Source organism: Myotis yumanensis, unplaced genomic scaffold (assembly GCF_028538775.1).
Source record: "Myotis yumanensis isolate MYYU_CA2020_CCGP unplaced genomic scaffold, mMyoYum1.0.hap1 SCAF_11, whole genome shotgun sequence".
NCBI lineage: Eukaryota > Metazoa > Chordata > Mammalia > Chiroptera > Vespertilionidae > Myotis > Myotis yumanensis.
The window spans coordinates 11686418-11964946 of record NW_027223762.1 but is presented as its reverse complement, the minus strand read 5'-3'; the positions used below and the strand labels follow the sequence as shown (position 1 = coordinate 11964946).

The 278529-nt window shown below is 45.5% G+C and overlaps 18 protein-coding genes, 1 long non-coding RNA gene and 3 other non-coding genes across 35 annotated transcripts in view; 11 read left to right on the top strand and 11 right to left on the bottom strand.

Moving 5' to 3' along the window:
- Positions 1–17998, top strand: part of LOC139019782 (uncharacterized) — a 31223-nt gene extending 13225 nt beyond the window's left edge. The window contains exons 2-3 of the long non-coding RNA XR_011473148.1: positions 4532–4602; positions 17559–17998. This is a non-coding gene — a long non-coding RNA (uncharacterized lncRNA). The remainder of the gene's footprint in view (positions 1–4531; positions 4603–17558) is intronic.
- SLC4A1AP (solute carrier family 4 member 1 adaptor protein) overlaps positions 1–22841 on the bottom strand; it is a 25415-nt gene extending 2574 nt beyond the window's left edge. The window contains exons 1-12 of the mRNA XM_070428905.1: positions 22024–22841; positions 21609–21804; positions 19933–20055; positions 19071–19131; positions 18602–18741; positions 11257–11417; positions 10348–10417; positions 9834–10020; positions 6694–6805; positions 4098–4338; positions 2020–2106; positions 1318–1385 (exon numbers count right to left, since the gene is read on the bottom strand). Of these exons, the coding sequence (XP_070285006.1) occupies positions 1318–1385; positions 2020–2106; positions 4098–4338; positions 6694–6805; positions 9834–10020; positions 10348–10417; positions 11257–11417; positions 18602–18741; positions 19071–19131; positions 19933–20055; positions 21609–21804; positions 22024–22680 (2103 nt within the window). The 5' untranslated portion in view covers positions 22681–22841. The remainder of the gene's footprint in view (positions 1–1317; positions 1386–2019; positions 2107–4097; positions 4339–6693; positions 6806–9833; positions 10021–10347; positions 10418–11256; positions 11418–18601; positions 18742–19070; positions 19132–19932; positions 20056–21608; positions 21805–22023) is intronic.
- Positions 22842–22925: 84 nt separating this feature from the next.
- Positions 22926–32080, top strand: SUPT7L (SPT7 like, STAGA complex subunit gamma). Of its 4 annotated transcripts, none has more exons than XM_070428907.1 (6): positions 22926–23203; positions 23936–24071; positions 24625–25235; positions 28293–28617; positions 29538–29775; positions 31401–32080. In XM_070428907.1, the coding sequence occupies exons 3-6, from the start codon at positions 24823–24825 to the stop codon at positions 31661–31663; spliced, it is 1239 nt and encodes a 412-aa protein (XP_070285008.1). In that variant the 5' UTR covers positions 22926–23203; positions 23936–24071; positions 24625–24822; the 3' UTR covers positions 31664–32080. The 4 variants fall into 4 exon arrangements, with proteins under 4 accessions (XP_070285008.1, XP_070285007.1, XP_070285010.1 ...); XM_070428906.1 differs by having other exon boundaries at positions 22926–23577; XM_070428909.1 differs by lacking the exon at positions 23936–24071.
- GPN1 (GPN-loop GTPase 1) lies at positions 29369–52959 on the bottom strand. Of its 2 annotated transcripts, XM_070428912.1 has the most exons (15): positions 52839–52959; positions 51107–51200; positions 48950–48989; positions 48091–48157; positions 47163–47200; positions 44490–44568; positions 44225–44319; positions 43028–43073; positions 42052–42198; positions 41267–41349; positions 39698–39737; positions 38814–38904; positions 36253–36360; positions 34442–34553; positions 29369–31635 (listed from the first exon to the last, which is right to left on the bottom strand). In XM_070428912.1, exons 1-14 carry the CDS (start codon positions 52947–52949, stop codon positions 34471–34473), a joined length of 1122 nt encoding a protein of 373 aa, XP_070285013.1. In that variant the 5' UTR covers positions 52950–52959; the 3' UTR covers positions 29369–31635; positions 34442–34470. The 2 variants fall into 2 exon arrangements, with proteins under 2 accessions (XP_070285013.1, XP_070285012.1); XM_070428911.1 differs by having other exon boundaries at positions 29369–34553.
- Positions 30745–30845, bottom strand: LOC139020229 (small nucleolar RNA SNORA8). Its single transcript, XR_011473242.1, has one exon. It is a non-coding gene; the product is annotated as a small nucleolar RNA SNORA8 (small nucleolar RNA).
- A 5096-nt stretch (positions 52960–58055) lies between the features above and the next one.
- On the bottom strand, positions 58056–78240 carry ZNF512 (zinc finger protein 512). 3 transcript variants are annotated; one of them, XM_070428902.1, is made up of 14 exons: positions 78142–78240; positions 77591–77649; positions 72579–72766; positions 71436–71531; positions 71055–71138; positions 70278–70402; positions 69645–69731; positions 69123–69221; positions 68361–68528; positions 64384–64572; positions 62896–62997; positions 61947–62009; positions 60747–60845; positions 58056–59715 (listed from the first exon to the last, which is right to left on the bottom strand). In XM_070428902.1, exons 1-14 carry the CDS (start codon positions 78169–78171, stop codon positions 59404–59406), a joined length of 1701 nt encoding a protein of 566 aa, XP_070285003.1. In that variant the 5' UTR covers positions 78172–78240; the 3' UTR covers positions 58056–59403. The 3 variants fall into 3 exon arrangements, with proteins under 3 accessions (XP_070285003.1, XP_070285005.1, XP_070285004.1); XM_070428904.1 differs by lacking the exon at positions 78142–78240 and adding an exon at positions 77757–77782; XM_070428903.1 differs by lacking the exon at positions 71055–71138.
- Positions 78241–78349: 109 nt separating this feature from the next.
- On the bottom strand, positions 78350–89806 carry SPATA31H1 (SPATA31 subfamily H member 1). Its single transcript, XM_070428578.1, has 5 exons — positions 88018–89806; positions 84080–86445; positions 82813–84001; positions 78991–82104; positions 78350–78396 (listed from the first exon to the last, which is right to left on the bottom strand). The coding sequence occupies exons 1-5, from the start codon at positions 89804–89806 to the stop codon at positions 78350–78352; spliced, it is 8505 nt and encodes a 2834-aa protein (XP_070284679.1).
- A 25509-nt stretch (positions 89807–115315) lies between these two features.
- On the top strand, positions 115316–118431 carry FNDC4 (fibronectin type III domain containing 4). 2 transcript variants are annotated; one of them, XM_070428400.1, is made up of 7 exons: positions 115316–115687; positions 115870–116014; positions 116101–116216; positions 116470–116668; positions 117135–117224; positions 117556–117680; positions 117847–118431. In XM_070428400.1, exons 2-7 carry the CDS (start codon positions 115894–115896, stop codon positions 117880–117882), a joined length of 687 nt encoding a protein of 228 aa, XP_070284501.1. In that variant the 5' UTR covers positions 115316–115687; positions 115870–115893; the 3' UTR covers positions 117883–118431. The 2 variants fall into 2 exon arrangements, with proteins under 2 accessions (XP_070284501.1, XP_070284500.1); XM_070428399.1 differs by having other exon boundaries at positions 115317–115687; positions 116464–116668.
- A 1798-nt stretch (positions 118432–120229) lies between these two features.
- On the top strand, positions 120230–154488 carry IFT172 (intraflagellar transport 172). 2 transcript variants are annotated; one of them, XM_070428896.1, is made up of 48 exons: positions 120243–120366; positions 123517–123660; positions 123877–123989; positions 124387–124426; positions 124734–124799; positions 125015–125094; positions 125314–125401; positions 126187–126401; positions 127271–127394; positions 127770–127865; positions 129029–129190; positions 129758–129811; positions 130057–130160; positions 130327–130412; positions 132636–132748; positions 134000–134167; positions 137094–137230; positions 137395–137502; positions 138905–138989; positions 139289–139381; positions 140068–140145; positions 140401–140649; positions 140807–140885; positions 141098–141218; positions 141396–141540; positions 141994–142083; positions 142673–142770; positions 142943–143078; positions 143154–143270; positions 143529–143671; positions 144715–144808; positions 144964–145028; positions 145217–145397; positions 145637–145746; positions 145861–145990; positions 149747–149845; positions 150052–150161; positions 150295–150358; positions 150473–150559; positions 150821–150937; positions 151701–151811; positions 151995–152114; positions 152639–152734; positions 152948–153007; positions 153093–153191; positions 153493–153646; positions 154039–154130; positions 154338–154488. In XM_070428896.1, the coding sequence occupies exons 1-48, from the start codon at positions 120328–120330 to the stop codon at positions 154425–154427; spliced, it is 5250 nt and encodes a 1749-aa protein (XP_070284997.1). In that variant the 5' UTR covers positions 120243–120327; the 3' UTR covers positions 154428–154488. The 2 variants fall into 2 exon arrangements, with proteins under 2 accessions (XP_070284998.1, XP_070284997.1); XM_070428897.1 differs by lacking the exons at positions 152639–152734; positions 152948–153007; positions 153093–153191; ... (1 more) ...; positions 154039–154130; positions 154338–154488 and adding an exon at positions 152423–152620 and having other exon boundaries at positions 120230–120366.
- A 60-nt stretch (positions 154489–154548) lies between these two features.
- KRTCAP3 (keratinocyte associated protein 3) lies at positions 154549–156166 on the bottom strand. The gene is made up of 7 exons (XM_070428901.1): positions 156071–156166; positions 155745–155929; positions 155604–155663; positions 155227–155433; positions 154971–155105; positions 154752–154864; positions 154549–154629 (listed from the first exon to the last, which is right to left on the bottom strand). Exons 1-6 carry the CDS (start codon positions 156096–156098, stop codon positions 154757–154759), a joined length of 723 nt encoding a protein of 240 aa, XP_070285002.1. The 5' UTR covers positions 156099–156166; the 3' UTR covers positions 154549–154629; positions 154752–154756.
- Positions 156167–156243: 77 nt separating this feature from the next.
- NRBP1 (nuclear receptor binding protein 1) lies at positions 156244–169521 on the bottom strand. 2 transcript variants are annotated; one of them, XM_070428898.1, is made up of 19 exons: positions 169417–169521; positions 166252–166481; positions 165946–166068; positions 165653–165754; positions 164948–165037; positions 164782–164822; positions 164325–164419; positions 163797–163820; positions 162744–162827; positions 162519–162577; positions 162255–162353; positions 158471–158603; positions 157964–158069; positions 157772–157822; positions 157543–157678; positions 157323–157376; positions 157172–157235; positions 156861–156916; positions 156244–156779 (listed from the first exon to the last, which is right to left on the bottom strand). In XM_070428898.1, the coding sequence occupies exons 2-19, from the start codon at positions 166459–166461 to the stop codon at positions 156675–156677; spliced, it is 1632 nt and encodes a 543-aa protein (XP_070284999.1). In that variant the 5' UTR covers positions 166462–166481; positions 169417–169521; the 3' UTR covers positions 156244–156674. The 2 variants fall into 2 exon arrangements, with proteins under 2 accessions (XP_070284999.1, XP_070285000.1); XM_070428899.1 differs by lacking the exon at positions 163797–163820.
- A 10516-nt stretch (positions 169522–180037) lies between these two features.
- Positions 180038–180140, bottom strand: LOC139020188 (U6 spliceosomal RNA). The gene has a single exon (XR_011473209.1). It is a non-coding gene; the product is annotated as a U6 spliceosomal RNA (small nuclear RNA).
- Positions 180141–182382: 2242 nt separating this feature from the next.
- Positions 182383–199905, top strand: PPM1G (protein phosphatase, Mg2+/Mn2+ dependent 1G). The gene is made up of 10 exons (XM_070428895.1): positions 182383–182666; positions 194025–194094; positions 194588–194673; positions 195128–195260; positions 195942–196354; positions 196914–197051; positions 197383–197617; positions 197975–198104; positions 198887–198989; positions 199288–199905. Exons 1-10 carry the CDS (start codon positions 182547–182549, stop codon positions 199492–199494), a joined length of 1635 nt encoding a protein of 544 aa, XP_070284996.1. The 5' UTR covers positions 182383–182546; the 3' UTR covers positions 199495–199905.
- Positions 194801–194906, top strand: LOC139020192 (U6 spliceosomal RNA). Its single transcript, XR_011473213.1, has one exon. It is a non-coding gene; the product is annotated as a U6 spliceosomal RNA (small nuclear RNA).
- Positions 199906–200537: 632 nt separating the features above from the next.
- ZNF513 (zinc finger protein 513) lies at positions 200538–203686 on the top strand. The gene is made up of 4 exons (XM_070428893.1): positions 200538–200664; positions 200909–201064; positions 201896–202483; positions 202569–203686. The coding sequence occupies exons 1-4, from the start codon at positions 200610–200612 to the stop codon at positions 203390–203392; spliced, it is 1623 nt and encodes a 540-aa protein (XP_070284994.1). The 5' UTR covers positions 200538–200609; the 3' UTR covers positions 203393–203686.
- Positions 203687–203694: 8 nt separating this feature from the next.
- Positions 203695–209317, bottom strand: SNX17 (sorting nexin 17). The gene is made up of 15 exons (XM_070428894.1): positions 209123–209317; positions 208602–208676; positions 207530–207647; positions 206951–207015; positions 206607–206717; positions 206412–206502; positions 206177–206264; positions 205865–205934; positions 205520–205612; positions 205224–205427; positions 204956–205081; positions 204721–204798; positions 204513–204587; positions 204381–204422; positions 203695–204288 (listed from the first exon to the last, which is right to left on the bottom strand). Exons 1-15 carry the CDS (start codon positions 209183–209185, stop codon positions 204175–204177), a joined length of 1413 nt encoding a protein of 470 aa, XP_070284995.1. The 5' UTR covers positions 209186–209317; the 3' UTR covers positions 203695–204174.
- Positions 209318–209514: 197 nt separating this feature from the next.
- On the top strand, positions 209515–213884 carry EIF2B4 (eukaryotic translation initiation factor 2B subunit delta). 3 transcript variants are annotated; one of them, XM_070428890.1, is made up of 13 exons: positions 209515–209596; positions 209950–209993; positions 210261–210396; positions 210589–210792; positions 211071–211153; positions 211344–211435; positions 211664–211778; positions 211929–212005; positions 212174–212276; positions 212537–212664; positions 212784–212961; positions 213341–213521; positions 213639–213884. In XM_070428890.1, the coding sequence occupies exons 1-13, from the start codon at positions 209566–209568 to the stop codon at positions 213836–213838; spliced, it is 1572 nt and encodes a 523-aa protein (XP_070284991.1). In that variant the 5' UTR covers positions 209515–209565; the 3' UTR covers positions 213839–213884. The 3 variants fall into 3 exon arrangements, with proteins under 3 accessions (XP_070284991.1, XP_070284990.1, XP_070284992.1); XM_070428889.1 differs by lacking the exon at positions 209515–209596 and having other exon boundaries at positions 209818–209993; XM_070428891.1 differs by lacking the exon at positions 209515–209596 and having other exon boundaries at positions 209953–209993; positions 210242–210396.
- A 4089-nt stretch (positions 213885–217973) lies between these two features.
- On the top strand, positions 217974–238561 carry GTF3C2 (general transcription factor IIIC subunit 2). The gene is made up of 19 exons (XM_070428888.1): positions 217974–218195; positions 225646–225916; positions 226079–226400; positions 227009–227294; positions 229293–229387; positions 230393–230470; positions 230618–230716; positions 231513–231740; positions 231927–232038; positions 232255–232363; positions 233412–233437; positions 233623–233752; positions 235973–236117; positions 236223–236384; positions 236583–236670; positions 236895–237023; positions 237309–237461; positions 237608–237715; positions 237998–238561. The coding sequence occupies exons 2-19, from the start codon at positions 225670–225672 to the stop codon at positions 238214–238216; spliced, it is 2736 nt and encodes a 911-aa protein (XP_070284989.1). The 5' UTR covers positions 217974–218195; positions 225646–225669; the 3' UTR covers positions 238217–238561.
- Positions 238562–241986: 3425 nt separating this feature from the next.
- On the top strand, positions 241987–252467 carry MPV17 (mitochondrial inner membrane protein MPV17). Its single transcript, XM_070428886.1, has 8 exons — positions 241987–242024; positions 242495–242569; positions 249077–249192; positions 249378–249470; positions 249562–249657; positions 249897–249929; positions 250244–250296; positions 251511–252467. The coding sequence occupies exons 2-8, from the start codon at positions 242500–242502 to the stop codon at positions 251578–251580; spliced, it is 531 nt and encodes a 176-aa protein (XP_070284987.1). The 5' UTR covers positions 241987–242024; positions 242495–242499; the 3' UTR covers positions 251581–252467.
- Positions 252468–252548: 81 nt separating this feature from the next.
- Positions 252549–254141, top strand: UCN (urocortin). Its single transcript, XM_070428887.1, has 2 exons — positions 252549–253333; positions 253595–254141. The coding sequence occupies exon 2, from the start codon at positions 253608–253610 to the stop codon at positions 253989–253991; it is 384 nt and encodes a 127-aa protein (XP_070284988.1). The 5' UTR covers positions 252549–253333; positions 253595–253607; the 3' UTR covers positions 253992–254141.
- A 321-nt stretch (positions 254142–254462) lies between these two features.
- On the bottom strand, positions 254463–270151 carry TRIM54 (tripartite motif containing 54). The gene is made up of 9 exons (XM_070428885.1): positions 269638–270151; positions 258870–259042; positions 258163–258334; positions 256576–256671; positions 255657–255890; positions 255377–255399; positions 255147–255271; positions 254939–255022; positions 254463–254596 (listed from the first exon to the last, which is right to left on the bottom strand). The coding sequence occupies exons 1-9, from the start codon at positions 269803–269805 to the stop codon at positions 254586–254588; spliced, it is 1086 nt and encodes a 361-aa protein (XP_070284986.1). The 5' UTR covers positions 269806–270151; the 3' UTR covers positions 254463–254585.
- A 1210-nt stretch (positions 270152–271361) lies between these two features.
- DNAJC5G (DnaJ heat shock protein family (Hsp40) member C5 gamma) lies at positions 271362–275595 on the bottom strand. 3 transcript variants are annotated; one of them, XM_070428396.1, is made up of 6 exons: positions 275538–275595; positions 274425–274634; positions 273893–274154; positions 273326–273494; positions 272794–272864; positions 271362–272349 (listed from the first exon to the last, which is right to left on the bottom strand). In XM_070428396.1, the coding sequence occupies exons 2-5, from the start codon at positions 274535–274537 to the stop codon at positions 272812–272814; spliced, it is 597 nt and encodes a 198-aa protein (XP_070284497.1). In that variant the 5' UTR covers positions 274538–274634; positions 275538–275595; the 3' UTR covers positions 271362–272349; positions 272794–272811. The 3 variants fall into 3 exon arrangements, with proteins under 3 accessions (XP_070284497.1, XP_070284499.1, XP_070284498.1); XM_070428398.1 differs by having other exon boundaries at positions 273893–274106; XM_070428397.1 differs by lacking the exon at positions 275538–275595 and adding an exon at positions 275311–275440.
- Positions 275596–278529: the final 2934 nt, after the last annotated feature.

Genomic DNA, 278529 nt, shown 5'->3' with positions numbered 1-278529 from the left:
TCTTAGCTGGCATCTGGGAACTTGGATATCAGGAAGGTTCCTACTATCCTAACTGATAAGAGCGGCTCACTGTGCCTAAACGGTTAGTAAAAACAATGTGACTGATGCTGAACACTTGCTTTCCTTCTGGGAGAATGGAATTTGGGTACATGCCAGTCATAGGGTGAGCCTATGTGATCTCAGTCCTTAATAAAAACCCTGGATACTGAGTCTCTAATGAGGTTTCCTGGTTAGCAACATTTCACAAATTGTCACAACTCGTTGTCAGGGGAATTAAACACAGCCTGTGTGACTCCACTGGAAAAGGACCTTAGGAATTTTGTGCCCCAGACTTCACCCCATGTGCCTTTCCCTTTGCTGACTGTGCTTGGTATATACTTTTGCTGCAGTAAATCACAGCTGTGAGTACAACCACATGCTGAGTCCTGTGAGGCTTCTTGTGAATTACCTAGCCTGAGGGTGGTCTTAAGGACCTCCTCACTCAACCCAGCAATCTCATTTCTGGGAACTTACTATATCCATACAAAATTATGTATATACAAGATTATTTATAGCACTGTTGTAATAAAAGACTGGAAACAACACAAGTGCCTGTCTACAGGGGGCTGGTTAAATAGAGTAGATTCATACAGTAGGAAGCTCTTGGTGTACTCGTAAACAGTGATTTCCATGATAGCTTAAAAAACAAACAAGATGTAGCCCTGGCCGGTGTTTCTCAATGGTTAGAGTGTCAGCCTGCACACCAAAGGGTTGCAGGCTCGATTCCCAGTCAAGGGCACAAACTTGGATTGCAGGTTCGATCCCCGGTTGGGGTGCATGCAAGAGGCAACCAAGTGATGTGTCTCTTTCACATCAATGTTTCTCTCTCCTCTGTCTCTCTCTCCATCCCTCCCTCCTTTCCACTCTCTCTGAAAAGCAATGGAAACAATACCCTCGGGTGAGGATTAACAACAACAACAAAAGAAGATGCAGAATGCAGTACATTACATCCTACCTTCTGTGAAATAAAAGGAGGAAAGTAAGAATATATTACTCAAGTGACTTTGTATGGCATACGAGGATATGAAGATTCACAAATTAATAAAAGAAATATGTGAGCAGTTCTAAGGAGCAGGGTAGATGGAGATAAGAATAGAGAACTCAAAAAGTAAATGCTCAAAAATAAAAATAGAGCCCAGGCTTCCAGAAGAGGGGATATAAGGCAGTTGGAAACTCTGCTAAGACAGTCCCTTAAGATTCACTCGTTTTGATGTGGTCCATGACAAGGGGATTCATTTTTACTTCCAGAGAAGTGAAGATTATGACTAAAGCACTTACTTTGCCTGGACCAGGAGCTTTCTTTTTTTTCAATTCATCTCTGTTTTTCCCATATTCATTCTTTGATACTAATTTAAGGAAAAGAAAAAAAAAAGAGGCAATAGCTATTTCAAAATAAATAGAAAAAACATTCTTTCCAAGAGAGCATTATATTTATTGAAGAAAACATGTACCAATCAAATTCTCAAAAATTCCTTCTACTATTGTAAAGACTATATATTAAGATAATTTCCCCTTCACTAATAACCCTAGTTTTCAAATCCTAAAGCTCTTCTACAAACTTGAATATAATCACTCCATTTGAATAGGTGAAGGAAAATGGAGCTGACTTTACTTACCACAGTTTAACCATTACAGTTAAAAGCAGTAGAAAACCAGAAAAAAGTCCTTTGACTAGGCCAAACTGTCAACCGATTTCTTTTAATAGTTTTAGAATCATTCCCATGATAGGCACACATTCAATTTGGGGAAAAGTAAAATTGTGGAGGGCTTTGCATGGCCAGAGGAAAAGAAAGACAAATGGGATGGTATCAAACATAAACCTCTCATATATTCCAATTCTCTCCAGGGCCCGGCAGCAGCATCCACCCAGTGTCTTAAAGGCCATTCTCTGTGCTGCCTCAGGTCAGCTGTCACCCCTCCTCTGGGACATCTGTTAGCTGCCTGTGTGAAGAGCAGCAAAGGAGTCAGCTGTCTACTTGCCTGAGGGTTCCTCACGTGATGCAGCTGTTTCACTAATGTCTTGATCATCATTATTCTGTTCCACTTGGCTGAGTTGAGACCTGTTTTCTATAAAAGGCAAAACCAAAGCATATTGTTATTATTTAATTCCTGGTGGGGAACCAGGAAAACAAAAACAGAAGTAAGGAAAGCTAAATACACAATCATCCAGTTTTACTATCATTAGCTTCAACTAGAATTAAGTTTTCAATAAATGTGCCTCCAGATGTCTAACATAGAATCACCAATTTTCCACTTTAAAAACTGGCCACTTCTAAGATAAAACTTTTAGCAATACTTACCAAAGCCTTAAAAATGTACATATTCCTTGAAATGTACATATCCTAGAAATTCTACTTCCAGGAACATATTCAAAGAAAATAAGAGAGATGAGCACTAAGATTTTATTATATACAAGTATGTTTAAAATAGCAAAATTAACAGATACCTTCCCTGTCTAACAACAGGGAGTTGATTAAATAAGTTACGGCACATGCATGTAATGGACCACTATGTCCCTTATTGAACCACATTTTTAAAGTATATTTTAAAACACAGGTTATAAAATAGCATGTACAATATGATCCCAATGTTGTTAAACAAACAAATAAAAAGGCCTAAAGTAATTCTAACAGCTACAGATTTACTAATTAATGTATCTTATAAACCAAATTTAAAGTTTGTTATTTTTACACACACATATTTGCTTTGGTCCTTTAAACAAACAAACAAACAAAAATACAAAAGTACAATACTAACTTTTCCCCTTTCTGCTGTATGGATCAAAGACCAGAGTTATAAAAAGTAAATATAAGAACCATTTTTGAAAAGGCTAAGCATTTTGCCAATAACTAAATACAGTGGGGTCTTGACTTACGAGTGTCCCGACTAACGAGTTTTTCAAGATACGAGCCGTCTCTCGGCCGATTTTTTGCTTTGAGTTGCGAGCTAAAATTCGGGTTACGAGCCAGCTTCAGATACCCCACCGCTAGTTGGCGCAGCGAACGTCACAGTGAACGCCACATCAGCCCAGCATCACGTGTCTCACTCGTTCACTTTTTGATTTGACATACGAGTAATTTGAGTTACGAGCTCCCTCACGGAACGAATTAAACTCGTAAGTCAAGGCCCACTGTAAAGGAGAATGCAAAAAAAAAAAAGACCTCTCTCAGAGAAGAAAACGGTAATTTTTTAAACAACTGAAGGTGATTCAAGAGAAGGTCTCCATACCAGGCCTGGTGTTTTATGCAGACAAGACATGCACACACTCTCACACACATTTAATGCTGGTTCTTGGGGTTTTTTTCCCCCTTGTTCCCTATTTTCTGTGCAGACTCAATCTTGCTAAGCAGTTTGGCCAAACTGTAGGAAAACAACCCCTGCAGTGGACCAGGGACAAGAGGATACTAAAAAGATAAACAATCATCTTTCAGGATGGGATCATGGGTGATTTCTATTTTCTTCTTTGGCCTTTCATGTATGATTCAGTTTCTAAGTGAGCATAAATGCCTTTTATAACTGAAGAAAATACTTTTAAAAACCAATCAATTCCCTTTTTCTTCAAACTTTGCTGTGGTGAGTAAATGCTATATGCCAGGTTCTCTGCTAGGCACCACGGACAAAAAAATGAATGTCATGTTGCTTCCTGAGAAGTATGTCCAGTGGGTATAAATAATTATGCTTAGCATCTGCTTTAGGATGGGTGACAAATGAGTAAGGGGAGGCTTGTCTTGAGACCACCTGACCAGGACTCACCATCTACCATATTCCACTGCTCTCCAATCATATAGTGGCAACAGCTCAGGACTGACCACAGTAGCCAGAGTTTCAGATTCTATAGCTTTCAATTTTCCATAATTGAACAGACTGAACATACCTGCCCTTATTTTGCAATGAGGATAAAAAATGACTGGCAGTTAAAGAAAGCATGTTTACAGAATCAGTTGTATCACATATCACAAAGTATTGCAAAGTCAAAACGTGCACAGGCAAGAACTAGCTCTGCTTTTTCAAAGCTACCCACAATTAACTCAAATGCATTATATAAAGAAATACCTTACCAAGCTGTTTTGTATCTTTAGAACACGTGAGATCAATGGGAGGACTCATCTCCTGCCCTGCTTCTTCTGGCCCTCTCTTCTGCTGTAACCTACTGCTTCCAGCCTCCACTTTGTTCTTTTCCTGATCCTCCTTTTCTTTCTCTTCTTCCTCTTCCTCTTCCTCCTCCTCCTCTTCCACTTCAGGCTCATCCTTCATTTTCATTAGAGCTGGAGGGAGTTCAGGACGCTTGGGGGGTAACTTCTGTAAGGGAAACAAAACCCTGAACAAGTTGTTCTACATAATGAGAAAGAAACAAATCTCTCCAGAGAGTTAAGCTAAATGTGTAGAATGTCTAATCTCAATATGCTGATAAACCCTGCAGAAGTTTGCTGGAAGTGAGACTTTCACCTGAAATTTTATCCATCTATGAACCCTTAAAGAGTATTTTTGTTAGTTTCTAGGTCAAAGAATATTAAGTATGAAACACTGGAAACAGCATGTAAAGAACTAAAGCATTTATTCCAGGTGAGTATCAGCTACAGGAATTCTGTCCTGTTACCCACTTATGATGTTAAAGGATCTTAATTCATTACAAAACCTTCTAGGGAGTAAATCAGACACACATTTCTAAGAAATGAATCAGTGATTCCAAAACAATCTTTTCATCTTAGATCTAACACAATTTCAAGGAAATAAGACATGTAAGTAAAATAGGTCCCGAGGAAGGCATTTCTTGAAGAATAAGGCCAACTATTCTTATATATGTTTTGTTTTGTTTTGTTGAGAGCGGGGGCTAGAGAAACACTTATGTGAGAGAGAAACATCAATCGATTGCCTCCTGTATGTGCCCCGTCCAGGGATCAAAACCACAAACTAGGTTTGTGTCCCGACCAGGAATTGAACCCCTACAACCTTTTGGTGTATGGGACAACACTCCAACCAACTGAGCCACCAGGTCAGGGCAAGAACTTTCAATAAAATTATTGGGAAAAGTAGATCACAGCTTAAGGAATAGAGAGAAGGTACCAAAGTATATGTTGGGTATATTATGTTTTAAACAAAGGATTTATTTCAGTAATCATCTAAGGAGAGCTTTTTAGTCAAGGTTTTTCTTCTAACTAAAGCCTAAGTATCCTCCTCCCAACCCCCTCCCTCCCCACCCCATCCCACCCCTGACACACACAAGACAGAAAAGCTTCCATCTAAGATTGGGAAACGACATACTCACTCAGAACATATGTGTAGGACTTCAGACCTCTGCCACCAGAGGGCAGTTTTCCCTAACTGTTGGCTGAATTAGGTACCCCCAAGATTCATATGTTGAAGTCCCAATCCCCAGTACCTCAGAATGTATCAATATTTGGAGATGAGATCTTTAAAGAGGTGACTAAGTAAAAATAAGGATGGAGCCCTAATCCAATATAAGAAGGGAGTTGCACATGCACAGAGGGATGACCATGTAGAGGCAGCAAGAAGGCAGCCTTCTATAAGCCAAGGAAAGAGGCCTCAGAGGAAACCAACCAACCCTGCGGGCACCTTGATCTTAGACTCCTAGCCCCCAGAATTGTGATAAAATAAATTGCTGTTGTTTAAGCCACCCAGGCTGTGGTATTTTGTTATGGCAGCCCTAACACACTAAAACACAAGGTGTAGCTCTTTGGGTTGATGAAAACCTTTTAAAAGCTGAAACTACAAATAGGGATGGATGTACCTAAAACAAAAATATACATGAGTGAACTATTAGAGAATAGTAGAAAGATCACAAACTCAACAGACAGAAGACCTGAATCTGACTGCCAGTCCAATTACTTACTAATGATGTAATCTTATATGTAACCTCTCTGACCCGGTTTCCTCCCGGTGAGAGGTAATAATTCCCACACATCACAAGGTTTTGGAAGGATTAAATAAAGAAAAAACCACATGACAGAGCCAGGTGCATAGACTATGCTACTAACAAGTGTTAGCTGAGCCTGGAGAGAAGCATTTAATGCAGAAGACCCTTTCTTAAATGTAATAGTCATCACATATTAGTCCACTGGTATTCTAATTTATAAATCAGTTACATGCAAACTGATTGGCATAAAAGAATTCATTCTTTTTGTTTGTTTTTCTCTTTTTAAATTTCTTTTTTATTCTTTTTTTCTTTTTTTTTCTTTCTTTTTTTTTTTTAAATATATATTTTATTAATTTTTTTACAGAGAGGAAGGGACAGGGATAGAGAGTTAGAAACATTGATGAGAGAGAAACATTGATCAGCTGCCTCCTGCACACTCCCTACTGGGAATGTGCCCGCAACCAAGGCACATGCCCTTGGCCGGAATCGAACCTGGGACCCTTCAGTCCGCAGGCCAACGCTCTATCCACTGAGCCAAACCGGTTAGGGCTCTTTTGTTTTTTTTTCATTAATTCTTGATAACCCTAAACTGAAGAGAAAAATCCAAGAGCCAAGACCTGGGAAAGATGTGATCATACCAAGTTCACAGCCCTTTTCCACATTACCATGAAAAAAAAAATGACTCATTCTATGAAATGAGTCATTTGAGCTTTGAAAAGAGAAAAATTAGCTCAGATAACTCAAAAGCTAGAAGTTTAACACCTTGACCCACAACTTACCCCTACTGTCCCAGTTTTTAATTTGAATTTGCTTCCTCCTTTCATGGCACCAAAGAGAGGCAATGTAAGCTTTTTAGCTTTGTTTTCAGCATCTATAGTGTGACTTTCAGTCCTAGAAAGAAAGAATAATTATACACATCTATTCCAGTGAGGCCAAGAATTTATCTAAAAACACAATGACACTGACAAAGAAACATTTAGCAAATCAAAAATTTCCGCATATGAAAGAGGACTTCAGGCCAGCAGAGTCTGAATGGACAATGACACTACAGATAGTCAAATACAGAGCTATTAAGGACAAGAAGAGGCTCTGGCTCCTACCTTAGTCTAGTAATTTACACCATGCTACATGATTTCATATTCATAAAATGATGCTTACAGTACAAAGGTCACTGGCAATGTGTAAGATGATCCCACCCCCACTAAGTGGCAGGAGATGGATCCATGGTGTAAAGCTCTATTTTCACCAACATCTAAACAGGACTCAAAAGTACCTTACTTACCTGGAGTCCACACTTATAACCACACAACTCTGAGCACAGTTGATTTAAAAAAAAAAGTGTGTGTGTGTGTGTGTGTGGTGGGAGGCAGGATATCCTATATAGTGAGTAATGACAAAAACATAATAAGAGACCCTACAATGATGAGTTTGTCAATGTTCTCATTGGCTTGACGACGTCATAAAAGCTAAGCCCACTAGGGTAAAGTTGAGGAAGGGCAAAATGAAGATATTGTAGAAAGTAGAAGAAGAAAAAAATAGTCTCTCCACCCCGCCCGCACCCGCCCCCCACAAAGAAGAGCAGCCTGGCCAGCATGGCTCAGTGGTTAAGCGTGGACCTATGAACAGGTTCACAGTTTGATTCCTGGTTGGGGCACATGCCAGGGCAGTGGGCTCGATCCCCAATGTGGGGCATGCAGGAAGCAGCCAATCAATGATTCTCTCTCATCATTGATGTTTCTCTCTCTCTCTCTCCCTCCCTCTCCTTCCCTCTCTAAAATCAGCAAGAATATATATATTTTTAAAAAGGGGTGCCTCTCAATATGTAGATATTCATCTATGCAATACACCCAGCATCAAGTGCACGTTTTGTACTCAGTGGTGAGGACCTGAATAAACACTGACAACCTAAAGCAGCACTGTTCAATATAGAATTTTCTGCATTGATGGGAATGTTCTATTTATATGCCGTCCAATACAGTAGCCACTAGTCACATGTGCCTCTTGAGCACATGAAATTGCCTAGGGTGACTGAGAAACTGACATTTGAATCTTATGTAATTTAAATATCATATGTGATTACTGGGTGCTGACCGGACAACACTGACCTAAAAGGGAAAAAACTTTCTGTAGTTAACTTCCTTTCTAAGTGAATGAACCCATCTAGGCAATACCACTTTTTGAGATGCCCACCTGGTTTCTGTTTACTACGAGTTGCTTATTTCTAAAACAACCTACTCAACATTTTCAATATTTGTTGAGACCACATAGAATAAATCTTTTAAAAATATTGTCAAGTTGTAAGACTAGGATGGAGACTTGACTTGGGGTGATATACAGATTATGTGTTGTAAAAGTGTGCACCTGAAAACAGTGTCACCCCAATCAGTTCTATAAAAGGAAAAGAAAAAAAAAGATTGGCTCTCGCACTCTCGCGCTCTCGCACTCTCTCTCTCTCTCTCTCTCTCTCACACACACACACACACACACACTAGCCAACTTTGGGAAAAATTAATCTCAAAATCTTATTTACAAATTACTCAAAAATCTTCTGGATGTCTGCAAATGGATTTGGGTTAATCTCTTCTAATAATCTCCCCAAAATCAGTTCACAATAGAATCAACTTCAGGGGATTATGCTTTCTCCCCTTTTAAAGGAAGAAATTACCCATTTTTAAAAAGTATTTTTATTAAACTGGTTCTTAGGAATATCTGTGTGAGCACAGTATGCAATAAACAAATCATATGTAATAGAATTGTAAACTTGAAACTTATGTAATGTTATTAACCAATATCACCCCAATAAGTTTAATTTAGAAAAAAAGAATTTAAATAGTCTGTATTCACCTGTGGTTTTAAAATCATAGATGGTATTACATTATAGTATTTGTATTTCTCTTATGAGTGAGGTTGAGCATCTTTTTATGTAATTAAGAGCTATTTGTATTTCTTTTTCAGTGGCTGTCAGTTGACAACCTTTGCCCATTTTTCTCTTGGGTGGATGGTTGTCTCTTTATCATTCATTAGTCTTTACACATTAGGGAAATGGGCCTTTTGCACATGTTGCTCTTTAAAAAGTTTACTCTGCACTAAAAGATGAAGTATAAAATTCAGAGCCTTCCAATGAAACAGGTATTAATAGTTTCCTCTAAAAATCTGTAGGAGTCTATAGTTCACAAATTAAATGCGTTTTTAGTTACTCTATGAAATGACTGCCTTCCGTGCTTTAAAGTGTTTCTTATATTCTATGTCTATTCAAAAATAATTATCTAAAAAGATAAAAATATAATTCAAAATGTTATCTATGCAAACATGCTTATTTAAAACTAGAGGCCTGGTGCATGAAATTCATGCACTGGGGAGGGGGAGGAGGATCCCTCAGCCCAGCCTGCGCACTCTCGCAGTCCAGGACTCCTTGGTGGATGTCCACCTGCCGGCTTAGGCCTGATCCCCGGCAGGCAGACATCCCTTTCACAGTCTAGGGCTCTCGCAGTCTGGGACCGCTCACTCTTTACTGCGGGAGAGGCTCCTGCCATGGCCGCTGCACTTGCCAGCTGTGAGCCCAGCTTCTAGCTAAGCAGCGCTCCCCCTGTGGGAGCGTACTGACCACCAGGGGGCAGCTCCTGTGTTGAGCATCTGCCCTCTGGTGGTCAGTGCACATCATAGCGACTGGTCATTCTGGTAGTTCCACCGTAATGGTTGCTTAGGCTTTTATTATATAGATTCCAAGTATATATCACTGTGAGCACTTTGTAAATTATATGAATGTCTAATCACTATGTTGTACACCTGAAACTAATATAATATTGCATATCAACTGTAATTGAAAAATAATTTTAGAAATTTTAAACACAAATAAATGAATAATGATTACAAAGAAAAAAAATTTTTTAATAAAACTTCAAGTATAACTAAGACTTACTTTTTTAGTTCTGGAATCTCTGCTGGCTTTACAATTTTTATCAACCCTTTAAGTCTCTGTTGTTCTTTCCTCAGTTCAAAAGTTCTCAGATGAAGTTTCTTCCGGGACACACCATCTAATGCACTCCCTGATTTCATTTCCGACATGAATGCATCTAAAGAGTCCTGAGATGCTGACTCAGATAGAGCTGTCAAGAAAGGGATAATGCATGTTAGAAAGATAGTCGCAAATTTTTAAAATGCAGCCAAAGTCACTACCATAGAGTTGGACAAATGACATTATTGATATTAGGAATAAGGAAACAGGTTATAGCTGGGAGGCTGTGGGACATCACCTTGCCTCATTCCCTTCATCTATTAAATAGAGAATTTACATTAAATAATGTATAATGTCCTTCCTAGCTCCTTAGAAAGGCTCCATATTCTGTACATCTTATTAACCAATGTAGCCCAGTGCCTAGTATAGTGCACTACATATGGTCAATACTCAATAAGCATTTGAGTCATTGCCTTACCTTTGCTTGAGGCTTTCAGTCTCTCAGAAATGTCAGAGAGTTCCCTTTCAGCATCATTCAGCTTTGCAACCTGTGACGCCCAAAGTAACAGGGTTAGAAAATGTTTTTCTTCTTTCAAAATATGGTAGCTTCCTCCTCTTATTTTCACTATTGTTATGTTTTAAGAAGATTAATTCGAAGTCTGGTTAAATCTGTTCCTTACAGAGTTAACATTTTTCATTTGTTTATTTAATTCTAATTGGATTAGTTCCTGAATTAAAGAACTCAGAATTAAACAGAATAAATGTATAGAACACAGACTTTATTTTAATCAAAAGAAAAAGCTCAAGCTATTTGTTTTCAATAATAAATCAAAAGGATAGATGCTGGTCATGTTTTAAACTCTGAATACCACTTAATATTGTGAAAACACCTGCTACCTTATGATAATTTCATGAAGGATACACTGCTTAAAACTATTAAACATCAACAACAACAAATAAAAGACTATTATCAAACAATACTCCTCAAAATTCCTTTCATGATTTTTGACTGCCAGAAACCTAAAGTCAGGTTCACCTCAGAATGTCCCAATTTGGAACTTTTTCCTTTTTTTGTTTTGTTTTGTGTGTGTGTTTGGGGGGGGGGGGGGGCCCTGGGAAGAGGCGGAGTGTAACATCATATCCAAAGAATGTTCATTAACAGACCAATATTCACCTAGAGGTGAATAGAGACTCTAGCAGCAAGCCAAACTTTTTCCCAACTTGCATAAGACCAGTTGTTTGTTGCCATCAAATTTGCAGATCACAAACATTATACTTCAGTACCAGATTTCAATGCTACTGCTTTTGTAATTATAAAAAAAATTTAAATACATTATTTTCTTTAAAATATTAAACTACCACAGCTACTTCTATAAGTAAAACTTGCCAAGGATTCAAAGGTCTCTGGCTTTTCATCAATCTTCCCAGCCTTCTTCATTCGGTTCAGCCGTTTCTTCTCAACCAGGCCAGTCCGATCAAGAAATGTGTCATCATCACTGTCATAAAAGTCTTCATCTTCCCAGTTCTTTGCTTTCCTTTTCCGAGATACTAGAGGTAGATAAAATATATGGTAATAAAATAAGTTTTGAAAAAGAAAGAAGGCAAGTAGGTAAGCAGCTTAAAATATCACCACCTGCCCTAACTGGTTTGGTTCAGTGGATAGAGTGTCGGCCTGTGGACCGAAGGGTCCCAGGTTCGATTCCGGTCAAGGGGACATGCCCAGGTTGCGGGCTCGACCCCCAGTAGGGGGCATGAAGGAGGCAGCCAATCAATGATTCTCTCTCATCATTGATGTTTCTCTCTCTCTCTCTCTCTCTCTCTCTCTCTCCCCCCCCTCCCTTCCTCTATGAAATCAATAAAAATATATATATTTTTAAAGTACTTAATAAAAAAATATCACCATCAATTATTATAAGACAGGATTCAACAAGAATGCAAACTATATATGAAAACAAAGGACTACACCTGGGAGACACTATGCTAAGTGAAATGAAACCAGACACAAGGCACATATTACGTGATTCCATTTATAGCAGGTACCTATAATAGTCAAATTCATAGAGATAGGAAGTAGAACAGTGATTACCAGAGGCCAAGAGGGAAGTTAGTGTTTAATGGATACAAAGATTTGATATGGGATGATGACAAAGTTCTGGAGATGGACAGTAGTGATGGTTGTACAGCAATGTGAATATATTTAATGCCACTGAACTTTACACTTAAAAATGCTTAAAATGGTCAATTTTATGTTATGTATATCTTACCACAATAAAAAATTAAAACAAAGGGCTAATTTATTTAATAAGCAAAAGGATCTTAAAAATCAGTGAGTAAAAAAGGGAAGTGATAAATGAGGAAAAGGCCAATAATCCAAAAGAATATTTGAGAAAGAATAAAAGCAGTTCATGTTAAAAGAAATACAAATGATCAACAAACATTTAAAAAGGAAAAAAATAATATGATAGAGGAGACCAAGATGGCGGCGTAGGTAAACACCGGAGACCGCTGCCGCAAACAACCATTTCAAAAATACAACTAAAAGACTGAACCGACATCACCCAGAACCACAGGAAGGCTGGCTGAAGAGAGACTCTACAACTAGAAGGAAAGAGAACAGCAAATCGAGGCTCAGAGGCGGCGCAGTGTGGAAAATACAAAGGTACCGAGGTGCGCGCGCAAAGCGGGCTGGTGGCTGAGGGCGCGGTTGTCGTTTTCTGTCGGGAGTGAGTCTCAGACTCTGGGCTCCAGATCCGGGCAAGTCTCTAGGGACCCAGACTCAAACGGGAGAAGCGGGATTATCCGGCATCAGTTGGAACCTGAGGGCAGCTTTCTCTCCGAAGTTTGCAGCGGCTGCCGGGGTTCTGAGAAGCAGAGCCTCTGGGAACGGGACTGAGCGTGGCCATAACTGCTCCCTCCGCCCGCCCTGTTGATCCCGCCCCGCCCAAACCCTGCGCACAGCCTTTTGCCGATCGCCTCAGGCAAAGGCTGGATTAGCGCCTCCCCAGAAGGCAGACGTTTTCCATACAGCTGATTCCTATAGCCAGTCGGCCTGGTGGTCAAACCCCTCTAGTGTTAACTACAACAATTAAGGCTTGGCTAGAACAAGACTGCGCACAGAGACCACAAGGGGGTGCACCAAGAAAGCATAAAAGATGCGGAGACAAAAAAACATGACAGAAATGGAGGATATGGAGCTAAGAATCGCAATTTTGAGGGCTTGCCATAAATTTGTGCAGAACCTCACGAAAACTAATGAGACCCTTGATGCTACGATAAAGAAATTAGAAAGTAAGCATACACGGACTGAAATAAAGAATATTATACCCAATAGCAGACCAGAGGAGCACAAGAATCAAACCAAAGATTCGACAAAAAACACCCAATTGGAAAAGCAAAATGAAAAAAGAATCCAAAAGTGTGAAGATAGTGTAAGGAGCCTCTGGGACAGCTTTAAGCGGTCTAATATCAGAATTATTGGAGTGCCAGAAGATGAGAGACAGCAAGATATTGAAAACCTATTTCAAGAAATAATGGCAGAAAACTTCCCCCATCTGGAGAAAGAAATGGACTTACAGGTCCAAGAAGCGCAGAGAACCCCAAACAAAAGGAATCCAAAGAGGACCACACCAAGACACATCATCATTAAAATGCCAAGAGCAAAAGACAAAGAGAAAATCTTAAAAGCAGCAAGAGAAAGAGGCTCAATTACCTACAAGGGAATACCCATACGACTGTCAGCTGATTTCTCAACAGAAACTTTGCAGGCCAGAAGGGAATGGCAAGAAATATTCAAAGTGCTGAATACCAAGAACCTACAACCAAGATTACTTTATCCAGCAAAGCTATCATTCAGAATTGAAGGTCAGATAAAGAGCTTCACAGATAAGGAAAAGCTAAAGGAGTTCATCACCACCAAACCAGTATTATATGAAATGCTGAAAGGTATCCTTTAAGAAGAGGAAGAAGAAGAAAAAGGTAAAGATACAAATTATGAACAACAAACATGCATCTATCAACAAATGAATCTAAGAATCAAGTGAATAAATAACCTGATGTACAGAATGAACTGGTGATTATAATAGAATCAGGGACATAGAAAGGGAATAGACTGACTATTCTTGGGGGGAAAAGGGGTGTGGGAGATGCGGGAAGTGACTGGACAAAAATCGTGCACCTATGGATGAACACAGTGGGTGGGGAGTGAGGGTGGAGGGTGGGGTGGGAGCTGGAAGGAGGGGAGTTATGGGGGGAAAAAAGAGGAACAATTGTAATAATCTGAACAATAAAGATTTAATTAAAAAAATAATAATAAAAAAATAAAAATAAATAAAAAAAAACATTTAAAAAGATGTTAAACTTTTAAAAATTAATTTAATACAAATTAAATCAATGAAATATCACTTCTCAGCTATTAGACTAGAAAAAAACATTAAAAAGTAAATAACAATCTAATGAACAAAATAAACTGATGAACAAAATAGATACAGAGACATAGAAGCATGGAACAGACTGACTAATTTCAGAGGGAAGATAGGGGTGGGGTTGGGGGTGGGGAGATTAACCAAGGAATTTATATGCATACTAGAGGCCTGATGCACAAAATTCGTGCAAGAGTAGGCCTTCCTTCCCCTGGCTGCCAGCACTGGCTTCCCTCTGGCACCTGGGACCCGGGCTTCCCTTAGGCTGCTGGCAGGCACCCGAGACCCGGGCTTCCCTCGCAGCCCCAGCTTCGTCCAGAAGGTCATCTGGAAGGACGTCAGGTCTAACTAGCATATTATGCTTCTATTATTATAAACTAGAGGCCCAGTGCACGAATTTGTGCATGGGTGGGGTCTGCCGGCCCACCCCGATGTGGGTCCATTGGGCCGGGCCAGTGGGGGAGAGGGGCCATGGGCAGTTGGCCAGCTGGCCCCGCCCCAGATTGGGGGGTTGGGGGTCGACTGGGGGACGGGCAGGCCAGGGGGCGGAGGGGACCAATCGGGGCTCAGATCAGGCTGCTGGGCTGCCGCAGTGCGCGTCATAGCCACCAGTGGTTCAGGTCGTTCTGGTCGTTCCACCGTTGTGGTCTCTGGGCTTTTATATATAGAGACTAGAGGCCCGGTGCACAAAAATTTGTGCACTGGGGGCGGGGGGGGGGGGGGGGAGGTTCCCCAGCCCGGCCTGTGCCCTCTCACAGTCTGGGACCCCTCGGGAGATAACGACCTGCTGGCTTAGGCCTGCTCCTGGGGGGCAGAGGGCAGGCCCAATCCCTAGGTGCAGCCCCTGGTCAGGCTCAGAGCTGGGCTGATTGGGGAGTTGGGGCGCCGCCCCATCATGCACAGAGCAGGGCGGATCGGGAGGTTGCAATGCCACCCTCAGTCACTTTCAGGGTAGACTGATTGGGGGGTTGGGGCACCGCCCCCTGTTACACTCAAGGCAGGGTCGATGGGGAGGTTGCAGCGCCACCCCCTGTCATGCACAGAGCAGGGTCAATCAGGGGGTTGGGGCACTGCCCCCTGTCACTCACAGAGCAGGGCCGATCAGGGGGTTGGGGTGCTGCCCCCTGTCACTAACAGAGCAGGGTCCATCAGGGGGGTTGGGGCGCTGCCCCCTGTCACTCACAGAGTAGGGCCGATAGGGGAACTGGGGCACCGCCCCCTGTCACACACAGAGCAGGCCCATCAGGGGGTTGAGGAGCTCCCCGCTGTCACTCACAGAGTAGGGCCGATAGGGGAGTTGGGGCACCGCCCCCTGTCACACACAGAGCAGGGCCGATCAGGGGGTTGGGGCGCTGCACCCTGTCACACTCAGGGCAGGGCCAATGGGGAGGTTATGGCTCTACCCTGTCACACACAGAGCAAGGCCCGTGGAGGGGGGTTGTGGCGCCACCCTCTATTACCCACAAAGCAGGGCCGATCAGGGAGTTGGGGCACCGCCACTGTCACACTCAGGGCAGGGCCGATGAAGAGGTATGGCTCTACCCTGTCACACACAGAGCAGAGCCGATCAGGGGGTTGGTGCGCTGCACCCTGTCACACACAGAGCAGGGCCTATCAGGGGGTTGGGGAGTTCCCCCCCCATCAGGCACAGAGCAGGGCTGATCAGGGGGTTTGGGCGCTGCCCCCTGTCACGCTGATCCCGGTGTGGGAGCCTCGCTGCTCTGCTGATCCCAGTGCCGGGAGGCATATTACCCTTTTACTATATAGAATAGAGGCCTGGTGCACGGGTGGGGGCCGGCTGGTTTGCCCTGAAGGGTGTCCTGTATCAGGGTGGGGGTCCCCACTGGGGTGCCTGGCCAGTCTGGGTAAGGGGCTGAGGGCTGTTTTCCGGGCGGTGAGTGACTAAAGCTCCCAACCGCTCCTTGTTTTCTTCTTCTTTTTTTTTTTTTTTATTCTGGGCCAGCTTTAGCTCTGAGGCCTCGCTGCTGAAAACATGGATACAATGTTGCGGTCCCGGGGCTGACTGAAAGCCGGTTTTGTTTAGCTTATTTACAACATAGTAACAGTTGCTTAGAGTTGCAGTTGAGAGGCCGGCAAGTGAGGCGGGGAACGTTGGAATCTGCAGTCCCTGGAGGAAGCAAGTCTCCCTGTTCACTTCAGTGCATGGCTGCCGGCCGCCATCTTGGCTGACAGTTAATTTGCATAAGGATACGCTGATTAGCCAATGGGAAGGGTAGCGGTCGTACGCCAATTACCATGTTTCTCTTTTATTAGTGTAGATATGCATAGCCAGGGACACAGACAATAGTGTGGTGAAGGCCTCGGAGAGGAGGGTAGAGGGTGAAAGGGGATCAATGGGGGAAAAAAACGAAGGGGACATCTGTAATACTTTCAACAATAAAGATATATTTTTAAGAAAAGAACCCCTCCCGCCCAAAATTTTAAGGTGTTGTAAAATTGTTTTATGGGGTGAAAAATGTTCATCATTACAGTAAATTAAAAAGGATTACAGAAAAAGTATAATTCTATTACACAGAAAAAGTTTGAAGAAACAGTTTTGTATGTAATACAGCAGGCCCGTGTATAAAGTCATTTTGTTTTAATGTTGATGGAAAAAAAAAAAGGTTAATAACAAAACAAACAACAAAAAAGGTTAATAAGCAATTTGGCAAGAGTATGAGGAGATGGACTCTCAAACAGTATGCTGGGAATGTATACTGATATAAACTTTTTCATGTTCAATCTTAACAACATCTGTCAACATTAAAAATATATTGATCCAGCTCTAGCTGGTTTGGCTCAGTAGATAGAGCGTTGGCCTTCAGACTGAAGGGTCCCAGGTTTGATTCCAGTCAAGGGCACATGCTCATGTTGCAGGCTTAATCCCCAGTAGAGGGCATGCAGGAGGCAGCCAATCAATAATTCTCTCTCATCACTGATGTTTCTCTCTCTCTCTCCCTCTCCCTCTCTAAAATCAATAAATATATTGATCCAACAATTCCACTTCTAGGAATTTATACTATGAAATCAAGCATCATTATTTCTAACTGAAAATCTGGAAAGCCCATCAACAGGGGACTATGGTAACTATTAGTTTTTTGTCTACTCTATACCATCTTACTCCCCTTGTTATGTTAAAATTTAGAAGTACCCCCCTTTCCTATAGAAAGCTCTTTCACCAAACTATTAACTAAGAGTAAAGCTAGAATAATTATATTTTCAGAATGAAGGGTTTAATAGTTTACTTGCCACATATCTTTTCTTTTTTCAGGAATCCACTAGGAGATGTCCACCAAAACAAGAGAGCAAACCAAGAAAAATGAAAAGATGTGAAATCCATTGAAGACTATCATCATCCATGCCCTCAACTGTTGTACCTTTTTAACCTGCCGAAACCACAGAAGGATGTGTCCCACTAAAACAAAGAAGCCAAGAAATCTGAGCATATGAGAATCAAGAAACAGAAATTCCAACCCCAGAGAGAGAAGAAGGGAGAGATAGAGACAGAGAGAAACATCGATCAGTTGCCTCTCCTCTGCATCCCAACTGGGGATCAAACCCGCAAGCTTTTTGGTGCCCAGGATGATGCTCCAACCAAGGGAGCCACTTGGCCAGGTGCCAGTTTTTAAAATGAGATAAGCAATGTAATGATGTGGATAACTTCCATAATACATTCTTATGTTAAAAAAATAAATCACAAAAGAGGATAAATAATTTAACTGCATTTGTGTACAGGTGTTTGTTTTTTGTTAAAGGATCCAGTTCAAAACACACATCTGTATGCAGAGAACATGTCTGAAAGAACATAAACAATGCCTATCTTAGGGTTTGAGATAGGGAATTTTTTCTGCTCACTTCATTGAAGTCTGTACAATTTACATTTTCCCTCTAAAAGGGTTTTATTATCTTTTTTTTAAATATATTTTATTGATTTTTTACAGAGAGGAAGGGAGAAGGGATAGAGAGCTAGAAACATCGATGAGAGAGAAACATCAATCAGCTGCCTCCTGTGCACTCCCCACTGGGGATGTGCCCGCAACCAAGGTACATGCCCTTGACTGGAATCGAACCTGGGACCCTTGAGTCCACAGGCTGACACTCCATCCACTGAGCCAAACCGGCCAGGGCGGTTTTATTATCTTTTATGTTAAAATTCCCTTCCCTCTTTCTTTTCTTTTCTTTCTTTCTTTTTTTTTTTTTTTTTTAACCATTTGCACACCATAAGCATCTATAGGGGCAAGCAGTGGACTTTTTAAAATTAAATTCAAAATATCGTGGCAGTTAACTGGTTAAGAAAAAAGTGTTCCTACTCACCTGCCTCCTGCCGCAGCAATCCCAAAGTATCAAGGATTCGACAAGCTTCCAGTGAGCACTGGATCATTGCTTCTTTTTTCTTCCCTAAGTGAATGGCCTCAGCCACCAGCTGTTTTCCAGTTGAATCATCCACAGGTAATCTGCATTGGTTTAGAGGAAATTATAGCACAGCACTAAGCTCTAATCTTCACACAAAATAATTAATATTTTATGGTAATAGTCATGTTTTTTAAGGTGGCTTTTCAAACTCTCAGTTCATTTTGTTCTATCTTGCCAAGGTTAGATTTCGAATCTTTTCTTTCCACCCCACCCCTCAATAATATAAGTGTTACTAAACTATCAAGACCCCAAATCAGGAATAGCCTAAAATTAAAACTAAAGTTACTCTTTGAATTGTTATCTATAATCATAAATTAAACCTGAAATTGTCCACTTTCCAGAAACGGACATTAATGAGAAGAGAACATACCTCACCCTGCAGAGCCAGGTGCTATGTCCCTGCTCATCAAATTCATATTCTAATTCTTCTCCTTTGGGAGAAAGAAAGACAAGACAATTTTAACAGGATCTGAAAATTACTAGTTGATACAAAGGGAAAAGAGAACAAAAGTTAAATAAGAATATCAAGTTCCCCTACTACACTGAAAACTAAATTTCAAAAGCATTTCAGTCCTCATTCCTAGGGACTATTGTCTGATAATAAAGTTAGGATGAGCTTGAGGCACAAAAAAAGCAAACTCAAATCAAAACAATCAGCTCTCTACACATAGCTGTGTCCACTACATAGTAGCTTTCACTTTTTTGTATAAGTTGGAGACTTAAGTTGTTAAATTGTCACAATTGCCTGGTTTTTAGAAGTATAAATAGTAAGCACAGAATGCAACCAATTCATATATATATATATTCATGCACTCACACACACACATATACATCTAGGCAATTACTATCATGCAAATCTCTAATGCAACAATCCTCTGTGGAATTATTTTTTAAATCCTATAAAATCAAAATCCATGCCAAGAATTACAAAAGATCAGGTGAATTACAAAGAAAAAAATTACAAGTTGGCTCAATCTCCTGCCATCAAAATGTAGGATCTCTTAAGAAGAATGAGGCAAGTCAGAAAAAAAGAACTTCCATTTTTCCAAACTGAGAAAGACTAACAAGAATTTTACTATTTTCAAAATAAGTGTGACACAACTGACCACAAGGGCAAGCACCGAACAAAGAAGACAGCAGATAAAATATGGCATTTCTAAGTACTTGAAGATCTAGAAAACGACACTGCTGTGGACACATTCTACTAGGAGGGTCAGAATCTGTTTACATACCTTCTCGGTCAAAAAAACCTTGGAGAGCCTTTTTTGGATCCTTTATATAAAAGGCCTCCCTTTCCTGCTGAAACTCTAAAACAATGGGATTCTCTTCAGCCTCATCCTCTACAGCATCTTCTCCTACAGAACATGGGAGAGAAAGAAAAGACAATCAAATATAAAAAGAGACCATCTGAATGACACCCACTTTCCTTTCTTCATAAAGATACAGTTATCAGTGATGAAAAGAAGAGGGGGGGTGGGGCAAACAACCAAAAAAACCACCAGTGTTGACATCTTCAGATTTTCTAAATTGTGTGACAAGTTACAAGTTGTTTTTGTGGCCCTTCCCCTCCCCCACCCCATCACTATGTTTTAAAAGCAAAATTACCTACCACATTTTCTATGGAAAAAAAAATCTAAGCTCCAGGTCTCATACTTTGCCTCCAATATAAATTCCTAATACTTCTCATATCTGTCAAATAGTCTGGTCTATTCATTATTCCCTTAAAATCATCAAACCCTGCCCTGAACACCACTCTCAATGCTCAGCTTCCTAAGGGATACTTTTTCTTTCCTTCAAGTCACTGCTCAAAACTCTTCTGCTTATAAACTTTCCCAAAGATCTAAGTCAGTGCTGCCCAACAGAAATATAATAAAAGCCATATGTGTAAATCTGACATTTGTAGTAGCTATATTAAAAAAAGGGACATAGCCCGGCTGGCATGGCTCAGTGGCTGAGCATAGACCTAGGAACCAGGAGGTCTCGGGTTCGATTCCCGGTCAGGGCACATCCGTGCAGGAGGCAGCCAATCGATGATTCTGTCTCATCACTGATGTTTCTCTCTTTCCCTCTCCCTTCCTCTCTGAAATCAATAAAAGTATATTTTTAAAAAAGAGAGAAACAGGTGAAATTACTATCATGTTATCAATGTAAAAATATTATCAATGAGATAGTTTACATTCTTTTTTCATACTAAGTCTTTGATATCCAGTGCGTTTTTTGCATTTACAGCACATGATGATTTGGACTAGCCACACTGAGTGTCCAGTAACCACATGTGGCTAGTGGCTACCATGGACAGTGCAGGGCTAAGTCCCCAGTGATTGCTCTCTTCTCTGAACCCTTACTTCAGCATGGTTTCTAGATTTGGCATTTGCCACAGTAATTTCATATTTATCCTGTCTTCCCGACAGCATATTAAGGCCTTTTCTATCTTTTCATATTCCTAGCTCCTGAGTACCCATTCCTAGCTCCTCTGGCAAAGGGTCCAGCTCTCTTGATGAGATATTTCACACTTCTGGATATTTACACAACACACACAAAATATTCAAGGTCATATCCTATATTGAATAATATTCCATTTATGTGTTTAAATGTAGTTCCAGCCCTTTCATTGATAAAGTCGATAATGAAAAAAATATTTTTAAATGGTAAAAACACCAAACTAATTGTATGCTAAGGAAGAGTTTCCAACAAGGGAGTGAACTTGTAAAACAAAAGAAAAGAAACCCATAGTGTCCATAATTCAATTGTTTTATTGCAGAAAAGTAAATGCATCTCTCTGGGTTTTGGTAACCTCGTGTGAAAATTGTATTTGTCCCATCTATCATGGAAACTTGCTTGATAAAAAAGGTCTGAGGGTAGTAATGACTTTTAAATATTAACCCCGGTAGCAAGTTTGATGTCTTACCCATTCCCCAGGTGCAGCCCATTTCGTCATCTTGACCAGCAGTATTTCTCTTCTTTTCAATGGCATCCATCTCCTCGTCTTCATCTGAGTCTTCCCCTAGCATCTTCTTCTCCAACATCATTTGCTGCTTCTTGCGCAATTCCTTCAACTGCGTGACTGTCAACTCGGACTCGGCCTCTCGGTCCTCCTCTGGTCCCTGGTGAACCAAGCGAAGGGATGCGTTTAGAGTCCAGGGTCGCTGACACCCCTTCCAGGGAGAGGGCCGTGCGCTCTGCGGTCTGGAGGCGAGGGGCCAGCTCCCTCCACCTTTGCCATCGCCGAGTAGGGGAATCGCCTTCCTGGGCGAAGGCTTCAGGAGCTCGGGGACCCAGCCCGCTGCGCTCCGGGGGTTTCCATCCTGGGTTTCCCTACTTACCTGCAGGAGGAAGAGCCGGGTGCTGCAGCCGAAGCGAAGGACGTGCCCGACGTGGACCCGGCAGTAGGTGCGGGGCGGGATGCGGGCTTTGTTAAGGAAGGTGCCGTGGGTGCTCCCCAGGTCGTAGAGGTAGAAGCCGGGCCCCTGGCCGTCCGAGGGCCCGTCGGGGCCGCCCCCGTGCTGCAGCACGGCGTGGAAGCGAGACACCGACGGGTGCTCCAGGCACACGTCGCAGCTCGGCAGCCGCCCGAAAAGGCAGCGACTGGTCCCTTTCAAGCTGCGGGTGCCGAGGATCGTGCCGCCCTTCAGGGTCTCGAGGCTGTAGGGGCCCGAGACGGGGCCCCCCCACGGCGGCTCTCGGTAAGGGGGGGCCCGGGCCGGGCCGTCGGGGGCAGGAGCCGCTGTGGGGGCCCGCGGCTTCTCCTCCGGAGGACTCCCCGTCTCCGCGCGATCCGGCCCAGCCGGGGGCACGTCGGGCTCCCCGGAATCCGCGTCCGGCAGTGCCGCGGGCCCCTCCTTCACCTCCTCAGAGTTTGAAGGATTGGCGGCTGGGAACTTGCCCCGCACCGCCGGGGGCAGCGGCAGGGCTGGCTTTTTGAAGTCGCCATTGAGTTCCTGTGAAGCCGTTGCCTCGGCCAGAGGGAGGCTGTCAGCCATCCTTCATCGGGTGCAGCCTCGAAAGCTGGTCCTGGGAAACCTCACCCTCGGTCCCTACGTTCCTCCCCGCGCCCCTCTCTGCCCCGCTCCCGGCGCTGCTCCGGGCCGCGGAGGTGCGGTTGGGCGAAGAGGTGCAGACGACAGGAAGGTCATAAATAGGAGGAAAGCAACAGAGGCGGGCGGGCGGCTGTCGGACGGGGACGCGTTTAGAGGTTGCACATAGGGTTCTAAAGACTTCCTAGGTCCCGGTTAGGAGCAGCGCTTCCGGCAGCCGCGGACCACTAACCCGTAAGCCAGCCTTCGGGGCCTGAAGTAATCCTGGCCGCAGCCCCGGGAGTCGCTCCGCAGCCCGGCCGCGCTCCCACGACGCGGCGGTGAATGGTGGCGCCTTCGGGCCTCCGTCCGGGACCAGCCCTCCCTGTCTCCCAGCTGCCCCGCCATCAGGCGACTCCAGGACCCTGCGCTCTGCCTGCGCCGGCCGACGAGCTCCCGCGGCATCGGGGCATTTCTGGGGCTTCTTCCGGTGAAGTTAGGGGGAAAGGGCGACTTTTTAATCACTTCTTTCATTCATTAGTTCGTTCATCCTTTTATTCTTTGCAAAACCAGTTACTGAGGCTGCAGAGTGAAGTGGTTCCGGGTGCAGACTCCGAAGCCTGGCTTGGTTTCCCCCTTGGCCGTTTGTGACAGTGGGCAGGACAGGGGGCCTCAGCGTCCACATATGAAACATGGAATGATAACAGTATCTCCTTCAGGGGGCGGTTGGGAAAATGGAATTAAACAATGGAGGCAAAGTCTGGCACATATAAGCACTCCGTAAATTGCAGATAATACTGTGAGCCAGACGCTGTACTAAGATCACGGTTTTGAGAGGTAGATGGGAGGATAACATCAGTTGAGGTAAGTACCGGTTTAAATCCAGGGATAAATGCTGTGATCGAACATGCAAAGGGCTGAGAGAATATAATGGAGGGAGATGTACGGGGGAGGTTAAGGAGGGTGGTGAGGGAAGCTGTGCTTGAGAATGAGTACAAGTCCACCAGGGATGTCACGGGACTTCTGGCAGAGAAATTCCTTAAAGGGTCAGATGTGGGGATTCGTGGCGTCCTCAGGAAACTGAGAAGTATGCTATGGTTAGAACTGAGAGGGTCCTTTCCCCCAGGAAGCTCCGCGGCACCCTGTCTGCGCCTCCAGAACAGCACTTAGCACATATTTTCATACTGAAATGTTCTTTTTATGCTTCTCTCCCTCGCCTCAGGTCAGGGATTCTGCATTGGCCTTTGTCTCCTCCCATAACGCCTGGCATTTAGTACATGTTTGTTGAACTTGAAGAGACATATGAGCAATGAATCTGGAACGCTGGGTTGCAGACAGATTTTGAATTCTGTTGAATGGTAGGCCAAAGAATTCTGACTGGCTTGTTCCAATAGGCAGTGAGAAGCCATTAACCTGAGTTTTTAAAGAATAAGTTTAGCAGCACTGGAGAACAAATTAGACACAAGGAGACACAGAGGAAGGGAGTACCAGTTAGGAGTCAACAGAAATGTCTCAGATTCTTCCCATATGTATGTCAGAAATTGAACACGTTAAGGTTACTGTTAGTACATTTCCCACTAGGACCAGTTAAAAGTTCCCGTACCTGACGCACAGAATGAGAACCGCCTCTCCCTGTTTTTCACTCTACTCCATTTTCTCCTGCTGATCCAGGACATACGTGTCAAGATACTCTGAGAAATATTTCAGGTCTCATTTAAGTAGATTGCAGATTGTTCAGGATTGGGAATGATGGTGATTCTAATGGTAAATTAGTGGAGTGAGATGGAAAATAGAGTACCAGTTGCTGTAATCCAAATTCCACCTTGTGGTTCATTCAGTCCAGTAGGTATTATCATCATGTGTGATTTGATGACTGTCATGTAACAGTTGTATTTCTCTTCATTTCTGCAGGGAGAACATCTTTGGTCCTACAGTGTTGCTGACACTGACATTTTTCTAAGTGGTCTTGCACAGCCTACTTTTTATGTAAATAACGACTAGACTTCATATTTTCCACTTCAGAAACCTACAAGCTATAGCTGCCAGAGAGTTGAAAAACACTACTTTTAGGATATCATCTACATTTAACTTGAAAGCTCTTATTTAAAAATGTTGAGATACTGGGGAGAGATACCAATCTCATCAAGCCAGACCAACAGAAGTTCCTTTGATTTGCTTCCTCGGGAGTTCCGCCTAGTGGAAGTCCATGACCCACCCCTGCACCAACCCTCAGCCAACAAGCCCAAGCCCCCTACGATGCTGGATATCCCCTCAGAGCCGTGCAGCCTCACCATCCATACCATTCAGCTAATCCAGCACAACCGACGTCTGCGCAACCTCATTGCTACAGCTCAGGCCCAGAATCAGCAACAGACCGAAGGTGTAAAGACTGAAGAGAGCGAACCTCTTCCCTCTTGCCCTGGGTCACCTCCTCTTCCTGATGACCTCCTGCCTTTAGATTGTAAGAATCCCAATGCACCATTCCAGATTCGGCACAGTGACCCGGAAAGTGACTTTTATCGGTAAGTTAAGGGTTTACTACATCTTACTTTTCTCAAAAAATCTTTCCAACAACTGTGTTAAACATGCAATAACTTTTCCATGAGGAAACTAAGAGTTACTGACTTGGCCAAAGTTGCTCAGGTAATTAATGGGAAGTCCAAGACTTGAATCCTGATCTCCAAAGTCTGTATTTTTTTTTTCTGATGCAACAAACATTTATTGAGTGCAAACTATGTACCATGCACTTTACTAGGAGCAAGGTACTACACTGTGTAAAACAGGCCAGTGTGGATTTAGCTCAGTGTCCTCAAATTGAGATGCATAGAGTTATTCTGGCATTATTATTCTGGGATTTTTAAATTATTTATTTTGATAACATAGTTTAAGGAATAATAATATAAAAACATTCTTGATCCTTGCTACTCCATATCTGGTTGAAGACCAGCAGCATCTGCTTCTCCTGGGAGCTTGTTAGAAATGCCATGTCAGGCCCCACCTAAACTCACTGAATTAGAATCTTCATTTTAGCAAATCTCCAGGAATTTCATGCATGTATTTAAGTTTGAGAAGTCCTGCTCCAGATGCTCTGAATGACTGACTTATAACCTAGTACTACTACTAGATGTCAGTGTGTATGTTTGCATTTGGTGCCAAATTACTACCTTTTTCTTTTCATTTTGAAATTTGCCAGACCTTCAGAAATGTTTAAATAACAGTATAATGAACCCCCAAGTACCCTTAACCTGGATTCACCAATTGTTAACATTATGCCATATTTACTTTCTCCCATATGTGTGTGTACACACAAATACATATACACAAACACACTTTTTTATGCCAAATATTTTAAAGTTGCAAACATCACAGTATTTCATGTCTGAATTCTTCAACTTATCCTAAGAGTAAGGAAATTTTCCTATATAATCCCAATGTTATTATTATACCAAAGTAAATGGATGCTAATTAAATGATATCATATAATAAGTCCATATTCAGATTCCACCAGTTATCCCCAAAATATCTTTTGTAGATAATTTTCCACAATCCAGGACCTAATAAAAGATTCATGTATTGCATTTTATTTTTTTAAGAGTTCAGGTAATTTGTTTTGTAGAATGTGCTACTTACTGGATTTGCTAATAATTTCCTCAAGATTAGATTCAGGTTAAATTTGTTTGGCAAAAGTCTACATAATATTGTATATCACTTATTGCATCTGCCTATTGATGATAATAGTACTATTTTCATTGTCACAAACTAATGAGAAAAGAAGAGGAATAGACATAATACGTAAAATTTGCAGTGGGCCAAATGATGTCACTGTGAAGTCTTGGGAATAGTGAATGTGGGAGGAATAACTATGTAATAACATGTATGGCACTTATTCTTATAGAGATGTCCAACTTAAAAACACTTGCTCTGTAGCCAGCAGTGCCATTTTGAGGGCAATTTAGTTAACAAAATAATACCATCCATCATACTAAATTGGTGATGTTATTTAGAATTTTGCAGTTTGTGTCAATTTTCTAACTTTAATTATGAAGAAGAGCTATAAACATCCAAAGTTCATACCTAGTTTGTTTTATACATATTTAAGAAGCTAACAAAAGTAATTTGCATCAGTTATGGGAATGCCAAAAGAATTATTTTCCTTTGAAAATATATAGGTCCATATATTACTCAAGAGAAGCTATCTGTTTATTAGGCACTTCTGAAGCCTAAAGCGTTTGGCATAGATACTGGCCTGGGAAATGATGATGGAAACAGTAAATGAAAAGTTATTTGGCAGTTGGTTTTCTTATAATCCAACTATTGTGTGAATTGCAGTAGTTGCTACTGAGCAGATAACAGTAAAGTGGGTGGATAGTTCCTCCAGCACTCTTTGTACAGCAAATGGTGACACGTGCCACGTACGGAGCAGGGAAGAATCATTTTCTGTATCCTATTTTTTATATTTTAACTACTTACTTACTTCCTTTGTCAAGGGGAGGCAGAGGATAGATAGGAAATCTCAGGAGACAGGTACATTATTACAGGATTGTTAGAAGTTATTTTTAGGAGATCAGACAGCTTTTTGAAGTTTTTTTTTCTTGGAGAGATTAAGATTTCTGCAATAGTGATTAAGTGCAATTTGTTGTATTATGAAGAACATGGGATCTGGAGTCAGAAGCTCCACATGACACTTATTAATTATACCCAAACAACTTTTGGCAAGTGAGCCCCTCTGAACCTGTTTCCTCACCTGCCAAATAGGAATAATAATATGGATGCTACCCATTTCACAGCATAGGAGAGGATAAACATGCCGTGGAAGCTGTATATGTTTTGAGTTGCTTTTATAAAATTGAGTTGCTTTCCCAGTTTTACAAATGGACTGTTGCAGTTATATAAGAATCTCCTAACTGGGACTGTAAATTTCTGAACGGCCATATGTTGCCCAGCATGTGAGAAAACAATGTTCTAGTGAAATAACCTGAGCACCATTGAGCAGTGTCTGAGCTCTACTGTTAAAGTCAATCAGGTCCTAACAGTAATCAAAATTGAGCAATTGGTATAAGAAGGAAACTTCCTTTTTACTAGACACCCTTTTACACTGTTTCTTACAGGCATGTATCGCCTATTCAAGCTTTATGTAATTGGAGGAGCTCAGAGATAAGACTGTGGGTTGCTTAGACACGCCCCATCAAGCAGTAAAGAAAACTGGGGCCCTGACCGGTTTGGCTCAGTGGATAGAGCCTCGGCCTGCGGACTGAAGGGTCCCAGGTTCGATTCCAGTCAAGGGCATGTACCTTGGTTGTGGGCACATCCCCAGTAGGGGGTGTGCAGGAGGCAGCTGATCGATGTTTCTCTCTCATCAATGTTTCTCTCTATCCCTCTCCCTTCCTCTCTGTAAAAAAATCAATAAAAATATTATTTTTTTTTAAAAAGAAAAAGATAACTGGGCTGTGTAACTGCATAGAATTTTCCTGGAAAGCTGGGCCAGTGGTTTGATTGGAATTGTAAAACTGCTAGGGAGACAGGCAGGTCACCCTGTTGCAGGAGCACTCATAACACTACCACCATGTGTCTGCTTTCAGTGGGAAAGGGGAACCTGTGACTGAACTCAGCTGGCACTCCTGCCGGCAGCTCCTCTACCAGGCAGTAGCCACCATCCTGGCCCATGCAGGCTTCGAGTGTGCAAATGAAAGTGTCCTGGAGACCCTAACTGATGTGGCACATGAGTATTGCCTTAAGTTCACCAAGTTGCTGCGCTTTGCTGTGGATCGGGAGGCCCGACTGGGGCAGACGCCTTTTCCTGACGTTATGGAGCAGGTATTCCATGAAGTGGGCATTGGCAGTGTGCTCTCCCTCCAGAAGTTCTGGCAGCACCGCATCAAGGACTATCACAGTTACATGCTACAGGTGAGGCGACGCCCTGGAGGACGCAGCCTAGGGTGCTCTGCAGGATCCCACAATTGCTGTAGAATGCAGAGCACAAGATCTTGGAACAGAGGACATAACCTACTTTCCTCATGGCCCTAGATGAGACTCACTGGCCTCATCAATGACCTGGCCAAACAAAACAGTGAAGTGATACTGCCCACAGGTGGGAAAGCAGGGAGAGACACCATTTTGGGTTAGAACCAGAAATATCTCCTCTCTTAACCACTGTGGCCTTATGCAAGCAATTTGCTCACTGTTTCGGTTTCCCCAAACCTAAAATATTGTAAGGAATTTTTAATGCTGTGTAAGCTGTATACATTTACATATACAACAAAAAGTCTTTGCTAAGTGGTCCAGAGTTCCTATACCATTCATTACCCACCTGGGGTACATATGTTAACTGTTACTTTTTTTTTTTAATATATTTTATTGATTTTTTACAGAGAGGAAGGGAGAGGAATAGAGAGAAACATCGATGAGAGAGAAACATCGATCAGCTGCGTCCTGCACACCTCCCAATGGGGATGTGCCCGCAACCAAGGCACATGCCCCCGACCGGAATCGAACCCGGGACCTTTCAGTCCGCAGACCGACGCTCTATCCACTGAGCCAAACCAGTCATGGCTGTTACTTTTATAGCCAAAAAATGTGATCTTTTGTCCCATTTCTAATTTATCTTTATTTTTCACCTTTATGTAACTTTCAATTAATGACACACACACGCACTCTCTGCAAACAAATTTTCTTTACATGTCAGTCATTTACAAATGCAAACTCAACATCTTAAGCAGATTCCTCCCATTGGCAGTGGGTGCTTTATTCATATTCTGTTGGCTTTTTCATACTATCCAACTTGTTTCCAACATTTCTTTGGAAAATTGTCTCTTGCTTGCCAACAGATTAGTAAGCAACTTTCTGAAGAGTATGAAAGGATTGTCAATCCTGAGAAGGCCTCAGAGGACACTAAACCTGTAAAGATCAAGGAGGAACCTGTGAGTGACATCACCTTCCCGGTCAGTGAGGAACTGGAGGCTGACCTTGCTTCTGGAGACCAGTCACTGCCCATGGGAGTCCTCGGGGCTCAGAGTGAGCGCTTCCCGTCTAACCTGGAGGTTGAGGCTTCACCGCAGGCTTCAAGTAAGAGAAATCAACTTACACTTGATTCTGGGATATCTACCAATCTCAGTACTTTTTACCTTATGGAATTATACTCTGAAGAACAAAAGCGGAAGAGGGCAGAATGAAAAGTCTAAAGACAAGTACAGCTTCATTGATCTAGAGATACCAACATTCTTCTCTTTGTAATTAGAGAACAAGCATTTTTTAAAGAATTCCTAGTTAGGATATGGATGTAATATATGTTGTCCTACTGATTACAAGTTAATTCAGCTGACCCAGCTAGGTAGGCAGATGTCCCCTCCCTCCTTTAATATCTGTGTTGGTCCTTCCTGGTGCTTGTACTCAATTAAGACAACTTCCAGATAAATGAGGAGTGTTAATTGCTCAAGGATATTTGAATAGTCAGGCTTCCTTGCTAGAGTAACGCAACAAATTGGAACCAAAAGCGCTTGCACGGGGCTACACAGGCAGCTGGCCCCTTCTTCCAGGTAGACTCCGCGATGACCTTACAAACCAGGATGACTTGATCCTTAAGTCAGCGAGACTGCAATTAGTCTAGACACTTGGTTCTTTACAAATATAATTTGTCATTTCATCAGTGCTCAAACAGCAAATCCTCCAGTGTGGCATAAACAGAATTAGGCCACATTTCTTACAACTGTGTGGCAGAGCCTTTCACCATGGAGAATGCCCACGGAACAGTATTGCTAGGACACGCAGAGGGCCTTGTTGCAGACTTAGGGGCCATGTCTCTTTTCAGCAGTCCATGAACTGCTAGCATTGTGAAGTGATCATTAACTTTTCATAATGAGATAGGACCAGGGACCCAAACAAAAGGCAGGAAAACAAGGCAGTCCCGTTAAAGGAAGGACGGACAAGCAAACATAACTGAGTAAGAGCCTGTGGTTGTGCCTGCCTTTGGGCCATGAGACAGGGAATCTTGCCACATGCATGCAGTGGTTTTTTTTTGTTTTTTGTTTTTTTTAATAATGTCTCAATAAAAATACCAGGTTTAATATGCACAAAGCCAAGAAAACCAATGATGCCAGATACTGAATTTATATTGCACTGTCCTTTGCATGCATGCAGTTTTACTTCCCTGGTTCAGAAAAATGGGGGTGGGTGAGGGAGGGTGAGGGAAGAAATGGAAAGGAAGATATTCAGAGTTGGTCTAACTTTTTGAAGCAGAGAATTATAACCATATTCTCCAGCCAATAGTCAGAATGTAAGCTGAGCTCAAAGGCCATCAGTCTGCCCTGGGTAGGATATTTATTCTACTTTGTTCCAGCCTTGGCTTACCAGTATAGTAGGTCCTCTGGTTACATCAGAGATCCGTTCCTACGGCTCAGTGAAACGCAATTTATGCCTTAAGTCGGAACCCACCTACATAAGCACCTACATCACTCACATGGAGCACATACACAGCAATGAAGTGAAACAGTAAAAAAAATTTAAAAGAAAGATAACAATTCCTGACCTTTACTGTGGTAAATAAATAATAAAAAAAACATAAAACATATGTCGAAATGACAGAACTTTTTTTTTTTTATAAATGGGAGATGGTGACGTAACCATGAAATGATGTACATCTTGTCCGACGTAACCCGAGGACGGCCTGTAGTTATATGTTCTTCCATTTTTAGGTACAGAGGTAAATGCTTCCCCTCTTTGGAATCTGGCCCACGTGAAAATGGAGCCTCAAGAGAGCGAAGAAGGCAATGTCTCTGGGCACGGTGTGCTGGGCAGCGATGTCTTCGAGGAGCCCATGTCAGGCATGAGTGAAGCTGGAATCCCCCAGAGCCCGGATGACTCAGACAGCAGCTACGGCTCCCACTCCACAGATAGCCTCATGGGATCCTCCCCCGTTTTCAACCAGCGCTGCAAGAAGAGGATTAGGAAAATATAAAAGGAAAAGAGATTTTCTGTCCAAACCTATAAACCCAACAGAAAACCTGATATATTCAGATTTGTTTCCATAGTGATTTGACTCTTAAACACAGTGGATTTTCCTGATTTCAGTGAAATTGGACTTAACCAAACAAGTTTGCATATTACTTTTGCAGTTTTTGTAATTTTCCACACCAACCAAGCCACATTTTACAGGTATGTCATGATGCTGGGATGGTAATCAGATCAGAGCACTGTCTTTGACGGCTGTCCTTGTGACTAGACCCGTTGCTTAGCTTCTCTAAGGCCATTTCTCTTGCACAACTGAGAATTGTACCACTTTGACCCATGTTGCAGGGCTGCTGTGAAGACTAAAATGCTATTAAGCCTCAAGGTTGTGCTTGAATAAGACAAGTAAATGTATGCTGGTATCAGATGTCAGGTTTTTTTTTTAATTTAATTTACTTCATGTTTGGTTGTCATTGGGAATCCAGTACTAACACCTAGCAAGAAATCACTAACCTCTGCACAACTAACCCATCCGGAGTCTTTCTAAAACTTTTGTTGCCCATGAAGTCTCATAAAACCAGGTCTGTGGTAGCACAGCCTTTTTGCTTATTCAGACAGCCCTCTCCTATCCCATCCAGATTTTCTTCTTGCTTCTTTAGATTTGTTCCATCTATCCTCATCCTTGTCTTTATTTCCACTAAAATTTTTAAAATATTTTCTCTATGTACATTTATTTAATTGCCTCTTTCATTTTCTCCTTTGTGAATAAAACAAACAGGAACTGTCCAAAGACCGGTTTGTGCTTATTTTATCTGTTGCATCTGCTTGGCCATCAGAGGCCAGCAGTCCCATTGCTTTGTCAGAATTCTACATCTGCAAATGGTGCTTCTGCTACATGGGTAGCCTCTAAAAAGAGGCTTTCTACTCTACATCGTATCCTGAACTTTACTATTGTCACTCATCCATTCCAGTACTGCCCTACTTAGCATCTGATAGTCTCAATCAGTATTTATTATGTAAATGATGCAGCATTGGAATAATTAGGGGTAATTAGAAAACATGTGCTTTATGCCTTGGTAATAGGTGCCTGCGTGTTAAATTCTGCTGAAGTTTATGGATGCAGATTACTAATCTTGTGCAATTTAGAGCACTCCTTTAATCAAGACCAAAATCAAGACATTATGCCTGCCCTTATGGAGCATATAGTGTAGGCCCGTGGTCGGCAAACTGCGGCTCGCGAGCCACATGCAGCTCTTTGGCCCCTTGAGTGTGGCTCTTCCTAAGCCTTAGGAGTACCCTAATTAAGTTAATAACAATGTACCTACCTATATAGTTTAAGTTTAAAAAATTTGGCTCTCAAAAGAAATTTCAATCATACTGTTGATATTTGGCTCTGTTGACTAATGAGTTTGCCGACCACTGGTGTAGGCCATACAAGTATTCTTTAAGGAAAAAGTATTCAAAGGCACTAAGGGGAAAACCAGGTATGTTCAGAGTTTTGCTGTGCAAATGGTTTCCTCTTATAGATTCAAAATTTAGACCAGTGGTTCCCACTAGGTACAGAATATTGAAATTAATACTTCATGGTAAAATAAAATGCTTTTATTTTTAGAATGATTAAATTGGAGAAGAGGCACCAGATGGTAAAAGTTGGGGTCCTCTGATAAAGCAAATCATATAACTGATACCTGAGATTCATCTGGCCTAGAACTGTCCCAGGTTGTTTGGGTTGTTAGCGCAGTGGTTCAAACAGATTGCTGGGCCCCACCCCCCGTTTCTGATTCAGGTATTCAGTGTTCCATTTCTAACAATTTCCCTGGTGATGCTTATGCTTCTGGCCCAGAGACCACACTTCCAAAACCATTGGAGGACAGATTAGGCAGGGAAAAATTCCTTAGGAAAAATGCACTACATTTTGAGATACTGTGAAGAATGGAGGCAGGGTAAACCATGATTGTTATATATGGAATGTACACTTGACCCAAGTCCACGGCCTTCGGAAAATCACCAAGCATATTTTGCATTAAGTTCAAAGTAAAATGCAAACAGGGCGTGGCTCTATACCTGGTTACTAGGTGTGTGTAACCAGGGAAACTTTAGTAAACATCACCTTACTGAGTCAGGTTTGGACATGTGTCTTTAAACCTCTCTGATCAACAGAAGTGAAATTATTTATAATTATAAAATTTTCTTATTTTAAATTCTGACAGGCAGGCTTATACCAAAGTTAAAATTAAAAACTCTATCCAAGTCACCATCAAAAACAGGATTCTTATTAATTACATGTTTTGTCCACTTTCTTCAACAAACCTATAATGAGCTACCAAGCATTTCACATCAACATTGACTGGTTGCCAAGGAGACTCTACTGCCACTCTGTACAAACTCATGTTTCTTATCTCCCATTCTGCTAAAAGGAGGGAAACTCATGGGTCAAGGGCAAGATGCTTGGGAAATAGAGGCTATAAATACAGCCTAATAATAGAGATCTGAAGTGAACAATATGTTCTCTATTCCATCCGTTAGCAGCAAAAGTACTTGAGTTCAAATGATAAAACGTGAAGGTTTACAGGCAGAACACCAGCATCCAAGAACAGTCAGAAAATCCTTCCTTGTAAAATCCTAGGGAAAGGCCACAGGCAATCAACATCTACCTGCCAGGTCCACATTTCTTCTATCCTTGGCTTCACTGGAGTCAGGAAATCTCCCTAATGAGAGAAACTCTGCTATTCTGTACAAAACTGTTCTTTATAGTAACCCCAATCAGAGGTAAGGATAGTTTCTTCACCGAGTTCCAAACTTTTGGACATCTAGAAACTATTTGTTTCTCTTCCAGTACTGTGCCATTGATTCTTGCATAAAATTCCGGAACGCTGGCTCTTCATGGCTTTCCTCCGTAACTGCAAGGAAAGAAAGGTCAATTCTTTACAAACTCTCCCATTAGACAGGTAGATGAGACCTGCTGCTACCTGTCCATCAGACACAGCTCTGTTTCTAAGAAACTAAGTGTTCACTCCTCGCAGTCAGGAAAAATCTCCCAGAGCATGCTTACCATGTGGCCCCAAATGTACAGTTTCTTTTATCTGTAAGTGGGGGGGAGGGGGGAGGGAACCCCTCATAAAGTAACTAAAATGAGGTTCCACTTCTATTTTTATCCAAAGGAAATGAAAACATGTCCACACCAAGATCTGTTAATGAATGTTAATAGCAGCTTTAGTTATCAGAGTTAAAATCTGGAAATAACCCAAATGTCAACCAGGTGGTGAATGCACAAGTTGTGATAGATCCATATAATGGAGTATTACTCACATGTAAAAAACACTACTAATACATGCAACAAATCACAAAAGCATTACACTGACTGAAAAAAGTTGAACGCAAGTGAAATACTGTCATTCCAATTATATGACAATCTGGAAAAGGCAAAATTATAGGAACAGAAATTAGATCAGTGATTGCCGGGAACTAGGTATGCAGGAAGGGACTGAATAAAAACGGCATGAGAGAACTTCGGGGGTAATGGGTGTTCTGTATCTTGATTATGACGGTGGTTACAAGACTAGATGTGTTAAAACTCCTCTCTCATGCCTGAGCTTTTCCCATCCTTTTCTTCTTCCCCAAAGGCACCTTCCCTTTGCCTTTCTCTCTCCTAAGCTCCAAGGGCCCTCTTGGAGGGCCTCACTTCTACTACCTCTGTAACTTTCTAAATAAACGTTCTCTTATAATTTGGGGCGGGAATGCACAACTCACCAAACTAGAAACTTTTAAAAGGTGGATTTTACTCTATAAATTATACTTCAATAAATCTGATTACATGAGGCACTTTACATGTTAGCATCCAGTACACTGGAATAAAGAGAAGTTTGCTCTTGGTCATAGCGAGGATCTAAAAGGGTTGTTTCAAGAAATAGATTCTGTTCACATTCCATAAAACTATGCCAAGTTAACCCTTTTGGGTTTCCAGAGCCATTTTAACCTCAAAGTGTTACTTGTAGTCTCTTCTGACTAGTTCAGGTCTGCTGAGGCCTCCTTATGTATTCTTAAAGCAATTACAATAAACAAAATCCTAGATTCCTTAGACTGAGTCAGGACCTAACTTGAGAAGACAGATAATAAAAGGCCTGTAATCAGCTCAATATTAACCATTCAGCAGGAAGGCCAGGAACTCCCAATGCAGGAGACTCTTTCCTGGTGCTATACCTTAACCATCTCCTCTCCCCCCAATTTTTTTTCTTTTTTGTTAATACTCACCCAAGGATATTTTTTCCATTGATTTTTTTTCTTTTTAGACAGAGTGAAAGGGAGGGGGAGAGAGTGAGAGAGAAACATCGATGTGAGAGACACACATAGATTGGTTGCCTCCCATACACACCCAGACTGAGGCTGGGGATCAAGCCTACAACCGAGGTACATGCCCCTGACCAGAATCTAACTTGCAACCCTTCAATCTGCAGGACAATTCTCTAACCACTGAGCAATTGGCTATGGCTCCTCTCCCCTATTACTGGATGCATATTCAAGACCTTCTCTTAACAAGAAGGTCCTGACCAAACTATGTGAGGATAAGCAACTAGTCTGTTTTCATGAGCCACCTCTCACCTCTGTGGTCAATATCATCAGTGTCGCTGTCTGCTTCTTCATCCTCTTCATCCAAGGTTCCCCGAGTCAGGATCAAGTCAGAAGGGTCCCGCCCAGAAGGTAAGCTGTCTACAGAGAAAACACCAGCAGCATGTCATGAACACATGCCTCCTCCAAAAGGTGATTCTGAATCGGTAAATAACTACCATTTTTAATTTGGATGGATGAAAGTGGTCATGATAAAATGCAGGATCCTACTTCTCCCAAATGTATTGTTAATACCACATAACATTTCAAGTCTAATTCACAAAGTGCTTTCACTATTCTAATAAGTCAAGAGGTCTTTTTATTTTTTAGGTTTTGTTTTTCTTTAATATATATATTTTTTAATATATTTTATTGATTTTTTACAGAGAGGAAGGGAGAGGGATAGAGAGTTAGAAACATCGATGAGAGAGAAACATTGACCAGCTGCCTCCTGCACATCTCCTACTGGGAGTGTGCCCGAAACCAACGTACATGCCCTTGACCGGAATCGAACCCGGGACCTTTCAGTCCGCAGGCCGACGCTCTATCCACTGAGCCAAACCGGTTTCGGCATTTAATATATTTTTTTATTGATTTCAGAGAGGAAGGGAGAGGGAGAGATAGAAACATCGATGATGAGAGAGAATCATTGATTGGCTGCCTCCTGCACACTCCCTTTTGGGGATTGAGCCTGCAACCCGGGCATGTGCCCCTGACCGAAATCAAACTCAAGACCCTTCAGTCCACAGCCTGGCGCTCTAACCACTGAGCAAAACCAGCTAGGGCTGAAGATCTTGTTTTTAAACTAAGGAAAATAATTCTCAAGTAGCTTGTCTTAGTAGGAATGTCATTTTTTTTAAAATATATTTTATTGATTTTTTACAGAGAGGAAGGGAGAGGGATAGAGAGTTAGAAACATCGATGAGAGAGAAATATCAATCAACTGCCTCCTGCACACTCCCCACTGGGGACGTGCCTGCAACCAAGGTACATGCCCTTGACTGGAATCGAACCTGGGACCCTTGAGTCAGCAGGCCGACACTCTATCCACTGAGCCAAACCAGTCAGGGCGGAATGTCATTCTTTATAAAAATATATATTTTTAATTGATTTCAGAGAAGAAGGGAGAGGGAGAGAGAGAGAAACATCAATGATGAGAGAGAATCATTAATTGGCTGCCTCCCACATGCCCCACACTGGGGATCGAGCCCACAACCCAAGCATATGTCCTGACGGGGAATCCAATCGTGACCCCCAGGCTCATAGGTCGATGCTCAACCCCTAAGCCATGCCAGCCAGGCTCATTCATTTTTAATAGCTGACAGGTTAGAATAGACTATGCATTTCCTTATGAAGGCTCAAGACGTTCGAGCAGATCCAGAGTGCTGGTGAGTCAAGGGTCAGTGTGGAGCACCGAGGAAGCTTCCTGGTGGAAATTAAGTGCAGAAAGGGTCAGAAGAGAGCACAGTGTAAAATGACCCAGAGCAGAGGAACCAGGGTATTATTCAGAAATAAGATGGGTGGGGGGAGATTATGGAAAACTGAATATAATAATAGAGGCAAATTCCCTACTTAGGGAAACTCCATAGGGCTGAGCTCCAATAATCAGGAAGAAGTATAATCAGGTCATTCCTCGGCAGGGGATTCTGCCTACAGGGGTCGGTTTCTGTAAGAACCTGAAACCGTGCCAAGTAACCTAAAGCCATGGGAGGACATGACCACTCTCTCTTCAGGTGCCTAAGAGGTCAAGCAGGATGAGCTGGGGAGTAGGGTGTCAAAAAGCAGCAACACCAAGGGGCACAAAGCTCAAGTGGCCCGGCCCTGAGAAAGAATGACGGCATGGTGTGCCAACTGTCACTGCTTCATTCTGTGCCCAACTCAGAATTACACAACTGTACTTGTGATTTCCTCAAGTGACTGACTGAAACTCCTCCAACTTTTAGCAGGTTATCTAGGGACAGCAGACCCTTTGCAACAGATTTAACAGTTGCCACTTCGTGTATTCATGAGTGATTCCAAAGACCACAGCACATAGAAATTGATGTTGCTGAGGTGTGCAACCAGGACAGCATAGGCAAGTTCATGTAACTGGTCAACCCAGTCCATTTCTAGCATCTCCTTCAAGCAGCTTTGCATGTTCTCTACTAGGAGTATAGCAATAGCTTTCCTGAATAGAACTTCACTCCTTTAAAGGCCAGCCTATCAGTAAGTGTGGATGGGTGGGAGTGTATACATTTAACTATGAGTACCAACCTAGAAATCCCTAGAGAATCAATGACAAAACTAACTCAAAAGTAGCAGAATAAAAAAACTAATGTACAAAAATTAAAAGTTTTGTACACACAAACATCATCAGAAGATATAATCGTTCAAAAAAACTATTTCCAACACTAAAAAGAAAAAAATCCTTGAAATAAATTTAATAAGAAATATGCAAACCCTACATAAGGAAAACATCCCCCTCTTATCTTTCCGCTCTTAAATATAAGTGTCTTCCTGCCGAGTAGAAATAACATATCCACTTTCAGTCCCTAACACCAGAGACCCTCCAATACCTGTAGCAGCTCCTGTGTCCAAGGCAACAGAGCCCATATCTTTCTGAAGGCGTTCTAGTTGTTCTTTCTGCTGCTGGTTCTGTGCACTGGCCTGTACATGTAGAAAAAGACTATCATTAGATCCAAAAAAGAGCCCCAAGTCAGATGTATCTTCTGATTGGAGATGACCAATTATACAAATGCCAGAGACTTCCTAAACATTGAGGCAGATAAGGGATGGCTGATATGGATAGAAACACTGAGCAGTATGGGCCCAAATTAGCAGTTCAGGCTGGAGGGCTCTGGAGACTGAATCAGAAGTTCCAGGAACTGGACACAAAATACACCAAAAGACCCCTCAAGCAGATACAGCAATAAGGCTCGGTGATATGGAGCCCAGTGCGACCAATGGGGACAGGACACCTGATCCGTTGAAATGAGAGTTGTGAACCACCTCTCTTTTCCTAAACAAAACTCTACAACTAGCCTTTAAATGGACCTTGGAGTAGGGGCGGGGGTAGAGTGCAATAAGGGCTTAGCACATACAACAAGAAAATCTGATTTAAAAATTTTTTTTAAATATATTGATTTTAGAGGGAGGGGAATGGGAGGGGGCGAGGACACATCAATTTGTTGGCATATCAGAATGACGCTCTAACCATTGAGTTTCCTTGCCAGGGCAGAAAAATCTGGCTTTTAAAACTTCAAATAAAGAAAAGAAAAATAATTTAAGGGGCCTTTCTACATCCAGACAGCACACATAGACATTTATAAATTTAAATTAACAAGTATCTAAAAGACACACTGATGGCCGAAACAAAAGTATTAATGGCAGGGGGAGAAGTGTATGGTTTGAGGTTGTTTTTTTAGTGGCCCTAAAACACACAATCAGCCTCCTCTCTTACCAGTGATTTCTTCAGACGTTCATATTCAGGACGATACTCCCTGAAAGAGAAACAATTTCTAAATTGCTGTGTTTAAACTATGTCCTGCCTGCCCGCACATCCCTCTGTTTTCCTAGAGATCTGAAAATAAAAAAAGGTCTTATGTCAGGCATAACAAGTGTAACTCACTGAAATGCTATCCCTATGGAATTAAAAGCCAAGGTACCGCCCTAGCCGGCTTGGCTCAGTGGACAGAGCGTCAGTCTGTGGACTGAAGAGTCCCAAGTACGATTCCGGCCAAGGGCACATGCCTGGGTTGCGGCCTTGATCCCCAGTAGGGGGTGTGCAGGAGGCAGGCGATCAATGATTCTCTCTCATTGATGTTTCTACCTCTTCTCCTTCCTTCCTCTCTGAAATCAATATATATATATATATATATTTTTTTTTTTTTTTTAAAGCCAAGGTACCTGTCCTCACCCAGGAAACTAGAAAAAAGAAAAATCTCTGACTGCTGAGCTGGAAAGATTAACTCTAGAGACATTGACTAATGAGCTTATTAGCATTCATATGGATAAACATTTGAGATGAGTAAAAGAAGCGAGGACTGTTGGGTTCAGGAAGCCCAATATATATTAACTTTTAATTATGTGGTTTTAACAGGGCAACTATGAAAGGACACAAAACAGTCTTTTCCTAAGGCTTTGGTCACACATGATCACACACACACACACACACACACAAAACCCTTATCTAATGAATCAAACTCAAAAAAATGTGTCTGAAAACTACAATGTGTTTGTTAGGATCTTGCTAATTATGGGGCCACAGGAGCATGTGGGGATGCAGCCAACTAACAGCTACAGACCTAAGGAAAGTATCTACATGCTCTGACTCCACTTTCCTTTAGGTAAATGGAATTCCAATATTAATTATGACAAGTGATAACAATCATTTATTATGAAATGTGCTTACTATGTGGCAGCAATTGCACTGGGTGCTCCAGATGTTTTCTCAAATAATTCTCACAACGACCTTAGCAATCCATGCTATTATCCCTGAACTACAACTGAGGAAACTTGCAGAAGTTACTCATTAAGTGGAGGAAACAGAAAGCCAACTCTTAACTGTCTGACTCCAAAGCATTAAAGCTAATGGGGTCATCCAATGTGGAAAACGGCCAAATCAAGTCTGCTGCCTATTTTTATAATAATGTTTTACTGGAACACAGCCACGTTCGTTCATTTATAAACTGTCAATGGATGCTTTTTTGCTACAACGACAGAGTTGAACAGTTGCAAGAGAGATCACAAAGTCCACGAAGTCTAAAATGATTATTACGTGGCTTTTCACAAAAAGTCTGGTGACTCCTGCCTGCTCTTACTCATTAAATACAGTGAAGATTTTATACTCCTATTTTTTAAAAACAGTTAATGGGGATTAGTTACCCCTAAGTGTGGTCAGTACACATACGCATGGCAAATGTAATATATATACTATGAAAACCAAAAAGCTTTGCCTGGCAAAATTGCTATCATATCAGAATTGTGGGTCATTAAGAATGTCATCAATAGAATTCTCCTTTGTTCTCACCGTTCATATTCTTCCGCAGCACTGGTGACTTGCACGAAGAGTTCATCTAAGCCTGTACCCAGAACAGCAGACACACCTACCACCTGACAAAAGCAACATTAATGCCACTGAGCAAAGAGATGTATATTTTTTAATGGTGTAGATTATTTTGTTCAAATTTCATAAAAATCTTCACAAAGAAGTTCAGATACTTAAAGAAGTCTCTGGCAAAGAATAAAAGCTAAACCAGAAAGCAGCATGTCTACTAAAAAGTCATGGAAATAAGTCTAAGGAAAATAGAGAATTGAACAAGAAAGATAATTAGGGACAAACAAGTAGCAGGGCTTTTTATCTATTCTCTATCAAATCAAACCACTGTCTGTTCTCTATGAAAATTAGTATCTCAGTGCCTTTACTTGGGCAATTAACATACGCTCTGCCACCCACACCCACTTTTGCTTATACAAATCTTACCCTTCCTTCAAAGCATACCTCTAAAGCTATATCCTCCAACATTTCTCATGTCAAGGGATCTTCCCTCTCACTACCATCAGGGCCAAATTCCAATCTTTCTTAATTCTGTTTTAATTCTGTGTGTAGCCTTCTCTCTAACTAGACCATAAACTCTCTGAGGGTAGGGTCTCTATCTATTCATCTATAAACCTCCAGTATTTAATAAGTTAATGCTTTAAAATTTACTTTTCAAAAAGTAAGGAACTTCCTTCCTAAGATGGTTCAAAGCCAGCCCTATTGGGTTAAGAGGTTATCTGGGGAAACTGTCGGTATGAGCAGAAGAGAAAGTTTACCCTGAGTGAGCTGTAAAATTCATCTAACACCAAGCTCATTGAATGAGTCAGGTTACTGACATATGTAGTCTCTTGATTCAAGGCATCTTGGAAAGCCTCAAAATCTTGCATCCATTCCACTGCAAAGCTGTGATCAATGATGTCAGTCTGCAACAGAGAGAAGCCAACTATGAGAAACCAGAGATGAGTTTAGAGACCAAATAATGCCCCTCCCCCCCTTTTTTTAATTAAGTAGTGATAATAACAAGCAATTATTCAGGGGTGAGGGGAGGTAGAAGAGGGTATGGGGGACAAATAGTGACGGAAGGAGACTTGACTTGGGGTGATGAACACACAATAGTGTACAGATGATGTATTACAGAATTGTACATCTGAAACATATATAGTGTTATTAACCAATGTCACCCAATAAATGCAATAAAAATAAAGAAAGAAAGCAATCATTCATATATTTTCTTTCTCTGCTTTCCCCAGTTCCTCTTCCACTACAACAAGCCATAAAGAACCAAGACTGCTGTATGGAGTTAATTAAATGAAGTTACATGTTCTCTTCACGATCCACTGCCAAGTCACCATGACCACGGTGGATGCCAGCCCAGTCCAGGCTCTACAGTCAACTAGTCTGCTGTCCTAGCTATCAACCAACAGGGAAGGTTTGTCTTTTTGTTTTAGTTGCCACTTCCAATAGACTAGCAGTCCCATCTCCGCCCACTGTCTCGATTCTGAGGAATAATCCACACCCTACAAGTGAGGGGCTGCTCTATCTAGGCTGAAATAACGTGGGATGAAAGTCAGTGATAAATACTCAATCTGACTGAATCTTCTCCCTAGAAGTGCCCACGACTGTTTCAGTTAAGCTTGAATCTACTCTCCTGCCTCTAAATAACATTTCCCGCCTATTCCAAATCTTCCAATAACACAAAGTTCTGATGAAAAACAAATACAGTACTGAATCACAACAGAAGGATCCACTTACTTTATTCATGACCACAATGAAAGGAAGCTTGGTTTTGTACAAGATGCTAAAAAATCAAACATCAAAACATTATTAGTAAAAACACTTCAGCTCTTGTTTACCATGTCAGTCAGTTGGAATTGAGTAAAGGGGACTGAGTTCAGACTCTAAGTATAAGGTATCCATTCTTACAAGGCACATGTCCTCCTCTCCCAAGAGAAAAACCACCCCCACCATCACAACAAACACACACACATAACTCTCTTTCTTTAAGAATGCTTTGCTACTGATTCTGTTTTCTCTGTGTGTGTGTGTGTCTGGTTGCTTGTTTTTACCAAATAATTGTCTTTTAAACAACTAATATAAAAATGAGCAAATGGCCCTACCTGTTTTGGCTCAGTGGATAGAACATCAGCCTATGGACTGAAGGGTCCCAGGTTCAATTCCAGACAAGGGCACATGCCTGGGTTGTGTGCTTGATCCCCAGAAGGGGACGTGCAGGAGGCAGCCAATCAATGTTTCTCTCTCATCATTGATGTTTCTATCTCTCTTTCCCTCTCCCTTCCTCTCTGAAATCAATAAAGATATATATATATTTTTAAATGAGCAAATGCTGTCAGTCATCAGATTTCTATTTGGACTAGGATTTCTTGCAACAAATAAGAGACATCCCTAATCATACTTGAAGGGGCAAATGTTGGTGATGGCTTTTCTGCACCCCCAAAAATCAAATTCTCTCAGCTTCAATAACGGCATGCCTTGCTCCTAGATCTAATGTACTCACATAACCTAGTGAGGCATGTCCTTCCTCTCCTAATCATACCACAGTTGGGGCAAACCTGTGTATTTTAGAATTATGGATAAACCTTTTTACTCATAATCTCTCCCCATGTTATAATTTCCCATGTTATCATTATACAGAAAAGGAGCTCTGTTTTATTTAGACTTGGATTTCATTGAACTGGGAGCAACTACCAGAAGATTCATATTCATACACTACCTCTTTCTGTAGCAAGCAAGGAGGAAGATGAGAAGTTGCTGACAGAGAATGCCAAAAGCACATGTGCCTCTTTTCTCTTCTGACCCCTCCCCAACTCACAACCACTAAACTGAGTGGCAAACCTGAATGAGCACAAATCTAGGGATAAGCACTCAGGACTCAAAGAAGAGGAGGCCTCATACCTTGATGTGATATCATGCCCAGCAATAATCAATTACCTGCAGGCATAGAGCATGTTGGACATGAAGGTCACTGGGTTGGTACTTCTTGATGTGTCCATTACATAAATGACAATCGTTGGAAATGAGGATGCCTAAAGCCACAAAATAATCAAAGCCTTAGCCAGAGGGCTCATGATCTGTCCCCAGGTTTTTCCTATCTTAGCAAGAGAGAACCATTTTACAGAGCTTTAATTACTCTCTTCTGCATAAGGTCCCAGGCAATAAAAAGAGTCTAGCTCTCAGTAATACCTACAATACTCACCAGGGCCTCTGTGATGATTGTCCCAGAAGCTGACCAGGTGAACACTTCAATCTGCCCAGGTGTGTCAATCAAGACATATCTGTGTCAAGAAAGACCATTAAAGAAGTATTACACTTGTACAATGCTGAAAATATTCCATTACACAAAACACCAAACTACTGGTTATCCAACACTGGAATACCCTCTTCCCATTGCCAAGTCTACCTTCCTCCCGTTGTCTCTGAAATGCATACCACATTCCCCCAGGCTTTGTTCAATGTCCAATATTCATGCTAATGGATAAGAGCAGCAGTGCAGCCCAAACCGGTTTGGCTCAGTGGATAGAGCGTCGGCCTGCAGAGTGGGGGGTCCCGGGTTCAATTCTGGTCAAGGGCATGTACCTTGGTTGCGGGCACATCCCCAGTGGGGGGCGTGCGGGAGGCAGCTGATCAATGTTTCTCTCTCATCAATGTTTCTAACTCTCTATCCCTCTCCCTTCCTCTCTGTAAAAAATCAATAGAATATATTTTTTTTTTAAAAAAAAGAGCAGCAGTACATAAATTACTGCAAATGATCACAGGGGACTGTGTGATAGTTATAGATACACATTGCATTAAAAATGAGGTAAGAAAAACCAGAATATAAGTCTCTTGAGAAACTATCCAGTTGCTTAGGGGAGGGGGTGGGACAGGCGAGTGATAGCTAAAGAATACAGGGTTTCTTGTTGAGGTGATGAAAATGATCTAAAATTGCTGATAGTTGCACAATTCTGTGACTATACTAAAAGTCAGTGAATTGTACACTTTAAATGGGAGAATTGCATGGAATGTGACTTATATCTCAATAAAGCTGTTTTAAAAATGAGCAAAAAATTTAAATAGACACTTCTACAAATATATACCAATGACCAATAAATAGATGAAATGATGCTCAATATCATTAATCCTGGAGGGAATACAAATCAAAACCATATTGCAATACCACCTCACACCCACACACCCACTAAGACAGTTATAATAAAAAACAAAGATATAACAAATATTGACAAGGACTTGGAGAAACTGGGACCCTCATACACTGCTGGTGGGAATGTAAAATGGTGCAGCCAATAGGAGCTGGGGAAAAAGAAAGATTGCTAATGTGTACGACATTTCTTTTGGGATAAAAACATTCTGAAATTAGATAGTAGGAATCAATACACAATTTTATGAGTATACTAAACACCACTAAATTGTATAAATTAAAGGAGTGTACTTTATGGTATATGAGTTTATATCTCAAGGAAGATTTTTTTATATATATTTGATTTCAGAGAGGAAGAAAGAGGGAGAGAGAGAGAGAAACATCAATGATGAGCGAGAATCATTGATCAGCTGTCTCCTGCATGCCCCCTACAGGGGATTGAGCATGCAACCTGGGCATGTGCCCTTGACGGGAATTGAACCCAGGATCCTTCAGTCCACAGGCCAACACTCTATTCACTGAGCCAAACCAGCTGGGGCTCAAGAAAAATATTTTTTAAAACTACCTCTTTTATGATCCTATTTTTGCAAAACACCTATCCCTCCATTTTTCTACTTATGTATATATGCATAGAAACATATGAAATGATAGTCACTGATAGTAATAATAATGATAGTTATTTCTAGTGGGTCTAGTGCAGTGATGGCGAACCTTTTGAGCTCGGCATGTCAGCATTTTGAAAAACCCTAACTTAACTCTGGTGCCGTGTCACATATAGAAATTTTTTGATATTTGCAACCATAGTAAAACAAAGATTTATATTTTTGATATTTATTTTATATATTTAAATGCCATTTAACAAAAAAAAAATCAACCAAAAAAATGAGTTCACATGTCACCTCTGACAGGCGTGTCATAGGTTCGCCATTGCTGGTCTAGTGGGTGATAACTGCACCTTTTAAATTATGTATGGTTTGAATTGGTTTTTTTTTAAATATATTTTTACTGATTTCAGAGGGAAAGGAAGAGGGAAGGAGAGAGAGCCAGAAACATCAATGATGAGAGAGAATCATGGATCAGCTGCCTCCTGCATGCTCCCTACTGAGGATCAAGCCCACAACCTGGGCATGTGCCCTGATGGGGAATCGAACCATGATCTCCTGGTGCATGACCTCTGAACCATACCAACCCAGTTGAATTCTTTGTAAGGGTCATATATCTTTTTTTATCAAAATAATGAATTATCTTTCTTTTTTTTAAAAAGCAAACCTATTAAAAAACTATTAACAGTTAATCTATTAACAGTGGGTAATAACATGAACAAATACGTTATTTTATATTTTGATGCTTTTAAAATTAAAAAACAATTATTCTCTCTGATTTATGTAAATTATATTCGTTTAAATAAGAGTTAGAAAGATGTTTCAGAGATTTTAATACCAACAAATATGGTTTCCCAAGAGAAAACAGAGACAAAGTTTCAAAATATCTCCTAAGAAGCCATGGGCATATACCAAAGAGGCTGGGGATAGAATACTATTAAATTTAGCTCTACACTATACAGCATCTTAATGATTTTCTTGACTATCTTTTTTTCACTTCTAATAGATTCATCTTAATCAAAATTCTTTCAAAACTTAATGCTAACCCAAAATCTTTCAAAAAAGCCTAGAAACATGTTAACATGTTAACTACAGAGTAATAAACAGGCGCTAAACTGAAATCACTTACTTAGACATGTTCTGGGCCTTTTCAATAAATTTCATCACCTAAAAGAAAAAGATGCCAATTACAACAGGAGCCGATTTCAGCATAAAATCACAGGGCCCTCTCCACGTGGCCTGCTTTATAGGTACCATCAACTACTGAATCTCTGTATTCTCAATCTCAGGACACCAACTAATAAACTCACTGAACCACAGAAACAAAACCACATCAGCAGCATTGCAGCACCCTGGAGCACAAGGCAAGGGTCTGAGAAGCTGATAACTATTTGTCACAAGTTTAAAAAGCCCCATTATTTTTCTGCTCCATGCCTGCTAGCTCATCTCTCCCCCAATCCCTTTATTCCATCCTCAGGATAACACTATATGCCAATAACAGATCAAGAAACAAACACGGTCTCCTGTATTTGTTTTACTGGCTGTCCCAAATATTAAATATGAAGTGTTCATAAAACTGATCATCCTCTCATACTAGTAGCCTATTTCTCTGTCTACCAAAATGCCTATTTATTTTCTACTGGAGACCCGGTGCACGAATTCATGCACGAGTGAGGTCCGGTCAGCCTGCCCCAGTCGGGGTGATCAGGCTGGGCCAGCCAGGGGAAGGGGACCACCAGGTGAAGGAGATGCGGGAGGTTGGATGGCCAGCCCTGCCCCCAATTGGGGTGGGGGGGAAATTAGAGGCGGGGGCAGCCAGGGGGAGGAGCCGAAGGTGGTTGGCAGGCCAGCCCCACCCCCTGTCGAACTCCCGGTCAAACTCCCAGTCGAGGGGACAATTTGCATATTAGCCTTTTATTATATAGGAGGATATTTATATCCCAGGTTAATTGCTCTTCTTTCCCAACATGTTAACTACATGTTATCAAACTAAGGTATTTAAGAGCCATTGGTTTTTACACAGTCATGCCTATATGAGTGAAAACAGACAGACATACCTGATCAAATCTAGTAGCAAAGAGATTGAGTGAGGTCACTATGCCACCGTTGGGTCCAAGTCCATATCTAAACACTACGTTGAGGATTTAAATTATTTATAGATGAAATCAGATGATAAAGCTCATACCCAGGACATCACTCACACAAACATTATAATATTAGTGGTCCATTAATGAATATTGGCAAGCTAATCCTTGACTTAGTATGTACCACACAGCTGTAACTTCATAGAAAACATTCATCAAGATCTTCTTCATTTATTTGTTGTTTTAAGGAGGGCCAGGCAAAATGAACAAACTAAAGGGACCAAAACATAATAGACAGATGCATCAGGCAGTGACAGCCTGCTAGCATTAGCTATTAAGATCATCTATACAACACTCCTTGCTCTGATCCTCACTAATCAAGCAACTTGCTGATTATAATTAGTTTTCCTACCTAGACTTACCTAGAGGCAAAGTACACATTTCACACAGCAATGTACCAAGAGGTGATCCTACTCATTTCTGGGTTTCCCAGTTTGAAGAGGTGATGACCAATGGATGTAGCTTCCAAGGCAATGCTACTTTCTGGGTCCTAGGCAAACTACCAGCTAGCCTCTCATTATCTACGCCCTCTAATTACAACAGCCTGCCGTCTGGGAATTTGGTAAAAAAAATAAATCGCAAGTCCAAAGAATATTTCTAATCACCTACAATACTTTTTCCCAGCTTCATCTTTCATTTTCCTAATAAAATGACTTTAAAGTAATCAAAATGATTTTGCTAGTATATTTCACAAGGAAACCCAAAAACATTCCTTCAAAGCTGCAAAATACAGAGAGAGAGTCAACACCAAAGAAGACGTAAAAAAGGATACTGTTTCATGACTTCTTTATACTTCACAGTGTCACGAATATCTGGGGAAAGAGGGTGAAGAATTAATTAGAATTTAACACATAAAAAACAATATAGCTTGAGGCTCTCCACCAATAATATCCTAAGCCAAGAGGTCTCTCAAGTCATCTCTGATCCCCTGAGGAAAAAAAATAAGTTTCCCTCTAAGCATGAGTTACTTTTCAAATTTGTTTTGTAATTTTTAAGCCAAGATCATTGAACTGTGATGAAAAAGAAGCAAAATTGTGAGGAAAAGAATAGAAGGGCAGAAGGTGTCCTGTACTTTCTCTATCAGCAAGAAATGAAAAGTAGCTTTTAGTATTCTCTTGTCAGCATTCTCTTCTACCAGCTTCACAATGGTTCCTGTCCTTACAAAGGATAGCTGTCAAGTCCCCCATGAAGAATGTTAGATTACAACTTCTCAAGCTACGGTTGAGATGTTCTGAGATAGGGAGAAAAGTTTTGTGCACTTAAACACCTTGTCAGTAACCATATGAATAGAAAAAGGGCGCTAAATCAAGAAAAAAATGTTTATTTCTTATTAACTGCTACTGATAACAAAGGTAATGCAGACATGATTTTTAAAAAGGAATTAATTTATCCAGTAATATCTAACTAAACCTATCTACCAGTCTATAAACCTACCCCATCAACTATTAGAATTCCATCCTTTAAGTGAGATGATGGGAGATTTTTTTCCCCAAATCCTTTGCCATATATATATGTGTGTGTGTGTGTGTGTGTGTGTGTGTGTGTGTGTGTATATACATATATATCCAGCAAACCTTCAGTGCAGAGGACAATGCTCACCTAACTGAGCCACACTGGCCAGAGCACAATCTCTGCTTCTTAATATAAGGCCTTCCTTTGTTTGGGTTATAAGCATCTTAACAGGATTAAGAAGAGATAAAAAGATTACCACAGTGAAAGTCTAGATCAGGAAGCCTAGATCCTATCAAGAAACATGACACTGGATCACCTCCATTTTCATCTTTTTATAGTCACAGATTCCTATTAGGATAACTGGGTACCTCCCCCCAAAACAATGCACATATGCATACCTATGCACATTTTTCCATGTAACTTTGGGAGTGGAAGCAAATCATTAAGTGAACTACCACACAAGAACCATTATACTCTAACTAAACTTTGAGAAAAATCTATACATATAAAACCCTAATATGCAAATAGACCGAAGGGCGGGACAACCAAACAACCGGTCACTATGACATGCACTGACCACCAGGGGGTGCGCACGGAACATAAAGGGCCACGGCGCGATGGGGGAGGTGAGCGGGGGCGCCAGACCAAGGCAGGGCGCCAGTCACTGTCGTCCGGTGAGCCTCTGGTGGTTACTGAAAATTCTTTGCTCCTATGCACTGCGGTCCCGCCATGCTCGCACCTGCTGGTGTCGGCCCTGCTTGCACCAGCTGCCAGCACCGGCCCCGATCACTCGGCACTGTCAGCAGGTGCGAGCCGCTGCCAGCCCCAATCACCCCTGAGGGCTTCTCCACCTCCCTCTACTCCTGAGGGGCAATCAGGGCAGCAGCCACAGCTCACACTCACTGACAATGCCGGCCCTGCTCACACCTGCTCCTGGCGCCGGCCTCAATTGCTCCGCGTCGTCAGCAGGTGTGAGTGGGGCTGGCACTGTCAGCACATGGGACCGGGGCTGCCGGCAGACAGAGGGACCAGAGGCCAAGGCAGGAGGAGCTGGGTGGGGGCATGGAGGATGGGCCAAGTCCTGCCTCTGTTCCCACCACAGCCTTGTGGTCCACAGTTCCTTTCAAGGTGCACGAATTCATGCACTGAGCCCCTAGTAAACTAAAGAAAGAGGTGCATATATCAGAGCCTGCTGAAGGGTTTAGGGCCTAGAAGTGAGAAGCCACTTCATTTTCCCAAACAACAATAGCCTGATACCTCAGGGTCAGAAAGGAGAAATAACACTGAGTAGAAAGGAAACAAAGGGAAAGGAGTAAACAAAGAGAAAATGTGAATAAGGCAGAAGCCTGTTCAAGAATTCTAGCAAATCCATGGGAAATGAAAGTAGGTAGTTTAGAAAAAAATGAAAGCATTGAAAACTGGCAGGCTGGAGAGTTTCCATTCCAAGAAACTTTCTACAAAATGGTAGTTTACTCACCAATATTGGCAGGAAAGGGAACTTCATGCACAGCTGGGTCGAGATTGATCACATAGGGCGGAGAGCCTTGGCTATGCAGATGTCCTGTGAGCCTCTGCAGAGATGTGAGGTGCGGGATGGAGACAGACAAAGAGGGCATGATAAGAGGACAAAGGACATTTCCCCCTATCTGAAATACTCACCTCCAACATTCAACTCTCAGTTGAAATGCAACCTTTCTTTATTACCCATTTAACAGAGCCTCCTCTTCCCTCCATCACTTATTTACTTGCTTTGTGTGGGGTTTTTATCCTATCACCTCCAATAAACCAGTAGTACCATGAATGCAGAACCTTGTCAGCCTCATTTTCACTGTATCCCCATTGCCTGTGTTTGCCTCAAAATGATGACAGTAACCAGGCAGCAAATGCTCCGAAGAATGAAAGTTTTGCAGTTTCTTTTACTTGTGCATTTGGAATTAAGGAGGAAGATGACATAAAGTTGGAGAAAGAAAGGCGGAAAGTGGATGGTTAATAAGATTACATGCTCTCTTGAAAAAGAGGCATTTCAAAGGTGAGTTGCCGAAACCGGTTTGGCTCAGTGGATAGAGCATCGGCCTGCGGACTGAAAGGTCCCAGGTTTGATTCCGGTCAAGGGCATGTACCTGGGTTGCATGCACATCCCCAGTGGGGGATGTGTAGGAGGCAGCTGATCGATGTTTCTAGCTCTCCATCTCTCTCCCTTCCTCTCTGTAAAAAATCAATAAAATATATTAAAAAAAAAAAAAGTTTAAAAAAAAAAAAAGGTGAGTTAACCCAGATGCCCACACACACAAAAAAATGAACAGGACTTGCTTAGAGCACATGTAAACATTTTACCAAAGAAGTTATATGCTGGGGTGTGACTACCCACCAAGACCTGCCCAGTTAAGAATTTATGATCCATATTATCTCACTCATATGTGGAATCTAATGAACAAAATAAACAAAATAGAAACAGGCTCATGGATAGAGAACAGACTGACAACTGTCAGAGGAGAAGTAGGGTTGCAGTGCTGGGTGAAAAAGGTGAAGAGGTTAAACAAAGAACAAAACTCACAGGCACAGACAACAGCACGGCGACTGCCAGAGGGCAAGAAGGGCACGGGTTGGTAGAAGAGGGCAAAGGGGGGGATAAATGGAGAAGGAAGGAGACCTGACGGGGTGGAGAACACGATACAATATACAGATGTACTACAGACTGGACACCTGAAACCGATGTAATTTTATTAACCAATTGCACCCCAACAAATTCAATTAAAAACTAATTTATGATCCAAACTCCCTGTGAGGTTAGAAATAGAAACAGGCTCATAGAGAACAAACTGACTACTGTCAGAGGAGAGGTGGGGTTGCAGTTATTATACTTATTACAGCACTCCTTTTCTGTTCACACATGAACTATGACAGGTGCACAAGAAATACCTAATTCTTTAGCCATCTATACCCAAAGCCTGTGTGGTAGCACTCTGCACTCTATGAATCGCCAGTTACTTGTAAGCCTCTGCCTCCAAGTCAGCAATTCTGCCGGCAGGACAACCGCAGCACCACGTGTAAGCGGCACCAGGTATGCACTCCGGGCGCCTTGCGGTCTCGCCGAGGACCCCCGGAAGCCACGCGCCGGCCCTCCCGCTCCTCGGGAAGCCCTCCCCTCCCTTCCCCGGCCTCCCACCGCCTCTCGCGCACACCTGCTTCGCCCGCGCCATGTACCTCACCTGTACGAAGGTGGTTTTCCCAGACCCCGCCATCCCCAACACCAACAGACACACTGGGGGCCGAGGACCCCCGGACGCCTGAGGATCGACTGCAGCCGCGGGCGCCGCCATCTTCCTCCTGGCTCCGCCCACTCGACCATCGAGACGTCACGTGTCTAGAGAGACTTCCGCCGCGGCGGCCGGGAGAGAGAATGGGACTGGCTCCGACCGCTCAGAAGAGCATCCTCCGGTCCCGACCAGGCTCGGGAGGGGCCAACCGGGGGCCTTGCCGGGGGAGTGGGGGCGCTGGGAGGACTGGAGCGAGCGAACCGGAAGAAGAGCTCGCCGTCGCAGGGCCTGGGTTCGCAGGAGAACCGGACGAGATGAGATCCCCAGAGCAGGGCTCCCACGATGCAAAAAAGAGAGTGCGTTTCACTTCCGGCCCCCAAAGGACTAGAGCCCGGAGAACCGACTGCTAGGGCTGAGCCGGGCGAGGGGGTTAAGACGCTCGGGGAGGCGGGGTGTGAGGGACCGGCCTGGACTGGAGCGGGATGCGAACCTAGGGGTTGCCGGGCGGTGCAGAGGCCCGTTGAACAGAGACACTTGGCTCACGGGGACGCCGTCCCGCATGTCGACGCCCCTGACACTAGTCCTAGTCCCTCTCGGTGGACTTACACCAACGCCCTGACACTAGTCCTAGTCCCTCTCGGTGGACTTACACCAACGCCCAGGGGGTGGACGCTAGGATTCCCGGAGCAGGTAGGTACTGAGGGGCGTTTCCCTGCACGGAAGCGTCCTCGGAAACCGAAAAGGTGGTGCAGGAGCTGAGACATGTATTCCTGCTCCTGACCTCCGAGTCTGTTCTGGGCCCTTTGTAGCCAGCTGTTCACCAAGTCGTAGATAAATGTGGGTTTCACACCGACCCCGGCTCTGCCACTTGCTAGCAGTGTAAATCGTGGCTAAGTTACTTAGAGGCTCCAAACCTTTCTTCTCTTTAAAATTGAGATATCTCATAGGGGTGGTAGTGAATGCATATTGTAAATTGTAAACTACAGTCCTTCACCTTCACTCCTACCTGTATGCGCCGTGCCTCGACATAAGTGCTCAAAAATATTTTCTTTTGTGAATTAAAGTATAATTGTGTGTTTTTTGTTTCCTAAATTTTCATTAAGAATTGATGGGGGAATGTTTCACTTGTTCTTCCTTCATGTTTACTGAGGACTCCAACAGTACTAATACCCCTACGTGGTATCTTAGTTTAATAATTTTTTGAAGCCAGGGAACCCCCCCCCCCCCAAAAAAAGGCCGCGATGGGGCTTTTAAAAAGGACAATGGTTAGCTGGTTTGGCTCAGTGGATAGTGGGCCTGCGGACTGAAGAATCCCAGGTTTGATTTCGGTCATGGGCACAGGTTGGCAACTGGAGCCCCATTCTCATCATTAATGTTTCTCTCTCTCCCTCTCCCTTCCTCTCTGAAATCAATTTTTTAAAAAATTTCTTTATTGGTTAAAGTATTACAAATGTGTCTTCATCCCCTCATTAACTCCCAACCTCCTCCCCGTCCCCGTCCCGTCCCCCCCCCCCCCCCCCCCACACACACACACACTCATGCTCTCATCCCCCTGTTGTCTGTGTCCATTGGTTTGGCTTATATGCATGCATACAAGTCCTTTGGTTGATCTCTTCCCCTTACCCCCAACCTGAAATCAATTTTTTTTAAATGGACAATGGAAATGATACAGCTGAACAAGCAAATAAAAGAAGATCAAATCCAGCAAAACTGCTAATGCAGGAAAACAGGCAGCTAATCAATGAAAAGTTACATGTCCAGGCTGAAAATAAACTCTTGCTGGAATAACTGACCAACAAAACTGAGTATAGAAGGCAACTTCAGAAGCTGTGAAACAACTATGTACAAAAAAAAAGTGGGGAGCCGAAACCGGTTTGGCTCGGTGGATAGAGCGTCGGCCTGCAGACTGAAAGGTCCCAGGTTCGATTCCGGTCAAGGGCATGTACCTGGGTTTCGGGCACATCCCCAGTAGGAGGTGTGCAGGAGGCTGCTGATAGATGTTTCTAACTATCTATCTCTCTCCCTTCCTCTCTGTAAAAAATCAACAAAATATATATTTTTTTTAAAAAGTGGGGAGATTGGACGAAGGAGACAAGAGTTAGACTTCAAATATGCAGAGCAAACTTGAGAGCTTAAAACAGCTCTTGGAGAAGGAAAAGATTCAATCCACTTTGAAGCAGCAGTTGCTGGTAATGAGGGATATCACTATTAAAGGAGAAACAGGAAAAGAAACTCACATTACAGGAGGAGAAAAAGCTCACGATGAGACAGGTGTAACAGCACAGGAAATCCAGGCCCAGTTCCTTTAGGAAAAAAAGCATTACTGGAGAAACAACTGAGTGAACCAGACAGAAGGCTGTTGGGAAAGAGAAAAACAAAGTTTAAAAGGAAGGCCCAGGCCTTGGAGGTGGTAGCAGAGAGGCATACTTCTGAGTTCTACTGTGGCATCCGCAGAGAACCAGCAGTCACAGAAGGAATAAGTGCAGCAATCTCAGCAATGCCAGGAGTTGCAGGTGCTCAAACCCTGCTAAAAAGTCAGAAGCAACAGCTGCAGCAGGAACAGTGGTGTACGGAGAGCTTAATTTAAGGGAGGCAACTACTGCCACAGGGTGCTCCAAAAATCACAAGAACCCTTTCCCTGGGACCCCAAATCAAGGTTAATCCACAGTAATTCCTAAATATCACTGGCTAAGGACTAGAGAAGTATTCCTTAGGTGCTGCACAAATCTGGTTAGGAAGGCTTTTGGGTCTCATTGCTGTGGTAGAATATCCATCAAGACATGTTAGTGTGGAGGATTAGATGTTCTTTTCCAGCCATACTACTAGATACTTGTGTGAACCAGCTTTCCTTAGATTTTTAATTAGCTCTTGTTAATAAGGATGTTCCTCAAACCTCCAGATAACCTAAAACCATTTGCCAGACACTCATACATAAAACCAGGTTGAGAAAACCACCTTGAGGAAGTGAAAGGAAATAGTTGCGTGATTTATTTCATCTAGCTGAGTCAGATTTCTTTATAGAAAAATCACCTTCAGCCCTAACCGGTTTGGCTCATTGGATAGAGCGTCGGCCTGCAGACTGAAGGGTCCCAGGTTTGATTCCGGGTCAAGGGCATGTACCTTGGTTGCGGGCACATCCCCAGTAGGAGATGTGCAGGAGGCAGCTGATCGATGTTTCTCTTTCATCAATGTTTCTGACTCTATTCCTCTCCCTTCCTCTCTGTAAAAAATAAAATATATTTTAAAAAAGAAAAATCACCTTTCAGGATAGCATCTCAGATTGACTTTTCAGAGCTTTCTCCTCTGTAAACAACCAATCTAAGTTTATCCTCATTCCTTCTGGCCAACTCGGAACACAAAGGCAGTGTTTTTAAGGGTGTTTTTTTTAAGTTTGTGCCAATGGCCAGGTAGTTCCTATAGTTTTCACGAGGGAAAAAGTACTCTAATAAGAGCAAGATCAACACTTTGCAGAGTGACCTATTGTCTGATGCAGCCCTTAACAATTTTAGCTTTTGAGTGACTTGAGAAAATAAGGGAACATATCTCAGCTTTTACTTTTGAAAATGTTTATTGTGAAGAAATACCTCAAGAATTAATGAGGCGGCAGAATGCTTCTGCTTGTTTTTAGGAAAATGTTATTTTCCTAAAGTTTTAAATTTTTGGATACTTTTATTAAAGTCTCGTGCCATCTATTTCTCTAGCAACATCCTAAATCCTAAGATGATAAGTAAAATTACTTAGTGTTAAATATAGTACTATATATATTTTCTTACTATATATGCACTTAATACATTAAATGCTGTTTGTAATTATTATGTGCCATATATTTAGGCCTATTTAATAGAACTGGGAATAGTATTTTAAATTACTGTAGACATTTAGGGTAGGTGTTTTTTTGTTTGGGTTTTTTTGCACTTATATGATGGTTAGATCAGTGATTTTTTGGAATGCTGAATCCTAATAAAACCTCATATTTTAACATTGCTCCCCTATGAGAAAATATAATCAACTTTGTTCTCCAGAAATTATCAGTAATAAAAAAACTTAAAAATAATTTTGAATTGTCTTATTTATATGTAAAATGGATTCCTTTAAATTGGTTAAACAAAGGTCTCTCCCTCAATGTACCTTTAACTTCTAGCTTTAATAATGTTTCTGTTAAATATGTAGTTTCTTTATTAAACAAGTTTTGTTGTTAAAAAATAAAAGCCTACTTGGACTATAATTTACCCATTGATTTTATTGTTCCAATGTATTTTTTACTTCATCACTTTTCTCTCATTACTTTTGCTATCTTATACTTAGTAGTATGTATGCAAATAATAAAATTGCAACTTTAATGCAGAAGACTTTAGATAACATGCAGGTACCTTAAACTGAATACTTCAATTCATGAGTGGAAAGTACAGAAAGATGGCACTTGAAAAGCATGGTATCCAAGATAAATTTGGAACCTTAGTCTCTCTGGATGCAAAAACTCTAGGAAAATATACACCCAGGCTAATGAGATATTAGACTCTTTACTCTTCTGCTCTTAATTCCCCTCCTGCCATTGCTGGCCCAATTATCTAACTCAGGAATGGACAACTTCCATCTCATCTCAGTTTAGTTTTAATTCCTATCATCCCAGGTAGTGAATCTGGTGTTCTGCTCTCACGTCAATCTCTCCCCCTTTCTCTAAAATCAAGTAAGAACAAAGAATGCCTGTAAGGGCCTGGCATGAGATTGGGCAAGTTTCCTATACTTAATTCACTTTAATCTCAAATTATTCATTTTAGGCAGCAGGATCGGCAGAGAAGGTCAGGGTAGGAACGGCAGAGATGGGAGCGAAGCCCTATTCTTGCAGGAATCTTCCTGCAACAGGTCTCTAGTTTATTTATTAAAAAAAAAATGTTCGGTCATTTCGACGTATGTACATATGTGCTTTGTTGTTTATTATTTATTTACCACAAGTAAAGGTCAGGAATTGTTATCTTTCTTTTAAATTTTTTTTTTACTGTTTCACTTCATTACTGCTGTGTCTGTGCTCCATGTGAGTGACATAGGTGCTTATGTAGGTGGGTTCCGACTTACAGCGAAAATCGTGTTATGTCGCGCAGTAGGAACGGATCTCCGATGTAACCCGAGGACCTACTGTAGCAGGTCAGAGTCAATGAACAACTGGAAACATCAATCTAACAGTCATTTATTTCTTTTGTCATTGCCAAACATTTCCCAAGTCTTACCACAAATTAATATAACTTCTTCATTTCTTCTCCCTGACAATCCTCATCTACTGAAAGGGCTCTAAGAGCACAACTGCAAATGACAATGTACAGTGGATATACCATGTCCTTCACTTATTTCAAAACATCTAACAGCCCATTAGACATCAGCTAGGCATGAGGTACAGAAAAAGAATTTTTTTTCCAACTCCAGATAAATATCGGTATCTGGTGTCAAAGTCTCAGGATTAAAGACGACAGAACACACATAAAAGAGGATAGATAGCAATATTCTCAGAAAATTCAGACAGAGGTGGACTAAAGGGAGGGATGAGGACTTAGTGGGGTGTAGACTAGCAAGTGAGGTCAAGTCCAGGAGAGAAGGAACGAGTGTCTTGGCTACTGATCTTAGTGGCATTACCAGGAACACTAGGATTCTTATCAAAAAACCAGGGGCAATCAACCTGGTTATTTCTCAATCCTTAGAACCGAGAGGGCAAAACAAACTTCAGGAGGGCACCAATTATGACAACAGATGAGGAGGCCTCAAGCACCAGGAAAGTTGAGGCAGTAATTATTGCTTCTTCTAGTTTCTTCTTTCTAGCCACTTGAATGTTCGGTACATACTAGTCCTAAGGCTGCTTTTTTATGCCTGTGGGTCTAGTCAGTCACTGCTACTTGGGGCAGACAAAACACTTCCCAGTAGAATTAGTGTAGGGAAGTTCTAGCTTTTTCATCCTAAACCCAGTTCTTTCTTTCAATACTAAAACCATATTGAGAACAACCTCCATAAAGTTTGTTTCCCAAAAAGGGTAATCTTATTCTAGCTTCTAGGCATGTTATAGCACAAATACAAAATGATTAATCAGTATGGTTTTAAAAATTTAATGTGGAATTGTTTTATAAACTTGACGATGGAGATTACTAAATCAATAGAACTTCCAAGAACATTCTACACCCCAGGAAGAAAAGAACAACCAGTTTTCTTAGTCTTGTACAGGACAAGAGGGGCCTATGGTTGGCCTTAAGAGGGAGCTCTTTGGGCAAGATAAGAGAAAAATAATAGACTCCAATGAGGAATAGCAGGAAAACCTACCAAAAAAGGGTTGGGAAAGGGAGGTTGTTAAAGTGAGTAAGTAGGGAAAACAGTGAAATTTATACAGGAGCAAAGAGTTGAGAAAGTTGTAGCTTTTCACAAACAACTGAAAGAGGACATTTCTCTTCACTCAGCCCCTTAACTCAGTCCTCCACACAGGTCCCTGTGACAAGAGCATCCATCCATCCACTCTCCGAGGAGCGCTCTCACTGCCTGCCTATTTCCTTCCTCGTTTATGATTAGCCTTTGGGGGCTTTACTTTCTGGAACTGTGCTGGCACTGGTTCCTGCTCTGGTTCTTTACAGGAGGTCGACACTAGCAGTTCCTCGTTATTCCTCCTCTGATCTTTCCCTGCTCTAAGACTCAGCTCTGCTGGCTCAGGAAGCTCCATGCCAGCCTGCTGCCGCCTTCTCAGAGACCTCCTGCTCCTGTGCTGCTGTCTCCGCTTTTCTTCTTCTTGCTGCCGCTGCTTTATCTTCATCAGCTTTTCAAAGCTTTTGGTTGTTGCTGGGTTTACAACAAACCAATCCTACAAGGCAAAATAGAAACACTATCCAGTCAAAACATAGTGGAAAGCATAAAGAGGTATGGGAAGAATTTAAAAAGGCATGGTTAGGGCAAAACACAGAGTTTTTTAGTTTGAAAATTTACAAACCTTCAGAAACGTTATTAATTTAATGAACACCTAGATTTATCATTGTTCACCTCTCTCTCTTTTCCTTCCTTCCTTCTTTTTGCTGAACCATTTTGCAAGTTAGTTGCAAACAACATGTTACTTCATTCCTAAATACTTCACCATGTATCTGCCTAAGAACAAGGGTGTTCTTCTGCATAACTACAATGATCACATTTTGAAATATTAACATGGACACATTGCTATTATTTAATATAGTTAATATTCAAAATTCCTCAATTGTCTCAGTGTCCTTTATATTTGTTTCTATGCAGTATTTATTTTATTATTTTCTCTTAATATGTTTTTATTGATTTCAGAGAGGAAGGAAGAAAGAGATAGAAATATCAACGATGAGAGAGAATCATCAATCAGCCAGCTGGGCTCCATGAGGTATTTTAAGTAGCATTAAAAACAGGTCGTTCAAAGACGTTAGAGTATTAGAAGCCCAGCCGATGTGGCTCAGTGGTTGAGTGGTGACCTATGAACCAGGAGGTCATGGCTCGCTTGTGGGTCAGGGCACAGGTCCCGTGTGGGGCATGCAGGAGGAAGCCGATCAATGGTCCTTTCCCATCACTGGTGTTTCTATCTTTCTCTCCCTCTCCCTTCCTCTCTGAAATCAATTTAAAAAAAAAAAATTTTTTTTAAGAATATTAGAAAATGGAAGTAGAGAGACTGCTGTTAAATAAGAAGGTGTAAATTCAGCCTGGTTCCCAAATGCCTGATTTAACTGGATTGAACTCCAATGTCTCTGGTAACCGCTTCACTTTCCCTGACTGTCCTCGCCCACAAAAACAGACACAAAATCCATCTCTCCTATGGTGTATGGATGGGAAAAGGAAATATGATTAGAAGAGAAAAACACTGTGAGAAAGCAGGACCCTCACCTCAGCATGGACAGAGTTGATGTGATACTTGACACCACTCTCTGACACAAATTCTTTCTGACATAGAAGACACTTGTATTTTCCAGCCACAAAGTTTCCCTGTTTTAAAGAAAAGAGTATTATTGACAAACTCAGGAACACATACCTGGGCCACATGTAGGGACTATTATTGATGAAAAGAAGGGATTCTACTTCAGCAAAGGTAAGAAGGAAGAAAATCCAAAACAGCAATATATTTAGGAAAAACAGCTCGGGCAGACTACCACCACTATGTATCTATCCTAATGCAATTCTCTACCAAAACCTCCCACCCCCTCAACACAACCCAAAATCCTCCTACTTTTATTATGTGACATGTCACATCTTTCTATCTTCTCTTATTTGTGACTTCACTTCCAAGGTTCTCTTGGTTCCTCCCCCAAAATTATCAAACTTCTGAACTTCACTATAGGCACCAAAGTGTAATTCTCCCCAATATACTCCATTGCTGCAAAGAGTGCCTTAGAAATCCAGGATTAGGAGAGTATCATCCATAACACAGAGTTTAAGGACTCAGAAACTAAGGTCAAGACGACCAGCTCTTCAGCATTCCTGGACAGACTGGTTTGGATGCCTACAACCCTCTTATTGCCTTGAACTGAGACTCCTCTCCCCTCCTGAAGCTTTGTGTTTCCATGATGTTCAATTTGTTTGAAGAGATACTTCTAAAAGGGATTGGAAAGTGGCACCAATCCCCATGGCTGGTGGGTTGTAGGGCACCTGGGTCACAGTGGAAAAGACTCAGTGAGGTGATCTTAACCCGACACCTAGGGATCCCACCTCCCACCTCCCACCTCCCGAGGCCAGTATAGTTTAGATGCATTTAAGGATCTTCACTAGTCCAGTTAAGTGCATGTAAACTGACTCTAGAAAGTTTAAGGCCCAATAAGACAGGTCAGGTCCAGTGTGGTAGGGATTCAGAACTAATACATTTTTCTCCAAATTCTTCAATTGATATAACTTATGGCTATGTTGACCTTTTCTGCACTTTGAACATAACCTGGCATCCTACCCAATAATAGACCAAGATTCTTTGGGACATAAAAAACTAAATCAGCCTCTGAAGACAACAGAAAACAGGACGATTAGCTGTTCATCTAAACTGAATTCTCTTCTAGTTCAGAAGTCATGTTAAGATAAATAGTTCAGAAAGTTACAAACCAAAGTACAAGAGCCCAGGTGAGCTTTAAGGCCAGATACACTACTGTAGACAGCCTCACAACCCTGAAAAAAAAGAAGAAAAAACAACATGAGGACTATACAAAAGAGCATCATTCTCTCAGCAATCTGGTTGTTCACTATGACCAACCTTACGTTTATACCACAACCAAACAAGAAAAGAATTCACATGCAAGCCACAAAAGCAAGAAGGAAAACCAACAAACGGTAAAAATAAATAAATAAAAAGATAAAGAGGTAAACAAGTTGTTTACAAAAGCTTAACATATTCCCATCCCTGGTACTTTTTCTGATACTTAAACATAGAAAATTACACAGATTTTGTAAAAAAAATCTGCTTTCTTTAGTACAAATATCTTCCATTTCTTATATATCTACTCCTCTATAAAGTACTGTATATATAGGTAAGTTAGATTAAAGATGGCTGGAAATTCTCTGCCACTCTTCCCATCAAACAGTGGAGTCTGTTTATCCTCTCCTTGAATCTGGGTTAGCACTGTGATTCCTTTGACCAATAGAATGCCATGGAGAGATGCTGAACAAATTCTGCAACTAGGTCTTAAGAGATCTTCAGCTTCCACTTTCATATTCTTAGAATATGTACTCTGCTGGTAATCTAACTACCTGCTAGAGAGAGAGGCCATGTGGAGAGCCAAGCTCCAGATCAATTAGCTGCATAGAAGCCATTTTGGACATTCAGGTCCCATCTGAGTTTCCAGCTGAATGCAACCTATGAGTGATCTTAGCTGATGCCATGTACAGCAGGAAAACTATCCCGGGCATGACAAAATTATTACAGAATTGTGAACAAATAAAATAATTGATGTTAAGACTCTCAGGTTCAGGGGCTTTGTCACAAAGGAATAAATAACTGAAACAACAGCAGATGCCTGATAAACATTTACTGAATAAATGAATGAGAAAGAACCACCTGGTTAGGACACTCAATACGATGGTACTTCTTGATATCTGACTTCCATTTATGTAGTACTTCCTGGCTGAAGGTAGGTAGCCCAGGGCGAGTATATTTTAACTACAAAATAAGAAAGATTTTATGAAGAATCCAACTTCCAAAACACCCCAAAAGTTTCAACCCAACTCTTCAAGTAATTCTGGAGTTCCACAAGTATTTTTTCATATAAAAAAAAAATTGTAATATGTAAGACCCTTTAAAGTTCCTGAAACTACCCTACCCAGTTTGGCTCAGGGGATAGAGTATCAGCCCGCAGACCAAAGGGTCCCAGGTTTGATTCTGGTCAAGAGTACATATCTCAGTTGCAGGCTCAATCCCCAGTAGGGGGGTGTGCAGAAGGCAGCCAATCAATGATTCTCTCTCATCATTGAGGTTTCTATCTCTCTCTCCCTCTCCCTTCTTCTCTGAAATAATAAAAATATATATTTTTAAAAATGATAGGGGAATGTTAAAAAGAGCTTTTGATGGCCAAATCTGGGGCAATTTGAGCAGCAAAATAAATAATAATAGCATTGAATCATAGGCCATTGAATAAAATAAATACCCATGAGTCCACACTCATATAAAACAAATTAGAAGAAAAGAACAGAGCTGTCTCTTAATAATTGTAGAAGAAATGATGGAAACAAAAAAAAAAATCATTAAGCAAACACCACAGTAATAACTGCTGCAAGCATGAATCATTGATGGATGCTACAGTAAGTGGGTAGAAGTATGATAAAACACAGGTTAGTTATGTAGTCTCAATCTCTCCACAAAATATTCACTAATTAGAAAGGGGAAAATTGTAATTTTGCTATGAAAAAAACTGGACAACACACCCTAATCAAGCGTTTAGCATTTACCTCAGTTAAATATAAACTACTACATATGAACTAACAAAGTGGAAACACATTAGGCAAGGACCAAGCAAAAATTAATTTGGGAATTTAGGTACCCACGGGAATGGTCCAAAATTAAGAGGCTCCTTAAAGGAGCTTCTGAAATATACTGTTTCTCTAAGACCTACATGATCAGAAACACTGGAGCTGGATCAAATGTACTTAATTCCAAGGATAAAGAAGCAAAATATGCCCTAGCCAGTTCTGGCTCAGTGGATAGAGCATCAGCCTGCAGACCAAAGGGTTCCGGGTTCAATTCCGGGCAAGGGCACATACCTTGGTTGCAGGCTCCTCCTCGGCCTCGGCCCTGGCCAGGGCTCGTGCAGGAGGCAACCAATCAATGTGTTTCTCTCACATCAATATTTCTCTCTGTCTTTCCCTCTCACTTCCACTCTCTCTAAAAATCAATGAAAAAATGTCCCTGGCAGAGGATTAAAAAATAAAATTAAAAAAAGAAGCAAAGCATTGTTTATTGTACACTCACTCAAGTGCATTTACTCTTCTGTATGTAACAAGCATAGTATCAGACATACTCCTTCAAAAGTAATACAAGTTTCTACCTTACCTTCCGGTCATCAGGTATCAGATCCTGAAGAACCTTCCTCTTAGGCCATTCCTTGGCCAGTTCCACAGAGGCCAGCTCCTGCAGGTGGTACACAGCTATCTTGGCAGAACGCCTCTGAACTCTGCCCCCACTCTTTGGCTCCAGGCTCATCTCTTTTAAGCACTCTGGCTGTCCTGACCCTGGAAAGACCTGCAAAAATAAAACATAGCAAAACACAAGCCTGAGAAGTGTCTTCCATAAGAGGTGATTAAAGGCCGTCCTTTCTGCTCTCAATAGTAAAAGAGCTATTATTAGCTTGTAATCACTATCATAAAGCTCCACCATCTTAATGTACATTTTACCTCACATTATATACAAAAATTAACTCAAAATGGATAAGAGCCCTGTGTAAACCATAAAACAACAAAACTTCTAGGAGAAACCAAGGGATAAATTTTTGGTGATCCTAAGTATAATTTTGTTAAATGTATTTTTCAGTTACAATTAACATACAATATCATATTAGGGGTCTGATGGTTTATTGATGTGTCAACTTGGCTAGGCTGCAGTCATCAGTTATTCAAACACTAATCTAGGTGCTGATGTGGAAGTATTTTATAGATCTAATTAAAGTCCATAATCAGTTGACTTTAAGTAAGAGAGATGTGACAGAAGAAGGGGCAAGAGAGATTCAAAGAATGCGATAAACTCAATACTATTGTTGAAAATGAAGGGTCCATGAGCCAGGGAATGTAGGTGACCTTTAGAGCTGAGAACAACTCCTGGCCTACAGCAAGCAAGGAAATGGGGTCCTACAACAGCATGGGATAGAATTCTTAAACAACCTTAAGGAGCCTAGAAACAGATTTTCCCCTCAAGCCTCAGAAAGGAATGGCCCTAATGAAACTGATTCCAGCCTGGCGAGGCTCTACACGGGGGAGCCAGCTGAACCGACTGTACCTGGACTCCTGGCCTAATGAACTGTGAGGTAATATAGATGTATTGTTTAAGCCATTAGTTTGTGGTGATACTTTTTACAGCAGCAATAGAAAATTATACATTGGGTTGGGCAAAAATATCTTAGATACAAAAACAAAAGCATTATCCATAAAAGAAAAAAAAGATAAATTGTACTTGATCAAAATTAAGAAATCTGCTCTTTGAAGAACACTATAAAATATGAAAAGATGCTACAGAATGGGTGAAAATATTTGCAAAACACATCTGATAAAGGACTTGTGTCCAGAATATGTAAAAAACTCTGAATATTATCAAAACTTAATAGTAAGACAACAAAAACTCCAATAATAAAATGAACAAAGGATTTTAACAGACACTTCACAAACGAAGACACTTCACTAAAGATTGACATTGCCAATAAGTACATGAAAAGATGATCAACATCATTAAATTAGGGAAATGCAAAAGTAAACCACAGTAAAATACCACTACATACCTCAGAATGGATTTTTTAAATGAAACTGACAATTGCAAGTGCTGAGGAGGATGCAAAGCAACTGGAATTCTCATCCTTTGCTGGTGAGAAGACAAAATGGCATAGCCACTTTGGAAAACAATTTGGAAGTTTCTTATAAAGTTAAACATACATTTATCATATGACCTAGTAATCCCATTCCTAAGTATTTACCCAAGAAAAGTTAAAACTTATTTTCATACAGTAACTTTTAAAAAAATCTTTATTGTTGAAATTATTACATATGTCCTCTTTTTCCTCCTATTCACCCCTTCTAGTCCTACCCCACCCCACCCCCCAGGCCTTCACCACCCTATTGTCTGTATCCATGGATTATGCATACATGCATACAAGTTCTTCAAACCCACCCTCCCCCGCCTCCCCTCTGTTCCATGCTTCTATGTCTCTGGATCTATTTTGTTCATCAGTTTATTTTGTTCATTTGATTCCACATGAGTAAGATCATGTAATATTATCTTTCTCTGACTGACTTATTTCACTTAGCATAATACTCTCCAGGTCCCTCCATGCTGTCTCAAAGGGTAAGAGATCCTTCTTTTTTTTTTTTTTTTTTTTTTTTTTTTTTTTTCAACTTAGAATATTCATATATTTTTAATTTTTTTTTTCTTCTTTTTTTCAACTTTTTTTTTTTTTTTATTTTTATTTTCCTCTTAAAGTATTACAAAGGGTATTACATAAGTATCCTTCCCCCCCCCCCCCCGCCCTTGACAAACCACTACCCTCCCTTACCCCCCAGTGTCTTATGTCCATTAGTTATGCTTATATGCATGCATACAAGTCCTTCGGTTGATCTCTTACTCCCCTCCCTCCTGCCCCCCAACTCTCTCTGGCCTTCCCACTGCAGTTTGACAATCAGTTTGAGGCAGCTCTGCCTCTGTATCTATTATTGTTCAAAAGTTTGTAATGGTCTTTATTATCCATGAATGAGTGAGATCATGTGGTATTTTTCCTTCATTGACTGGCTTGTTTCACTTAGCATAATGCTCTCCAGTTCCATCCATGATGTTGCAAATGGTAGGAGTTCCTTCTTTTTAACAGCAGCATAGTATTCCATCGTGTAGATGTACCACAGTTTTCTAATCCATTCATCTACTGATGGGCACTTAGGCTGTTTCCAGATGGAGATCCTTCTTTTTTACTGCTGCATAGTATTCCATGGTGTAAATGTACAATAGCTTTTTTATCCACTCATCTACTGATGGGCATTTAGGCTGTTTCCAGATCTTAGCTATTGTAAATTTCACTGCTATGAATATAGGGGTGTGTATAGTCTTTCTGATTGGTGTTTCAGAACTCTTAGGATATATTCCTAGAAGTGGGATCACTAGGTCAAATGGCAGTTCCATATTTAATTTTTTGAGGAAACTCCATACTGTTTTCCATAATGGCTGCACCAGTTTGCATTCCCACCAACAGTGTCATACAATAACTTTTTTTGTTTTTGTTTTTATTGATTTTAGAGGGAGGAGAAAAGGGAGAGAGAGAAACATCTATAGGCTACCTCCTACACTCCCCGCACTGGGTACCAAGCCTACAACCCAAGTATGTGCCCTGACGGGGAATTGAATCGGCAATCTTGGTGAATGGGACAACACTCAAACCACTGAGCCACACCAGCCACAGCTCATACAATAACTTTTAAGTAAATGTTTATAGCATCTTTATTCATAATTACCCACAAATGAAAATAACCAAACATTTTTCTACTGGTAAATGGATAAACAAATTGTGAGACATCCATATAATGGAATCCTAGATACAAATTAAAAGGAATAAACTAATGATACATGCCAACATATAAATGAATCTCAAATGCATTATGCTAAGTGAAATTAGCCAGACTCAAAAGTTTGCATACTGCATGATTCCATTTACATGATATTCTAAAACAGGCCAAACTATAAAGACAGAAAATAGATCAGTGGTTGCCAGGGGTTGGGAATGGTGAGAAGAACTGATTACAAAGAGACATAAGGGAATTTGGGGGAGATTATCAAACTGTTCTATATCTTGATTATGGTGGTGGTTACATGACTATTATGAAGTTGACAAAACTTTTATAACTGTACACCAAAAGGGTGAATATTAATTGCCATATGTAAATTATATCTTGAAACGTAACTCTTAAAACAAACATGAGGTGAGGGGAATGTAGAAATGTAATCAGAAAAAAAAGTCAAGACAAATAAATTGGAATACAGAAAACAGCCAGACAGATTCCCACAAATTTCTAGCTAAGGGATTCAGAATGCCTTAAGCTTTAAAAAATAATAATGTGTTTACTTCTGCCTAGACAGTACAATGAACTTTGATTTCTCTAAGCTAAGAATATTCAAAAGGCAGAAATAAGAGAACAAAGGAAGAACAAGGAAAAGAGAACAAAAGCATTCATAATTAAATGAGGATACAAAGGAGGAACCAAGAATATATGGAAAGATGTAGGGCTAAACAGCTACCACAGAATATATCCCCAAACAGGGTCTGGAAAGTAATTGGTACTCACAGGCCCATGCTCTGACCTCAGGTGATACGCAAGTCCAGCCTTCGATCTATACGGCTTCCCACAGTGGTGACACTTCAAGATCATCTCCTCCAGCTCCGCAGCCTCTTTGCCACATTTTCTGACATGGTACAGATATCCCATGATGCTGGTGAAGCTACTAGAGCAACTCTGAACACAGGAGAGAAACCGAAACTATAATCTTATATCTTTTGACATGATCTCTAAATTTCTCCACAGCCACAGGCAGTCAACCACCACTCCACACAAATAGACCCTCTGATGTCACTAGACCCTCTCCAGCATTTCCCATTGGCACACCCCCGTCTTGTCCCTGGCCCGACGGCTGCTCTGTCTACCACCAAGCATCACATTCAATGTTCAGTCCACATTTAACAAACTAGAACTGTACACCTCTTGTGTGTCAGAGCTTCCTCCTTAGTCTATGATCCAATATCCAATGCCCAGCAATATCAAAGTTTCTCACAGTGAGGTTACTAGGATCTCTTCGTCACACCAAAGAAAGGGTGGCAAAGAAACCCCTTAAAACAAAGTATAAAGGGAAAAAAATAATTTTTTGGAGATGAGAAAGAAAATAAAGACCTATTAATGAGTTCAGGAGACCTGGAAAAGCGGGAGCCACTCTTTTGCTGGAAGATGATACCGAACCAGGTCTACAAGGGAGGAGGAGAAATGGAAGAGAATAACAGGTAGACATGGATCTAAGACTCCAGGCAGAAGGAGGTGCTGTCCTCGGGTTCTTACCTCACGCATGCACCTAAGCTTTCCCAGTCTCTTTAGAACTGTTCGGAGCCGTTCCCTCTCACTTGGCTCATCTATTTCATCTCCGGCCTTCAAAATGGGCTAGAAAGCAAGAGAAGCAAACAAGCGGATAATTCATGAAAAGACAGATATAGAAAAAAATTATATCGTAGAAGAATCAAGGACTAGACTAGCACCTAAGCTGATGCCCATGAAGCCTATGTCATCTGACTCCTGGCTTTCTCTATCTCCTAGACCTAGACAGACAAGGAAGTGAATGTAATGGAAGTTAGAGTTCTAAGCCTCTACCTCCCAGGGTATGAACCTTTGGGACTAACCTAAACACACAAATACCAATATATCCACCACAAAGGTTTCATTGTACATAGGTCTTCTATTGAAAGGGTCTTCTTACTCACACCCCTGTAAAGTCCCAGAGCCTTAGCCATCTCCACTGAGTTATCTATACTCATCTAAGACACCCAAACACCACGTAGGCTCATGTAGGACAGAAGACACTCTTACCAAACTATTATGATTTGCCATGACGTGATACTTCATCCCTGCCAGTGAACGAAGTTGTTTCCCACAATGATGGCAAGTAAACATTTCCTACAGAGAAAAAATACTGCTCAGTGCCAGACTATTCAACAGAGAAAAAGAATGCCACAAAGTCCTATTCAAATGCTGTCCTCTGTATCTTCTTTATTTCCCAAACTCAACAGTCAATAAATCTCAAAATCCCACAAGCTCCATGTCACATCCTCAAGGAAAAAGAATTAAAGGCAATTCATTTCTTAAAAAACAGAAACTACCATTTACTGAGTGCCAATACTTGCCAAATAACGGAGCAGGAATTTAGCATGTATTATTTCTTTCTTATCCTCTAATAAACTACCCAAAGTAGTAATTATTTTATTTCTATTTTATAAATGAGGAAACCAAGTCTCACACATAAAAAGCTAAATGATACAACTAGTCAGTGGCTGATTAAAGATTGAAACCCAAGTCTGTCACAGTCCAAAGCCTATGTTTTCCCTATGACCCAATGTTGCCTCTTCTCCGTGGTAATCAGCATACCCAACACAGTGCCAGATGTCTAAACTTTGGGTAAAAGATCATAATATAACAGTCATGAAATGCCACAAAATATCTAACCTGTTTGCAGTTTTCCATGTGTTTCTTTAAGCCCTCTATGGTCTTCCTCCCCACTGCCTGGCAGGTAGGACAAGAGACACTGCCTTTATCCACAATTTCTAAGTACCATTGCTCCTCTAAACTGCCTACAAAGAAGATAAAAGAACATGATATAATCTGTGGTACTCTCCAGAAACAAAAAGCACAATTCCAGCACTTAGGAAAAGTATCACAAAATGGTTTTTCCCCTTCCTGGGGAAGAGTCTCCTATTGTTTATAACTTCTAGAAATAATTTTTTTCAGACAAGTGAGGAGTTTCTGAAACCTCTACTCAATTCCCCATGATTAAAAAACATCAAAGAAACATCCAAATCCCAATGCTAGGCAACATTTATTTTCCAGCTTTATTGAGATATAACTGACAACAGGCAACATTTTTCATAGCAGCATTTAATAATGGGATACTGAGATATGTAACAGCCAGTTTGCTGAGTGCTTCCTATGTCTGAGACTTTGTTAAATGTTTTTATCCCATTTAATTCTCACAGTTCTGACTGCCTTTATTATCCCTATTTAGAGTCAAGGAAATTGAAGGTTGCAGAAATTAAATTGAGGCAGATGAGAAAATTAATGAAGAGCCAAAACTTGAACAAGGGTCTGTCTGACCTTCAAACCCATGCTATTATTTCCTGTGCCTTCTTAAAGAAATGCTTTTCTACATCATTCCTTTACCAACAATAACAACAAAAATCAGAATGAGAGAACTAGATCCCACAAAGCTTCCAACAGAAAGCATACCTGCTGCATAAGCTGGTGGTTCCTTCCGAATACGACGAGCCTGGGATTTGGGATTAGGCTGAGTTTTAGGCCGTTGCTTCCTCCCTGACGCAAGACAGAAACTTGAAGCCCAACATATCACCTTTGCTAACCCTTCTCTAGTACCAAAATCTCTTCCCTCCTCTCCTCAAAACCCTATGCCCCAGTCCCTTAACCAACTGATTCCTTAAATCATGACAGAAGGAAAATGAGGGTAAAATAAGGCAGGATGGAAGCCATGCCTTGCCTAAAAATTCAAAGGGTTCAAAAATGTTTCAAGGGCCAAACCCTAAAGTCTCTCTCCCTCAAAGAGTAAAGCCCAGGTACCCAAGGGAAAAAGAACTAGCCAAGTTACTCCATTACCATACAGCTTATGCTTCTTCTGAGGAAATTCTCGATAATCTTCATCTTCTTCCTGCCTGGGTTTCCTTTTTCCTTTGGTTGATACTCCACCTGACCCTGAAATATCATACACACGAGACCTAAGTAGGGTCTAGAAGTAAACATCTGGGCCTGCCTTCAAAACATCACTCACAAGACCCTCCGGCAGTGGTTCTCAACCTTCCTAATGCCGCGACCCTTTAATACAGTTCCTCATGTTGTGGTGACCCCTAACCATAAAATTATTTTCGTTGCTACTTCATAACTGTAATTTTGCTACTGTTATGAATCGTAATGTAAATATCTGATATGCAGGATGTATTTTCATTGTTTGCGACCCACAGGTTGAGAACCGCTCCAGAGGAAAAGCGTTAGCAAGCACAGACCTCAGAAGTGCCTGTGACATTGTTAAAGAAGTTGGTATAGCTCTTCATTAACCTCCCTTTCCTTTTGTATTGCTCTCTATCACAAGGGATGAAGAGCTCTCTGTGGATAATAAGAGCCTCCAGGCAGGGCACTTTGTTTCATCTTGATCTGAGGGTAACACTGAGGCAGAAGTTTTCAAAATAATGGGCTACGAAGGACCCTTGAGATTATGAATATCAAGAAAAACCAGCCCCTAAACCCTCAGCAGAGGATCAAACTAGAACAAGGGGAAAGAGGTTCAAATCACGAAGAGGAAAGATTGATATATCCTAAAGGAGTAAGATCAGCAAAATTTATTCTATAAAACAGAGAGACCATTCCCAAAGTTAACAGTATGTGATAGCCTTAAAAAAATTAATCACTAACAAGAAACACGTATGTGGTACTTAATACTCGAAGGGCCACGTATAGCAGCTACCTCAAAATATAACTTTAGAGAATGCTCTGTCTTGGGAATAAGATACAGAGAATGAGTATGGCTCAGTGGTTGGACGTCAACCCACGGACTAAGAGGTCACCGGTTCGATTCCTGGTCAGGGCACATGCCCAGATTATGGGCTTGATCCCGAGTAAGGGGCAGGCAGGAGGCAGCCAATTGATGTTGTTGTTTCTCTCTCATCAATGTTTCTCTCTCCCCCTCTCCCTTCCTCTCTCTCTAAAATCAATAAAAACATTTTTAAAAAGTTATGAAAATAATACCTTCAACATGGGGAGTAGCAGCTGGCTTGATCCTTCTCATCTTCATACAGTAGGTAGATTTTCGGAAGGTTGCTGGAAAATCACTTACTGGTTCACATGACGAGGCAGATGATGAGCCGCTGAAGGAATCATCGTGAGGAATAGTGTACTGGAAACTGTTATCCTTTATGGAGCACTTGGTCCTGCTACTAATATGACACAAAGATATATACCGTAAAGGAGGGTGTGGAATAAAGTTCCTATTAATTATTTTATATCATTAAGAAGATAACCAACTTGGTTACCTTTGTAAAAACAAAGAAGTCTGATAATAAAAACAATTTAGATTATAATCTTCAAACAATTACAACAGTTGATCTAACACAACACATACAACTAGTATTATACTTCATTATAACCAGAAAGAGTAAGCTGTTCACATAAATGAATACTCTGCAGCCTAAGAAGGCATTCCTTCCTAGATTCATCCAAGAAAAGAAAGCAGTCTAAAGTAATAGGGTATTCTGTGGCCAGAAGATCCCCTGGATCTGTAACCAGGTATGTTCAGGTCTCCTTATTTCTCAGAGGGTCAGTAACTAGGTAATATATCTGAGAATAAAGGAACAGAACAGTTTGTAGGCCCTAGCTTGATCCATGTGCCTTCTCCCTTAGCCTTCTCCCTAAACCCTGTCAGAGCTACCCTATCTTACTTAGGCAACATGATACTTAGCTCCTATAGCTAAAGGAAGGGTGCCATCTTGTCTTAGTTAAGCTGGCTAAGAAATCTGATATACAGTTGGACCCAAATTCCCAAATCCAAGACAAGTCAGTATGTCATTAACAAACTTAATGATTAACTACAAAATATCTTCTAGGTGGCTCAGGATATGGGAAAACAACAGTTGTCAAGGTGTGAGGCCACTTTATTTTTTTTTTTAATGTTTTTATTTATTTATTTTCCATCTTTATTGTTGAAAGTATTACATATGTCCCCTTCCCCTTCCCCCCACCCGCTCCAGCCCACCACCACCCCCTGCCCCAGGCCTTCATCGCCCCAGTGTCTGCATCCATGGATTAGGTACATATGCATACAAGGTCTTTGGCTTATTACTAAGTGTGAGACCACTTTAGATTTATGGTTTAGAAAGGTCATTCTGGATGCTGTATGGAAGATGATACATGGAGAAAAAATGAATAAAGGAAGTTGTATGGATGAGATGATGAAGGCATGAACTATAAGGTTTTGTAGTAAAGGTAAGCTGACATATTCAAGATAACACTTTAGAGGTATACCTGGTAAGAATTAAAGATAGAAGTTTAAGGAGCAGGGAGTTGGAAGAAATACAGGTGACCATTCTTAAGAAACTATTGATAGTAAGTAAAATTGATAGAAGTAATAAACCATTTCACACAGAGACATGAACATAACTAAAAAGCATACTATTTTTTAAAAATATACTTTATTGATTTTTTTTTACAGAGAGGAAGGGAGAGGGATAGAGAGTTAGAAACATCGATGAGAGAGAAACATCAATTAGCTGCCTCCTGCACACGGCCCACTGGGAATGTGCCTGCAACCAAGGTACATGCCCTTGACAGGAATCGAACCTGGGACCCCTGAGTCCGAAGGCCAACGCTCTATCCACTGAGCCAAACCGGTCAGGGCTAAAAAGCATACTATTGAATGAAAAGAGAAACAGAACAAGATCTATAGTACAATGTCAATTCAGTAAATATAAAAAAAATACACATGTAAATATTACTAGCTATTTTGCAAGAATTTATAAATACAGGAGTAGGCAAAAGTAGGTTTACAGCCCTGGCTGGTGTGGCTCAGTTGATTGGGCTTCATCCTGGTCAGGCACATGCCTGAGTTTTGGGCTTGATCCCTTGTAGGGGCTGTGCAGGAGGCAGCCGATGGATGATTCACTCTCACATTAATGTTTCTCTCTCTCTCTCTCACATTGATGTTTCTCTCTCTCCCTCTCTCCCTCTCCTTTTCTCTCTCTTTCTAAATATCAATTTAAAAATCTAAAAAAAAACACAGTAGGTTTACAATTGTTTGAATGGAAAAATATAATAATTACTAAATAATTATCTACAATAATAAAAGCATAATATGCTAATTAGACCGGACTTCCTTCCAGACAAAGCCAGGGCTGCAGGGGAAGCCTGGGTCCCGGGTGCCTGCAAGGGGCCAGAGGGAAGCTGGTGCCGGCAGCCAGGGGAAGGAAGGCCTACTCTTGCACAAATTTCATGCATTGGGCCTCTAGTATAAAAATAAACTCTGTATTTTGCATACTCACAATTGTAAACCTACTTTTGACCACGCCTCTATTTAAGGGTAAATATCAAACTTGTTAACATGGTTGTCTATTGGGAGGAAGGGGATGGACATGGGAATAAGAAAAAATAACAGGGACTGATAATGTCAAATGTTACAAAAAGGGCAAAATGATTTTCAGCTCTCTACACATGAGCTCCAATTTAATACAAAGAAGTCCTGGTTCTGGCATAGTGGCATAAGCCCACCATTCCTGCTGATTATAACTAAGAACTCTGGACTCTGAAAAGTAAGTAAAATCACGTGGGTTGGGGAGAAGAGTCAAAAAATGAGCGTAGCCAAAACCGGTTTGGCTCAGTGGATAGAGCGTCGGCCTGTGGACTGAAGGGTCCCAGGTTCGATTCCGGTCAAGGGCATGTACCTGGGTTGCGGGCACATCCCTCGTGGAAGATGTGCAGGAGGCAGCTGGTCGATGTTTCTCTCCCATCAATGTTTCTAACTATCTATCTCTCTCCCTTCCTCTCTGTAAAAAATCAATAAAATATATTTAAAAAAAAAAAAAATGAGCGTGTATTTCCCAGTTTTTCCCCCTCACCTGTGGCTTTGCAACAAGGGTGGACCCCACTTGCAGAGCATCATGGCCAGTCTAAATTCCAATAGAATCTACACCTTTCTGTCCAGAGAAACCAGGAAGAGGGATACCTATAGAGTGTGTGTGTGGTGGGGGGAGTCGTAGAGAAGAGATAGGCAAAAAAAGGATCCCATAATTTTGGGTATGAATCCACACAAATCACATCTTAGCCTGAGCTATGTATGTCTGGAGCATACCCAAACCAGCTTTTGTAAAGGCTTAGAAAAGAGAAATAAGATTTGAACAAATGTACAAGTCTCAGACCAACCCCTGAGCTACTAGTGTGAGATGGACCCAAACCAATGTATCAAAAGCTTTGAGAGCAAAAACAAGTTTTGAAACGCCCCAAAAAAAGTCTCAGACTAACCCATGAGCTATTTATGTACAAAACAGACCTAAACTATCATAGCAAAGACTCAAAGAATGGAACTGATATTGAACCAATGCCCTCAAAAGGCAAAACAACTTATGGTCTGAACCTAAACAGGTTACCTACTAAAATAAAAACATTAACATTTCCCAGAAGATTCTGAAACAACCCAGAGTCTATAAATATAGCATTCACAATCTTGAGAATTCCAAAATTATGCAATATACAATCAGGAAAATGTGAGCAAATTCTCAAAGAAACAGATGATAAAGAGATGACAACCCCAAGATAATCTAGATGTTGGAACTATCATAAACTTTAAAACAACTATTATAACTATGCTCCATGAAATAAAACACATTTGAAATGAAGGAAAAGGTACTAGATTTATCAGGGTGATTACTTTGTAAGTTATATGTCTAAGCACTATGTTGTACACTTGAAACTGATATAATGTTGTATGTCAATTGTAACTGAAAAATGTTTAAAAAAACACAATGAAACAATATTATATACCCACTAAATTAGCTAAAATTAAAGACTTACTCTCATACACTGCTGGCAGGAATGTAAAACAATACCACCGTTTTGGAAAACAAGTAATGTCTTGTAAAGTTAAACACACTCCTGACATATGACCCAACCATCTTAAATGCTAAATACCATCCTAGTCAACAAATACCATCTCAGATATTTATCAAGCGAAACGAAAACATTTTTCCACACAGAGACTTGCACAAGAATGTTCATAGCAGCTTTACTGTAATACCCCCAAACTGAAAATAACCCAAATATTCATCAAGGTAGATGGCTAAATAAATTATGGTCTGTCCATAATGGAATTCTATTCAGTATTAGAAACTAACTTTCATTCAAAATCATTATTCTGAGTGAAAGAAATCATCCAAAAAGACAACATAATGTATACTTTATATAAAATCCTAGAACATGCAAACCACTGTAGAGTGACAGAAAACAGGTCAGTCAGTGGTGTCTGGAACATAGATATTTAGTAAATGTTATCTGAATGAATTAATCCCTTCCAATGAATACCTAGTTAACTATTTTTTGCATTAAAATGTAAAAGCTTAGCACATTCAATATACAAAATACACCAGTCTGGAAGCCAAATAGTTTGAAAATACAAGAATGTCTTTAGCCCTAACGGGTTTGGCTCAGTGGCTAGAGCGTCAGCCTGCGGACTGAGGGGTCCCGGGTTCGATTCTGGTCGAGGGCGTGTGCCTTGGTTGCGGGCACATCCCCAGTGGGGTGTGTGCAGGAGGCAGCTGATCAATGTTTCTCTCTCATCGATGTTTCTAACTCTCTATCCCTCTCCCTTCCTCTCTGTAAAGTATCAATAAAATATATTTTTTTAAAAAAGAATGTCTTATAGTCATTTTTATTATTCCTTCCTATGTTCATCAACATATCCATGAGTACATAAATGGAGAGCTACACTGAGTCCCACCTTCCATTTTTATTATAATTCGTACTTTTGCAAGCTAAGTTTTTCTCTGAGTTTAGACCTGCCCTGTCCAATCAGGTAGACATTAGCTACAGGTGGCTATTCAAATTTAAAATAATTCAAATTTAAAGCAACTTAAAATAGTTTCTCATACTAGCCACACCTCAAGAGCTCAAAAGCCATAGGTGGCCAGTAGCTACAGTGCCGGGCAGTGCGGATACAGAAAATGTTCATCATCACAGATAGTTCTAATTACAAATGCACCTCAGAAAACCTCACTTACGTCTTAGTTCCCACGATCCTCGTGCTCCTCTGCTGCTTAAAGGATGTGGGTCCCGAAGTCTATCAAACGCAAGCACATGAGTGAATGCCGGGGATCTCTGAACCTTGACCACGAAAAGACAGTTCCCCCGAGCCCAGAAGACACGAAGCTCTCCCGGGGCAGCTACCTCAAACCGAAGGAGGCAGGGCTTTTTTTAGGAAAAGTGTGCCGTCCTATCTTCCTAGGGCAGGTGACAACACCAGAGCCTTCATCTTCCCCATTCTGAAAACCCTGTCTGGATAGAGGCTCTAAAGGGAGGAGAAAAGAGAGGACAATGGATATGGGAGGCATTGGATTCTGTAAAAAGAACAGAAACGAATGGCAATGTGGCGACGCGCTGACTCCAAGGTGGGGAGGCACCGGCAGCGGAGGAGTGGGGAGAAAGAGGGGCACAGGTAGCTCTGACCTAGCGGGGTGGGGCCTGCGAGGGGCTCGGGACAAAAGCGAGGCCCGCGTGCCGCGGGCTCCACAGCGCTCCCGCGGAAGCGTAACGGCCAAACCGGGAAACTCACGGCGGGTCCTGCACCGAGCCTGGAAGACATCACTCCCTCTCCGCGCCTAACAAATTCACCCCGGGGCTCCAGCCAGACCAACGCCACTCCTGCTCGCCTCGCCTCTCCCGGATGTGGAGCCTGCGCAGTCGGCGCCGCGCGACTCCAGCCCGCACGCCCACTTCCGCCGGGCGGCTTCCGAGGGGGCTTCTGCCGCCGTCGCAGCGAGTCACGTGACGAGCCGCTCGCCAATGCCTCGGAGACCCCGCCCCAGGACTGCGTGGTGGAACCCAGGGGAGCAGTGGAGCCGTACCCTGGCCTCAGGACCCCCTCCCTCTCCGTCATCTCCACCCTCCATTCCCAGCACGACGAGTGGTCTTTCTAGATGCACAGGAGGTTAATGATTGCCCCTTTATTTATCGGAAATTGCAGACCCATTCCCGCCGTCCCAGCCCCCAGGTAGAGAGGCATAGGCTCGTTCATTGCTGAGGATGCAAGAATTGGTGTCAGTTGGCTGAGCAGGAAGAAGCCCGGAAAGGCGAGCTTGGTGAAGACTTGAGGGAATAAATGAATAATGGGGGCGGACATCTCATCTGCTTCCTTCAGGGCTCCGAACTTGCCCTCCTTGGGGGGGCTTTTTTGTGTGTGATCCCTAGAAGATATTTGAGTCTCTCATGAAATCTTTAGAAAAAGTATGTCTGGGCCTCTCCCAACGTGAGCTGTGTCTGAGTCTCTCCTTGGGGCGACTGTGAGTTCTCTCCGAGGGCCTCCCCTGGGTTTTCTCGGATGGACTGTGTCTGCCCCTCTCGGCATGACTATGTCCTCTCCTCTCAAAGGGGCTGTGGTTTCTCCTCGCAGAGAGTCTGCGGCATCTCCGCTCGGAGGGACTGCGGCATTTCCGCTCAAAGGAGCTCGGATGGCTCATCTGAAAAGAACTTTGATGGCTCCTCCCAGAGGGACTGCGATGTCTCCTCCGAGGTGGACTGAGATGTCTCCTCCCAGAAGGACTGTGATGGCTCCTCCGAGGTGGACTAAGATGTCTCCTCCCAGAGGGACTGTGATGGCTCCTCCGAGGTGGACTAAGATGTCTCCTCCCAGAAGGACTGCGATGTCTCCTCCCAGAAGGACTGTGATGGCTCCTCCGAGACAGACTGCGATGGCTCCTCCCAGAGGGACTGGGATGTCTCCTCCCAGAGGGATTGCGATGTCTCCTCGGAGAGGGACTGCGATGGCTCCTGTCAGAGAAATTACATGGGGCTCTTTTCCCATCGAAGCTGTGGTGGTTTGGCTTCCTAGGCATGAGTATCTCTTTAAAGTGACTGTAGGAGGTTCTCTTCTTAGGGGTTCCATGTAGGAGTCTCCCTTGGGCCTGAACTCGGATTCCTCTTTTGGAGTCCTGGGACTCTGGGCTAGAGATTTCTTTTCTGTACCAGTTTTCCTTAGGCCTGCTGCCACTCTCATTCTGAACAGTACCCAAAGGGTGTGTGATTGTGGTGATACTTCTTTGGGAAACTCCGCACCTGGGCAGTGGGGAAGGTGTGGATTGGAAAGAGCTATCTGTTTTTGGTGGTTGTGCTGAGCAGAACTGTTCTAATTCTTCCCAGGGCATGCTCTCCTGTTCAGTGGTTGGGTCTGTTGGCTTTAGCTTGACAACTGGCATCCTGTCTCTTTCGCTATCTCCTTGTGAACTATCGTCAGAGGCTTTTTGTTCTGGTTGGCAGTTTTCGCTCGACCACAAATGGTCCGCCCTTGTCCTGTCCTCAGGCTTTGGCCCAACAAATGCCATAATTCTTCGTGCGGCATGGAATGCCTTTCTTAGTCCCTGAAAAAGCAGTTTAATGAATTTGGGTTGGGAGAATTTCTTGGGGTGCCTTTTTAAAGAGGCAGTAGCTGCCTGAGATGCTCCATTCCTTTTCCCTTTCATCTGGGTTGGTAATTTCCTAGAGAGACTCTGCATTATGGTTCTACTGTTTGTGTAGGACTTTTTGTTTTGTGTTCTAAGTCTCTTGTTGATTCTTTCCATTGGATTTTTTGAATCATGGGTATTTTTGCTTCTCACTTTAGTCCACTCTTCATCCTGATTGCTTTCAGAGTCACTCTCTGATAACGAGTGAACTTCAGTGAATTCATAGTGCCCAGGCTCTCTAATATCTGTCTGTCCTTCTAAGTCAGGGCTAATGTGGACTTGTACAGAAGCAGGAGACTGGGAAGACTGAGACAGGAAATCTATGGTAGAAGCAGGACTCTTGGAAGCTTGATTACAGATTTTAGCTGCTGATCTAGGGCTCCTAGGTGTCAAGGGTCTGTCTCTTCTATAATACTTTGGAACTTGGGATCTTTTTCCAATTCGTAACCTAAAGCCAAGACGCAATCTAATCTCTCCATGGCCTTCAGGAGTGCTTACGAGGTGGAGCTGTGGATAGATAAGAAGATAAGGTCCAAAAGTAGTCTGTAATTTATGACAATTAAATCCTGAACATCGGCCACACTGTAGGCAGATAGGGTATTTTAGGACCAAACCTGAAGTGAGAGGTGGAGGTACATTGTGAGGTATTTGACTCCTTAACAGTTTTGCTGCTATTTTTAGCTGCAGGTTTTTTAGCAATTGGAACTGTTCTGAGAGGTCAGCCTGGGCCTGGGAAAGAAAACTTGGCTCCAGTGGGTGTTGGGACTCAAAAATCCTTGTCTGTGAATCTCTCTGTGAGTTCTCACTCTCTTCCACTGGAACAGGATCTTTCACAGTGAAAAATATATTGAAGGAAGATTCTGACTCTACTTGGTCAGGAAGCTGACCCTCTGTATACGAAACAGGACTGTGCTGAATGACTTCCTGGGGTATATCATTGAGCTTTGAGTTTGTTTTCTTTATTCTCACTCTAGTGCCAGAGTATTGCTGTATTATGGAGGACATAGAACCACGTGTCCATACCCTTAAGGCCATTCTTTTCTCATGACCATGGCATGAAGTATGTCTCTGAATATAGTTTTTGACCATTGAAGCCTGAAAAATAGTGCCTCGACCTGTCTCTAGCAGACTCTGGGAAAATTCCATCAATTCAGCAGGAACCCCAAATAAATTCTGAATAGACTGACAGGTATCAGCAGTAGACCTTTCTGTTAAAGATGTTTGAGGACAAAGCTTCCTTCCCATAGTGGTTCCCAAGACATTCCCCAACATTAGCATATTGGAGAGGTACTTTCTAGGTAGTCTCTGCTTCCAGGAGTGACTCTCCCAGACATTCTGTTGTCTTCCCAGGACAGACCAGGTGAGTCCTCTTCGAGCCCCTGATCCTGCCTGGAAGGTCTTAGATGGTGATCTCCAGCTTTGTGGTGGATGTTGGGAGAGGCCCTGGAGTGACTTCTCTAACTCTGCTACCTGCCTCAGTTGAATCCTTTCCTGAAATACGTTATACACCCATGGCATCTCAGAATGGGAGGTTTCTACAGTGTTAGTTGTCTTCTCAGAGAGTTGGTTATGAAAGAAAAAGGGGAAAGTTGAAGCAGGATCTATAAAGGACTCTTTAGGCTGCAAAATATCTGTCCAAAGGTTTTTTATATCCAACGCTCTTGATACTTCTGTCATCTCAGAATCCCAAAGACCTAATTCAGATGTTGTTTTGGCAGAACTTGAGATGACTGAGTTTGAAGAGTTGTGTAGAAGCCTAGAGAAATAATTCCTTATTTGTAACTCTTCTCCTGATGTTAACCCCTCAGATTCCCCCTTCTGATATACCTGTCTTAAATTCAAATCCTCAGATTCTATAACTTGAGGAGGCCTTATTTTTATCCCTATAGATTTCACAGCCTGATGCCCTCGTTCATGAGTCAACACTGTAGGATCCTCAAATGGAGATGTTGGCTGTGAGGTTAATTCTGCAGATTTCACTTCAGTATTTGACTGTGGATTTAACTCCACAGATTTCACTTTTTGAAAACATGATTCTAAGGCAAACACCTCACATTTTAAGTCCTGCATCTCAGAGCCTGAAATCAAGTTCACAGAATTTGCACCACAAAGCAATGGCTCTTTGTTCATCTTCACAGACTTTGTATCTTCAAACAGTGGCTCTGATTCATGTAACACAGATTTTGTACCATTTAACTGAGGATTCAAAACAGTGTGTCCAGCTTGTTGCTGTGACCCAAGGTGGTTCTGCAAAACTTGGCCTTCTGGAAACTTTATCCCTGGAGTTAATTTAGAAGATTTTACACCTTGCAAATGTGATCCAGGATTAAATAAAATAGACTTTGTGCCTTGAGATTCTGGCCCAGGGTTCAATTCAGAAGGCTTCATACCTTGTATCTGTGGCCCTGGATTAAACTTTATAGAGTTCATGCATTGAAGTTCTGACCCTGATTTCAATTTAGAAGAATTCACACCTTGCAGCTTTGGGCCAGAGTTGAACTCTGTTGTCATTATATCTGAAGTCAATTCAAAAGATTTTACACCTTGCAAGGGTGGCCCATAGTTACATCTAGTAGAATTTACACATTGTAATTTTGTCCCTGTATTCAACTCACAAGAATTTTCACACTGCATCTGTAGCCTAGGGTTGCATTCCAAAGGTGCTATGTCTAGGAACTTTGACCCAGTAATCAATTTAGATTTCAAACCTTGCCAATGTGGTCCAGGGTTGAACACCATAGATGTCTCACTTTGAATCTCTGGATTCAATTCAGAAGACTTCATACCTTGATGTTTTGAAACTGAAGTTAATTCAGAAGAGTTCACACCCTGCAAATATGGCTCAGGGTTGGACACCATAAATTTGACACTTTGAAGCTCTGGCCATGGATTTAACTTAGAAGATTTCTCATCTTGCCACTGCTTTCCAGCATTGAACTCAGGAGATATCACACTGTGAACCTGTGATTCCAAGGCCAACTCAGAGGGTTTTGCAACCTGAAATTTTGGGCCATCATTGACCTCTGTAGAGTTCATTATTTGAAGGTTTATCGACTCAGAGGATTCTGTACCTTGCAACTTTGCTCCAGAGTTGAATTCCATAGATTTCATACCTTGAAGGTGTGTGCCTCGTGTCAACATAGACAATATCCTATTGTGTGGGGCTGAGTTGAACCCCAAAGATTTAACATCTTGTACTTTTGTACCTGGAGTCGATTTAGAAGATTTCATATCTTGCCACATTGGTCTAGTGATGAACTCCACATATTTTTCACTTTGAAGCTTTGTCTCTGGTGTTAACTCAGATGTCACAACTTGTGACTGTGGAACAAGTTTTAACTCAACAGATTTCAAATCTTGAAGCCTCCACTCTAGTGTCAAATCAGATTTCTCACCTTGTCCCTGTGGTCCAGGGTTGAACTTCACAGGTTTCACCCCTTGAAGCTTCTTCCTCTGGGTTAAATCAGAAGAGTTTCCACCCTGTAACTTTGGACCATGGTTGAACCTTAAGGTGTTCACATCTAGAAGCTTTGTCCCTTGAATTGACTCAGATTTTTTACTTTGTATCTGTGATTCAGAGTTTAAAAAAGATTTCATTTCTTGAGGCTTTGTCCCTGGGATAACTTCAGAAGATTTTGTACCTTGAAAATGTGGTCTAGAATTGGACCCCAAAGATTTCATATCTTGAAGCTTTATACCCATGACCAAGTCAGAACATTTTATATGTTGTAACTGCGGATCTGAGTCCAACTCTACAAATTTTGTACCTGGAAACTTACCTCCCAGGGCCAAGTCAGATTTCTCACCTTGTAACTTTGGACTAGGTTTCAATTCTACAGATTTCATATCTTGAAGCTTTTTTTTTTTTACCACTTCAGAAGATTTCATACTCCCCAAGTATAGTCCAGACCTTAAATTCATACATTTTACATCTTTAAGTTTTATATCCATGAGCAACCTAGAAGAGTCTATATCCTGCAACTGTTGGCCTGTGAATTCTCCTGATAGGGCTTTTTCAAGCTTTGTCCCCAGTATTTGCTTAGATTTCACAACTTGCATCTGGGGGCCAGGGATTAATTTTTTATGTTTTACATCCTGAAGATTTGTCTTTGAGATCCCTTGAGAAGATTTCATACCTTGTAACAATGACCCAGGTTTGAAATCTGTAGATTTGACACCTTGAATCTTTGTCCCTATAGTTGATTTAGAAAAAGTTGTACCTTGCAACTGTGAGCTAGAATTTAACTCTGTAGATTTCATATCTTGGGACTTTATCTTAGGTGGAAACTTAGAAAATTTTAGACTTTGCCACTGTGACCCAGTGTTGAAATCCCCAGATTTCACACATTGAAGCTTTGTTTGAAGAGCCAACTTAGATGACTTTACACTTTTCAAGTGTAGTGGAGAGGTGGACTCTATAGTTTTATCACTTTGTGACCCTTGGTTTAATACCCTAGATTTCACCTCCAGAAGCTGTGGTTCAAGACACTTTACACCTTGAAGCTGTGTTCCTGGGGATGACCATAATGGTTTCACTTCCTGAAGCTGTAAACAAGGTTTCAAATCAGAACCCTGAGGCTGATGTTCCTGGCATGATGCCAAAGATTGTATACCTTGAAGCTCTGGTTTTGAAGTCAATGTAGATGATGACTTCCTATCCCTTGACTGTATCAAAGTTTTCCACTCTACTGGTTTGACACATTGAGATTGTAACTCAAGATTTACCAGAGATTTTATACCTTTAAACTCTAGTGCAGGTATCCACTCAACAGATTTTGTACTTCTAAGCTGTGGTTCTTGGTTTAGCTCTACACTTTTCATACCTTGATGCTGTGGCTCTGATGATGATGCCAAAAATTTCCCTTTTTGCAGTTGTGATCCTGGGGACAACTCAAGGGTTTTCACATTCTGCAAATGTGGCTCACAGTTGCACTCCATATACATTGCACCTTGAGTTTTTGGCCCTAGAGTCAATTCAGATGATTTCGCATCTCTTGACCGTATAAAAGATTTCAACTCTACAGATTTGACTTTTTGAGGTTGAGACCCAAGATTTAACCCTATAGATTTCACATTTTGGAACTCAGGTCCTGGTATCCATTGAATACATCTCATACATCCAGGCTGTGACTCCTGTTTTAAATCAACAGTTTTCACCCCTTGAAGCTGTAGTTCTGAAGTTAACACCAAAGGTTTCACTTGGTGCAACTGTGGTTCAAATTTAAACTCTTTAGATTTTACATCTTGAATATTTGATTCTGGGGTCAATTCAAATGATTTCATTTCTTTTGACTGTAACTCAAAGTTGAGGTCTACTAATTTTCCATCTTTAAAGTTTAGCTCTGGATTTAACTCCAAAGACACCCCATCTTCTGACTTACACCCTCTCTTAAATTGCTCTGAATTCACACATTGCTTCTCTGGTGATACTACAGATATCTCACCATTCTGTTCTGTCTCAGTACTTACATTCACATTTGATACCCCTTGAAACTGTTGCCTTGGTGCTGAATCCACAGATTTTACTCTTTGAAACTTTTGTATTCTGGTTATATCCACCTGCCTCTTTAGACTTCGGGTCAACTTCACAGATTTTATACTTTGCAGTGGATCTGGAGTCTCCTCTAATGATTTTAAATTTTGAAGTTTTAAACATGGGGTAATTTCCAAAAATTTCATGTATTGCATTTGTGGCTCTGACGTCAATTCCTCAGGTTTTATACCCTGCCATTTAAGCCCTTGGAGCAATGGCCCTGGTACAAAAGGCACAGAATTCTCACCTTGCAACTGAACAGATTTTATACCTTGAAGCTTGGAATCTGGGGTGGTTTTTACAGATTTGATATCTACCTGAGGGCTTAAGGTTGTTTCCACAGATTTCTCACCTTCCAGCTGTGGACTTGGGCATCTCAGGCATTCTCCTGGAGTTAAGGCCACAGATTTCACATCTTCCAGCTCTGACTCTGAAATCAACAACTCAGACTTTAAACCTTGAAGTCCTGAACCTGGAGTCAGCTCCACTTGTTGCACACCTCCCACCTGTGGCCCAGGGGTTAGCACCATAGATTTGACATCTCCTGATTGTGGATTTGGTGTTAACTGCATAGATTTCGTATCTTCCAGCTGTGGCTCTTGGATTAGTGCCTCAGATTTTAAACCTTGAAACTTTGAGTTTGGGGTCCACTCCACAGTTGTTACATCTTGCCACTGTGCTACTTGGATAAATTCAGAAGATTCCATACTTTGTAACTGTGGTCCTCTGGTCAACTCAGAGAAGTTTAGACTTGGCAACTGATGCCCAGGAGTTAACTCCATAGATTTTGAATCTGCTATCTGTGGCTCTGAGATAAATTTATGAGAAATGTCATTGTCAGAGCTTGGGGTATTTCCTAAAGATGATTGTATCAACCCCACAGATTCTTTGTTGTGGAGACAAATGTCAGAGGTCAACTTTGTTTCTGGTTCTTGATATCCTGGCTCTGAAATCATCCCTAAAGATTCTGAAGCTTGCCATGGGGTCAATACTTCAGGTTCTGTGGCTTGGTGATTTGATTTGGGGGTCAGCTTTACAGATTTTACTCCTGGAATGTGTATCCCTGGTGTCTGCCCTTCATATATCATACCTTCTACCTGTGTCTCAGGAATCAACCTCCTACATTTTACCACTTGAGGTTCCACATCTTGAAGCAATAGCACTCGGTCTGTCTCATCAGATCTTAGGTCTTGTAAGCATGGCTTTGGGGTCAACTTCACAGATTTCATATCCTCCTGTTGTAGTCCTGGGGTCAACTCCACAGTTTTTATACCTGGAAATCCTGGTGGTAGGATCAAATGAACACATTCCATACCTTGCAACTGTGAACTGGAGGTCAAATCTGTAGATTTCCTACTTTGCCACTGTGGTACTGGGGCTAACTCATCAGATTTTTCACTTTGCTGTTGTGGTCTGAGAGTCAATTGGATAGATTTCTCTCCTTGAAGCTGAGACCCTGGGTATGACTGTACAGATTTTCCACTTTGCAACTGTGGTATAGGGTTCAACTTATCAGCTTTTACACTCTGCTGTTGAACTTCTATGGCCAATTCTATAGAGTTCACAGTTGGAATCAGCTGTTCATATTTTACTATTTGTGGGATTGAACCTGTGGTCATATCTACAAATTTTATATTTTGCAACCCTGGTCCCATGGTCTGCTTCTCAGATTTTACATTTGGCAACTCTGAGGATAGCGTCATAGAATCTATAACTTGAAGTTTTGGCACTGACTTTGCCCCCATATTTTTCACACCTTGAAGCTGTGGTGTAATAGTCATTACTGTGGATTCTGTAACTTTATGTGCTGGTTTTTGACTCATTCCCATAGATTTTGTATCTTGACCCAGTGACTTTGGGATTGTCCCTAAAGATTCCATTATTTGGTGATGTGACTGTGTCAACTCTAAAGATTTCTTCCTTTGTAGCAATATGTCAGAGGTCAATTCTATAGTTTCTATAACTTGATGGCTTTGCCTTTGGCTCATCTCTGGATATTCCAGGATTTGATACCTTGGGGTCAACCTCAAAGATTCTAAGTCTTGAGTTGACACTGGAGTTAATGTAATAGATTCTGTGCCTTGATGATATGGTTGTGGAGTCATCGCCATGGAGTCTAGCACTTGAATACATGGCCCAGGAGTCAACTCCAGAGATTCCTTGACTTGAGATATTGGCCTTGGGGTCAAATCCTGGGATTCTACAACTTGTGACTGTGGTTCTATGATTATTTCAATGGATGACCCCAACCTTGGGGTTGTCTTCAGAGAATGTATGGATTGAAGTGATGGCATCCCTACCGATTCCATGACTTTAGGTGGTAGGTTGGAAGGTACACTCACATACTCTCTAATTCCATGTGGATCAATAGTAGTAGGAGAACTAGAAAACATCAAATCATCTGGTTGAGTTGCCCTTAGGGTCAAATTTGAAATATGAGTCTGTGAATCTTGGGTACCATCTGGCTGTGCTGGTGGAATTATTCCCATGCAATCCATAGCTTGTAATAGTGCCACAGGAGTTATTTTTATGACATCTATGAATGGATGCAATGGCCTGGGTATCATGTTCAATGATTTTTTGTTTTGACATATTGGTTCTGGAATAATTTTCACTGGTTTTATGGTTTGAGTTTGTGGCTTTGAAGTTATGCCTACTGATTCAATAACTTTATGCTGTGGCCCTGGGGTCATTTCCACCTTTTCCATTACTGTATGCTGTGGCCTTCTACCCATCTTTCTTGGTTGTATGACTTGATGGCCCAACAATGTGTTAATTTTCACTGACTCCTTAACTTGATATTGTAGCCTTGGGGTCATTTCCACTGATTCTCTTATATATGGGAGTGATTTTTTAATTTTCCCCATGGAATCCATGGCTTCAAGCAGTGCTTCAGGAGTTACTTTCACATTATCTGTGGCTTGATTCAGTAATCTTGAGGTCATCTTCTTTGATTCTGTAACTTGATGCCGAGGCTTTGGGGTTACCTCTACAGGTTCAATTATATGATATGCTGGTTTTGATCTTACACTTGCTGTTTCTATTGGTTGCACAACTTCATTTGGCTGTGGAAACAGACCTACAGATTCTGTCAATTCTGAATGTGATTCTGGATTCATCCCCATTGAATCCATGACTTGAAGTAATGCCAATGGTGTTACCTTTATGCTATTTGTGACTTGATATGGTAGCTTTGGAGGCAACTCGACATTAGTCACTTGGGTCTCATGCTGCTGTATGCTTTTTTCTCCAAGACCTCTTACCCTCTGCTCTAAATTAAGCTCTAGCACATGTTTTGGGTCCTTCTCTAGTACAGTGGTTTCCTTTTGAATTATGTCAACTCCTAAACCTTTGGGAGGTGGAATGCCCATTGATGTAACTAACAGTTCAGATCCAAGGACTTGGGGGCCACCACCAGGTTGTGACTGCTTACCTGGGATAAGTGATTGTGAAATTTTTGTTTCTGTTCTATTTAATACAGATTCCACTCCAGTATTCACATGGCGCTGAAATGATGGAAGGTCTGGGGATTTATTGTTGATATTTTGCTCAGTGCTTTGATTAATGGGCATAGATAACTGGATTTGGGGTTTCTCTGGTTCAGGGATGCTTCCATGTACTTCAATTAAATAATTCAACATTGCCCATGATTCCCTCACAGGCAAAGGCACTGTTTGTTTCTGCAAAGTACAAACCTTCCAAGCCATATGTCCCTCTAACTCTCTCCTAGTCAAAGGAGAGAGCTGGGTTGAAGCCCACCCTGAGACTCGAGGTCTCTCTTTGAAAACAGAATTTGGCCAATGATCTGATGTCAAATGATTCTTCCTCCTTCCCTCATACTTTGTTTTCACTTGCTTGCAGAAATCTGAGGATTCAAAAATAGACTTGATTAAAGAGCTTTGAGGTCTTAAAGGTGAAAGAGCTGCCAAATTTGGAAAGATTTTTGATTTCCCAAGCTCTGAGAGCTGAAAAGGAGGCAGGGATGTGCTTTGATTCTTGAACACAGGTGGTTGCTTTTTAGATAAAATAGGTAAACTGTGGCTCCGGGATTGCCAGGTTATTCCTTCAGAAAAGACAGAAGAGTGAGACGAACTGGAGTTGTTGCATGATGATCCAGAGGAGATGCAGGGCATAGTAGAATATGTTGTCATCTTACAGTCACAAAAAGGTAGAATAGGCTCCTGAGTCACACAAACACAGGAGGTGGAGGAAGAAATATCCTGCAGTTCAGGAAAATATGGTCCCATAAGAGCTGATCTAAGGAATAAAGAGAAAAGTTTCATTTTGCTTCAAAACAGGAAAAGGAAAAGTAGAAAGGGGGAAAAATAATGGCCATTTCAAATGCAAAATATTTTGGACTGAGGGAGAACAACAACAACAACAAAAGGTTAATTACTTATGGAAAGAATTCCTCCTCCAGGACAAAGGGAGACATTTGTCCCATTCCAGTCAGAAATGATCAACAGACCAGTGGTTCTTTAAATTCTTTTAAACCCAGAACTTTCCCCTATTTCCAAAATATCCAACTAACTCACTCTCTTTTTCTTCTCCCTCTCTCCTTGTTCATCTTCCTTCCTCTCTCTTTCACTCCCTTCCTACCTCCCTCTTAAAAGCTCTACTACCTTCAATCCCCACTCAGAAACTACATTCCCTGACCTTGTTTTTTCCAGATGCTGGGAGATCTGTTGAAGACAGTGTATACATTCCTGGGTCCATCGCTCAGGGAAGCCTGAAAAGCTGGATGAAAAAGAGTATGTCAGTGTAATGGAAGTGACATAGGAAACCAAAAAGAAGAGAGACTTAACTTAGAAAGGAGACAAGGTGGGAAGAAAAACAGAGTCCCAGGTATCTTACTCTAATTTTTTACAGTTTATGAGTAGAATAGGCTGAAGAGAGGAAAAATAGACACAGTGAAGATGGATTTTACTCACTTGGTCAGATTAGTTTTAATGCAAACCATGCTGAGATTTTCTTCCCACTGTTGAGCTGGGAGTAGAGGTGAAGAATCTATTAATGTAATGACCATTGACATCACCTAGTCCAAACCCCTTATTTTGCAAATAAGGAAGCAAAGATGGAATCATGCCCAAGATCATAAAGCTAATTAGTGGTAAAGCTCAGGTTTAACCTAAGTCTCAAGTTTGTTTTTTAAACTATACTATGCTGCCTTCACTGTGTAGTATAGATGGAAACCATTGGAAAGCAGGGGTAATCATAATAATAGGACTTAGAGTGGAGGAAACAGAGATGATAATACATGTCTTTTCCTCCAAAAGAGTCTAGCCAATGTCTATGGGAGAAAAAAAAGGTACAGAAACTTTCCACACCAAACTCTTGATAATTACCCCTTCTCCTCCAACCTCACCACGTTTCTTTACTGATACTTTGAGCATTGCACAAAATGAGATGTGGAAAGGAAGCATGGAAAGAACTAAGGAGCCATTTGCATCTCTTTGGAAGTAGAGATGCTAGAAAGAATAAGCACATTACTTTCATTAACATTTCAACCTCCCGCCCTCCACCAGCTATTAAAGGCTAGAGTCAAACAGTTGCCCTGTCATTAGCCTTGAGCTTAAGAATAAAGCATAGGAAAAAAAAAAAAAGAAGAAGAAAGCATAGGGTCTTTCTGACCTGTGAATGGCTGGATCTTTTCCAATCTATGCTGCTTTGAAGTCTAGGGAAGCACAAAAAGAAAGAAAAAAATCAGGTAATATTCTAGGTTAGAGAATTAGACAGTGCATTTTATCTTATAGACACAAATATTGACATAATTGGCATCCATAATCACAGCAACAATTACCACTTCATTCACTTATTCATGAATCATTTATTGAGGACTTACTAAGTTCTTGGTATTGTATGGGGTGCCAGGACTACAAAGATAAATATGATCCCTGTATTGTAGGAATTTACACTAATAAGGAAAACAGATTAGATCTCTAAAGAGATAAATTATAATACTGTGTGGTAAATGCTGAAACAGAAATGTAAGTGCTGTGGAATACAAAGGACAGTCATTAACTACTTGGGAGAGAAAGGAAGAATTACTCAAGAAGTTGCCATTTATATTAGCATTTGGAGAAAAAACAGAAGATTTTTAGGTAAAGAAAGAGCATTTCAGGCAAGTGGGAACATCACCGAGATTAAGTCATGATTGTTAAGTGCACTTTTACTAAGTAGTGAGAGATGAAACTGAAAAGGTAGGAAGAAGCCAGATTATGCCAAGTATAGCATTTTTATTTGGTCAGAATTTCCCAACCAGTAGTTAGTACTAACTCCTGGGTTTTTGCAAGGGTGTTCTCCATCATTTTAAAAGCAAAGATGACATTTGTTACCATTTCAAATCCTAAAACAATTTTTTATTCCTTCCCTTTAAACTAGAACATCAGTCTCTGAGAGTATATTAAAAGAGCTTCCACAACAATTACGGAGGAATTCATGAATGTCCACATTATTCAATCACTCAGTTTATTACTCAGTTGAATACCCCTAGCACGGTGGTAGTTTTAACTTTTAAACAGTTTGGTTTTTAAAAAATATATTTTATTGATTTTTTTACAGAGAGGAAGGGAGAGAGATAGAGAGTTAGAAACATCCATGAGAGAGAAACATCCATCAGCTGCCTCCTGCACACCCCCTACTGGGGATGTGCCCACAACCAAGTACATGCCCTTGACTGGAATCGAACCTGGGACTCTTCAGTCCACAGGCCGACACTCTAGCCACTGAGCCGAACTGGTCAGGGCACTTTTAAACAGTTTTAAATTGATTTTACACTTAGTCATATATTATTTATGTCCATAATATGCCATTGATTAAAAACATCAAACAATAGGAAAACTGATGTTAAAATAAGGCTAATATATTTACAAATTATCTTTCTATATATTTATCTCAAAATGACCGCTACATATCACAGACCTAAATAATCCCCCACTACAAAAGCACTTGGAAATGCTGAATAAAATAAACAAATATCCCTTGAGCTTATAAAGCTTAACCTCTGGGTAGGTGGGGGGAAAACTCACAACCTTCTCAAAGAATTTTATCCTATAGTCTATCCTCATACTGGTTTGGAATACTAATTTATGCTCACTTTGTAGTCAGTAACCCTCAAAAGGAAAATAAAAGTCCTGGCAAAAGGCAAAAATAAATATAAAATCTTTTTGGAAATTGGAATAGAAGAGGAAGGAGAAGGAAAACAGTTTGAATAATTATACCTTAATAAATGAGAAATATTTGATGACATGGTTACATTCTTTTTTTTTTTTTAACCCTCACCCGAGGATATTTTTCCATTGATTCTTAGCGAGTGTGGAAGGAAGAGGGAGAAACAGAGAGAAACATTGATATGAGAGAGACACATCAATTGGTTGCCTCCTGCAGGCACCCCAACCAGGGCCAGAGAATCTGCAACCAAGGTACATGCCCTTGTCTGAAATCGAACTCGGGACCCTTCAGTCGGAGGGCTGATGCTCTATCCCCTGAGCCAGGCCAGCTAGGGCAAAGTGGTTAAATTCTTAGTAAAAATGTAAAATACCAAAAGTAGGCAATATATATATATATATATATCATTTGAGTAGACCAATAAGTATTAAAGCAATCAAAATTATAATCAAAGACATTCTCCATCAGACCTAATAAAAGAACTCAAGGTTTCTAAATATCAGAACTTATGAATAGCTATAGCATTTCTCTACTGCAGCAAACAAACTAGGAAAATATATAATTTTAAATAATAAAAGATATGTCCTTCATAATAGGAATAAAAATGATAGAGTATTAAGGTAATAAGTTAACCAAGACTACAGAAGACCTCTATGTAGAAAATTATGGAACTTTAATAAAAGACATAAAAAATGATCTGAATAAATGGAGAAATATTCTAGACTCTTGGTTGAGATAATTTGAATTTATAAATATATCAGTATTCCCCAAATTAAATTATACTTTAATGCATTCCCAATATAAATTTCAGTTGGAATGTTTCAAGAACTTGTTAAACTCCCTAAAATTATGTGGCAAAAATAAAAAGGCCCACTAATAGCTAAGTCAACCTTCAAAAGAAGGGCAAAGAAAGCATCTGCTGTAGCAAACGCTAAAACACACTACAAATCTAAAGCAGTAAATACAGGAACAAACAAACCAATGGAACAGAATAGAGAACTCAAAGATGGACTCATGAATATGGTAAAGGGAGTTACACAAATCAATGGGTGAAAGATTATTTAGCAAATAGTGATGAGAACACTGGCTAGCTATAAAGGGAAAAATAAAATTGGATCATTTCTTAATCCTAAATATACAGTGGACTCCAAGTTGTATTAAAACTTAAAATGTGTGCCCTACCCTCAGTGGTCGGCAAACTCATTAGTAACAGTACAACAATTGCAATTTCTTTTGAGAGCCAAATTTTTTAAACTTAAACTATATAGGTAGGCACATTGTTATTAACTTAATTAGGGTACTCCTAAGGCTTAGGAAGAGCCACACGCAAGGGGCCAAAGAGCCGCATGTGGCTCGCAAGCCGCAGTTTGCTGACCACTGCCCTAGCTAGTTTGGCTTAGTGGATAGAGCGTCAGCCTGCGGACCAAAGAGTCCCAGGTTTGATTCCAGTCAAGGGCACTACCTTGGTTGCAGGCTCCTCCCTGGCCTGTGCCCTGGTCGGGGCTTGTGCAGGAGGCAACCAATCGATGTGTCTCTCTCACATCAACATTTCTCTCTGTCTTTCCCTCTCTCTTCCACTCTCCCTAAAAATCAATGGAAAAATATCCTCAGTTGAGGATTAACAACAACAACAAAATTTTAGATGTGGCCTTGGCTGGTTCCACCAGTGGTTAGAGCGTTGGCCCATGCATCAAAGGACTGCAGGTTTGATTCCTAGGCAAGGGCACATTCCTGGGTTGTAAGTCAGACACATATGGAAGGCAACCAATTGATGTGTCTTTCACACTGATCTCTCTCTCTATCCCTCTCTCCATCCCACCTCCCTTCCACTCTCTCTAAAAGTCAATGGAAAAAATATTCTTGGATGAGGATTAACAAAAAATTAAAATGTGGAAGGTAAGACTGGAATATCAAAAAAATAAATAAAGTAGGAGAAAATCTTTGTGACCTAGGGCACAGAAGAACTTTTTTTTAACCTTTTTTTCTTTTTTTTAATTTAAATTATTTATTGTTTAAAGTATTACATGAGTCTCCTTTTACCTCCATTGACCTCTCCCTAGCTGCTCCCACCCCCCAGCACATGCCCTCACCCCCCTATTGTCTGTGTCCATTGGTTATGCTCATATGCATGCATACAAGTCCTTTGGTTGATCTCTTACCCCCACACCACCCCCCTGCCTTCCCTCATAGGTTGGACAGTCTGCTTGATGCTTCTATGTCTCTGGTTATATTTTTGTTCATCAGTTTATGTTGTTCCACAGAAGAACTTTTTTTTAAAAATAATTTTATGGTTGGGTCACAACATGAGGAACTGTATTTAAATATATTTTATTGATTTTTTACAGAGAGGAAAGGAGAAGGATAGAGAGTTAGAAACATCGATCAGCTGCCTCCTGCACACCCCCCACTGGGGATATGCCCGCAACCAAGGTACATGCCCTTGACCGGAATCGAACCCGGGACTCTTCAGTCCACAGGCCGACACTCTATCCACTGAGCCAAACAGGTCAGGGCCACAGAAGAACTTTTTAAAGAAAACTTCAAAAATACAAACCATAGCCCTAACCGGTTTGCTCAGTGGATAGAGCGTCAGCCTGCGAACTAAAGAGTCCCAGGTTCGATTCCGGTCAAGAGCATCTACCTTGGTTGAGGTCTCATCTCCAGTAGGGGGTGTGCAGGAGGCACCTGATCGATGTTTCTCGTTGATGGTTCTAACTCTCTGTCCCTCTCCCTTCCTCTCTGTAAAAAATCAATAAAACATATTTTTTAAAAAATACAAACCATAAGGCAAATAAATAAATAAATAAATATCCAGTAGAAGACCCTGCCACATTCAACTGGAACCTCATGACACTGAGAAATTCAGAGAACTAAAGGAAAGTCCTTGGGAAGTTGTAACCATAGGTTGACTTTTGTGTAATTTGCAGCTTAAATTCACATCATCTACATGGTCCCAAAAAACTCTCAAACCATGAATTTAAAGTGGTCCTGGATTGATGCTGCCATAGTCAAAAGCAATTGAAATACTCTCCAAGGAAAATCTTTATCCTAAGCCTCAAAAACAAAAATCCATGAATATTATATTTTATTGAATGGATTATTTCTGCAGAAACAAACCTACAGAGATGCCAAGTATTGGAATCATCAGATCTAGATAGAGTAGGAAACAACAATGTGTATTACATTTAAAGAAATAAAAGACAAGCTTAAATATATTTATAAGGAACAGAAAACCATAAAAAGTGATCTGATAAATTTGAAAGAAAATCCAATGTTATTTCTAAAAATTAAGAATGCAGTGCTGAAATTAAAACCTCAAAGGATGGATTTATCAGCATTAATAAAATACTTCTGAACAGAGAACTGGATAAGTAGGCATATTATAATTCTTGGAATAACCACTGGAAAAATAGGAACGAAATACATAACTTTTAAGCTAGTAGAAGAAGGAAAATTGAGATAAAATTTTAATCCAGGATTTCTGTTTATAATAATTGTTTGAATCCTCCAAATGAAAACATCTAGAAAAGCTGGACACACAAAAATTTAAATATCTATTTGAAGTCATTGGAGAGCTTTCAAGGCATCAAGGACCATAGAAGCCCAAGATCCCAGAGAAAAAAAGGAATTGTAGAGAAGTAAGCCCAGATTGCCCCCTCAAAGCATTTGCCAATTGTCACGCCAAGGCTAAACAGCTAAACAAAGTGCTCAGGGGTTTTATGGAGATAGATGAATAAAAAATGACTTTAGGGGTAATAATAAATATAATATTTATTATATGTTATATAATAAATATATATTTTTTTAAATATATTTTATTGATTTTTTACAGAGAGGAAGGGAGAGAGAGAGTCAGAAACATCGATGAGCGAGAAACATCGATCGGCTGCCTCCTGCACATCTCCTACTGGGGATGTGCCCGCAACCCAGGTACATGCCCCCGACCGGAATCGAACCTGGGACCATTCAGTCCGCAGGCCGACGCTCTATCCACTGAGCCAAACCGGTTTCGGCAATATATAATAAATATTTCAGACTTTCAGTTGAGACTCCCAAAGGGTTATACCTAGGAATAGGAATATACCTGAAATAAACTAGGCTCAAAAACTGAAGCTCATATGGTTTAAATAATTTTTTTTTAATTGAAGTTTATCCTCTGATAAATTTAATCCCTAATTGGATTAAGATGAGTTTCTCTACTCTAAATGACTTCTGGAAGCAAAAATAACTCTAATGCCATAGCTGGTTTGGCTCAGTGGATAGAGTGTCAGCCTGTTAACTGAAGGGTCCCGGGTTCTATTCCGGTCAAGGGCACATGCCCGGGTTGCAGGCTTGATCCCCAGTAGGGGGCGTGCAGGAGGCAGCTGATCTGTGATTCTCTCTCATCATTGATGTTTCTGTCTCTCTCTCCCTTCTCCCTTCCTCTCTGAAATCAATAAAAATATATTTTAAAAAAATAACTCTAGCCGAAACCTGTTTGGCTCAGTGGATAGAGCGTCAGCCTGCGGACTGAAAGGTCCCAGGTTCGATTCCGGGCAAGGGCATGTACCTTGGTTGCGGGCATATCCCCAGTAGGAGATGTGCAGGAGGTAGCTGATGGATGTTTCTCTTTCATTGATGTTTCTAACTCTCTATCTCTCTCCCTTCCTCTCTGTGAAAAATCAATAAAATATATTTAAAAAATAAAAAATTAAAAAATAACTCTAATGTCTGGAGAAAAGTAACTTTACATATAACATACCTTATATTCAATAAAAAATTGCCATGAATACTAAAATATAAGACTAAATGGTTGAAAACAAAGAGATAAACATGGGCAATAGAAACAAACTCACAGTCAATCAGTACAGATATTGTTAAAAGACATGTACTGTAGCCCTAGCTGGTTTGGCTCTGTGGATAGAGTGTCAGTCCACAAACTGAAAGGTCCAGGGTTCAATTCTGGCTAAGGGCACGTACCTTGGTTGCTGAATCAATTCCCAGAAGGCAACCAATTAATATGTCTCTCTCACATCGATATTTCTCGCTCTCTCCCATAACCTTCCACTCTTTTTAAAAATTAATAGAAAAATATCCTTGGGTGAGGATTAACAACAACAAAAATCATATGTACTTTAAAATACATATCACTGCCCTACCAGCATGACCTATGAACCAGGAGGTCGGTCACTGGTTTGATTCCCCATGATGGCACATGCCTCAGGTGGAGGGCTCGATCCCCCAGTTCGGGGCCTGCAAGAGGCAGTCAATCAGTGATTCTCTCTCATCATTGATGTTTCTATCTCTCGCTCCCTTCTCCCTTCCTCTCTGAAATCAATAAAAATATTTAAAAATGGTAATAATATTAAGGGGGAAAGCTGACATGATTAATTCAATTGATGTGGGAAAAGAACTTGATAAAATCTAATGCCCATTTATGATTTTAAAGACATGCAGCAAACTAGGATTAGAAGGGTACTTCCTCAACATGATAAATGGCATTTATGAAAACCCACAACTAATACCATACCCAAAAGTGAAAGACTGAAAGTTTTCTCTCTAAAATGAGGAACAAATCAGGCATGACTGCTTTCACTACTTCTCTTTAACATTGTACTGGAAGCTCTGGCCAGAGCAATTAGATAAGAAAAATAAATAAAACACATCCAAATTAGAAATGAAAAAGTAAAACTTCTGGAGGCTAATTCCACCATGTTATAAATGCAAGAAGTTTCATCAAAAGGTTGATGGGCTTCTATATTCAGCAGGGCTGAGATACATGTTATTGCCTGCTGGAATAGCTGAAAGCATTTCCCCAAACTTAAAGATTTGCATATATCTTTATATATAAATATAAATATAAATATAAATATATATGGCCAGGTCTCCTCTGGCTCCCCCATGTATTCCAAATTTATATTTCATGCCTAGTCTCTTTATTAATTTACGCACAGCCCTTCTCCAGATCCCTGAGCCCTTCTAGATGCTGAGAAACACCCCGGCATAAAACTACCTCTATTCACAGACAACAATCTTATTTACAGAAAAGCCTAATGAATACACACAAACTATTAGAGTTAATAAATTAATTTAGCAAAGTTACAAGATACAATATCAACGGAATACAAAAATCAGTTGTATTTCCACATACAAGCAGTAAACAATCCTATATAATAAAAGAGAAACATGCAAATTAACCATCCCTCTGCTACACTCAAGCCACGCCCACCAACCAATCAGGGGCAAGTATGCAAATTAACCCAACTAATATGGCAGCAGCCATGGAGCTGGAGTGAGCAGGAGGCTTGGGTTGCCCCCGGTGATGGAGGAAGCCAAGCTTCCTGCCTGCCCTAGCCAGCCCTGGGCTCCGCTTGAGGATACAAAGTTTCAATTATAGAAGATAAATAAATCCCAGATACCTGTTGGGGGCCAGATGTAAGCTGGCAAGGTCCTTGCACCTGAAGGGGCTAGCAAGGCTGGGACCCTTACCCACACAGTTTTCCCAGACTTGTTTGGATGGCGATTATCAGTAGAATGAGAACAACCTTTCATGGCTTACCAAGAAGTCTGTAACTATTTACTGAGATATGCTGTACTGAGAACTTGTCCTTCTGCTGTGTCTCTCCCTTAGAGATTAAGAGGAACAAAGAATACATTCCTCTTGACAGACCTCCTATTCAGCGTGTTATGTATAAATAGGATTGTGTGGCTAATAAAGTTACTTCAGTTCCTTGAGAACTGGAGTCCTCCCGATCCCGCTTTCCTGTCTTTCTTTCTTTTCTCAATTCCCATCTCCCTACCTCAGCCCGGCTCAACCTGTCAGGCTGGCCCTGACAGATACCTGCTTCCAGCTGGCTGTGGCCTCCACTTAAGGAGGTGCTGGGAGCCTGGGTTGCCTTGCTCCGCTCAAGGCTACAAAGTTTCAATTATAGAAGATAAATAAATCCCAGAAAAAAGAAAAAAAGGAGAGACTGGGAGCTTGGGTAGCCGGGGACATGGACAACCTGGAAATGGCCCTCAGCCCTTCACCCAGACTGGCCAGGCACCCCAGCAGGGACCTTCACCCTGAAGGGGGTGTGGCCAGCCTGAAAACAGTCCTCAGCCCCTCACCCAGGCTGGCCAAACCTCCATGGGGTGAGGGTCCCCACTGGGTGGGGCTTGACCAGCCTGCAAACAGCCATCAGCCCATCACCCAAGCTGGCCAGGCACCCCAGTGGGACCCCCACCCTGATCCAGGACACCCTTCAGGGCAAACCAGCTGGCCCCCACCCGTGCACCAGGCCTCTATCCTATATAATAAAAGGGTAATATGCAAATTAACCCTAACAGCAGAATGACTGGGAATGTCTGGTCACTATGACACACACTGACCACCAGGGGGCAGATGCTCAATGCAGGAGCTGCCCCCTGGTGGTCAGTGTGCTCCCACAGGGGGAGCTCTGCTCAGCCAAAAGCCAGGCTGACGGCTGTCAGCACAGCGGTGGTGGTAGGAGCCTCTCCCGCCTCCTCAGCAGCGCTAAGAATGTCCGACTGCAGCTTAGGCCTGCTCCCCGCTGGCAAGTGGACATCCCCCTAGGGCTCCCGGGCTGCCAGAGGGATGTTTGACTGCCAGTTTAGGCCCAATCCCCCGGGGAGCGGGCCTAAGCCAGCAAGTGGACATCCCTCAAGGGGTCTGAGACTGCGAGAGGGCAAAGGATGGGCTGAGGGCCCCCCCCAGTGCACAAATTTTTGTGCACTGGGCCTCTAGTCTGAATATAATAATATTAGTCACTTAAAATCATTTATATATTATGGAAAGGGGATAAAATGATTTTTAAATTCCTATGGGGGTTGACAAATTATGAAAATAAAAAAAAAGTTTGAGAGTCAGAAAAGGTTGGGAAATGCTGCTGAGAGATTTTGTTTGTTTAGTTGCTTTTAGCAGAATGACACAAAAGCACTCCCCTCTTCCCCCCCCCCCCCCCCATCCAATTTCCCCCATGGCCCAAGATGTAGGAGTGTCTATTGCTCCAGGGGTAGGGTCAGGGAGCAGTGAATTTCAAAAGGGTGTTGCATCACATACCTCTGAGTCTGTCTCTGCTGCCACCTGTTCTGTGCTCTGTTTCCCAGAAAACAGCACCCAAAGCCCCCAAACAAGGAGACCAAATAACAGTAGAAGACTGACATGTGATGGCAGTGGAAGGGCCAGCCCCCATGTCAGCGCCATTACTCAACTCCATGCCCCTCTCCGTCAAACAGTTTTCTTTCTCAAGCCTGTGACTCCATATGACATCACAATGGGCATTGCAAGGTAAACCTGACAGGTCACTGTGCATGCTGCTTGAGTCTCGTCTCTGAGCCGTGCCCATCTGCTGCTCCTTCCAGCAGCTGCCCACAGTCTTTGCTTTGACAGCCAATACTTTTACGACTCTTCTAGAATGGGGCTGGAAAACTTGTCATCAAGCAGAGAGTATGGAGGCAAGGTTTCAAAGGAGCAGGACTCCCAAGCGGCCTGTCCTGCCCTACAAGCATCTTCTCTGGAGCCAGTTATTCCCTAGAGATCCAGGTATGGTGTCATATGTTCCAAATCACAAGTTACAATGGGTCAAGTACATTTGAGAAAGCTAAGATATCTTAAGTAGGTACTCTCAGAAAATGTGAGCTATATGCTTTCCTAATTCTAAGCCTTGACACATTTCTTAATTGCTGTTGCATTGAGACAGACAAGAGGTGTCATATAGGGAAATTAAATGACCTTAGAGCAGCGGTTCTCAACCTGTGGGTCGAGAACCCTTTGGCGGTCGAACGACCCTTTCACAGGGGTCGCCTAAGACCATTCTGCATATCAGATATTTACATTACGATTCATAATAGTAGCAACATTACAGTTATGAAGTAGCAACGAAAATAATTTTATGGTTGGGCCACAACATGAGGAACTGTATTTAAAGGGCCAGAAGGTTGAGAACCACTGCCTTAGAGGATCACCCTACTCCAGAATCCATGGTCTCATTTATCTTGTCATTACACCCAGTTGACTGGATTCTCTGGGGTTAATTCACTGTAAACAAAATTTACAAGGAATCAATTCATGCTCTAAAAAGATAAATAAAATAGGCCAGGACATTTTTTTTTTCCTTAGAGAAAAGTTAACCTGGAAAATCAATTCAATTAAATAACTTGAATAGCAGACAAGGTCTTAGAAAAAGACATTCATGGTCTCTTACCTCATAGAATTTTCATACCTCTGAGTCTGAGTCTGTCTCTGCTGCCACCTGTTCCGTGCTCTGTTTCCCAGAAAACAGCCCCCAAAACCCCCAAACAAGGAGACAAAATATTGGGGCAACCAAAGTAATATTCTTGAAAAGCCCATCAACAAGGAAGAGGTTAAATAATATGGTATATTCATATTATGAAATACTCTGCAGTCACTATATAGATTATAACAATAAAAATAAAGATAGCCCTAGCCAGCTTGGCTCAGTGGATAGAGCGTTGACCTGTAAACTGAAGGGTAGGGTTCGATACCAGTCAAGGACAAATGCCTGGGTTTCGGACTCGATCCCCAGTAGGGGGCATGCAAGAGGCAGCCAATCAATGATTCTCTCATCATTGATGTTTCTATCTCTCTCTCCCTCTCCCTTCTTCTCTGAAGTCAATAAAAACATATTTTTTAAAAAAGAATATCCTACTCCTAAGTAAAAAAACAAACTTAACAAAATAAAATAAAGATAAAAAAATTATTATTATAAGGAATAAGCCGAAACCGGTTTGGCTCAGTGGATAGAGCGTCGGCCTGCGGACTGAGGGGTCCCAGGTTCGATTCCGGTCAAGGGCATGTACCTGGGTTGCGGGCACATCCCCAGTGGGAGTTGTGCAGGAGGCAGCTGATTGATGTTTCTCTCTCATCGATGTTTCTAACTCTCTATCTCCCTTCCTCTCTGTAAAAAATTAATAAAATATATTAAAAAAAAAATAATAAGGAATAAGATGTCATACTGAGCACACATTATGTGGCAGGTACTAATTATATGCCAGCCCAGAGTGCTAAGAAAAGATTACGGCTGAAGGTACAGTTTTGGTTCTTAAAATATATAGGTAGAGTGTGACAAGAACCTTTCTCTATATGCATACAAAACGTATTCTTTGTGTCTTAAATATTTACTCACCATTATGGTTGAGAGTCATGCATGCTATTTTGCACAGCTGACATTCACTTGTTTTTGTTATTGCATTGCATTATATAACCATGGCATAACTTATTTATCCATTATATTGATGAACATTTGGCTTGTTTTCTGTGTTTGACTATTATAAACAATGTTGTTAAAAACATTCTTGTTCATGTACCTTGGTGGACTTACATTCCTACTTCTCCATAGCAGTGTTTCTCAAGCTTTAACGTGCATCAGAATCATCTAGAGGGCTTGTTAAATACAGGTTGCTGGACCCTAGAGTTGCCAATTGAGTAACTTTGGAGTGGGTGCAGGAATTTTGCATTCCTAGTAAGTTTCTAGGTGATGCTCATGCTGATGCTGTTGGTCCAGGGGCTACCCTTTGAGGATCCCTGCTCTAGGGTATCTACCTAGGAGTGGACGTGCTAGGTTCTAGAGTATATGTAACTTAAAGTTAGTAGACAGTGGCGAACTATTTTCCCAAGTGGTTATGTTGACATTTCCACCAGTGGTGAATGGCAGACAGTTCTTGCTCTCATGCTAACATGTGGTATTGTCAGACACTTTAATTTTAGCCAATCTGGTATATGTGGTAATAGTATTTCATTGTGGTTTTAACCTAAATGTTTCTGATTATTAATAATTACTAACTGGTGTACACATTTGCATAAGTTAACTGGGTATTTGTCTTAAAACTATATTGCTGCATTCTACTTGCTAATAGTTTGTTTAGGGTTTTTGTTACCTATTTCCATGAGTGAGATCAGCTTGTAAATTTCCTCTCTCATTCTTCTGTTCTTCAGATTTTTTGGTGTCAAGGTTATGCTAGACTTGTGAATTGAGGCATGGTTCCTCTTTTTGGATGCCCTGAAAGAGTTTGCGTAAAATTAGAACTATTTGATCCTTTAGGTTTTCTTTTTTTAAAAAAATATATTTTATTGATTTTTTACAGAGAAGAAGGGAGAGGGAGAGAGAGTTAGAAACATCGATGAGAGAGATCAGATCGATCAGCTGCCTCCCGCACGCCCCCTCCCCCCCACTGGGGATGTGCACGCAACCAGGGCACATGCCCTTGACCGGAATCGAACCCGGGACCCTTGCGTCCGCAGGCTGACGCCCTAGCCACTGAGCCAAACCGGTTCGGCTGATCCTTTAGGTTTTCTTTGGGTGTTCCCTCATGCCACCTCCACCACCTTTTTTCAAAATTTTCCTTGATTCTTGGCCTATCATGTAATCTCCCCCAACAGTTCTGGCAGCTCTCTGCACCTAGCCTACTGTCCCAATCCTCTTCAACTCTCATTCTCATATTGCAATTGCTTACATCATGTGCTTGTGAGTTCCTAGGGGTAGAGGTCAGACCTTAGTCATCTTTGTCTCCTCCACAGTGGCAGAGTGTAGCCAGCCTCTAAAGTCCCCCAAGGTGAGCAGTCCTCCATGTTGTTCAAAACACCTGAACATCAAATACAGTTGTATAAGAATTTAATTCACTTGATGTCTTTGTACCAAGTACTTGGCAAGCAAAAAGAAAACCTTCTGGATGTCTAGAGTCCTCCTGTATCTAGCCTTGGGGAATCTGATTCTGTATCAGATCCATTCCACACGTGGGAGTGGGGCCGCTGCACATGTTGGCCTCATCAATAGGATGAAGGGCTGCTTAGCCTTCCCTGGGCCTAGAAAGCTGGGTCTCTTCTCTGACTTGACCCTGCTCATGATGCCAGGATGAGAGAGGACTTTACCCAGTGAAGGCACATGGGAGAGAGTTGGGGGTAAAAAGAAACAGAGAGTCTTTGCAGGATCCTTTCCTAATTTTACCCGTCTCGAGTTGTAGAGTTAGGAAGAAGTGTTTGCAGAATATGAAAACCAAAGGGATGATAGGCTGAAGGCACTATGGGAGCGGTGGTGGTTGAGGAAAGGGCATTGGTTAAAGATCTAATGTAGCCCAGCCGACATGGCTCAGTGGTTGAGCATCAACCTATGAACCAAGAGGTCACCGTTCGATTCCCGGTCAGGGCACATGCCTGGGTTATAGGCTCGCTCCCCAGTATGGGTTGTACAGGAGGCAGCTGATCAATGATTCTCTCTCATCATTGATGTTTCTATCTATCTCTCCTCTCCCTTCCTCTCAGAAATCAATAAAAACATATATTTTTTAAAAAGATCTAATGTAAATGTAGATATAGAAAGGAAGAGAGTTCAGATGATAGAGACTGGAGGCCCACAGGTATGTGGAGCGCCTTTAAAAGGTTAACTACTCTATACTCATAAAACCAAAATCTGTTTGGCTACTTAACAGTCACCCTCCTCCCTAAAAAGGTTTACATGAGCTTCAGAGAGGTTTTGTCCCGAATTCCTGGGTGTCTATTAGTTGGGTATTTCTCAGGCACAAGGGGGAGCCAGCTCTCTACTATCAGAGTAATGTATCATAGGCACTGAAGAGCTGGCATGGGTCTGGGATGAGAGAGGGTGACTTTGATTTATCAAAACTGGTGGCAACTGAGATCTAAAATGTACAGACTGGCATTTGTAGTATTTGTTGGGTCCCACCAGTAAAGGGTTTCAGCTCCCCCAGAGTTCCTCTTGTTCGCCTTACAAATACTGGGCAGGGGCTGCAACTCTCAATGCATGGTCTAATGTGTGGATGTAACATTCATTCTAGTGATGAAGATCCTGGAATGCCTAAATGGGATTGTCTTTTTCTGGGTGTCCTGTGTTGGAAACACAACTTCTTCCCTTAGAATTGTCTAAGTTCCCTCCTCTCCTTATGTTATTTTGGAGTGGAGTGTGTGTGTGTGTGTGTGTGTGTGTGTGTGTATGTGTGTACCTACATGTTGGAGACAGGGAATATAGAGATGCTGAAATAGGTTTGGGTCAGTGGCCAATGAAATGGGATTGGGGGTCAGGGGAGAAGTAAACAAACCTGATGTTGGGAACAACCCATGCCACCCATCTTGTCCCACGTCTGATATACTGACTCTGATCTACTAAATTGGAAAGTTAACTTTCCAAAACAAGACATTTAGTTTTTTTTCTTCTGAAATCAAAATATGCCAGTGAAAGTAGAGGCCACAGGGTCAAGGGCATGAACTCCCCTAAAGTAGAGAGACTCTTTCTCCCCACCCTGGGCTGCTGGTGCCCCTGGAGACTGGACCTCTCCTCCCACCACATCTACTTCTGGCCCAACAACCCCTTACTGGCAGGGCTGGGCTGGGCTTCACCACAAAGAAACACCAATTCCCTGCAGGGCTGGCTCTAGAACAGTGGTTCTCAACCTTCCCAATGCCGTGACACTTTAATACAGTTCCTCATGTTGTGGTGACCCCCAATTTCATTGTTACAAATTGAACATAATTAAAGCATAGTGATTAATCACAAAAACAATATGTAATTATATATGTGTTTTCCAATGGCCTTAGGCAACCCCTGAGAACCGCTGCTCTAGGGTCTCCAGCGGGTTGGTGCTGAACTTCCAGCCTGGCCCAGTGAGGGCGCTCCTGACAGTCTCAGACATGAGGGAGCTGCAGCCCATTGTGCCTGGGCCTCTGGGAGGGAGCACCAGATTAGGAGGCTCATCAGGACTACAGGTATCACCTGTGGGGAAAGACAGGGAGAACTGAAGCCTGAAAATGTGAGGTCATCAATGAGGACGAACCCTGGAGGAGCTAGCAGTGGTTCTCAACTTTGGCTGCACATTAGAATCACCTGGGAATCTTTTTAAAATCCTGATTTCTGGGCCTCATCCTCCGGAAATTCTGTTTCTTTGTTATGGGGTGAGGCCACAACGTTAGTAACAAACAAACAGAATTTCCGGAGGATGAGGCCCAGAAATCAGGATTTTAAAAAGATTCCCAGGTGATTCTAATGTGCAGCCAAGGTTGAGAACCACTGAGCTAGAGCATTCAGTTTGGAAGTCAGAAGCGTCCAGGTTGGATGCAAGAATAGAAAGGAGTTATCAAGACCAGAAATTGTAATGAGATGAGGCAAGAGCAGAGAGAAGCCTTCAGCCTGACCCCAAAAATTCCTATTCATCCTTCAAGACCTAATTCAAAGAACTCCTCCCTCTTTTTCCTGACTCCCCTCTTAGGCAGAACTGAAGACCTCTTTTCTGTAGCCCTGTAGTACCCTTTTCATACCTTTGTATAACTTTTGTATAACATCTATTACCACACTTTGAGGATAATAGGAGTCCATTAAAGGAACTGAGGGGGATATATATATATATATATATATATATATATATCCTTGTTCTTTCTACTGAAAGGGCTTAGAGGCAAGGACATACCAGTAGCAGTGCGCATACCTAGCACCTAGGTTTCTAAATACCAATCTCTAGTAACAACAACTAGAGCTCCTTGGAAAATAGCTTTTTCCAGGACTGGAACTAGGAAAAGTACATGGTGAACCTGGAACATCATTTTTGTGCTCCTGCATAGGAGATGACTGGGTAAACTATTGTACTTATACACATACATGCACGTAAATAATAATGAAGGAGAGATTTATAAACTGAAGTGGAGTGATTTTCAGTTAAGCAAAACACAAGGCAGAAAAGAATATAGTATGCTACGCTTTGCATAAGCGAAAAGGGGATTTCCCCCAAAAAAGAAACACAGCAAAGAATGTTAAATACTAATGTGGATATGATATGTCACAAGGATACAGTGGCCAGCTTGAATGAGTAGTCTTTCTGAGCATTAAAATGAGTAATGACAGGAATGGATTAAAACACATTTAACAACAACAGTAACAAAAATTCATGAGTCTATACCAGCCGCGGGCAAACTACGGCCCTCGGCCGGATCCGGCCCGTTTGAAATGAATAAAACTAAAAAAAAACAACAACAAAAAAAACGTACCCTTTTATGTAATGATGTCTACTTTGAATTTATATTAGTTCACACAAACACTCCATCCATGCTTTTGTTCTGGCCCTCCGGTCCAGTTTAAGAACCCATTGTGGCCCTCGAGTCAAAAAGTTTGCCCACCCCTGGTCTATAGTGATACTCAACAAATGTAGATGGGGTAGGGAGGGAAGAGAAAGGCTTTCTTTACAGAAGAATGCCAACTAATGAATGTAGATGGAAGCATAAAAATAGAAAAATCACCATTTTAAAATGACCATGGTCATGATTGATTCAAGCAAGAATCATCAGTGGATGCTAAAACCATTGGATGAAAGACTGCTGAGGACTAGAATATGAGGAAATCGAATCGACATCATTTTGAACAAATGATCAAACATAGATGACCAATAAAGGGACAGGCTGCTATCAGGCACCTCCTGGTGGGATACACTGATAAAGGCACAGCCTCCTCTGTGCAGTACTACTGCCACAAAATTTAACCTGAATATAATGAAGAAAGAATCAGGCAAGTCCAAAGTGAGGCGCATTCTAGATAACAGTTGGTCTAGACTTATAAAATATCAACGTCATGAAAGACAAACAGCTGAGGAACTCATCTAGATTAAAGGAAACTAAAGGGACCTATAACTAAATGCAATGTGTTATCCTTGATTGGATCTTGGATCTGGAAAATAAAAACATTACAGAGATAATTGTGGAAATTTGAATATGGTCTGTATATCAGATAATTGTACTGTCTTAATTGTAATTCTCCTTGTGTGATAATTATATTATAGTTATGTAGGCGAATGCCCTTGTTCATAAGGGACACAAGCAATTTGTGTCAAGTGTCATCATATCTCCAATTATCTCTCAAATGATTCAGTGGGGAAGAGAGATGAAGCAGATGTGTGAAAATGCTGTTTGGTGAAGCTAGGGAAAGCATGTGAGTGTTTATTGTCTGATTCTTGCAATTTTTCTGTAAGTTGAAATTTTTCAAAATGAAAGTGTGGGGGAGTTTACATCAAAAATATTTCGACAACTAAAGATTTACAAGCCCTCATGGAAGCCTCCTTATTTCAAACAATTGCAATACATTTACTTAGAAAGATAAAAACTTGAATCAAGCAAAACACAAAAAACACATAAAAATTGATAGATTGGACTATATAAAAATGTAAGTAAAATGTCTCTACATAGAAAACATCTACAAAAATATAGAAACAAAGACTAATAAGAGCCCTGGCTGGCATGCTCAGTGGTTGGAGCATCAGCCTGCCACCAAAGGATCTCAGGTTTGATTCCCAGTGTCTGAGAAAAGGAGATTAAAAGTAAACAAGTGCAGACAGGAGGAGAGATGAGCATCTGGGAGATGAAATATGTGGAACTTGTGCGTAATATGGAACTCCTGCCTTCCTATCTCACAAAAGGAAGATGAAGGAGAATGTCACAGATGTGCCCATCACTGGCACAGAAGAGCAGGGATTGGGCTAAGGCCTTTGTAAAGGAAGGGCAGAGGATGCTAGGGATACACATCCAAATCTAGAGAAAAAAGGAACAGGAGCACTGGAGGCTTACTAGTAGGAGGCCCACCTCAATTTTTGGAGAGGATTAACAAGGCAGAAGAATGAAACTGCATTCCTTTTTTTTTTTTTTTAAGTCTATGTATGAAATTGAAATATATAAATTAGACCTAAAGCAATCCACCGTTAATACTTTAGTTAATACTTTCTACACACAGATGCACAAACTTATTTCAGAGAGGAAGGGAAAGGGAGAGAGAGACAGACAGAAAACATCAACGATGAGAGAGAATCATTGATGGCTGCTTCCCACAGGCTCTACACTGGAGATCAAGCTCATAACCCGGGCATGTACCCAGACTGGGAATCGAACCGTGACCTCCTGGTTCATAGGTCGATGCTCAACCACTGAACCACGTTGGCCGGGCAGCACAAACTCCTTTAAACAGAAACTAGCCCTGGCTGGTGTGGCTCTGAAACATTGTCCCATATACCCAAAGGTCATGGGTTCAATTCCTGGTCAGGGCACATAACTAGGTTGTGGGTTTGGTTCCCAGTTGGGGTGCATAAGAGAGGCAACCAATTGATGTTTCTCTCTCTCTCTCTCTCTCTCTCTCTCTCTCTCTTTCTTCACTTACTTCCCCTCTCCCCCTTTCTCTCTCTAAAATCAATAAATGTATCCTTGGATGAGGATTAAAAAACAAAAAACAAACAAAACAAAAATGCAAAAAAATGAAACTAGGCCACCAACTTACACCATACATAAAAATAAACTCAAAATGGATAAAGGACTTAAACGTAAGACAGGAAACCATAAAAATCTTAGAAGAATCCACAGGCAGCAAAATCTCAGACACATGCTGAAGTAATATCTTCACCGATACAGCTCCTAGGGCAATGAAAACTAAAGAGAAAATAAACAAATGGGACTACATCAAAATAAAAAGCTTCTGCACAGCAAAAGAAACCATCAATAAAACAAGAAAGCCCACTGCATGGGAGAACATAGTTGCCAATGTTATCTCCAATAAGGGTTTAATCTCCAACATTTACAGGGAACTCATACAACTTAACAAAAGGAAGGTAAACAATCCAATCAAAAAATGGGCAATGGACCTAAATAGATATTTTTCTAAAGAGGACATACAGAAGGCCAAGAGACATATGAAAACATGCTCAAAGTCGCTAATCATCTGAGAGATGCAAATCAAAATGACAATGAGGTACCATCTCACCCCTGTCAGAATGGCTATCATCAACAAATCAACAAATGACAAGTGCTGGAGAGGATGTGGAGAAAAAGGAACCCTTGTGCACTGCTGGTGGGAATGCAGACTGGTGCAGCCACTGTGGAGAACAGTATGGAGTTTCCTCAAAAAACTAAAAATGGAACTCCCATTTGACCCAGTGATCTCACTTCTAGGACTATATCCCAAGAAACTAGAAACACCAATCAGAAAAGATATATTCCTATGTTCATAGCAGCACAATTTACCTTAGCTAAGATTTGGAAACAGCCTAAGTGCCCATCAGCAGATGAGTGGATTAAAAGACTGGTACATCTACACAATGGAACACTACGCTGCTATAAAAAGGAAGGAACTCCTACTATTTGCAACAGCATGGATGGAACTGGAGAGCATTATTCTAAGTGAAATAAGTCAGTCAGAGAAAGATAAATATCACATGATCTCATTCATTTGTGGAATATAATGAACAACATAAACTGATGAACATAAACAGATCTAGAGACAGAGAAGCATCGATCAGACCATCAAACCTCAGAGGGAAGGTAGGGGAGGGTGGGATAAAGGGGAGAGATCAACCAAAGGTCTTGTATGCACGCATATAAGCATAACCAATGGACACAGACAGCAGGGGAGTGAAGGTATGAGCGGGGGTGGGGGTGGGAGGGGGGAGGGGGGAGAGGCAAGGGGGGGATACGGACACATATGTAATACCTTAATCAATAAAGAAAGAAAAACCAGAAACTACTCTAGCCATTTAGGTGTTTTACAATTACTGATTTAAGAAACCTGTCTCTTAAATGGATGGAAATAACACATTTTAAAGTGAAAAGGGAAATGAGAAAATAGGATTTGATTTACAACATTTTATTTGGCATACAATGGCAGGAATTTAGACAAGATGTAACAGAACCTAAAATCAGAGGCTCCCTCCGTGTTCCCCATTCCTGAGAGTCCTGTGCCCCCAAATCCCACCCCTCTTTTTCTCTCTCTAAATGGCTACTTTTAGATCTCAGAGAAGGTCAGCATATTAAACTCTATCCTTGGGTGAGGGTTAAAAAACAATCAAACAGAAAGCTGTGGGTGAGCTGCCTAGGGAGTGTTAAAAAAAAAAAAAAAGCTGATTCTAGCCCTTTGTGTGGGAGCTCTGGGGTAGGTTTTGGGTAAAGCCCTGAAATGTCTATTGTTTGAAAGCATCTGTTGGAAATTCTGATGTACAGCCAGGCTTAACTCTGCTAAATAAACCATTGGAGTGGGCCACTTGATAAAGCTGAGGGCTTCCTGTCCCTGGAGGCATTCCAGAGAAAGCCTGTGGATCACTCAAGAGCAGCTTTGTGTATTTAGGGGTGGTCTGGGGGACAGGGATGAGCTGGGTTCCTTCCGAGGTACTTTTCTCAAGTCTCAGTTCCCAAGCTTGTAGTGCAATCCATACGAAAGTATACATGAGTCTGAGGTACTCTTTACCATGATCCTTTAAATGGAGGCCTTTCCTTCACCAAAAATATATCTGCTGCAGCGGATGCTAATTTCAGGCACTGTGACTAAGTGAAATGAAGGATTCCAAACAATGTGGGCATGGAGATCTTCCAGTTGTTCCTTAAATCAGTGGCTTCCAAACTTGGCTGATCTTCAGAGTCATCTGGGAAGCACTTTAAAAAGACAGATTTTGGGGCACTACTCCAGAATTACTGAAGCTGATTCTTGGAGTAGGCATGGTACCCTGAAATGGGTGGTTTTTTAAAAACTGCGTTTATTTGGGCAAACTACTGTGGTTATCCTCAGTTTTTGTTTTGCCATCTGGAAAAAACAACAACACACACAAAAAAACAGACAATAATACTAGCTCCACGAGTTTTTGTGAAGGCAATGGGTATGAAAGTAAATTGTCAATGATAAATTATTATGCAGGTGATAATTATTCTTTAAAATACATTTTTATTTATTTCAGAGAGGAAGGGAGAGGGAAAAGGAGAGAAAGAAACATCAATGATGAGAGAGAATCATTGATCGGCTGCCTCCTGCACACCTCCTACTTGGGATCGAACCCACAACCTGAGCATGTGCCCTAACCCGGAATGGAACTGTGACCTCCTGGTTCATAGGTCACTGCTTAATCACTGTGCCATGCCAGCTGGGTGGTGATTATTATTATTAAAATTGTTATTGAAGTTGGGTCAGTGTGGCTCAGTGGCTGAGCATCAACCCATGAACCAAGAGATCACTGGTTCAATTCCCGGTCAGGGCACCAGGCTTGATCCCCAGTAGGAGGCATGCAGGAGGCAGCTGATTAATGATGTTTCTCTCTCATAGATGTTTCTCTCTCTCTCTATTCCTCTCCCTTCCTCTCTCTCTGAAAAAAAAAATCAATAAAAACATTAAAAAAATTACTATTGAATAAGATGACAACAAGGATTCAAGAGGGAAGCCTGGGAGAAAGGAGAACTGAGATCTGTAAAAGAGAGAAATGGGACTAAGACAAAAGCAATGTAGAGGGAAACAGAAGTTTAGGCAGAAAGCAGATAGAGTGTTAGTACCTTCTGCACTTCCTGAACTTTTCCAGCCATTTGCACCATGATGGTCAGAATTGATTCAATGTAGGTAACAAGCAGGAATCAGAAGACAAGAAGAGGACAGTAGACTGCGGGTGAGGTGAGGTGAAGGGGCTCTTGGAGTTTCCAAAATTAGGGACGGCGGTCTGACAGGTCAGAGGGTGAGGTGGGATGCAATTGGCATCTTATAGTGTCCAGGCCATGGGTCTGGGTCACCTGGTATGTGGACATGGCTTGCCTCTCCTACTGGACGGTCTCAGCATCACATTGCCCCAGCAATCCAACAATTTGCTCAGCATCTGCTTTGTCCAAGTCCCAGGTCAGTGGGTTGACTTCTCTGTGATTGGCAGAACTACATCATACCCAGACAGCTAGAGGGAAGCGGGGACAAGGATATAGACAGGAAGCCAAAGTTTCATTCATGACTAATGAATTGGATGTAGGAGGGGGAGCAGACACGGTGTTTGTACACACACACACACACACACACACACACACACCACGGTCTTAGCCTGCACTTGGTACTCTGGGCCTATTAGTGAAAGAAGATCAGGAAGGAAGATGGGAAGGAGGAGAAAAACAGAAACCCAAGGTGGAAGGAAGTCCAGATGAGAAATGATTTAGGAATCAGTGCAGAAGGCCAACATGAAGAAGGGTCTCACCTCCCATTCGTGGGGCTCTCGGGCCACAATCACAAGTTGAAACCATTTTGTGCCTGATGTGGCCCCATGTTGTGGACACACTGTCCTGCCTGCCTCTGCATCCACACAAGCCTTTCTGTCCCACGGCCTCTGCTTCCAGCGGTCAGGGCCTTATCTGAGCCACAGTGATGACTAACCCAAGTACCCTGACTCCTTTACCTGCCCCCCGCCAAGCCCTCTACCCGTACCCTTTCCTGGTCTCAAGATCATTTGGTAACCCCAGGGGAGCTTCTGGAATCCCTGTTTACAAGCACCTAGCCTCCCCAGTCCCTGCTTTGGCCCTGAAGAGGAAGACCCAAAGTTCCTTACTCTTGCCCTTTGGTATAATGACCTCTTTCTGGATGGCCTGGAGCCTGGAAGTGCAGAATCACACCCAGTCCCAGTCCCAGGGCAGCGAGAGTCCCTGGGCAAGAGTGCTCTAGGACCAGGAATGAATCAGGAGGCCAAAGGGTCGGCAGAGGTCAGAGGGCTGGGGCCATGGCTTGATCACATGTTCAATGCACACAGTCGTCCAGTCATCTGTGCCCCACTTGCCCCAATTCCCTCTCCTCTCAGAAGGAAGAAAACAGAAGCTTCAGAGCCCCCGGGGTGTGCCCACTGAACCAGATATTACAGGGGAAAGCACCACATAAATAGAAATGCTGCAAAAAGAATTAGAAACGAAAGCACTGTCAACCTTTATTTACATTGAGCAATGCGCTTTTCCCATACAGGATCTCATCTGGGACGGGAACACTAAGAGGACAATACTAACACCCTCCCTTTTCAGATGATGAAATTGAAGCTCAGAAGTTGTCAGTTGAGGACCACACACATCCAGGTTCTGACTCCAAATCTTATGCTCAGCCAAAGCATGAAAATACGTGAGGATTTATCAGATGGTTATCGCGTGAGTGAAGTAACTAACAAATTGGTGCAAATTAATAATCTCTCCTGCACACAGTGCTGTGAGATCTGTAAAGATCGTTCCCCACCATTGTCTCATCTGACCCTCACTACAGCCCTGTGATGTTGTGGACTCTGATTTACAGGTGGGAAACCTGAGACCTGGATTAATCCATTTCCCCAAGGCCACACAGTTAAGTTGAAAAGGTAAGACAAGACAGGTAAGTTGTTGCTCTTTAAATTTCCCCCTAAAAACCCAATACTCTTAATAATCGCTGTATCTCAGGCTCTTAACATTCCAGGTACATAGGAGACCCTCAATAAATATTTGCTTAATAAATGACAGGGAGACTGAAGGAATAAATACCACATCGTGAATGGAGAAAAGACTTCAAAGCTGACGCAGTCTACAAGTAGGAGATTCTTGAAACAATTGTCCTCCATCACTCTGTCCCCTCCCGAACTCTTGGCTAATGCCATCCGAGGAGGGAGGGGGCGAGAGACCCTCACTCAGTGCCTCTCCCGTCGCCCCCGCGGGCTCCTAGGACTGAGCCGTGGGATCTGAAGGAATGGGACCTGGGGGGCACCAAGGGCAGGGTCGTGGGAGGAGCTCCGAGGAAAGAAGGGAGGTGCGGGAGGGGCGGGGGCAGTGACGGCAGCAGGAACCCCAGCGGAGCGGGGCGGGGGCCGGAACGTCTGGCCAGGCTGCGGCGGAGCGAGCGGGGCCAGCGCTGCAGAAGGCGGCGGCTCGCTCGCTGGAACGGTCACATCCCGCTGCAGGCGCCGGCGGAGACGGCCGCACAGCCTCCCGCACGCGCACCCGCACCCGCACCCGCACCCCGGCCGGCGGGCAGGCGGTGCACCGCCCTTGCTCACGGACAGGCTACGCCGCCGGTCCCAGCTCTGGGGACCCTGCAACCAGCGCCCGCTACGCCTCCGCTCTCTGCCCGCAGCTCGGCCCCGTGCTACCCGCCTCGACGGGCCCGGGCCGGGATGGGGTAGGGGCAGCACCACCGACTCGGGCGATGGGTCGCCCACTAGGCACCCCCCCGAGGCCTGACCGACCGCGAGGACCGGCGGAGGTGGGTGTGGGCAGGGCAGAGCCGCGCGCTGGGGGCGCCTGGGTGATGCGGGGGCGAGGAAGGGTGGGGAAAGGGGGCGCTCTGGGGCCGCGGGGGGGCCGCGGGGCGTCCGGGAGAGTTGTTGCCCACACGGGCATTCTGGACGGCCCTTGACCGCCACCCCCAACTCCTGCCATCTCCAGGAGCCCCGCCTGGATGTCTAGCGGATGCCTCGGTGCCTCCTAGCGGACTCGGTGGGGACCATGGCTTCGCTGATGCCCCTCTCCCCTTATCTAAGTCCCACGGTCCTCCTGCTGGTCAGCTGTGACCTGGGCTTTGTGCGAGCAGGTGAGTAAAGGAGATGCAGGTGGGAATTGACCAGAGCTAGCCTGTGGGTGGAACCTGTTAACCTGCTAACATGCTGGCACTCACAGACCGGCCTCCATCTCCTGTGAATGTGACAGTCACTCACCTCAGAGCCAACTCGGCCACTGTGTCCTGGGACGTCCCAGAAGGCAACATCGTCATTGGCTACTCCATTTCCCAGCAAGTATGAGTCACCTTTCTGCTCCCCGAACTTGTGTCCTTGGGTCTCTGAATATCCCCACCACCACCACCACCACCACCACCCCCAGCTCCCTGCCAGCGGGGGGTAGAATCTGGGAGCTGGTGTGCCCTGCCTCCAGCTGCTCTTTCCACCGTATTCCCTTGGCTTGGGTGTTCAAGAGTGCTGGGTTGAGCCTGTGGCCTGGGAGTGGGGTGAGGCTGCCCTTCTCTCTCTCATTGTCTTTCTGAAGCGACAGAATGGCCCAGGACAGCGGGTGATCCGGGAGGTGAACACCACCACTCGGGCCTGTGCCCTCTGGGGCCTGGCTGAAGACAGCGACTACACGGTGCAGGTCAGGAGCATCGGCCTTCGCGGGGAGAGCCCCCCGGGGCCCCGGGTGCACTTTCGAACTCTCAAGGGCTCTGACCGGCTGCCTTCAAACAGCTCGAGCCCAGGTGAGGATCTGTTATTCCCCACTCCCTAACGCTTTGCATGCTCTGGCTTTTTATCTAGACTTAAGCCTCTTGTTTATTTCTCCAAAGCAAGCAACAGTCTAGCTTAGATGAAGAGAAGGATGATTTAATTTGTTGTACTGCCAGGAAAGGAAGGGAAGCAGGTTGGCAGGCGACTGGGTGTACACAGGCTGGTAATGACTCCCTTGGAGGAAGGGCTCTTAAGCTTCCTTTTACCCAACCTCAGTTCACAGCAGCTGCAGCTTGTGTGAGCAAGTGCCTGACCTGTAGCCTTCCTGCTTTTCTGGCCTGTGACCACTTGGTCCATCAACAGCTTCCCAGAGAGGGGGGCAATGCTGTGATGGGCCTACCCTGACTCTACTCCCCAGTATCTCCGTCCTTCACTGTCTGCATAGACATACCTCTCTAGCTACTCTCCACACCCAGAGGCTGTGTCCTTCCTCCTCAGGTGACATCACAGTGGAGGGTCTGGATGGAGAGCGACCACTGCAGACAGGAGAAGTGGTCATCATTGTGGTGGTGTTGCTCATGTGGGCTGGTGAGTAAGCAGCTGGACAGGGGACCAATGACTGAGGGAATGGGGTTCAGTGAAGGTGGGAGGTGGTGAAGGTTGTTGAGAGAAAAGGGGGTGAGAGAAATGGAGTGGGAAGATGCTTAGTTGAGAGGGATTCGCAGAAATTTGAAGAGAGGGAGAGGAGGTTATGGGGAGCCCAGAGAGGAAGACTAAGAGGGTGGTGCTTGTGCGTGGGCACCAGGAATTCAAGGATTTTCTTCTCAGATTCTCTATCAACTGTGGGCATCTCACTGCCCTTTGAGGATGTGAGTGGGGAGGTTGGAATCAAGGCTCAGACTGTATTGTTGTGTTTCAGCTGTCATCGGGCTGTTCTGCCGTCAGTACGATATCATCAAGGACAACGACTCCAACAACAACCCCAAGGAGAAGGGGAAGGGTCCTGAGCAGAGTCCTCAGGGAAGGCCAGTGGGGACAAGACAGGTGAGGTGGATCCTGTGAGGGAGGGAAGGGTGAGATTTTGCCTCTAGGAGCCATCAGGGAAAAGGGAGAAAAGCAAGGAGGGGCAGGAAAAGTCCCAATGGAAATTTGGGATGGAGGTGGTATTTCCTTCCAGAAATTTAGAGACTCAAGTCATTTTCATTCACAGAAAAAGTCACCATCCATCAACACCATAGACGTATGAATGAAGAAACAGAACCAGAAGAGAGACACACTAACAACCTGGGGATGGGGATGGGGTCAGGGAGAGCCTAAGATGGTGATCAGCCCAAGATGGAAGGAACCCACAGTATCAAAGAAGATAATGACACTCCCACAATCTCAGGCCTGGTACCCATCCTCTTTCCACTGTGAATAGGGCCAGAAGGTAGGTCTGTGCCCCTGGACTTGGGGAGAGGATATCAGATGGGATATGTCTTTCCATCCCCTAGGTCCAGGGGAGAATCACTTGTTCAACCCTACCCCATTAGGTCCCAAATGGAGCCCCCGTTTCCCCTGTATCAGGACTCTCAGCATTCCCTGCTGCCCCCACATCTTGCCTCTGGGTCTCAGAGAGGGGTTTCTGTGGGTACTCCCCCTCTCCCAGCAAATAAATAATGACAGACACTGCACTGCACTACTCCAATGTCTTCCATGGAGCCTCAGGTGCTCCCTCTCACTTGGTAGCACCCCCAGCTGCTGGTGGGTGATCTCACTCCTTGGACATTTTTCCAATAAAGGTTCTTGGACAAAATGGAGCTGACTGTATAGTATGCTGAAGACGTTTCCCCATCTTCTCTGACTACAAGGGCCCCTCACACTACCACCAACTTGACGGGAGCAAACTCTCATTTTAAAGTGTTTGCTTTGATTCTCCAGCCTGGGATGGGTGGAGAGGGGCCAGAAAGGGGTATAGGAAACTAGAGCCCTAGTTCCTTATGCTTTGTTGGGCCAGAAAGGGGAGAAGGAAAGAAGAGGATATAAATTCTTTCTGTACCAGTGGAAACTAAACTTATATCACATGAGAGGGCTGGTAGCCTTGTTATCTTCACATCAGCAGCTCAGCTCCTCACCATTTATTCCTGTGACTCCTCCGTCAAACCTGAGCTAGTTTTCAGAAAAGGACTGAACAGTGTCTTGGGACAAATGAAAGAGCAGCTACACTAATGGATCCCTTGGTGATACGTGCTCCTCCTGTGCGTCCCTTTGCCTAATCTTCCCTGTCCTTGCTTTCCCTGTTGTCTCTGTCTCTGTTCACTCAGTCAAGTTCAATAATAACTGTAAAGCATAAATGACGTTACGTTCACTCTCTGCCACCATATCCAGAGGAGGATTCTGGAAATAAAGTTGAAGGGTTCAAACTCCCCTGTCAAAAGAACTATAATTTGGGCTCTGGCGCCTATTTGTTTCCTGTAAAAACAGGGACTGTCCTCTACTCTTTCCTAAGTTCCAATTGGTTGGTGCCAGTGAAATACCAGTTGCCACTTGCAACCACTGTGGGGGAAAGGCTTCGGAACCCAGAACCTGTCTGGAAAGCATATGCTACACTTTGAGAAGACAAGTCACAGTTCTTCTCAACTCTAGATCTTTCCAGAGAAGGCTTATGAATACCTCTCCTTTTCTGAATCTTGATCTCTCTGGGATGTTACAAGAAATTAAACCAACAATTCTGAAAGAGACCCTGATCCAAATAAGGTTCAAGAAGTCACTATCTTTTCTACTTAACCAATCTCCAACCCTAGATTTTACAAGACAACCTTAACCCATCAGATGAGCCCATTTCTGGCTTGCTCTCCATCCTGAAACAGGAAAGCATCCTAATCTAATCAGAAGTCTTTAATCCACCATTACCCAATTTGGAAGCAGGTTACCTTACCTCTCCCTGGCCACCGGTTCCAAAACATTAATCTCTCAGACTGGACACATCATTTCTTGGGGTGGGAGTGTCACAGGGTATAGGGGCATGGAGACAGGGAAGTAGGAGTTGACAAGGAATAGAAAGGGTGTTCAAATGTGCCAGCTCTAGGTTGAATCCCAGTTCCATCCTTAACTGACCGTTATGTAAAACAGGACTAATAATGCTAGCCCCTCAAAAGGTGGCTTTGAGCTTAAATGAGATAATGCATGTGCAACACTTTGCACAGTAAGCCCGGCAGACACACACTGAGTATTCACTGTTAGCTATCATTATTAGCCTTGTGGTCCCGTGCAAGTCATATAATTCATTTGGATTCAATTCCGTCAACTGTCAAAGGTCTAGAAGAGCAACTGCCCTGCTTTCCTTCAGGGCTGCGAGGATTAAAAGAAAGCATTCAGCCAGGTTTACGTACATCAGAGGGCGAGAAAGGCTGCGATGACGTAGACCTCGGTTTGCAGCAGGCTTGGGAGCTGGGCTAGATCCGGAACGCAGGCAGCGACGGGATTGGTAACCGAGAGGAGTCATCAAGTCCTGCCCCGGTCCCGCCCTAAAGCTCACTGCGCCTGCGCGCGTCCTGTTTGCTTCGCCGCGAACCTACGCGGTGACTTTGCGACGCGTGGTGCGCTCCGCGCGCATTTGCGTCAGCGGCGTAGCTGCGGCTGCGTGACGGGTTGTCCAGGTAACCGCCGGAGTTGTCGCTGTCTGGTGGCATCTGAGACACAGGTGTTCGTCATGCAGCTGAAGCACCTGAGAACCCTGCTGAGCCCTCAGGTGAGGAGTTGCGTGCCCGTCGCTCCCCGGCCCGTCTTAACATTCCAAGAGAAGCGGGGGACTAAAGTGTAATCATGTCGAGCGCCTACTGTGTGCAGAGGACCGACGGCTGGACGCGACTCGGCTGCGTCGATGCTGTCCAGTCGGCGAGATGCAGCGCTAACCCCTGCAGCTTGCGTTGCGTGTCATTTAGCAGCCGTTTTGTACCAGGCCCCGTGCTGGGGCTCGGAGGGATCCAGAACTAGCTGCCATTGCTCCTGCCTTCAAAAGGCTCCTGCGCCTGTAAACAACGAACATAAACCTACACGGAATTAAATAAGCGCTTTAAGTGCATGCCCCCAAGAGGGAGTGCAGGAGTCCGCACCGTTCGTTCTGATGGTGCAGATAGATCTCTTATTCACAAGAGGCTGGATACTGGGGGAGGAACCCTGAAACATGGCGAAGAAAGGCTGGGTGTAGGGGTTAGAAAACCAGAATTCAAGTCCTAGCGCCACCGCTACTTTAAATACATGTCCTGCTACCTCAGACTTTAGCCCTTACCACACTGTCTCTCTCAGCATTCCCTCTAATAGCAACCTTAGGGGATCTGGGAAAAGTTAAAGGAGGTAATATACACAAAAGAACATCGTAAACCGAAAAGCAGTGTAAAAAATGGATAGACAAGAGAGAAGGACATTCAAAATTCAAAATACAAAACTAATAAGAATAATATCTCTTGTAACTGAATGTTTAATAGCATAAGTAAAGAAGTTAGGATTGTGGCTTATGAAGTCAGACATACCTGGATTTAAATCTTGGTTCTGTCACTTACCAATTGTCCATGACACTTGAGCAAATTACTTAACCTTCCCGTGTCTCAGTTTCCCCTGTAAAAGATGCATAATAGTGGCATCTACCTCAGTGTTACGAGGTTAAACAAGATAATGAATATCAAGCACTTATCAAAATGCCCAGTCTATGGTAAGTGCTTGTTAAAGGTTAGCTATTATTGTTCTATTTCCTAGTGCATTTAATCCTCATAACAGCCCTGTGAAGTACATATTATAGAGAAAAGAGAATTATGGAAATCAGGAAGGCTTAACAGAGGATTGGCATCAGGAGGATAGAAGGAAATTAGAACAAAAAAAAGATGTGCCTAGCCCCGGCCAGTGTGGCTCAGTTGGATGGAGTGTCATACTACACACCAAGAGATGGCGGGTTCAGTTCCCCATCAGGGCACATACCCAGGTTGTGGGTTCAATCTCTAACTGGGGGCACATGCAGGAGGCAGCCAATCAATGTTTCTCTCTCACATTGATGTTTCTCTAAAATCAAATCAATAAAGTAAAATTAAAGAGAGAGACAGATGTGCCCTTTGCTCAGTAAACTGCCCCCTGAATCTGTAATTTAAATTTTTTCTTTACCTTAATGGAATAATTGGAAGTGAAATCTTCCTTCAATCTTACAAAGTAAGATGATGTCATGATGCAGGAAAGGGCTGAATGCCCAGGATTGGAAAAAATGACGAAGGAAGATGATAGACAACAATTGTTGAGGAGCCCTCAGCCCTTCTAGCATAATTTAATCAAGAGTTGGAGGGGTGCCGGGCCTGCATGGCTTAGTGGTTGAGCGTGACCAGAAGGTCACGGTTTGATTTCCAGTCAGGGCACATGCCCAGTTTGCGGTTTCGGGCTTGATCCCCAGTGGGGGCGTACAGGAGGCAGCCAATCAATGATTCTCTCTCATCACGGATGTTTCTCCTTTCTTCTCTGAAATCAATAACAATATTTTTTTTAAAAAATAAAGTTTTTAAAAAAGAGTTGGAGGGTGATACTAGTGGTGGTGTGGCTATTTTCTGACTGGTTTGAGGATTTTGATGGGGGAAAAAGCCTTTTTTTAAACCTCTGACTGGAGGTAACTGGATTGGAAATGAAAAGTAACTGTTTTAAGGCAGCGCTCTATAGCTCAAGTAATTAATCAATTGAAGCAGAAACTAAATTTTTTATTTCAAGAAGGAAAATTCTTAGTGCAGCATTGTAGAGGACCAGGGCTGGTGGCGGAAGGGACAGACCTGGCAAGAATAATCCACTGGGAGATGGTCACTTCTAACTTGGGCTTTGGCGAAGTGGACACTTAAGGGAAAACAGAAAACAAGGTGGCATTGCTCATCCTAAGTCTCAACTCTGATTATTTTACTCCCTGTTCCAGAAGGTTTTTTTTAAAAATATATTTTATTGATTTTTTCACAGAGAGGAAGGGAGAGAGATAGAGAGTTAGAACCATCGATGAGAGAGAAACATCGACCAGCCGCCTCCTGCACATCTCCCACTGGGGATATGCCCGCAACCCAGGTACATGCCCCTGACCGGAATCGAACCCGGGACCCTTCAGTCCGCAGGCCGATGCTCTATCCACTGAGCCAAACCGGTTTCGGCAATGTTCCAGAAGTTTTACTGTCTCCCCCTTTCCTACCAACTAATCCAAAAATCCTGGTTTTGAAGATCCTTCTTGAACTGGCCTCAGTCTGTTTCTCCTCCATTTTGCTATTTACAAGACAGGTTGGGTTCAATTAAATTACCATTACTTGACCATACTTGCCTTTGCTCATGCCATTTCTTCTACCTAAGATAATTTCCTCACTCAGCTGCATTCATTCTTCAAAGCTTAATGTTGATCGTATAAACAAATTATCTCGGGCTTCTACAAACTATTACAGTGCTTTGTACATACCTCACTTATGGAACTTTTCCCTTTTTTTGCACCATCTTTTTAGATTCTGGGGCAGAGACCATGTTTTTGTCTTTGTCTCCCTCTCAGCCCCTGGCCAGGTGCCTTTCTCAGTGAGGTATTCAGAAAATATTAATTGAATAAATGGCTAAAGACCAAAACTTAGATCAGTTGAATTTATTTCAAAGGGGACAGGACCATTGCAGGGACATAGGTACAGTTGACTAAGCATGTCGCCTCTTAGTACATTTGCATTATGGATTTCTAGAAGCACCTTGTTCTCATAGTCTAGGGTTTTATGGCCTTGGAGACCAGATGGGTCATGTGCATCTCTTTGCTTTAAGGAAAATTGACAAGAGCCACACTAGAAGTAATGGAATTAGAAAAGCTTTTAGCATTCTAAACCAGCACTTGGATTTATTTTTGCCCTCTTTGCCTCTGCAGGATGGAGCTGCAAAGGTGACCTGCATGGCTTGGTCCCAGAACAATGCCAAATTTGCGGTCTGCACAGTGGACCGAGTGGTGTTGCTGTATGATGAACATGGGGAGCGGAGAGATAAATTCTCCACCAAACCAGCTGACATGAAGGTGAAGAGCACTCCTGTGTACCTTAACCTGTTGATGGGCCTTCGGAACCTGAAAAACTTTCTAACCCACTTCCTGGCCAATGGCATAGAAATTGGCCTACCCCTCCATTTCTCAGTATAAATCCCTCAAGCTCTTCACAGTCACACATGCATCCTTTCCTCTCTTTTCCCTTTCACATATTCTCATTACTTTTTTCTTTTTCTTTTTAATTCTTAGTATGGCAGAAAGAGCTATATGGTGAAGGGCATGGCGTTTTCTCCTGATTCCACTAAAATTGCCGTAGGACAGACTGACAACATCATCTATGTGTACAAAATTGGAGAAGATTGGTAAGGACAGCGATTGGGGGACGGGGATGACCCGGAGCAGAGGGGGGAGGCAGGAGGAACTGCCTCACTGCGGAGGGAGAATAGAGAGGATGAGGGGCCAAGCGGGGGCACGGAAGGCAGAGTCTGTTTTTGCTTCCCTGACTTTGCCAGCCCCCTGTGTTCTGTGATCCCATCCCTGGAGGAATCGGTCTAAGTCAACAAGGAGGCCTTGTAAGATCCTGGGGAGCCCCGGGTGATTGTTCCAAAGCTACTCACGCTCCCCCTTATGCCTCTTTTCAAGGCACCTGTGGAGCGGTAGGAACATATCTGCTCACTCTTCCCTTCCCCTAGCATTGTTTGTGCCAATTTATCTGTGGAAATGGTTTTTAATGTGCTTTTTCTTCCTTTTATTCGGCAGGGGTGACAAGAAAGTCATCTGTAACAAGTTCATCCAGACGGTAAAGTTCAGAGCAGCCCTTGGGAGATTAGGATGAACAAACATGTATCAGTATACCTGCTTATAGATACAACCAGATGTTTTCTTAACATCTGCATCTGACTTCTACTGCAAAGATGGTGCTACCTGGCTGTTCATCCTCATCTGCTTTCCTCCTCAGAGCCCAGTTGTATCCCCTCCTCTCCTTCCCTGTAGGCGATTGTGGTGGTGGCATGAGCCAAGGTGCCCAGGCGGTTCGGATTTATGCTGCTATAAATGTGCCAACCCACATAGGAGTGACTATCCTTTTCATCCTTTCTTTCTCACAGAGTGCTGTCACTTGTCTGCAGTGGCCCATGGAGAACAACATTACCTTTGGATTGGCCGAAGGGAAGGTAAAGGAGGGAAGAGAACCACAGGAAAGGTTGCGGGTGGGGATAATTGTTATGAAGGAAGAAATATGGCTAATCTCCTTTAGGGTGGAGTTGTGTGCTGGGGGAGAATGCATAGGGACCCGTTTTTTTCTTTTTCTTTTTCTTTTTCTTTCCTTAGGACCTGGGCGAAATTGAAAGTACCCTAACCAGACTTGTGTCCATTCTCCCATTTTCAGGTTCGTTTAGCAAACACTAAAACTAATAAGTCATCTACCATCTACGGGACCGATTCTTACGTGGTGTCACTGACAACAAAGTGAGTAAGGAGAGCGGTATCCCAGGAGTTTGGGAATGGTGGGAAAAGGCTGTGGGGAAGTCTGGACCGGGAGACCATAGCATGAAAGATGGGGAGGACTGGGCGCGGGAACCCCAGGCAGGGCAGTGTTTGACAAAGAAAGGGGAATTTCTTGGTAAGACAGAGTATTCTAATCTTTTCCTGGATTTCTCTCCTTTTTTTTCTTTTCCCCTTTTTCAGTTGCTCTGGGAAAGGAATTCTATCTGGTCATGCCGATGGCACTATTGTTAGGTATTTCTTGGCAGATGAAGGGTCTGGAGAGTCACAGGTATGAATAAAGGATGCTCTGGGGAAGGTAAGGAAGTCCCAAGAGCCCTCCTGGAGGAGGCTGGACATTCAGGGATTTTGGTTGAGGTGCCGGGGAAGGAGGCTAGAGGAGGGAGACCTCGGGGAGAGACAGTGGGATGCAGCCACAGGAGGATTTGTGTTTAGGGGGCCAGAGCTTAATATTTATGGGAAAAGGTAAGTCAGGTGGAAGGGACTTGGAGACAAAGGGAAATAAAGACTCTGAGAGTAATGAAAAGTGAAAATTATCCTCATTATATAAAAAATATATAATATATAAAAACTTACAGAAAAGAGACTTATTTACTTTCAAGAGGGAAAAATAAAAAGAATGTTTATGTTTTACTCTAATTCTCTTTGGTTTGAGTCATTTACATGAAGAATTACTTATGTAATACTTAATTAAATGTTTCCATCCTAAAAATAAATAATAAAAAAAAGGAGCCATAGCTCCCTGTGGTTGGTTAATGTGTAGGGCATCTCCCTTTGGGGACCTTATTAGGTACATAGTAAACATCTCGAGCACATAAGTATTTTGAGGGTTCCTCTTGAACACAAGGTCAGTAGGTGTGTACATCTGTGTCATATATATGTATGTGTGCATATAAGACAGAAAGGCAGTATGTGAAGTCTCAGGATTAGGATGTGCTGGGAGAAAGATTTCTGCAGAGTAAGATGATCAGAGTGAGTGTGTCCAGTGCTGTGAATGAGACATTTCTGGTGGAGCTCCCAGAGTCAGAGTGTTGGAACTCTCTACTCCTATCTTAGGGGAAGTTGATTAACCATCCGTGCCCACCCTATGCCTTGGCTTGGGCTACCAACAGCATCGTGGCTGCAGGCTGTGATCGGAGGATTGTGGCCTATGGGAAGGAAGGCCAAGTGCTACAAACGTTTGACTATAGCCGGGACCCTCAGGAGCGAGAGTTCACCACAGCTGCAACAAGTCCTGGGGGCCAGTCTGTTGTGCTGGGGAGTTATGACAGGTGGGGCCCCCTTCCAGTTGCATCTTCTGCCTGCTTTCCCTGTGTACTCTGCCTTAGTCCAGTTTTCCTCAATCGGAATGGCAGACTGGATCACAATCAGTGTATGCTGAAAGAGATTCTCAGGTTTTAATTTATGCATTTCCTCTTCTGCTCCATCCATCGGCACACTGGCAAGTCCCAAATGCACAGGCTCTGTTGTGTCTCTATGCTTCCCTCTGGGATTCCACAGTGGAATGTATTTCCACTTGTGTTCCCATCACCTCTTTTTAGACCACTGGCTTAGTGTTTATCACATTGTATTATACTTTGGAGTGTGTATCTGTCTGGCTAAATTGAAGAGCCCTTATTCATTTTTTTCTTTTTTTATCTCCAGTGACTAGGTTAGCATCTAGTACATAATATATGCTCAAATTTTTGGTGAATGAATGAATGAATGATGGGACAGTAGATAAACAACTAGGGTCTGGGTCCCATCACTTTCTTAGCGTGCTTTTAACCCCAGCTTTGTCAGTCCTGTCTTTCTAGCCCCTTTAATCTTGTGTGTGACTCTTCCTGTTTCTTTTTTTCTTCCCTGTTATCATTTCTCTCCAACCCCCCCCATATTTCTCTACTGCTAACAGCTTGTTTTCTCACCAGCTCCAATCTCCTTTTGTCTTCTCAGCTCCCATCACTCTTACTCCATTTTACTTTGATCTGATTTTCCCAACTTACTTCCTTTGAACCTTTTTGTCCTCTCCTACCAGCTTGTCTGTTCTCTTCTCTTTCCTTTCTTCTCTGATTTAGCAAGACCAATTTCCTTCAGATACCAGCCCAGTTTCACTCCTTTTCTCATCCTCCATCTCTTCTAAAGGCCACATACTCTATTACAGACTTCGGGTGCTCAACTGGAGCCCTCGAAGAAGCATCTGGGAAGAGGCGAAGCCCAAGGAGATTGCCAACTTATACACCGTCACTGCCTTGGCCTGGAAGCGGGATGGCTCGCGACTCTGTGCAGTATGCTCCTCAGTTAGCCCTTTCTGTGTGGGTGATGTTCTCCAGAGAGCCCGCCTCGTCCTAAAGCACTCTCCTGACACTAGAGGACCCCCTCTTCCCTTTTGACCCCAGCCTAGAAATCTGACGTTACAGACAAGAAAGAGAACTGCATACTTTATTGGAGGCCAAGAGAGTTGTATAGGCAGAGCAGAGTTCTCCCTTACATCCCATCGCTATGCCCTGGAGTCCGAGTTTGCCAACTCTTTTCCTGCTGGGACATGCCAAAACTACCAACTCCCCTAGATTCTCGAACCTAAGTTGTGAAGGTGTCTGTAGATACCTTCCCGTGCCTGTGTCTGTGTGTGTTTCCCTTTATGCGGTCGCTTTCCTTTCTAGGGCACACTGTGTGGGGGAGTGGAACAGTTTGACTGCTGCCTCCGGAGGAGCATCTATAAGAACAAGTTTGAGTTGACCTATGTGGGACCCAGCCAGGTACGCTGCTAAAAGCCTGCCACTCCAAGATCTTGTCCTGGCTCACTCTTCCTTGGAATACTTCCCTGCCTTCTGGCCACAGCCAGTGTCAAATGTAACCTTCGGCAGAGCTTTTCTGGGGAACAGAACGTGTCAGGCCAGCTCTCTGGCAACTTTACTGAAGTAGTTCTTCCAGGTTATTATAAGAAAAGGTTTAAGCATCAGGCTTAAGGGGTATGGAGATTGCCACTTACATCTTCCTGGTTTAAAACTTCCCTGCCTAGCTGATGTCAACTGGTGAAGTTGATAAGTAGGAGTACAAGGGTGAATTCTGATGTTTTAGAGCCTCTGAGCTCACTGTGTATGATCTTGCAAGTTAATTTCTTAGTTCCCTAGCCCGCTTTTTTCTTTTCTCTACCTTAATCTTCCTTTTTTCTTTTATATATATTTGTATTGATTCAGAGAGGAAGGGAGAGGGAGAGAGATAGAAACATCAATGATAAGAGAGAATCATTGAATGAATGATGGAACACTAGATTGGCTTCCTCCTGTACTCCCCCTACTGGGGATTGATCCCGCAACCAGGCATATGCCCCTGACCAGAATCGAACCCAGGACCCTTCAGCCGCAGGCTGACGCTTTATCCAATGAGCCAAACCAGCTAGGGCACTTACTTTTTTCTTTTCATTTATTATTCATTGATTCCTTCATTCTTTCATTTTCTCCAGAAACATTTATCCATTTATCCATAACAGTGTGTCAGCACTGTTAGTCATTGTGAATGCAAAGATAATTATCTGTAACACCCTGTACCGTAATCGAGAAGATCATTCCAGCAAAGGCACAGACATAAAAAAAAATAATATAGTAACAGTGGTAAAAGTTACCATAAAGGTTTCTACAAAAAGCTGTGGGAACATAGGAAGAGTGATTGGTTTTGTCCAGTGAAACTTTCAGAATCATATGTATTATAAGCATTGAAAGAGATAACATATGAAAGCATTTCATAAACGGTAAAGCACTATGTAAATGTGCGGTGTTCTTATTACCCAGGTGCCTTAGGCCAGGTGAGGAAACGAGATATCGGCTTTGTTTAGTGCTATGGAGGTGGGCACAGGGCACAGCATGTTCACCCTTCGTTTGGGTCGGGGAGCCTAGGGAGCTCAGACTTGTACCCCACCCAGGTGATTGTGAAGAACCTATCATCGGGGACCCGAGTGGTACTCAAGTCACACTATGGCTATGAGGTGGAAGAAGTGAAAATCCTGGGAAAGGAACGCTACCTGGTGGCCCACACATCAGACACACTGCTCCTGGGGGACCTGAACACGAATCGCCTTAGTGAGGTAGGAACCAAGATGGGGGAGTGGGGGGCTGGGAAGGGACTTCTTTATTTATTTTTAATTTTTTAATAATTATTGTTGAAAGTACTGTATATGTCCCCCTTCTTCCCCCATTGACCCCCTCCAGCCCACCCCCGCCCCTCACCCCAGGCCCTCAATGCCCCATTGTCTGTGTCCACAGGCCATATATATATATATATATGCATACAGGGTCGTTGGTTGATTACCCCCACCCACCTTGGGAAGGGACTTCCTGAGATGCTACTTCAGAGGAGCCAGGGTTCCTAGGGGGAGATCTCCATAGGAAGCTCTAACATTCTGATACTGTGGATCTGGTTTCAGGGAATGAGGCCCAGGAGCTTTGGAGTCCTAGAATACAGATCACCACTGTTAGCCTGTGTTTATGGCACCTCTCAGAAACATAGCGACCAGGGCAAGAGCTGACAAAGCACCACTTTTGTGCAACATCAGAGCCTCCCCAGACTCAGTCTCTCTGCCTCCCACCCTTTCATTCTTTCGGCATTGTCTTGGGCATTTACCCACACTGTTCCCTGTGTCTTCTTTTTACAGATAGCTTGGCAGGGATCTGGTGGCAATGAGAAGTATTTCTTTGAAAATGAAAATGTGAGTAGAGCTTTTTCACCATCACCATCTTCATAAGCCTCCTTCCGGCTCCTTCGTGTCAGAAGGATGGCAAGTGGCAATAGGTTGAGAAGACAGCAGATGAAGAAAGGCAGAGGGCGAAATGGGCAGAGGAACGAACAGAGAGAAAAGTGGGAGTCCTTTTGAACTGACAGTCATCTCCCTTTACTGTTTCTCTCTTTCTTCATGCAACCTTTCCACCATATAGCAATTCTCTTCATCCCCAGGTATGCATGATCTTCAATGCTGGGGAGCTAACCCTGGTGGAATATGGGAATAATGATACCCTGGGTTCTGTACGTACGGAATTCATGAACCCCCACCTCATCAGGTAACCCCACAAGGTTCTCTAAAATTTGAAACTCAAAAGAATTCCTTTTTGACTTCTAACTCCTATGTCCTCAGATTAACCTTAAAACTTCATCCCATGTGGTACTTGAGCCCTTAATAAACATCCCAGCTTCCTTCTTTTGCCTTACTTCACCTTCATGTTTCAGTGTCCGTATTAATGAGAGGCGTCAGAAGGGAATGGAAGAGAATAAGAAATTGGCTTACCTTATTGATATTAAGACTATTGCTATAGGTAAGTAAGACTCTCTCATAACTATTAAAATAGATGTTTATAGTGCACTTACATATCACAGGATTGTGTACAGTGGCGGAGCCAGGAATTAGATGTAACTGTGTGACCCCACTCTACAGTGGATATGTGAAATGGTCAACTCCATATGTCCATATGTTGGTACATATATAGGCCTGCCCATATAATTATTCAGGTTCTCTAGACATCTATGTTAGGTCTGAAAAATTATGAACTGTAGAGAAGAACCATTAGCAAATTTATAAATTTTCCTGTTTAGTCTTCATAGAATCATAGACTCTTAGAACTGGAAGGGACCTTATTTTCTGTATGTTTTGTCATTAGTAACTAGTGATGAGAAACTTTATTTGTATTTCACTGGTTTGTAATTGTTCATTTTTCATCATGAAATGTTTTAAGCATAGAAAAAGAACAAGTATAGAGAATAGCATAGTATTCTCTAAGAAGTCTAGAGAATACATCCCTTATAGTGTAGATGTAAAGAACAGGGCTCTGGAGTCAAGCATCCCCACCTCTCTACTAGTACCTGTGTGGTCGTAGGTAAGTTACTTAACCTTTCTGTATCTCAATTTCCTCATCCTCAAAATGGAGATAAAAATACCAGCTACCTCATATGAAAAGCACTTAGACTAGTGGTTGGTACATAATAAGTATTTAATAAATGTTAGCTGTTAATAATACTAAGATTATTATTACTTGTGTATCCACACCCAGTTCTGTCAAATCCTAAACATTTCATTATAGGTACCGTTGGTCTTTTATCTTGTCTCTTACTGATGGACACTTAAGTTGTTGGTTTTTCACTGTTAGCGTGTTTCAGTTCACTAAGATTTATACCTAGGGTGGAATTGCTGAATCATAGAAGAGACACATCTTTAATTTCACTAAATATTTCCATATTGCTCTCCAAAGAGATTGTACCAATTTACACTCCCACCAGCAGTTAGAGTTTCCGTTCTTCCACATTCTTTCCAATACTTGACATTGCCTGACTTCATAATTTGACTCAACTTGACTCAACTTGATGAAATAGTATCTAATTGTGTATTTTTGTTGTTGTTCATTTGTTTACTGGCTTTCGCTTTCTTCTTCTGTGAATTGCTAGACCATATCCCTGGCCTATTTTTAAAATCAGGTCTTCTTTATTTAAATTGACTTGAAGGAGTTCTGTATGTGTGCATTTATAGCCTTTGGTGGGTATTATCATTGCAGGTATTTTATATCAGCCTATGGCTTGCCTTTTCTCTCCTTTTCAGTGTCTTTTAGTGTTCAGACTTTTTTTTTTAAATGTATTTTATTGATTTTTTTACAGAGAGGAAGGGAGAGGGATAGAGAGTTAGAAACATCAATGAGAGAGAACCATCGATCAGCTGCCTCCTGCACACCCCCCACTGGGGATGTGCCTGCAACCAAGGTACATGCCCTTGACCGGAATCGAACCTGGGACCCTTCAGTCCTCAGACCAACGCTCTATCCACTGAGCCAAGCCAGTTAGGGCAGTGTTCAGACTTTTTAAAAAAAATTTTTTATTGATTTCAGAGAGGAAGGGAGAGGGAGAATAGAAATATCAATGATGAGAGAGAATCACTGATCGGCTGCCTCCTGCACACCCCCTACTGGGGATCGAGCCCGCAACCCAGGTACGTGCCCTGACTGGAGATCGAACCAGCGACCTCTTGGTTCATGGGTTGACACCCAATCACTGAGCAACATTGGCCAGGCTCACCTCACTCTTTAGGTCTCATCTTCAGTGTATGTAAAATGGAGTCCCCACAGCTCTAGCATTCTATGACTCTACTTATAATTAGAGCATTAAAACATGGCTTTATTATTTTTCTTCCTAATTAAAGGAAAATTCATTTTTAAGTTGGTCTTCCCAGTTGTAGGATCTCATGAGTAATAGAAGCCAGTTGCTCCATAGTTCTGATCTACTATGGGACAACTCCAAGAGCACCAGAGAGGAAACACATTTTTTGGGTTAACTATAGAGTTAAACAAAACCTCAGCAATTTTTGAAGAAACCCAGCATCTTAGCAAACTTATGTTGTGTTGGCCATTTGAATTCCTCAGGACATACTCTAGGTTGATGTAACAGTCTTAAAACCCAACCTGTAATTGTAAGGCCAGACTTTTGCAGAGCGCCCCCTGCCCTGTATATGATTATGTGGAACGTCTCTTCTTAATCCTGTCTCTTTTGCTCTCTAGTGGATCTGATTGGTGGCTACAACATTGGCACTATCAGCCATGAGAGCCGTGTGGATTGGCTGGAACTTAACGAGACTGGGCACAAGCTTCTCTTCCGGGACCGGAAACTTCGTGTGAGGAGGGTTACTAAGGCCTTAGCCATTGACTGGTCCATAGAGGATGTGGTATAGCTGCTCCCAGGGCGTGGGGAGCAGGATGGGATGTAATTTCTGGGTGCTATGCCATTACCATAGCACAAGGCCCAGAAGAATCAACATTCTTTGTATCTGATATCACAGCCCGTACTCTATTGCCCTTAAGGAGATTGTGTCACGATGGCACCAAAATCAATAGAGGAATTTGAGAGTTTGTTTCTCTCTTACCACTCACAAGTGTGTCCTTGTGAAACTCCCTTCCCCCTGCATTCCTCTTCCTTGGGCCTCACTGACCTTTACCCACACCTGCTGTTCTAGTGCTCGTCAGCTACACAAGTCCGACAGCATTGTAGCTGGCCTGACGGTCTCCTCCTGGCCCCTTATTAATTCTGATTTCAATATGGTATCACCAGAGTTCAACCTCGGGGGCAAAGAGACTATCTGATGATTTTTTTTTTTTAATATATTTTATTGATTTTTCACAGAGAGGAAGGGAGAGAGATAGAGAGCCAGAAACATCGATGAGAGAGAAACATCGATCAGCCGCCTCCTGCACACTCCCCACTGGGGATGTGCCCGCAACCACGGTACATGCCCTTGACCGGAATCGAACCTGGGACCCTTCAGTCCGCAGGCCGACGCTCTATCCACTGAGCCAAACCGGTTTCGGCTATCTGATGATTTTTTATTTTATTCTCATTGTTAGGCGAAAGCCCCATCACAAATTCCAGACCATTTAATTTGTCTGGTGGCCTGCCTTTTGTGTGTGTGTGTGTGTGTGTGTGTGTTTATTGATTTCAGAGAGAAAGGGACAGAGACAGACAGACAGACAGACACACACACACACACAACCTGGGCATGTGCACTAATCGTGACCTCCTGGTTCATAGGTCGACGCTCAACCACTGAGCCATGCCGTCCGGGCTGGTGGCCTTCGTTTTGTAATCCAGGCTGGTAACTCTGGCCCAGTTACTGTAAGAATGAAAGTTGGACCTTCACCTAACTTAAATTTGTAGGGTGTAGATCTTTGCTCTATATAGGTCATCTCTTATTTGGCCAGTCAGAATATGCCAACTCAAACTTCAAGGGTTGCCAGTCAGTGCGCTTTGAAATTCAGCATGTACCTGACTGGTGGGCCAGCTCAGCACATTTCACCATTAGGGAAATGATCAAGATCCCAAATCACCGCCTATCCCCATGTAATTGTGCTCTCCGCCCCTCCCTTCTCAGTTGCATCTGTACGATATTGAAAGCTGCTCGAAGACAATGATCCTCAACTTCTGCTCCTATGTGCAGTGGGTCCCAGGAAGTGATGTGCTGGTGGCTCAGAACCGAAACAGCTTGTGTGTGTGGTACAACATTGAGGCACCTGAGAGGGTCACCATGACCTCGGTAAAGGTATGTCGACACCAGGGCACCGCAGGCATAATGTCAGGCTGATTGATTAGAGCACTGAAGAGGCTCCGAAGGTTACTTGGTTTTCTCTGCCCACCACCCATAATCTCTGTGTTGGAGTTGATAATAAAAAAAGCTTAGCCTCTTTCCTCACAGTGGACCAGGCCCTAGAACCATTCTTGTTCAGATTCTTGACATTATATTAGACCCTGGGAGTATGGTCTCCACTACAGTGGCCCTGGGAATCCACCCAGTCCTACCGAGGCGTTCCCTCAGGCCGGAAAATCCCCCTGGAAGGGCAGTTCTTATGTCACGTCCTTGTGGGCTGATTCTCTGTTATAAGCCATAGACTTCCAGTTCCTTTTTTCTCAGACAAAGATCAGACCTTCTCTTCTGTCCTGCCACATTACACACACACACACACACACACACACACACACACACACACACATCTTCCAAAATCTGGGAGGAGCCTATGGAAACAAGAGAGGCCCCTGTGCCAGCCCAGATGACTGTGTGGGTGAGGATAAAGCACTTGATACTTTTTGTTCTTTTTCTTTATCTCTTTTTTCTCCTTTTTTTTTTTTTTTTTTTTTGCCTCAGTTTAGACTGATTAAGGTTAGGGGGTTTTGTCCTTTTTGAACACCATGTTTTCACTCCCCCCACCCCTACTTGGAGGTTATACATTGTATTTCTATAGTGATCACTCTTGAAAGTTTACCATGTACTTAAGTTAACAAAGTCTAAAAGTAATCAGCATCTAACCCCCACTCCCCTGCAAACAATACAAGGACATTAAAGGGAACCTTTGTTAACTTCAATTACTTCCCCTCGCCATTGTTGCCCCTTATTTTAATTCTCTTTTATTATCCCCAAAGTTAGATATTATTTTATACAGACAATTTATTTAGATTCACCATCATGATGCCAGTTTCTTTGTTCTGTATAGGTGATGTCTTTTCTCTCAAGTTGCTTTTAAAAATCTTTTTCTTAGGTATTTTGAAGTTTCACTACAATGTGTATCAATATAAATTTCCTTTGTTTATTCTGCTTATTATATATTGTGCTTCCTGTATTTGTGAGTACACCTATTTTCACCAGTTTTGGAAATTCCTCAGCTATTATCCTTCAAACGTTGCTGCTTGCATTCTCTAGTCTCTCCATCAGAATTCTAATTAGGCATGTTAGATTTCTTGTCCTGTCTCATATACCTCTTTAACTTCTCTTTCATATTTCTTTTCTTTCTCCTTCTTACTCCATGCTACATTCTGGATCATTTCTTTAGGTACAACTTTCAGGTCATTAATTCATTTCCATCATTATCTAATCTGCTATTTAAACCATACATTCAATTTTTAAAATATATACATTTTTATTGATTTTAGAGAGGAAGGGAGAGAGAGAAATAGAAACATTGATGATAAGAGAGTCATCAATCAGCTGCCTCTTGCATGCCCCCCACTTGGGATTGAGCCCACAACCCAGGCATGCGCCCTGACCAGGAATCAAACCGTGATCTTCTGGTTCATAGGTTGATGCTCAACCACTGAGCCACGCCGGCTGGGCATCAATTTTTTAGTTTAAAATTTAAATTTTTCATAATGCTTTGTTTTTTACCTCCCACTCTGATGACCATTTTTTATAGTCTCTTGTTCCTTGCTTAATTTTTCACTTCATCTTTTGGGTCTTTAGATGTTTCAGCCATAATTATTTTATATTCTATAACTTTTTTTCATAACTGACATTTTTAATATCTGAAATCCTTGGAACTCCAAAACTATTGTCCATAGTTATTGTTTACCCTTTATAGTGATTAACTTGCATTTGGTATTTTTAAATTACGAGCTCATGTCAGATTGGATATTCTGGAGTCCCAGGGACCTAAAACGTTTCCTCCCAAGGTGCTTTGTGTTTGCTTCTGCAGGAGTCAGGCATATCAGTGACCTGGGCCACGTTGGTTCCCATTACTGAAGAGAGGATCCTGGGTCTAAGGAGGGATTCTCAGATTTGGCCTCCCTGTTGCACTAGAGGACCCATCCTGATGCTGTGTTTACCTTCAGAGCAAATGCACTCTTCACACTTGCTTACCTTTCGTATTTTCCTGCTCAGGTTTTAGCTTGCTGACCTTTTCTCTTTTCTTTTCTTTTCTTTTTTCTTTTCTTTCCTTTTCTCTTCTACTCTCCCCTCCCCTCCTCTTCCCTCCCCTCCCCTCTCCTCTCCTCTCTTCTCTCCTCTTCCTCTCCCTCTCCCTCTCAGTCTCTGTCTCAAGGAGAAAGGATAGAAGAGGGGGTAGGAAGCACTCCTAGTGATTTCTTCAGTTGAACTCAGCAATGCATTAAAACGTATGCCAGGCTTTGGCCAGAGTATATCAGTGGTTGGAGCATCAGCCTGTATACCGGAGGGTCATGGGTTCCATTCCCTGTCAAGGGCAAGTACCTGGGTTGCAGGTCCGATCCCCACCCCAAGTTGGGGTGTGTGTGGGAGGCAACCAATTGATGTGTCTCTATCACATCTATGTTTCTTCCCACCCCCTCCCTTCTCCTCTCTAAAAATCAATGGAAAAATATCCTCACTCCTCAGGTGAGGGTTTAAAAAATAATAATAAAGAGTATGCCAGGGTCAAGTTGTCTTTTAGGGGAAAATCCCTAAGAATACCTAGTCCTGGTACTGCTGGAAGCGGAAGTGGATGTCACATTTTGTCACCTTACCTGCAGGCATTAGTGCCATCATAGCTACGAGTGTACTTTAACCCGAGGATAATAGCACAGATAAGGAAATTTTATCTTCTTGAGAGAAACTAGCTGTTAGGAAAACAGGGTCATTGTGATTCCCTCGCTGTGTGAGCATGAGGGTGGGTCTGTTCTGCAGTTGACTCAGTGGAGACACTAACTTGGAACTGGGGTGTGGTGGGGGATGGGCTTTTTTACAGGGTGATGTTGTAGGTCTGGAGCGGGAAGGGGGAAAGACCGAGGTGATGGTGACCGAAGGTGTGACTACAGTTGCCTACACACTGGATGAGAACCTCATTGAGTTTGGAACAGCCATTGATGACGGCAACTACAACCGGTGAGGAGCTGGGCTGGTAACCAGCCACCTGGGACGGGTGGTAAAACTGGCCGTATCTCAGCAGGATGTGCCTGGCCCTCCCCTGCCCTGCCCCATCGCCAGTGTTCCTCGGTGTCTTCCTGACCCTGGACTCATCCCTGGGTTTTGGCTCCTCCCCTCCCCAGGGCAGCAGCCTTCTTGGAGACTCTAAAGATGACCCCGGAAACAGAGGCCATGTGGAAAACCTTGAGTAAACTGGCGCTGGAGGCGAGGCAGCTACACATTGCTGAGTGGTGAGGGGGACTGTAGAGCTGAGGTGACGGCAGCAGAGGGGCTGGCCACGTGGGTGTTGGACGTGTGGGCTGCTCCTCCCCCGTGTTCACTTCCCACGCCAGCAGATGCCATGAGCCCTTCCATAGTAGTTACCCCAGACCTCCCCATCCTGGACTGCAGGCGTGTGTCTCTTACTGTGTGTGCTGCCTGTTCTTGTAACTGGGAGCCGCTTCAAAGTTTTTTAACAATTCCTGCATTGGTGTGTATATTCTGAGTATGGTATAGGAGTGGAGTTCATAGGACAAACTCGGGACTCCAGATTCTTAGAGTTCAAACCGTGGCTCCATTTATCAGTTTGTGTAAACTTAGAGAGATTACATAACCTTTCCAAGCCTTGGTATCTCAATTTCCTCTATGTAAATAGGGGTAATAAATAATAGAATTGACCTTGAAGGATAGTAAAGAAGAAGGGTAGTGATAGTGAAGAACAGGTGAGAGCATCTGTGCAAAGAGCACAGATGGTAGGTGCTCAGTCAGTGTCGACTGCGGCTCTTGGGGCTAGGAGTCATCCTTGATCCATTTTCCCCCGTACTCCCCACAGCGAGCCTGTCAGCAAGTCCAAGGGACTCTGGTCCAGGGCCTTCAAAACAGATCCGAGTCTCTTATTTGCCCACCCTGCTGCCTCCACCCTAGAACTGGCCACCACCATCTCCTACCTGCAGTGTTGCAAAAGCCTCTTAAGTAGTCTCCCTGAGACTGTCCTATACCCTTAGGTCCATTCAGCCCATAGCAGCTGAAGTAATTTTTTTAAAACATAAATTAGATGATCATTTACTTGCTTAGCATCTTACTGTTGTACTTAGTAGAAAACCCAAACCCTTTGCCATGTCCTAGGGCCCTACAATAATTGGCCGCTGCTTCCTTCCCATGCCAGGTACCTACTTGCCCATTTGCCTCCAGCCGCACTGGCACCCTTTTGGCCCTTTGAGCTTGCCAAGCTCACTCCTGCCGCAGGGCCTTTACGCTAGCTGCTCCCTCTGCCTGGAATAATTTTTCCCCATCTTACGTGATTGCATCTTTCTTATATTCAGGTCTCAGTTCAAATGTCAGCACCTCAGACAGGCCTTCTCCGACTGCCACCTTAAATAGTTCCCTCAGTCACTGAGTCACTATCTATAATATCACACATTTTATTTTCCATTCTCTCAAATTATCTTTTTTTTTAAACTAATTTTTTGTTTCCACCAGAAAGTAAGTTCCCTAAGAGCAATGCCCTCATCTGTCTTATTCCCTTTGTGTCTTCAGTTCTGGCAAGACAGCGCCTGGCAGATAATAGATGCTTAGTATGTACCTGCTGAGCCAGTGAATTAATGATGATCCTATAATAATGTTACTGTTCCTGTTATTGCTTCCATACCATAGGTGCTTTTCTGCCTTGGGCCACGTAGCAAAAGCTCGATTCCTGCATGAGACCAACAAGATTGCAGACCAAGTGTCTCAGGAATATGCAAGTATTGTCCTCCGATTCATTCAATGTCTCCAGCTGAGATTTCCTAGTCCTCAGCTCCAGGAATCCTAGCTTTCCAGCTTTAACTAATTTCCTCTACCGGCCCACCCCGCCTGCACCCTTAAGTTGGACCATTTTGGAATTTCTTGCCAAACCTTAAGCCTCTAAGCTCCTGAAGTTTTTCAGCTTTCCAAGTCTTGTAGCTTCCACGCCTCTCAGGCCTCCCTGTCTCAGCCTGCACAGACAGAATGGCTCCCGCAGCACTGACAGACTAACCGGAACCTCCCTCTTCCCCGCAGGGTGGAGAAGGAACAGACTTTTATCGGGTCCGAGCACGTCTGGCCATGCTGGAGAAGAACTACAAACTGGCTGAAATGATCTTCTTGGAACAGGCAATGGGGGAAGAGGGACCGGATGGATAAGGGGATCAGAGGGGGGAAAACCCAGGCAGACTCGGGGGAGGGAAGAGCACTGGTTAGCTGGGCCTCCAAAGGTTTGGGGAGAATTATAGAAATGTTTATACCATTAGTTTCACTCAATTTCCCTCTCTGCGTTAGTCCTTACAGTTACTCTCTTTCATAAAACGTCTGTCTTCCCCTGCACTCCAGAGCCTGTCTTTATAAATCTTGTGCATGGAGGAAAATCTGGATTTTATGGGGCTGAAGCTTATACCATTTGAGGAGCCCTGTTTAAAAAAAACTGCCTTGGGGTCCTGGCAGGTGGTTCAGTTGATTGGAGTGTCATGCCATACACCAAAAGGTTGCAGGTTTGATCCCCTGTCAGGGCACGTACAGAAGGCAACCAATAGATGTTTCTCTCTCTCTCTCTCTCTCAAATCAATAAACATATACTCAGGTGAGGATAAATAAAAAAAGGAAAAAAAACTGCCTTGGGAGGAGCCTGTCAAATAAGTTTCCCTGAAGCTTAATCTTCTTTTGTTTCACAATAAATCCATCTCTGTTTGTGTATAAGTCAAGGCCACATGGGCTGGCATCTTAGCCGGGCCGAGGAGAACTTGCTGATTTCTGATGCTCATATTTTCCTGGTGTCCCTCTTTCCCCTGCCCGGGTTCCCCTAGAACGCTGTTGAGGAGGCCATGAACATGTACCAGGAGCTGCACCGTTGGGACGAGTGTATCGCTGTGGCTGAGGCCAAGGTAAACTCAAGGTTCTGTCTTCTCCACAGTGGTTCAGAACTCGGTTCCACCAATATCAGAAACCTTCTCTTGTCAAGGAGGCTGTAGGAACTGGAACGGGGCTGGGGCTGGGGCTGGGAATTGACATGGTGAGAGGTGTTAGGACATTGGTGTCCAGGGGGATTTCCATTGTTACCGTGGGATTGGAGAAGCATAGGAAGCAGAAAGGTGGGAAGGAGGGATGTGACTCCCAGTTCTCCTCTGTTATATGTCCAGGGACACCCTGCCCTAGAGAAGCTGCGCCGGGGTTACTACCAGTGGCTGATGGACACCCAGCAAGAGGAGCGAGCAGGCGAACTGAAGGAGAGCCAAGGGGATGGGCTAGCAGCCATCAGCCTCTACCTCAAAGCCGGGCTCCCCGCCAGAGCTGCTCGGCTGGTGCTGACCCGAGAGGAACTGCTAGCCAACACCGAGCTGGTAGAACACATCACCGCAGCCCTTATCAAGGGGGAACTGTACGAAAGGGTATGGCTGACTTCCTGTTCCCGCCCCTTATCTCCAGGGCTCGGCGCCCCTTTCCTACCCAGAGGAGTCAGAGAGCATAGCCCTCCCTTCTTTTGGGGGCTGACACTTGATTCTTTGTGTAGTGGGGGTATCTTGTAGTAATACGGTATGTTAACAGGCAGGTGATCTTTTTGAGAAGATTCGAAACCCACAGCGGGCCCTGGAGTGCTACTGTAAAGGCAGCGCCTTCATGAAAGGTACCAGCCGTCCACAACCCACCCTTCACTGTCGTCGGTTCTTGCCCAAACAGTCCCCGGTCCTATTTTGGTGCATCTGTTCAGGTTGACTGGCTTCGCTTCTCCTCTGTGCCTCCACTTCTCACTGATTTCCTGCACTTCGTTTCCCTGTCTTCCTTTTCCCGAGTCCCATCCCTGGAAGTCTCAGCTGAGTACCTCTCCATCTCTGGCAGCGGTGGAGCTGGCTCGATTAGCATTCCCAGTGCAAGTGATGAAACTAGAGGAAGCCTGGGGGGACCACCTGGTGCAGCAGAAGCAGCTCGACGCCGCCATTAACCACTATATTGAAGCCAGGTATGATGGTCTGGGGTGCAGAGGAGATGGGACGTGAGGGGAGAGGTGCTGGGGCAAGTAAGGACACCAAGGCCTAGAAGAAAAGATCTCAAAATGTAGAGTATGCCCGAGGTGTCCTTTACCTGCATCCATCTTCCTCTTTCCTTTGACACATTTATGCCTTTCCCACTGTGCCAGGTGCTCCATTAAAGCAATTGAGGCTGCCCTGGGTGCCCGCCAGTGGAAGAAGGCAATTTATATATTAGATCTGCAGGACCGGAACACTGCATCCAAATACTATCCTCGCGTGGCCCAGCACTATGCGTCTCTGCAGGAGTATGAGGTGAGGAAGAGCCCTTTCTGCAGCCTGAGGCAATGCAGTACCCGACGACAAGGAGAGAACCCAGAACAGGAAGTGGGGGCCACCTCACCAAGTCCTTCTTTCTGGAGCCCAGCATCGCCACCTGAATGGAAACAAACGGTTTACTGACCCTATTTCATTCCAGCATGACACAGACCCTCCTGGGCCAGCATGAGTGATTCTTCATGAATAATTCCAACTTAGTTAAAATTTAACAGAAAGGCAAGGCCCTTTAAACTCCCATTGTTCTGGGGCTGGTCTTCTCTTCCAAGCAGCAGAAGGTGTGAGGCACCCATAGCCTTCTTTTCTCCTCTGTTGTGGCATGATAACGGTACCCCAGGCTCTATTCCAGCCTGGCTGAGGTTTGTTCTTTCCTCCTACTGGCAGCTTTAACCTGTCGCTCTGACCTTTTGCATCTGTCTTTCTCAACCACAGATTGCTGAGGAACTCTACATTAAGGGAGACCGGACAAAAGATGCAATAGACATGTACACCCAGGCTGGCGCCTGGGAGCAGGCGCACAAGGTAGAGAAGTGGGTGGAGTTCATGACGAGAGAATTCTTCTTTTGTGGTGGTGGTGCCACTCTCCTTAGTGTCTGATCTCCCATTCCCATGGGCTCCCAGAGAGCTGAGAAAGTACCAAAATGTAGCCTGGGTAACTTCGATCCCTAGCCACAGGGAAAGGCAAGGATGAAGAGACCCGTGTTCCCAAACCTGTAATTCTGAAGATCAGATGGGCTTGGGAGCTGGGGGAGCTGGAATACCACTCCTGACACCCTATGACATTGGCAGCTGTGTTCTCACTTCTGCCCCCAGAAGCCGGTGGGTACGGTAGGAGCATGGTAATGGGAACATATGCCCCCAGCACCCCAGCACAGGGCATCTCTGACCCTCATGCCTTAGCAAAATATAGTTCTTACTTGGCTTCTTACGGCCTTGGAATTCCCTGAGCTGACTAGGAGAGTGGCAGTAACCACACTCCTGTGGGTGATGAGAAAGTGCAGAGTCCTGAGAAAACAAGTTCCCTCGAGCCCCCCTTCACTGACTGCTCTGCACAGCCCTCTGCTTCTCCTGGGAACTGGCACCTGAGGCTGCTCTGCCTTTGTGTGCACAGCTGGCGATGAAGTGCATGAGACCAGAAGACGTGTCGGTGCTGTACATCACCCAGGCGCAGGAGATGGAGAAGCAGGGCAAGTACCGCGAGGCTGAAAGGTGAGCCGAGGCCCCACAGGTGTGGAAGGAGATGAGGTGTCAGAGCTGGAGGGAGGGCTGGGGTCTGAGGGTGTGTGCCCTCTGTTCAGAAGGCAGTGACAAGACCTCTTAGGAATGGCTCCAGCAACAGGAATGTGGGTCTAGGAGGCCCACCTGTATCTCCCATCCCCAGGCTGTATGTGACAGTGGAAGAGCCTGATCTTGCCATTACCATGTTCAAAAAGCACAAGTTGTATGACGATATGATCCGCCTGGTAGGCAAGCACCACCCGGATCTCCTCGGTGACACACACCTGCATCTGGGCAAGGTGAGCCCTTCTGTCCCTGCTCACCCCTTCCTCAAGCTCCCTCTGCCCTTCTCATGCTGACCCACCTTTCCCCAGGAGCTGGAGGCTGAAGGCCGACTACAGGAGGCCGAGTATCACTACCTCGAGGCCCAGGAGTGGAAGGCAACAGTGAACATGTACCGGTCCAGCGGGCTTTGGGAAGAGGCCTACCGGGTAAGGGATCCAGGCCACACCATCTCTCTTATAGCCACACCTATATACCCAATTTCTCGTGCCATGTTCAGGGTTTGTGGACTACCTGAAATCCATCCTTGGACCGTAAGCAGGATAAGAGCCCCTGAAACTTAGCCTTCTTCCTGTCGTTCTAGCGCAGGTACCTGATCCTTGTCAGAGCTGAGGTCAGGTCAGAGGTGTGGAGGGCGCAGCCACGTAGCCCTGCTCTGGAGGATGGCGAGGGGCTTTGCTTTACAGGTGGCCAAGACTCACGGAGGAGCCAACGCCCACAAACAGGTGGCTTATCTCTGGGCAAAGAGCCTGGGAGGAGAGGCTGCAGTGAGGCTGCTTAATAAGCTGGGACTTCTGGAAGCTGCTATTGACCATGCTGCCGACAACTGGTGAGGCACCAAGCCTTCTCTCCACTGGCCCTTTCCGGACAGAGCCTCTGCATAGCATAGCGAAAGAGAAGGATGTAGAACTCGAGCATTCCTAAAAGCTGAGGCAGAGTGAAGACATGTGGTAGAAGGACTTGACAGAGAGGCAAAGATGAGTTAGTAACTCTTCCCCTATCGCCTGGGTCTCAGAACAGTGTTTAATCTTCGGCTGTTCTAAGAACAAAAGTGGAGCGAGAACAGCTAAAATGCACTGAGCCAGTACTTACTACTGAGTAACAGAAGTGTGAGTCCGTTAAATGCAAAATGAGCTTTTCTTAAGTAACATGACGAGCAGCTGTAGTAACCCTGCATCGAGCCAGAGTGCAGCGGGCAGGTAGTCTCACTCATCTGTGAGACTGTTTTTCTGCGGATGGAGGTGTGGCCCAGGAGGAGGAGGCAGGAGCACCAGGAGCCCTTCCTACCCTGTCGGTGTAGTGCTGAGGCTCAGTCCTCCTTGCCCTCCCTCCTGCTCGTCCCACTCCTCACAGCCCAGGCTTTTCCAAATGTGTCCTAATCCCCGGGGGCAGTGAGGTGACGTCACAGGGCTGCCTGCCTTTCTCTCCATCTCTCCATGCTTTTCTGTCACTTCATACCAGCTTCTTTCTCAGCCTTTCCCTTCCCCTCAATTCTTGCCCCTTCTGTTTTCTCTTGCCCTCCCTTTCCCTTTTCCTCTTATAAAAGGAAGTACAGTGGGGCCTTGACTTACGAGTGTCCCGACTAACGAGTTTTTCGAGATACGAGCTGTCTCTCGGCTGATTTTTTGCTTTGAGTTGCGAGCTAAAATTCGGGTTACGAGCCAGCTTCAGATACCCCACCGCTAGTTGGCGCAGCGAACGTCACAGTGAACGCCACAACATCAGCCCAGCATCGTGTGTCTCACTCGTTCACTTTATGATTAGACATACGAGTAATTTGAGTTACGAGCTCCGTCACGGAACGAATTAAACTCATAAGTCAAGGCCCCACTGTATTGAGTAGGCAAACCTTACCTGCACCTTCCCTTTCAGCTCCTTTGAATTTGCTTTTGAACTCTCTCGGCTGGCCCTCAAGCACAAGACCCCTGAGATTCATCTCAAATACGCTATGTACCTGGAGGACGAGGTATGGCGGTGACCCTTCTCCATTGCTTTTGACTCTGACCACCGAGCCCTCCTTCCCACCCCCCAGCCCACTGCTGCCAGATGTTCACCCCTCCGGTCTCAGAGCTGCCTGTGGTGCCAATCTCCTCATGTGTGGCTGCCTTTCTCTCCCTCTAGGGTAAATTTGAAGAGGCTGAAGCTGAATTCATTAGGGCTGGTAAACCCAAGGAAGCAGTCCTCATGTGAGTTACCCCAGAAATTCCTAAATCCTGTCCTCCCAAGCCCAGCCCCAGGATCTTTGTCATCTTCACCTTCATCCAAACCTAGTACCAATAAGTCTTGTACCCACTCAGTGGCATGGCTGTTTGCCTCCCACGGTTGAGGCCTCAGTCCTATACTTAGCCTCTCCTATATTCTCATCTGGGAGCAGGTTTGTCCATAACCAGGACTGGGAAGCTGCTCAGCGTGTGGCCGAAGCCCACGACCCTGACAGTGTCGCCGATGTGCTGGTGGGGCAGGCCCGGGGGGCCTTGGAGGAGAAGGACTTTCAGAAAGCAGAAGGACTGCTGCTTCGGGCCCAGAGGCCAGGCTTGGCCCTCAATTACTATAAGGTGGGACAAATGCCGAATTCAGGGCCGTGAGGGGAGGGGAAGAGCATATGTGAGCCTACAGAGCCTTACACTGACCTCTAGTACTGAGTAAGATCAGGTTAGTACTGGGGAGGGGAAGGCGAGAAAGAGGAAGGAGAAGACAGGTCCAAAGACCCAGGAGTCAGTGGTCCATTCCACATGTAGCAGTGGGAGGCGGTCACGCCTGCCTCTGCCCTCCTGATCCCTGGAAATCTGAGCAGGAGGCTGGATTATGGAGTGATGCCCTGCGGATCTGCAAGGACTACATGCCCGGCCAGCTGGAGGCTCTGCAGGAGGAGTATGAGCGGGAAGCTACCAAGAAGGGGGCCAGGTATGAAGCCGAGGGGCCAGGAAATGTGGGCAGGGCTGGGGGTGGAGTGGGTATAAAGCGGCACAGGAGAGGCTGCCCTCCTGTTCCTGGTCACCAGCACTGTCCTCTCCACAGGGGCATGGAGGGGCTCGTGGAACAGGCTCGACAGTGGGAGCAGGCTGGGGAGCACAGCCTTGCGGTCGACTGTTACCTCAAAGTGCGGGACACAGGAAGCAGCGGCCTGGTGGAGAAGTGCTGGATGAAGGTAAGGCTGCCACACCCTCCCAGGCCTCCATTCACACCCAGCACTCCTCAGACCCGTCTTTTTCCTCCTACCTCCACCTTTTTGTTTTCAATCAGGTAGCAGGTGTCTACTGAGTGCCTGCCAGATGTTAGATCCAGAACTTGCAAAGGCTATCAAGGGGATAAAAGACAGAACCCTGACAGTCAGAAATCCAGGGAAGTTAGACTAACATGTGGCTCAATTAATTAATACTGAATCTGAGTGAAGTGATCACCTTAGTGACCACTCAAGTGTGTGATTCAAAGTGAAGTTCAGGGAGGCTTTGTGAGAAGGAGCGAGGCCTGGGGCCAGAGCTGGAAGGGCAAAGTCCAGACCCTGGAGCTGGAGCCCAACGGAGCTGTGAAGAAAGCAGGAGCTTCTCTACCCAGCAGCTCCAAAAAGTCTTAGCAGATTAAGCCAAGCCAACATGCTTCATCAGTTCTAAGACATAAATCATCACATTTTAGTGTCTTTGAAATTGGGATACACGTACAGTTTAAGTGATGTGCCTTAGGTTCGAGGACCTGTGGTACTAGGAGTTATGAAGGAGCGAGACTGATCAGCCCCCTAAATAAAATGTTGGTGGATGATGCCCTTGTAGAGTTTCCCTCAACTTCTGGGGCCTTGCAATTGAACAGCCCCTAGAAGTTGGAGGGGAAGGAAGGAGAAGGACCGACGACTGATGATGAGCATTTAGCAGGTTTTAATCAGCAAGTATTTATTAAACATCTGCTGTGTTACTCCAGGGCATTGTTTACTAGGCTCTGTACATGACTATACCTTCTTCAGATCGGTCAGAGGATGGCTTCCTGGACGGGGGCACATTAAACCTTGACGGGTTTGGCAGGTAAAGAAAGAGAGGCAAGAATAAGTGGGGGAGCCCAGCCGGCGTGGCTCAATGGTTGTGTGTCAACCTATGAACCAGGTCACAGTTCGATTCCCTGTCAGGGCAGCACAGGCCTGGGTTTTGGGCTCAGTGTAGGATGTGTAGAAGGCAGCCGATGATTCTCTCTCATTATTGATGTTTCTATCTCTCCCTTCCTCTCTGAAACCAGTAAAAATATATTAAAGCCCTAGCTGGTTTGGCTCAGTGGATAGAGCGTCAGCCTGCGGACTGAAGGGTCCTGGGTTCAATTCTGGTCAAGGGCACATGCCCAGGTTGTGGGCTTAATCCCTGGTAGGGGGTGTGCAGGAGGCAGCCAATCAATGAATCTCTCTCATCATTGATATTTCTGTCTCTTTCTCCCTCTCCCTTCCTTTCTGAAACCAAATAAATATAATAATATAATATAATTAATATAATAAATAATATATATACATATATATTTATTTATTTATTTATTTATTTATTTAAAGGCATAAGTGGGGGAAAAGCCAGGAGGATTAGCATAGTCTATAGCTAAATTACAGCGTGTGGAAATTAGAATCTGGTGAGGCTGTCAGCATCACAGTGGAAGCAGAGTAAGCTCACAGAATACTTGGTTTGTAGACTTACTGAGTTTTAGGGTTGGAGATGTCTCAAAGGTCATTTAGACTAGCACTGTCCAACAGAAATGAAATAAAGTCACAAAGGTAAGTTACACATGTAATTTAAAATTTTCTTGTAGCCACATTCAAATAAATTTTTTTAAAAAACAACGGTGAAAATAATTATAACATTTTATCTAACCCAGTATATCTAAACTATTATTTCAACATGTAATCAATATAAAAACTTATTAAGATGTTGTACAGACCCCGGTGAGGTTGAAACGGCCCCCGTGAGGTAGGGACGACCCCGGTCAGGTCGAAACGGCCCCGGTGTGGTAGGGACAACCCCAGTGAGGTTGGAACGGCCCCCGTGAGGTAGGGACGACCCCGGTCAGGTCGAAACGGCCCCGGTGTGGTAGGGACAACCCCGGTCAGGTTGAAACAGCCCCGGTGTGGTAGGGACGACCCCGGTGAGGTTGAAACGGCCCCCGTGAGGTAGGGACAACCCCGGTCAGGTTGAAACGGCCCCGGTGTGGTAGGGACAACCCCGGTCAGGTCGAAACGGCCCCGGTGTGGTAGGGACGACCCCGGTGAGGTTGAAACGGCCCCCGTGAGGTAGGGACGACCCCGGTGAGGTTGAAACGGCCCCGGTGTGGTAGGGACAACCCCGGTCAGGTTGAAACGGCCCCCGTGAGGTAGGGACGACCCCAGTCAGGTCGAAACGGCCCCAGTGTGGTAGGGACAACCCCGGTCAGGTTGAAACAGCCCCGGTGTGGTAGGGACGACCCCAGTGAGTTTGAAACGGCCCCCGTGAGGTAGGGACAACCCCAGTGAGGTCGGAACGGCCCCCGTGAGGTACGGACGACCCCGGTCAGGTCGAAACGGCCCCGGTGTGGTAGGGACAACCCCGGTCAGGTTGAAACGGCCCCGGTGTGGTAGGGACAACCCCGGTCAGGTTGAAACGGCCCCGGTGTGGTAGGGACGACCCCGGTGAGGTTGAAACGGCCCCCATGAGGTAGGGACGACCCCGGTGAGGTTGAAACAGCCCCGGTGTGGTAGGGACAACCCCAGTCAGGTTGAAACGGCCCCGGTGTGGTAGGGACGACCCCGGTGAGGTTGAAACGGCCCCCGTGAGGTAGGGATGGCCCCGGTCAGGTCAAAAGGGCCCCGGTGTGGTAGGGACAACCCCGGTCAGGTTGAAACGGCCCCGGTGTGGTAGGGACAACCCCGGTCAGGTTGAAACGGCCCCGGTGTGGTAGGGACGACCCCGGTGAGGTTGAAACGGCCCCCGTGAGGTAGGGACGACCCCGGTGAGGTTGAAACGGCCCCCGTGAGGTAGGGACGGCCCCGGTGAGGTTGAAATGGCCCTGGTGAGGCTCAGACGGCCCTGGTGAGGTTGAGACTACTCCAGTGAGGTTGGGACAAATAAAGGGGACCAGTATGGACTGATGAACAGGGGTAGATACAGAAGCAGAGCAACATTGAACAGAATGTTAAACTACAGTGGGAAGCCTGGGGAGGGTTGGGGGGGGGGATTAAGAGACCAACTGAAGGACTTATATGCATGCATATAAGATTAACCAATGGACACAAGACACGGGGCGGGGGGGGGCGGGGGGTAGGGGCCGGGGGAATGTCAAGGGGGGGAAAAAAGGAGACATATGTAATACTCTTTGTAATACTTTAAGAAATAAAAATTATTAAAATATTTAAAAAAAAAAAAAAAAAAAAGATGTTGTACATTCCTTTTCCACACTAAGTCCTTGAAATCCAATGTGCATGTAAGCTCATAGCACATCTCAATTGGGCCCGGCCACATGTTACTAGTGGCTGCTGTTCTGGACAGTACAAGTCTAGACAAACCATCACTTTTATGATGAGGAAACAGGCTCAAAAAAACCCAACACAAATATTTACAAAATGTCCTGGGCGCCTATTTTAGGATTTCCTATGCCATGTTACCAAGATTCTATTTGTGACAAAGAACTTGAGAAACAAGTTTGTCAAAGGTGGCAGGACCAAATGCAGTGACCTTAGACAGGAAGAGTGTCTGAAAAGAGGACAAGCAGAGAGGCGCTGAGGTCGCGTAAAGGCTCTGAAGGACCATGAAGGCAGGCTTTTCCCAGGAGGGTGGAAGGTGAGGGAAGGTTTAAGAGAAAGGTGGTAACTGGAGGTAAAAAAATAAATAAATAAATAAATCAGGCTGAGGAGCCCTAGCGGTCTTTGTCTCTCCTACTACCTATTTCCATCTTCTGTTCCACCACTCAGGCAGCCGAACTCTCCATCAAGTTTCTGCCTCCCCAACGCAGTCTGGAAGTGGTTCGGACTATAGGACCCCAGCTGATTGGGATTGGAAAGCACAGTGCAGTAAGTGGGGTGCTGGGACTGAAAAGACAGATTTCACAGAGATGGGTAGAATGGTGACCTCTACACCCAGGAAGGTGCATGAGGTGGGTGGGCCTCTTGGCACTGGTGGCACGCAGTTCTGGGGAAACAGAGGAAGAGTCCACAGAGGGGGAAACGGAGGTGAGGAGGAGAAAGACGGTCTCCAGTCTCTATTTCCCACCATGAAGGCTGCAGAGCTCTATCTGAACCTGGACCTAGTCAAGGAAGCCATCGATGCTTTCATGGAGGGTGAGGAGTGGAACAAGGCCAAGCGTGTGGCCAAGGAGTTAGATCCCCGGTGAGTTCATATCCCCCTTCTCTCTGAGAAATGTTCTTACTTCCTTTTAAAATGGGAGAAAGTTCTCATGGGAAGGGTATGACCATGAGACCACCCCGGGACCATGAAGTATTTTCTCTGTACATCTTCACAGGTATGAAGACTATGTGGACCAGCATTATAAAGATTTCCTCAAGAACCAGGGCAAAGTGGACTCGGTGAGACTTGTGGAGTTAGCAGGAGACAGATCACACACAGAGACTCAAGAGATTCTCTCCCTCTTCTCCCCTTCCTGTCATATCTCCCCTAACTCTTTTTCCATTGATCCACAGCTGGTGGGTGTAGATGTGGTGGCTGCTTTGGACCTGTATGTGGAGCAGGGCCAGTGGGACAAGTGCATTGAAACAGCTACCAAGCAGGTACTGCTCTCTATTCCCATTCCCAGCTCTTCTGTACAAGTTCCCTGGACTCCACACCTGTCCCAGAGCTCTCTCTCCTACTCCTCTAAACCCAAAAGATGACTAATCAGCATCAAAGAGCTTAGTCATACATTGGGGTCAGAGGCCAAGCTGGCCTTTCGCCTCCTACACAAATCCACAGCCTCTAGTCACCACCCCACCCTTACTGCCTGGTCTTCCTGACCCCACCTCCCCCGTGCTTTTCCTCCACCTCCGGAGCAGAACTACAAGATTCTGCACAAGTACGTGGCTCTGTATGCAACTCACCTGATCAGAGAGGGGGACTGTGCCCAGGCCCTGGCCCTGTATGTGCAGCATGGAGCCCCTGCGAACCCACAGGTACCAGCTTCTCCTTGGGATGTTTCCTCCGGGAAACTGTTTCCTTCTCCTCGAGCACCTCCCTGCCCTCAGGAACTGTCTTTGTTAAGGATTCTTTGATCAGTATCATGCCCAGGGACCCCACCCAGTCTCCTCCAAAATGTACAGCCCCTCTGGAGGATTTACCCACTGAAGCACCAACCTCCCAAGCTTTTAGCCAACACACAGGAACAGGAAGGGCCTAGGTAGGAGCTTGGGAAGAAAGTAATGGTAACAAGCCTGGGGGGGGAGGGAGGGGAGGCGCAGGCATGCTCCTAGGGGAGCACGCTCTGGGTTCTCGTTGTAAGGGTTTTAGGGTGGAGATTTTAGGGGAGGTCCCAGGGGAAGATCTCAAAAGACTACGCAGCAGCTTTCCAGGTGTCTAGTTCTCCACTGATTGTCAGAGCCTGGGGATGGGGGTTCATTATCCAATGCAGCTGGACCTGAGCTCCCTACACACAACTCTAGGGCCGATTTCCCCCAGTGAATGAACAGGGCTCTCATATCTGAGCATCACAGTTCCCTGGAGTATTAGCCCATTCACAGACTGCATTGGCATTCACATATTTGCCCAGTCACAGATCACCAGTTAGTAGGAAATAGTTCCTTTTTTACTCTTGTTCTTCCTCCAACATTGTCTCCTAGCTCCTCCACACACACATTTACAGCCTTTTTTCCTCTTTGACCCAACTTCCAATGACTTTGTCCCCTTCTCACTCAGCTCTTTTTACCCCTCTACCTTCAGAACTTCAACATCTACAAAAGGATTTTCACTGACATGGTGAACTCACCTGGGACCAACAGTGCCGAGGCCTACCACAGTTGGGCTGACCTTCGGGATGTCCTCTTCAACCTGGTGAGGAAGTCGGGTCCACAACAGTGGACCGCCTGTCCCTGTCCTCGTCTCGTCTTTCATGCACATGAATCTTTACCCTCTGATGTACCTCACCTCCCTGCGTCCAGATGGCCACCAGTTGACCACTCTCTGGCCCTGGTACTCCTCTGATCCCTGACCCAGGCTATGCTCTGTCTGCTCTAGTGTGAAAACCTGGTGAAGTCCAGTGAGGCAAACTCTCCAGCACATGAGGAGTTTGAGACGATGCTGCTGATCGCTCATTACTATGCCACTCGCTCTGCGGCCCAGAGTATCAAACAGCTGGTGAGATGGATGGGGGAGAAGCACTCAGTCTTATGGACGTTTCTTCAAATGTATGAAGTTGAATGAATTCAAGTTCTGGATTCACAACCCTCGCCCACTTCTCTCCTCACTTTTCTTCTGTTCAAATAACTCTTTAACCCTTGCTGAGATGGTTTTCTCCCTGCCTCCTTTTAACTTCTCAGGGCTCCGTGCCCACACAGTGCAGCCTCATTATGCTTAAACATTCAAATCCCATGATTTCTGTACTCAACTCTTATACATATACCTTTGCCTTAATAACAGATTGTATCATTATTTCATGTTCTTAGATGATACAATTCTAAAAACGGAAGGAACTTTATATATACTCTGTGCCCAGTCCTGTGAAGATGAAAATACTAAGACCCAGAATGGCTTGAGATGCAGAGTAGTTTAACAATGATGTTGGTTTTCTGGCTTGATGGCTGCCTCCGTCCTAGGATCGTCAGTCTGGTAGCTCAGTCACTGAAGTGCCAGGGTCACAGTGCTTTGACTTTAATCCACAGGAAACTGTGGCTGCCAAGCTTTCTGTTTCGCTTTTACGTCACACCCAGCTACTACCTGCAGACAAAGCCTTTTATGAAGCAGGCATCGCTGCGAAGGTAAGCTGGGACGAGGAAAGGTGGGGTTAAAGAGACAAGACCAAAAGTTGGTAGGTAGACCACCCCGTGTGCTCAGGTAGAACAAAGCTGAGTGTGGGGCTGATGGTAAGAAGAGAGCAGCTTCCTGTCTTCCTGGACTCTTCCCCTGCATCCTGCAGAAGCAGCATCCAAGCCCAGCCACTCACTTCCACTTGCAACTTTTCTCTGTTGCAGGCAGTTGGCTGGGAGAACATGGCATTCATCTTCCTCAACCGCTTTTTAGATCTGACCGATGTGAGTAGGGAGGTTGTGCCCAGAGGTGCAGAGGTCTTGCCTGTCACAAGCTGGGACTATCTCATGGCTGCTCACTCTGCCACAGGCAATCGAGGAAGGGACTCTGGATGCCCTTGACCACTCTGACTTTCAGGACACAGACATTCCCTTTGAGGTGCCACTCCCAGCCAAGCAGCACATACCGGTAAGGACCCAGGATTGGAGCATGGGAGGCTCGCCAGTGTGAGTGCACTGAGAGGGGAGGACACTTTAGGATGGTCCTCCCAACCCTTTGTACCAGCCATCAGCCCACATCTTTGGAATGACCTCAGTCCTCACTATTCCTTCAGTGAAAGTAGAAACAGAGGAAAAAGCTAAGGGTGTGATTGACCCTCAATTCAAGGACCATTTATGGGTGAAAGGATGACGGCTTAGCAACTCCCCCACTAACCATCCTCCCATGTGCCCGGCCCTGTATGAAGCTGTGCTCCCTGTGTCCTTCCCAGGAGACTCAGAGAGAAGAGGTTCGAGACTGGGTGCTCACAGTCTCAATGGACCAGCGGCTAGAGCAGGTCCTACCTCGGGATGAGCGAGGTGCCTACGAGGCTTCCTTGGTGGCAGCGAGCACTGGAGTTCGGGCACTGCCCTGCCTCATTACAGGTACAGAACCTATAAAACCCCAGAAAGAGGGGGGAAACAGCAGGACCAAGAAACTGTTTTACTGTCCCAGCTGGTTTGGCTCAATGGATAGAGCATCAGCCTACAGACTGAAGGGTTCCAGGTTCGATTCCAATCAAGGGCACATGCCCAGGTTGTGGGCTCAATCCCCAGTAGGAGGCGTACAGGAGGCAGCCGATCAATGATTCTCTCTCATCATTGATGTTTCTATCTCTCCCTTCCTCTCTGAAATCAATAAACATATTTAAAACAAAACACTATTTTACTGATTTAGTAAAGGATGCAGGAGACAAGAGCATCCCTACCCCTAAATTACTGTTTTCCCCCTCAATCCCGCTCAAACCCCAGTTCATCTTTTTTTCCTTTCCCTACAGGATACCCCATTCTGAGGAACAAAATTGACTTTAAGCGGCCAGGGACGGCAGTTAACAAGGACAACTGGAATAAGTTCCTGATGGCTATTAAGGTTAGAGCGGGGAGACTTGAATGATGGGGCAGGGAGAATATAGCACTAAAGAAAACAAACTAGGAGGATGGTGGGATTGTCAAGAAGGCAGGTGCATGCTCTGAACCCTGCCTGCTGCCCATACTGATGGAGCTAATTTTCTTTATAGCAGGAATGTTTTTCTCAGTACTGATGAGTTCCTCTGATGTTCTTTCTATTTGCTTACAGACCTCGCACAGCCCAGTGTGCCAGGATGTGCTGAAATTCATCAGTGAGTGGTGTGGAGGGATACCCAGCACCAGCTTTTCCTTTCAATAACTGGTAGAGCTCAGGGAAGAATATTAAGTTCTTTCCTCATTAAACTCTTGTAACTAACAGAGACCACTGTATTCTTTAATTAAGGTCACCCAGTGCCCTTTCCCCCCAAATAAGAATCAAGTGGAAGAGTTCTTTTATTACAGTATTTATATCATCCTGGGGTCAGTGGAAAGCCCTGTGGACTGAGCCTCTGGATCAGCACCTGCTTAATAGAAGAGAGAGCCTAGGTCAGAGGGCAAGCAGCATAGCAAGGGACTAGACGCAGTTCTAAAAGTAATCCCTGCCCCTACCCTTTCCCAGGTTACAATCCTCATGGCCCATTACCTGTCCTAAGCCCAACTTTTCTGTGATGCCTGCATTTCTTGATTTTGATCCAGTAGTTGCTCATTATCCGGCCCTTTACATTTAGGATAATCAAGCTCTGTCAGTTGCTCCAGCTGCAGAAGAGGGTAGAGTTAGTACTCTGGCCCTGAATTATAGGTCAGCATCTTTTCAACACAGCCAATCTGTGTTGAATGAACGCTTCCTGTTCATTTTCCTTACCTGCTCCTGTAGCCCTTCCTTCCTGCAAGGCCCAACCCCACGGAGGGTGAGTGCTGCCACACAGCAGTAACCAGACAGAGCAGCCTCCGCTGCAGACATGAGCAAAGAAGGAATCCAGAGAGCCAAGGCTGTATCCTAAAAGGTGAAGAGGAGGATGGAGGGACTAAGAGGGAGTAGGGCAAGAGTGGCAAGTTGGGGTGATTACAGGGGCAGGCCCAGGCGTTGGGGACTGAAAAAAAGCTGAGAACACACTCACATAGATTCTTGTGGGGTCAAAAGGGCAGTCAGCGTGTCCAGGCCCCTGGTCCAGCGGTAGCAAAGGGTCCAGCAGTCCTGGATGGCAGTCGGCAATAAGCCGGCGGCCACCATTGGCCACAGTGAGTGACACAGCGAGCAGGAGGCCCAGAGAGCAGGCGGTGGACAAGAGCAGGTTCACCAGAGCTACCGCCAGCAGGGCCCAGTGCTGGAGAGTCAGAAGGTCAGGTGAGCGGCCTGGAGTGGCCCAGCTCCCACTGACCATAGACACCTGGGCTTCTCTAGTTGGGTCTCCTCCCCACTTAAAGATGAAGCTGAGTCAGCCCCTATTTCCCTGACTCAAGGCCCCCTCATTAAAACTCCATAAACTACCCTCACCAGTCGTGGTTGAAGGAGATTCCTGGACGCCACGAGGGCCACAAGGCCCAAGGAAACACTCTGGAAGACACAAAGCCGAGTGAGGCCCGGAATGCGCTCTGTGGCCCGCCCGCCCACAACCCGGCCGCCCGCCGCGCTCACCAGCAGCCCGGAGCCCACGGAGATGACATTGGCGGTGGTGTACTCGGGGGTGACCGCACCGCGGGGGTTGGCTACGTGCCGCAGGACGGTGCCGTGCAGCACGGCCCCCAGCAGCAGGTTCACGTGGCCCACCAGGATCAGCGCGAGGCCCACGCGCATCAGCCGCCGAGGGCCCCGGACTGCGTCTGCGGAGCACGGGGGGAGGGGCCGGCTGAGTCCGGAGAGGCACTGGGAAGCCCCGCGCGACCACCCACGCTAACCGGGGGCCGTGGGACTGGTTGAGGGGGGCGGGGGCAGGAAAACGAGAGCCCAGGGGTCCGAGTTACCGAATCTGCAGAGGCGGCAGCACCTCATCGCGTCCTTCCGCGCCCGCCGCCGGGCAGCTCTACCTGCCCGCAGCCCCGCCCTCGCTCGCAGGCCAGTTCCGCCCCAGCACCACCTGGAGGCCCCGCCTCCGCGCCCGCCCCACCTCCCGGGAAGGCGCAGACACACTGGACGCTTTTAGCAAAAAGTAGACTTTATTACAGCAGCAACTGAGGCGAACTGAATGGCCCCCGGGCCACACTGCAGCACCACCCTTCTCCCGCCCCCTCCGCCCCAGCGGGATTGTATAGTCAGCTCCCCCGGCGCCGTGGGCCCCCACTCCACACAGGCTGGGCAGGAGCCGGCAGTTCAGCTACTAGCCCCCAACTAGGCGGCTGCTGAGGAGGCCCAGGCCCACGTCTGTGCAAAACAAGTAAACAAAGTGCAGAGGGAGGAAGAGAAGGGGAAGGGGTGGGGTGATGCTCAGAACCAGGGCGCCCCAAAGCCCTCCTAGATAACAAAGGAGCAGGGGCCTCACAGGGTAATACTGACTGGGGGGAAGGGGCGGGAAGGCTGCCGCACTCAGCGACAGCCACAGCTCAGGTCAGCGCCTGGCCCCAGTAAGCTCTAGGAGGAGACTGCGACAGCGGCCGAGTTGAGGGTGTTGTTCCTGGCAAAATTGAACTTGTTCAGGGTCTCCTCGAGCAGAGAAGTCAGCCGGCTCTGGTCAGCCTGAGGGAGAAAGCTCAGTGAGACCCGTTGAGAGGAACGGAGGCAGGGAGGCAGCCCCGCAGGTGAAGGCAGAAACCTCACCTCACTAATGAAGCCCAGCTGAACCAGCTCAGCCGCCAACTCAGGGATGTTCTCATCTGACAGAGAAACAGGAGAGCGTGAGTACACGGTGCAAGTGAGAGGCACGGAGCCCTTCCAAGAGCCCCAGTCAGTCTACTCTGGCTGGGAAAGAGTGATACAAGCAAAACTATCAGACTTAAATTTTAGGGGCTGATATATTCACTTCGTGTAAGTCGGTGCGTGACTGCCCTGTCACCTTCCCCACCCCTGAGTGTGCCCCTCACAGATAAGGCTCACAGACTCCCATCCTGGGAGGGAAAGGAGAGACTCACTTGGCATCAGGTCACAGCTCAGGTGCCGGTTCAGTTTGTCCTCCAGCTTCAGCAGAAGCGTTAGCTGGGGAAGAGGACAGTCAGAAAATGAGGCTCCTCTTCTCCACCCTCTGGCCACCCAACCCCACGCAGCCCCGGACCGGAGCCTTACGTGGTGTTTGACGCCCTCCTCCACTGACTCGATGTTGCACTGCATCAGCACCACCTGGGGAGAAGGGACAGAGAGGGTTGGTTACTAGAGTAGGGACCAGGGAGTGACATGGTTGCCAGGGAGCAGAAGCACATTCTTTTCTCCAAAGGACAAAGCCTTATTTGAGATGCCCTCTTCTCCCACCATAACCATACCAACATCCATACCCACAGAGCCCCACCTTGCGGGTCTCCACCTCAGCTGGTTCGGGTGTTGGAGTCTTGACAGAGGGGGGCACCACAGGTGATGTCACCTCCTCCTGCTGTGGCTGCTGGGGCCGAGGCAGCCCAAAGGCTGTCAGGGGGTAGATCCCATTCCTAAAGGGAGATCAGACAAGTCACGTGGGCTCTGTGCATGCCTTAGCACGCCCACCCCTGCTTCCTCAGAAAGCCGCCTCACTCCCCTCTCACCTGACATCTTCGAGGAATTTATCCAATTCCAGAGCCGGTGACTGAGAGTACCTGGAGGAGAAAAGACAGATGATGGAAGGAATGAAACAAGCAAAACAGTAGATTCAACCATTCCCAAAGAATGGACGGTTGACAGAATCCTCAGGATGGTAGTGACCAATCTGCCCCTTTCAGACCCTCTCAGTTACTCACAAAGTCTGAACTGGTTCTCTTCCTGGTCCTGCAGGGATTTCGGCCAGTACAGCACTGGTATCCATGTTTTTGGTGATCTCCTCCAATGCATTCTCTGGAATCATGTCTGGAGGGCATGCCAGAATGAGAAGTTATACAGGGATAGTCAGACTAATGTCCTAGATGGTACAGAGGTCCTGGGGGGTTAAGAATCCCTTAGCCCTGGCTGGGTACTCAGTGGTTAGAGTGTCGGCCCAGCACCAAAGGGTTGCAGGAGGCAACCAGTCGATGTGTCTCTCTTAAATCGATGTCTCTGTCTCTGTCTCTGTATGTATCTCTCTCTCCCTTCTTTCCCCTCCCTCACTCCCTTCCACTTTCTCTGAAAAGCAATGGAAAAAATATCCTCTAGTGAGGATTAACAACAAAAAAAGAATCCCTTTTGAAGCAGAAGAGAAAAGATAGCATGCCAGTGATAGTTATAAGGCTCCAGATAAGAAGAAAATTCCTAAGAGGGCCGACAGGACTCACGTTGGTGTCCCACAATGCAGTGGGCAGCAAGGAGTTTCAGGGAGGGTACTTCAAACAGTGCTGGGTGGAACAGAAGCTCTCTGGCTGTTGGTCTGCGAGCAGGCTCAGACTGCAGGCACTTTTGAATGAATTCCTGGAAAAGGGAACAAGGAAGTGGAACAGGCATTTGGCAAGCACCCCACTGTGTTTTCTCTCTCTCTTAGCACAGGGCTTTGTATGTATATACTAGGTGCTCAACACTAGTTGAGGGAACCCATTGCTAAATGTTATTGGAAAGGGCTTTGAGAACTAAATTTATAAGGTATTATATAAAAGGTATTATTCACTGCCCTTCTGGTTTTAATAATTATTTTTCTGCTCTCCAACCATAAGCTTTCTCTTTTCTTTACAGTTCAAACTTATTTTCCTTATTTCCTACCTCTCTGCTTTATTGGCCCAACTCACTGCCTACTTATCTTCTCCAACCCTTGCCAAATTTATCTTTTCTCTTCCCAAACATATTCATTGTGGTCAATAACATTCACCGTCTTTTAATTTCCTGAGCCGAGAACCACAGTTTCCTTTGTCCACTACACTTATCAAATGCACTGGATTTCCCCATGCCTCTTCTAAGTCACCCCTTTCCATCTCCATAGGGCCCCTGATTATCAACTTTTCCTCCTTTCAATCTTGAAGGCCCATAATGTCATATTCCTAATCTTTCCCTTGAACACACCACCCCTAACACTGAACTGGAAACTTATTCCACACTAGCCTCAAGAATTTCCATTAGTCTTCTTTCATTTCTCTCCCTTCCACACTTAATGTAATGAGCTACAAACTATCCTTGTATGGACACTCCTGTCCTGATTCCCCTTACTGCAGTTTATCTACTGACTCATAATCCTTATAATTCTTTAAGTCTTAGCTCATTATTTAAGGTCACTTTCCCTACCTAAAACTACAGTTGACCCTTGAACAACATGAGTTTGAACTGCATGGGTTCACTTACACTTAGATTTGTTTTAATAAATACCTGTACTGTTTTCAATCCGTGGTTGGAGAGGGCAGACAGTATGCATTGATCTATGCCATTTATACAGGGGGCTGGGCATCCCCAGAGTTTGGTATCCACAGGGGGTCCTGGAACCAATCCCCTGTGGATACCAAGGGATAACTTAAGTTTTAGGGAGTCAAAAGTTATACGCAGATGTTCGACTGCACAGGGGGTTGGTACTCCTTCCCCGCGTTGTTCAAGGTCAACTGTGTGTGTGTGTGTGTGTGTATCCCCAAATGACTGATCAAATTCAAACTGATTTATTTAAAAATACCAAGACAACCAAAGGACTTATATGCATGCATATAGGCCTAACCAATGGACACAGATAACTGGAGTGTGAGGGCATGAGTGGGGGGGATGGGGAGGTAATGTGGGGATAAGGACACATATGTAATAACTTAATCAATAAAGAAATTTAAATATATATATATATATCAAGACAGATGTCTTAGAGCCAAGACATTAGGGGTGAGTTAATTAAATGTTTGACCAAATACAGCAGACTAAGTTTTAAGTTGATACTTTTGTGTGACCCATGAATGATGTTATAAGTATCCAAATGGGAAATTGGAAGATGGCGGCATAGGTAAACACCGGAGACTGCTGCCGCAAACAACCACTTCAAAAATACAACTAAAAGACGGAACGGACATCAACCAGAACCACAGGAAGGCTGGCTGAGGAGAGACTCTTCAACTAGAAGCAAAGACAACAGCATTACGAGGCTCAGAGGAGGCGCAGTGTGGACAATTTAAAGGTGCGGAGGTGCGCGCGCAAAGCGGGCTGGTGGCTGAGGGCGCGGTTGTAGTTTTCAATCAGGAGGGAGTCTCAGACTCTGAGCTCCAGATCTGGGCAAGTCTCTAGGGACCCAGACTCAAACAGGAGAAGCGGGACTGTCTGGCTACGGTCCCTCCGAGGTTTGCAGCGGTTGCTGGGACTGAGAGCAGCCATAACTGCTCCCTCCGCCTGCCCTGTTGAGCCCGCCCCGCCCAAGCCCTGCGCAGAGCCATTTGCCGGATCGCCTCAGGCAAAGGCTAGATTAGCACCTCCCCAGAGGACAGAAGTTTTCCACACAGCTGATTCTCACAGCCAGTCGGCCTGGTGGTCAAATACCTCTAGTATTAACTACAACAATTAAGGCTTAACTAGAACAAGACTGCGCACAAAGACCACAAGGGGGTGCACCAAGAAAGCATAAAAGATGCGGAGAAAAAAAAACATGACAGAAATGGAGGATATGGAGCTAAAAAACGCAATTTTGAGGGCTTACAATAAACTTGAGCAGAGCCTCACGAAAACTAATGAGACCCTCGATGCTATGATAAAGAAACTAGAAATTAAGCATACACGGACTGAAATAAAGAATATTATACCCAATAGCAGACCAGAGGAGCACAAGAATCAAGCCAAAGAATTGAAATGCGAAAAAGCAAAAAACACCCAACTGGAAAAGCAAAATGAAAAAAGAATCCGAAAGTGTGAAGATAGTGTAAGGAGCCTCTGGGACAGCTTCAAGCGCACTAATATCAGAATTATAGGAGTGCCAGAAGATGAGAGACAGCAAGATATTGAAAACCTATTTGAAGAAATAATGGCAGAAAACTTCCCCCACCTGGTGAAAGAAATGGACTTACAGGTCCAAGAAGCGCAGAGAACCCCAAACAAAAGGAATCCAAAGAGGACCACACCAAGACACATCATCATTAAAATGCCAAGAGCAAAAGACAAAAGAGAGAATCTTAAAAGCAGCAAGAGAAAGAGACTCAATTACCTACAAGGGAATACCCATACGACTGTCAGCTGATTTCTCAACAGAAACTTTGCAGGCCAGAAGGGAATGGCAAGAAATATTCAAAGTGCTGAATACCAAGAACCTACAACCAAGATTACTTTATCCAGCAAAGCTATCATTCAGAATTGAAGGTCAGATAAAGAGCTTCACAGATAAGGAAAAGCTAAAGGAGTTCATCACCACTAAACCAGTATTACACGAAATACTGAAAGGTATCCTTTAAGAAGAGGAAGAAGAAAAAGGTAAAGATACAAATTGTGAACAACAAACATGCATCTATCAACAAGTGAATCTAAGAATCAAGTGAATAAATAATCTGATGTACAGAATGAACTGGTGATTATAATGAATCAGGGACATAGAAAGGGAATGGACTGACTATTCTTGGGGGGGAAAGAGGAATGGGAGATGCGGGAAGAGACTGGACAAAAATCGTGCACCTATGGATGAGGACAGTGGGTGGGGAGTGAGGGCGGAGGGTGGGGCGGGAACTGGAAGGAGGGGAGTTATGGGGGGGGGGGGAGAGGAACAAATGTAATCTGAACAATAAAGATTTAATTAAAAAAAAAAAAAGAAATTGACAACAGTAAAATAAATAAATAAATGAATAAATAAATAAATATCCAAATGGCTGTTGGCAGAAAAAAGGTTCTCTACCCGTGTCTTAGAGTGTATACCAATTACCTGAGGTAACCATCAAATTAGTTTACCTCCATGCTGAATTAATGCATAACCTTTAACCCCAATATTACCCTTCATAAATCCTGAACTATGTGTATATACAAAACACATGGTAGTCACCACATAGGGAAGTGTTTACTGTTTTTGCCTGTCCTTTCTGGTTATGTTCGCTCGCTCTTATAAGAGAGCACATTCCCAGTAGGTAGAATGGAAGAAAAACTGAAGACATTTCGAAAGTCTGTTAAGGAGGAAATGACCCTGAAGATTCTTACCCTCTGCAATGGGTCTTCTAGAAGCTGGATGGCACTGCTGATGGCTTCCTGTGGCACATATGAGGACTCTCCGTTGCCCTGAATCTCCAGCACTGCCATCTGCAGCAAGGGGAATAAAAAGGCAAGTGGAGAACTCAGAACCTCAGTGTTCCCAGTCACTCCCTCAAGACCAGTACTTTACTTGTCCTCCCTCCATCTCCCCTTCCATCTTCTAATTTGACCCCTTTCCATCACCACCACCCCTCCTTGGTGTGGTTTCCTCACCTCTAGTGCACACATGCCAAAGGAGTAGATGTCTACTGCCGTTGTCACATTAGTGACTTCTAAGGGAAACAGAGAAGGCTTTGGTGAGTAAGGATGGGAGCAGGGCATGGCAGAAATGCCTTTTAAAAAAATTTGTATGCCAGTAGAGAAGGACTAGCAGTTTCAGTTATGTTATTTCTGTGGAAAACAGGGAGGGGAGAGGGCAGAAAAACTAGAATGCCTCACCTCCGTATTCTGGTGCAAAGAAGTGTAGATTCTTCTGCTCTTCCCGACAAGTCTTCACATGGTTGTTGATAGTGTCAGGAGCCACTGGGAGTAGGGGAGATACCCACAATCTAACCACCATGAACAAAGAAGTCGCACTCCAGAGAGGCCCCCATAAGCCAAATTCTCTCCTGAAGTCTCCAACCCTCAAAAGGCACAAACCCTTTCCCATCAACTACAGACTATACCGGAGCACCACCTACCTCCCCTTTCTCAGTCTACCACTTCTCATCGAAGGTCCCTAACTCAGTTGCAACAAAGGTTCCATACTAAACTAACAGGTTCATGGGGCTTTGGGCTAATCAAGGAGCAATACGGGCTAAGGAAAAATTCACTTGTGACCTGTTCACCTTCCCCATAGCCCAGGTACATCTAATCCCTGATCACAGGAAAATGTTTGATGTAGTTCTTTCACCCACCCTGCAAACAGCATAAAATACCAGCAGCCCTTCCTAATCTAGGACCATTTGAGACCTGAGACACTTAAAAGATAAGAAGGATACAACCAAATAGATAGCCTCCTTCTTGCCCACCTCTGCTGTCTAAAACTCAGAAATAGCTCAAAATTGAACCAATATCCTTGAGTCACTTTCACTTTTAACCCACAAAAAATTTTAGACCCCTGCTCTATCTATCCCCTTATCCTTCAGCATTGCCTGCCACAGAGCTGAACGAGGAACCAGGGTCAGGCCCAATTTGGACTCACTCAAATCATAAACAATGACTACATGTCACAGAGTTTGGGAGCACAGTATGATTTAGGGAACCAGCCTGATGATGAGGGGAATAAGAATCTAGGATGTAAGTGGCCAGCCAGGCAAGTCCATAGGAAACAAGCAGGTTATGGAAGGGCAAGCAGTTGAACGACTGGGAGGGCAGAAGCCAAGCAAGCGTAATTAGGCAGGGGAGGTAGGAGAATAGGGGTTGCTCCCACGACTGCATGCACTGGGCAGCCGCAAAGAGGAGCAGAAGGAGCACAAACAGAGCCCCATGTGGGGCAGAGGGAGCTCTCACCATTAGCAAAAATCCTATGAAACACTGTTGGGAACAGAGCAGCCCGTAAGCGGGAGGGAGGAAAACAGAGAAAAGTTGTGAGCGATGGAGCAGCCAAGCCCCAGACAAATGGACACGCAAATACCACACAAACACGGCACACAGAGATGTTAGACACTGCACACAGATACACAGCAAATGAAGACACTCACAGCAGGCACAGCCTGGAACCTCCTTTGGTTGGGTCCAGCCCCAGAGGCTCAAGTTAGACCTTACACCCATCTCTTCTTGCCCTTTCCCAACCTCCTATCAAGATCTGTGATTCTCTGTATTTACCCGTTTCCCTCCAAAAAGCTGTACAACTAGGATTAGACCCTACACCCTTTCTACTGACTGGCCTCTCCTATGAATTACCCCTAGAAAGGTCCTTTCTCTTATCACCAGCCCACACCTCAGAATTTTGCTCTGTTCTCCCCATTCCTTTCGTCTTACCCCCATGGTTCCCAAAATCCCGAGGCTCCCCTGCCCAGAACCTCTCCCTCCCCTCACCAGAGCCAATCTTGATGAGTCCGTTGTGCTGGATGAAGATGGTGTCACAGGTCAGGTTCCCATGGATGATGGGGGGGTCACAGGAGTGCAGGTAGCTGTGGGGGCACTGGGCTGTTAGAGGGGCCACTGGGAAATTAAGGGCAGGGGGAACCCAGGGGTTAAGAGGGGCAAGGGGCTGGTGATCTCCTGGTCACCACAAAGATAATCCCCACTCTCTGAATCTCCATTTTGCCTGAGGAGTTAAATAGCTGGATAGGCACTAGGAGAAAGAGTTGGGAGACAGTATGGTGTTTAGGGCATTAGGAAGGTTAAAAGACTCATGGGGGCCTAGTCTTGAGAGGATATGACTAAAAGAAAGTGGGGTGAGGCAGCAGAAACAGCAGAATAGTGCTCAGAAATCTGTTTGGAGGAACTAAATCAGGAGACACGGGAAAGACACTAACCAGACCCTACATACCTTAGAGCAGAGAGGATTTGTGTGCACCAACGCTTCCAAGCCTGGAACAGAGTGAGCAAGGGGCAGCAGTGATCCCTCTCTCAACCCCCTTCCTGATCAGCTTTATAATTAACATAAAATTTTTGAAACCCCCAAACCAGCTTAAAACTTTGTTCTCCCTCCATACCTTTTCATTCATAGTCTTGTGGTTCTTTTTGGTCTTCTTCAAAAATTGCTTAAGACTACCAGATGACATGTATTCTGTGATAAAAATGACCTAGAAGAGGCAAAGCACACCAATAAAGCTTTATAGCAGAAATGATCCCCTGCCTTTATATACACAAACACCACATGTATATAAATTTGGAAGCTTGGTTTTGTTTTTTAAGTTTGTCTTTTTTGTTTTAATACCACTTCCTTAAATTTTATTTTAATGTTTTTTGGGAATTCATCTCTTTTTTTGAAATATGTTTTTTACTGATTTTTAGAGCAAGAGAGAAACATCAATTGGTTGACACCCTCCCCGCCCCGCCCCCTATAGGAACCCCGAACCTCAATCTGGGCATGTGCTCTGACTGGGAATCAAACCAGCGATCCTTCAGTGCACAGACGACGCTCAATCAACTGAGCCATGCCTGTAAGGGCCACTTCCGACATCTAGTAGTATAATGAAAACTACTGAGCTATGTATGGGAAGGAGAAAATAAAAGTTCACTCATTTCTGCCCCATCTATAACCAGACAAAAGGCACTGGTGGTAGTCAAAGCCCTACTCTCATCACCATACCAATTGATTCCAGCTCTGTTTCAAAACTATCTTGTTTTACTCTCTGGATGTAAGTAAAAATAAATGTAGCTAGTTTGTTGCAGTAAGCGCAGGAAAAAGTTCTTACCCTGGCCTTGTTCTCTTTAATGTCAGCCCAATACTTGTGAAACTTAACAATGTTGAGATGTTCCAATTGAATCAGATTATCAAACACAGCTCGGACCTTTTCCTGGGAGCAAGGGTGACAGTGGGATTATTGGGTTAGAAATCATTGTAATCCTGAAAAACCATTCCCTATCCCTCCCCAAAATGATCTAACCCCAACATACTCTCCTTAGTCAGCTTCCCAATACCAATTCCTCTTTAATACCAGCATTCTAACACCCCATAGATAGTCTGTATCATTTCACCATTACCTACCTCCTGCAGCTTGTAGTTCTTGCGCTCAGAGAATTGTACCTCATTCCACACAACCTCTACGCCCTCCTCTGTATCCATGGCCAGGTATGCACTGTCAATACCTGGTACATTCCGCTGATTCACCTAAGAATTCAAATGAAAGGTAATTATAGTTACCTCATGAACCCCCAATTTTAATACTCCATATGATCATCTTCACCAAGGCTCTGACCTATTGAAGTTTGGTCTGTACCTTTCAGAATCTGCCCCTCTACTTCTCACCTCTTAGAATTCACTCTCCTAAAAGTGACACTTCCATCACCTTACCTCTTCTCGCCTCTTCTGCCAACGCCCACAGGGTGACTCTTCCAAGATCTCAGACTCATCTTCACTTTCTTCTTCTTCCTCTGGGGAAGCAGCTGAGGTTGTGGAAGTCACGGGAGGTGACACTGACGTCAGGCCAGTTGCTGAGGATGAAGATTCTACCTTTGGGTCTGAGCCACTGCTGAGTACTGTCTGGGACTCCCCCTCCGACATGCTGAAACAAACACTCAGGCCTGCATTGGTTGGGGCAAGGATGGATGAAGAAGGCAGAGTCAGGATAGATCTATAAAGATTTAATCCTAAAAACCTCATCTGGGATTAAAAAGAAAAAACATACCTCCTTTGTTTCCTTAAAATCCAAACGCAGAAACAGTCCTGTCTGAACACTGAAGCCTTAACTACTCTCCTAATCTAGAGAAGAGAAGCTAGTTTGGTTGAAGATGACCCACCCAAGAGTGGCAAAGACAAGATTGATGGCAATAATGCATCCTTAGTAAAGTCCAAATGAACAGCAAAACCAGGGGCCCATTGTTTTCTCAGCAAATATTTGCTCAATAGCCTTCCCTTTGAATCCTCATCTGCCCTATTTGCACTGTGCTCAAGAACTAAGCTACATGGACACCGTTCAGAACAGATTACTCCAAACCCCAAAATGTTCCACTTATCCAGCCCAAAGGCTGGACCTGTAGCGCTCTCAGCCAGTTTATCCTCGTGAACCCCTCAGGGGTTCTTCCTTGTGACTTACTCCATGAGAACTAACCTTGGCATTCACTATCCATCCCTCCTACACACACAAGGAGCCTGCCAGTCCATGGTGAGGCCACCCGTGGGCCAGGTGACAGGCAATGGTTAGTGACTTCATCCCTGATGACCTCACCTTCCCTGTGATGTGAGTGTGGCAAATGGATATTGAGTAGCAACATTTTTTCTCATTCACTCATTCAACAAATATGTATTAAGCACTTATTATGGGCCAAGCACTGGGCTAGGTGCTTGAGATACAATGAATAAAAGAAAACAATGTTTATACTCATGGAGTCACAAATTTAAAGCAGATCTCAGACTTTAAGCTTCCAGCTTTCATTTCATTCACATGGCTCCAAGGCACCATCCCCTGAGGCACTGGATCCACCTTCCTATACTCCTTTCAAGTACAAGTAGTTATTGGAACAAATACTAAAGTACTAGACAGTATAACATTTTTTCAGGGACATAGCTACTGGAAGAAAAGGAATTCTCAAAAGCTAAAAGTCACTAATTGTCCAGATAGTCATAGAACAACCGTGGTCTGTTATTCCATTTCTCTAACAACAAAAGCTGTGAAGGAGTTGGAACCCGTGTGTGCTGGTCCCCAGGGAGGGCTCTCCAGTATGAAAATATTATCCTGGAAAGTAGAGTTGTTCCTCTAAGTTCAGAATACAGATCTCTGAGCAACACCAATCTTTTGAAAAACCTCATTTCTTTTTAGAACTCGAGAATGCCCCCTTCTGCCCATCTCTTCCCCAACCTATACTATGTTTTTTTAAATATATTTTTATTGATTTCAGAGAGGGAGAGGAAGAGAGAGACAGAAACATCAATGATGAGAGAGAATCATTGATGGGCTGCCTCCTGCACACCCCCTACTGGGGATCAAGCCAGCTACCTGGCCATATGCCCTGACTGGAATCGAACCCAGGACCCTTCAGTTGCAGTCCAATGCTCATTGAGCCAAGCTGGCTAGGACTAACCTACACTACTTTTAACTCAAGTCAGGAGATTTTTATTAGATAACACCCTACTAAATACCAGAGAGCAACAAAGCATACAGAGAAAATCTGGCAAGATATTATTTCCCTATGTTATTTTCTAGGTTCTTGACTATCAAACATTTTATTCAACCAGCCAGGAAAGCTATAATGTGAATGTGTTAGTAATCCACCAGAATATGAGTTAATTTTGGTTCCTTTCTAGAGCAGCTATAATATAGAATATATCCAGAATCTGAACAGCTAAGTGAAATTTCCAGCTAGATTACAATAGGAAATACTAGTGGAATTCTAATACTGGAAGCCTGTAGCCAATGGACTCTCAAGAAACCTCTGGATCCAGAACACAGACTACTAATCCACAGAAGGGCACAAGAAAAACCAAACTTTCATCAGTCATAGGATGCCCTTTGAACGTGCTTGTCCTCTCCCTCCCCAATCTTTCCCCAGCAGCAAAATAAAGGCAATGCCAAGACCCCCCAGCACTCCCCCTCCTGCTGAAGAAATCTTTGCAACACTGGGAGTTTTGTCCAGCATCGTTCAGAGGTTTGAATAAACCACCTACGGAAAAGGCCATTTACGCCCCTAACGGAGTCTTCTCGCCGCCTCCAGCCACCCCGAGATGCACAGTGTGTTCATTTCGGAGCAATGGAGGTAGATCACCCTGCAAAGTTTTTCTCTGAGACTTGCATTTCTTGGACTGCAGCCCCTCTGCATTGCAACTCCGCGGCCAGCAGCTCGGCAGGCCACAAGCCTAGGCTGCGCTCCCCCAGATCGGACCCCAGAGGGCCTCGGAGATCTACAGGGTTCCTCGGCAGACACACCGCGGGCGCAGGGGAGGAATTCACACTCCAACAGGTCGCCCTGCCAGGTGTTGGCGAGGGGACGCCGGCCCCGCAGACCAGCAGGCCGACCGGGGAGCGAGCGGCAGCCACCTCCGCACCGGAGGGCCCGCGGCGCCGCCGCAGGCGCAGGCCACGCCCCCGCGCAGTCAGCGCGCCGACCCCGCGAGCAGGCGCGGCCCCGTGGCTGCGCTTCCGCCGGCCGGCCGCCCGGCCCGGCCCGCCGCCCCCGCCCCCGCCCCCGCGGCCAGCCCCGCCTCTCGCCAGCTCGAGTTGGGCAGGAACGCCGGACCTCGCGCCCGGCGTCGGCAGGGTTCTGGACCGCCGTCCGCCGTCGCCGCCACTCGGGGGAGGTGACGGAGGGCCCGGCTAGGACTGTGGGGCCCAGGCCGGGCCCCTCGGCTCCCGCGGGCCGGGCCTGGGCCGCCGAGTCAGCAGGGCCGCCTCCAGACACCCGCCTGCCGGGGTCCCACCGCCCCAGGCCGCGGAGACCGACACTTACATCGTCTCGCAGGGCCCCAGTCCCCCACCCCCACCCCCAGCCCCCTACCCCTACCCCTACCCCTCTCGGCGCTCACCTGCCGACTCGGCTTCCCGCAGCCTGCGCTTCAGCTCCAGCTCAGGTTCCGGGGCAGTAGATACGAGAGCCTCCCTCACAGCTGCGCTCCGCAGCGCAACCGAACTGTGGGCCCCGCCCTCTCGGCGTCCCGACCAACAGAGGGGCGGTGCCGCAGTGCCGCTGGGTTTCCATTGGACAAGGGCGCCGGAGAGGGCGGGGCCTCGGGTAGATGGTCGTCGGCAGGGATCGCTTTCCGCCCCGTCTCCTCCCCTTGAGCTTGTCCGGCCGAGACCTCTCCGAGGCTGCGATCTTGTCGGTCTCAACTGGGGCTCATCTCTGTCCACTCCTCCGTCCACCCCAGGTGCCCCGGAAGGTTCCGCGGGGCGAAAGGAAGGCCGCCTCCCTCTTCTCGAAGGCGCCATGACAGTTTTTGTCCGACTAAAAGACAAAAGGAGCCAAAGAAGTAGCTTCAGTTCTAAGCTTAAAAAATTACTGAACACATTAACACTGAAAATTAATAGTTGACTTTTCGTGATTGCATAGCACTGATATTTGCCAAAACTTTGTCAGAGATTTTCACAGATGTTTATCTCATTTGCTCCTCATAAGAAATTGAAATTATCATTCAATGATAGTGGACAACTGCAAAATACTGAATCAGAGACATTAAGCTATTTACCGAAAGTTGATAAGAGTCAAATCCAAAACAGTAAGACTCATCAAATAAGACTTCTTCAAAAATGTTTGGGGGGAAAGGATTCTGCTAAAACCAATCACAAAGCCTGAAGGATAGCAGTTCACTCTGCCTTGAAACACGTATTAGGGAGGGAGGAGGACAAACCCATCATCAGAACTTGGGAATGTCATAATCACCACATTTCATTGTCCTTACAGGGAATTTCTCAGTCTTAAATAGAGAAAAAAAGGAATCTGGCAAAAGCCTCTCGTTTTCTCTTCACCTCAAAATGCTTACTTTAAAAAACCAGTCTTTCATCCTTCCTTAATTCTTTTACCATTGAAAGAGAAAGCTCTAACACTGTTAGACATCTAGTGGAAGTTATGGACCTTGTTTTGGATTTACCCACCAAAGTTAGCATACAATTTCAGGTAGTTGAGATTATAAATCTTTGTTCTAACCTCAAAGAAAAGATGTTTCTCCTCTCCTGTTTAACCTTTACTTTCTGTGAGCGCCAAAGCAATTGGATCACCCGGCCCATGGGTCGCACTCATTAGATATCAGTTGATATTATTCTTATAGTTTCCCATTCCATTCCCTCTGGGCCATAGCATTATCAACCTTTCCCAGCGGGAGGTTGGCCAGCTGGCACCACCCACAGATATGGCTGCAGTGGGTGTCATAGTGACTGGTCATTCCGGTCTAGAATGATGTTCCGGTCGCTGGCTTTTTATATATAGAGATTTTATTGATTTCAGACAGGAAGGGAGAGGGAGAGAGAGAAACATCAATTATGAGAGAGAATCATCGATAGGCTGCTGCTGGAAGCCGGTCCATCCTTGCTGCTTGACACAGTCGCTGCAGGGAAGAAACATCTGCACAGCATATGTTTCAAGGGATCTGGCGTATATGGCATACTGTTCTTAATATGTTTGCTCCCCTTCTTGGCGTTATGTGTTTTAACCAAGGTCACCTCTTCGAGAAAGGTTGTTTCCCCAGGTAGGGATTTTTCCCTGAAGTTAGGGAGGGAATAAAACCCCTTCACTAAGTGCCAGGCGGGTAGTTAATCACTTTAACTACGAACAATCACGCTTGCCCTGGCTGGTTTGGCTCAGTGGATAGAGCGTCGGCCTGTGGACTGAGGGGTCCCAGGTTCGATTCCGGTCAAGGGCATGTACCTGGGTTGCGGCACATCCCCAGTGGGGAGTGTGCAGGAGGCAGCTGAATTGATGTTGCTCTCTCATCGATGTTTCTAGCTCTCTATCCCTCTCCCTTCCTCTCTGTAAAAAAATCAATAAAAAAATTAAAAAAAATAAAAAGAATAATCACGCTTAAGCTACATAATCTTTACTCCCTGGAATGGAGATAAGAAACACCCTAACCTTTGGAATAGAAATTGACAGGATTAAAATCAACTGGTATAAATACAGATGTAACAAGACAACAGGAGACAGAACCTAGAGAACCTGGCAGAAGAACCTAGAGACAGAACCTAGGGAGAGAACCTAGAGACAAGACTTGGCTGGAGATCCTAGACAGAACTTGGCTGGAGATCCTGGCTAGAGGTCCTGATTAGGCTGCTGATCAACTGAAGGCTGTCTCCGTGTCATTCCTTCTTCGCCAACTCTGTCCACACCTTGGGGAACCCCTGGACCTGCTGGGGTTGGACCCCAGCAGGCTGCCTCCTGCATGCCCCTTACTGAGGATCTAACATCCTGAGCATGTGCCCTTGACCGGAATTGAACCTGGGACCTTTCAGTCCACAGGCTGATGCTCTATCCACTGAGCCAAACCAGTTAAGGATTAATTTTTCTATATTGTTGAAAGTATTACAGAGATCCCCCATTTCCCCCCATTGATTCCCTCCTCCCGCCAGAGGATATTTTCTCCATTGCTTTTTTTTTTAATCTTTAAATTCTTTATTAGTTAAGGAATTACAAATGTGTCATCATCCCCCCCTTAACCCCCACCCTCCCCCCTCCCCCCTCATGCTCTCATCCCCCTGTTGTCCATGTCCATTGGTTTGGCTTATATGCATGCATACAAGTCCTTTGGTTGATTCTCCACTGCTTTTCAGAGAGTGAAAGGGAGGGTGGGAGGGGGAGGAGAGAGAGAGAGAGAGAGATAGAAACAAACATCGCATGAGAGAGAGACATTGACTGGTTGCCTCCCCAAACAAATGCATCTCAGGGGAGGGTAGAGAAACCGAAACCCAGTTAGTGCCCTTGACCCGAAATCAAACCTGGGACCCTGCTGTGCACAGCTGACATTTAAACCACTTAGCCATACCAGCCAGGACACCAGCTTTTTCTTTTATGAGTTGCATCTTTGATGTTGTATTTAAAACCTTCTCTGCCCTAGCCAGTTTGGATCAGTGCATAGAGTGTTGGCTTAAGGACTAAAGGGTTCGATTCTGGTCAAGGGCATGTACCTTGGTTGCAGGCTCCTCTTCAGCCCAGGCCCTGGTTGGGGTGCATGAAGGAGGCAACCAATATTTCTGTCTTTCCCTCTCTCTCCCACTCTCTAAAAATTAATGGAAAAATATCCTCATGCCCTAGCCGGTTTGGCTCAGTGGATAGAGCGTCGGCCTGTGGACTGAAGGGTCCTGGGTTCGATTCTGGTCAAGGGCATGTACCTTGGTTGCAGGCAGATCCCCAGTAGGAGGTGTGCAGGAGGCAGCTGATCGATGTTTCTAACTCTCTATCCCTCTCCCTTCCTCTCTGTAAAAAAAATCAATAAAATATATTTTTTTTAAAAAAAAAAGAAAAATATCCTCAGGTAAGGAGTAAAAAAATACTAATAAAATAAAATAAAACAGCATCATGGTAACCAAGGTCATGAAGGTTTTCTCCTATGTTAAGTTCTAGGTTTTACAGTATTGCACTTTACATTTAGGTCTAGATCCATTTTGAGTTAATTTTGTGAGGGGTGTAAAGTTTGTGCTTAGATTTGATTTGTTTTCTTTTTTTATAAAATATGTTATTTTTTAGAGAGAGAGGAACTAAGAGGGATAGATAGAAACATCAATGAGAGAAACAGCATCGATCAATCAACTGCCTCCTGCACGCCTCCCACTGGGGATCGAGCCCACAACCTGGGCATGTGCCCTGACCAGGAATCAACTGATGACCTCTTGGTTCATGGGTCCACACTCAACTACTGAGCCACACGGGCTACGCTAGACTCATTTTTTACATGTGGGTGTCCAGTTGTTCCAGCACCATTGTTTTCATATGTTTATTGCCCAGTGGCATTTACTCTTCAGTTTGCCTTTCAAATTCTGGATTGATCATCTTTTTCTTATTGGCTTCTAAGAGTTCTTTGTATATTAGGAAATTCCCATTGTCTCCCCAATCTCCTACAATGTGAATCCCACTCTATATCACTACTAAAGCTTTACTCATGTATTTAAACTCCTACTCCTAATCCTTTCACATTCCTCACTCTACAGGACCTCTTTATTAGAAGTTGGGACTGAGCAACACGTTCTTAAAACTATTCTCTTACTTTTTATAATACTGATTTATTTCATTTCTTTCTCAACTTGTCCTAATTTCTCTTTTTATTTTTATTTTATTTTTTGTTAATCCTCACCGAGGATATTTTTTCCATTGATTTTTAGAGAGAGTGAAAAGGAGGGAGGGAGACAGAAACATTGATATCTCACATCAATCTGTTGGCTCCCACACCCACCCAGCAAGGGATCAAATCTGCAACCCAGGCATCTGCTCTTGACCAGGAGAACCTTTGGTGTGAAGGCCGACTCTAACCAGGGAGCCACACCAGCCAGGGCTCTCCCCTACCTTTAATTTCTATTCTTTCCTCTAACTATTAATGTGCCCAGAGTTGTATTCTTTGTTCTCTCTACACCATCCTTTAGATAATATATCCATTGATGAGCTTCCAATATGTCACCTGAATTATATTTATCTCTAGCACATCTTGCCCAAATGCCAAAATAATAGTGGATGCTCCATTGTCATTTCAAACTTAATTTATCTAAAGATTTCTATTGCAAGTCAGTAATCCACCACAAGAACCAATTTATTGGGAATAAAAGCCAGATGGCTGGAGACAGGGTGAAAGACTTCTTATATACCTATTTTACCTTTTGAATAATTTATTAAATGATTGTAAAGAAAGGCAATGCCTTAAGACCACCCATGTTTGTCTAATTCTAAGCTTCCCAATTGACCTGCTGACCTCATCTTCCAATGGACTCTAGCTTTGCATTGTGACATCTATAAATGTATAAATTTACTAAAAATCACTATAAGAATTCACAGTGAGTGAATCTTAATAGTGTGAAAATTATTCCTCAATAAAACTGTCCAGAATCTTTCAAGATTTTGGTTTTCATAGATCAAGACAATTGGCAAATCTGTTGGGTTTCTGCTCTAAGCTTTTCTTCTTCAATACGAAATTCAGTAATCGTGCCTCTAATGTGATCATCCCTCTAGGGATGTGATGTGGATCCTTTCTTGGAAAAGAGCCTCTTTCCAAAATGAAGGCATAATCAAAGGAAACACTCCTTTGCCTCAAGCTTGGCATTTACATTTCTGCAGAGCCTCAAACTAAGAGAATCCTAGATTTCTTGATAATGGTGAATTATCTGAGGTACTTAAAACATACACATTCCCAGGATCTTCCCTGGATTAACTGGAGGGGGGGGGGGGGGGGGGGGCGGGTCTTGAGTATCTGTATGTCTCAGAATCTTCCAAGGTGACTCTGATGCAAATAGCCTGGTTTATCCCTGTCTAGGAATGATTCCTTGTAATATCGCCTCATAAGTTAGGTCTCTGAGCTTCATTATTTAAGTTATGAAATGGGAACATTATTTAGCTCTATACCTCTGTCATGTCATAAGAAATTGAGTCAACTTCTAAGATAAACATAATAGGGCCATAGGGGAATAAAATAATAAAATAACAAACAGTCCACCTAAATTAAGAATTCACCTGAAATTATATGATTCCCACAATTGCATTCAATTATGTTAAAATCAGATTTATTATGTATTTTGTTCTGTGTTTTACTGGCATAAAGGTAATACGTCTTATGTCACAGGGATGTTGTGCAATTAAAATAATTATCAGGTCATTCTACAGCTTTTCCTGGGCTAAAAACCTTAATATAAACCTTTTCTGTTTGATTTCATATAGTTAGTTTACTTTTGTTGTAGTAATAAAGATAACTTTCCCAAATCTAAAGTTATTTCCTGTAAAAACAGATCAGACTGTAAAGAAAGGCTTAGGGATCCTTTCTAGCACTAGTGGTCTAAGACTCCCTTATTTCACATCTCATCGCTGTATTTCAAGGCTTGAATAAGAGAGCAAAATTAAATTTAATTAAACAAATACTTGTTTAATGCCAAATATGTACCAGGCACCAGGCTAGGCAGGTAGTAGGGCAACAAATGAATAAGACAAAGTTCCTGTCCTCAAAGAGTTTATCTTTATTTGGGAAGATATCTTTTAAACAAAAAAAAAAGCTACAATACCCAACAAAACAAAACAAAGCAAAAAAACAGACAAGAAAAGAAAAATAACAAAACAAAAAAGCTTTTTAAAAAGTTACAAATACTTACAAGGGCAACAACAGAAGTACATATAAAGTTCCATAGACTGAATAGAGAAGGACATGATTGACTTTTTAGATGAAAGTTCCCTGAGAAGATGTAGTAGGCTAATGGCCTCCAAAGATATCCACATCCTGATCTCTGGAATTTGTCAATGCTACCTCATATTGAAAAAGGGACTTAGCATATGATGAAGGTTTTGAGATGGGGAGGTTTGCCTGGCTTATCAGGATAGGCCCTAAATGTAATCACAAGTGTTCATAAAAGAGAGAGGCAGAAGGATTTGACTACAGAAGAGAAATGTAACCACAAAAGCAAGAGGCTGGAGTGATGCCAAGTAATGCAGGCTGTCTCCTGAAGCTAAAAAGGCAAGGAAATACGGCATCTTCCTAGCCCCTAGAAGGAACCAGGACTGCCGACACCGTAACTTTAAACCAGTGATGCTGATTTCAGCCAGCTGACCTCCAGAACTGTGAGAGCATAAATTTGTGATGTTTTAAGCCACCACGTTTCTGGCAATTTGTTATAATAGCCTTAGGAAACTAATTCATAAGGTTTCTCAGACAAGACTGATGACTGTCTGACCTTGGTTTTAAAGGACAGAAATTGAATAGAAATTCAACCAGCAGTAAAGGGAGGAAAGAATAGTCCAGAGAAGATCCAACTGTCCTTTTTTCTGACTCACCAGTCTTGGAAGAAAGGAAATTGGACCATAAATCCTATGATTTTCCACTGCCAGTTATGTCACTTTTTAACAGTAAGAGTTGAACATTTCCAACATAGGTGTTATTTTTCTTTCCTTTAACCTCACCTCTGGCTTTTCAGTTTGAAACTTAATCTTTATTTTTACAAAGTTTCTTACTTCTAGAAGAGGAAACTCTTCAGGGAGAACATTAAGAGAGTAAACGAGAAAACTAAAGAGAGAATCAGATAAGAACACTTTTTTATTTTTTGGAGCAAGCTTGGGAAGAGAGTGACAAAGCCCTCTCCAAAATAAGTAAAGGAACTCCTTGCCTGGTTTGTTTGGGACTAAGAGAAACAAAATAGTGAAAATAAAAAGTTAATAAGAACTCTAAATTGGGTATAATTGGAGAGAAGACACAAGAATATACAGTATATAGCTAGGAGAGGGGGATAATAGATTGAGAGCCCCAACATATGAGAGTTGTAAAAGAAAATAAAGAGAATGATGATAAAACAGTTTGAAAACAGATAAGATTTTTAAAGTATTGATGAATGACATTAGTCCTCAAATATTAAAAGTAAGCTTTTAGTACTAAAATAAGCACATGCTATGGCACATCATAGTGATATTTATATAACATCAAGGATAAAGAGAAAATTGTAAAAGATATCAGAGATGGGAGAAAAAAAACAGATTACCTATGAAACAGCAGTCAGACTGATAAAAGACTTCACTGTAAACCTAGAATTCTATGAAGGCAAAATACATTTGATATAGCAGAAATAATTAAGATATTTTTCAAAAGCACCCACACAATCTCACTGAAAGACAGATTTATAAATAAACAATTTATAAAACTGATTGGGAAAACTTACACTCTGGCCATGATGGTATAACAGGAATGAAATTTACCCTCCTGCCTTAATCATCCAGAAAACTGGACATAATATATGAAGCAATAGTTTTCAGACATTTGGATAAAGGGTAGCACTGGATGATGATCCCTGAGAGAATGGAAACAAATGAAGTGTATCCTCAGAGTACTGTCTAGTTTTCAGGCCGCTTTGTAGAGAGAGCAAACCCAAACAAAGCCTGACAACCTCACTGCATTGAGAAGAGTTTGGAGTTTAGGGAGGCCAAGGTGGCAAACATTTTCAGGGCAGAGAACCAGAAAGGATGGAGCTACTCGGAGAGAGAACAATCGAGTTCTGCAGAGCGATCTTGAGGTTTTGGCTGAGCATTGAGCTAAAACATACATGAGGAAACTATCATATCATAATTGAAGAAAGAACCATTTAAAAGGAGTGGGCGGAACAGTCTTTCATTGGAGAGAAAGCTATTTTGGTGGGCGAGGTAGCAGGATTCAATGGGCAGGTTTCCTTTTATTGCTCTTTTTGTTCTTTAGTCCCTAGCAAATTGTAGAGCCAAGTAATTACAAATGTGAAGTCATTTGTTTCTTTGAACATGAGCCTCAGTTAAGAACTTTTGTCCTCCTGATAACTATAAGAAGCAGCAGGACTTTTCTAAGTAATATTATGGTTCTCTTGGGCCAATCTGGCAGACTGAACCTGTGTGTCCTCAGTTCTTAGCAGCCAATATGGCAAAGGAGTTCTCCTACAAAGGACTTTGAGGAATCACTAAGGAATGGTTAAGTGTGCCACACAACCTCTCTAGAAATTACTATTGCTTTTGCCAGCTGTCCTTGCTCCTAACCACTGTTACTCTTGAACTTTGCCACCGCCTACTGCACATGGCCCCATCCCAATGAACATAGATCTCCTCACTTTATTCTCCAAGCTCAGCTTAGTCCTGGCTATTTAACAAGACACAGAGGCACAGACCTTAAAAACAGAGGGTAGTCCACAGTTGCCACTTAGACGCGGCCATACTTCAGATTCCGGGTAAGGCAGCCAGCTCAGCCTGCCCGCTTTCCTCACCAGGAATCTCCAGACTGCCACGTCTGGGAATCCTAATGCTGGGACCAGAGAGCATCTTTCCTTTCCAGTTCAAGGCCTGCTTATTTCTAGAGTATCTGACTGAGGGGCTTTCTTTTCCTGAGGGGGGAAAACTCACCTTCACTTTGGCCTGCTTGATGCAATCCCAGGAGTTACTGGTACTTTCCAAACTTGGGATAATTTGGCTTTTATGTAACACCACTTTGTGAGATGCCAGTGATTCAGGCCAGTCTGTGGACTTACGTGAGGAGTGAAGATAAGATTGGCACTCACTCTTGAGGGTGGCTCCAGTTTTGTGAACACCTGTGAGCAAACACTTGGATAAAAACATACATAGGTTTTCCTGAAAACAAGGATTTTAAGAAACATTCCAGTCTATATTCTCATTTTAAGGGAAAGAAATGATCTCTGTTTTCCTTCAAGGGCACATTCCTGCGAAAGACGTAATTTATATTACTAATACATAAATTAACTCCAGCAACTCAGTCTGAAACATCTGAATTTTGGTTAATTGTCATTTCACAATTATCTTTAGGATAAAAGTGACTATTTCTTTCATGTATGTCTAGACAGCCCATTCTGGTGATATCCTTCAGAAAAGGAAGACTGCTTCAAAATGAATTTATGTCTTGCCTTCTAGAAATACAAAACAGCAACTGATTTTTTAAAAAGTTTCATTTATTGATGAAAACAAAGTGTAGTATGGCTTAGTCCAGAACTTCAGAAATAGACTCTTTCCCCTCTCTCTTCTGGTAACTTTAAAATATCTGTATTCCTTTTCTCTTAACCCTAAATCTTGCCCCCACAGTTTGCCCCTGCTCCCTGGACACATCTTTCACCTACAATCACACACAGGAAGATATATAGTGTCAAAACTGCTGTGCTTCCAAGGCAATATTTTATGACTAGTATCATGTCATCAGAAACAGGATGTGAAGGAAGTATACGAAGGGTCAAAAACAGAATTAGAAACCCCAGGAAAAGTCTGGGTTAATGGGGAGAGTCTGGGAGGACCTACTTTCCAATTACTCTTTTCTCATTCTCTCCTCACTTAACATCTTCCATATGAAGGTTGAGTTTCTCAAATCTGTGGTCTGTTCCCCTCTGGGGGTCTTGTATTTCCAAGGCACTATGAGGCTTCCATGAGAATTTTAAAACTTTGAGCTTTAAGTTGTATAATATAAGCATATTAGCATATTTTGGATGATCTAGATGAGCACCTTATATTTTTGAGTGATCTTATGTTTAAGTTTTATCTTCAATGTTTGACCAATTGAGAGGCAAGAAAACATAAGCAATCTAGTGATTTAAATATGTAACGTGTAAAGGATTGCCAAATGCTCAGAATTTAGTTATTGTCTATCACAACAAACCAATCCCACGCCTTTATATCCCTTGCTGTGGAATAAACTGGGTGTATGTTTTACAGACCCTTTTTTTCCTTTTTTTTTTTTTATTCTGGGCATCCCCTAATGTATATGTTCGGGAGCTGCTTCTGTTACTATGTTCCATTAATCAGATTTTGAAACTCACAAAGATAGAATCAGGAAAATCAATCTGTGAATATGATGGTGAATATAAAGAAAATTGTTTTTGCTCCCTACCAAAGCATGAAAACTTTGTGTCCTTGGAAGTGTACTGTAACGTTTTTTGGGGAAATGGGGATGGACTGAGGATAATCTTCATATTCTTGTCTCTTTTCCCATCTCTTTCCAGGAGCTCCTTTAGTATCTTTTTTTTTTTTTTTTTAATATGGAATGCTTCACGAATTTGTGTGTCATCCTTGCGCAGGGGCCATGCTAATCTTCTATCATTCCAATTTTAGTATATGTGCAGCCGAAGCGAGCACCCCTTTAGTATCTTCATTTCCATTCTCTGAGACACCACTGCCCTCCAAGTACCTCACTTTTTCCTTCAGTCATGTTTTCTTTTCCACCTTTTCCCGTGTCTATTTTTCTTCCATTTTGTTTCAGGCAATCTATTTTTGTGTAATCATCATTTAATAATTTAATGTTATTTCTCTCATTTACTACAGTATATGTTTATGAATACTTAATATATGGCTGTCTTTTGGTTGAATAATAATACAACAATGCAAACTTCACACTTTATATTCAGCTCCTCTTATCCTTAAAGCAATCTGGAAAAGTAGATCTTGTGTTTTATAGATGAGGAACTGAACCTGAGAATCAGTAACTTTGTTAAAGACCACATAGGTAATATATATCAAAACTCATGCTTTTTTTCATTCTTAGGAAAAAAAAAAGCTTGTATTCTTTTTACACTGCCTTTGTCAGAGATCTCATGTAAGTCACCACAGGCCTAATTAACATCTTCCTCTACCCTCATCGTCTAACGTCAACCCAGTATCTTCAATGTTTGTACATCCAGTTGTCACCTTAAACAGAACCCACCTTCTTCTCCCCAAACTAGCACCCTCCCACCAACACACCATTTCCGGCTACTGGCTCCACCAATTTTTGTCACATTCAGGGGGAAAACCTTGCTGTTCATTCATTCAACAAATATTTCAATACTGTTGAGCACATAAAAGAAACGTGCTCGGGGTGCTGAGATATACAGCGATAAGTTTGGTGGGGTTTCTGCCTTCACAAAGGCTTCGCAGCGGTTCTCAACCTGGGGGTCGCAACCCCTTTGGGGGTCCAACGGGTCGCCTAAGACCATCGGAAAACACATATATAATTACATACTGTTTTTGTGATGAATCACTATGCTTTAATTATGTTCAATTTGTAACAATGAAACTGGGGGTCACCACAACATGAGGAACTGTATTGAAGGGTGGCGGCATTAGGAAGGTTGAGAACCACTGGCTGATAGGCTACCAGGAAAGACAAGTGGGGACCCTGACCAGTGCGGGGAGACGGGAGACTTCCTGGAGGAGGCGATGCTGCAGGTGGAGGAGGAGGTTTGCTCCGTGGGTGAAAGCACGAAAGAGGAGGAGGAGGAACCCCGAGAAGCACCGCGGGAGCAGCGGGGGAGACGCTGGCACCGGTTCCAGCATGAAGGGCCTGGTGAACCGTGTGCAGGAACCAGGAGGGAGCCCTTCGTTTTCTATCTCAAAAGAATCAAACTGCTCACAGTTTGGAGAATTCTTCCCGTTCCTTGAACCCAACCTATTGCTAAGTCCTGTCGCTTTCTGATCATCTGATTCGTTCCGTCGTCTCTAGCCCCACGGCCACCACCCTGGGCGGAGAGGGCAGCCCCTTAGCCAGCCGCTCCCCACTCTCTGCCCCCGACTGCCCTGCGCACGGAGCCGAGGCCGGCAGCCCGAGACGATGCCGGGGACAGGGAAGCCCAAGTCCCGCGTCTGGGCCACCATCGCTGGCCTGTCCAGTATCCCTACTTCAAGCCACTTTCCAACGAGGCTGCCGGCTTCCTTAGGAATCGTCCCCAGGACAGTTCACAGTCTGTCCTCAGCCCGCCACCTCCCGCATCAGCCCTTCTCCCGGGCACAGCGCTCCCGGCCTCCTGCGGGCTCCGCCACGGCGCGTGTCCTCTACTCTCCTCTCCTCGGGTTTCTTCTCGCCCAGCACAGCCTGTGCCCACCATGCCTGCCCTGCACTAACTCGCTGGACGTCGCAGACGAGGGCTTTATTTTCTTTGGTCAGAAAAGACTCTCACATTCTACTCATACAAACCTCCTAAAAGCCCAGCCAGGTGCTTCCTGTGCTCAGAACTATCAACTTTAACGGAACCGAGTGCGGTGGGGTTTGCGAGGGCGCAGCGGGGAGAGAGGGGCTGCCACCCCGGAGGGCGGACTGGAAGCACCGGGTCCCGCACAAACGAGCGTCGGAAACACACGAGAAAGGCCGGGCGGGAGAGCCGAGCAGAGGGACGGCAGGGACCAGGTACCCGCGCCGCCCCTCCCTCCACCCCCGGGGATCGCGGCCGTTGGTGGGCGTGGCCGCGCCAGTCTCGCGGGAGCGGCGGTTGGGCGGGCCGTTGTCTCCGCGGGCGGGGCGAGTTGCTAAGGAAATGACTGTCGGCAGCGCCGAGCGGCGCCGCGCCGCGCCGGCCGGGCGGGGTCTGGAGCGGCGCCGTTTCCGCTTCCGCTCCCTCCCTCCGGCAGTCCCGTTACCGCCTCCTGGCCGGCCTCGCGCCTTTCACCGGCACCTTGCGTCGCTGCGCCGCCGGCCGCTCCTGCCACGCGCGCCCCGGGGGCTCCCGGCTCCGGCGCGGCACGGGTCGCGCTCCGTTCGCCTGCCCCTGAGGCCGCCGGCCCGCCGCCGCCATGGGCGCCTACCTTTCCCAGCCCAACACGGTGAAGTGCTCCGGGGACGGGGCCGGCGCGCCGCGCCTGCCGCTGCCCTACGGCTTCTCCGCCATGCAGGGCTGGCGAGTCTCCATGGAGGTGAGGCCGGAGGGGCCCAGAGACTGGTCGCTGGAGGGCGGGAACCCGATGGAGAAAAAGGGAGCGGGGGGATGGGGTCGTCCCCGGGGACGGGTCCGAATCGAGAGCCCGAGTCCCCAGCGGCAGTTCTGGGGGGGCGGCATCGGGAGCGGGAGCGAACTGCCGAGGCTTGGGGGCCGTGCGCCGGTGGCCGGCTCGGCGGCGAGGGCTTCGCCATGTGGAGAGGCACCTTCCGACGCCGACCGCCCTCTCCCCGCGCCTTCGCGCCTTCCTCCCGTGCCAGCGCCGCTCTCCCAGCTTACAGACGGCGGGAGGCGTCGGGTGGGAGTAAAGGGGAAACGAGGCACCCCTCGTTTACTCTTGCGCGGAAGAGGCAAATAGAGGGGGATGGCTGTCCTTAATGTTTTATATTTCTGTGTTAAATATGTGAGAGGCCTCTTTGGGCGGAGAGTTTGACAGGGAAAGGAAGCCCGGGCAGATACTCTGTTTCAAGTTCTTAACACCTAATGGCCTGGCCCTGTGCACCGCATGTTAATTTCAGAGGCTCGACCTGACCTCCAAGAATTGCCTGTATTCTCTTCAAGGCTTTTTTACGGCCTTCGGAAAACTCGAATGATGTCAATCAGTATTATTCCTTTTTAAAAATTATGCTTGATTTTTTTTTTCTCCCCCATTTGGGTTTTTTCGAAACTTAATAACTGTCCTTTGCCTGTGCTTGTAGTTGATAGTCTCCTTGGTTTTCAATAATTTCATTAAAATTTTTTTTTTTTTGTCTTAACCTGCAGAGAACTGACTTTCTTTTCTAAAAAACTTCACTCTGGGTAAAAGGGAAAAAGTCTGGATATAAAAGAGTCCTATAGGGTAAAATGGATTTGAAGCTACAAAGGAGAGCAGAGAACACTAGGAAAGGAAGGGAGAAAGACCTGTGTAAGAGCTGTCTCTGTGAGGAGTATTGTGAGGTCTAGGCAAGGCAGAAGCGTTAGGGAAATGCCCTAATTATGTCTGGGTTTGAGGGTTTATCCTCTTGCTAGGTGGGCTTCAGGGAACAGCCAGCTACCGTTCCCTGGGGAAGTTCTTCACATCCCTCGCTCCTCCCTGTGGTTGGCTCTGGAATGACAGTATAAACGCAAAGGTTTGTTCTCAGACTCAGATACACCTGCAGTTGACTTGGAACAGTTCTGTCATTAGGTGGGGATCCTATAGTTCATCTCATCTAGTTGGGCTCCCACCTTTTACAGCTCAGAAGTTGAGGCCCAGAAAGGTCCGAACACTTGTGCCTTGGTGGAAAGAATCTGTAGGATGAAATTGTTCGAGATGCTGGATGTTTGTCATCTGAAGTGTAATGTTCGTATTTCTTTTTTTTTTTTTTTTAATATATTTTATTGATTTCTTACAGATAGGAAGGGAGAGAGATAGTTAGAAACATCGGTGGGAGAGAAACATCGATCAGCTGCCTCCTGCACACCTCTTACTGGGGATGTGCCCGAAACCCAGGTACATGCCCCTGACCGGAATCGATCCTGGGACCTTTCAGTCCGCAGGCTGATGCTCTATCCACTGAGCCAAACCGGTTTCGGCTAATGTTCGTATTTCACTGTGCTGCACAGGGTTGAGCTTACAGAGTGCTTGGTAAAGATCATTGTCTGTCTGTTAGAAATACCTGGATATAGTTTCCAAAGGGAAACATTTATATAATGGGGTTTGGGTTAGTCGGTAGTTTGGAGGTTCCATTTCTATGACATTTTCTGTTAATATTTTAAGATTTGAGGTGACTGTCTCATCTCACAGTAAGGCTTTTCCTTCAGGTTTCTCATTCCATACTTTCCAGTTTACTCTCTGCTATGGTTTTTCCATTTCTTAGTACTATTCTCATTTTCTTTATGAATTGGGTATTCAGTTATCCAAGTCATTTGCTCAGCGATTCTGTGCTGTTTGCTTTCTCTCTGCAGGACATTTCCCTTTAATTTTGGTTTCTCTGTTAACTAGAAAATGACTTTTTTTTTTCATCTGGGGCTGTTTGGTTTGTAGGAGATCTCATCAGACTATTACTTAGATCTTAATCTCCCTTTTGAGAGATAACTAGTTAGGGTTTTTTAAATCCTCCCAGTTACACAGTTTCTGAATTTACCTTTTTTGAATAGTTAAATATAGCTAATCAGCCTGGCCGGAGTGGCTCAGTGGTTGAGCGTACGCCTATGAACCAGGAAGTCACAGTTCGATTCCTGGTCAGGGCACATGCTGGGTTTCGGGCTCGATCCCGGGTATGGGGCATGCAGGAGGCAGCCAATCAATGATTCTCTCTCTCCCTTTCTCTGAAATCAATAAAAATATATTTTAAAAAATAATAAATAGAGCTAACCAAATCATCTTCAGGTCCTGTTTGGGATCCTTTTCTGCTTCTTTGATACTTTCCCTTTGGCTTGGTGTTTCCTTTCTCCCCAAAGTATAACATAGTTTCTTTGGTATGGCAAGAAAATAACTGCATCTAGCTTCTTGAGTGAATCTTTTCATCAAGTGTACTCCTGTTCCTCTTAACCTTTGGGGCTTAATTCCACCAATTACATCTATTGACCTTATTTGCTTGGTTCTAATGATTCCTTTGAGGTAAGTTTATCATGCCAGTATGCTTTACAAAGGTTGCTAAAATCCTAACTCATAGATTTAGCCTTAAGAGAATACCATTTTACCCCTTCTCTTAAGGGAAGGATGGCAACTATCAATAGCTGGCATTTTACACTTTCTGCCTCTCTCCAGCTCCTCTTTCTTTTTTTTTTTTTTAGAGAGAGGGAAAGACAGAGAGAAACACATCAATTGGTTGCCTCCTGACCAGGGCCTGGGCAGGGGGAAGCCAAGGTACATGCCCTTCACCAGAATCAAACCTGGGACGCTTTGGTCCACAGGCGTCAGTCTCTGAATCTTTTTTTTTTTTTTTTAATATATTTCTTTATTGGTTTCAGAGAGGAAGGGAGGAGAGAGATAGAAACATCAATGATGAGAGAGAATCATTGATCGGCTGCCTCCTACACGCCCCCCACTGGGGACCGAGCCCGAAACCCAGGCATGTGCCCTTGGCCGGAATCGAACCCGGGACCCTTCAGTCCGCAGGCTGACGCTCTATCCACTGAGCCAAGCTGACCAGGGCTCCAGCTCCTCTTTCTATGGCACCAGGGTGCTTTGAGGAGGGGTAATCAAAATACCACAGTTGAAGTTCTCTTCCTTTCTTCCTTCTCCATGGTTTGGAGGGGCCCTTAAGCTGGTTGAGGTATGTATTTTGGGGGTTAAGAGGTAGGTAGTGAGCCCTAGCCGGTTTGGCTTAGCAGATAGAGTGTCAGCCTGCGGACTGAAGAGTCACAGGTTTGATTCTGGTCGGGGGCACATGCCTGGGTTGCGGGCTTGATCCCTCGTGGGGGCTGTGCCGGAGGCAGCCAATCAGTGATTCTCTTTCTCTCCCTCTCCCTTCCTCTCTGAAATCAATAAAGATATATATATATATATATATATATATATATATATATATATATATATATTTTTTTTTTTTTTTTTTTTTTTTTAAAGAGGTAGATAGTGAAATAGTGCCTGAGAAGTATATGTGGAAAGTTCCAAGTTTTTGGTGGCTAATGAGAAGTCCAATCTGAAATGAAGTCTTTTTAAAAAAATATTTTTTATTGATTTCAGAGAGGAAGGGAGAGGGAGAGAGAGATAGAAACATCGATGATGAAAGAGAATCACTGATTGGCTGCCTCCTGCACGCCCCCCACTGGGAACCGACCTGCAACCCAGGCATGTGCCCTTGACTGGAATCGAAACTGGGACCCTTCAGTCCACAGGCCCATGCTCTATCCACTGAGCAAAACCGGATAGGGCTGAAATGAAGTCTTAAAAGGGACTTGTAGTTTTTGGTTGTGAGTTTTCTGGAAGTGATAAAATGCTTTCAATGGGGAGGTAAGATTTAAAAAAAAGTTTCTCTAAATTATATTTGCCTTTTTTTAAGGGAGTATAATTTTGAATACACTAGTTGTTCACTGCTAGGTTATTAATGGTTATAGAGGGTTGTCTAGAATTGAATGTAGATAGTGTTGAGTAGAAAATTCTTAAGATATCTGAATGACAGTTTCAATTATTATATTAATGGACAAAAATATAAACTAAGCTACCTTAAGCATGCTGTGGGGTTCTACTTGAGAGAGGGCATCTGAGGCTGAAGGGCTTTTATGTCTGATCCTCAGATTAGTGTCTCATCTCTAGCTTAAAGCCCTTTTTTACTTACTGAACCAGGTCAGAATTCCATTGTCTGTGATGCAGTTTAGCAATTCTTATAAAAGGGCATTGTTTTCATTTGATGAGCATGCAGTACCTCTTCTTCACAATTCAAAGATAGTATGAAATGATATCAAAGGTATGCCCATTAATATGGAGAAATTGTTTTCTATTATACTATTTCTTTATAAGTTCTCAAGTACAATCAGACTGGCTCAGGTACAATCAGAACTTATTCCTCAAGATTTCAAGAATATTTTACATCAATTATTTCTATTGCCCAATCTCCTAGCAGTTGTTACTACTGCTTCTCGGTTCCTGACCCCCTGTTGGGTTATCATTTTGAAATTATCCTTGAGAGGTAAGGACTTGATTGTGAGTGTAGAAATTTAACAGATTTGATCAATAGCTCTTCTCATTTTAAGCTGTTATTAAAATTATGCTTTCTGGGAAGCACAAATCTTTAGAATTGAATTTAACTTAATTCAAAGATGGAGAATAACAACTTTCAAATAACAGTATTTGAAAATGTACCTACAGGTCACTTTTAAAGTAACTTTGAACCTGGCTGGTGTGGCTCAGTAGTTGAGCATAGATCCATAAACTAGGAGGTCACTCACTGTTTGATTCCTGGTCAGGGCACATGCTGGGATTGCAGACTATCCTCAGTAGGGAGAGTGTAGGGGGCAGCTGTTCGATGATTCTCATTGATGTTTCTCTCTCTCTCCCTCTCTCTTCCTCTCTCTGAAATAAATACAAACATATTTTAAAAAGTCTTAACTTTGAGATATAACTTACATACCATATATATCATTTAAAGTGTACATTTCAGTGATTAATTTATTCAGAGTTCTATAGCAATCACCACTGTCAACTTTTCTTTTGTTGTTAATCCTCATCCAAGGATATTTTTCTTTTTCTTTTTTAAAAATATATTTTATTGATTTTACAGAGAGGAAGGGAGAAGGATAGAGAGTTAGAAACATCAATGAGAGAGAAACATCCATCAGCTGCCTCCCACATGCCCCTCACTGGGGACGAGCCTGCAACTAACGTACATGCCCTTCAGTCTGTGGGCTGACACTCTGTCCACTGAGCCACACCGGTTAGGGCCAGAGGATATTTTTCCATTGATTTTTAGAGAGAGTGGAAGGGAAGGGGAGAGACAGAGAAAAATCGATGTGAGAGAGACACATCTACTGATTGTCTCCCATACACGTCCGACCTGGGCCAGGGATCGAGTCTGCAACTGAGGTACATGTATTGAACCCAGGATCCCTCAATCCGAGGGCTGAAGCTCTATCCACTGAGCCAAACCAGCTAGGGCACCACTATCAATTTTTGAATATTTTCATAACCTCCAAAAGAAACTTTATAACATACCAAGTCACTCCCTTTTCTCCTTCCTCGAATCGCTGGCAACCACTAATTTACATTATGTCTATGGATTTGCCTATTCTGAGCATTTCATATAAATGGAATTATAAATATGTCACTTTTTATCTGGCTTCTTCTACTAAACATCTTATTAAAGGTTATCTATGTTGTATCATTAATCTGTCAGTATTTCATACCTTTTTATGGCTGAATACAATATTCCATTTTATGATCATTTTGTTTATCCATCAGTTCATGGATGTTTAGATTTCTACGTTTTGATGCTATGAACATTAATGTACAAGTTTTTGTGTCAAAAGTAAGTTTTTATTTCTCTTGAGTGGAATTGCTGGGTCATGTAATAACTCCATGTGTAACATTTTGAGGAACTGCCTATTTTAAGGTTGCAACATTTTATATTTCTACCAGCAGTGTATGAGGGTGTCAGTTTTTCTACATCCTCCCTTCACTTATTATTATCTGCCTTTTTTATTATAGTGTATGTGAAATGGCATCTCGTTGTTGTTTTGATTGTATTTCCCTGATGGCTAAGGCTGTTTAATTATCTCTTCTTGTGCTCATTGGCCATTTTACATATCTTTGGAGAAATGTCTGTTCAGATCCTTTGTCCATTTTTAATTAGGTTGTCTTTTTTCTCTTTTTACTGAGATTAAGAGTTCTTTTTATATTCTGGATACAAGTCCCTCATCAAGTAGGATTTGCAAGTATCTTCTCCCTTCTTTCTTGTTGGTGTCCTTTGAAGCACAAAAGTTAAGTCCAGTTTATCGAGAGTTTTATAGTTTTAGCTCTTACATTTACATCCGAGATTCATTTTGAGTTATTTTTTGTGTATAGTGTAAGGAAGGGATCGCCCTTCATACTTCGGCATATAGCTATCAAGTTGTCTCAGCACCATTTGTTAAAAAGCCTATTCTTTCTCCTCATTGAATTATCTTGGCATTATTGTTAGAGATCAGTTGACCATATTCAATTGATCTACATACCTATTGTTATGCCAGTACCACATTGTCTGGTTGCTATAGCTTTGTGGTAAGTTTTCAAGTCAGGAAGTGTATCTCCCAACTTTGTTCTTTTACTCTTTTCTTCTTTTCTGGGTCCCTTGCATTTCCATATGAACTTTAGGATCATCTTGTTAATTTTTGCACAACAGGCATCTGGGATTTTAGTAGCTCAACTGAGGAGCGTTACTACTTTAACATTATTAAGTCTGTAGTTTTGTTGTGGTATCTGCAGGTTTTGGTATCAGGATAATACTGGTATCATAGAATTAGTTGAGAAATGTTACCTCCTCTTCTATATTTTGTTTTTGTTTCTTTTTTTAATACATTTTTATTGATTTTAGAGAGGGAGAGGGAGGGAGAGAGAGAGAGCGAGAGAGAGAGAGAAAAACATCAATGATGAGAGAGAATCATTGATTGGCTGCCTCCTGCATGCCCTACACTAGGGATAGAGCCTGCAACCCAGGCATGTGCCCTGACTGGAATCGAACTGAGACCTCCTGGTTCATAGGTTGATGCTCAACCAGTGAGCTACACCGGCCAGCCTCTTCTGTATTTTGAAAGACTTTATCAAGAATTGGTATTCTTGCCCTGACTGGTTTGGCTCAGTGGATAGAGCGTCGGCCTGTGGACTGAAGGGTCCCAGGTTCGATTCCGGTCAAGGGCATGTGCCTTGGTTGTGGGCACATCCCCAGTGGGGGGTGTGCAGGAGGCAGCTGATCGATGTTTCTCTCTCATCGATGTTTCTGACTCTCTGTCTCTCTCCCTTCCTCTCTGTAAAAAATCAATAAAATATATTTAAAAAAAAAAAAAGAATTGATATTCTTTTTTTTTTTTAAAAAAAGGTGTTTTTTTAATTGATTTCATAGAGGAAGGGAGAGGGAGAGACAGAAACATTACTGATGAGAGAGAATCATCGACTGGATGCCTCCTACATGTCCCCCACTGGGGATCGAGCCCACAACCCAGGCATGTACCCTGACAGGAATCGAACTGTGACCTCCTGGTTCCTAGGTCAATGCTCAACCACTGAACCACACCAGCTGGGCTAATTCTATAGGTATTTGGTAGAATTTACCAGTGAAACCATCTGAGATTGGGCTTTTCTTTGTGGGAAGTTTTTTTCCCTTTTGTCTTTGTTGTTGTTTGTTTTTTAAAAATATTTATATTTGTTATTTTTATTGTGGTAAAATACACATAACATAAAATAGACCATCTTACTCATTTTTAAATCTACAATTCCGTGCCGAAACTGGTTTGGCTCAGTGGATAGAGCGTCAGCCTGCGGACTGAAAGGTCCCGGGTTCGATTCCGGTCAAGGGCATGTACCTGGGTTGCGGGCACATCCCCAGTAGGGGATGTGCAGGAGGCGGCTGATCGATGTTCCTCTCTCATCGATGTTTCTAACTCTCTATCTCTCTCCCTTCCTCTCTGTAAAAAATCAATAGAATATATTAAATAAAAAAAAATAAATAAATCTACAATTCCGTAGTGTTAAGTACTTTTACATTGTTGTGCAACCAATCTCCCGAACTCTTCATTTTGCAAATTTGAAACTCTGTACCCATTAAACAACTCCTCATCCTCCTCTCTCTCAAGTCCCTCGCAACCACCATTCTACTTTCTTTCTATGAAATTTGACTATTCTAAGTGGATGGGAAGAGAATTACATGTTGGTTTTACTATCTGACTTTTTAAATTATATGCATGTATTATCACTGTGCTATAGATTTTATGTTCTGCATCCCCTAAAATTCATGTGCTGACATGTAATCATCCTATAAAATCTCCTCATATAGCCATAGCTGGTTTTGCTCAGTGGTTAGAGCATCAGCCTGTGGACTGAAGGGTCACGGGTTCAATTCAGGTCAAGGGCTCATGCCCTGGTTGTGGGCTCGATCCCCACTAGGGGGCGTGCAGGAGGCAGCCAGTCGATGATTCGCTCTCATTTATATTTCTCTCTCCCATTCCCTTCCTCTCTGAAATCAATAAAAATATATTTTGAAAAAAAAATCCTCATATAAAGACAGATTTGTCTTTTTGTATCTGGCTTATTTCACTTAGCATAATGTCTTCAAGGTTCATTTATCTGTTGATGGACACTTGGGTTGTTTCTACCTTTTTTGGCTATTGTGAATAAAGCTGCTGTAAATGTGGCTGTACAGATTATCTTTCCTAGACCCTAGTGGAAAGTCCAAGATTAAGGTGTCTGATAAGGGCCCACTTCCTGGTTCATAGACGGCTGTCTTCTAGCTGTGTCCTCCATAAGGCAAGGGAGCTTTCTGGCATTTTGTTTATAATCTCATTCGTGAGGACTCTTCCCTCATGACCACTCAAAGGGCCCACCTCCAGATACATCACATTGGGGATTGATTACATTTCAATATATGCATTTTAGGGGGACACAAAACATTAAGTCTATAGCACAGTGATAATACATGCATACTAGTATAATTTAAAAGTAATGTCAAGATGAATTTGAGAATTAGTTCTCTCATCTTCTCTAGCTAGGCCTTTTACATTTTATTGATTGATTTTTAAAAATAATATATTTTATTGGTTTTTTACAGAGAGGAAGGGAGAGGTATAGAGAGTTAGAAACATCGATGAGAGAGAAACATCGATCAATTGATCAGCTGCCTCCTGCACACTCCCCACTGGGGATGTGCCCGCAACCAAGGTACATGCCCTTGATTGGAATCAAACCTCTGGGACTCCTGAGTCCGCAGGCTGACTCTCTATCCACTGAGCCAAACCGGTTAGGGCTTGATTGATTTTTTTAGAGAGATAGAAAGGAGAGAGAGAGAGAGAGAGAGATATTAATTTGTCCCACTTATTTATACATTCATTGGTTGCTTCTTGTATGTGCCCTGGCCGGGGATTGAACCCGTAGCCTTGGTGTATCAGAACAACACTCTAACCAACTGAGCTACCGAGCCAGGTCTAGCTAGACCTTTTTGTTCAATACTTAGAAGAAAAGAAAATGTGTAATTCCTTTCCAAACCATCTTCACATTTTAAAAATTGATTTGTAATGGTTAAGATAAATTTATGTATCGTGGATCCAAATGGTTGATCCAGTGAGTGTTTGTGGGTGTATTTATAACCGTAGGAGATTGACATGGGGGGGAGGGAGGATAATCAAGGCTTTATTAGTACAGATCCACTGATTGTCTAGGTCAGAAGGGGTTGTGTGATACATGATTTAGTAAGACAAGGCCTAAGAGCCTTGACTCAGATGACCTGTGTATTCTGAGTCATCTCTTCCAGACCATCTCAATGGTTATTGTGTTATGATATGTTACATCTCTGGGTTTGAGGTAGGAAATGAAGGAGGAGGTATCCTTAATTTATTTGTCCTGAGGCATCTAGGAGCCCACCATTAGGAGCAAACGTGGAAGTCCTGCTGTGTTGCAGAACATACTGTTAGGCCCCTGAGCTATAAAGAAATTTAAGACAGCCTTTGCTTTCATGTTGGTTTATAGTCTAGTTAAGACCTAGGACTCCTTTTTCCCCCATGGAATATTGGATAACAATACAAGGTAGCATATGCTGAGTGCCAAAATTATTGATAGAGGCAATAATATTAAAAGAGTTCAGAGGGGGAAGTGATCATAGAACATTAGTGTGATTGAGAAAGATCTCTGGGAGGTGAGACTAATTGGACCTCTTACCTCTCATAACTAATCCCCAAAAGACACTCTTGACACTGACCACCCCAGCCCAGCATAGTAAGCATGCTTGTCTCAGAGCCTTTCCTCCTACCCCTCCTTCTAATACTTTTTCTTCTTCCATTTTCCTCCATCTCATTTGTCTGTTACACTCTTTCCTTAAGGTCCAATTAGTCTCACCTCCCAGAGATCTTTCTGGATGAGGTTTTCTAGCTTGCTAAGAGACAGTGTTGAAGTACTTAGCTTTGGCTCAGAAAGGGACAGAGAGAAATAAAGGCAAGGGTAAAGGTAGGGAGGCTGTGATCAAAGGTGTCAAGGTGGAAATTTAAGTGCTTAGAGAAGGTGGAACAGTTCCAAGTGATAATATAGATTCAAGCCTCCCGGGAAGTAGAGGAGAAGGTAAATGTGGAGTAGTTCTAGGAACTGAGACCTCAAGGTATAAGATGAATCTTTATGGTGTGCATTCCTTTTTGAGAATAAGGATAGAGAAGAAAAATGTGAGCCAGGTGCTAAATAATTCCAATTTATAGTTCTGTGATGATATGGGAAAGATAGATATTCTTATTTCATTTTATAAATGATGAAATTAAGGTAAGAGATAGCTGGCCAGAGATCATGTAGTATATATGGTAGCATGGCTACTTGAAGTTCACTGGTTCATGGAATGGATCTGGAAGTGACTTAAAAGATCCTTTATTCTGGTTCTTCCCATAGTTGCCACAAATCCAAAAAGGTCAGGTCTAGAGTTCCAACAGCCAAGCATTCTGCCATCTGGATGACTGATATCTCCTAGGCTTGAGGCTGCTAGACTGCAGAGGTAGTGACCTGATTCATCTCTCTTCTTCCTCTCTCCATCTCCTGTACTTCTTTTCTTAGTTTATCATTCCATCTTCCTTTCTTATTTGTAGGCCCTGTAGGTCAGCTAGTGAAGGGTTAAAAAATTAGTAAGATTAAGGTGTGAACATGATCCTTATGACTTGAGGAAGAATATCCTTTGGCCTTGAGAAATGCTAATTATTCTCTTCTTTTTCCTAGGATGCTCACAATTGTATTCCTGAGCTGGACAGTGAGACAGCTATGTTTTCTGTCTATGATGGACATGGAGGTAACTTTAACAGATCATATTGATAACATCCTAATACTCTAATTCCAGACTTTATAGGGCAAGAACAGGTCCTTTGTTCTTTTACTTTCCAAAGTTCTGGTCCTTCGATATCATTTCCTGCCTCATGCTGTTTTTCTCTATTCTGCCATTCTTCCGTCCTAATAGGGTATTGTATTGGTTCATAATCTCTTCCAGGCCTTGTTTTAATCCAGAAAAGAATCTTCCTACATTAGCTTTTTCCCCCCTTCACTAAAAACTAAGTATGCAAGTGAAACAACAACAGGGGATATATTAATATAGCCCCAAGAGATGTGATTGGGAAGTCCATTTTCTGAGTCAAAACTTCCCAAAGGTTGTCTTTCAAGTAGGTTTGAGTTGTGCTAAGATATTTATCTCCTCAACGCTTGGAGTTTATTCCAGTATGACATATAGATATTATATTACTTTCTATGTGTGGGAAGCAGTGCTCTGGGTGACCTTACCTTTCTTCTAGGGGAGGAAGTTGCCTTGTATTGTGCCAAATATCTTCCTGATATCATCAAAGATCAGAAGGCTTACAAAGAAGGCAAGCTACAGAAGGTCTGTCTTCCCACAATGTTCATTCTTCCCTTCTGTAGGCTTTCCCCTGTTTTCTGATCCTTAGCTTTTCCTTTCTCATTGCCACCTAACTTCTTAAAGAATTCATTGCCTAAAATGAGCTTATTCCGTGCTCGCTTTGGCAGTACATATACTAAAGTTGGAATGATACAGAGAAGGCTAGGATGGCCCCTGCAAAGGATGACACGTAAATTCGTGAAGCGCTCCATATTTAAAAATAAAATAAGCTTATTCCCACTTAAGTCTTTTTAGAGCTGCCTTATCATCCCCAGGTCTCTGAACTGTTTTTCATGTATATACGAGTGTCTCCTAGTGTGGAGGATCACATTCTAATTTGCACCCCATCCTTGTGACTAGGATTCTATCTAGGCAATTTATTTTATACCTGCTGTACTTTTCCCTATACTTGGCCTCATACTGTTTTGCTTATATTCAGGCTTTGGAAGATGCCTTCTTGGCTATTGATGCCAAACTGACCACTGAGGAAGTCATTAAGGAGCTGGCACAGATTGCAGGGCGACCCACTGAGGATGAAGATGAAAAAGAAAAAGTAGCTGATGAAGATGATGGTAAGTGTGGCATCTCATGTTTGAGAGGAAATCAGCATTTTAAAATACTATTATTTAGTATATGTTATTTCTGTATCAATTCTAAGAGAGGATGACTTCCTATGCACTTAGAGAGTCCTCAAATTAAAGAACCCTATGTTCTCCTGCATTGCATGTGATTATGAAAAGGAGAAATAGAATTAACCTTTGTTGAGTGCCTAGTGTCTTAGTTGTAAGCATTTTTATGTGAATTATTTTTTGTCATTGTGATGGGGTCTTTCTGGTTCCTATTAATATTTATGTGACTGTTTTTCAAGACCGGAGCTGTCATTAGCCCCAGCAGCCAGTCATTAAGCCTTGGTCATAGGCCTAGACTGGCACTGTGGGCTTCCTGGGTCCTCAGTCAGAATAGGGTTTCCAACTTACCAATAAAAAATGAGATGATAAGGAAAATATACCTAGTGATCCTTTGACTAAGAAGGGGGTGAAAGACAAAGACCAAAGGAAGGCTATGGAGGCAGATGTTACTTGAGAAAGAAGCAAAAGGGTGTTTTTCTGAGACTTGGTAAGTGAGAGGACCCTTAGGAGTAGGGAGTGGTGGGGAAGTTGGAACTCAGGCTGCAAGGGCAGTGGATGTAGTAAGAGTGACCAATCCCATGAGGAATCTGGCATGGGGGCGCTGATTTAGCCTCTTACCTGCAGTGGACAATGAGGAGGCTGCACTGCTGCATGAAGAGGCTACCATGACTATTGAAGAGCTGCTGACACGCTACGGGCAGAACTGTCACAAGGGTGCTCCCCACAGCAAATCTGGAGCTGGGACAGGCGAGGAACCAGGGTCCCAGGGCCTCAATGGGGAGGCAGGATCTGAGGACCCATCTAGGGAATCTTCTTCAGAGGAAAATGGTCCCACAGCCAAGGTCCACACAGGCCTTTCCTCCAACTCGGAACGTACAGAGGCAGGCCAAGGTGGTGAGCCTGGCATTCCCACTGGTGAGGCTGGGCCTTCCTGCTCTTCAGCCTCCGACAAGCTGCCTCGAGTTGCTAAGTCCAAGTTCTTTGAGGACAGTGAGGATGAGTCAGATGAGGCGGAGGAGGAAGAGGAAGACAGCGAGGTAAGGGCCTGTAGGGGCTGATAGATGCTGAAATTGCAGAGGGGCCTGTTTGGTTGCCATTCATAGCTGTTTGACTTTTCTATTTTGACATCATCCCCAAAGACCCACTATATGCTAAGCTTTTCTTGGGTTGATTATCTCCACCAACACATGTACCATTAGCCCTCTTACCTCTTTCTTTGTTGATACACTAACAAATAGATTTAGTTGTGGCCTTGAAAGAGTCTGTCTCCTCGAGAGAGAATAGGAAGATGGTGGTTATTACTTTGGATATTTGGATATTTCCTTTTCTGGGCAACTTACTTTCTGGTCATGTTGCCTAGAAGGTGCTTTAGGCTGATTGCCTTGGCCTTCCCCTGGTGAGCCCAGTTCAGGATATCAGTTATTCCAATGCTAGCCCTCTCCCTTTCCCCATATTTCTCACCGTGATCATATAGTTGCATCTTTTAGTGTTTTGAGGACCTGTGTTCAGCAGGGCCTCTTTGTTTTAAATAGGAGTTGGGGGAGTGGGGCAGGAGGTTATTCCAGTCTCAGTTGCCTGGGATCATCCCTCTGGCAGGAATGCAGTGAGGAAGAGGATGGCTACAGCAGTGAAGAGGCAGAAAATGAAGAAGATGAGGATGACACCGAGGAGGCTGAAGAGGATGAGGAAGAAGAGGAGGAGATGATGGTCCCTGGGATGGAAGGCAAAGAGGAGGTCTGTGGGAATGGGGAGCAGTGGGTTTAGAAGAATCAAGAGGCAGTTGTGAATCCCCTGATTTGATTTTGGGAGGGGATCCCCTTGTTCTTTTAGTATTGAAGTCATGGTCATGGGGGGATTTTTTTCTGCAAAGGGAACGAGGTCTTTTGGGTAGAATTGTCTCAGAAAACAGAGGGAGCATGCCATAGTCTCTAGGAATATAAAATTTATGATCCTCCTTTTTGTTAAAGCTATCTTGGTGGTCCTAGTGAGATGAGAAAGCATAGGTGAATGGTCAGGGGAGCTCTTGTCCAGAAGCTTCCATGATGCTTTCTTTCTCCTTCTTAAGCCTGGCTCTGACAGTGGTACAACAGCTGTAGTGGCTCTGATACGAGGGAAGCAGTTGATTGTAGCCAATGCAGGAGACTCTCGCTGTGTGGTGTCTGAGGCTGGCAAAGCTTTAGACATGTCCTATGACCACAAGCCAGAGGATGAAGTGGAGCTAGCACGCATCAAGAATGCTGGTGGCAAGGTTACCATGGATGGTCGAGTCAACGGGGGCCTCAACCTCTCCAGGGCCATTGGTAAGAACTAGGGGACTATGTATGGAAAAGACTTTTGGGGTCTTTTTCTCTGTTTCAGACTATGTAGTTGCAAGTTTTAATTTTCATAGCCCTTGTACCTTTCCATATATTTTTGTATCTACCACCTGTAACCTTAAATGTCTCTATGAGATAGGTAATATGGGTATCATTTCTGGATGATGAAAAAAACAGGTTAGTGATTTACTTATGATTCATCCTAAAGTCAGGGTCGAAACTAGAACTCAGTTCTCCTGTCCATTAGATTATGGAAAGGAAGGAAATGAATGGCAAGGCTTCAAACACAAGTCTGTGAAAAGTACCCAAACTATTTGTTAACCAACTATTCCTTTACTTAAGGAGATCACTTCTATAAGAGAAACAAGAACTTGCCACCTGAGGAACAGATGATATCAGCCCTTCCTGACATCAAGATGCTGACTCTCACAGACGACCATGAATTCATGGTCATTGCCTGTGATGGCATCTGGTAAGCACTGGCAGAATGCCTTAAAATTCCTTTTTCTGCAGCATTACTTCTCATGTAGTGCTCTGAGCTCCTTTGGCTTTATTTTTATTATTTTTTAAAATATATATTTCTGTTGATTTTATTTATTATATTTTTACTGATTTCAGAGAGAAAGGGAGAGTGAGTGAGAGAGAGATAGAAACATCAATGATGAGAGAGAATCATTGATTGGCTGCCTCCTGCATGCCCCTCCCTACTGGGGATTGAGACCACAACCTGGGCATGTGCCCTTGACTGGATTCGAATCTGGGACCCTTCAGTTTGATGTTCTATCCACAGAGCAAACCGGCTAGAGCAGCCGTGGGCACACTACCGCCGGGATCCGGCCCGTTTGAAATGAATAAAACTAAAAAAAAAAAAAAAAGACCGTACCCTTTTATGTAATGATATTTACTTTGAATTTATATTAGTTCACACAAACACTCCATCCATGCTTTTGTTCCAGCCCTCCGGTCCAGTTTAAGAACCCATTGTGGCCCTCGAGTCAAAAAGTTTGCCCACCCCTGGGCTAGAGCCTGCTTTGGTTTTATATCATCCATTGAATGGCTGCATTCAGTACCTTTTCTCAAGCTGCTCTAGGATTAGAGTTTAGGTAGACAGCTTGGTATCAAGATGCCCAAGCCTAAGGCAGAGCTGAAGACAATCTCTGTGTTTACATTGACCCAAACTCACCTCTATCCATATTCCTCCACTCTGCTTTCCGTGGGACTAAAGAAGATTCTGACTATTGTTTCTGATCCTAGGAATGTGATGAGCAGCCAGGAAGTTATAGACTTTATTCAGTCAAAGATTAGCCAGCGTGATGAAAATGGGGAGCTTCGGTTATTGTCATCCATCGTGGAAGAGGTGAGTCCCAGTTTGGAAGAGTGTCTGGGCTGCAGAGCCAAGGTTTTCTCCAAGACCAGAGCATAGGAGTATCATTCATTAGTGACAGATGCCAAACCCTGAGTAGAAAGTTCCACCTTCCCTCATTTCCCTGACTCACCTTATGCCTCATGGACTAGCAAATGGGCTGTTTCGTAATAACCTGTGACCCATTTCTCTCCTTCTGCCACCTTGTCTGGCACAACCACCCCTCTAGTGTGACTTTAGGTTCCCGAAAAGGTGTTCAAGCCTTAAAACTGCTACCCCTTCCATTTTGTAGCTGCTGGATCAGTGCCTGGCACCAGACACTTCTGGGGACGGTACAGGGTGTGACAACATGACCTGCATCATCATTTGCTTCAAGCCCCGAAACACAGCAGAGCTTCAGCCAGAGAGTGGCAAGCGGAAACTGGAGGAGGTGCTTTCTACTGAGGAGGCTGAAGAAAATGGCAACAGTGACAACAAGAAGAAGGCCAAGCGGGACTAGCGGACTTGGTTGTCCAGACTCCTGCCCCCGAGACTGTTTTCTGAGCCCTCCGGACCTGAGACTGAGTTTTGTCTTTTTCCTTTAGCCTTAGCAGTGGTTGTGAGGTGTGCAGGGGAACTGGGTGGCTTTACTCAGCCCATTCCAAAGAGGGCTCACCCTCCACACAGCAGCCCGGGAGCCGTGCTGCTCTCCCCAGCCTCCTGTTTGCTCCTGGGGCTCATCACTGGTTCTGTGCCTGTGCTCTGTTGTGTTGGAGGGAAGGACTGGAGGTTCTGGTTTTTACTCTGTGAACTTTATTTAAGGACATTCTTTTTTATTGGCGGCTCCATGGCCCCGGCCGCTTGCACCTGCTCTCTGTTGTACACTTTCAATCAAACACTTTTTCAGACTAAAGGCCAAAACCTAATCAAACCCATAGTGTCCTTTTTTCTTTGCTGCCTTTCCATCCTGTCCTGGTCACCCAGGTTGCCTGGGCACTTCAGGCGACCCTATCAGTAGTAGCATCTACCTAACCATTTCGGGGGGCGGGGGGGGAAGGAGGGGGTGTCGGTGTCCGTGTGGGTCCGTCCCACGCGAGCCTGCGTGTCCAGTAGAGGGGCCCAGGTATTCGCTCCATGAGTTACTGGCAGGCTGGCCTTGTCGCTACTCATCCTCACCCCCTTGCGGAGTCAGGAATAATTTCCTCCTTCAGGGAGGGATCAGGACTGCCAGGCGGCCTTGCCAGCCGTCTTCTATCAGATCTCTGATTGGCTTCCTCCCTTCCTTTCGTCACAATCACTTCCTGGTCACGCTGCGAGAGCCCTGCTGCCTCTGCTTCCCACGGACGGGACTACGTGTCCCGTGCGGCTCTGCGGTAGCGGAAGCGGAAGCGAGCACGGAGGTACCAGCTGGTCTCCGTAGGGGGGGGTAGGGGGCTACATGAATGGACGCGGCGGTGGCGGCGGGAGCGGCCTGAGCTGGGCGCCGGGGCCAGGGCCGGGGGCTGCCCCGGGCCCGCGCCGCTGCATGGGGGCGGCTCGCGGGCCCTGAGAGGAAGGGCGGGCCGTGCGCCGGGTTGGGAGGGGCGGGGCCGGGCGGCCGCAGGCCAGAGACGCGTCGGGCTGGAGCCGGTCACGATGCCCCGAAGGAAGCAAAGCCACCCGCAGCCCGTGAAATGCGAGGGGGTCAAAGGTCAGGGGTCGCAGTGGCGGGGGAGGAGCGGCGGTGGGGTCATTGGATGGGTTCAGGTCGGGGTGGCGGGGGCCTCCTGAGGGATGGTGTGGGCGCTGTGGGCTCCTAGCTGCCCACCGAGGGACGAAGGGAACCCGGAGGGTCTCCAGGTCTGGGCAGTTCGGTTCCGGTCCAGAGGCCAGGCCCCCGGGGCGGATGGTGGGCACGGTCCTGAGAGAAAACGCGCAGCCTCTCCCCTCTCCAGTGGACACCGAAGACTCCCTCGATGAAGGACCGGGGGCCCTGGTGCTGGAGAGTGACCTGCTGCTAGGCCAGGACCTGGAGTTTGAGGAGGAAGAGGAAGAGGAGGAAGGTGACGGCAGCAGCGACCAGCTCCTGGGCTTCGAGAGAGACTCCGAAGGTGAGTTTTGGGGACTCCCCTGGACCCAGCCCTCGGGAGACGGTGAGGTTAGATGTGAGCTAGACTCTCCCCGTGCCGACTTGCCCAGTCCGCTCCATCACTGCGCGGAGGTGAAGCTCTGGGGCCTGGGCCAAAGGCGGTGTGAATAGGACAGTGGAGGAGTCACTGGTTAAAAGTAAACGTCCTTTTTGTAACCTTGTCGCGCTCCGCAGCCCGTGCCTTATGCGAGTTTACTTCCCAGGTTCGGGGGAGGAACTTGGAGCTGGCACTTCATGCCCAGTCTCCCTACCTGTAGCTTAAGCTCCCTTTGTGTGAGGTTTTGGCCTCTGCCTCTGAGTCCTTCCTCCCCATCCTAACTTGCCACACTGCCCCTCAGTCATGCCCCGTATGAAGCTGTTTTTGTCATGGCGGGAACCCACCTGAAGCATCCTTCAGGCTGAGGTGGCATTACATGCATTATTTCATTTCTCTTTTCCCCTCAATTTTGCCTCACTCTTGTTATAATCAGATCCATGTTAAAAGAAGCCTTAGAAAAGTTCCAGGCCTCTTCCTGGTGTATTTTTTCTTTTGTATCCTAAGAATCAGTTAATTATATTATTGTTGATTCATTTCAGTCCGTGGTCCCTTGTGGTCCTTGATCTTTTCTCATTAAGTGGAACTAGGTGCTAGGCTAGTCCAGACACAGCAGTAGACAATTCATACTTAGTTTTCGGGATCACTGAAGGGAAGAGAAAGGTGGGGCCAAGCACATAGGAAGACCATGAGTGAGAAAGGGTGTTTGGAGTCTAGTCTACCTAATGTTGATGTCTCTTTTCATGTCTGTCTCACCAGGAGACTCTCTGGGGGCCAGGCCTGGGCCTCCCTACGGGCTGAGTGACGACGAGTCTGGGGGTGGCCGGGCACTAAGTGCGGAGAGTGAAGCTGAGGAGCCATCCAGGGGTCCAGGGGAGGCTAGGGGTGAGAGGCCAGGCCCAGCCTGCCAGCTGTGTGGGGGGCCGACAGGTGAGGGGCCGTGTTGTGGGGCAGGAGAGCCCGGTGGGGGGGCCCCGATGCCCCCACGGCTACTATACTCATGCCGCCTCTGCGCCTTCGTGTCCCACTACTCGAGCCACCTGAAGCGGCACATGCAGACCCACAGCGGGGAGAAGCCGTTCCGCTGTGGCCGCTGCCCCTACGCCTCAGCCCAGCTCGTCAACCTGACACGACACACTCGCACCCACACTGGCGAGAAGCCCTACCGCTGTCCCCACTGCCCCTTTGCCTGCAGCAGCCTGGGCAACTTGAGGAGGCATCAACGCACCCATGCAGAGCCCCCCCCTCCTCCCTGCCCGACCTGTGGCTTCCGCTGCTGTGCTCCTCGTCCAGTCCGGCCTCCCAGTCCCACAGAGCCGGAGGGGACAGTGCCCCGGCGACCTGAAGGTAAAATGCCAGGGGCCACGGAACCTGGGACACAGGTGGGTGGCCCAGGGGTACTTGGATTCACCAGGTCTCATTGTTCCCACAGATGCTCTGCTGCTTCCAGATTTGAGCCTCCACGTGCCGCCAGGTGGTGCCAGTTTCCTGCCGGACTGTGGACAACTGCGGGGTGAAGGGGAGGGCCTTTGTGGGACCGGATCAGAACCACTGCCAGAGCTGCTGTTCCCTTGGACCTGCCGAAACTGTGGACAAGAGCTGGAGGAGGGCGAGGGTAGTCGGCTGGGAGCTGCCATGTGTGGGCGTTGCATTCGAGGAGAGGCTGGAGGTGCCAGTGGGGGGCCTCAGGGCCCTAGTGACAAAGGCTTTGCCTGTAGCCTCTGCCCCTTTGCCACTCACTATCCCAATCATCTGGCCCGGCACATGAAGACACACAGTGGTGAGAAGCCCTTCCGCTGTGCCCGCTGTCCCTATGCCTCTGCTCATCTGGATAACCTGAAGCGACACCAGCGCGTCCACACGGGAGAGAAGCCGTACAAGTGCCCCCTCTGCCCCTATGCCTGTGGCAACCTGGCCAACCTCAAGCGTCACGGTCGCATCCACTCTGGGGACAAACCTTTTCGGTGTAGTCTTTGCAACTACAGCTGCAACCAGAGCATGAACCTCAAACGCCACATGCTGCGGCATACAGGCGAGAAACCCTTCCGCTGTGCCACCTGCGCCTACACCACGGGCCACTGGGACAACTACAAACGCCACCAGAAGGTGCACGGGCATGGTGGCACAGGAGGACCTGGCCTCTCTGCCTCTGAGGGCTGGGCCCCACCTCACAGCCCCACCTCTGTTTTGAGCTCTCGGGGTACGACGGCCCTGGGCACCACTGGTAGCCGGGCTCTCCATACAGACTCACCCTGATCTAGGTCCTTCTCCAGGGCTGTAGGATTAGCCCTGACCCTCCTGTAATGGACCAGAAGCCACCTTCTCCCCCCCCCCCCCCGCTGGCCAGGGGCTCCAACAGACTAACTTAGGCACACTATGGACCACAGGCCTTGCCTTGACTGGTGCACTTCATGAGCTCAGTGAGAAGGGCCCTGTATACACCTCCACTGCTCCCAGAGGCTGTGGAGAAACTGGCTGGGGGACTGCCCAGCCTCCCACCTGTTTATTTAACTTATTTCAGTACTTTATAATAAAGGAAACACTAACAAAGCCATGTCTATGCTGAATTGGCAGTGGCAAGCACAGCTCAGCCTTCCTCTTAGCACAGCAGTCCATGCTATGATGGGGGAAGCAGGGGCAGAGAGGGAACCAGAGGTAGGCAGCAATCAAGCTGAGTTTAATGAGGGGAAGGTGGGCCGGACCATACACAGACCTCTGCCCATCCCCTTGGCCCATGGCCCTGAGGAGCCAGAAGCTGCTGGGGGGAACTATGGTTCCTCCCCCAGGCAGGTAACCATGGTCCCATGGACTTTGTGCAAAATACTAAATGCTAATTTGGCATTGAGGGCCAGCTCTGAAAAGGGGATAATCCTTTGTGCAGCCAGCCCAAGGGGGGAGGGAAGGTTAGGAGGCCCCTGGCCAAGAGGAGAAAAGGGAAAGGTAAGAAGGAAAAGACCCCTGGGTTTGGGGGATACAGGCACAGGGCAAGTTTTTGAACATTCCTCTGGGGTAGAGGGCAGACATCCTAGCACTGGAGATCACAGATCCTCATCTCCAATGCCCTCGAAGGCGAAATTGCCATGGACGTCACTGGCACTGGCATCTGTGCTGGGACTGCCAATTCCCCGCAAGCTCACGGCACTCAGCTTGCTCTGTAACAAAGGCAGGGTGGGGTCAGAGGGCTCAAGCCTCCCTGAAATCCCCCTACAAACACCCACTTCACCAACCCTCATGGGAAACTCACTGAGAGTTTGACCATGGACTCCCGGCTGGCATCAGGTGACTCCTGGGGAAGAGGCAGAGATGTCAGAAAAAGGCTTCTCCTATCCCCGGATAGGAGAAGCCTGGGGCCCAGGTACTGATACTTAACACTTACAAGCAGCGGTGGGGATTTCACTGCTTGCTGGCTGTCTGAGCGTCTCAGGGTGCCCCCCACCCGCCGGCGCAGCATCTGAGGATGGAGATACAAGGCACTGATAAGGGCAGGACCACTCCCTTGGGAATCCCCAGCACTTTCCCCTCCCTCACACCTGGTACAAAAGGCAAGGTAGAGCACAACTACCTGGTCCACACTTGCTACTTACCTTCCTGATACTGCCGCCGGATTTCTTCACCATCAGTTCATCTACCATGGACTGCAAACAGATGCTCATCATGATAGCCTGAGGGTGAAAGGAGAGCTCAGCCTAGAGTTGCCATCCTGAGCCCGGTACCCCTAAGACAAGGACTCCCACTCACATGCAGTCCTGGAAGCCCTAGACTTGGGTATCTAATAGAGGCGGTGCAATGGGGTCCAGAGGCCTGAGGGTGGGCTCACACCTGGGGGCTGGTGATGGTGACCCACTGGAGCCGGTCCTTGCTCATGAGGTATTCAAAAGCCAGTTCCAGGCGCACCTCACCCCGGCCCCGGCCCGGGCTGCTTGTGCCTCCGCTGGGCAATGGCACCTGGGAGAGAGAGAGGGATTAGGCCGAGTTCATTCTCACCAATCTGCCATGCTCTCTGACTCACTGCAGCCCAGCCCATTTCTGAAGCTGATGGCTTGTCAGACCTCCACCCAAAAGGCTTCTCCCTTCCACCCCAACTCACAGAGGAGGTGACCCGCCAGCACCGCATGCGGGTAACCCGGAAGGAGCCTTCGCGGAGTTGCTGGCCAGGCAGGCGGAGCTGGAGGCTGAGCTCACTGTTGCCTGCGCTCACCACTACTGGACAGTCCTTCTCTGGGAAGTCAGCCACACAGGCATCGAAGCGCAAGTAGCCATAGTGCCGCAGCGTCTGAGCCAGCCGCAGGAACTGAAACCCAGTCACCACATGGGGTTGGTCAGGAGGGGAAGCAGGGCAGCTCAGAGGAAGCAGCCCCTTAAAGGGAGACAGGCAGAGCTCACCTCCTTCTTGGAGACCTTCTCTTGCAGTGATTTGAGTTGCCGGTGCTGCTCCTTGGTGACCAGGATCCACCCACGTTCAATGTCTGATACCGTCTACAATGAAGACAGGGGCTCTGAGTCAGAGGTACAAGGAGAAGTGTTTACCTCTATCCAGCCTGACCCCGAGCCCCACATTTGAAGAACCTCTTTGCAGTGAGTCCTTGACCCTGACCAGATGTGCCAGGTACCCTGCTAATATTCTAGGAACGTCCCCCATGGAGAAAAGACATGAAGGGAGTTTTCCTGGCAGCATGGGAGACCAGAGTCATTTTCAGAGGAAGGGTTCTGAAGCACCTCCAAGCTCACCTGAGCATAAAGCAGGTTCAGGCCAACCCGGTTCTCCATGACATCATCATCATAGGCAGAGTCCCAATAACTGTGAAGCCAAGGGGTGGAAAGGGGTAATGGTAATGGGACTGAGCTGGGGTAAGGCAAGAGGTAGACTGGAAAATAGGGGCAAAACAGGAACAATCTAGAACTATCGGGCTAATGGTGGCACGATGGGAGGAAGCTTGGTACAAACACCCAGTGCTACCCCCTTGTCCAGAGTATTCTGTCTCAATACATGGCCCCAAAATTCAATCTAGCACGTCCCCCTTCTCCAAGCCCAGCCCTGACCTCTTTCTTAGCACAATCTTATACTCTTGACTCCGAAGACTGGTAACTGACACATAAGGCAGCTCGAACTCTTGCAACTTCCGTACAACTACAGGTTAAAAATAAAACAGGAAAATGTCATGAGACTCAAGGGGAGGGAAATCAAGAGGGAAGCCCTGAGGAAATGCCAGGGGGGAGATGGAGGCAAATTCACTACTGGAAGCACAGGGTAGCAGTAAAGTACAGAGAAACTCACAAGAAAAGGCTCCATCCTCTTTTTCTCGAACTAGAAAGAGACTAAAGTATCCGATCAAGTCATCGGGAAGATCCAGCTTTGCAGCCACAGCCTGTGGGTAAAGAAGGAAGTACAGCTCACCATACTGGCTGGTTCCAATCACCCCCCAAACCTGGGACCCTGGGGTGCAGGGGTAGTGCAGAACTAGCACCTCACCTCCAGGACATCTTCAGTCTGATCTGAAGTTAGCACATTAACCAGAACTTTCTGCCCGTTGCTGAGCAGCACTTCCAAGGAGACCTCTTCGGTGGGGACCTGCTGTGTCTCCTGGGAATGGAAGCCACCACTTTGTTAACCCCTGCCCAACTCTGTGTCTAGGTCCCCCTGGTGTCTTTATTCTCAGCTGTTTAATTACATGTTTCCCTGATTTCATCGGTACAGCAGAAGCCCCATTCCATAAAAAAATGGTGCCAGGATGACTCCTCTTAGCCATTCATTCAAGTGAAGTGGCCCTACAGGAAGGCCCTTCCCTTAAATCTTGGCCCCACCCCAAGCCTCACCTGTTGTGCTCGCCGCAGAAAACTATTGAAGGTCTCACTGCTCCCAAGCAATGGGTCTTGCCGAACTGCAGGGGCAAGAAAATGATGTTCCAGTAACTTAAGACTCCTCCTTAGCTTCTCCCAGTTATCTTGGTAAGTCCCCCCCCCCCGCCCCCATCTCATTTCCTGAGCTGATGGTGGCCTGTCACATTCCAAGCTGGCCTCATCTCATTCACTGTTTGCATGAATTCTTGACCTGCTCCACCCTTCACTGCCATCTAGTTGATCAGTCTATGGAACTAGGGAAATAACAATGATGTCCATCGAAAGCACATCAGATACAAATTAAGTTCTCCCCACCGATCTAAACTGCTTTAAGACTATTCAGTGTCATATTAGTATTTCTCATAGATGTTAGTGCCCAGGTTGCTTTGCTAGTATCTACAGCATCCTTGCATGCTACTTACTCTTGCTAAAGAAGTACAGGTCACACAAGAAGCTTTCCATATCTAGAATTTAGGACCTTCTACAGAACCAGCTATCTGGTCTCTCCCCATAGTCCTCAACACAGCCAGCCTAAAGTTCCCTCCAACCACTCACCAGCTTGCATGTACTTCTCTAACTGCTCTCTCCTCTGTTCTACCTCAGCAGGTGTCAAAGAGAAGAGCTTCTTTGGGGGAAATGCAGGAAGCACATTGGCCCCATACTCCTTCCGAAGCTATTTAGAGAAAGATACAACCCTTCACATACATAGCAAACAAGAATAGGCAATCCACACTCAATGTTGTTTTGGGCTCCCTTTCCCTTCCCTCAGTCCCTGCTTTCCAATCTAACTTCGTCATCCATGAAGCAATTCCTTTGGCGCAAGTAGCATTCAAATAAAGCTGCCCCTCTGTCCTAGATATAAGTTCTTTCCTATCTGTGTACAAGTCAGTCCCTTCACAATGTGGGGAGGGTTTTTGTATGGGACCTAGGGAGCCCCTTGGTTATCTAGAGCAAGACTGTGTTCATTGGATCCTCACAGGAAGCAAAGGAAAATTTCCTTTAAAAGGAAAACTTATGTACAGCATTAAGGGACTTATAGAGGCTTCACAGATCAATAAGTCCATTTTTCAGTTGTAGGAACTGAGGCCCAAAAAAATTAGGTAACTTGCTTAGGGTTGCACAACTAGTTACCAGTAGAACCAGGACTCTGTTCAATACAGAGTTCACAACCTGGTGAGAATAGCAGAGAAATATTGCATCACAGATACATAAAGATAACTGGAACAGTTACACTGAGATGAGCTACGCAACACAGAAGGAAACTGGTTAATGGTCTGTACGAGCAGGGAAAAGAATCTCCAGTTGCAGCTCAGATGACAGAAAAGAATGCGCTTTGGCAGCTGAAAAGGGGGGTGGGGGGGAGGTACTTTTTCATGCACAGGCACAGCCTGAAGTTAGCCAGGGGTCAGGGAAGCAGGAAGGAGAAGTGAGCACAGGGAGAAACAGTCAGAGGGCAGGCACTCAGCTTCTCAGGAGTTCCCCGGAAGTGTCAAACGATAAGATAAAGTCCTAGGGCCACCCCTGCAGCAGTGACTACAGCTACAGGAAAGCAGGAAAGCGATGAGGGGAGACGTGGACGACCAGAGACGGGCTCGAAGCTGCCTCAGGGCAAGGGTGCGAGTCCCACCTGCTCGTGCAGCCCCAGGAGTTGGCTGTAGCGCACCCGACAGTGCAGGACTCCATTCACGTGAATGTTATAGGCCTGAGGACACAAAAGCAGGCAAGCATTTTAGGGTCGCGGTCCGGGCGACCCCTTTGAAGAATCCGGGTCGGAAGCTGCCTGGCACAGCTCCACCTGAGTACGGCGCCGAGACCTTCCGAGGGTCGGTCAGTCTGTTTCCCCAGGTTCAGGTCCAGGTCCCCGAGCAGAAGGACCAGCCTGGGGAAATCTGGGCGCTCGCGTCGCAGTCTCTCTCCCCAAGAGGCCAGGGACGCCCACCACAGCAGCCGCGGCCCAACGAAGGACCTACAGGAGCTGGGGCGACGTTTGGACGCATCTGGGACGTGACACAAACTCCCAGCAAGGCCGTCGGGAGCCGGCGGCCTGGGAACAGACCCGAAGGCTCCGGCCAGGCCTCGGAGGCCGCAGGGAGAGGACTCCGGCCCGTTATCCCCGCCCCTGCCCGGCCGGCTCCAGCCGCTCCTCACCACGTAGGCGGAGCCGCCGCTGTCCCCGCTGCGGGACTCGGTTTCAGGAATGGAAAAGTGCATGTTCCCTGCGGCAGGGCCCGGCCAGGCACCCGACTGGGAGGCCGCGGCGGCTTTGCACGCTCGCCTCCGCTGCTCAGCGCGTCCCCGCAGCCTCACTCGCCATTTTGGGGGCGGGGGTCTGGGATCGGATGCGGGAAGGGCGGTGGGACGTCCGCTCTTGGACGCGGCGCGCGGGCATGCTGGGAACTGTAGTCCAAAGGGCGGGAAGAGACTGCCGGGACCGGAAGGCCCAAGCTGAGAGGGCCCTCATCGCCACCCGTAGGCCGCGGCGCGCCAGTGCATGCCGGAGCTGGTAGTCGGCGGGGGCTGAGCGCCCCGGGTGCCGGACGGGAGGTGCTGGAGTCCCTGCGCCCGCGGGGCGGAGCCTAGGACCCAGGGAGATGGCTGCCGCGGCTGTGGCTGTGCGCAAGGGTGAGTGAGGGCCGGGTGTGCGAGCCGACGGACTCCGGGCGCTCCCGCTGGGCCGTGAGGCGCTCGCGGCGCTGTCGCTCAGTGCCGGCGACGCCGGTCCGTTCTGCCTCGGGCGCCGTCCGGAGCCGCGGACCGCCGGTTCCCGGGAAAAGCGTGGGTGCCCCCTGTTCCTTCCCCCGCCTACCCTTTGATCCTGCCGCGCACGGCGTCCCCACGCGAGTCCTTGGCTGGCCGCCCGCGTGCCGGCGGCCTCGCGGACATGCCGACCCACCGGCCCGCTGCGCCCTGTACGCGTCCCCCCAAGCCCTCCCGGAGCCTCTCGGGGTCACTCTGTGCCCTGTTCTCCGATGCAGATGCGGGATCCGGGATGAAGGCGGAGCTTTCTCCTCGGCCGGGGGTAAGTGCGGGGCCCTTGCCTTCGCCCGTCGGGCGCTGCTCCGGAGGCTGTACCCGCTTCATTCCGCCCCAGCTCCCACCCGTGTTTCCCTTGATTGCTCAGTAAAGCCGGGAGCTTTTAGGGTTTTATCGCCCCTGGATGGGACTGATCCGTGTGGGGTGAGAGTTGGGGAGGTTTGGAGACTCGCCTTCTGGGGATCTGGGGAGCGTCCCGCCGTGTTTACCTCCGGACACGGTGGGGAGGAGCAGTGTTCTGTGTGTGTCTTAGGCGGCGGGGAGGGAGATGACCCAAGAAGAGAAGCTGCAGCTTCGGAAGGAAAAGAAACAGCAGAAGAAGAAACGGAAGGAGGAAAAGGGGGCAGAACAAGAAACTGGCTCTGCGGTGTCTGCACCCCAGTGTCCAGGTGTGGGGGCTTTTCCCCGAGGGCGGGTGGGGAGCTGGTAGAGGGACGTGGCAGAGGGGCGGGCAGGCCGACCGGGTTGGAGCCGGTGAAGGTGGGAGAAGGTGAGCGAGCCGGGGAGGGAAGCCTGGTTGGTAATAAAGCATAGGTATTGCCAGCCTGGGGGTTGGGCATCTCTTCCTCTCTCGTTCGTAGGCCCCGCCAAGGAGCCGCCAGGACCTGGCAGCCAGCTGGGTCCTGCTGGAGAGAAGGTGCCAGCTGCTCGGAGCAAAGCTGAGCTTCGTGCAGAGCGGCGAGCCAAGCAGGAGGCCGAGCGGGCCCTGAAACAGGCCAGGAAAGGGGAGCAAGGAGGACCGCCGCCCCAGTCCTGCCCCAGCAGCGCGGGCGAAAGCCCCTCAGGTCTGTGTCTTCCTTTCCTTGTAAGACTTCTGTTTGACGCTAATTTTTGTGTTTGCCAGGTGTCCCCCTAGTAAAACAGCTCTAGTCTCCGATGCTTTGCCTAGGTTCTCAGAGTTCAAAATTCTCCCCCAAACCTCATCCTACCTGATTTCTCTACTTTTTTACCCCTCTTTCTGTCCAGTTTTTCTGGATGTCTCTATGCCCTAGAGAAAAAAAAAAAAAAGAAAAATTCTTAATATCATCTACAGAATCTTTAAAGCAGGATCGTTATTTTTTAGGTGTGAAACGTCTCCCTGAGCACACTCAGGCTGATGACCCCACGCTTCTGAGGCGGCTTGTTAAAAAACCAGAGCGACAGCAGGTAGGAAGTGGTGTGTGCCAGGAAGAGCCCAGGGAGATGGGACAGAGGGAGGAAAGGTGCTTGGGACAAAAATGAGACCCTGGAGGATGGGTATTTGGGACAAAGTAGTTTCACTGTTTACTTCCTTTCTAGCTTCGTCACATAAGTTTTAAACTCTAGGCCATTGGTTTTATTCCCCTATTTTGTCCAGGTGCCTACACGAAAAGATTATGGATCCAAAGTCAGTCTCTTCTCCCATCTACCCCAGTACAGCAGACAAAACTCTCTGACCCAGTGTATGAGGTAGGATCTTCCGCCATAGCTTTTAAGTCTGAGGAGTTTTAGTATTATGTATCGAAAGTGACTGGAAATTTGAGATTGGATCTGTGGGAAGGAGCATGCACACGAGGCAAAACTCTAGTGGAAATGGGGGTGTTTGTGCTAGTGAAGGAAGTTCCTTTTCACTAGGGGCAGGTGGGCAGTAAGTGCTCCAGCTCCCTTGCACAGTGTGTGACACCGCCATCCCACCAGCATCCCATCCTCTGTGATCCACCCAGCCATGGTGCGACTCGGCCTGCAGTACTCCCAGGGCCTGGTCAGTGGCTCCAATGCCCGGTGTATCGCCCTGCTTCGTGCCTTGCAGCAGGTATGCCCAGTCCTGTCCCAGCCCACCTTCCCCAACACTATCCCAGTTTCTCTCACCCTCAGAACACTTCCTTCAGTGAGGCTCACCCTATCCCCCTTCCAGAGACCTTTACTAGGGGGCATTTTGTTGATCAGCTTGTGTACACTACAGGTGATTCAGGATTACACAACACCACCAAATGAAGAACTCTCCAGGGATCTAGTCAATAAACTAAAGCCCTATTTCAGGTAAGGACAACCACTACAAGCCCACTCCCAGCTCACCTAGTACTTTTCTTGTACCTTTTCTCTTGCTCTTCTACATCTTTTTCATCTCTCTGTTCTCTGTCTTCTTATTAAGTAATTTATTTTTTAAATTGTGAAGAGTCGCACAAATACAAGGTGTTCTTGTTTTAGCTTCCTGAATCAGTGCCGCCCCCTGTCGGCAAGTATGTACAACGCCATCAAGTTCCTTAACAAGGAGATCACGGGTGTGAGCGGCTCCAAGCGGGAAGAGGAGGTGATGAGTATGAGAAATGAGCAAGGCATGCACCTGGGGTAGAGCTGAGAAACGTATTCACGACTCCTAGGAGGGACAGCGTGGCCATTCTGCCTGGGTCAGGGGTTGAGGAAGTGGTTGGGCTGTCTGAATTGCCATCTTTGGGTCCCCTTCAGGCAACCTCGTCCTCCTTGAGCCCATCATTATACACATATTCATGGCATGGTCATCAGGAAGAAATGTGTCCATTTCTTGTTCCCTAAGCATCTTATTCCATTTAGGCCAAGTCAGAACTTCGAGTAGCTATTGATCGGTATGTGCAAGAGAAGATTGTGCTTGCAGCTCAGGCAATTTCACGCTTTGCTTATAAGAAGATCAGTGATGGAGATGTGATCCTGGTATATGGATGGTATGGTCCAGTTGCTGTGACTGAGAAAATTGGGGGGAAGGGGTGCTTTCTGCCCTTTAGAATGAGCTGGCCATCAGCTAGTAACATTATAACTAAATCATCCTGTCCATTCACTCCAGCTCATCTCTGGTATCACGAATTCTTCAGGAGGCTTGGATTGAAGGCCGGCGATTTCGGGTAGTTGTGGTGGACAGCCGGCCACGGCTGGAGGGAAAGCACATGCTACGCTCTCTGGTCCGTGCTGGGGTCCCTGCCTCCTACCTGCTGATTTCTGCGGCCTCCTATGTGCTCCCAGAGGTGAGGGCAGAGAAAAGTAAACCCTTTAGTCCAACTTCGGGGTCCCACCTTCCAAGGGTTACAATTACTTAGAAATATTAGCATTGTATAGCCCTGCTTATATTTAATAAGAAAAACATGACAGCATGTTGTAATAGTCTAGTTACTGAAGGACATTATATTAAACTAGCAACCACCAAGAGGGAATAGGACAAAAAGCAACTTCAGAGTTTCATTTCCTGTGGGAGGTGCAATGTGTCATTGGTCAGGTGTTTTCCAAGAGCCATTATTAAGGTTTGTTAGTCATTGTCTTAATATTGCTGTCCTGGGCAGGAGTGGGGCACCTTATTTTGCAATTCTGCATTGATCAGATGACATTCTCCTCCCTCCCCCCAAATAGGTTTCTAAGGTGCTATTGGGAGCTCATGCACTCCTGGCCAATGGATCCGTGATGTCACGGGTCGGGACAGCACAGCTGGCCCTGGTGGCACGAGCCCATAATGTGCCAGTACTGGTCTGCTGTGAAACATACAAGTTTTGTGAGCGTGTGCAGACTGATGCCTTTGTCTCTAATGAGCTAGGTAAGGAGGCTCAGGAGGGTAGCAAAAAAGGTTCCAGGGACTGAAATTTGGGAGAGGGGAGGTTGAACGACAACTTACTCTCTAAAAGGACATAAGTGGGTACACCTCCCATTGCAGATGACCCTGACGATCTGCTGTGTGAGCGAGGAGAACGTGTGGCACTAGCTAACTGGCAGAGCCACCTGTCCCTACGGTTATTGAATCTGGTCTATGATGTGACTCCCCCAGAGCTCGTGGATCTGGTGATCACAGAGCTGGGGATGATCCCCTGCAGTTCTGTACCTGTTGTCCTACGAGTCAAGAGTAGTGACCAGTGAGTGGAGAACACAAGGTCAATAAAGGACATATCCCTTCACTCAGCAACTCTGCTGCCTTTGTCTCTTTTTAGCATCGCCACCACTTACGTTAGGAGTCCAGACTCCCCAACTCCTCCTGGCACTTGCTACCAATCTCAGACTTTTACAGAGATCCTTTCAGGTGACTAGCTCCATGCTAGTGTTTTGGGGCCACGGTGAAGGTCAGTATGGAGACCAAACACTATTCCAAGTCTTCAATCTTTTATCAAGCATCTAAGTGCCAGACTGAGCTAGATAGATATAAGGAGGAATAAAGGGTCAAATAAGAGTCCTAACTTTAGAATTATGAATTAATATATTTATATTAATAGTTTATGTATATTAATTACATATTAATAAGTATTTAATATCCTTAGTATTGAGTACTTTGTGCCAGAAATGGTTTAATTCCTTTCTTATCCATTTATGCAGCTTTATCTAACTCTGAAGAGATTTTAGAAATGAGAAAACAGGCACAGAGAGGTTATTTGCTAAAGCAACACAGCTAAGGCACAGAGAGGTTAAGTTATTTGCCCAAGATAACACAGAACTAAACCAGCATGTGATCTCAGGTGTTCTGAATCCAGAGACTGTGCCTTTAACTTTTATTAAGGAACATTCATCATGGTTATCTCAAAATGGCTTTGTACAGTTGATTCCTTTGAATCAGGATCCAAACAAATCCATACATTATATTTGGTTATTGTTTTAACTTTCTAATAACTGGAAGTAGTCTTCCCCACCCCTCTTATTTTCTCTTTACATTGACTTTTTCCAGAAACCAGATTGACTGTTTTCATACTGCCTCACATCAGGAGGCAAATAAAAATGGTTGCTTGTTCCATTTTCAGCGATGAATGAGTCGAGGCATTTTGAAGTTTCCTATCCATTGATGATTGTTGCTCGAATTATGTTATCAGGGAATGCAAAATGAGGATTCCACCTTCCCCCCTAATTCTAGCATTCTTTCCACATAACTAGCTGATAATCTATACTAATAAAAGGGTAATATACTAATTAGACTGGGAGACCTTCCGGACGTCCTTTCGGACAAAGCCATGGTGGTGGGGCTGAAGTAGAGGCCGTTAGGGGCGATCAGGCCAGGAGGGGAGGGCAGTTGGGGGGCAAGCAGGCTGGCAGGCGGGGCCAGTTGGGGGCAAGCAGGCTGGCAGGGGGGCAGTTGGGGGCAATCAGGCAGGCACGCAGGTGAGTGGCTAGGAGCCAGCGGTCCCAGATTGTGAGAGGGATGCCCGACTGCCAGTTTAGTCGGACATCCCCTGAGGGATCCCAGATTGGAGAGGGTGCAGGCTGGGCTGAAGGACAGCCCCCCCTCCCTCCCCGTGCACAAATTTCATGCACTGGGCCACTAGTATTCTATAAAGAACTCTTTTTAAAAAGATTTATTTTATTGATTTTCCACAGACAAGAAGGGAGAGGGATAGAGAGTCAGAAACATCAATCAGCTGCCTCCCGCACACCCCCAACTGGGGATGTGCCTGCAACCAAGGTACATGCCCTTGACCAGAATTGAACCTGGGACCCCTTAGTCCGCAGGCCGACGCTCTATTCACTGAGCCAAACCGGTTAGGGCAGAACTCTTTTTTTAAAAAATATATTTTATTGATTTTTTACAGAGGGGAGGGGAAAGGGATAGAGAGTTAGAAACATTGATGAGAGAGAAACATTGATCAGCTGCCTCTTGCATGCCCCCTACTGGGGTTGTGCCCACAACCAAGGTACATGCCCTTGACCAGAATCGAACCTGGGACCCTTGAGTCCGCAGGGCGACGCTCTATCCCCTGAGCCAAACTGGTTAGGGCAGAACTCTTTTTTTAAAAAAAAAATATACTTTCTATTCCAGAGAAGAAGGGAGAGGGATAGAGAGAAACATCAATGATGAGAATCATTGATTGGCTGCCCCCTGCATGTTCCACACTGGGGATTGAGACTGCAACCTGGGCATGTGCCTCCTTTATATGTCGACACTTAACCACTGAGCCACACCGGCAGGGCAAGAACTCCCTCTTAATTTTGATGATTGAGTGGTATGCTCAATATAAAAATAATGAGTTCATAATGATCTTTTAAAAAGAGAGAAAAAGTAAAAAAAATCAGTAAGTCATTATATACCACTGGAAGCATCTAGTTATCAATTCCTGAAAACTGGCAAATAAGAGGTTGAAGCATTTTTACTGCCTTTCCAGTATGAACTGTAATTCAGAATAATAGCTAATGAGAAAAAGAAAAACGCTGATTATATTAAGGAGAAGCTGCCTGTGTGGATGTGGGAGGCTGGAGGCAGAGGTGGGTGTCTTCATATATTTTGAACCATGTGACTGTCATTACTAAAGTAAGTACAATTATTAATATAAAAGGATGTTGCAATTGTTCAAGTCAAAGATAGCCTAATCTGAGGCAACAGGAATGAAAAGACAGATCTGTTCATTTCAGAAGCATTTAAGATCTGATGTACTGAGGAGCCAAACCTCAAGTGCACCAACTTTTTGCTCTCATAAAGGATTTGGTCCTAAGCCATAGAGGGGGTGGGGTGGGTGAGAGACTCTTTATTCCAGTTTATAAAAATCTTAGCTAGTTGACCTATGTATGAACCAGGAGGTCATGGTTTGATTCCCAGTCAGGGCACATGCCCGGGTTGCAGTCTTAATCCCCAAGTAGGGGCATGCAGGAGGCAGGTGGATCAATGATACTCTCATCATTGATGCTTCTAGCTCTCTCTCCCTCTCTGAAATCAATAAAAATGTACTTAAAAAAAATCTTACCTAGTTCCTCCCATGCTTTCCTTAAATGTTTTATGTAAGCAAGGGGTTCAATAGGTGAGATTTGTTAATGTATAAAACATTCAAACCTGTAAAGAATCCATGTGAGTTTATTTGAGCCAAACTCTCGACAGTTGCCAGAAAGCAGAATCTCAACATACTGATAGTGCTCCAGAGAACGGCCGTCTTTCATTGTGTTTTATACACTACATTCAAAAGAGGAGCTGTAAGTGGGTTACATGAAATCCACTGGTGACAGATTAGGGAGGCAGGAGAAAGCAAGAGGGGAAACCTCTGAGATTGGATAAAAAGCAAAATGACAGACACATGTTTCCTTTACACAGGTGGGTGCAGGGTAGTTAAGTCAACAATTAACATGATAACGAGGGGATTTGTGGTCTCTGCCCTGTCACCCTGGTGCATTGACTTTGCCCTGAGGGTTCCGGAAAAAGGGAAGTTACAAGTTACCCTGATATTCCAGTTATGTTATCTTAGATGCAAAAATAGGCTGGCTCAGTAAAGATCAAAGTTGATCTTTGTCAAGGAAGATACTGGCCTAGGACACGACTACACACTATCAACTACTTTGTAATTGAAGGTTTTAATTTCAGGCCATCCTTTGTGGTTACTTTAAGTCTCTTGAGTTTGCAACGCCAAGCAGGCCTTCCCTGAGTTTGTCAGGTTAGCATTGGCTCCTTTTCGTCCACAGATTGGGGAAGAAAAAAGGTTTTACCGTACCCCTCCCACGTATTCATACATCCTAAGCTCTCCTATTGTTCGTGGAGACCCGTGAAACTGTTTGGCTGTAAGTGCTTCAGGAAAGGGCAGAACTCTTTACATTCTTTCTTCACCCGCATCCCAGCTCCTAGTGAGGGAGTGGGGCAAAGCCGGAACCAAGGCCCATGTCCAAGCCGGAGTGTCACTCGCGCGCAGGGTCCCCACGTCAGGCTTTTCTCCCGCTCCTTCCCTCTCCTTTCACCCTGGACTTCACCAGCCGCCGCATCTGCGGGAGGGGGCGGGGCCCCGCGGCCTCCCGGCGCCCGCTTCACGGATTCCTTTGTCTCCGGTCTCTGTCTTTGGCTCCAACGTCGCGGTAAATGCTCACACCCGTCCTGGCCCTGCCGCCAGGGGCCCAGCCGTCTTGAAGGAAACCCAGCGCACTGCACAGCAGCACGCTCCACAGCAGCACACTCGGTACCGCCGAGAGGCCGCGTGGGAACCGAGTGGGCGCGGCGAGCGTCACCGCGCAGGCGCCAATCTCACCTTCAGACACTGCAATTCCCAGAAGGCCGTGCAGCAGCCTCGGCGCTGCTGAGCCAGGAGCTGCTCCCGCTCGGAAAGGGCTCGGGAGCGCTCGCCGCATTGCATTGTGGAATACATAGTGCAACAGAAAACTCTCTGGCACAAACTCCCAACCGAACTCACGTGTTTACCTGGTGCACTGCTCTCGGCGGTCGGGATGGGCCATCAATGAAGAGGAGCTACAGGGTGACGTCATAAAGCCGCGACCAGACGGGCGGCGCCATCTTCGAACTTGGACTTCCGGAAGGACTTTGGTGAGGGTGAGTGTACAGCCGTGGGGTGTGCGGGGGGCCCCACGATTACTCCTCCTCCTTTTTCGGTGGCGCTAAAATATTGGCTCCGCTATACCCACTCTGCACAGACAGCATCGCGACCTCCAGCCCCTGGGCCGCTCTAGAAACCATCATGCCCCCCACTTCCTTACCCACCGTGACAAGAGTGCATCCCCCATCTCTGCAAACCGCGGTCTTGCCTTCTTCACTCACGCGGTGTCCGGAACACAGCATCCTGTGTCCTGGCCTGGGCGCTGCTGACATGACCCCCCTCGACGCTGCGAACCGACCGTAGTCCTCGACCTTAGAAAGCTCAGGGCTGGCCTCGGGCACGGGCTATGCTGAGAGCTGCTCGCTCGCCCCGGGCTGCGGGAGGGCAGGCGGGCGCCTGGCTCAGCCTCCTCTCCTCACCCCGCTGGGTCCCAGCCTCTTCCTCCGCGAGGCTCCTCTAACCCCGGGGGTTGTGCCCCGCGCGCTGCAACCTCATTGGCGCAGTCGAGGGCCAGTGAGGTTTCCTGGTCGGGCCCGTTTCTCCCGGGGCGAGTTGGCTGGGGAGGCAGAGATGACGACGGCAACCCCACCCCGCACTCGGTTAGCGTGGTGCAGGGGATGGCCAAACCTCTTCGCCCGGCGGCACATTGTGACGCAAACTTCAGTCGTTCCTGTGCCATTAGCACTTTTGCCATCCATTCTTACCAACTGTACTATTATGTTCTTCAGAGTTTTCTTTAAATTGATTCATTTTTAAAGTTTAAGTGCTTTACTCTCTAAGCAATATAGATGAACCCATGAAGTTTCATGGGCTTGTTCTAGCTTTTTATACAAGTTAAAATAAAAACACAGTCGAGTAAATTGTTCATTTTTATACCATTAAAGTAATTTTGCATATCACCAGTTGTACCAAAACTTTGGGAAATAGTATGTTAGACCAAACAGTGAGTTTCACGTAATTCCATATGTGAGGAACAGTGTTACCTAGTTAGTTTCCTTCGCTGAGGAGGTCAGGCAGGCAGACTGGAGTATCTTGAAAACCAGACAAGTTGGGGTGCAAATGTAAAATTTTATACACTGTAAATTAATTTAGTCCACATTTACTAAACACCCTTCACTTGTGTCCAAAATTTGTTTTGTGAAATCATAAATGGAAATTAACCACCGTATCCTGCTGCTGCCTTTTAAAGCAGTGAATCTTTGCTGAAACCGGTTTGGCTCAGTGGATAGAGCGTCGGCCTGCGGACTCAAGGGTCCCAGGTTCGATTCCGGTCAAGGGCATGTACCTGGGTTGCGGTTACATCCCCAGTAGGAGATGTGCAGGAGGCGGCTGATCGATGTTTCTAACTCTCTATCTCTCTTCCTTCCTCTCTGTAAAAAATCAATAAAATATATTTTAAAAAAATAAATAAAGCAGTGAATCTTTAAAAGGGACTTTTGTGCCCTGGCTGGTTTTGCTCAGTGGATAGAACATCGGACTGCGGACTGAAGAGTCCCGGGTTCGATTCCGGTCAAGCATCGGTGGGTGATTCTCTCTCATCATTGATGTTTCTCTCTCTCCCTCTCCCTTCCTCTCTGAAATAAATAAAAATATATTTTAAAAAAAGCAAAAGGGACTTTTGTACCTTGAGAAGTTAGTCATGCAATCAACAAAGGTTAATTATTACACTTACCATATAGCAAGTTCTAGATAGGCAAGATTCCTATCTTATGAAACTTTCATGGATGATAGATATGAAATAAGTAAATACCCCATATTTCTTATAATAAGAGAATTCAGAACAAACTAAAGAGCTACATGTGATATTCAAATTAAGAAAAAAGTATTAGAAGAAAATAAAATAGGATATGTTTATGTCAGTGGGGTAGAAAATGCCTTTTTAAAAAATATATTTTTATTGATTTCAAAAGGAAGGGAGAGGGAGAAACATCAATGATGAGAGAGAATCATTGATTGGCTGCCTCCTGCATGCCCCCTGCTGGGGATTGAGCCTGCATCCCAGGCATGTGCCCTTGACTGAATTCGAACCCAGGACCCTTCAGTCTGTAGGTGGATGCTCTAGCCACTGAGCCAAACCAGCTAGGGCAGAAAATGCCTTTTTAAGACACAAAACAAACAAGCCATAAAGGAGAAGGGTGAGAAATTTAATTCATAAAAGTAAAAAAAAATTTTTTGGTTAATACCAGTGGATTTTTTCCCATTGCTTTTCAGAGAGAGTGTAAAGGCAGGAGGGAGAGAGAGAGAGAGAGAGAGAGAGAAACATTAATGTGAGAGAGACACAATGATTGGTTGCCCTGACCGGGGTAGGGGGACCTCACAACCCAGTAGGTGCCTTTGGGAATCAAACCCAAGACCCTTCTGTGCGCAGTCCGATGCTCTAAACACTGACCTACACCAGCCAGGGCTAACTCATAAAATTTAATTTCAGTTTAGGAAGAACATTATAAACAAAGTTAAAAGAAAAGTAAGTACTTGTAACATAAACAACATAACTCCACAGATCAATAAGGAAAACATCAATTTGCCATACAGAAATATGGACAAATTATATGTGCCGGCAGTTCATGAAAGACACATAGATATCCAACATATAAAAAGGAATTAACTTTGCCCTAGCCGGTTTGGCTCACTGGATAGAGCGTCGGCCTGGGGACTGAAGAATCCCGGGTTCGATTCTGGTCAAGGGCATGTACCTTGGTTGCAGGCACATCCCCAGTAGGGGGTGTGCAGGAGGCAGCTGATCGATGTTTCTCTCTCATTGATGTTTCTAGCTCTCTATCCCTCTCCCTTCCTCTCTGTAAAAAATCAATAAAATATATTTTTTTAAAAAAAGGAATTAACTTCAATTATTATCAGGTCAATAAAAATAATAAAATACGGAGGAATTCTTTCACCGACCAGATTGGCAAGGGTTTGGTAAAATGGCTATGTATAGTTAGTGGGACTATAAATTGGTTTTTGTTTTGATGAACTATTTGGTATTATCTATTAAATTTTATTATTATTTTTAATTTTTGTAAAAAATTGATTTCAGAGAAGGGAGAAAGAGAGAGAGAAAGAAGCATCAATGATGAGAGAATCATTGATCAGCTGCCTCGTGCATGCCCCACATGGGGATTGAGCCCACAACCCAGCCATGTGCCCTGACTGGGAATAGAACCACCACTAAGCCACACTGGCTGGGCTATTAATTTAAAATATGCATACCCTTCAACCTGATTATGTTGCAGATTTGATCCCTGGCACCAGTCAGGGCATGTAGGGGAGGCAACCAATCGGTGTGTCTCTCTCACATTGATGTTTCTCTCTCTCTCTCTCTCTCTCTCTCTCTCTCTCTCTCCCTCTCTCCCTCTCTCCCTTTCTCCCTCTCTCCTCCCCTCTCTCCCTCCCCCCTCCCCTTTCCCTCCATCTGTCCCTTCTACTCTCTCTAAAAAATCAATGGAAAAAAAATATCCTCAGGTGAGGATTAACAAAAAACAAAAAGATATCAATGCTTTTTGGAAGATGCCCATAGAGAGGAAAAGAAGAAATGACTAGTTCCCTTAAGAGGGCAGAAAATGGGGCTTGAGCGCTATGGAAGGTGTGGCCTTAGAAAGTGAGTGAGGGAGGAGTCTGGATGCAGGGAGGATTAGGCTACTTTGCAAGAAATCGAGGTATTTCCCATCTAATGGCTTTAAGTTTGTTTCAGAAACCAGAGGCAAAGTCATCTGCTGAGAACCAGGGGATCAGACATTGGGAGAGAGAGGGTGTGGAGTGACTAAGAGAGGAAGTGTGATTGAGTAGCTTAGATGCACACAATGAAGAAGGTGGACGATTGGTTCATCTAAGGCTCGAGTTTTGCCACACCTGTGAAACAAAAGACAGAAAGAAAGGAAGTTCATAATGTCAATAGAGTCTGATTAAAGAAATCTAAGCGAGATTGGATGTGGCTGCTGCCACAGGGAGAAATTGGAGAGATCAATGAATAGTGGCTAGATATGATTGAAGAATAGATACCATGATAGCAGTTGAGCTGTAATGACGGGAGGTTGTGATCAGATAGTGGATGTCTTAGTGATTTTGGAGGTTAAAAGGTGTTATGTGATGACAGGGTCCAGGGTGTGACAGCGGAGCGATTAGCAGTGCTTTAGCTGAATGTCACAAGCTTCAAAGGATCAGGATTTTTGCAGAAGAGGAAGGACTGTTTGTCAAGCAGTGGCATTGGAGAGGAACTGAGAATTCACTGATCCCACTTTCTAACCTGGGGTAAGTGGGGTGTGAGAAAAGGAGCAACCTCCACTTGAGAGCCTGGAAAGCTAGAGGTTTCATTCCCTGGAAATCTACCATCCAAGATTCTGAATGTGATCTAGGTCTTGCCGATCACATGTGCTCTTAAGGAACTCAAACTTGGACCTGAGCTTAGAGAGGGGAGAGGCAGGCCAGCGTGCGTGCATTTTGCTGGTGCAGATTGTGGCAGTGGAGAGGTTCTGGATTTGGGAGCCAGAACGGTGTCTTCCCCATTCACTTGGTCACATGCTGATTGTAGAGGCAACTTGTTTATGGAGCCATAGCTGTGGCAGGGGCTTCTTTTTCTTTCTTTTCTTTTTTAAGTGTATTTTTATTGATTTTTCAGAGAGGAGGGGAGAGTGAGTGAGAGAAACATCAGTGATGAGACAGAATCATTGATCGGCTGCCTCCTGCATGTTCCTTACTGGGGATCAAGCCCACAACCCAGGCATGTGCCCTTGACTGGAATTGAACTCGGGACCCTTCAGTCCGCAGTCCAACGTTCTATCCACTGAGCCAAGCCGACTAGGGCAGGGGCTTCTTGATTCAGTAAGTGGATCCCCTCATGGCATAGGAGAGGCCATGTGGTTCATCAATCAGTAGCTATAACACAACTTCCCAATTTTTCAAACACTTCTTCCTAAACTGGTTTTCCCCCAACCCTCCCAGTGCAGGGGATTCTCAAACTTGAGTGTGCATCAGAGTCTCCTGAAAGACTTGTTATAACAAGTGCTGGCCCCATCCCAGAGTGTCTAATTCATTAGGTCTGGGATAAGACTGGAAATGTGCATTTTAACAAAATGTCAAGTGATGCTGAGGCTGCCAGTTCTGGGACCAGACTTTGAGAACCACTGTTGTGAACCATCTCATACCCTTTAATAAATCCCTTTTAGCTCGAACTGACTAGAAAGGGTTCTATTCTATGCAACTAGACCTTGGCCAATAGAGAAGGCAACAATCATTCACATTTTGTCCTTACCTACTTGAACTGCCAATGATTAAAGAAAGTAGTTCTTGCATTTCCTGAAGATTTTGCTTTATGTATTTGATACTATGTTACTTGATGTCTAAAGTTTTATGATACTTATATATTTTATATGATTTGAAGTTTTATTCATTATAAAGTACTTTCTTTTTGTCCCATTTAATACCTTTCCCCCTGAATTCAACTTTGCTATTGCCATCGAAACTCCTTTTTGCTTACATTTTCCCTGTATATTTTAATTCCTCTTTTTACTTTCAGCTTTATTAATTTCAGAGAGAGTAAGGGAGAGGAAGAGAGGATAGAAACATCAATGATGGCCCTAGCTGGTTTGGTTCAGTGGATAGAGTGTCGGCCTGTGGACTGAAGGGTCCCGGGTTTGATTCCGGTCAAGGGCATATGCCCAGGTTGTGGGCTCAATCCCCGGTGGGGGGCATGCAGGAGGCAGCCGATCAGTGATTCTCTCTCATCATTGGTGTTTCTCTCTCTCTCCCTCTCCTTTCCTCTCTGAAATCAATAAAAATATATTTTTTAAAAAGAAAAGAAACATCAGTGATGAGAGAGAATTATTGATCGACTGCCTCCTGCATGCCCCCCACTGGGGATTGAGCCTACAATCTGGGCATGTGCCCTGACAGGGAATCAAACCGTGTCCTCCTGGTTCATGAGTCAGTGCTCAACCACTGAGCCACACCAGCCAGGCTATTACTAATTTTGAATGGAGTAGTTCTGTCAGGGCTTGCTATTTACCAAAGAACAATGCAGATAGATTCTCACTGACCTCCATTTACTTTGGCATTGTTATATTCTATCTTTAGCACATGATGTTATAGTGTGTCCTTAACACCTGAGTTAGAGAGTTGGCTGTTATAATTTATAATCCACTTAGGTTGTTGTGAACTTTTAATTTGTACGATATTTCTTATGGTGTTTTCATTAGCAAACTTCTCTACTGAGGCTGATGATTTCTTTATTCTGAAGACACATACAGACCTATGGGGAGCTCCCTCCTCATATTTGAACTGTTTCTCCCCCTTTGACCCAGGCAAGTAGGTTTTTCTGGCTGAAAACTGTGCCCTGGCAGAGTTCTTTGTTGCTCAGGTTTTTGGTCGGTATCAATGTTTTGTTTCTCTCCATCAGTTGACTTTGGTCCACGGTTATACAGCTGATTTTCTAGGTTTGAAGAAAATGAAGATTCATGACCGTTTTAAAATCCATTCTTCAATGTGGGGAAAGCCTCTTTTTTTCTCAAATATTTTAATATATTGATTTGAGAGAGACATCGATGTGTTGTTCCACTTACTTACGCATTAATTGCTTGATTCTTGTGTGTGTCCTGACCGGCGGGTAATGAACCCGAACCCGCAGACTTGGTATATTGGGATGACACTGTAACCAACTGAGCTACCGACCAGGGCAGAGAAAAGTCTCTTAATGTAGTAGGATGTTCCTTAATTGTCTCAAAGCCTACCACCTCCCCCACCCAGGTAACTGACTGATGTCAGGGCACAAGAGAACTGTTTTACTTGTTTTTAAATAAATCTGTTCCTGCCCTAACCGGTTTGGCTCAGTGGATAGAGTGTTGGCCTGCGGACTGAAAGGTCCCAGGTTCAATTCTGGTCAAGGGCATGTACCTTGGTTGCGGGCACATCCCCAGTAAGAGGTGTGCAGGAGGCAGCTGATCCATGTTTCTCTCTCATCGATGTTCCTAACTCTCTATCTCTCTCCCTTCCTCTCTGTAAAAAAATCAGTAAAATATATTTTTAAATAAATAAATAAATAAATAAATCGATCAATCTGTTCCTTGACTAATATTTGTAAAGATGGCTTTTAGCTCTAGACATTCACTGCAGTATCATTACAAGAAATGTTATGAGCTTTAAATAATGTAAATAAAGCACTTACTACAGTGCTTGCACATAGCAAGTGTTTTAAAAAAATGGTAGCTGTATTATTTGTTTGTTATTATCAGCTTCACTAGCATGTAAGTTTCATGAGGGCAGGGACCTTGTTTGTCTAGCTTATTGTCATAACACCAGTTCCTAGAACAGTGCCTGACATAGAAGATGTTTAGTAATTATTATTGAAGGAAGCTTAGGTTTCTGGTTGTGGGAGGGGCAATGGGGGGAGGAAAGTAGAAAAATCTGAGTCAGTACAAATAGCTTTCACCTTCTCTTCATTTGTATGTCTGTGTGCAGGGGCAACCATTTTAGGGGGTGCTGATGGATACCTGCGGGGTCGGCTATGTCGCCCTGGGGGAGGCCGGCCCCGTGGGGAACGTGACTGTAGTGGACTCTCCTGGACCAGAGGTGCTAAATCAGCTTGATGTCAGGACCACTGCAGAAACAACCAGTACAGAGGCTTCCACAGAGATGTCCTTGCCTACCTCTTTGTCTGGATTTGAGGGCTCTCTTGATGAGAAAAAGCTCCTTCCAGAACAGGAAAGCCTGTCCAGACTGGAACAGCAAGGTATGTACCGTGTCTTTTCATCTTTTTCTCTCCCTGTGCTTAGTTTAAGATGAAAGACAACAGGTTGAGTTCATAGGTCTAACAAACCTGGGTATGTTGTAGTCTGTTCTAAAGAGGTTTGAGCTCTGGTCCCATCTCATAGACACGTATTCTTCTCTACAGAACTTTCTTCGGAGATGTCCAAGGTCTCAAAGCCTCGGGCCTCCAAGCCTGGCCGGAAGAGAGGGGGTAGGACACGGAAAGGCCCCAAAAGGCCCCAACAACCTAATCCTCCACCAGCCCCTCTGGCTCCAGGTCACTTAGATCAATCCAACCCTCTGCCCACCCCCGTGCCCAAGAAACGAGGTCGAAAGACCAAGGCAGAGCTGCTACTGCTGAAGCTGTCCAAAGGCCTAGACCAGCCAGAGTCTCCAGCTCCAAAGAGGCCCCCTGAGGACTTTGAGACCCCACCTGGGCAACGACCGCGCCGAAGGGCTGCCCAAGTGTAAGGATTGGAGCACATCTTGGTGGGGGGTTGGGGTGGGTCAGATGTTGGAGAGATGAAAAGACTGTGATGAGGTAAGCGGGCATGGTGTCTGGGTCCTGGGGACTTGAGCAATTTTCTAGCTTTTACCTCGGCAACTTTAATCTGTTGCTAACTTGTCTATCTAGGATTTTCTTTCTGGACTTTGTATCCTATCGATTTTCCACAATCCCCCCCCCCCCCCCCAGGTCTTATTACAATTTTACCACTCAATATATATCAGTATATACACACCTTTCTATTATTTTCTGTTGCCATCAGTGATTTTTGGCTGTGGTAGAGTGAAAAGTGCTTGAGACCTGAAGTCAGAAGACCTGGTTTAGATCCCACATATGTTATCTGAATCATCTTGGCCAAGTCACTTAACTTTCCTGGATTTCTGTTTCTTTATCTATCAGAAGCAAAGGGGAAATTAATAGCTGCTTCACAGGGTCACTGTGAGGATCCAGTGCAATAAGAATCAACCAAGTGTCTGGAAAAGTGGGCTCTTAATAAAAAAATTAAAAAATAAATAAAAAGTGGGCTCTTGTTTAGTGTTTGTATGTCTCTGACTCTGCCCTACCCCACAGGGCACTCCTGTATCTTCAGGAACTGGCTGAAGAGCTCTCAACAGCCCTGCCTGCTCCAGTGTCCTGTCCCGAGAGCCCCAAGGTGAGCAGCCCCACCAAACCAAAGAAGATCCGGCAGCAGTCAGTCTGTCAAGGTGGAGAAGAAGAGGACGACACCGCACGAGATGAAGACTTTGTTCTCAAGGTTGAGGCTGAAGATGGAGAAGAAAGTGAGGTCCCAAGTGAGAGCTCATCTGACCCGGAGCCTGCTGTGCCCCGAAGCACCCCACGAGGATCCACTTCAGGGGTAACTTGAATGGGCAAGAAAGTGGATGAAGGGACTTATAGGATTGTTAGGGGGTCAAGAGGGTACCCAGAAGGAAGGCTTTGGCCTAATAACTATGATGACAAAAGAGGTAAAAGAAGAAAGAAACAACTTCAAATACAGTTGAGATTGCAGGGGCTAAGGGTGTAAGTAAACAAGATTATTCATTCATCTACTGAGCATCTGTTCTAGCCGGTTTGGCTCACTGGTTAGAGCGTCGACCCACGGAGAGTCAAGGGCATTGTATCTCAGTTGCAGGCTTGATCTCCACCTGGTTGGGGCATGTGCGGAAGGCAACCAATCGATGTGTCTCTATCACATTGATGTTTCTCTCTCTCTGTCTCTCCCCCTCCCACTCTCTCTAAAAATCAGTGGAAAAAGAATCCTCTCCAGTGAATATTAAAAAAAAACCCCAAAACATATATTGAGCATCTACTGGGAGCTAGGAAACACACATGTGAATAAGGCAGAGTCCTGCCTCACAAAGTTCAGTGTGATAAGTGCTAGACCAGGAGTGATCAAAATGCGTTGGCCATATGGGGGGCGGGGGAAGTCAACTGCTCAGACTTCACAAAGGAACGATAGTTTAGCTAGGTCTTAAAAGGTCGATGGAAGTTTGCCAGAGAGATTGGTTTTCCCAGAAATTGATTATGGCTACAGCATAAGGCTTTGGGTGAAGTGGGGATTAAACTAGAGAAGATAAAAGGAGTGACAGTAGGAGCCATTAAAGGTGTGTGCTTAATTGTGGTAAAATCTACATAACTGAAAACTTACCATTTAAAAATGTATAGTTCACTGGCATTTAGTGCATTCGCAGTGTTGGGCAACTACTAACACTATCCATTTCCAAGATGTTTTCATCATCCCACATAGAAAGAGTGGGGTACGCAGGAGAGGCAAAGATGGGCAGGTGATGAGCTCACTTACATGTTGAGCTGGAAGTGCCTGTGGACCGTGGACCAACCTGGGGACATCTGGTCACCAGTCATAATTGTATATGGGACCAGTGCCTTACTTGTCTTAAGTGCACCATTTAAGGGAGCACCAAATTCTTAGAAATCAGGATAAATATTTTGATACATTTTTAAAAATCAAAATTAATTTAAATTTATAATGACCAAAATACCAAATTTTAAATAAAGACAGGGACTGTATTACTGATTTTCCTTTTGCCTCAGGCTCTAATATTGCTTGGCACCACCGTATGGATCTAGAGTTTGTAGAAAAGTTGAAAACTAGTGAAGTTTGAGTTTACAAGTTTAAAATGTAAACTTCATAAATGGGTAATGATGGTAGTCAAACTTTATAACCAGGTATAGTGCTGGGACATGGGGTGAAATGACCAGGAGTGCATGTATAGAGGGTGGAAAAGAAGTCAGAACGTCTCTGAGACCAAATCTATCAGAGGAGGGAGAACCAGCAAAGGAATATTAGAAAGATGGGAGGAATAAGGAAAGACTACTCCATAGGGCAAGAGTTTTAAGAAGTAAATGGAAATCCTCTAAATCCAATATGTGGAGACGTCAAGGAAAATGTTCAAAAAACATATAACAGTTTTGCAGTTTTAAAATATATATATATTTTTACTTATTTCAGAGAGAAAGGGAGAGAGAGAGAGAAACATCAATGATGAGAGAGAATCATTAATCAGCTACTTCCTGCACACCCCACACTAGGGATGGAGCCTGCAACCCAGGCATGTGCCCTGACCATGAATCGAACCGTGACTTCCTGGTTCATTGGTCGACGCTCAACCACTGAGCCACACCAGCCGGGCAGATTTTGCAGTTCTGATGGAGGAGTAGGAGCAGAAGGTGGAGAAGTCATTGTAATGATTATAACAAACCTCTTGAGATTCTGATATGGCAAAGGTTAGAGGGGAAGTTGTGCCAAGAAAAGTAAAAGCTGAGAAAGCTGTGTCCTGGGAACTTTCTCCGGCTATAAAATTCTCTCCTTGACACTTTCTTCATTTGATCCCAGAAGCAGAAGCTGCACTGCCGGGGCATGGCTCCCAATGGCTTATCCAATCACATCATGGCTCCTGTCTGGAAGTGCCTCCATCTCACCAAGGACCTGTGAGACTTGGGGAATGGGGCCTGGGGATGAAGGGTGGTGGTGGAGTGCACAGAATGATCTAGAAGTGGGGCTGTGAGAAAGAGGGCGGGCACTCACAGGGTAGAACACTGAAGACATTCATAAATAAACAACACTGCTCCAAAGGCAAGAGCTTCAGAGCTGTGCTGTCTGTTATGGTAGGCAGTAGCTGCATGTAGCCATTTAAAATTAAAAGTCCTGTTTCTCCTTTGCAATAGCCCCATTTCAAGTGCTCAGCTACCAGCGCATATATTGGACAGATAATAGGTCACTCACATCATCACAAAGTTTTTCTTTTCTTTTCTTTTTTTAAAATATATTTTATTGATTTTTTTACAGAGAGGAAGGGAGAGGGATAGAGAGTTAGAAACATCAATGAGAGAGAAACATCGATCAGCTGCCTCTTGCACACCCCCTACTAGGGATGTGCCCGCAACCAAGGTACATGCCCTTGACCGGAATCGAACCTGGGACCCTTCAGTCTGCAGGCTGATGCTCTATCCACTGAGCCAAACTGGTTAGGGCACAAAGTTTTTCTTTTAATTGATTATTTTAATTTTATCTTTTAGAGAAAGGAAGGGAGAGAGAAAAAAACTGATATGAGAGCAAAACATCAATCGGCTGCCTCCTGCACACCCTCTACCATGGATCAAACCTGCAACTGGGGCATGTGCCCTGAGCAGGAATCGAACTGGTAACCTTTTTTTTTTTTTTTTTTTAAATATCTTTTTATTTATTTCAGAGAGGAAGGGGGAGAGAGAGAGAGACATCAGTGATGAGAGAGATTCATTGATTGGCTGCCTCTTGCACACCCCACACTAGGGGTCATGTGCCCTGACAAGGAATCGAACTGTGACCTCCTGGTTCATAGGTTGACACTCAGCCACTGAGCCACGCTGGCCAGGGCCATTATCACTGAAAGTTTTATGGGGCAGAACTGCTTAGAATTGATCTCTTCCTTCGTTAAGGCTTCTCTGTCCCTCTAGCCGAGAACAGAAGCATTCATACTGGGAGTTTGCAGAATGGATTCCTTTAGCCTGGAAGTGGCACTTGTTATCTGAACTGTAAGTTGAAGAGACATCGTTGAAGCTTTGGAGGGGTGGTGATACCACTGGAGACCGAAGGGTGACAGAGGATCTAGATTTATGATGGGAATCCTGGAAAAGGAGAAACGTCCCAACTCAGGCTCTTGTTCCCTTTGCCTTCCCTAGTGAGGCAGCTCCCTACCTGCCCCAGGAGGAGAAGTCTCCACTGTTTTCTGTACAACGTGAAGGACTTCCTGAAGATGGCACACTCTACCGCATAAACAGGTGAAGATTGCATCTCTTTTTCTAACTCTAGGAGACAGAAGTAGGAAAAATAAATGTTGAAAGGGAAGGCAGATTGGCCCTGTTCTTCCCCTGATGCTGGTCCCGTTGATCCCAAGGGTCGGAGTCCTGGGTAGATCTGGTCAGTCCCCTCTAGTTTGCAGTGCTCGTTGCTACTGGCCAGACGGAGGGACACTATGGAGGTTGAGGGTCAAACCTGTTTACAAGCTCATCTATGCTCAGATAGTCCCTGACAGACTGGCCCTGGAGAGAACATTGTCGTAACCAGGATGCACAGCCTGACATCTTTGAAGGTGAACTAGAACAGAATGACTGGGAGGGAAAGGAGGAAGATACAAATGCGAGCTAGGACTGTTCTCACCTGTAGACTGTTCTTGATATTCTGGCCCTTGCTGAAGCCAGTTCATACCAACTCCCAGTGGAGTTCCCATTCTGTCCTCATTACCTTTTTCTTAACTAAATTTTTTAGAGCAATTTAACTTCACAGGAAAATTGAGAGGAAGAGATAGAGATTTCTGATATACCTCCTGCCCCCATGCATGCATAACCTCTCCCACTATCAACATTCACCACCAGAATCGATGACCTCCATTGGTATAGCATAATCACGCAAAGTCCATAGTTCACATTAGGGTTCACTCTTGGTGTGTACATTCTTTGGGTTTGGACAAATACTTCATTTGTCTGGATGTATCACTGCTTATTTATCCATTCACCTATGAATTCTCATTACCTTTTATTAACTCCCTTTTTCATTCTCTCTTTGACTTTTCTCTAGATTTAGCTCGATCACAGCACACCCAGAGCGCTGGGATGTGTCCTTCTTCACAGGGGGACCTCTCTGGGCTCTGGACTGGTGCCCAGTGCCAGAGGGGGCAGCAGCCTCGCAGTATGTGGCCCTCTTCTCCAGCCCTGACATGAATGAGACACATTCACTGAGCCAACTTCATTCAGGTCCTGGGCTACTCCAGCTCTGGGGCCTTGGGACCTTGCAGCAAGAAAGCTGGTGAGGTGGGGCTGGGACACTGCCGTGGAGGGTGCCTGAGGAGGAGAGAAGGGTGGGGCTGGGCAGGACTGGGTTTGGGTTGTGGGGGAGACTTGAATTGGTTTAAATTAGGGGAGCACACAGGCTCTAGCAGCCCGAGGCCCCCCTTCTTCCTACCCATTCTCCCCATATGGTTTCTCTCCTCAGTCCTGGCAACAGGGCTCACTTTGTCTATGGGATTGCTTGTGACCACGGCTGCATCTGGGACCTCAAGTTCTGCCCCAGTGGAGCATGGGAACTTCCAGGCACCCCTCGGAAGGTACCTCCCAGTTGATTATGTGATGGCCCTTGGACTCAGCGCCAGGACAAAGGCTCTGGGTGTTCCCAGAGTAGGAGGAACAGAGTTTGGAGAGGGGTGGATGACATTTTTTTCTAGCAACCTCATATCATATTTTCAGAGACTAGAACCTCAGAAGTTTTCTGAGAGGCTCCTGAAGGCAGCAAGCCTCAGCACAGATCTGGTCTCACCCTCTAGGCTCCTCTCCTGCCTCGGCTGGGTCTCTTGGCTCTTGCTTGCTCAGATGGGAAGGTGCTGCTGTTCAGTCTGCCCCATCCTGAGGCCCTGCTGGCACAGCAGCCCCCAGGTGAGTAGCCCAGCAAGGAGAATGAGGCTGCTGTAGCCATGGCCAGAACATTGTAGAGCCTGTCCATCTCCCCTGAAACTCTTCTGGCCCAGGCTCTATAGTACAAAGCCTTGCACAGTCACACCTTCCATTCTGACTTCGCACGCTCTGTACTTGACCTCTCTCTCCAGCAGCCCACAAGTAGTACTCTTTTGCAGACTTATAACTGCCCTTTTTCATCACATTACCTTTATCTCCCTGTTCTCCCTGCTCTCAGGCCTCTTCCTCTGTGGCCACAGCTAATTGGCTGCGTAAGGACTGCTAAAGGCCGAGGCTGACAAGTGGGGCCAGTCTCTCCTGCCATACTCTTGTTCTCCTAACGTTGTCCTCAGCCTCTCCTGTCCTCACCACCACCCATACATAGAAACACACTCTCTTTGTTGTAAACAGGGAGAGAATATAGAGCTGACTATGAGCAAGAGGAGGAGGGTCAGGTAGAGGCAGCTCCTATTGGTTGAATTCATTTGTTTTTCAATTGTACTGAGTAAAGAAGAGGGCACCGCGGTTTGAACCCTGAGAAGGCCCACAGTTGGCGAGCAGGTGGAGGAGTGGCTTGAGGAGGGCCTGGGAGGTGAAGAAGTGAAGACAAAATGGATAGACAATTCTTTCAGGAAGTTTGGCTGTGAAGGGGAACACGTAACAGGGTAGTGTTTGGTTGGTTTAGATAGGAGACAATAGTGTGAATGTGAGAATGACCCAGTGAGAGGAGAGAAAGTAAATAATGCAGGTGATAGGATGGGTAACCAGAGAGCAAAGTTCTTTGGGAAATGGTGAGAAGAGAGCAGAGTGGAGGGATTAGCCATTCTGATGGAAAGGATACTATCAGGTATAATTGGAGGAAAGCAGAAGATGGGGCAGAGAAAGGTGGGCTCGTACATTTGATGGTGGAAAGATAAGAGTGTAAGGGAACGTCACTATCGAAAGGGTGGGTGCTGATCTAAGAGCAAGGCTTATTAGGACCTCGGTCTTCTGGATCCAGAGTATCAGTTCTGCTCTTTTTTCCTCACAGATGCAATGAAACCCGCCATCTATAAGGTGAGTGAGGAACCTGCTGCCTTACCCGAGGCTCCATCTTCTAGAGCCTCCCTTACTGATTCTATAGTGAGTCGCTTCCTAACTCTGAGGGACCTTCCTCTCCTGTTGGATTGAACACTAATTTGTGTCTTCGTTCCAAACAATAGGTATTCCTAACCCTGGTCCCATCCCTTCTGTCCCTGCAGGTTCAATGTGTGGCAACCCTTCAGGTGGGGTCTGTGCAAGTATCAGACCCCTCTGAGTGTGGTCAGTGCCTTAGCCTGGCCTGGATGCCCACCCGGCCCCACCACCACCTGGCTGCTGGATACTATAACGGTAAAAAACAAAACCAAACCTACGGAGCTATTGCTCTTTAGGCTTGCTTTGGGTTGTTGCTTCCTTTTTGGTTGAGTGTTGGTCATTACATAGTTATAAATATTCAGGCAATGTAAAAAAAATACAAAGAAGAAAGAGAAAAGTTATTGGAATGTTTCTACTCAGAAAAATAATTGAGTAGACGAACATAATTTCATATAGTTCTCTGTGCATACATAAAGCTGAAAAGAAATGGGATCATACACTATAGCAATTTTAAATGAAAAGGTATTAAATGTAATTATACTTTCATAGTAGAAAAGTGAAGCTGAAAGATTAGCTAAACTCCCAATAAATGTTCCTTTACCACAGAGATATTAGTTCCTTAAAGATACTTTTAAGATTAAAAAGGAAAAATAAAAATTATAAATAACATTAAGTAGTTGGAGGTATTAGGTTGTCGTTTTTTTTTTTTTGTTTTTTTTTTTTAATATATTTTATTGGCCCTAACCGGTTTGACTCAGTGGATAGAGCGTCGACCTGCGGACTGAAAGGTTGCAGGCACATCCCCAGTAGGGGGTGTGCAGGAGGCAGCTAATCGATGTTTCTCTCTCATCGATGTTTCTAACTCTCTGTCCCTCTCCCTTCCTCTCTGTAAGAAATCAATAAAATATTTAAAAAATAATAAAATAAAAAAAAAATAAATATATTTTATTGATTTTTTACAGAGAGGAAGGGAGAAGGATAGAGAGTTAGAAACATCGATGAGCTGCCTCCTGCACACCCCCTACTGGGGATGTGCCCTCAACCAAGGTACATGCCCTTGACCGGAATCGAACCTGGGACCCTTGAGTCCACAGGCCGACGCTCTATCCACTGAGCCAAACCGGTTAGGGCTAGGTTGTCGTTTTTTAAATGACAAGTTTATTTTTAGACACTATCAGTAGCCTTTCTGCTGGGGAGGTAAGGAAATTGCACTGTTATGTTTCTTCTTATCTCTTCCACCATCTTCTAATTGTGTTTCCTTTGGTGATAGTCTTACATTGTCAAGGTACATGAAACTTGATGCTGCTTTGCTGCCTTAATTCCCGAAGTTACTTAATTGTAATTTTATATTGAAATGATTGCAAGTCTCTACCACTCCCTTCATCTGTCTCTCCCTCCATTGCTGAATTATTCATGTTGCTTAGCTGTAATTCACTGTCAATACGTTTTCTTCAAGAAAGGTTCATAGGTGTTACATTTCCTGAGTTTATGTATAGAGGAGGTTTTAGCTACATATATTTTTCCAAATTTTTATTTATTAAAATTCTACAGTTCATTAGTTTGTGGTTTTTTTAAAATATGTTTTTGCTGATATTAGAGGGAGAGGAAGACAGAGGGAGAGACAGAGAGAAACATCAATGTGAGAGAGAAACATCGATTGGTTGTTTCCTGTAACAGGATGAACCCATAACCCAGGCATGTGCCCCAACTGGGAATCGAACCAGCAACCTTTCAGTGCACAGGACGATGCTCAACCAACTAAGCCACATTGGCCATGGCAGTTTATCTTTTATTTTAATCAAAGTTACATTTTTTATTATCCCCTGCTCTGCCAGCCTGGTCGGGGTCAACTTGTTTTGGGTCAGCCAAGTTAGTTTTTGTTGGTCCATTTGTTTTCTCTTCTCTACATTTTGTTGCTTTTGGCTCCTTGCCTATTCTCTTTGTCTTAGAGCAGAGTTGACAAACATTTCTGTAAAGGTCCTGATAGTGAATATTTTATGCTATATGGGCTATTTGGCCATTGTTGGAACTATTCAACTCCACCATTGTAAAGCAAGAGCAGCCATAGACATTAGGTAAATGAATGAGTGGGCTGTGTTCCAGTCAAACTTTATTTACCAAATCAGGTGGCAGGCTATATTTAGCCCATAGGCTATAGGTTGCCAACCCTCTCTTAGAAAGTTTATGTTCTTTCAAAATCCTTTTACTTATATTTAGTAGGAAGTAGAGGCTACTGAGTGCATTCAACCAATCTTTTAACTACAGGTCCCAGACTAAGATATTACTTTTTTTTTGTTGCTTAGAATTGGAACTGAAATATCAGGTTGAGTCTTTAAACTATGGAGGGAATGGACTAACTAATCATTATCCCTGTGTCATTTCATAGAGGATCAGATATGAGGGTAGAAGATAAAGTAATTAGAGCAAGGAAGAGAGAACCTGCCTTAATACCTACATGTTCTGTCCCTACCTCAGGCATGGTGGTTTTCTGGAACCTTCCCACTAACTCGCCCCTGCAGCGGATACGGCTCTCTGATGGCTCTTTGAAGCTCTACCCCTTCCAGGGTTTCCTAGCCCATGACCAGGCTGTGCGTACCCTTCAGTGGTGCAAAGCCAACAGGTTGGAATAGGAGAGTTGTGGAGATGGGAGGTGAAGCTGGGTTAAGCTGACTCTTCCAGACTGGTTCAGATTTTAACTTCTCCCTCATCTTTCATCTTTCCACAGTCATTTCATAGTGTCTGCAGGGAGCGACCGGAAAATCAAATTCTGGGACCTTCGACGACCTTATGAACCAATAAATGCTATCAAGCGCTTCTTGAGTACAGAGCTGGCCTGGCTGCTCCCCTACAATGGTGTCACTGTGGCGCAGGACAACTGCTATGCCTCGTATGGCAGGATGGAGATAGGAGAAGCTCAGGGGGCAGACCCTAGGGGTTGGGGTGCCAGAGTGTTCCAGATTGTTGTGTGGGAGAGGAGGGCTGAGGATTGTTTCAGTGAGGTAGTTTGAATTCTGGAAGGACATGGGGAGAAGAAATGGATCTAATCTTAGAAAAAGGAAGGTTTCATTTTCTCTTTCTCTTATAGTTATGGACTCTGTGGAATTCATTATATTGATGCTGGTTACCTTGGTTTCAAGGCCTACTTCACTGCTCCTCGAAAAGGCACTGTCTGGGTGAGCCCCTCTCTTTGAAATCTTCATTATACAGGAAAATGATTCATTTACTCATCTAGTGGTGGTCAGGAAGAGGTAGTAGTTTTTTACAGAAGATAGGTGTGTGGGAACTGTATCATCAGGGATATGGGTTATGATAAACTCACTTGTGTGTGTGTTTCTCCCCCCTGAGACTGCAGTTATACCCGTTCACAGAACTGAAGGAATCTGCCTCTTCTTATTAGAGTCTTTCAGGATCCGACTGGCTTGGGACAATAGCTGCAGGAGATACATCCGGGGAGCTCATTGCAGCTATTTTGCCTGATATGGCACTGAACCCAATAACTGTCAAGCGACCTGTAGAGCGAAGATTTGTACGTATATGAGTATTTAATGGCAGCACCGTTTATTAGTTCCTAATCCACATGCCCTCCCAAATTAGTACTACAGATTAGCTCAAATTAATACCAGGTTGCACAGGTATTATCCCCGGAAGTCTTGTTACACATAATATTGCCTACCCTAGTTCATCTGAAAATCTGTTTAAACATACTACTTTCTCCATCTTTAAGTCTCTCCTGCCCCAAATCAATTTTCTCTCTTTTACTTTCATTTTGTCTTCAGTCTCATGAGACCTAATCTTATGGTCTCCTTTCTAGCCTATATATAAAGCAGATCTGATGCCGTATCAGGATAGTCCTGAAGGTCAAGACCACTCTTCTGCTGCATCTGGAGCCCTCAACCCACCCAAGGCTCGAACTTATGCTGAAACCGTCAACCATCACTACTTGCTCTTTCAAGACACAGATTTGGTAAATTGGCCCAGGAGAATGGGTGTGGCACTAGGAAAAGTAGAAAACTTTAGTCCTTATATAATAGGGAAACCTAAAGAGTTCCAGCTCAAAGATGCAAACCTAAGAAACTGCTCATTGTCTCTCATTACACTTCCCCTCCCCAGGGTTCGTTCCATGATCTGCTCCGTAGAGAACCAGTGCTGCGGATGCAGGAGGGAGAGGGGCAGGCTCAGCTCTGTCTGGACAGGCTGCAGCTGGAGGCTATTCATAAAGTAAGAACCTTGCCTCTTATCTTCTCCACCCGTCGCTCTCATTTTCTCCCAACTCTGGACCTGTGATCAGTGAAATGGGAGATGAAAAGCAACCAAGAGGGCTTAGGAGGGAAAATAGCTCTGGAAAACTCATCTTCAAGAGCTTACTTTGTTCACTGTCTTCTCACCCCCTCATGGTCCTATCCTGTCAGATTGTGTCCAGGTTTTTTGCTCTCACAGCTGAGACTCACCCTAAAACACCAACTATAAGCATCTCTCTTTTATTTTCTATTCTCTTCACAGGTACGTTTCAGCCCAAACCTGGACTCCTATGGATGGCTCGTATCTGGGGGGCAGTCAGGGCTGGTTCGGATCCATTTTGTGCGTGGACTCACCTCCCCATTGGGCCACCGTATGCAGCTTGAAAGCCGAGCCCACTTCAATGCTGTGTTCCAGTCGTCCTCCCCTACTAAAGGGCCTGGCTTCTCTTCAGCCAGCCATCGCCTTCTGCCCCGTCCCTAGTCGTGGTCCACACAAGACCCTCGAATGAAGTCTGCCAAGAACAAATGGCCCCAGGCATAGACCATAGAAACTGGGCCTTCTTGGACAGTGATGCTGCCAGGCCTGGACCTTTAGACCTGCCTCCCAGGATTCCTTAGATACCTCTCCTTCCATCGACTTCAGCTATCATCACGGCCCCTGTGGGCAGGGAGGCTTGCCCTCCACAAACTCTCAAGGCTCCTTAGCCTAAAACTGGCTCACAAGAAACACTCAGGCCTGATCTAGGCTTGGGAGTCAAATTGCTCATATTGAGCATATTGTGAAGTGGGTAAAGCTAAGTAAAGGTACTGGGTGTTTTTGAGACCACATGTGAGTGGGTGTTTGGAAAACTGGAAAGAGTATCTGCAGGAAGGCTTCTGTCTGACTATATCCCAGGATCCAGTATTACTGCCCTGCCAGCTTCCTGTTTAGAGTAACCAACATGCAAGCCCATGGGGGCGGGGGTAGCAAGTTGTTGGACTGAAGCTGCTTATAGTGGTTCTTTAACTGAGGAACACCACACACCACCAAGAGGACGGTGGTTCAGATCTTACTTGCTCCTGCTTAGGAAATATTCCTGATCACTGGTCATCTGACCCTACTTGAACACTCCTAGACAGTCATGTTTTAAAACATCTTCCTTTATATCCAGTCAGAGTATACCTCTATAGATTTTACCATTGGTATTAGGAATTCTAGCAATTCCCACCTGTGATTGCCCTTTTAAGTGTTTAAAATAGCTATCAGATGTCTCCCAAGTCTTTTCTTCTCTAGATTAAATATCTTCAGTTACCTTAACCATTCTTTTACACGTTATGATTTTTGACCCTTCATGATACTGTCACATTAAACATGTTTAACTACTTTATTTCAACCCTATATATAGATGTTTAGAACCCAAATACAGTAAGTCCACACTTATTATCAATAGCTTGTGTGACATTTTTTTAATGTCTTGATTTTTAGAGATAGGGAGGGAGAGAGAAAGAGAGAATCAATTTTTTTTTGTTTTGTTCCATTCATTCATTCACTCATTGGTTGCTTCTTTTATGTGCCCTGATTGGAGATCAAACCCGCAATCTTGGTGTATTGGGACGATGCTCTAACCAGCGGAGCTACCCAACCAGGGCAAGGTTCTGTGACTTTAAACAACATTATTATAGGTGAATTGATATAAACAAGATTTAAGTTCCTATGGCATCTCATTATAATGAAATGATGTTATTTGAGGACCTGCTGTATTGTTACAGCTCATCTTGTTAACACCCTTTTGTGGGGTGCTGCAGGCTCATGACTGCAATACTGCTTCCTAAGCTAGGACATACCCAGCAATGAGAAAGAGGCAAATCATAGTTTTGGAATGTATAAGAGTACAATCTGAGGTTTGGGGTAAGTAGATGACTTCAACTATTCTAGAGAAAAATACACAGCCAGCTGCTATTTGAAGGGAGTAGAAATTAGTTTAGTGCCTACCTGGAACAAAGCCCTCTGGCACTCTAGACTGATTGGCCAGATATCTGGGAATAGCTTTCTGCCTCTTAAGTGTAAAGAATTTATCAAATGTCAGAAAACCTTTAAGAAAGAAATCAAGTGCTTCAATTTCCTTCCTGTACAGAAGAGGAAACAGACCTGGAGGCAACCCAGACCATTAGTAGCAGAGGAACCACAGCCCACGTCAGTGCAAAAGAGCCAAGTATTGCACCATTCTATTGTGATCCAGCTCGGGTTGTGCCAGTTCTCTTTTTGAGCTGATTGAAAAGGAACTGCCTTCCACTGCAGAGAAATTCCCACATCTTACACAGCAGTCCCTTGACACTGCATTATCGAAATCCCCCTTTCAGTGGTAAAAAGGATGGGACCTGCGGACCCATGCTATTGAGGCTGTAGGTGGGTGCTGGCAACCCTGCTGCTGAGTGTCAGCCTGTCTTGACCTACAAAAGAAAATCAGAAAGACGTTTTCAGCCTTACTTTCTCTAACATAAACCCCTTTCTCTCCATGCCACTCCCTTTCTAACCTTTCCTCCCAATATATCCACTTTATATTATTCATAGGTTTCTGCACTTCTCCTTGTGGCTGTTCTCACAGTAGTCCCTCCTCTGGGAGTGTCCTTTTCTAGCCTCTCCACCTAAGCACTCTTCAAGATCCCAGCTCAAATTCTACCTTCACTAAGGGGTTTCCCAGATTTCTCCAGTAAAAATTATTCCATGTGTCCCCAAGAGGGAAGAAAAGGAGGATAAACAAGTGTTCATTAAGCACTTGGTCTATTTTGGATTCTTTGCATATGTCAGTTAATCATATGATGCAGGTTTTACTCTATTTTACTTGATAAAGGTAAGATTCTGAGCAGTTAACCAGTCTGAATAAGGTCATAGAACTAAGCGATGGTACTGGGATTTTAACCTGGACAGTCTGACATCAGAATACAACTTTCCAACCTGCCACATTTGGTCTATTTACTAGTGTAAATCCACTCTATTATGGTGTTTTGCTTGTAAAAGGTTTTAGTTAAAGGTTTGCGACGTTGAATTCTCTTGCTTCCTTATTCCAGTATCTGTGACAGGATTCTCCCTGCCTTAATCATATAGGAATTGAGTATATTGGGGCTGCAGTTAGCCAGGTAGAGAGCCTGAAAAACAATCAGACATGGCTGCCTCCTGAAGTGTGGGCTTCGTGGATATAGTTAGCAAAGGCTAACAAATCCACTGCCAAGGATCGTGGAAGAGTTTCTACCTCCCTAAGGAGGATGTTTCACTATATTCACAAAATTTTAGAATGTTAGAGCGGGAAATGGTAATTAGGAAATCACCTAATCCCCAACACTTTTAGTTGTGGGCCCTTTTGTTTAAAAGTGGCTCTTTCTATTAGTATATATATTTGTAACAAGTTGAGATAAAGAAGAATCTGTAGGAATAACCATCCTCACAAACAAACCCGTAAAACTGGAGCCCAGTTTGTTAGAGTCCCACACCCTTATTTCACAGATAAGGAGCCTTAAGTTCAAGTCTAGTGATAACCAGGGCTGCCCCGCCACTAGTTCAGAGACCAGTACCTAGCCCAGCCGGTGTGGCTCAATGGGTTGGGCGTCCTCCCGGGCACCGAAAGGTTGCCGGTTGATTCCCAGTCAGAGCACATGACTGGGTTGCCGGTCGATCCCAGCAGGGGGCGTGCAGGAGGCAGCTGATGGATGTTTCTCTCTCATCGATGTTTCTCCCTCTCTCAAAAAAATTAATAAAACATTTTTTAAAAAAAGAAACCAGTACCTAAGCTTCGTAAGGCTCCAATCCCAATGCAGGAGTCATCTTTATGCAGCATTCCTAAAGGCTGTTGTGGACAAAGCATTGCAGTAGTTGCTATGAGGAAGGCAGCTATGAACACGACCCAGTCCCACCCACTCAGGAGCTCACAACTGATGCTAAATAAGAACCTTGAGACAAATGACACACACGCTTAACTGGCTTGTAGTTTCCAAACTGAGACGGAGACAGAAGTCAGGACCCTGGCCAGTTCCGGGGCGGGGGCGGGAGGGGCAGGAGGAGACCGGGTCGGACCGAGGTGGGAAGCGTGACCGGCGGGGCCGCGCCCAGGCCGGCTTGGGGCTTAGTCAACTGGGAAGACCCGTCGCTCCGGCCGAGCTGATCGCTGTCCACGAACAGCAGTGACGAATCAGTCCGCCCATCCCTGCGCCCGCCGCGGGGTAAAGCCTCCGCCCAGCCGGGTGGAAGGGGCGGGGCTCACGGCGGAAGTCCCGCCTCCCGCCAGGTCACGTGGAGGGGCTGAGCTCGCGCGCAGGTGAGTCGTCCGGGGTCCGCCTGGAGCGGCTCAAACCGCAGTTCGCCACGAACGCCCACGGCGCACGTGGTCATTCCAGGCCCGGGAGGGACCGGCCCTGTGTCCCGCATGGAGTTGGACTCAGGAAGGATGCGGGCTGGTTCCGACTGAGAGTCTGAACCTGGGGCCCGGCCAGGCTCTGCGGAAAGCCGGAGCGAGCCCGTCCTCCAGCGCCTCGTGGGGCGGAGGCCCCCGGTGGCCCTGCTCCCGGGCTGGGGTGCGGTGGCGGGAGGCTGCCGCCAGCATTTCACAGTCTCCCGCGGCCTTCCTGTTTACCCTCTGACCGGAAGCTGTCCAGGGGGCATCCTCCCGAGCACCTCGAGGGTGGACCATGAGAGCGGGAGGGGGAGAGGGATGGGCTCCAGGGAAAGCCCAGCGTCTCTCTACTTGTGGGCGGGCCGTGGGCTGAACCCCTCCTCTTGGCTCGGCAGGAAGCATGGCGCTCTGGCGGGCATACCAGCGGACCCTGAACGCCCACCCGTGGAAGGTTCAGGTCCTGACGGCCGGTGAGTGCGCCCTGGGACCCGAGCGGGGCCAGAGGCGGCTGATTGGAAGGCAGGCGCTTGCCCGCCGCCCCTCACTTGTCCCTCCTATTCAGCCCCCTTGCAGAGTTGGCTGTCTCGTCCCTAGCTGTCTCCTGTCTGATTGGGAGGGTGGGTCCCCTTAGGGAAGGGATATGCATAGTTGGTCTAGTTGTCAGGTAGGAGCCGAGGAGTCATCCGTCACGATAAAGGCATTGGCCCAGGAGGCCTTACCTTAGAAAACTAATCGTAACGCACTGTCCTCTGACATTTTGTGCAAGTCACGGTCACACACATTGTCCCCACAAAGCTCTGTGATGAGCTAGGACTACTTGATCCCCATTAGGTTACAGAGGCAATAAGTGTTGTTTTCCTTAGTATTTTTTATTGTGAAATACATCTTAACACACAAAAGAACGATTAAGACATGTAAGTACACGTTCAGTGTCAAAACTGGACACTCCATGAGCACCCAGCTGTGAGGCCCCTGTGCACCTGTCCCTCGTTCAGACTCCCAAGTGGCAACCAGTGCCCTGAGTTCTGTTTATATCATTATTTTGCTTTTCTCATGGTTTCACTACCTATGTACGTATCCCCAAACAATATACTAACCAAGGATTTATTTTTACTCCAAATCCAATGATTAAGTAGCAACTTCACAAAGATAACCCAGTGACTTACCAGCATTTGTTACTGTTACCATTTTCGTTTTGTCGATTAGCTCATGTAAGGGAGGGACGGAGATAAGTAAGTTTTTATGGGGGAAGAATCATAAGGAGTGTGACTATTGGGGCAGTACAAGAGTGATCAGGTTAAGACGGGGAGGGGGGCAGGGGTTGGTTACCATGTTTAGAGGAAGGGAACAGGATTCTAATGAGGACATGGGCTTCTGGGAGGAAGACTTGAAAGGTGCGGGGAGGTATACTGAAAACCAGGATGGAACAGCGATCCTGTTACTAGAATAGCTTCACATCAGCACTAGACACCTCATTGGGGGACTGTCCAAAAGGTGGATTCTTTTGCCCTCCGGCCCCTTTCCAGCCTCCTGTGCCCAACCACCCTATGTCCTGTCCTCAGAGTGTCCGTCAGCCTGTATGACTCACCTGGCTGCGTGTGTGGTGACTCATGCTGGACTGTGTGGCTGTGATGGGAACTGACACTCTGGGCCCTTTGCCCAGCCTCAGATTCCCTCAGGGCCCCTAGCTGCCGGAAGGAAGGTTCCCCTTCTTGGCCATTAAGAATAGGGAGGGGAAAAAAGAAAGAAAAAAAAAATAAGGAGGGAAGGATAGTCCCTACTCAAGGCACCTGCAGCTGACCAGGGCAGGAGTTGGAGCTCCAAGGGGCCCAAGTGAAGATATGTAGCTGAAAGCAGGACGGGGAGAGGGAATGGGCACAAGGGAAAGCCCAGCGGGAAGCTTAATCATGTACATACTTGTCTGCCGGGGCTACAGCCCTGTGGCTCCATACCTGCAGTCTTTCTGAGGCAGTGCCAACAGCTCAGCCCTGAAGCAACCTCTGGGTAGCATTTTTCTCAGGCTTTTCCAAACCTTTCAGACTTCTCTTTCCTGCTGCTCAGTTGGATCAAACTAAAAGGAAAGGGAGCAGGTGGAAATTGCTCACCAAGTAGCTTTTAGATCCCAGCACAGTAGTTCCTAAACAGTAGAGATTTCAGACTTGGAATCAGAAGACCATGATTTGAATCTCAGAGCCATAGCAGTTAGTAGTAGCTGCATGAACAAGTCAATAAACCTCTTTGAGCCTCAGTTTCCTCATTTAGAACTTGAGTTTAGTTACATGATTTCACAGAGTAAGTGTAGGGATTATCTCTGTGAAGGCTTTAGAGACTTAAAACTGTTAATAAACTTTAAGGCTCCAGGGGTTGGCAACCCAGGCACAGCAAGCTAGTCTTTTTTTTAAATATTTTTTTTTCTTCATTTTAGAGAGGAAGGGAGAGGGAGAGAGAGAAACATCAATAATGAGAGAATCATCAATCGGCTGCCTCCTGCACACCCTCTACTGGTGATGGAGCCCACCACCTAGGCAAGTGCCCTGATGGGGAATCAAACCGTGACCTGGTTCATAGGTGTACGCTCAACTACTGAGCCACACTGGCCGGGCAAGCGGTTCTTTTTATAAAGGTATTTGGGTTGGGTTTGTTCCACTTGCTAGAAACCTTAACATGAGCTTTGGCTGGGTTACTCAGTTGGTTAGAGCGTTGTCCTGATATGCCAAGGTTGTGGGTTCGATCTCTGGTCAGGGCACATATAAGAAGCAACCAATGAATGCATAAATAAGTGGAATGATGAATTGATGCTTCTCCATCTCATTCCCTTCACCTCTTTAAAACCAATCCATTTAAAAAAAATCTGAACATGGACCACTATCTTAGCCTTGGTTCTCCAAAAAGCAGAACCTGAAACTTCTGTGCAAGTACTTTATAAAGGCCCATGGGGGAAGGAGGAGGGAGAGCTGATATAAGGACACATTGTTAAATTGGACACTGCTTAAGGCACCTAGCTGCTCAGTCCCTTAAAACTGACTGGGAAGCTCTTTGAAATGCCTCTTAGGACTACATAGGTGAGTAGTCTTTTCTGGAGAAAAGGTGAAACCTTTATCCACTAGCTGCCAACTCACATTGGTTAAAGGTTCACCATGTGGAATGTTAATGCCCATGTACTACCAAATTGCACGTGCATGGTCCCCAAGTAGAGCATCCACAGTGCAGCCCCCGATGTGACATAGGCAAGAATCTATCAGGTTGAATTGCTGTAATGGCTGGAGTAAGAGATAAGTGAATCAAGATCTGAAATGGTTCAAAAGAAGTGTCTGATACATTCAGTTTGGACCAAGCCAGAGTCAGGAACAGGGCGGCCTGGGCAAAGGTCTGCCGTGTTTTGCAGAATTTGAGTCAGCCTTCTCCCATCCTTTCTTAAGGGGTCTTGCAGTCTTCAGAGGACCCAAGGCCCAACTCCATGCATCTTAGCCAACCTGGTCCTGCTGTGGGAGCAGCTGAGCTTCTGCAGACTCTGGTTTCCCTGGAGTCTGAATTAAACCAGGATGTAAGAGCTCATCCAGTCTGGCCCCTGATATTACAGAAAAGGAAACTGAGGCAAGGAGGGGGACATGCACTGAGGTCTCACATCATCAGTGGTAGAGCTGGCATAGAACCTATGGCACTTGCCAGTGCACTGCCCTGCACTTGAGATTCCTGGGGACTCAGGATGCTGAGTGTAGCCCCAGCTGGTATACACTATAGAACCCTCTGTTTGGTCTCATTTTCTAGCCGTAGGATAGATAGTCCAGGTCAGGAACGGGGAAGACATTCAGACCAATCCCAGAGGATGCACTCTCCCCTTTCTGTGGGGCTCCAGCTCCCTCTGGGCTCTGCCAGACCAAGCCCCTATGCCAGGCAGTTATTGACTTGTAGGAGGCTTCTGGGGAGGAATGAGTCAACAGCACCGCTGGCCCCACACCAGCAGTTCTACCTGACAGCTCGGGTCTCCTGTTCGCAAGGACACGCTTCCTGCCCTTCATGCCAGCTTTCTGCCCCCCAGCCTGTTCTCTTCCATTAACACTTTTTTTCTTGCCCCTAAGACTCCATGCACAAAAGTCAGGAAAGGAACAAAATAGAGAGCTTACTCTCACCTGGACCTAGGAAGAGGGGATAGAACTTGGGGCTTTTCCACTAGTGGACAGAGGAGTGGTCCCAATTACCTCTGTGCTCAGAGGCAGCCTTCCCCCCCCCAACCTGCCCCCACTCTGCCGAATCCGGTCTCGAGTGACGGCATGAGAACTGGCACCTACCCAGGGGTATGATGTCACGCCAGTGCCAACGTCTGCCTGCTGGGCTCTGTGCCCAGCCTAGCTTTGGGGCATCACTGGCCAGCAGCCCCTCACCCTGCCCCGTCAGGGCTCAGGCAGTATGTCTCTGCAGGCCTCAGCCCCAACCCCCTGGGAACAAGCCCAGAGAAAGGAGGGCCATAGCACCAGGAGGGCCAGACCAACCAAATATGCCTAAAAGGGCTCCCAGACCTGGGCCTGGGGAAGATGGAATACGGAATCTGAATGTCAGCCTTTCCTGCCCGGTCACTCGGACCAGAAGTGTAGGCCTTGCTCTGTGCTGGGACCGAAGCCACAGACCACTCTGAAGTTGCTGAGGCCCAGGGGCCTGATAATTTGTGGGCAGAAGGGAACCTCGGTCCTGTCCTGTCTGAAATGGACAGAACTGGCGGGGCTACTGAACTACATACCACCTCTCCTGCTGCTGCCCTATCACTCGGGGTGTCTGGGGTTTGGTGTGTGTGGTTAGGGGCCTGGAATCTCTCTCAAAGGCTGCCCGACTACGGGGCTAGAATTGGGACTTTGGTTTTCATTCCTGCTCGGCCTTGAGCTTGCTGTTGACAGTGGGCAAGCGTGAAGAGTGGAAACACACAGCTGTCTCTGTGACAGTTCCTTTCCCAGGAATCTTGCTTTGCTCCCCACAGGTGACAAGGAACAGATGGTCTCACATTCTAGGGAGTAAAAAACAGGAGTATCTTCGAGATGCAGGCTTCCGGGGCCTGGTTCCGGCAGAAGGCAGGAACCCCTGCGAGTAGCAGCCACAGGAGCCTTTTGGCGCCCTCCGGCCCTGATGGCCAAGTCTCAGCCTATTCTGGGAATTCCCTGGCCCTCCTGTTCCTCCTCGAGAGAAGGCCTGGATGTGGGACCCCTGCCTCCCAGACCTTTTGTGAGGACAGAATGTGTGAGGGCCCTTTGTAAACTCTAAACACCTTGCTCCAGGAGAATGTTAAGCTGTCAGTCTTTTCATTTAACAAGTGCCTGCCTTTCCGTTCCATCCTCCTGGGACTTCTCAGGGTCACTCTTCCCTTTAGGCATGGCCACAGTGGCTCCCTCCCCGGCCTGGGAGTGCAGCTGGTGACCCCGTTGTCAGGGAGGGGCATAGGGAGTTAATTGCTAACTAGGGGAGCAAGCCTTTAATTCCACTGGTCCTCACACCTTGAGCCCGACGTGGTCCTTGGGCTAGACTTTAGAGTTCTTTAATGCCCTTTCCCAGAGTAGGCCTGTATGGGGCAGTACATTTGACATTTCTCTATTTTCTGAGCGCCTGCCAGGGGCTCGGTTACGTATGGCTGAGGATGAGAGAACAAAGATGCCTAGGACCCTGTCCTTGTCCTTTGGCAGGTGGCAACTAGTCATGTTCTGGGGAGGACCTCCACCACCATGGGAGTCTCAGGGAGAGGAGAGGCAGGGCTGTCTTAATGGGTGTGCTGAGACCGGCAGCCTCAGTCACCTACAGGTGTCCCAGCTCTAGCTCTCAGCCTTGGCCAGCGGCCTCTGACGAGGCTGCTCAGGGGCAGGGCTGTGCAGAGGGTGCGGGGGTAGAGCAGTGAGTGTGCAGCCAGCACGGACGTCAGAGCCAGCTCCCAGCCAAGGAAAGGGTTGAAGGATGTGTTTGCCCAGTGCTAATTGAGGGCACAAGGACAGTGGTGGCTACGGGGCTGGAGGGGGACTCTCATTACTCCGTGAGATGGACAGGCGAGCTGGAGATCATACGGTCACTCCCAAGCAGCCCTATACATATAAGTGTATTTGCTAGAAACCATCACGCCACCATAGCTGAAGGGGGGCTGTGTAAATAGTCTTGGTCTCTGGTATGGGCGTCTGACAAGGGCTGCTTAGAGCTGGGTATCCATGCAAGCGAAGGGAGGGGCGGGCAGGAAACGGGTATAGAAGCTGGGGGAGAAATGGCTATAACACCTATTGCCAGCTCAGTCTGAGATTGTGATTGGGGAAATTGGGTTTACCTGATTGTGTTAAGAGGTGGCCAGGACTCCTCCCTATGGGGACTCTTACCACCTCAGCCAGTCATCTTCCTAACCAGAGCCATTTGAACACTCATGTTTTAAAAAAGAGTTATTCTTGTTATCCACGACTGGAGACCCCAAGACCAAGGTGAAGGACACTGACCAGGGTCTTGTCTTGGGCTTTGGGGGAAAAAAACCAGGGTTCCTTACCATTCCACACATGACCTATTCATAGTGTGGTGTCCTGGAAAGAATACTGTCTAGTAAATCAAACCACCTGGTTGTGCCTTGGCTCTGCCACTTACTGGCTATGTGAGGTTGCAGGCCTGTATTCCCACAGCTCTTAGTTATGTGGAAGGCCTTTCTGATTCTGACAGGTTCTCAGCCCCTGGCACCTTAGATTTCTCCTTCCTCTAGCTTCAATTTCTGACTCTGACTTCACTTGATTGTTCAGTGCAGAGTTCTCGGGCCTGCCCTGCTCAGGGCTGCTCATCACAGTTTCTAACAGTACACACATGAGGTGTCACCATCCTTGGGAGAGGAGAACTTGGAAGCAGCAGCAAGGGCCTGGCCAGAATAAGCCCTTGGGCCCAGAGTGCCAGAGCCCCATTCAGTCAGCAGGCTTACCCAGCTCCTTGGAGTGGCAGCCCATCTGGGAGGTGTCCTGACACCTGTGTACCCTGCACAGGGTCCCTGATGGGCCTGGGTGACATTATCTCACAGCAGCTGGTGGAGAGGCGAGGTATGCGGAAACACCAGATTAGCCGGACCCTGACCATGGCCTCTCTGGGCTGTGCCTTTGTGGTAAGTTCGCCCATAGCAGGGCTGCTGGTGGTCTGTTTCCCTTGGCCTCTCGCACATCTACGCTAACCTGAGTGTATGCTTGTCCTGGGATTTGGTTTCTAACGCTTGGGGGAGGAGCTGTGTGCTGTAAAAGCCAACTGCTTCCCTCACTGCATCCCTGCCCCCTCCCTGGGGGTTACTTTCAGGGCCCTGTAGTAGGAGGCTGGTACAAGGTTTTGGACCGGCTCATCCCTGGCACCACCAAGGTGGATGCTCTAAAGAAGATGTTGTTGGATCAGGTGAGCAGAAGGAAAGGGAGGTTGAGAAGGGTGAGCTGCACTGGGACAGTGGGGTTTAGGTGCTCACAGCATTTTCATTTCTCTTCCCTAGGGGTGCTTTGCCCCATGTTTTCTAGGCAGTTTCCTCTCACTGACAGGGGCACTCAATGGACTGTCAGCCAAGGACAACTGGGCCAAACTCCAGCGGGTGAGTTGGGCAGGTGTGGGGCGATCTCTGGCTGTCCAGCTGGCATGCCCAGGGCAGTGAGGCAGGCTTCATGGGGATAAGACAGGTGGATGGCAGGGAGAGTCCCAGCTCTGGAGGAGAGGGGTGAGGGAGGTGTGGTGAAGGTAAGTGTTCTTTGCACAGAAGCCTGTGTGTGATAGGACTGGGAGGCAGGAGCTGCATGGAAGTGTAAGTAACTTCTTCCTTTTTTGTCTCCTTAGGATTATCCTGATGCCCTCATCGCCAACTACTATGTAAGAGCTGACACCTCCGCAGGCTGTTTTCCTGCTTCCTTGAGTCCAGAAGTACCCAGGGATTGGGGGTGCTCCTGACATAGAAACGCCTTGGTTGGGATTACTCTCGCATTCCCAGTGCGGCGGCACACTCGGGAGCAGTCACCCAGTTGTTCAGCTGGTTTTTGTTTACAACTGAACATGGGCCAGTTCTCAGGGGGGTTGGTTGCTGGTCAGAACTTAATAGGGTCAGCACTATGAAATGGCCCGTTTCACTCGGGATGGGGTTAGGTAATGGAGGCAGCCCCCCAACATTGACCTTCTATCTCTTGTAGCTCTGGCCTGCTGTGCAGCTAGCCAACTTCTACCTGGTTCCCCTTTATTACAGGTATGACAGTTCCTTACCCTACCCTTCAAGGGAGAGCCACATTGTGAACAGTTGTAGATAAAGAGATTTTCATTCAACCTTGAGCTACTTTATTTTTTAATTGTTTTTTTTGTTAATCCTCACCTGAGGATATTTCTGCCATTGTTATTTAAAGAGAGTGGAAGGGAAGGGGAGAGACAGAGATACATTGATGTGAGAGAGACACATCGATTGGTTGTCTCCCGCATGCGCCCTGACTGGGGCCAGGGATGGAGCCTGCTACCAAGCTACATGCCCTTGACCAGAATCAAACCTGGGACCCTTCAGTCCAAGGGTCGATACGGGCAAGCCGGCTGGGGCTTGAGCTACTTTAGACGCCCCCAGAATACTCTGCCCTGATCAGAGCTCCTAGATTCCTGAGTATCTTCCCACTGACCTTTCATCTCAGGGAGGGTCCTGCTCCACAGCCATTGGCTCATCCCACCTGAGCTCTCCACCCTTGCTGCAGGGACAGTACCTAGGGGCTGCAGCCTAGATTAGACAGAAAGGTAGGCCAAAGAGCCATATAGGTGAGTTTAGTCCACAGGTCGGGTTAGTCCACTGCAAAATATTATTTTACCCTAATAATAAAGGTAGTTGCTGAAACTACAATTTAAAAAAGTCAAATTCAAGATGACTAGTTGAAATTATTGCAAGTGAGGGGGCTTTGGAAACAGGGAAAAATACAAAACTCTTAAGAGAGGACATGGTCAAAATGTGCATGAATAGCATAGCTAAAAGGAATATAGACTCAATGAACCAATATTTAAACATGAGGGTCCTTGCAACAGTCTTTGAAACTAAAACAAGGTAAAATAAAGAGAAGAAGGCGCTATTTTCAATGGCAGATAGTACATTTTGAAGAAGTCTTCTCAGCTGGTACAAGGTGCATAGTTACGTGTGTTTAGAAGGAGCCTGCACAGGGGCATGAACAACAGAGCCATGCAAGGCCAGAGAGCTGCTGAGGGCATTTCACTTCGAGGCTCTTGTGCAGGAAACAGCTCTGGGACAGCACCAGCCCTGAGCTGGTTGTCCTCTGGTCTGAGCCACACACCCCTCCGTAGAGGGCTAAAGGAAGGAGATCTGAATGTGGATGTTCTCAGAGATAACACCTCCTCTTCCATCACATTCTCCTGTCTCTCCCCCTTTGCTGTCTCCTTATCCATCCTCTTCACAATGCCATTCCTGTTCCTTAGGTTGGCTGTTGTGCAGTGTGTTGCTGTTGTCTGGAACTCCTACCTGTCCTGGAAGGCGCATCAGCTCTAAGCTTGCCTTGCAGTGATGGCAGCTTGACCCTGGAATGGTCAGATGACCTCAAAGTGGGCATATCAGTTTTCATGGGGTTTGGTTGCTGGTCAGAATGTAATGGGGTCAGCACTATGAAATGGCCCGTTTCACTCTAAACTGTAAACGACTCCTTTTGAATTCACTAAAATCTTTATTGTGGTCTTATGCCTGCCACATAATAGGCAGTCCATAAGTATTTGTTGGACCATATGATCTTGGCAACTTTAGTTTATGCCCATATCCTGGCAAATGCCATTTATCCCCACTGTTCATTGATATAGTTGTTTCTCCAACCATTTCCAACCCTAGTGTAGCTCCAGTTCTTTGGAGATCCCCTCAAACTCTTTATGTGGTACTTCCATAAATATGGAATCCGGTACCTCTATAAAAATGTCATCTGGAACCTGCAGAGGCCATGAGTAAGACCAACAGAAAAATACTAGGGAGTCAATTTCTAGAGATGGAAAGAAAAGCCTGGAGACCACCAAGCCCAGCTTTCACAGATGAAGACAATGAGGTCCATAGAAGTGAGGACCTGTCCACAGCACAAGTTAGTGGCAGAACAGAAACTTGAACCCATGTCCTAGAGGTTGCACTTTTTTGTATAACCCCAAGTTCATATGGTGGAAAACCCAATGTCCAAGGTGACGGTATTAGGAGGTGGGACCTTTCGGAGGTGATAAGGTCATGAGGGCAGAGCCCTCATGGGATTAGTACCCTTATAAAAGCTGCCTGTGAGGACACAGCAAAAAAGTGCCATCTAAACCATTAAGCAGGTCCTCAGAAGACACCAAGTTCATTGGCGCCGTGATCTTGGACTTCCCAGTCCCCAGAACTATGAGAAATAAATGCTCGCTTATAAGCCACCCAGTTCTGTTTGTTGGTTTGTTACAGCACCTCCAATGGACTGAGACACCATGTTTCCTTACTTTCTACCAAGGGATCTTAACCAGGAAGTCAAAGATACAGTGATGGTGTTACTGTGATTCCCAGGAGAAAAATTAACTTGACTGAACTACCACTCTGGGGCAAAATCAGAAGAGATGTCAGCTTTTTATGGTCTGGAAGTATGCTGAGGCCAGAAATCTTTTTTTATGGTGCCCAGTCAGCCCGAGAATTTAGATCTTGGGGCTGGAGTAAGATCAAGAATCCTGGCCAACTCAGCCTGCCTCAGCTGCCTCTGGGTGGGTACCATGGTGATGGCTCAGTGCCAGCTGTGCTGTCCTGGTTGCCTCAGTTTACAAAACGGTCTGTGCAGCACAGCATTCTCCCAATGCCGCTGACCCCTCTGGGGGCCGGGGGCAGGGTCAGCACCACGGACAGCCCCACGATCCGGCCGCCCTTTCTTGTGCCAGAGGAGACTGGCGGTCTGATCTGGTCTGGTCTGGGGACCGGCCCAGTCAGTGCAGTCTGTTCTCAGTGGTGAACGACTCTCATGGCGCCCAGGGCAAGCTTTCCGCCCCAGCCAGCGCCTTGCTCACTGGAGTCCGCTGTCGCTTCCAGCGCAAGCCCCAGAGACCTGCCCCTCGGGGGACCCGCTGGACTCGAAGCTGCGACCGTCATCGCTCTACAACCGGTGCCTGTCCCTCGCTGACGTCAGCCGGAGCGGCCCCGGAGCTATATAAGCTGGCGGCGGTCCCGGGACAGACCCGTGTTTCCCCGGCGCCCTCAGCCCGCCCCAGGGACCGACCGGAGCTCCGTCCTGCGCTGCGCAGCCGCTCTTCCCGCACCTGTGAGTGGCCCTGGGTGCGCCCGCCGGACTCCCTCTGCACCAGGACTCGGCACTCCGCTCACTTTCGGGGGCCGCTAAGAGGGGAGGAGGGAGGAAAGGGTGGCACAGGACTGGGCAGCGGCTGGGGCTGCAGGGAAGGTTGCGGGCACCGGGCAGCGGCCGAAGGGGACCTGCGGGGACGCTGGACGCGCACGGGAAGGGGAGCGGTGCCACCTGCGACTGCTCCACGCGCACCTCACCCGGCGCTGCTCCTGTGTCCAGGGCCGGCGGCACCATGAGGCTGGCCGGACGAGAGGCGCTGCTGGCGGCGCTGCTGCTTCTGGCACAGCTGCGCCCGGGGAGCAGCCAGTGGAGCCCGGAGGAGGCGGCGGCGGCCAGGGTCCGGGACCCGAGTCTGCGCTGGAGCCCCGGAGCTCGGACCCAGGGCGGCGGGGCCCGCGCGCTCCTCCTGCTGTTGGCGGAGCGCTTCCCGCACCGCGTGGGGCCCGGCAGATGGGGAGCTGGGACCTCGGGCGAGCGGCCGCGACGGGAAGACCCTACGCTGTCCATCGACCTCACCTTCCACCTCCTGCGGACCCTGCTGGAGCTGGCGCGGACGCAGAGCCAGCGGGAGCGCGCGGAGCAGAACCGCATCCTGTTCGACTCGGTGGGCAAGTGACCCGCGGGGCCTGGGGCCCCGAAAACCTCGACCCGACCCCCCACCCCCGGGCTGGCACCTGCTCGACCGGAACTGACCCACCCCGCGGGGCTGGAGCGGCCGGGGATGCCTTGAACACTCTCTGCGTTGCTAGTTTTTAATAAAAGTGCCGAAGAGCCTTTGGCCTCTGTTGTGGGGCGCGGGGAGCAGGGTGGGCGCCCACAGCGAAGCGAGGGAACTGCTGCCAAACGAGCACTTAGGAGAACGGTCCCGATCTCCATCGCCCCTAAAAGTCCCCCAGGAGCTCGTCCCTTCCCTCCACCGCACCCCCTACTCCTTGCCTGTGGCTGGGCTGGGGAATCCGTGCCTCCAATCAACGAGGCGCCCAATAGGGGTTCATTCACAACCCCCCCACCCCCGCCCGCTGGTCCCAGATCCGGAGAAGGGGGGACGGGGACGGTCGCCCCCGAAGCCAAGGCTGATGGGCAGAGAAAGGAGCTGCGGATCGGGCCGCGTTAGCCTTTATTGAGCTTCCCCGGCGGCGGGTGCCGAGCGGGCGCGCGTGGTCTCTGCGCACATCCTCGGACCCGGAGCGCGGGGTCCCCACCGGGAGGGTCAGTGCAGGCCTGTCCCAGGGAAAGAGCGCGCGGTGAGCGGGGGCTCCGAGGAACAAGGCGACCGGACCCCGGCTCACCCCTCTCCCAGCCCCGCGGGTGTCTCCCCTTCCCCACCCTCTGCCCTCCTCCAGCAGAGGGAGGGCCGGCGGGAAAGAAAGTGTCGGGGGGGGGGGGGGGCGTGGGCGAGGGCACGGGGGCGGGGGTCAATGGGGATGGAGATGACATTTCATTGAAAAAGAATAGAAAGTGTCCCTCGCCCGGCGCTAGGGGCGCTCCCTCCTGCGGGGGCGGGGTGGCCCCGAAAAGGCGCGGAGGATACAAGTGGGTCCCGGCCCCGCCGCCCGCCCTCACCTTCCGGCCGCTCCTCCTCGGGCCCTGCGCTGCCCTCTTCTCCGTCCAGCGCCACCTCCTCGTCCTCTTCCTCCCCGGCCGCGCCTGGGCCGGAGGAAGACCCGTGAGGCGGTGTCCCCGAGGCTCGGGCCGCCGCCCAGCGCCCCCACACCCCGGAGGGTCCCGACACCCCGCCCCGCGGCCGGCCCCTCCCGCCCCTCGCCCTCACCCGGCTGGAAGTCGATGGTCCTCAGCATGTCGGCCACGTGCTCCACGCTCACGGAGAACTGCTCCATGCTCTCGTAGCCCGGCTCCGGCCGCCCCGCCAGCTCCACCTTGGACATGGCCCCGACCCTGCAGCGGGGGCGCGGCGGCGCTCAGCACCCTCCCCCCACGCTCCCCTTCCCGCTGCAGCGAGCCCCCCACGCCCCTTCCCTCCCTCCCGCCCCGCCTACTCACTTATTGATCAGCTCCTTGGCCTGCTGTAAGGGAGGGGAGGAGGGCGAGAGTCAGCCCGGGCCAACCGCTGGCCACGGCCCACTTTGAATGCCCACCTCAGTCCCGAAGGGTTTGCAGGCAGGGCGGACACATCCCCATTCCTAAGCACAAAGCGTTCTCAGAGCGGGTGACTGGCCCAAGGCCGGGGGTCATGTAGGGGCCAGAGACCGGCCTTGAACCCGGGCCTCCGGGTGCCCCCGCTCTAGCCACTGCGCAGCCCGTCAGCCACCCCGGGGCCCACCTGCAGGTAGAGCGCCATCTGTGGCTCCTCCATGGACTGGATGGCGGACTCCACGAGCTTGGAGGAGGCCTCCAGGTGGTCCCCGTACTGGCGGATGAGGCCCCGGACACGCTGCAGCTTCTGCTCCTGCTCGCGGGCCAGCGCCTGCAGCAGCTCGCCCTTCCGCTCCTCCAGCACCGCGCACAGGGTCTCGAACCTCTGGTTCAGCAGCTGCTTCTGCCTCCGGCTGTTGTCCTGAAAGACGGGAGTGGTGACCTCTGACTTCTCATGGCGGGGGAGAGCGCCCGGCTACTGCCCGCTCCCCGCTTAGTGCAAAGCACAGGGAGCCCAAAAGAAGAGAGACTTGTCAGTTACGCTCCAAATTAGTGGCAGAGGGAACTCCAGCCAAGGGCTGCTGATGCCCAGATCTTTTCAGAAACAATAGCACAATATTTTTAGAGATACAATTGACACATAACACCATATAAGTTTCAGGTGTATAATGTAGTGATTCCATATTTGTATATGTGCTGAAATGATCACCACAATGTGTCTAGTTAATATCTGTGGTCATGCATAGTTACTTTCTCTTAATGTGATGAGAACTTTCAAATCTACTCTCAGCAAATAACAATACTTTAGTCCCATGCGTGCTGTCTGGGCCTGGTTTTTACTTGTTTATTTAGAACTAAATTATCACATGTAGTTCTCATAAAGATCCAATGAGGTAGGCGCCATAACAGTCTCATTATTACCATTTTACATAGTCAAAACCGAACAAAACCAAACCACAGAGAAGTTAAGTAACTGGACCAAAGTCACAGAGCTAGTGAGGGGCAGAGCTGAGATTCCTATCTGGCAGCCAGGCTAAGCTCATCCCGTTACTTGTGATCCACCTCCAGGAGCCCAGAAAGTCTCCCTGCCTCCCAGCCAGGCTTACCTCAATGGTTTGGCACACCTCCTCCATCTGTGTGATCACGGCTTGCACACGGTCATTGCCCGCCACCAGCATCGCGATGCCATCACTGAGCTCACTCTGCCACACACACAGGCCAGCACTTAGGGCTGGAGGACCTGGTCTAGCACTGTACCCCTCCCACTGTAGCCAGGGCTGCCTAGGAGAGAACTGCCCCCTCACCCCACCATTAGGGCAACTTCAGGGCAGCTCTTCCAGAGACCGAGAGGGTGTGGAACCATCCAAGAAGTGTGGAAGCACACCTGATGGACTCTGGAAGGTTGAGAGAGGAAGTCCTCTACCACCAAATGAGACATTCACCAAATACCCACCAAGTGCCAGGCACTGGGCTAGGTGCTTTATCTGTAGATTCATGCCTTCCATCAATTCTGAAAAATTCTTCGTGATTGTCTGTTAGGATAACATTGCTTCTTCTCCATTCTCTTTATTTTATCATTGTGTGACTGATTAGATATGTGTTAGACCTTCTTACTCTCAACCTTCTCATCTCCTTGTGTTGCATTCTATGCTTCCCCCCTCCCCCCAGCCCACTTTTCCTATTTACAAATTCTCTCTTCAGAGAAATCTCTCATTTAATTCATCCCTTGAATGTTTTAATTCAACAATTGTATTGTTATTTCTAAAAGCTCTATTTGGGTCTTGGTAAAGTCTACATTTTTGATAGTCTAGTATTGTTTGGGTTTTGTTTTGTTTTTTGGTATTGCTTGTTTTTTAATCCCTCCTTGTTTTATAGCGTTTTATACGCAGTGCCTTTCTATTCTTTAACAATTCCAATATCTGAATTTCTTGGAGGTGTAAGTCTATAATGTTTGTTTCTGCTGACGTCAGTAATGGAGTACATTTCTTTGTGTATCAATTGTGAGCTAATCACTGTTGTTCTTAATCTAAAAAAAGCCCAAGGGCTTAAACTGAGGTGTTTTTTCTTTTCCCAGACAGAATTTGTATTTGCTTTTGCCAAAGCCAGGTGGTGAAACTGACCACTTCAATTCCTGGCATTCCAATTTAACCTGGGGTTCTTTGGGGGTCTTCATTGCAGGCCCCCAGCTTCTAGGTGTTTGGGGGCGTAGTCTCATCTTTCTAGCTCAGTAATACTGCCAGCATTTGCCCTCTGGGAAATCCTGCCTTTTCTGTGCTCACCATTCAGAGTTCTGTTCTCAGTTCACTCTGCCTTCCTCTCCCCCCGCCCCCCCACCGCCCCAACCCCCACTTGGAAATTTCCTTTACTTCCTATGTGCCTACCAATATAATTTTAAATTACATTTTATGTGGCATCTAGTTGTGTGATGGTGAGAGGGCCTTGGAGTATCTAGTCCACCATACTGAAGTCTCTGCTGACATCCATTATCCTATTTTATCCAGAAATAACGCTCAGAAGTAGGCATTTTCCTCCCCAGTTTACAAGCGAGGAAAGTGAGTGCCCGAGGGGTCAAGTGACGCACCCAAGGCCATCCATAGAGCTGGGACTTTAAAACCAATTGGAGTAAGAGGCTGGAGTTAGAGACCCGGATTATGCCCTCACCCCGCATGCCTGCTCCCCCTGCCGCTTGATACCTTCTGGCGTTTGTAAATGGTGGGCAGTGGGGCCACCTCACAGTCCTTGTGGGCACCAAAGACCTTGCAGAGAGAGCAGGTGGGCACCTCACAGCTCAGGCAGTAGATATTGATCTTCTCCTCTTCATGCTCCTCGCACATGAGGTGCTGCTCAGCCTTGGAGTGCAGTGGCCTGAGGGGAGTGGGCAGGGTGGCAGGAGGGTCAGGGGCCAGGCCGGGGAGGGGGGCGGGTGAGGACTGAGAGTGTGAGGCCCCATGAACACCTTTCCTTCAGTCTCTACCAACCATCCCCACCTTTTCTGCCCCTGCAGCTGGGGCTGGGGCTGGGCAGGTGAGTGACTTCCACAGTGCTCTTCATCTGAGGAACAGAAGATGCTAAAGGGTAGAGGAGGCTTCGATCCAAGAATGGTCTCCATTCCAGAAGGCAGAGAGGTCCCACAGGGCAGGAAGTAATGGAGGGTTGGCAAGGACCCGCTAGTGGACTGCCAGCCCTTCCCAGGTGGAGAGTGAAGGCGAAGCAGTGACCAGGAATCAGAGACCACCCCAGCGGAGTGACCTGGGACAAGTCCTTCCCCTTCTCCGCTCCCCTCTCAACTCTCAACTGAAGGGGCAGGTTGATTTGGTGCCTCTCCCTTCAACCCCGATGGGTTCCCAGGCTGTGCCCCAGGCCCTGCCCTCTAGAGAGACAGGAGGCCCTGACAGCTCACCGGGAAGATTCCTGCTTGTAAATGTCGATGATGTTCTCCACCAGCAGGTTTCGTTGCAGGCCGTAGACACCGTGTCGGTCCAGGACAACCTCATGCCTGCAAGATGGGCAGCGGAAACGGCCTCCCGAAGACACGGTGGTGGAGCCCCGGGATTGCCACAGAGGATTCGAGGCCTGTGGAGGCAGGAGGTGTGAGAGAACAGGCACCAGGAGGCCTGAGGGAACTGGGAGGCAGGGGGAAAGTAGAGGGGGCTGGAGAGGATGGCATCAGCTCTTTTCTGTGGATGGGCCCTCCTCTGAGGGCAGCTCAGGGTGGGTGGCCATTTAGATGTTGTTTCCCACCTTTATTTTATTACCCAGCCACCTCGGTGAGCGTCCCTGCATCCAGAGCCTCGCTTCAGCCAAGGCCTAGTCAGAATGGGAACTCCCCAGAGGGGCCCAGCTTGGAGTTAGAGGTGACATTGACCTTGGCAGGGAGGCTCGGGCAGGAAATGTCCTCCAGCCTGGGCTCTCCTGGGCCACATCTGGGGGAGATGCCCTGCAGCTCCGGGCAGGGGCTCAAGCAGAGACAAGTGCTGGGGAATTCTGGGAAATGGCTCCAGGGACTGGGAACCAGGAGTCCTGGGCTCTTTTGCTGCCCTTGACACTGTTCTACTATGTACATTCGGACAATATGCCCCAGGCCACAGACAACTGGCTCAGAATTGAGGAGGTGATGGCCTGACCCAAGCTAGACAAATCAAACCTTCTCTCCAGGTGCTTGGAATTGAGACATAGAACCTGAGGCGGCTAGACCACGTGCGGCCTTGGAACGGAAAAGACCTGTGGTGTTGGGCTACGAGTTGATGTTGTGGCCACCCAAAATCTTGTGTAAGTAGAAATAGAAAGTGTGAGGGCTCAGAAACTACGAACAGAGAAGGCTGGTCTGTAGAGAAGAAAAGAGTCAATTTGTAGAGAGCAGCAGAGATGAAACCCTGGTAGAGACTGCTTATTCCTCGAGATTCACCTCTTCTTTTTTTTTTTTTTTTTTGAAATATATTTTATTGATTTTTTACAGAGAGGAAGGGAGAGGAATAGAGAGTTAGAAACATTGATGAGAGAGAAACATCGATCAGCTGCCTCCTGCACACCCCCTACTGGGGTTGTGCCCGCAACCCAGGTACATGCCCTTGACCAGAATCGAATGTGGAACCTTTTAGTCCGCAGGCCAATGCTCTATCCACAGAGACAAACCGGTTACGGCGCATCCTGTAGTTTTATTTGCTAAATTTGACAACCTTAACCTAACCCCTGCTGTGGAACATGGTAAGGGCCCAGCTTGCAACCAGAATGACCTGCTTGTCTGTGAAAAGGGGAGGCAGTAGCTCAAATCTCAGGGAGGCCTCCTTCCATGGATCTACGCATGCCCCCAGGGAGAATAATTCATCAGGTTCGGTGTGAAAAATGTTCCGACGCAGCATAACTGCATCGAGACACTCAACTGTCTACTAATCCCAGTTATGCCCCTCTATTCACCAGAGAAGCCAAGGACTCAACAGAGATTGCAAACCAATGATAACCCCCAGCTCGCCGGTTTACCGTTCAGAGAACCGTGGAAGAAAGCCAAGGCAAATGGAAGGTTAAGTATAGAATTCACTTTCAGCATCAGATAAAACTACCCCTATTCAAAGAGGAGTGATAAGCCGAAGGGATCTAACAGGAGATGCAAGCCAAGATAGTACAAAAAGAACAGGAAAAAGAAAGCATGACAAGCAAAGGACAGACGAAGAATACCCTTTGGAAGAAGAATTGCTCCAAGAAATAGGACAATTTCAACATAACATTTTGAAGGAAATAAAGAAAACAGTCCCTTTGATTAAAGAAGAGATATAAGTGATCGGAGTTGGAGAAGAACAGTGAGCTGGCAGAATTAAGGAAATAAATCAAGTAAAATATATAGCAACATAGAAACAAAATGCACATTTGACACAGAAGGAACTAGAATCTATGATGCTGATCCAAGTTACATAGATTGTGTAAAATAACAGAGATAGAGTAATCAGGACTACATGGTACAATACAGATCAACCTGGAAGACATTTTATGCTAAATGAAATGTCTGGCACCAGAGGACAAATATTGTATGATCCCTCTTATATGAGGTACCTGGAATAGTCAGATGCATAAAGATAAAAAGCAGAATGGTGCTTGCCAGGGGCTGGGGGAAGGGGAATGGAGAGATATTGTTTAATGGGAACAGAGTTTCAGTTTGGGAAAGTGAAAAAGTTCTGGAGATGGATAGTGGTGATGTTTGTGAACAATGTGAATATTCCTTTATTTTTTTAATCCTCACCTGAGGATGTTTTTCCATTGATTTTTAGAGAGAGTGGAAGGGAGGGGGAGAGACAGAGAGAGAAAAACGTCGATATGAGAGAGACACATCGATTGGTTGCCTTCCACATGTCCCCTGATGGTGTGTGTGTGTGTGTGTGTGTGTGTGTGTGACGGGGGGGTGGGGTGCGGTGGGGGTGGTGGTGGGAGGGAACCCACAACCCCAACCCAGGTACATGCCCTGGACCAGGAATCAAACCCGAGACCTTCCATGTACATTCGGTGCTCTAACCACTGAACACACTAGCCAGGGCCCTTCTTTAGTTTTTTTTTTTTTAACTTTATAATTTCCAAATTTTGTACAAGCACTTCAGGTTTTGGAGAAAAACAACCCTTTACTTTTTAAAAATGCAATGATCAGGGCTGATGTGAGAGAAAAGGGGGCGCTAAAGTGCCATAAGAACCAACAAGAGAAACCGCTACTTAGTAAAGAACTGTTAGTTCAGGGCGGGATGTCTAAGAAGACATCATTTGAAGGCCGGGTAGACAGGTAACCGGAGATGGTCGTTAGGAAAGAGTTTCAGGAGACCAGAGAGCCTATAGGAGGATAGTTACAAACAGGGACGGGAGAGGGGCTACAGCACAGCTCGGCTGGGAAGCAAGTGCCACAGTCAGTGTGAGTCCCTGCCTGCCCCAAGATGGTGGCAGCAATCAAAGAAGACTGGGGATGGTGGCGGGGCAGGGGCGGGGGGGGGGGAATCAGTAGGACGGGCCAGTCCCTTGGGTGTGGGTGGGCTGTGGGGAGAGGCGGGAGAGTCACAGACAGTTCTGGCATTCCAAGCCTGGATGCTTGGGTACTTAACCTGGGACAACGGCCCCCAAAAGACCCATGGCTGGAACTCAAGTGGTCAGCGAATCAGATGGAAAAATAAAATTGCATCTATTTCCACGGACCTCTAGCAGAACCTGGGCACTTTCCTCAATTATGAAGGCAGGCGGCAAACCCCAGCAGCTGTAGTAGCATTCTACCAACAGAAACCATAGGTATTGTCATATCACATTACAGGTGTTGATCCAGTCTCCAAAGATAATTTACGCTCATCACTACTTCCAAACCAAGTAGTTATTAGGCCCACTGCTCGATCTCATCATTTAATGTGTTAATCAAAGAGCACACCTATTCCCCTATAAAACATGTTCTAGTAATTTTGGCATTTGTTCCAGTGTTTTTCAAGCTTTTTTTTTTTTCATTACTGTCCCTTCCAGGAGCCTTTGTAGACAATTCCCCCTCCCCCCCCCCCGCCCCGCCCTCCGTCACTAACTCCTCCCCTTTACATTTTAATACCACAAATCTGAAAAACTCAAAAATTTATAGAAGCAAAGAGTGGAAAGGTTGTTGCCAGGAGGTGAGGGCGGAGAAACGAGAAGATGTTGGTCAAAAGGTAATCATTTCAGTTATAAGGTGAATACGTTCTGGAGATCTGATGTACAGAATGGTGACTACAGTTAATACTGTATTGTATACTTGGCATTTGCTGAGAACACACACACACATACACACACACGGTACCTATGTGAGGTGATGGGTAGGTTAACTAGCTTGATTGTGGTAATCATTTCACAATGTATACATATATCAAATTATCACAGGGCACACCTTAAGTAGATATACTTTTTGTCCATTTGTACCTTGCTAAAGCTGGGGGAGGGGGGGAGATCTTCTATGAAAGCAAAGATAAATAAATAAAAAATTAAAAGTAAAACCATAATAAAAAAAATTTCAGCCCTGACCGGTTTGGCTCAGTGGATTGGGCGTCGGCCTGCGGACTCAAGGGTCCCAGGTTTGATTCCGGTCAAGGGCATGTACCTTGGTTTCCGGCACATCCCCAGTAGGGGGTGTGCAGGAGGCAGCTGATTGATGTTTCTCTCCTATCGATGTTTCTAACTCTCTATCCCTCTCCCTTCATCTCTGTAAAAAATCAATAAAATATGTATTTAAAAAAAATTTTTTTCAATACCACAGAGGTACTTGGAGCAACATCGCCCCCATTGAGAATGTGTGAGAATGCATGCTGAGTTCTAATAATTGGTTTTCTTTATAATCATATGTATTATATTTTATGCATTTAAAAGACGCTGTTATTTTTTCAAAACCACACACACCTAGTCTTTAAAAAGGGTCCCTAACAAAAAAAATTAACAACAACAACAAAAAGCGTCTCTGGGCTTCACAAACTGACCCAGGAGTCCCTGGTACTAAAAGAGATTACTGCCTTGGCCGGTTTGGCTCAGTGGATAGAGCGTCGGCCTGCGGACTGAGGGGTCCCAGGTTCGATTCCAGTCAAGGGCATGTACCTTGGTTGCGGGCACATCCCCAGTGCGGGGTGTGCAGGAGGCAGCTGGTCGATGTTTCTCTCTCATCGATGTTTCTAACTCTCTATCCCTCTCCCTTCCTCTCTGTAAAGAAATAAATGGAATATATTTTTTAAAAAATAAAAATAAAAAAAATAAAAGAGATTACTTCCTGCCCTGAGAGTAAGTACCTGGATGGCCTCATCACAAATAGGAATTTTGTACCGTGACGTTTACATGGCGATCCCCTTAATACATCTCCATAGCTGGTCGTCTCACGGTGGGCTAAAGAGCTGTCAGCTAATATCCAGTTAGCAAAGTCCTACTTTGTGCTTCTGTTTATCTTTCTATTTCAAGATTAAGAAATAATTGATGGGTTCTGTTGTACACATAAATGTCTTTGTTCTTTCCTTTCATCGTACATTGTAAGATAGTGTAAACAAGAGAGCCAGCGCCAAAGGAAAATTTCATGTGCCAATGATGTGATGTATAAAGGAAATTCTATCTCTCCAGGAAGCAGAACACCTAGATTTATGTCCCTACGCTGTTCCTTTGTTAGTGTGACTGTAACCTATTTCCTGTGTTCTCCCCATAAAATGGCAATAACACCCATTCTACCTAACTCAGAATCACGCATGTGATTATAAAGCACTGCTCTAGATCTTAGCAATATATGACCACACAGAACCACAGGGCATGAAATAAATGTTCTTCCTTCACCGTGAATAAATGGAATGGAATGGAATAAAACAAATAAATGGAATGTAATCCTAGGCTATATTCAAGGCTTCTATGTAGCATGCGTGCCATGAGTTGTCATTCTTTTATGGTGCCTTCTATTTCCTTGGCAACATTTCATAGCATCAAATAGAAATGTTCCGTCTAGAACAGCGGTTCTCAACCTGTGGGTCGCGACCCCTTTGGCAGTCGAACGACCCTTTCACAGGGGTTGCCTAAGACCATCCTGCATATCAGATATTTACATTACTATTTATAACAGTAGCAACATTACAGTTATGAAGAAGCAACGAAAATAATTTTATGGTTGGGTCACAACATGAGGAACTGTATTTAAAGGGCCAGAAGGTTGAGAACCACTGGTCTAGAAAGATGCTTTGTGAATGCAGTTACTCTAGCAAGTCTATACTTATGTCAGAATGTCTTCCTGCCTCCCTAGCTACCCAGAGTGATGCTGGTTTGGGATACTGGCCCACCATGCGAGGTTGGAGGTGTTGGAGCCATTCTCTCCCCAGTGACTAATAGTGGGCCAGGCCGGTCCTCTGAGCCCGCCCTGGAGCACACGGAAGAAACCAGGCATTTGGAGACAAGTCGAAGAGCCTGAGAAGAACCCAGGTGCTGACAAACGCTAAGTTGTGGGTGGGAGAGGGATTCGGAGTGGAGGGCTGGCTCTGTCTGACGGAGCCTAGCAAAGAGCCCAGCACAGGGTTCTGTGAAGGGAGGCTGGCTGAACGGAAGAGGGGCAAGCAGAAGAGGGCCTCAAGGTAAGACACTAGCAATGGAATGGGAAGGTCCTAAAAATGAAATCCGTCATAATTCTTGAACTTGTAAAATCAAATTGTCAGATTTACAAGGATGTTAAAGATCAGTTTAATCATCCTTTTAATCTCTTTCATGTGTGTTTGTAAAGAGGCTTGAAGAGGTGAAAGAGCCTGATGTACCTCACATGGCAAGTTAAGGAAGGAACTGGTTTGAGGAGATCCCAGGATGCTACGTTCCAGTCTAGGTTTTTGTTTCCCTAAATCAAGTTTCTTTCCTAAAGGCAGTAAGATCTTTACCCTGCTTCAAGGTCAGTGCAACTCACAAAATTTCAACAAATCGATTTCTCACAGAGGAGAGGGGCCCAGGGCTGGGCTGGAGCCCTCAGTCCTGTTCCTGATAACAAGTCTTAACAATTAACCCATAAAGAACTGGAATTCGGGGAGGAGTGACAAAACACAGCGGTCACCTCTTTCCCTGACCGCCCTGTATGAGAGAAGGAGGCTCCTGTCTTGATATATTCCCATCGCGGTACATCTCTCCCTAGATGGCCATCCTCCAGAAAAGCTGTTCCTGAACCATCTTCTCACAAGGCCTTCTGGTTGTCTGTTCGATTACAACAGGTTGCAGCCCATAAACAAGTGCCCACAGCGAAGACGGGGGCAGGAATAAAAATAAACGGAAGGCTTGCTTTAAACTAGTTCAGGAGCGAACCGAGTTTACAAATCAGAATATGTTTGTGTGAAACGCCCACACCAACAGCTTTCTTCTGGTCAAAATGCTCGGTAGCTGAGTGGGTACAGGGTGGGGAGAGAGGAAGGGAGAAATTAAAGGGGGCTAACAGGGTGTTTGGGTGTTTCATGATGTTTAAACTCAGAGAGAGAGAGAGAGACAGAGACAGAGAGAGAGAGAGAGATTACAGCTCTAATGAAAACTAGTTAAACCATGATGAAACTATGTAAAAATATGGGTCAAGAGCTTGAAAGTAATATGCAAACATGAAAATAATGGTGTTGGGGAGGTAGGATTATGGGTGATTTTCTCCCAAACCCTCAATACTATCGCACATTTTCAATGAAACGTTTAACTTTTCAAGTATTTTTTCCTGGCTTTAGTTTTACCTGCTGTTATAAAAATCACAATTCTCTAAAATTCCTGTTTGTTGTCCATCACAGCAGTTTTTCGAACAGCAAAACACAGAACACCGTCTAAATGTTTTAGAGGACTGATTAAATACAGGGTGTCCTCAAAAATGTATATACGCTTTGAATAATTATTAATTTCAATGGGTTAAATCTGATGCTTCTTTCACCATCAATTGAGCTATCAGCTGTTAAGTGAATATACATTTTATATATTTTTTAAATTGATTTCAGAGAGAAAGGGAGAGATAGAAACATCAATGATGAGAAAGAATCATTTATTGGCTAACTCCTGCATGCCCCCTACTGGGGATTGAGCTCGCAACCCCGGCATGTGCCCCTGACCAGAATCAAATCCTAGACTCTTCAGTCCACAGGCTGATGCTCTATTCACTGAGCCAAACCTGCTAGAGCTGAATATACATTTTTTGAGGACACCTTGTAGACTGTGGTCCAGTCATAACAATGGAACATCAGATAGCCATTTGAAAAGGAGCGGCGGCCCTGACCGGTTTGGCTCAGTGGATAGAGCGTTGGCCTGCAAACTGAAGGGTCCCAGGTTCGATTCCGGTCAAGGGCATGTACCTTGGTTGCGGGCACATCCCTAGTGGGGAGTGTGCAGGAGGCAGCTGGTTGATGTTTCTCTCTCATCGATGTTTCTAACTCTCTATCCCTCTCCCTTCCTCTCTGTAAAAAAAAAGAAAGAAAGAAAGAAAAGGAGGGGGAAAAAAGGAAAACATGAATCTGAATGTGTGGATATGGAACAACTGCCAGAAAAAGTGCACAAAGGCAGGTGTAGGACAATGAGTCTAGTTTAAATATATGTGTACTAGAGGCCCGGTGCACGAAATTTGTGCACGGGTGGAGTCCCTCCACCTGGCCGGCGATTGGTGCTGATCAGGGCCATCTCGCCCAGTTCCGATTGGGGCTGACTGGGGCTGGTGGCTGGGGAGGGACCATGGGAGGGCTCTGCAGGAGGGCTCCAGGGTGTGTCTGGCCTGCCTTGCCCAGTTCCAATCAGCTGGACCCCAGCAGCAAGCTAACCTACTGGTTGGAGCATCTGCCCCTGGTGGTCAGTGAACATCATAGCGACCAGTTGGTCAACAGCTTGGTCGGACACTTAGCATATTAGGCTTTTATATATATAGATACACACACACACACACACACACACACACACTTGTGCCTATCCATGGAAATTTTCTGGAAGACCATCAAGAACGCTGGTAATGGCTACCTCCATCTGGAGTAGGGAGCACTAAGGTGGAGATTCACTTTTCATGATGTAAACTCCCATACTGTTTAAAAAATGTGTGAGTGTGTGTGTGTGTGTGTAATATAATATACTTGTATCACTTTTATAAGTTCTATTAACTTTCTAGGCAATGTTCTAAGGGTATTTTTCCTAAGTGGCTTGAAGCTAGAGAAATCAGAAGTCCTATTCTTATCCCTATACTTAGAAAACAGACAATCTGATTATGCCTAGAGTTGTCAAAATGTGGAGGCAATGTGTGAAGAAACTAAATATGCTCATCTTTCAGAGGGAGATCTACTGAGAAGAACATGCATAAGTGCAGCCGAAGAACTGGGTCAGCCTCCCACCAGGCCGGCCCAAATAAAGCAGCGAGAAACAAACTGTTCAGCCTCCTCTGCTTGGAGGCCCAGGGGGCTCTGCACTTGAAAAGATCCACAGAACTACCCGAAGCCCTAAGCACCACATCATCCCCCAAGTACCCTGCACCGGGTTGGGCCCAAAGCGTTCCCAGGAGTCTCGGGGCCCAGGCCAGTACTCCAGAGCCTCAAGGAATCAAAGCAGGTAAGCCTGGATGCAGAGGACTGCCTCGAACAGGGAGGCCACGCAAACATCTCCTGGCCTCCTGTGCCTGCGTCCCTCTGCCTGAGGATACTACGTGCATCGCTTTAATAGTCATACCACTTTTTACAGATAACATTAGCTTCACTTTCCAAACTCCCACTTGCTTCCCCATATTTTAGGCTCTCATGAAAGGATGTTTCCTTCTAAATTCATGAGAAGGGAAGGCAAAATCTTCTGGGCATTCTGTCCTAGACATCTCAATCTGAAAGATGTTCAGAGACTTCCCCAGACCAAGGGAAAGACCTAGGTGGGCAAGGCAGAGCCTCTCGTATGTGACTTGGCGCCCGGGGTAGGGAGGCCTAACCGTCAGTCTAGGCCCCCCGAGAGGGAACAACACTGGCTCTGAGATCCTCTGGAGCCAATAGACTCACAGAGGGAGAGGAGATGGGCGTGGGGCTCGATGGGAAGATGGCAGGAAAGGCTATGGGGCTGGGCATCAGTGAAGATGGCAGACAACCAACAAAGGGTGGGTCCCAGGCCCCAGCTGAGGACGGCCTGGCTTAGGGAGCCCGTTACTTCCCCTCCAAACATGCTGCCCCGAAGAGCTTAAAAGGGAAGCATTTTCTTGGTTAAGTTCAAAATCACTGTTCAACACACTTCCTCATAATTTCTGGTACCGATGAAGAATGTGTGTTCATGAGGTCCCATATCACTGCCATGCATACTAAGCAGGCCAGCTCTGTCTACTCACTTTTCACTTCATTAGCAAGAGGGGTGTGTGTGTGTGTGTGTGTGTGTGTCCTTCCCCTCACTCTTCCTGAACTTTGCCCCATTTTGTAGATGACCGAACCTATACCAGTGACACAGGGCAAGAAAGAAAGCCCATTTATAAACCATTCTTGTATATACTGCTCTTCTTTTTGAACCGGCAGCTAAAATGATATCTGTGGATTTGATTAGGTCTGCTTTGCCCCGTGACCACACATAAACCCAAACTGGTTGCATTTCTGGGAAGTAAAGTTTGTTCTCCGCCTTCTCTCTAAGGCACCTCAATCCTTTGTGACCAGCAGGCTCCTTGATGACTAGTCAGGAGTGGGGCCCAGGCCTGACGCTATCAAGTGGGGAGAATTCCCAGTCCCCTGCCCACTGTCTAATTCTGCCTCCCACACATGGGTGCGCTGATCTCTGCGGTAGTTTCCCTGTCATCATGGCCTCTCTCACAGGGTTTATTTTGTAATATTTCATGATCTCAATGCTGTTTTCTCCAGGTTGTCCATAATGTTCTCGAAATCTGAAACTCCAAACTGGAATGCAGAGTCCAGTACAGACTCAGGCAGCCTGGGGCAGGACCACCTCCCTCCTACTTCCTGCGGGTTCTTTTTTCCTCTGTAGATACCACCGTCCCAGCTGCTGTCCGAGCACAGGCTGACCTCGCAGCCTGCAGAGCAGCTGCTGACTCATGCTTACTCTGGGGTCTCCTAGAACCCCGGCTCTTCTTCAGCCCTTCAGCCAGGACAGCCCCACCCGTCCCATAGAGCACTCTGCCCGTCACCTGCAGGGGAAGTAGGGGGAAGTGGGGGGGGGGCTCAGCTCTGATGAGAAGTCTCCCACTAGTCCGCCCTTCACCTGGCCCCGCCCCCGCCCGGGCCCACCTGGAAGACGTCGTTGGCGCACTTGCGGCACAGGTTGTGCTGGCAGGGCAGGATCACCACCGGCTTGGAGAACATCTCCAGGCAGATGGGGCAGATGAGCTGCTTCTCCAGGTTGTCCATGCTGTGTGCATCCCCTAGCAGCGGCTTGAAACCCACTGCGAAGTTCATCCCCTCAGTGATGGTGCCGACCTCGGCCTTGGCCCGGACCTGGCCTCGCCTCGCTGCCTCTGGACCCCTCCTCCCTCACTCCGTCTGCGGATTCCTCTGCTCCCTCCGAGGCTCCCTCTGGAACTAGCTCTGCTCTCGGCCCTGTCCCTTCCTCTGACAATATGCCTCGTCCCTGGCTGCTTTCAGACCCGTCTCGTCTCTCTCCTCTCTGCTCTGTGCACAGACAGCTTTCTCCAGCCCTCACTCCCTGAGCAGTCGCCCCTGGAAATTTCTCCTTTTCTTCCCCAAACGACTCCTGTTCACGCTACAGGCAGCACTGTGTGTCCCTCACTCCCCGGAGAGCAGATTAACTTTAAGGTGGGGGTGGGGAGCAAGGGGCCTCTGTGTGACATTCCAGCTCCCAATTTAGCTCCTGTAAGGCGAGCCACAGCTGTCACCGAACGAACGAGTGACCCTGACTCACTCAGGAATGGGTGACTCTTGGGCAAGAGCAGGGGTGAGCGTCACTGCTTATGGGGAAAGGTGGGCCGGCAAAGGTACCGAGCGCGCACTTGCTCTCACTCAGAAGCTCCCGTGAACCCCGGGCGCCCCCCCCTCCCCGCCCTGCACAGCTCTGGCTTGGGCCCTGCTTCCAGGGCAGTGCCAGGCATGACAGAGTCTCAGTCACCTGCTGGAGAGGGACCACCCATGGCTCAGGGAGGGAGGGCTGATCTTGGTAGACCGGCTGACAGCCGGTGAGAATGTCTGTCTCCCCGGCTCAGCCAGCAACCCTGGCCTGCTTCCTCCGAGCCCCACGATTCAGAACAGCAGCACCTGAGACCAGAGAGGCTCCGGTCCAACACTTCTGGTCCACGTTGTAGTTGTTTTCTAATCCTTGCCCGAGGATATTTTTCCCCCCGTTGATTTTTAGAGAGAGTGGAAGGGAAGGGGAGAGACACAGAGAGAGAAACATTAATGTGAGAGAGACCCATCGACTGGTTGCCTCGAGCACACGCCCTGACCGGGGCCAGGGATGGAGCCTGCAACTGAGGTACGTGCGCCTGACCGGAATCAGACCCGGGATCCTTCAGACCATGGGCCGATGGGCTAACCACTGAGCAAGTCGGCCAGGGCTGGTCCACTTTTGTTCTTGCCCCAGACTTTCTTACATCGCCCTAGGAAAAGCTCTGGAGGCTAGAGCTGGCAGTGGTGCCAGGGCCTAGAACGACCTCATGAGCTTGCCCCCGAGAAAGGATGGCGTTCTGACCCATGAACACATCACTGGAGCCACTCCAAGGACTTGATATTTGTTGGGAAATTGAGAGAAGCTGAGCTGGGCAGAAAGGACCCGAGTGCCAGGGACCTATTTTGAGCAGCAGGGGAATCGGCCTCCAGGGAAACTTTAGAGCTGACAAAGTCATGGTCACAGGCCCCGGGAGGCCTCGGCCCCAGCTCCACAGAGTCCTGGGCGCCCCTCTCCAGGGCGACTGCTCTCAGCCGTGAGCACCGGTCCTCACAGGCCTCTCTCTCCACCCTAGGCACAGCTGGTCTTTTTGGGCCCCACATATGCACTGGAATTGGACAAAAGCTCTTTTATTTACTGACATTCTTCAGCCCTTCTCCCAGTCAGGACAGACAAGTATGAGGACGTACAAAACTCTGACCCTGGTGGACGGGAAGTAAATGCTGGGGAGAGGATACCAAACAGGTTGTGTGAAGAGGCCCGAGTGGGAAAAGGGTCTGTGAACATACAATCATTTCCCTACCGTGGGTTTCATGCCTCTGTTTTGAAAACAGCCTGCATCAGAGGTGGTGAAAGAACGGAGGCAAACAGGCACCGACTGAGAACGTCAGGCAACCCTAGGGCCCATGCTGATGGGGCGATGCTGGCAGCTGCAGCCCAGGGACAACCCACAAGCGGGAGAACTATCCCTGAGCCGCAAACGCATTCGTTCTGTCCCTTGGCTGACGCGTGATGGCATGGAATGAGGTTGGTGATGCTAGGGGTATGGACACCAGAAGGTGCGGCCGGTCCCACCCGGAAAGGGGTTCTGGCTTAGGAATGAGTCTGATGCTAAGAGTCCTTGGTGCAGAGTTGCAACAAAGGAGGATTAATGGTACCACAGCTCTGGGACTGGATCCACTCTGCTCAGCTTTCAGAATTGGGTGGAGATATCACAAGTGACTCAGGGACCCTACCCAGCTGACATGGGCTCAAATCCCAAAGGAGGCGTGGGGAAAAGGATGCTGGGGAGAAGTCTATCACCACCGCCTGAGATCTCTCAAGGGTAGGGCTGGGGTGTGTGTGCCTGCTCTCTAACATTAAAATTGGGATCGGAGCTAAAAGAGAAGAGTCGCTGGGCACCCTGTATGGCAAGGGTCAGTGACGCCCTCAGGGGCAGAGACTGCATCCTCACTGGGATGGACGCCATCAGTGCTTCTTGAGTTGGGATTCTTACAAGGAGAGGGTCAATTCAGGGTCAATGTCAGGACAGGGCTACTTGCTCCTCTTTTCGATGTGTCCAGTGGACTGGGCAGCAGACGTCACCTTCATTGGGTCAGCACCTAAGGAGAGAAGTTGACGTCTTATTAACTAGAAGGAATGAGCACCCAGATTGTAAAGCAAGCCCCCTATAGGTCAAGCTATAAACACTTATAGTTCATACTTTAGGGCTATAAACTTTCCATTAAAGACACATCTAAAATTAGTGTATATTCTTTTCTTTTCTTAAAAATCTATTTTTATTGATTTCTGAGAGGGAGAAGGAGAGAGAGATAGAGATAGAAACATCAATGATGAGAGAGAATCATTGATCGGCTGCCTCCTACACCGCCCCCTCCCCCCCGCCCCCACTGGGAATCGAGCCTGCAACCCAGGCATGTGCCTTGACCAGGAATCGAACCGTGACCTCCTGGTTCATAGGCTGACGCTCAACCACAGAGCCACACCAGCCGGGCTGTATATTTTTTCCTTATCCTTTAGTTATCGCTGCATTTCAGTTTTCATACCCCACTCTTCTTCATCTTTTAATTATCTTCGCTATCATTTTCTTCCGATCTTCTAAAAGTTGCTTTTTTTCCTATGATGGAATTTGAAAAACACATATGTAAACAGGAACAATTTTTTCAGCCTACTGGTGAGAAAACTGTTGCCTTGCAGTTACACATGAGTATCATTAGGTGGCACTGGTGTGGATTCCAGTCGACTCACACTTGGAAGTTTAACTAGTCGGAGTGGGGATCATCTCAGACACTTCATCTTTCTTTTGAATAGACGACATCCTCTAACTTGTCTTCAACTACTACCTTTTCTAGGCACACCCTCCCACCCATTTCTTAACTTAACTCCCACAATTCCTTAGCGTACCTGTCCAGAGGCCAGCGTTACATCCAAACTGTCAGCGTGTAGCATAAGCCCTTCAGAAAACAAGTGTCTCCCCTCCCCTCTCTTCACTTTGCCCCAATACCGACTTGAGACCCTCCTATTTATGGTTCACAGCTTCATCCCAACCACTCTTCCCGTTCCTAACCCAGCTCTGACCTTGTCCTTGTCTGTGGTTCTCACTCGCTTGCCCAGGCTGGGTCTGGACGTTCTGCTCGTATTTTCTCCTCGCTATGTCCTCGGGGGGTGGCTTTAGTGTCCCACAGCAAAAGCAGCAGCAACAGCAGCAGCAGCAACAGGTGAGCAGAACACACAGGATGACAAGTGTCTAAAAGGTGGGGAAGGATGACCTCAGTTCACATAGCCATTCCAGCTCCCCTCCCACATCCTCCGAGCACCCAGAAAATGAGACAAAAAGCATTTGTCCCCGGAGAGGAGGGGCGGTGCATTGGTGAGGGGGTCACCCTTTCTTCCTTATTTTTAAGGGACTAGGACAGTGATGGCGAACCTTTTGAGCTCGGCGTGTCAGCATTTTGAAAAACCTTAACTTAACTCTGGTGCCGTGTCACATATAGAAATTTTTTGATATGTGCAACCATAAGTAAAACAAAGACTTATATTTTTGATATTTATTTTATATATTTAAATGCCATTTAACAAAGAAAAATCAACCAGAAAAATGAGTGTCATAGGTTCGCCATCACTGGACTAGGAAGACTTGTGTACCTTGAACCAACAACTGTTCATCATAAAATAGTATCTGACGCCGTCTTCACCAAAGTGATCGTATAAATACAATCCCAACGAGCCATGCCGGTCGTAGATTTTCCGCTTCTTTTCATCACTCAGTACAGAGTGGGCTGCGTTGATCTCTTTGAATATTTCCGCTGCTTGAGCATTCCCTGGATTCTTGTCTGGGTGATACTTCAAGGCCAGTCTCCTACCAAGGCAATATCCAGAAGGGGGGTGGGGAGAGAATAGGGAGTAGCTGGGGAGGGAGGGGTAGGATGAAAGACAGGGATAGGTTTCTAGATAGTGACGAAGGAACACCTCCATTGTCCGATATTAGACGTGGTACAAAGAATGGAGGCAAGCAGGCCAAGTCTAAATTCCTTCCCACGCCACATTGAAGAGGATGGTGGCCCCACCCAGCCCCAAAGTGTTTTGTGTTTTTTTTTTAAAAATGGGCCAGAGAGCAAAGTAGGAAGACATGGGTCTAAGGGGGTTAAAGGGCTTCATAAGAGGCTGAGGTCTGAACCTGTAGGCCTTTTTGATTTCATCAGGTGAGGCGCCCTTCTTGAGCTCCAGCACTGCGTAGAGGCTCGTCCCGGTTTTGGACAGCCGGCGGGCTGCTTCGTCCACGTGAGTCATGATCTGGTCAAGTGAGAACGGCCACAGGCCAGGCTGCAGAGACGTGAACTCCCAGTGGCAGGAAACACATTGCCTTCAGGGGCTAGGCGGCAACTGGCTACAAAGGGACACGCATAAGACAAGGGTGAGTGGGAGCTGTGACTCGCAGGAGCGTGCCGGTTCCCAGAGAAGACATTCAAATTCCATTAAAAAAATTTTTTTAAAAATATTAATTTGAGAGCTAGAGGGAGGGAGACAGACTGAGATGTGTTGTTCCACTTCTTTATGCATTCACTGGTTACTTCCTGCCTGTGTCCTCACTGGGGGCTGAACCCGCAACCTTGGCATATCTGGAGGATGCTCTAACCGACCGAGCTGGCCGGCCAGGGCCAGATTCAAACTTTAGAGAGGAAACCTCTCACATCACCCGGTGTCCTCACATCACACGATGCAGACCTCCAGCCGCCCCACATCCTAGATAGCAGTACCCAAGAGGAGGTCTCAACATGGGAGGAGACTGACTCCGCCCAGAGCTGCCGGGGCCTTAAGTAAACAGCCCTGGTCGTGTCCACACTCCTTGCTGGTGTGAGAGACCCTGGCAGCCTCAGCCCCGAGCAGACGGGGTCAGGAGTCTGCCCAGCACAGTGTCTGCGGGAGACACTGCGGATCACACCCTGGACACCAAGCCCGGCCCAGGGCAGCGCTCACAGCCAGGCCAGAGGCTGTATTCCTCCCTGGCCTCCCCTCTCACCGCCCCCACCCCTGCCCCTCGGAGACGGGGCAGCGAAACAAACCGAGGGCTGAAGCGGGAGTGAAAGGGGGCAGCTGTAGGGCCGGGGCAGCTGTAGGGCCCGGCCAGCGACCAGCAAGGGGACAGGGAGTAAGACCCGGAGAATGGGGAGAGCCTGCGAGGACGTGGCCCAGGAGAACCAGGGCAACCAGCTCGGCAGGGGGCGCTCCGGCTCCCCAGGCCCCACTGCTGGGTGGACTCCCCGCCGGACCGGACCGGACCGGGATCTACCTCCTTCCAGCCAGCGGGGCCGGCCTTCCACACCCTCCGCCAGGGCGTGAACCCTCACACCGCGGGGCCAGTGGCCCTCTGCGCCTGCGCACTGTGTCAACACTCGGGGTCGTTTTTGGCGCCACCGGAAGGTCTTGGAGGCGAGGCTGAGCGAGCCCCGGGACTTATTTCGCTCGCGGGAAACCTGAGCGTAGGGATACGCCCGGCGCCTGCAGACCAGGGCCGCGTGGGCATCCTCTGCAGCCCCTGCCGCGGGCAGCTCTTCTCCGCTGGGAGGGAACCACCTCGCTGGTCACCGTCCTGGCTCGTGGACTCACTTAAGGAAAGATAATGGGCTTGCAGGAGGGGCTGTGTGAGCAGTATGGTTGCCGCACGCCTTCCTCAAGGCGGGTATTACCTTCCCAGTCTTCTTTTTCCCTTCCACCTGGAAACCGGTGCACGTCCTTTAAGACTCACCTCAAATGTCGGCATTCCTGGGAATCCTTCCCTCATTCCCCAGCCCAGTTATTCCCACCTTGCCCTGTCAAAGCATGGATCCTGTTATATTGTAATTATTAGTTAGCACATTCCTTTTTAAAACAATATCTTGAACATTTCCAGAAGTTACTTCTGTTCTTCAAAAACTTCCTTCAAATACCATGACATCATGCATATGTACCATAACGTAAAAGTATAATCCAGATTGGATAATGAAGATGTTTCTAATCATTCGATAGTATAATAACCTTGTGATGAAAATTCTTACCTTACCTATCAATCTTTAAAGAAATCTCCCTTTTTCCCCTTGGAGTAGAAAGTGAAATTTTTTGAGGTCCTTGACCCATATTACTAACTCTCTTCCCAGGAAGGAACCAAAAGTACCAATTTACATCCCTACCTAGAGGACATGAGAGCACCCATCCCTACCTGGCCTCACTTCAGTGATCCCCTACAGGAAGTAGTGTTTGCAGCACTAATAATTTACCACGTCAGATTGGAGAGGAAAACTCAATGGTTCCTATAACATGTAATTGAAAGAGCTTTACTAATTCAATAATACATCTCTGTTACCCCCTCTTGTGGTTTTTACCATTCTCTTTTCTTTAATACAGTTATATGTGCACATTTATCTTCCCTTTTAGATTTTAAGTGATAAATCAATACTCTACCTCAAGAGATATGAGCCATCTGAGCAAACTAGCTAAGGAGTCCATATGTTATAGGCACAATGACCACTGAACTAACGAATTTATTTCTGTAGGTTTGTGATCAGGATGGGGGTGGATATCTATAGGTCTGTGATCAGGGTGCGGATTAAAATATTTGGCATCACCCACCCAGCTCATAGGTTCTGGGTCAGATGAATTTAGAGGGTAGTGACCTAGAGTGAAGGAACTAAAGCTGACACATTTTTTGGTGGTTGGGACTATGCCAGATTTCTCTGACTAACCTCCAACCTTTTATCACCATCAGGGGAAGACAGAAATAGCAGAACAATATAATCATTTCTTCGCTAGCACTGGGAGGAGGGAAGAAGGCATCAGAAGTGCAGTGCATCAGCAAGTTCCTCACCTCGGTCTACAGGCCCAATGTGTTCCTGCCCCTGCCCCTCACTCCCACACTTTCCGTCAGTTCTTTGGAGACACCCAGTTTTCTTCCATTTCAAGGGCCGTTGGCTATGCTGCTCCCTCTGCCTGGAGGACTCCTCTCTGGACTGTTCCCTCTGCCAGCTTTTCATCTTTTGTGGATCTCAGCTTCCTGCCTCCTCAGAGAGGCCTTCTAAATGGAATTCCACTCTTCTCTCCCCACTTCATAATATCCTCACCATGGTTTGTGAATAGATGTTTATTTGCATGTTGATTTGTTTAACGTCTGTCTTTCCCAGTAGGCAGTGAACTCCACGAGGGCAGGGACCTTGTCTGTTCACCATTGTATCCCCAGCACCTAGAACCAGGCCTGGCTCACAGTAAGTTAATTCATGATTTGTTGAATGAGCTACAGCAGAGGGAGCCCTCTGCTGGTCCAGTGTAGACTCAGAGGTCAGCCCATAGCAAGGGGCAAAGAGAAAAGGGCAGTAGGGGAGATGGTAATGGTGATTCTGAGCTTCTTGTTTCTTGTTTGTGTTAGTCTTCGTCTAGTTCCTAACACAGTTCCCAGAATGTTTTGGTGCTCAATAAATGTTGGTTGGTTGAATGAACCAGCAAACTTTTGGGTGCCTGTTCAGAGGTACTTTTACCCAATTATCTCTGATTCTCACAACAACCTTATATGATCACGTCCCTGCTTTATAGAAGTGCCTAGAAAGAGGGCAAATGGGGTGCTGAGTAAATATCTTTCACATCTTGCCAGAGGTGCCAGAAGGTAATTACTTCTTATCATTGCCCCCTGACATTCTAATTAATTCTAATTATAGTTCGTGGCTCTTGAAATAGCCATTATCTTTAAGTTTCTGAGCCTCTGTTCTGACTGAAATGACACTACAGCCAGCAGGCTGCAGAGATGGGAATAGAGCAGGCAAGTCATCCTGGCACCCTTTGGCCGCAGGCTCTCCACTTCGCCTTCACCTAGAAACAGACCCTCTTTGGCTCTGTTTCCTGCACGTTGTATCTTCTAACACCCAGTACAGAAGGAAGAACACACCAGCCAGGAGACAGAAGCCCTAGTTCTGAGTTCTCACTATCTTTCTAACAAGCTGTGTCATCTGGGACAAGTCACTTAATCTGACTCTCATTTTCCTCTTTTATTATTATTACTAGAGGCTTGATGCACAAAATTCGTGCATGGGTAGGGTCCCTAGGCCTGGCTGGCGATCAGGGCCGATCTGTGGGGCCACCTGTGGGGTGATTAGGGCCCCCTGCTGGCACCTGCCTTGGCTGGCCTGGGACCTGCGGGCTAGGGGCAGCTCCTGTGTTGAGTGTCTGCCCCCTGGTGGTCAGTGTGCATCATAGTGACTTGTTGTTCCACTGTTTGGTTGATTAGCATATTAGGCTTTTATTATATAGGATTATTTTTA

Bases quoted from the DNA above. Each gene is read 5' to 3' on its own strand.
- KRTCAP3 (XM_070428901.1), bottom strand. From the start codon at position 156,098: ATGAGGTGCTGCCGCCTCTGCAGATTCG. The intron at 155,930-156,070 runs GTAACTCGGACC...CGTGCTCCGCAG, and splicing joins CTGCCGCCTCTGCAGATTCG to ACGCAGTCCGGGGCCCTCGG. The intron at 155,106-155,226 runs GTGAGTGTGTTC...TTCACCTTTTAG, and splicing joins TTGACCCCACAAGAATCTAT to GATACAGCCTTGGCTCTCTG.
- NRBP1 (XM_070428898.1), bottom strand. From the start codon at position 166,461: ATGTCGGAGGGGGAGTCCCAGACAGTACTCAGCAGTGGCTCAGACCCA. The intron at 163,821-164,324 runs GTGAGGGGAGGG...TGTTCCCAACAG, and splicing joins ACTCATCAAGATTGGCTCTG to TGTTTCATAGGATTTTTGCT. The intron at 158,070-158,470 runs GTGAGTCCTGTC...CATGCCCTCCAG, and splicing joins CTGCATTGTGGGACACCAAC to ACATGATTCCAGAGAATGCA.
- SPATA31H1 (XM_070428578.1), bottom strand. From the start codon at position 89,806: ATGGGACCATATTTTCCTGAACTGCAGGATATTTCTTCCTCCACCTCC. The intron at 86,446-88,017 runs GTACCCAAGATT...TCCACAACAAAG, and splicing joins TCCACCAGCACAGCCAGATG to AATCTGTGGGGTTGATACAA. The intron at 82,105-82,812 runs GTATGAAGTCTT...ACTTGATTTCAG, and splicing joins TTCAGTTTCAAAACATCAAG to GCTCTGAGATGCAGGACTTA.
- DNAJC5G (XM_070428396.1), bottom strand. From the start codon at position 274,537: ATGACTCACGTGGACGAAGCAGCCCGCCGGCTGTCCAAAACCGGGACG. The intron at 274,155-274,424 runs GTTCAGACCTCA...CTCCCTCCCCAG, and splicing joins GAAATCAAAAAGGCCTACAG to CTACTCCCTATTCTCTCCCC. The intron at 272,865-273,325 runs GTCAGAGCTGGG...ATTCCATCATAG, and splicing joins GAACCACAGACAAGGACAAG to GAAAAAAAGCAACTTTTAGA.
- FNDC4 (XM_070428399.1), top strand. From the start codon at position 115,894: ATGCCTCGGTGCCTCCTAGCGGACTCGGTGGGGACCATGGCTTCGCTG. The intron at 117,225-117,555 runs GTGAGTAAGCAG...GTTGTGTTTCAG, and splicing joins GGTGTTGCTCATGTGGGCTG to CTGTCATCGGGCTGTTCTGC. The intron at 117,681-117,846 runs GTGAGGTGGATC...TTTCATTCACAG, and splicing joins GGCCAGTGGGGACAAGACAG to AAAAAGTCACCATCCATCAA.
- TRIM54 (XM_070428885.1), bottom strand. From the start codon at position 269,805: ATGAACTTCGCAGTGGGTTTCAAGCCGCTGCTAGGGGATGCACACAGC. The intron at 256,672-258,162 runs GTATCAAGCGGC...TGTGTGTGGCAG, and splicing joins CCATTTACAAACGCCAGAAG to AGTGAGCTCAGTGATGGCAT. The intron at 255,023-255,146 runs GTGAGGGCGAGG...CCTCCGGCCCAG, and splicing joins GACCATCGACTTCCAGCCGG to GCGCGGCCGGGGAGGAAGAG.
- SUPT7L (XM_070428909.1), top strand. From the start codon at position 24,823: ATGTTGAGATACTGGGGAGAGATACCAATCTCATCAAGCCAGACCAAC. The intron at 25,236-28,292 runs GTAAGTTAAGGG...GTCTGCTTTCAG, and splicing joins CCGGAAAGTGACTTTTATCG to TGGGAAAGGGGAACCTGTGA. The intron at 28,618-29,537 runs GTGAGGCGACGC...GCTTGCCAACAG, and splicing joins ATCACAGTTACATGCTACAG to ATTAGTAAGCAACTTTCTGA.
- MPV17 (XM_070428886.1), top strand. From the start codon at position 242,500: ATGGCGCTCTGGCGGGCATACCAGCGGACCCTGAACGCCCACCCGTGG. The intron at 249,658-249,896 runs GTGAGTTGGGCA...TTGTCTCCTTAG, and splicing joins ACTGGGCCAAACTCCAGCGG to GATTATCCTGATGCCCTCAT. The intron at 250,297-251,510 runs GTATGACAGTTC...CCTGTTCCTTAG, and splicing joins CTGGTTCCCCTTTATTACAG to GTTGGCTGTTGTGCAGTGTG.
- GTF3C2 (XM_070428888.1), top strand. From the start codon at position 225,670: ATGGATACCTGCGGGGTCGGCTATGTCGCCCTGGGGGAGGCCGGCCCC. The intron at 236,118-236,222 runs GTTGGAATAGGA...ATCTTTCCACAG, and splicing joins CAGTGGTGCAAAGCCAACAG to TCATTTCATAGTGTCTGCAG. The intron at 237,024-237,308 runs GTACGTATATGA...TCTCCTTTCTAG, and splicing joins GACCTGTAGAGCGAAGATTT to CCTATATATAAAGCAGATCT.
- UCN (XM_070428887.1), top strand. From the start codon at position 253,608: ATGAGGCTGGCCGGACGAGAGGCGCTGCTGGCGGCGCTGCTGCTTCTG.
- SNX17 (XM_070428894.1), bottom strand. From the start codon at position 209,185: ATGCACTTTTCCATTCCTGAAACCGAGTCCCGCAGCGGGGACAGCGGC. The intron at 206,718-206,950 runs GTGAGGCTTGGG...TTCCATTCCCAG, and splicing joins TTCTGCGGCGAGCACAACAG to GAGACACAGCAGGTCCCCAC. The intron at 205,428-205,519 runs GTGAGCTCTGCC...ACTGGGTTTCAG, and splicing joins AGAAGGTCTCCAAGAAGGAG to TTCCTGCGGCTGGCTCAGAC.
- GPN1 (XM_070428911.1), bottom strand. From the start codon at position 52,949: ATGGCGGCGCCCGCGGCTGCAGTCGATCCTCAGGCGTCCGGGGGTCCT. The intron at 47,201-48,090 runs GTATGTCTGTCT...TTTTTCTTTTAG, and splicing joins TTGCTACTAGATTTGATCAG to GTGATGAAATTTATTGAAAA. The intron at 38,905-39,697 runs GTAAGAGAGGAG...CTACATGTACAG, and splicing joins AACGTCTGAAGAAATCACTG to GCCAGTGCACAGAACCAGCA.
- PPM1G (XM_070428895.1), top strand. From the start codon at position 182,547: ATGGGCGCCTACCTTTCCCAGCCCAACACGGTGAAGTGCTCCGGGGAC. The intron at 194,095-194,587 runs GTAACTTTAACA...CCTTTCTTCTAG, and splicing joins TGTCTATGATGGACATGGAG to GGGAGGAAGTTGCCTTGTAT. The intron at 195,261-195,941 runs GTAAGTGTGGCA...TCTTACCTGCAG, and splicing joins AGTAGCTGATGAAGATGATG to TGGACAATGAGGAGGCTGCA.
- ZNF513 (XM_070428893.1), top strand. From the start codon at position 200,610: ATGCCCCGAAGGAAGCAAAGCCACCCGCAGCCCGTGAAATGCGAGGGG. The intron at 200,665-200,908 runs GTCAGGGGTCGC...TCCCCTCTCCAG, and splicing joins GAAATGCGAGGGGGTCAAAG to TGGACACCGAAGACTCCCTC. The intron at 201,065-201,895 runs GTGAGTTTTGGG...CTGTCTCACCAG, and splicing joins CTTCGAGAGAGACTCCGAAG to GAGACTCTCTGGGGGCCAGG.
- IFT172 (XM_070428896.1), top strand. From the start codon at position 120,328: ATGCAGCTGAAGCACCTGAGAACCCTGCTGAGCCCTCAG. The intron at 153,008-153,092 runs GTGAGTAGGGAG...ACTCTGCCACAG, and splicing joins GCTTTTTAGATCTGACCGAT to GCAATCGAGGAAGGGACTCT. The intron at 154,131-154,337 runs GTTAGAGCGGGG...ATTTGCTTACAG, and splicing joins AGTTCCTGATGGCTATTAAG to ACCTCGCACAGCCCAGTGTG.
- EIF2B4 (XM_070428889.1), top strand. From the start codon at position 209,856: ATGCCGACCCACCGGCCCGCTGCGCCCTGTACGCGTCCCCCCAAGCCC. The intron at 212,962-213,340 runs GTGAGGGCAGAG...CCCCCCAAATAG, and splicing joins CCTCCTATGTGCTCCCAGAG to GTTTCTAAGGTGCTATTGGG. The intron at 213,522-213,638 runs GTAAGGAGGCTC...CTCCCATTGCAG, and splicing joins CTTTGTCTCTAATGAGCTAG to ATGACCCTGACGATCTGCTG.
- ZNF512 (XM_070428902.1), bottom strand. From the start codon at position 78,171: ATGTCTTCCAGGCTCGGTGCAGGACCCGCC. The intron at 69,732-70,277 runs GTTAGATATTTT...TTTTCTCTGTAG, and splicing joins ACATGGAAAACTGCAAACAG to GAAATGTTTACTTGCCATCA. The intron at 68,529-69,122 runs GTAAGAACCCGA...TCCTGTGTTCAG, and splicing joins AGCTTAGGTGCATGCGTGAG to AGTTGCTCTAGTAGCTTCAC.